General features: G+C 46.5%; 4 protein-coding genes and 1 pseudogene across 9 annotated transcripts; 4 read left to right on the top strand and 1 right to left on the bottom strand.

Moving 5' to 3' along the window:
* The first annotated feature begins 37,681 nt into the window (after positions 1–37,681).
* Irag1 (inositol 1,4,5-triphosphate receptor associated 1) lies at positions 37,682–150,839 on the top strand. Of its 2 annotated transcripts, XM_036201392.1 has the most exons (21): positions 37,682–38,124; positions 78,888–79,036; positions 91,096–91,196; positions 93,129–93,199; positions 95,212–95,385; positions 96,377–96,454; positions 97,096–97,148; positions 97,329–97,376; positions 97,748–98,359; positions 100,558–100,636; positions 115,474–115,597; positions 118,629–118,659; positions 121,415–121,555; positions 122,311–122,442; positions 125,039–125,180; positions 131,737–131,786; positions 132,278–132,385; positions 134,780–134,844; positions 141,572–141,691; positions 142,858–142,992; positions 147,569–150,839. In XM_036201392.1, exons 2-21 carry the CDS (start codon positions 78,977–78,979, stop codon positions 147,810–147,812), a joined length of 2,568 nt encoding a protein of 855 aa, XP_036057285.1. In that variant the 5' UTR covers positions 37,682–38,124; positions 78,888–78,976; the 3' UTR covers positions 147,813–150,839. The 2 variants fall into 2 exon arrangements, with proteins under 2 accessions (XP_036057285.1, XP_036057370.1); XM_036201477.1 differs by lacking the exons at positions 37,682–38,124; positions 91,096–91,196 and having other exon boundaries at positions 78,950–79,036; positions 147,569–149,050.
* Positions 150,840–156,977: 6,138 nt separating this feature from the next.
* Lyve1 (lymphatic vessel endothelial hyaluronan receptor 1) lies at positions 156,978–170,359 on the top strand. The gene is made up of 6 exons (XM_036190751.1): positions 156,978–157,234; positions 160,387–160,555; positions 160,653–160,792; positions 167,150–167,446; positions 168,102–168,180; positions 168,660–170,359. The coding sequence occupies exons 1-6, from the start codon at positions 157,150–157,152 to the stop codon at positions 168,844–168,846; spliced, it is 957 nt and encodes a 318-aa protein (XP_036046644.1). The 5' UTR covers positions 156,978–157,149; the 3' UTR covers positions 168,847–170,359.
* LOC118576985 lies at positions 157,667–157,837 on the top strand (annotated as a pseudogene).
* A 5,705-nt stretch (positions 170,360–176,064) lies between the features above and the next one.
* Rnf141 (ring finger protein 141) lies at positions 176,065–205,956 on the top strand. The gene is made up of 6 exons (XM_036202521.1): positions 176,065–176,166; positions 186,110–186,303; positions 189,202–189,310; positions 196,305–196,486; positions 198,825–198,932; positions 204,154–205,956. Exons 2-6 carry the CDS (start codon positions 186,161–186,163, stop codon positions 204,302–204,304), a joined length of 693 nt encoding a protein of 230 aa, XP_036058414.1. The 5' UTR covers positions 176,065–176,166; positions 186,110–186,160; the 3' UTR covers positions 204,305–205,956.
* Positions 205,957–208,501: 2,545 nt separating this feature from the next.
* Positions 208,502–256,081, bottom strand: Ampd3 (adenosine monophosphate deaminase 3). 5 transcript variants are annotated; one of them, XM_036189158.1, is made up of 15 exons: positions 255,741–256,081; positions 246,075–246,300; positions 232,716–232,920; positions 230,230–230,389; positions 227,741–227,960; positions 225,788–225,917; positions 221,782–221,976; positions 220,005–220,136; positions 219,361–219,524; positions 218,583–218,709; positions 216,851–217,014; positions 215,689–215,809; positions 213,685–213,858; positions 211,012–211,122; positions 208,502–210,158 (listed from the first exon to the last, which is right to left on the bottom strand). In XM_036189158.1, the coding sequence occupies exons 2-15, from the start codon at positions 246,293–246,295 to the stop codon at positions 209,982–209,984; spliced, it is 2,301 nt and encodes a 766-aa protein (XP_036045051.1). In that variant the 5' UTR covers positions 246,296–246,300; positions 255,741–256,081; the 3' UTR covers positions 208,502–209,981. The 5 variants fall into 5 exon arrangements, with proteins under 5 accessions (XP_036045051.1, XP_036045044.1, XP_036045027.1 ...); XM_036189151.1 differs by lacking the exon at positions 255,741–256,081 and adding an exon at positions 255,461–255,659; XM_036189134.1 differs by lacking the exon at positions 255,741–256,081 and adding an exon at positions 254,898–255,312.
* Positions 256,082–266,372: the final 10,291 nt, after the last annotated feature.

Raw genomic sequence — 266,372 nt, 5'->3', positions numbered from 1 at the left:
GTGGGGAGGAAGAGGGAGAGAGGGGAAGAAGGATTGAGATTTTAAAAATGAAATAATCTTTTTTTTTTTTTTTAAGTATAGGTGTTTGCACAGGTCTGTATTTCAGGTTGATTTACCTGGCCTGGGACTTCCCAAGCCAACAGGTAAATGTAGCAATGGTCCTTAAGTGTGTGCTATCCTCAGAATGTCTGGGCAGGTCATTTAATCTTTGTGGCTGGTTCTTATTTCCTCTGGTAGTAATTGAATAGAAGCAACTGGCAAACTGTGAATGTCTTCTTGTGTCAGAATATTACATACTGAAAGCCATTTATTGTTTCAGGGCAGCCCCGTGACATGAGCACTGTCGTCTGCGGTGCAGGTGATGGCAGTTGTCACATCTGTCTCCTGTGATGATGGGAAAATGAGATGAAGTGTAATGTGTGTGGTCGATGCTGTTTCTACGTCATCCACCAGCTATGTGTCCTTTGCGTTTTCTCTCATTTAAAGTGAGACCGAGTTTCTTAACTTTTCTCTCCCCACTTTCCTTATCCCCCAAGAGCCACTAGATCCCCCTCTTCTCCTTTGAAAGACTTTACTGTCGATGGTTTTTGAAGGAGGGAAGTAAAGAAGTTAAACTAGGCTTGACCAGATTTCCAGCAGAATGGCATCTTGACAGGAAGGAGTGTGCTTTAGGGCCGGTGACAAGTGAGATCATGACACCACTGAAACTGGAATTCTTTGGTGTCTGCTGTGTCGCAGATCTGCTCTAGGAAGCCTTCTGCTGAAATTCTGCTAAAATGTGTCAAAAGTGTGCTTCTCAGGGTGGTGAGCACCTCATGGCTGCCCCACAACCATCTGTAACTCTAGTTTCAGGGTGTCTGATGCCTTCTTCTGGCCTCTGTTGGCACCGGGCATGTATGTGGTGTATAGGTATAGATGTGGGCAAACACCCGTACACATGAAACAAAACCAGGAACATACCACTGACTTCTGGGACTTGTTATGGCGGAGAAAAACAAAGCGAGACAAAACAAAGTGAATCAGCTTGCTCTTTGCTGGAGACCCTTTTGCTTAGCCCCGTGTGATTTTATGCCTAAAGAAGGATATAATGATTTACAAGTCTTTCCCAGCTATCCCCTCAATTATGTGGAAAGTTAACTTGAGTTTGTGGCTAGTGAAATTAATGGCTTAACCAGAGTTGTAAACTTTGCCAATTTATCAGTGAGTTTTGGCCAAGGGAAGTTCAAATCCGGGTCACCCTGACATGCCTTTGCCACAGAGCAGGCTGCTCCCATACAGCAGCCCTGCTTACAGAGATAATTTTAAAAGGCATTGGGATTTAAATGTCAGCACTATTTTTATTTCAAGTCTTTTTGCTTTGTTTGGAAAGATTCTCTTCCAACATTAATAGCATTTTAAAATAACTTTCTGTTATGATGGGATGGAAGGGGATCTCTTGGTTTGTTTTTTGAGATAGGGTGTCTCTACATAGTCCTGGCTGTCCTGTAACTCACTGTGTAGACCAGGCTGGCTTCAAACTCATAGAGATCCACTTGCCTCTGTCTCCAAGGTTAAAGGAGTGCACCACCACACAAAGAAGGAGAGCCTTTTAAGGTCTGGAGAGATTTTCATTTGTTTCAGAGACAAGCAAGTGGTCAGTGTAACAGCCTTCACCTGGGGGTGAGTTAAACCCAGATTATCTTTTTTTTCTTAAAGAATCAACATCTCTCTCTCTCTCTCTCTCTCTCTCTCTCTCTCTCTCTCTCTCTCTCTCTCTCTCTCCAGAGAAAGTTTTTCTGTGTAGCCTTGGCTGTCCTGAAAATTGCAAAGATCTGTCTGCCTCTGCCTCCCAAGTGCTGGGTGGGATTGAAGGTGAGCACCACACCAGCTGTGTTTTAGTTTCTCGAGGGAGGCTCTCTTATAGGTTAGAATAATCTCAGCTTTTCTATGTACCCTGAGGCTGACCTCACAGTCCAGCTCCTTCTGAGCCTCCTAAGTGCCTGGGTTACAGGTGTGACCCACCTCACCTGGCTTCTTGTTTTGCTTTTCAAGGCAGAGTCTCATAAACAGTTACACAGCTGAAGATGACCTCTAACCTTCTCAGCAACACTTCCCAAATGCTGGGGTTGCTGACATATACAATGTTGTTATCTTTTCCTACTCACCACCCAACACAGACACTTCCAGTCATTAAAATGTATGTGAGGTGTTTCTCATGTATTAGTGAATTCTCCAGAAGACCCAGTCTGGAGGTCCTGTTAATTTGACTCAGTTTGAGCACTATCCAATGGAGATTGAGCCACATAGCCCACAGATTAAAGCTCAGCACCTCCAGATTGTTACCTCTTTCAGCTGCAGATCTCAAGTTCTAGGTCGTGACCCAGCACTTCCGCCTTCAGCTATAAACTGGGGTTCCAGTGTCTCCCTCCTCTAGGTCCATTACCTGTGAGAGAAGCTCACAAAGTCAGAACAACACTGGATCACAGGCTGCTCACAGTTGAGAAACAAGTGAAAAAGATGAACAGCCAGGAAAAGAACCACAGGACAAGGTATGCTAGAGAAGGGTGCTGGGCCTCTATGTCCTCCCAAGGACCCCAGCCTCCTGTATCCAGGCATCTAAGTCATCTGGATGGGACAGTTTAGGGACTTTTGTGGAGACTTCATCATGCAGGTATGATCAGTTACCAACTCAAGTCTCCAGCTTTTCTGTTTCAGCCAAGCTGGTACCCAGAGAGTTCCAATGATTCTCCTTTCTCTTCCCGTCTCAGTGCTGGAGTTACAGACATCAGCAAGGCTGTGTCTGGCCTATGTGGGTGCTGGGATCTGAACTATGGTCCTCAAAGTTGCTGGGCAAGTGCTTTTACTGGCTGAGCCATTTTTCCAGGCCCCAATTTCCCTACTTTGATGTGTACTTTGCAGTTTGCTCTTATAAAAATTCTGTGAAGAACAACTCTCTACATACACAAGGATAGTGCACTAGCTGGTTTGGTGTGTCAACTTGACAGAAGCTAGAGTCAGTCATCAGAGAGGAAGGAGCCTCAGTTGAGGAAATGTCTCCATGGATCCAGCTGTAAAGCATTTTCTCATTTAGTGACCAATGGGAGAGGGCCCAGCCCATGGTGGGTGGTTCCACCCCTGGGCTGGTGGTCCTGGGTTCTATAAGAAAGCAGGCTGAGCGGTCCAGGTGGAGCAAGCCAATAAGCAGCACCCCTCTATGGCTTCTGCATCATCTCCTGCTTCCAGATTCCAGCCCTGCTTGAGTTCCTGCTCTGACTTCCTCCAGTGATGGACTATGATCTGGAAGTGTAAGCCAAATAAACCTTTCCTCCTCAACTCGCCTTTTAGTCAGGGTGTTTTGTTGCAGCAATAGAAACCCTAATAAAGACAGGTAGTATCTACTCCTAGCTCCTTGTATGCGTAAGTGTAATACAAACATAACTAAATTATTTGCTATGTGAATGGATATATACCTTTTAAATTTTGATAGATTCTAAAATGAAACTGCAATTTGATGCATCCAGGCTGTGGCTGTATCTCAGGGGCAGAGTATGCCACTTGGCATGTGCAAGTTCCTGGGTTTGATCCCCAGGAAGTAAAAAAAGAAAAAGAATGAATGGGCCAGGCGGTGGTGGCCTTTAATCTCAGTGCTCGGGAGGCAGAGGCATACGGATCTCCGTGAGTTCAGGGCCAGCCTGGTCTACAGAGCCAGTTCCAGGACAGATGGAGTCATCTCTGAAGCCCTGTCCTGGGGGGGGGAAAGAAAGAAAGAAGAATGTATTATGCACTTGTGCTGCCCGCACCCTCAGTGAAGAGGTGATTCCTGCTGGCACCAGAGGAGAGTTTTTTTTGCCAGTTTGTTAAATGAACTATTTTAATTTCTTCAATTATACCAGAGGAGAACATCTTCCTATATATTCAGAGTCTTCCACATTTATTTTTCTATAAAATATTTCTATACTTGGCACAGTTTTCTATTGGCTTCACACACACACACACACACACACACACACACACACACACATTCATTTATGCCAGTTCTATTTATAAGGAAAGAACTCTTTGGCAAATCTGTTTCAAGATAGGTTGTTTTTTTGTCGTTGTTTTGGAAGTTAGTCTTTTGAATAATTTTCTCTTTTCATACCCAAATAATAGTGTTATTTGCGCTAATTTATTGGCTTCTCTCTTTAAGGCCTCTGGGTTTTATAGTCCATCAACAGATTCATAGAAAAAGGGAATGTGGTACATATACACAGTGGGATTATGTTTAGTTGTAAAAAAAGAAAGAAACTATGACATTTTTCAGTAGATGGAACTGGAGACCATTAAGTTAAGAAAAATAAGCCACAGAAAGGCAAATACTATATATTTTCACTTAGAAACAAACTCTAGATTAAAAATTTGTTTGGGTGTGTGTGTGACATGAAAGGAGAAGTGAGACCGCTCGAGGAGAGGAAGCACTCAAGGGGGGCTGGGGCAGCAGGAAGAGAGGATAATGGAGTGTAAGTGTCACGAAAGAAGAAGGGGGACCATGGTGGGAGAGGAAAGGGACCAGCAAAGGGGAGCTTTGTGGAGTGGGGGGCAGTGAATGTGGGGTGAATAAACAGGGTGTAATGACATATATGTATGAACGTGTGATAGTACAACTCATTTCTCTGTGTGCTAACCAAAAGTTAGAGGAAATGGGGTTTGGAGTGAAGGGGAGGAGATCGGCATTGACTGCGGAGTTTGGGGTAGAGGTGTTAGGGTATTGCCTAGGAAACCCAAAGGCAGGCAGAAGAGAGTTTATGCCATAAGTAGTGTGCAGAGAGGTCCACATGGAGACACGAGTCCATGTGTGAATGTTGTTTAGAATCAGAACGATAGGTCAAGAGAGTGCAGACAGAACAGAGCAGGAAACAGACACCAAGGGATGCCAGCGCCCAGAGTCTGAAGGAGAGGTCAGCCAGGATGGGAAGAGAAAGACAGGCAGGCACCATCTCCCATCTGTGCAGCCTTCGGGACACAGTGCTTTTAGGTGACAGGCCAGTGTCCTCCCACCCCGTGCTCTTGGCGCCACCTCCCCTGACTCCTAGCCTCCGGCCCTTTGTCCTTTGCCCCCTTATCAGCTGGTTGGTTACCTCTTTTTGCCCCACCCCCACCCTACAGCACCTTATTTTCAGGGTGAGTCACTGCTGTGTTGACTCAGGGCAAGTTGCCCTAGGGATTGCTTCTTTTTGTTCCTGTTCTTATCCTTAGTTCTGACACAGAATCTGGTAAATATCAGGCTACAGTAAATATGGTTCACCAGTGAATAAGCTTTGAACCGTACTGTGACTGTAAGTAACTTTATCTTTTTCTGCCTTTTGTTGTTGTTGTTGGGTTTTTTAATTTTGTTTTTGTTTTTCAGGACAGGGTTTCTCTGTGTGGCATTGGCTGCCCTGTAATGCTCTCTGAAGACCAGGCTGGCCTCAGACTCAGAGATCTATCCACCTGCCTCTGCTGGGATTAAAGGCGTGGGCCACAACTGCCCAGCTACCTTTTTGTTTTTTGAGAAACACATTGAGGGGCTGGAGAGATGGCTCCGAGGTTAAGAGCACTGGCTGGGGGTGGGGATTTAGCTCAGTGGTAGAGCGCTTGCCTAACAAGTGCAAGGCCCTGGGTTTGGTCCTCAGCTCCAGAAAAAAAAAAAAAAAAAAAAAAAAAAAAAAAAAAAAAAGAGCACTGGCTGCGCTTCTAGAAGTCCTGAGTTCAATTCCCAGTAACCACAGGGTGCCCTCTGGTGCCTCTTCTGGTTTGCAGACACACTGTATACATAATAAACAGACAGACAGACAAACAAACAAACAAATAAACAAATAAGTCTAAAAAGAAACCTAACAACCCCACATTGATGTGCCTTCGTACGGGTTCCAGCATAGTGAGTAGTGATGTGTGATGTGTAGGTGAAAATGTCGGCAAGCCTGTTTTAGGGAGGGTTGACTGAACGGGCAGTTGCTGGGGAGCCAGAGGCTGTGCAGGCCAGGACCCAGCAGGGGGCAGCAGAGGGCCGCGCAGGGCCTGGACTCTGGGATCCGCCTGCAGGTCCTGGGCTGAGCAGCCACAGCGTGGGCTTCTCTGGTTTTTCCGCAGTACTCTAGTGTTGACAGAGTCAAGGCAGAGCTTGAGGGAGCCTTACTACTGTGTTGAGATCTGCTGATACAGCACTGAGTGTCGGTGTCTTCCTGTGGGTTCCTGGGAAAGGGGAAAATGAGATGGGAAGATGGGTGGGGGCGGAGCTATGAAGGGCTGCCAGGTGGAATGGTGACTACTACAAGTGGGATTTGGGGCCTGTTTACTAAGCGGGGAGCTGGGAAGGCTGGAAGTGTTGGTCCCAGGACATACATGGTCAGAAATACCTTCGTTTCTTCTGTTCTCTGAGTTGGTTTTCCTTCTGTCCTTTTCGTTGGTAAGGGTTTTTGTTTGTGTTTGTCTTAAATGTCCAGCCTATCATGGGCACTGCTGGGGAAAGGGATCTTGCACAGGTTCCTGGGGGCCATGGAGGTCACAGCAGCAGCAACCAGAGCACAAGGTCCTGCGTGGAAACTGCTTAGTCCAAGATTTTGGTTTCTCAACTCATACACCTTGCATAAACACACATCCATAACCACATGCACTATGTGCACACATCTTGGTGTGATTTAAGTCTAGGATCAAATCAATTCTCAGTCCCCAGCTTCCACCAACACAATCCCAGCCCCTTGATACTGCCTTGGTGACCACAACTGTTTTAAGAATGAGTGAGTAAGCAAAGCAGCCATGGAAGCTGTCATGAATATTCTGTGACTCAGGTTAGAAAAGGCCAGGTTAGAAAAGGCCGATGGGTATATGCAGATGAGAGGCTTACAGACAGAGTTGGCAAGGGCACCCCTCCTCCCATATTGGGAGCCCCAGAACAGCCGGTGCCACCTCTGTGCTTTAGATTCCATCGTGACGTTGCCATGGTCTTTTCATTCCTTCACACTGGGCTTTTCTGTTTCTTCTATCCAGAATTCCCAATGAGCAGCAACTCCTGTCAGAACTCTTGATGGGAGGCCTGGAGATGTGCAGCCTCTCTCTCCTTCCTTTCTGTCTTTTGATCCTCAGTGTGACCACAGGCTCAGTTCTTGGAACTTCACATAAGAGGAGAAGCATTTAAACCAGGACCCAGAGCAGCCTCTGCCTTCTAAGGAACGTGGCACAATTCAAACCTGGAGAACAATGACCTTCTATGTGGATCTTAATTTCTTGTAGAGGCTGAGATGAGATTCAAGCCAATGTCTTTGGATTGGGGGGCAGGAAACCATGGCTGTCATCCTCACTGCTAGCCTCTAACCACTCTGAGAAGTGAACATTACTCATCCCACTTTGAGGACAGATGGTGAGCATGTCTCAGAGTGGGTGTCTTCCACTCAACACAGGGTGGAGCTCAACTTCCAGTCTAGGGCCCTTTGTTGGCTCAAAAGCTTGTGGTGCCTCTCCAGGATGGAATGCCTGAACTTGGGCGGCCTGCCTCCTGAGTGTGATCTGCTTTGGGTAGGCTCTTTGGAGGAGAAAGGGTTTGTGAAGAACCAAGTCCGTAGATGTTCTTTACAGTTATCTAACTGTTCACAGGAGGGGGGGGGGCAGCGCGGGGAGGAGGTCCTCTAAGAGCAGGTTCTAATCATGGTGGATAGGAGAAGCATGGAGGACCTTAGAAAGTTGTTTTCTGGCCTGGGGCCAAGGCTCTGCTGGCAAAGTGCTCAAAGCATGAGGATCTGAGTCTGGTCCCCAGAACTCTTGTTTAAAATATCCAGGTGTGGTGGTGCATGCTTGTAGTCAATCCCAGCTCTGGGGACACAGAGACAGGCCTAAACCACCAGGCCATCCCAGGTCCCAGTAAAAGACCTTGTCTTAAAAATCCTGACAGAAGACTGGAGAAATGGCTCAGTGCCTCCAAGGACCTGGCTTTGATTCCAAGCACCCACATTGCAGCTCACAGCTACCTGGAACTCCAGTTCTTCTGGCCTCCCTGGGTATTGCAAACACCTGGCATACTCATAGACATGCAAGCAAAACACTCATACATAAGAAATACAAATAAGTAAACCTTAAAAGCAAACAGAAACTGATGGTTCTCCTGAGAAACGGCACCTGAGATTGTACTTTGGCTTCCACATATATGTGTGTAGTGGGCAGCTGTTCCAGCTTTGACCTGGAAGTACTACCTGCATTGAGGCTTTGGTAACTGTCATGCCTACAAGGTGGAGCCAAGACAGCACCCCTGAAGACCTGAGATCCAGATGTGCCGGCTTTCTTGGTTCCTAGATCCTGGACGCTGAGGTAGATTGAGCAAAGTTTTCCAGAGTACACCACTGGACTGTGCTACACCTTTCCCGGACCCTGTAACCTATCCCTTTACTTGTAAGTTATCCCACAAAATAAACCTCTTTTTTAACTACCTACATGGAGTTGCCTTAATACTACAACCAATATATGTGCACTCATATGAACCCACAATTACATGACACTTACCCACATGAACACCCACACACACACATGCATAAACACACACACTTCAACACACATAAACACTCACCTATATGAACCTATTTGAGTGGTCAAATGAATACCCACCTGCATGAACACCCACCCACCCACATCAATACACACACATGAAAACACACACACACACACACACACACACACACACACACACACACACACACACAATGAAGGAGGAAAGAGAGAAAGAAAGAAAATAGGTCCAGTGGGCCTGTGGCACAGGAACTGGGCCCCTAGACTTGGAGCCCAACGCTGGGTTTAAGTTCTAGGGCCATGATGTATTTGTTCTGTGACATCAGAGAGTACAGGAGAGTACAGGAAACTATCAAGTTTTGAGTTTCAGGCCTGAACACAAGAGCTACTTCCTTAGGTCTTGGTGCAGGTCCAACCAAAACCCACAAGTAGAGCACTCAACTCAGTGCCTGGCTCCCCAAAGAGCAGCTGTTCCCACGCTGCATAAGACACACAGTGCTGAGCAGGTTTGCAGGCACCCTGGAGTCCTTTTCTCATAAAAATTGCCACATTGAGTCTGAGAGGAGGCAGGAAGGCAGTGTATGAACAGTTCTTCCTGTTTATTTTTCCCCTTGGGAGCAGTGAAGGGGGGCAGATTGGTGGGCAATGGAGCAGGCCGAGCCACATGCTGCCTCTGGTACCGACTGTTGGTGGGAAAGAAGGAGGCATTCTTACTGCTTGGGTAGAAGGCTAGTGGCCCCATGGAAGCATCAGGAAATGGCTGAAGTCTTCTGAATCCAGAAAGCCTAATGTTACTCTTTACTGCCAAGTTGACTGGATTTAGAGTCACCTAGGAGATACACCTCTGGTGTGTCTGGTGTTTCCAGGGAGGGTTAACTGAGGAGGGTCATCTCACAGCTGGTGCCTTCACCATCATGATGAACCTGTCAAGCTGCAGGCCAGAGTAAACCCCTCACTAAGGTGCTCTTGTTGGTTATTCCTGTTACAACAACAAGCTGATTAATTAACACACCCAGCAAAAAGAGTTGGTTCTCAGAGAGTCCCAGCCCCTCTCACATCTGGCCAGGGAATCATACTGGATATGGCAGGAAGTCTGCCCATCATGCCTGGCCAGGGCCCTCAGGGATAGCAAGATTCAGGTAGTCATGTATGTTAGCTTTGCTCTCGGAGCAAGCGGGAGTGTAAGGACCAGGAGAGGTCTACAGGGCATGCATTTAAGGAGACACTGGTTCTCTTGCACCCTGACCTTGCATGAGCCTAATGGGGTGTATCTCCTGTAATGTAGAAAACTCAGGACTTGGGGCACCCTCCTTGACTCACTCTTACCCCACCTGGGGCCATGGAGAAGCTGTCACTGCTCCCGTTTCAGAGCAAGGGAGATGGTGTCTGCTAAGTGAAGAGTGTGCCTGTGCCTGTGCGTGTGCATGCACGTGTGTGTGTGTGTGTGTGTGTGTGTGTATTTCACATCTCAAGGATGAGTGCTCAGCTGGGTATATCAACTTCTAGGTAGACCAAGGAATCTAACTCAGGCCTATATTCTCTTGGGCAGAAAGTCTGACGTCAAGGTACTACACACGAAAAGTACTACACCTCTTTCTCCTCTGACCTCACAGGGACAGCTATGGTCCAGAATGGAGTTGAGGACACTGTGAAGGAAAGTACCTCAGAATCTATTGCAGTGTGACAGAGATTCCCAAAGCCTTCCATAGCTCAGGACTCTGACTCAGCTCACCTGGTTCCATTTCAGAGATTCCACAGACAGAATGAAGGTGTCACTTATGGCATAGTCATTAGGTGGCTGGGGACATACTGAGTTTACCCATGTGTGTTGGTGGCATTGATTCCTTCTGAGCTGTTGCCTGGAAGCTTTCTTCAGTTTCGTGCCATCTGGACCTCTACAACATAGCAAAGATGGGAAAGCTAAAACCTACATTTCCCAGAATCCCATGCAGCTGGGACACCCAAGGGGTTTCTGAAACACTGTGGGAGAACAGAGGCCATACTTTTGCTCCTGCACTTCCTGCTGGCCTTGCAATGGTGGGGCTGACTGGCCTTTCTCTGGGAGTATAGGCAGACATCCTTTGGCCATCAGCTTGGGCATTGAGAAGCAAGGAGTGCACATTTAGTTGGGTGCCTACGGTAGCACTGGCTCTGGAGAAGGTGAAGTCCTGGTTAGATGGGCCCTGCTGCTTGTCTGGTGGCCCAGGTCTTCTGGGAGCCTTGCTGAAAGCTCAGCCTAAACTCTTTTCTAAATCCCTTCTGGTGATTCTGTAAGACGCTTAATCCCTTGTTGTGACTCTGGACTGGCTGACCCTAGCCAGCGTGGACTTTGCTCTTCTCAGCTAAGCAATCCAAGTGGGATGGAGAGACTTCAGTTGCTGGGTTGCTCTCAGAGTGTGTGTGTGTGTGTGTGTGTGTGTGTGTGTGTGTGTGTGTGTGAGAGAGAGAGAGAGAGAGAGAGAGAGAGAGAGAGAGAGAGAGAGAGAGAGACACTGAGATGTGTCTGGAAAGAGGTGAACAGAAATGTAGCTAGTGGCAGAAGGACCATGGATGGTGCCAAGCAAGGTGCTATATTGTGACATCCTTTCCCAGGACCTTGGCTTCATGTTTTCCACAAAGATTGTGCACATACTTGGTGGGTTTGTTTGTTTGTTTGTTTGTTTGTTTGTTTTGTTTTGTTTTTAACACTGACTCTAGGCAGGGTTTCAAGGTCTCTGTACTAACTGAGGCTGGTCTGGAACTTCTGATCCTTCTGCTTCCACATCCCCAGATGGGATTACAGGTAAGTATCACCACACCCTACTCTCATATTTTACCTCTAAAGTGTCAGCATCATATGCCAGCACCATGGGGCTCTCTCTCTCTCTCTCTCTCTCTCTCTCTCTCTCTCTCTCTCTCTCACACACACACACACACACACACACACACACACATACACACAGCCCCCAACATTCTTCCAAGCCACCATCCCCACATTTGCTTGGTAAACATTTACAGTTTAAGAGAGGGCAGGCTGGAATGCACAGACAGTGTGGATCTCAAGCATAGGAGCATCCCTGGGACCAGCTTGGCTTGTGGACATCTCTGAAGGATGCATATGTGCTGGATGAGATGGTACGGAGGGAGACACTACAAGCGTGTATTGTTTGGCTGAATTCACGGGTAAAAGAACTCTAAAACCAGTCACTGACTGTAGGTTAACCACACAGCTCATGAGTGCTCAACCTGGATCAAAGACTGATGTTAAAAGATGGGTTTGAGTTGTGAAAAGTAACTGTGTTTTTAACCTCTAAAAATAATTCAAATATTTTACTAAGTAAATAAAAAATTAATATAGTAGTTAGAACTCAATAGTCTTAAATAGTGATCAACTTCATGGTGATACGATTTTTTTATATTTATTTTATTTTATTTGTATGAGTGTTTTGCTCCATGTATGTCTATACATGACATGTATGTCTGGTGCCTGCAGAGGCCAGAAGAGGGTGTCAGATCCTCTGGGACTGAAGTTACAGACAGTTGTTAATAGCCATGCTGGTGCTGGGAACCAAACCCAGATCCTCTGCAAGAAGAGAAAATGTTCTTAACTGAGCCACCTCTCCAGTCCACGATATGAATATTTTTAGGTGTATACAGTAGATGTGTATGCATACATGTGTGTAGGTGCATGGACCCACACATGCAGATGTGGAAGCCAGAGGTCAAATTGGGTGACTCCCTCTACCACCGCCCACCTTATTTTCGAGATAGGTTCTTCCACTGAAGCTGGAGTTCCTGCTTTGGCTGGACTGGCAGGCTAGCAAGCCCTGAAGATCTGTCTCTGGCTCATAGCACAGGGCTTACAGGCACACACTACTGCACCTGGCTTTATGTGAGTACTGGGGATTCAAACCCCAGTCCTCACGCTTGTGCATCAAGAGCTTTTACTAGACTGAGTGGGTTTCTCAGTCTGTGATTTTGAAGTCTTTCATTGGTATATACTCATTGTACAAAGTCATGGTTTCCTAACTTTTTATTCAATCATACCATGAACCTTGACCACATTTACCCACTATTCTCTTCTGTTCTTATCCTGCTTCCTTTCCATGTCATTTGTGTATACATGTATGTACACAGGGAATCTAGGTCTCATGTATGAGAGAAACGTTACATTTGTCCTTCTGGATCTGGTGTATTTCATACAATATGATTTCTAATTTCATCTATTTTTCTGCAAGAAACACCTTTTCTTTCTCGAGCTGAATAATTCCTCATGCATATGTATCACATTTTCATTACCCATCCATCTTTCAGTGGACAGATGGATTGATTCCATTTCCTTACTGTTGCGAATTGAGCAGCAATAAATGTGGATGAGAAAGTACAATACAGTGAGATCTGGAGACCTTGGGGCATATGGGCCATATGGTGGTCCTACTTTGAGTTTTCTGAGGAACCTCCATACTGATTTCAAGAATGGTCATGTCAGCTTATACTCTAGAGGCTCCCTTAGAGTCTGAACATTGTGTTCCAGGCAGCCATTACCAGCCAGAGTTGGATATCCAATGGATCACTTTCTAATATGGTTTTCTATGCTGCTATAGGCTTGGTTCAAAATGAGATTCATAAATTTGCCCATTTTCTAGAAAATTGATTTTTCATCATATACATGTATGTTAGACTAGCCCTTAAAATGCTTATTCATGCTCTATTCAAAGTAGGCATGCACACTGGAGAAAGTGTCAGTGTGTTGGCAAGATGGATGAGCAGAGCCCAGAGAAGGAATGTGTTCCCCACCACCAACTTTCTGGAGGCTGGCCTTGGCCCATCTAGTGAGCCTATAAGCCCATATCTGAGACCTCAGACACTCAGGGAAGCTGTTGTGGCCAGCTGATAGTGGCTAGACACCCTACCCCAACCCCACCCCGCCGGAAGTGGCTGGGGCACATCCTCTAGGCCTGTCAGTATGCTTTCTGGCCTGGAGTCAGAAGAGAAATGAAGGGGCCATGTTTTGGCAAGATGCTGATCTTAAACTTGAATCGAGGATGCATAAGTATAACCTCATCATGGGAATTTGGTGGATCACCATGCACAGATCCTTCCTTTTTGTTCATTTGTAAGGAGGGTTATGTCCTGTAAGCTATACTTCATTCCCACCCAACCTAAGCTCCAAGTGGGTCAGCCCCTAAGACCAGTCACTTCTGACCTGAGGCAGTATCTTCCTTGAGCGATGCTCTTTACTTGACTTCTGGCCAGCCCTGAGATGACCCTGTCCTTGAGCTGTATCTTTTCTGCCCTCGTGAATCCTGGATGCTCCATTTCCATACTCCCTTTTAACCCCCACACTCCTATGCTCCATTCCACACAACCGTGGAGCTGTTTTCTGCCCACCCTGGATTCTTATGGCCTTCTGCTGGTACCCAGCTCACTCTATACATCTTAGGCCCACTAGGCCCATTAACACTGGTTTACTGTTAGCAGCTAAGTAAGACAACCTGGTTGGGAGGGAGGCAAACTTCCTCTATTAACCCATCTTTAAAATCCCTTTCTTTTAGCTGCAGTTGAAAGCTTTCTGGGACATCTGCAAAGATATTTGTTAGCCCTTATTTATGGCCTGCAGTCAGTAGACAGCTCTTAAGAGCACACAGGCCACCAGCAACAGGCCCAGCACCAAGGCAACTGTCATCTTTTGACACGAACTAGAATACCCAGGGGTATTCCTATCCCCCATTTTCCAATTTAAACAGAGCATATATCTTACACATGCTCAGAAATGTGACAGACTCCAAAGTGTCCCATAAATATTTGTGGGCTCAGATAAAAATCTCCAAGCCTCCTTTATTCAAGGTGACATCACTTTGACATGCTCTCCCTAGCTTGTGATCTCTCCTCACCCGTGCAGCTAACACAGCTCTCTCCACTCCTTCCTACCCTTCATTTTCCTCTTAACTCCCATTCATGCTCACTTTGACTTCCTTTTCACCACAATACAAGCCTGTTATGTTTGGCTGCATCATCTTCCTGCCTCCTGTTGCCAGCCAGGCTTCCCCTGCCATCCCTTACTGATTTGGTGGCCACCCTGGCTCTTGTGTGACCATCTTAGAGCTGTCACACATGCTGCATGTCCTCAGCATGTCACACATGCTGCACGAGCAGGAAGTCCATCTGTGTTAACAGCAGTACTGCTTGAGCATGACCACATGAAGTCTGTGGTTACCAGGCTGTGATGTGTGTGTGTGTGTGTGTGTGTGTGTGTGTGTTCACACACATGTGAGTACAGTTGCTCTCAAATCTCCTAGAGCTGGACTTAAAGGCCATGAGCTTTAAGACACAAGGACTCTTCTGTGGGACAAAGAACAAAGAACAAGGCTCCAGAGAGGCACAGCAGAGCTCCGATAGTGACTCAGCAACTCAGTACCTACCTACCTACCTTCCTTCCTTCCTTCCTTCCTTCCTTCCTTCCTTCCTTTCTTTCTTTCTTCCCTCCTTTTTAGGTTTTTCAAGACAGTGTTTCTCTGGGCAGCTCTGGAACTTGCTCTGTAGACCAGGCTGGCCTCAAACTCATAGAGATCCGCTTATCTCTGCCTCCTGAGTGCTGGCACTAAAGGCACCGGCTCTTTGCATATTTCTTAACCTTTCAGAAGAACTTTAGAGTCCTCTTTTGGACAAGCAGAACAAATGAAAGTACTCAATAATTCTTTGAGTTAATGTAAAGACAAATATAAAGATAACTAAGATAAGGAAGCCTGGTTTATAGTGAGAAAACATTTCAATGTAGCGCTAGTTTGTTAAGACTGCTCTAACAAAGTGCCACAGGCTGACTGGTCTAAACAGTAGAAATCCATTAACTGTCAGCTACAGTTCTAAAGGCTGAAATAAGAGCACTTCAGGGCTGGAGCCTTCTGAGGGAAGGCTCTTTTAGATGGCTTTTCTTTCTGTCTCTCTCTGAGGTGCTGCTCTCCCTATGAGGGACTCAGTGCCCAAATTTCCTTTTCTTTTCTAAACTAATAGTCATATTGAACCAGGGCCCACTCTAATGATCTCATCTTAACTAATTACATCTACAACTACAACAACCTTATTCCCAAATAAGGTCAGATTCTGAGGTACTGGGGACTAGGACTTGCACATGTGAGTTTTGGGGTAACAGCTAACTCATAACAGTGATTAGCACACTCAGAAGTTTTACTAAAGCGTTGGTCACTGAAGGGACTTTGTGTGGAACCCCTTCAGAGAGCCCTATCTGTTGAGCTGCATGACAGTAACCCCTAGTAGGAGCAGCTTGTGTGTAGATGAAGAGTCTGTCTGTTTTTCTCCTGGACCAAGCAGTATCAGCAGGGATGGTGATAAAGACAGAGTAGCATCCAAGGGTCATGCAGGCCACACATGAGCCAGGTGTCCATGTTGGACCTCTAGGGCTGCAGGCCACCATGCTCACTTTATGTGGTGTTGGGTATTGGATCAGAATTCCATTCATGGCTAGATGAACACTCTACCACCTGAGCTACAGCCCTGGCCCCTCACTATATCTTTATGCCATTATCTGGAGGCTAATGTCAAGGTTGCTTTTCCAAGGGAAAGCATATTTGGGAAGGTTCCACTCTGAAAGGCAGGGATGAGAGTGGTACATTTAAATATTTGGAATGTTCACCGATGGCATCAACATTCAGGTGGCCTGTCCTTTGGACAGTTGTCGTGTCTGCCTCTCATCAGGCCCAGGATCTGTTTGTGAACACTGCAACAATGCCCTGCTGTTCAGATCCCTGGCTGATGGCCCCTGGGGATTGTTAGTGACACTTGGGTGTAGCCCAGCCTGGGGTGCTGTGACCTGGACCCCATCTTCACTCTTGAGTCTGTGGAGGACTTAGGCAACTTCTCTGGCCTCTACATATGTATGTATACACACACACACACACACACACACACACACACACACACACACACACACACGTTGATTATACAGGTTTCTTCTTCTCCTCCTCCTCCTTTTCCTCCTCCTCCTCCTCCTTCTCCTCCTCCTTCTCCTCCTCTTCCTTCTATCCTTTAGGAACTACCCTGGATCTACTAATTTATCTTCTAGCCCAACTCAAGATTCAGCAAGTATTTATTGGCTATCTGTCTTAGTATTTCTATTTGAAAGAGACACTATGACAAAGAAAACTCTTATAAGGGAAAACATTTAATTGGGACTGGCTTACAGTTCAGAGGTTTAGTCCATTGTTATCATGGCAAGAAGCACGGTGGTGTGTAGGCAGATATGGTGCTGGAGAGGTAGCCGAGAGTTCTACATCCAGATCCTTAGGCAACAGAGGTGAGACTGTATACTGGATGTAGCCTGGGCATATAAGACCTCAAAGCCCATCCCCACAGTGACACACTTCCTTCAACAAGGTCACACCTACTCCAACAGTGCCACACCATGCATGAGTCTATGGAGGCCATTCCTATTTAAACCATCACACTATCCATGTCATGGCAGCAATTATACATAGGTAAGATCATTATACGTGATCCTAACTTAAAAGTTTATATTCGCCAGGGTGAAAAATGATGTGGGAAAAGCACTTGGGAGCACAGGCAGAGAGTGACAGTGATGGCTATGTGGGGAAAGCCAGGATTAGGAAGCAGAAGAGATCGGGGAGATGGCTCAGGCAGTAAGGTAGCTGTTGTGCAAGCATCAAGTCAGAAGCCGAGCATGGTGGCACACACTTGTAATCCCTGTGCTGTGAGGCAGAGATAAGCAGCTCCCCGGGGGCTCACTGGCCAGCCAGCTGAGCTGAATGGGTGAGTCCCAGGTCAGTGTGAGACCCAGGCCCCAAAACAGGATGAACAGCTCCTGAGCCATAATGCTTTAAGGTGACCTTTGGCGTCCACTTGTACACACATACATGTGCACTTGTACACATATGTACAGGAATACATATACTCACACATCTACACACATGCCCAAGAGGCAGTGAGTAGTAAGTGCTTATTTTCAGCTGAAGCATTGGGGACGAGGTGCTTATTAGTCTAAAGTTGTGAAGAACAGATGGGATTTCACTGAGTCCAGAGAGGGAGGAGTGTGAGGAGCAGGCAGAGCAGAGACCAGAAGCCAAAACCTTGAGGCACTCAGGTGAGCCAGTACTGAGGAGCTGCTTGAGCATGGGGTGGGGGCAGGCTTCCTGGAGGGACAAAGTGGGAGATAAAATCAGAAAGTTGGCTGGATTGTGTAGGATCTTAGCTCGAGGGACTTAAACTTTATTCTGTAAACAATGTGAACATCATTTAAAAAGGAATTTATGCTATGTGGACAGTCTGACCAAAACTGTGTCTTAAGGGTATAGCATGAATCTCAGATGGTCTTATTAATAAAAACAAACCTAGAGCCAGGTACTGGGGTGAATGCTGGAAGATCAGAGAAGCAGAACAAACTATAGCCACCTCACCTTGCCAATTCCTCAGCTGATCCTGTTTCCTCAGACTGGATGCCTCTGAGTCCTCACCCAGAATGAATCTCAGCTGAACTGCTGCTCAAAAGCCTAAAACTAACCAGTTTAGTTCCTGGTTTTCATGCCTTATATACCTTTCTGCTTTCTGCCCTCACTTCCTGGGATTAAAGGCTCACTTTCTGGGATTAAAGGCGTGTGTTACCATGCCTGGCAGTTTCCAATGTGGCCTTGAACTCACAGAGATCCAGACAGATTTCTGCCTCTGGAATGCTAGGATTAAAGGTGTGAGTGCCACCATTTTCTAGCCTCTGTATCTAGTGGCTGTTCTGTTCTCTGACCCCAGAGAAGTTTATTAGGGTTCACAATATTTTGGGGACCACAATACCACCACATAAGGGGCCTGGTGAGATGGTGCAGTGATGAAGAGTATGCACCCCCCTTGCAGAGGACCCAGGTCTGGCTCCCAGCACCCATACCTGGCTTGCTCACAACTACCTGTGTGTAACTCTAGCTCTAGAGGGAGCTGATGCCTGATGTGATGTCTCTTTGGCACCTGTACTCACATGCACCTACCCATAAGCAGGCATACACACATATGCAGAATTAAAATAATTAAAGCCCTGAGTCTTTAAGGCTAGTCAGGGAGAGGGGAGATGGCTCAGTTGGTAAGAGAGCTTGCTGTGCAAGCGTGAGAACCTGAATTCAGATGCCCCATCAGGCACAGCCACGTGCTTATACCCCAGCACTGGGGCCATGAGGGTAGGAGGCAGGAAGACACTGAGACTCTCAGAGCAGCCAGTGCAAGCAAAAAGAAGTCAAGCTTCAGGTTCAGTGAAAGACTCTGTCTCACAGGCATAAGGTGGAACATGATAGAGCAAGATATCTGGTGTCCTCCTCTGGCCTCTACATGTGTATGCACACACACACACACACACACACACACACACACACACACACGTTGATTATATAAGTTGTTCTTTTCTTCTCCTTCTTCCCCTTCTTCCCTTCCTCCTCCTCCTCCTCCTCCTCCTCCTCCTCCTCCTCCTCCTCCTCCTCTTTCTTCTAAGACAGGGTTTCTCTGTGTAACAGTCCAGGTTGTCCTGGAACTCACTCTGTAGACCAGGCTGGCCTCGAACTCACACAGATCCACCTGTTTCTGCCTCCTGGGTTCTGGGATTAAAGGCGTGCTCCACCAGGCCAGGTCCCATTATCTAGTTTTCTGTGCAATGACTGGGTTAATGTGGTAGAGCTGGAGGCAGGGAGGCCAGAGTGGAGACTGTTGCAATAGCCCAGTCAGACACTGGTTGCCACTTGCTCTCCAGCCCCAGCATGTTCTTAGAGCTCCCAATATAGTTCTTAGTAAGGATACCTACCAAACCTGAACACCCTGTCTCTATGCAGTCCTCCCACCTCTGAGCATCCTCCAGTCCAGATTGTTATTCTTTGGATCAAAATGAAGTGTCCTCATCCTTGTTTCCCTATTTAGAACAGTGTAGTATTCTTCTATAAGTAGTTACATGGAGTATTTTTTGAGAGAAATTATAGGCATTTAGGGAATTCTAAAACTTTCATTTTACATGAGCTCCTTAGTTGTTATTATTTTTGTCTTTCACGAGTTGGGACTGTCCTTAGATTTCAGTGGCATGCTTCTCAGAAACCTTGTTGCAGATGACAGACTTCGGTGTCCCTTCTCAGTCTCCAGTCTGAGAGAATCCCAGAATGACACTTAAAGCATGAATCTCAGGGGGATGAAGACATGGGAGTTTGAATCCTGCTTCGATAGCTGGGTCAGGGTAGAGCTTCGGTATGGCCTATGCAAGGGATTTGTTCAATGCAAACCAAATGGAATAGGAAGTTTAGATCTCTTAGAGAATTTTTCCTCAGTCTGTTTACAGCTCCTTGAGGAGGGAACACCCTCCCACTCCTGTTACCTTGTTTTTCTGATCTGTTCATATGCAATAGTTAGAGCTTATTTATCAAGTGCCAAGGGCTGAACTGCCTAAGGTCTTGAACAGTCTGGGCTGATAAAGTACCTGGACACTCGTGTGCCTCAGTGTCTTAAGACTTGGGAGTGGTCTTTGATTAATAGTTTTGCTTCCTGCAGAAATAGGGCCCTCTTCTTTGAACAAGGACAAGTTAATGTTATACCACCCACTCAGGGCTCTGCTTCTAGAGAACTACTTCTTCCTCCTCTTTTCCAGCCATCTGTATACAATTCTGCCCTAATTGCACATGGCATCTCCAGGAGGGGCTAGAGCATCTATAGGCTGGGGGAAGTTACTTAAGGAGAGGTCTTCATCTATGCAGCTTTGAAGATGCCATCATCCATGTGCAATTAAGACTTGCCAATGAGGCTGCTCTGGGGTTCCTCACCGTCCTGCCAGTAGCCCCTTACCATATTCTGTAAGAAAGCCCAATTAATGTATTTGATGCCCAAGCTGAACTTCAGTGTAATCAGGATTCAGTTTATAACTGAGACCTGATTATGAGGGAGTATGTCAAAGTGTACCCAGAGCATCCTTGACCACTGAAGCTGGAGCTAGGCAGCTGCCAGTGGTTTGTTTTGTTTTCTTTTGAGTCAGGGTGTCACTAGGTAGCTCTAGGCTAACCTGGAACTTACTATGGAGACCAGGCTGGCTTTGAACTCGGAGATTCACCTGCCCCTGCCTCCTGAGTGCTGGGGTTAAAGGTATGCACCATCACACCTGACCTTTTGTTGTTTGTTGGATTTGTTTTTTTACAGCAGGTGTTTGGATTTTCAGGGGTAAAGATGGAGATGGAGGTCTTCCAACTCCTTGGAGAAGACTCCCAGCTTTGCAGCAGCAGAGGAAGGCTTTAAGAAGGAAATGGGCCGGGCAGTGGTGGCACACATCTGTAATCCCAGCACTCGGGAGGCAGAGGCAGGTGGATTTCTGTGAGTTCGAGGCCAGCCTGGTCTACAGAGCTAGTCCAGGACAGGCTCCAAAGCTACAGAGAAACCCTGTCTCGGAAAAAAAAAAAAAAAAAAAAAAAGGAGGAAATGGAGGAATGTAGAGGACAGAGTCCTTCCCATTGCTGGCAGCTGGGCCTCTTTGCTGGATGGCATGAATGGAGGATGCCTAGAATGGCATCTTGTAGCATGAATCTTAAAAGGTTTTTATTAATAAAATCAAACCTGAAGCCCGGGATTGGGGTGAATGCTGGAAGACCAGAGAAGCAGAGCAAGCCACAGCTTCCTCACCTTACCAGTTCCTCAGCTGATCCTGTGTCCTCATCTGAATGGATCTCTGCTGAACTGCTGCTCAAACACCTAAAAGCTTAACCAGACTCTAGTTCCTGGTTTTCACGCCTTATATACCTTTCTGCTTCCACTTCCTGGGATTAAAGGCGTGTGTTACTATACCTGACTGTTTCCAGTGTGGCTTTGAACTCAGAGATTTGGATGGATCTCTGCCTCCAGAATGTTAGGATTAAAGGTGTTTATGCCACCATTTTTCTGGCCTTATGTCTATCTAGTGGCTGTTCTGTCCTCTGACCCCAGATAAGTTTATTAGGGTGCACAATATATTGGGGAACACAATATCACCAGGGAATCTCTTAAATGGATAAACAAATGAAGGGCTCCTGAGCTGTGGATATTATTACTAAGCTATGGGTTTGGATCCTACTAATTCTCAGTGGTGAGTCTTTAGGCTCCTGGAGAAATAATACCAGTCTCCTCCTAAGATCTTGGACTCCCCACTCTTGTGACTTCTCTATAGTAACACGGGTGACAGTGTTTCTGGGCCAGGCTAGCCTCTACCTGTGAGTGCTGGCAATACAGGTATGTGCCGCTACACCTGTCTTCTTCTGTGTTGGGGACTGAATCTAGGGCTCCGTGCATGCTAGACAAGCACTCCACCAATTGAACTCCAACCCTGTTTGGTCTGTGTTCTCTGGTGCCTTTGGAACTCCATCAGTAGCTGATGCTAAGTCCAATTTTATGCTAGGTGAACTCTATTTCTCCATTTCTTGTTGTTTGCACAGAGGCTTGCATAATAGCATAGTCCCTCTCATAGCTTGGTTTATATCATTTTATAGCACCAACATCCCTTCTACCCCACATCTAAATTCCAAACACAGGTAGGTAATCTCTGGGCTGTAGGATGGCAGCTCACATGCAGAGCCATGGTACTGCCAAGGACCATGTACCTATAAGGGACTGTGCTGCTTAGTTTTTGTCAACCTTGGAGGAGAGAGCCCCAGCTGAGGAAAAACCTCCATCAGATTGGCCTGTAGGCAAATTGTGGGGGGCATAGTCTTGATTAATGATTGATGGGGAAGGGCACAGCCCACTGTGGGAGGTGCCATGATTGCACAGGTGATCCTGGGAGGTATAAGAAAAGTAGATGAATGTGAGTCCGAAAGCCAGCTGGTTCGTAGCATCCCCACATGGTCTCTGCTTGAGTCCCTGCCTCTAGGTTCCTGCTCAGACTTCCTTCAAAGGTGGACTGCAATGTGAAGTGTAAGCCAGATAAAACCCTTTGCTTCTCCGAGGTGTTCTTGGTCTGTCGTCTCAGCAACAGGAAACAGACCAGGACAGACTAGGACCTGCTGTTCCTGTGGATCCAAGTGTCCATCTCAGGGTCTTGGGTTGTAGTGTTTCAATGCCAAGATGTAGTGGGTAGCCATTCCAGCTTTGATCTGGAAGTTCCAACCCCCACTGAGGCTTCTGTAACTGTCCCGCCTACAAGGCAGGGCCGAGAGAGGACCCTGAAGACCCGAGATCCAGATGTGCCAGCTCTCTTGGTTCCTGAGCCCTGGACACTGGAGGTAGACCAAGCAGAGTTCTCTAGAGAACACCACCAGACTGCGCTACACCTTTCCCAGACCCTGTTACCTATCCCTTCACTTGTAAGTTACCCACAAAATAAACCTACCTTTTAACTACGTGGAGTGGCCTTAATGATTTCACCAATACCAAGATGCTTTCAACATCCAGAAAAACACTAGGCATTCGTTCAACCTAGGAGACATGAGCGAAGTCCTAGCTCCCCTTAACACTATCACTGGGAGAATCCAGCGCAGGCTCAGAGGCACTGAGATTCTTGCCTTTCATCCAGAGAAAGGAAGGAAGATCAGGAAGGAAGGAAGGCTCTAGTCCAAAGTGAATTCTTTTGTTTAGTACATGGTTTATTTTGAATGTGAAAGTTCAAGGTTACAAAAACAAACAATTTGCCTGGTGTGTCTTGTGAGTTCTGAGACAAAGATATTTCTCCATGTTTGGAGGACGTTCTCAGATAATTGTGCGATTTTTTTGGATATTGTTGAAATAAAAGATGTGCTGAAGCCACAGACCATTACACACAGAGCAACGACCCTGGTTGGTACTGCCTCCATTCGATTCCAGAAGGGTCAACACTTGTAAATAACATGTTGTTAGAGCTTAAATTTGAACTGTGCCCTTACACTCCTGTTTTGAATACTTACTCCCCAAATGCTGGTGCTATTTGGGGGGCTGTGTGCCTTTAGAAGATGGGAACTGGCTAGCATGTGTAGTCACTAGGGGCTTGCCTTTGAAGGTCTTGTCCCAGTACTCTCTGATTCCTGGTCTGCCACATGTTCCTGCAGCAAGAACTCTGCCATGCCTTCTGTGAGTGGTGGACGGCTCCCTCTGGAATAAGCCTTTCCTCTCTCAAATCATCTCAGGTGTTCTGGTTATGCTAAGGTGAACATAACTAGCAGACAGCTGGCTCCATAGAGTAAATGGACCTGCAAGGTGCTGCCAAGGACAGAGGCCATGGCCCCCTTTTCCTTCCCTCGCCTGATTTCCTTATAACCTCCTTTTATTAACTTGGATTTAGATGGCATTGACTCTGGCAGACATCTTTTTAAAAATCGATTTCCTGGGGATTGAGGTGGGTCTTGAACTCTACTGTAGCCATGGAAACCAGGCCTTCCCTTTTTGTTGAAGGAGAGAGCACAGACCTTGGGATGTTTAGGCTTAGTTCTGTCCCCGAGCAGCTGTGTGGCCATGCATAAGGTGTTTCATTTCTCTAGACGTCAGCCTCCTAACCGGAAGACAGGCACCCCACACTTTCAGGCGTGCACGCTGATGTGAGTTCGGTTCCGTGTGCAGTGAGTCTTTGCTCCTGGCTGCTTGCTTGCTTCTCCTCCTCTGTGCCCCTCCCCATTTCCCTTTCAACATTTCCAGTTTCCTTCCTTGGATCTGGGTTCACACCTCGGCTTTTACCACCTAAGAGATCTTTGAATGTGAGATGACGCTTGTGTAAATGTGAGTCGGACTATGATAGCACTTAGTAGCTCCCCAGTCCATTTATCCACTCATCCTGGAAGTTAAGTGTTTCCTGAGTGTGCACCTCCCTCATCTTCTCTGTCTCAGTGAGCGAGCAGCCAATCCATCCTCCCAGTTAGTCAAGCATGGAATATAAACATCCTCCAGGCGCTGCTGGAGGCACCAGGGATCTGACAGAGGACAAAAGGCACTAAATACTCAACATTTTAGTAGTGATGGGTGTGAGGAAGCCACAGAAGAGTAGATGGAGAGCTGCAGGCGGAAGAGGCAGCTTGAGATCGGAGGCTTATAGAAGAGACTCAAGAATGTGGAGTGGTCAGCAGATGATGGCTGGGGAAGGGCACACATGGCAGAGCACGGGGTGGACGTGAAGATGGAGGAGTGATGAAGTCAGTGTGTTAGCCAGATTCTCTAGTAACAGAACTTACAGAATGAGCCTCTTTATGCAGGTCCTGTTTAGGCAACCATTTTGAGATTTCATGGGTGGGTGCAGCCTCCCTGTTACTGCTGGGAGACACAATCTCACAGGAGGCATCCTGGTTGTTTGGCTCTACAACTTTTCCAGCCTACTTCAAAAGAGATGTCTTCTGAGCCTTAGGTTTAGGGGTGGCACTGAAGATGTACCAATTAAGACTGGGTACCCCATGCTTCTTTATTCTCTGCATTTGGGCCAGTTGTGGATGTCTGTAACAGCTACAAAAGTCATGATTTTTTTTTTTTTTTTTTGAGGTGAAGTTTCACTATGTGGTCCAGGATGGTCTATAACTCACACTCCTCCTGCCTTGGTCTCTTGAGTGCTGGGATTACAGGCATGCACCATCATGCCTGGCCCCACATTAGTTTTGTGTGCTGACTACTTGGGGAGCCCCTGGAGCGTTACAAGAAGAGTGAGAGGACCTTATCCAATTGCACTGAGGGGCAAGAGGGCAGTTAGAAGGTAACTGAGCTGCTCACACTACTGGAAGGATGGTGGTTTAGAGCAGGGTGGGCTGAGGATGCTGGTAAGAAGTGGTCACATTCTGGACACTTGTAGATAAGGCCAGCAGAGTTCTTCAGTGGGTTTCCTGAGGGGCATGTGGTGAACAAGACAGGTATTGTGGACACTGTTTACATTAATACTTGAGAAGCTTGGAGGATGGATTGGCCATTTACTGAAATGGAGCAGGGACTCAGGTTGGCAGTGTTAATTTGAAGGGGGTCTGGGAGACATCCAAGAAGAGATGTTGAGTGACAGCTGAGTGTCTGACTTTGGGGCCTGAGACACAGGTTCAGGTTGGACGTAAACATTGCGAGTGTTCAGAGTGTAGAGGCTGGGGGATGGCTCAGTTGGTCAAGTGCTTTCTGTGCGAGTGTGAGGACCTCATGGGAAAAGCTGGGCATGGTGACAAGCACCAGTAATCCTATCACTGAGGAGACAGGCAGATCTCTGGAGCTCACTGGCCAGCCACCCTAGCCAAATCAGTAGGAGACTCTTTGTTTGTTTCTCTCTCTCTTTTCTCTCTCTCTCTCTCTCTCTCTCTCTCTCTCTCTCTCTCTCTGTCTGTCTTTCTGTCTTCTTTCTTTCTTTTTATGTTTTTCGAGACAGGGTTTCTCTGTGTAGTTTTGGTGCCTCTCCTGGATCTTGCTCTGTAGACCAGGCTGGCCTCGAACTCACAGAGATCCATTTGGCTCTGCCTCCTGAGTGTTGGGATTAAAGGCATGTGCCACAGCCACCTGGCTGAGAGACCATTTCTTAAAAACAAAGATGGACATCTTCTGAGGAAGCAGACTTGAGGTTGACCTTTGGCACTCACTCACATGTATGTGAATGCAAATACACTTGCACACACATAAACAGGCACACATAGATTTTCATGATAGGGAAAACATGGTCTTCAGTGTGTGGGTGGCATTTAAAATCTTGAGCTTGGATAAAGTACTCTTAATGGTGAGTACATACAGAAGAGAATCTAGGTCTGGGGATTGAGCCAGAGGCAGTTCAGCAGTTGCTCATCAGGGAGATAGAGAAGAATAAGTACCTTCCCCCAACCCCTCTTCTTTCTCTATTTATCATTATGAAAAACAACTATTTTATTCAATTCAGTTAGCAATCACTTGAAGAAAGGTGCTTAGAAAACATCTCCAGGGGTTGTTTAAAAAGTAATGTGTGCTCTTTGTAACTTCAAAGGCTCCATCCCTGCTGGCTGGGGAGGAGGGCCGCGTGGTGCAGGCAGCGACCCAGGAAGGCCAGTGAGTCCCTTTCAGGATTAGTGAAATTGGGCTCTTGTCCACATTCATCTCGGTAGAATGTCAGCTCAAAAACCTCAAAAATCTTCTGCTTCACATCTCTTTCACTTTTCCATCCAACAGAAAAATCCATGTGAAGCCAGGAGGGAGAATCTGAGAAATGTTGGATTGTTCCTTTGGTGAGATAAGCAATCTGTTGTGTCATGGGACCTGTTTAGAAGCTAGGGGAAGCAGCAAGCTCGTTCTCCAGTAGAATTTGAGTAGGGAGGTGAGCCACTGATAACTGGAGAGGCTTGTGGAGGGCAATGGGGGTGGGCGGTGTGTGTGTGTGTGTGTGTGTGGGTCCTGCATACTCCAGTCAAGCTTACTGTGATGTGGGTTATCTGGCAACAGAGTCCATAGCTTTTTTCAGATTTCCAGAGGTATGAGGCCCTAAAAGGTGCTAAGAGGGGGCTGTCTTAGCAAGCACATTGAGGCTGTGAGACCACTGTGGTTTTCTTACACTAAGTCCTATGGTCCGCACACGCTCTGACATAGCAAGCCCCCAAGCAGAGTGTTCTGAAGGGAGAATGTGGACTTGGTAGTTGGGCAAGCTTCTATTTCTATCCTAAGCAGCTGCCTGCTACCTCTGAGAACCCGAATAAGTGCTTAACTTCCGTTAAGCTTCGTTTCTCCATTTGTAAAAGAGGAATAATAAAATCCACCTCACTGTGCCATCAGGGAAGGTGGCTTCAGGTCATCCAGGGCATGTGGTGAGAGTTTGGTAAATGTGAGGACCTTCCCTCACTCCTTTTCAGTGACATCGTTTATTGTTTCACAGCCTAAGAAAGCAGCCCATGGTGCTTATATCATGGCCCTAGATATGATCATGTGACCCATTAGGGTTAGCTGCCCCTAAGGCAGCTCATGGTGTATGGGACCCGATTAAGCACACATTGGCAGGTCAGATTTCTCCTGCCAGTTTGAGAGAAGGCACAGACAAGCCTGGAGCCGGGAGGCTTAGGGGCCACAGCCAGATGGGTGTGCAGCTAAAGAAGGTACAGAGAGGAGGGGTGGGGAAGACAGCATGGTCTGTGGGAGACAGCCCTGGCCAGGGTTCTGAGAGCACTCTGCTCCCCTGGGGCTGTGTGCACTTCCTCTCCTGTCTTTAGGCCTGTAGAGATCCAGTTATCCTTGGCACAAGCTCTTTTTCCACTTGAGCTAGCCAGAGCTGGTTTCTGATGCTTGTAACTCCAAGAAGCTTCCATGGTGATATCTATTTTGGCCATTATGCTCTGCACAGTCTTCTCACTCAGCTGGCCCACCTGTAGCACCTCCACGGGCCCTCCCTCACAGCCCCAGGCCCTAGAGCTTGTCTCTCTTCTGGACTTCTGCAGCTTTTCTGGCCTTCCTAGCCAGGCCCCATCTTCCCATGGGCAGGCCAGGAAGATAGCTGTAAGGAGTAGGGGCTGTCGAAGGTTATTCCCTGCCTGGCCCGGTGTGGAATTGGGACCTAGCAGAGCCCAGCAGGCAAGCATCCATGAATTAATTTACCCAGATGCCCAAAGCAGATACTCAGGCTACCTTTTTCATTTTCCCTTCCCCCTCCTACCTTCTTTCCCTCCCTCCTTCCTTTCCTTCCCATGTGCACGTGTGTGCGCGTGTAAGTGGAGGCTGGCTGCTGACGTCCAGTGTCTTAGTCCCTCTCACCCTTATTTGTTGATACAACATCTCTCACTGAACCCAGAACTCACTGATTTGCCTACACTGGCTGGCCAGCAAGCCCCGAGGCCCTGTTTCTGCCTCCCTAGTGCTGGGGTGACTACCATGTGTGGCTTTTTCACGTGGGTGCTGGGATCTGAACTCAGGTCCTCATGCTTGTGCAACTAGCACGTTACCGGCGGAGCGTCTCCCCAGCCCACGGGTCGCTCTTCTTTCTTAGCAAGGATGTGGATTCCAAGTTGCTTTTCTGATCTCCAGCCCCTCCCCTTATTTGCTCTGTGCCCAGTAAATCACTTTGGGAACAGTAATGTTGGGGTTTTTTGTTCCTTTTGGGGGTCCGCCGCCTGACTCCCAAATAAATCACTCACAGAAGCTTATTCTTACTTACAAATGCCCACCTTAGCTTTACTGTTTCTTGCCAACTTTCCTTAACTTTAAATTAACTCTGTCTGTCTTTTGCCTCTGGGCTTTTCCTGTTCTCTTCTATAAATCTTACTCCATGGCTTGCTGTGTAGCTGGGTGGCTGGCCCCTGGAGTCCTCTTCCTTTTCTGGCTCCTTCTTTCTTCTTCCTTCCTCCTAGATCTCTCTTTCTATTTATTCTCTATGCCTACCAGCCCCACCTATTCTTTCTCCTACCTTCTATTGGCCATTCAGTTTTTTATTAGACCATCAGGCACAGTAGATGTGTAGTTATAGACAGGCAAGTAACACAGTTCCACAGAGCTGAACAAATACAAAGTAAACAAAAGTAACACACCTTAAAATAATATTCCCCAACACAGTAGCAGTAATTATTGTATGCTCTTTGCCTGGATACTCAGATACTGATCTTTTGTCATATTTGCCCAGTCATCGATCCTGTGCATTTACATATTATCTATGTATGCATGTATGATCTACCCACTATTCATTGTCTATTTATTTAGCATTTCTCTTTTTCCCTGGAACTGTCTACAGACTTTATTCAGATTTTGCTAAATGTCCCAAGAAAACCCCAGATCACTTGCTGCATTTAATTGCTAGGACTCTTGGACCCCCTTTCCTGTGGAGTAATATAATGGTGCTGCTATTCTGAAGAGTTTTCTTGGAATTGAATTTGCCCTGGTGATGAGATTCAGGCTCCGTCTTCGGCAGAAACATGATGGAAGTGATGCTGTGGAGTTCCTAAGTCAGTCTCCCCTACTACTGTTAATCTTGTGTAGACAAATTCCTAAATGGTCTTATTAAATAAAAAACACAGAGCCAAATATAGGTGTGAAAGCCTTAGATCAGGGAAATAGGGAAAGCCACAGCCAACCTTACCTCACCAACTCTGCAGCTTCCAAATGCGAGTTACTTCCTGTCTGCCCATGCCTTTATTTCCTTGTTGTTCTGCCCTCTCATTGGCTATTTTAGCTCAGCTACCTCGCATCTTCTTCCTATGCAGCTCTGTCACTTTCTGTCTATCTGTACAGACTTCCAGGTCTCTATGGTTGGTACCGGGATTAAAGGGATGTGTCACCATGCTTGGCTCTGTTCCCTAGTGTGGCCTTGAACACACAGAGATCCTGCCTACTAAGTGATAGGATTAAGGGCGTGTGTTACCCCTGCCTGACTTTTTGTTTACTTAAAATAGCTTGTTATTTCCTCTGATCTCCAGGCAAACTTTAATAAAGCACAAATAAAATATCACCACAATCTTGTTCACTTGGCTCTGCCAAGTTTCTCCATGTAAATCTTCTTAATTAGCATATCATGGAGGAAATACTTTGAGACTATGCAAACACTTGTGATTCTTAAACTTTCAACCAGGAGTTTTACCATTTATTAGTGTCCCCTTCCCATCAATAAATAACATCACTGCCAAATCATGATTGTCTAGTTTTGGCATTCGTTTACATTTATCAAAGATTTTGTTCTACTTCAAAATAGAACTTCCCTTTCTCCTTGGTTTTCTTTATCAGCATGCACTCATAATTTTTATTTGATTCAATGGCCTATACCTCTGTACTAGCTTTAGTTATTTGGCTGTCCTTTGTCTTAGTTAGCCTTCTATTACTGTGATAAAACACCATGACTAAAAGCAACTTGGGGGAGGAAAGGGTTTATTTCAGCTTATATTCCACATCACAGTCTGTCACTGAAGGAAGTCAGAGCAGGAGCTGGAGGCAGAAACTTAAGCAGAGGCTATCTATGGAGGAATTCTGCTTATTGGCTTGTGCCTCATGGGTTGCTAGGCCTGTTTTCTTATAGCACCTAGGGCTACCTGCCTGGTGGTTCCCAAAGTGATCTGGGTCCTTCTGTATCATGACTCAAGAAAATGCACCATAGGCTCGTCCACAGGTCAGTCTGGTGGGAGCATTTTCTCAATGGCACCTTCCTCTTCCCAAATGACTCCAGCTTGTGTCAAGGTGACATCAAACTAGCCAGCACACTCATGCTGTCTCAGATGTGGCCAGCTGGAGCCTCTTCAAGAAGCTCTCCATGCTTTTGATATCTTGATACTGTTTGTGACATAAGAAGCTCTAGTTTCACCTCACGCTTTCCCTGTCCTAGCACCGATGCAAAAAACAAACAACAACAACAAAAACACCCCAGGATGGTAGTAATCCCAGTGTGGGGGAGACAGAGACAGGGGGAACCCCTGGGGCTTGCTGGCAGCCAGTATAACCAAATCGGTAAATTCTATGTTCAGTGAGAGACTCTCAGAATGTGAGATGGACAGTGACTAAGAAAGACACTGGTCATCAACATGTACCTTCCACGTGAACACACACACACACACACACACACACACACACACACACACACGCCCTTCACCTCATGTGTACAACATATACACACAAGAGAAAAAGAAAAGACACTGGTTCCTTTTTACTGGAGAGTAGTATTTATGAACAAAAAAATTAAGTGTAAAATATGCTCATTGCTCCTAGAGCATCCGTTTTGCAGGTCTTCTCAGTGGCCAGAACTAGAAAATAGGAGAAGATTTATGCACACACATAGGTATATATGTATGAATGTATATAAGGACACATATAGATAGTGCCTGGATTATGATGGTTTAGCTCAATGATTTTTCAATTTTACAAGTTGTTCAGTAGAAATTTGAATTAAATTTGAATTAAAAATATTCCCAGGCTAGAAATATGCAATATCATACTTTCCCATCTGCTGGGTGGTGGCAGTGAGAGGTAGATCACACTCAGTCATACAAACCCACTGGAAATAACTTGGATTCCATACTGAACTGTTGCTAGTGGCTTTTTTATTTTCTTTTAAGATACAGATGGTCAATAAGTTATCCCACATTTCTTTTTTTATTTTTTACTTTTTTTTGGGGGGGGGGTTCAAGACAGGGTTTCTTTGTGTGGCTTTGTGCCTTTCCTGGAGCTCACTCTATAGCCCAGGCTGGCCTTGAATTCACAGAGATCCACCTGCCTCTGCCTCCTGAGTGCTGGGACTAAAGGCGTGCGCCACCACTGCCTGGCCTCATCCCACATTTCTTATAAAATAGGCCTCTTGTTAATGAGTTTATGCAGTCTAGGCTGAGTGATGATGTTGGGTAGGTTATGTATATTAAATACATTTCCAAGTAACTTTATTTTTAACTTACAATGAATTTGTTGAGATGTGACTCCATCATAAGTCAAGGGCACCTGTATATATTTACATCTGCATATATATTTACATCTTTACGCACCAGCTATCCTATCGCTCTGTTTCTGTCTCTCCTTCACTTCAGTACAGTACATGATTTATTCTGTTCTTCCTCCAGAGCTGACAGGGAAAAACTTGGCTCTCATTGGCTACGCTATGCTTGCTAATTTGCTTCCTGCTAAAGTGCCTGGGAAATACTTTCAGAATTATAAACTCATATGTCTATGAAAAAGAAATATACTCAATAGCTAGTTCATAGCGCTCTTGACTTTAGCTTAAGATCACTTATCTTGTACAAAAGTTACATTCTTTTCTGCCTCTCTGTCCAGAGCTGTCACCTACCTGTTTTCTGGCCACCTCATTCCTGTCCTTTGTCACACCTGAACCTCTCAGGAGTCTTAGAGCAGGTATGAATACTCTTGGCTCTAGACACCCTTCTCTGTATGTTGTGTGGACACCCTTCTCTGTATGTTGTGTGGACACCCTTCTCTGTATGTTGTGTGGACACCCTTCTCTGTATGTTGTGTGGACACCCTTCTCTGTATGTTGTGTGGACACCCTTCTCTGTATGTTGTGTGGACACCCTTCTCTGTATGTTGTGTGGACACCCTTCTCGGTATGTTGTGTGGACACCCTTCTCGGTATGTTGTGTGGACACCCTTCTCTGTATGTTGTGTGGACACCCTTCTCTGTATGTTGTGTGGACACCCTTCTCTGTATGGTGTGTGGACACCCTTCTCTGTATGGTGTGTGGACACCCTTCTCTGTATGTTGTGTGGACACCCTTCTCTGTATGTTGTGTGGACACCCTTCTCTGTATGTTGTGTGGACACCCTTCTCTGTATGTTGTGTGGACACCCTTCTCTGTATGTTGTGTGGACACCCTTCTCTGTATGGTGTGTGGAGCTCAGCTTTCATGCCCTGAGTTGGTAGACACCACTCCTCCAGTTTCTCTTGCAAACTTGCAGAAATGCCCATCCATGGCCCTTCCCACCCATCTCCTCATGACTGAGCTATATTATTATCTTTTCCTCTCTTACCTTATTTTCTCTCTCTGTTTACTTATTGTTTGAGGCAGTATCTTTCTGTATAGCTCAGGCTGCCTGGATTTCACAATCCTCCTTTCCTAGTCCTCCAAGCGCTGGGATTAGGGTATGTTCTACCACTCCCAGCTTAAGTATATGTTTCTTTTTTAAGGAGTTCCTGTTAGCATTTTATTGGGGAAGGGATGCTATTTATTATCTTGGAGGAGGGACAGAGATTGGGATCTTGGGTTGGTAGTCTGTGGTCTTGGGTTGGTCACTTGGGGACCCTAGAATTAGAGAGACTGGAGCTTGCAAACTGCAAGATGGTGCAAGGTTCCTCAGCTCTCCACATTGAAATTTTCATTTAGGATGTGGGGGTGGGAAGCTACACATCGTGTGTATTTGGCAATGATGGCAGCATTAGACCATGTATGCAAAGAGGCTGGCACAGTGCCTCATCCCGAGTGCAGTGAATGACACCTGTTAGTTGCCAGGCCTGCTCAGTCGGCCTCTCATTGTCTGTTCATTCAGGGTCTGCTAAGTGCTGAGCCTTCTCTGAGTCACTAAGTTAACAGGGCAGGGAAGTCAAGCTCCCAGAGAAACTGTCCAGCAATCAACCCCAGGACGGGCTGCATTCTTGGCAAGAAGCCAAGTCTCCTCCCTTGGCGCCCCTCTGTCCCAGGATGAGCTTTTGTTTTCCTGGTCCTTAAAACTTCTTCCCGGCCAAAGGTCAGATGGTCAGTCAAGAGCCTCCCTGAGCTGTGGGCCAGTATGCCTGCGTTGGCCCATTGCTTTTGTGCTGAGGACACATGATGGTCGCTGATGGGATGAGTGATGAGCTGGAGATTTTGGTAGAGAGAGGCCAAATCCCTGTGTGGCTCCAGGAACATGGATAAATATAGCCAGAGTAATTGCTTATGTTCTTTTAAGGATTAAAAGTCAGCTTTCGGGCAAGCTGTGAAGCTCCGTGACCAGGACAGCGAGGGACACAGTTCCTTTTTTAGAGCTGTGGTCAGCACTCCTGTGCATTGCTGGATCCTAGGCCTCAGTGACGCTGCTGTCACATGAATTTAGGGGTCATTCAGAGGGCACAGATGGGTCACAGGTATTCCTACCACATTCTGTCAGCCAGCACTAGGTCAGCTCATCAAAGGTACTCAGTCAACACTGTTTTTAATTTTTTTCCCCTGAGGCAGGGTTTTTCTGTGTAGACCTGGAAATAGCTTTGTAGACCAGGCTGGCCTCGAACTCACAGAGATCCACCTGCCTCTGCCTCCCGAGTGCTGGGATTAAAGGCATGTACCACCATTGTCTGGCTTTAATTGTTATTTTAATTATATGTATATGTATGTGTCTGCATGTGAGTACAGGTGCCCATGGAGGTCAGAGGGGCTGTTGGATCCCCTGGAGCTGGAGTTACAGACTTGTGAGTCACTCAACTTGCATGCTGGGAATTGAAGTTAGAATCCTTTGTAATAGGGTGCATGCTCTTAACCATCTCTGCAGCCCCATCAGTGAACATTTTAAGTGCATAAATGGAAAGATTACATTTAAAAAGTAACCATAGGGATAAGGGCATCTAGTTAACAGTTACATCCTGATGTCCATTTCCTGGTTCTGAAATACATAACTGTGATATAAGTGCCACCATTGAGAGAAGCTGATGAAGGAGTACTTGAAACTCTACTATTTTTATAACTTCCTGTATTCCTGAAATTGTTCCAAAATAAAAGTTAAAAAAAAACCCACACACTAATAACCTTTAGTCAGAATCTTCCCAGCATTCCTGACAGTTGAGAGAGGCAGTGCTGGAAGACAAGTTAATTAAATCTCTGCTCAGAGCAACGCTTATTGTTATTATTGAATGTAAACACATGGCTTAGTCCTGTGGCCCAAGACCTTAAATGCATAAGCAAGACACAGTGAAACACAGTGAATACAGAATACAGTGGTTAGTCTTTAAATTTTTTTCATTTCATTTTTTTCTTTTCAAGACAGGGTTTCTCTGTGTAGTTTTAGAGCCTGTTCTGGATCTTGCTCTGTAGACCAGGCTGGCCTTGAACTCACAGAGATCCGCCTGGCTCTGCCTCCTGAGTGCTGGGACTAAAGGCGTGCGCCACCGCTGCCTGTCTTCATTTTTATTTTGTAGGCATATACATGTCATGGTGGGCATGAAGAGGCCAGAGGACAGCTTGTTGGAGTCAGTTCCCTCCTTCCACCATGTGGGTCCTGGGAATTGAATTTAGGTGGTCAGGCTTGCCAGCAGGCACCGTCACCCCATGAGCCATCTCACTAGCCACAGTGATTCATCCTTATTCCACAACTGAGATTCTTTCCCAGGGATAATGTTTTAATATTACTGACTTTTGTGCCGGCTTTTGAGTGCACTGTGAGTGTGGGTATATATGAATGGACATAAGTGTCTTCGTATGTATATAAATATACATCTACACTTTTCCCACCCATGTGGTAGATCTTCTTTTAGCTATCTTCCCATGTACCAATACATCTTAGAGCAGTGGTTCTCCACCTTCCTGATGCTGCGACACTTTAATACAGTCCCTCATGCTGTAGTGGCCCCAACCATAAAATTACAATGTAAATATCTGATATGTGATGCTGTGAGGTCACAACCCACAGGTGGGCACTGGCTCCTTTCTCCTTTGTTATGGCTGCACCCCATCTTCTTTTATGGCCCCCAAGTAGTGCACATTGATGTCATTCCTAACCCCCGGCTTTTATACACAGTGCTGCATGAGTAATCGTGAGCATCTGTCATTTCCCAAGTGTGGGAGTTGTTTATAAAATAAATTCCTAGAAGTAGAACTGGGTCAAAGGGCGCGGGCCTCCTAACCTTGGCAGTGTTCGTGTGTCCTGTATAGAGCTTGTTCTACTTTGCACACTCACCAAGTGATGCTTTACAAAATGCTTGTCACTGAAGTGACTTTTAAAAAGTCACTTGGTGACTGCTTTGTGAGGCTGGGGAAAGCTTTGGGCCTCTACCAAGAGACACAGGTACAGAATGCTGTCTCAGAGACTCACAAAGGCCACCCATGACCTTGGGATAAGAGCCGTAGTGGAAGAGGCGGTAGATAGTGAAGAGGAAGGAATTGTAGATAGAAGCACCTCCGGGCACAACTGGGCCCTGGCACTCAAGGCTGCAGAGCATCTGAAGCACTGCTCCGTTTCTTTGGGCCTCAGTTTCCTCTTCAAAGGAAAAATGCAATAATTCTGTTCGATAAGATGCTTGTGAGGTAGACACTCACTTCCGTGAACATTATCTAATGTACTGTTTAGGAATATAGGAGGTGTTTGCTAAGTGGCTTACACACTTACAAGCGTGTACACACACTCATAAGCACACAAAGCCTGAGGTTCCATTTTCAGCCTCTGGTTCCTGTAATACCCTTTAGAGCAGTGGTTCTCAGCCTTCCCCAAATGCTGAGACCCTTTAATACAGTCCTTCATATTGTGATGATCCCCAACCATAAAATTGTCTCATTGTTACTTTATAACTGTAATTTTGCTACTGTTTTGAATCATAATATAAATGTCTGATGTGCAGCATATCTGATATGTGACCCCTGTAAAAAGGTCATTCGGCCCCCAAAGGGTCAGGACTCACAGGTTGAGAATCATGGCTTTAGAGCAACGTGTCTCAAAGTTAGCAATGTTGAGAGTCACAGAGGACCTTAGTTTGGACCAGGTGCCTGTGTCTTGTTTCAGACTCAGGTCTATGAAATTAGAACTTTTGGAAGAGGAATCCAGAGTCTCTAAGTTCAGGTTTAGAGATCTGAGTCATTCTGAGGTCAGTAGAGCACAGCTAGACAACCCGGTCAGTGTTAGCAGTTTCCACATGTGCCTTTGCCAGTGGGATGCACATCCACAGACAGAGGTGGATTCCCAGGAGAAAGAGTGATTAATGAAGCCAGCAGGCAGATTTGCTACCCAGCAGGAAGCTTACTCAACAAGCAGGAGAGACAGCCCAAGACCGAGTGCTGGAAGCCAGCCTGGCCGGAGCACCTGCTCTGGTGACCGGCCTGTGGCTGGGGCTGGGGCTGGGGCCTTTGCTCATCCTGGCAGAAGAAGACACGAGCCCATTGTCCTTGGGGCTCCAATCCCTCACATTCTCACTCAGGACTAACAAGTAGTGGCCAGGGCTGGATTCTCAGGTCTAGCAAGTAAAATGCCCCCTTATGTTTGAACTTCAAATGAACCACATATGATCTTGTGGCACAAGCATGTCTCATGCAGTATTTGGGGCATCCTTTTATGGAAATAGTTACATTTCATTTGAGATTTAAATTTGAGTATCCTGTGGTTATCTGCTATCCACCCAAGGGCTTCTCTGTTGAGATCTCTAACTGCAGAAGGGGCGGTGGAGCTCCCATGTGGTTGTTCAGGGTTGGCATTCTGTGATCCTAGCCTTGGGTACTGTATCTGAGGAAGGTAAGGAACAAACATTGGCAGGGCGTGGACTTCCAGAAGAGAGGCACCTTTCTCCACCTGAGTTGAGGGGTGTAGTGGGGGCAAGAAATTCATCCATGCTGTTCTAGTACCTATGAGACCCTGGCCCACAGTGTCCTGATCTTTCACTATTGTCCCACTTCAGAGATGAATAGACTGAGGCTTTGCCATGTTAAGGCTACAGGACTGTTAAGTGGAAGAGATGGGACTGACTCCTGGGGCTGCTGCCAGGCTTGGAATTAGCCAATCCCCTTCACGATGCCCTTCTCTCTGGCAATCCTGGGGGTTTAACATGGGAGCAGCCTCCGCCCCCAAATCCATGGGACAGGAAACATTCCCAGCTTCTCCTGGCGCTGGGCCAGGATCTTATCTAGGCTCACATGCTTGCTGGACACTCAAGGGTGGGAGACTGGTTTGCATATGTCCCCTTCATCCCCCTCTGGCAAGGACAGTGTTGGGCATCGCCAACTGCCCCCTAGGCACTGCCATGGGCTACGGGGTGCCCCTACAAGAGCCCAGGATGAGGGGCTACCACTCAGGCCCAAACTTCCTTGAACCCTGAGGCTGGCTGGGAGGTTTCTCCCGCCTTTATCCCCAGAGCCAGGCTGCAGGGGGTCTGGTGGAACTCTGGTCCCCAGTCCCAGCCCCTCATCCAGCCCCTCTCTGAGGAGGAGGCAGGCAGCCGGGGCTCTGCAGCCAGAGCTTTTCAGCTTGGAGCTCTGGAGCCAGATGTAACATTGACCTTAAATGGTAAAAGCTCCCCAGAGTGAAGAGAGGCTGGCCAGGGAGGAAAGGGGAATAACTCAGTTTTAGGTAAGTCATCGCTATTGCCTAGAATAACCTGCCTCTTCAGCCCGAGGGAAGCAGAGAGGCGCCTTCTCCTCCTTAAAGGTACAGGGTGCTAGGATGGGGGCACTTTAAGCTGCAGGGGAATTGGCTTGGTTGGGTGCTATTTTAGCCGAGTTTTTTTTTTTTTTTATTGTTGCTGTCTTAAGTTTTAAATAAGAAATGAGACTCTCGGTCCTCACTAAACCTTGCCTCTTCTGCTTGCTTCTGGAAAGCATGTGCAGGTTGGGGTGAAGATTTGACTTCTCACAGAGACCCTCAGCCCTGGCTTTCCTGTAGGATCCTTTGTGGCTGGAGAGTAATGCCGGAGCTGGGCAGGGTGGGCTTTCTCCCCGGGACTTCCGGTGACTCCGTTTTCTTCTCCCTGGGGTCTACCTATGTGAACTGCTGTTGGTCCCGCCTTCTCCATCCTTTGCTCCATTTCTATGTCTGACCTTCCTGACCTGTGCTCTGTCCACAGCTCCTGTTTCCATCTCTGAACCAATCTCTTTTTTTTTGTACCTGTCCCCTAGCCCACCGTATCCTGCACCCCTTCATGGTGAGATTGTGTGTGTGTGTGTGTGTGTGTGTGTGTGTGTGTGTGTGTGTGTGTGTGCGCGCGCGCGCGCGCGCGCGTGCGCGTGCACGCGCCTGTGTCCCAGCTTGTGCCCCTCCAGAGGTCATTGGAAGCTGTTCCCAGCACTCAGACAGGCTTTCCTAAAGGGAAGGTAGCAGGGCAAGGCCCAGGAGAGGCCCAGCTGCCGGCTTCCTTCTGCGCAGTAAACAGTTGTAAAAGTTGGAGAGGCCTCACAGCCTGCATAAACGAGAGCGTGGCCTGGGGCCCCTGGCTGGCGCTCCTGCCTCCACAAGTGAAGCCGCTCTTTAACACTCTTCAGGCAGCTTTGGGGTGGCAGAGGAAGCGAGGCAGCCCTGTGCTTAGCTGGGCTGCTTTCTGCATGGAGGAGGAGGAAGGTACCAGGGCTGCCAGGCTGGAGCAGAAGTGAGGCAGAACCTGGCAGGAAGGGCCTTCCCCTAAGGAGGTAACACATGCCTAAGGCACGGAAGAAGGGTCAGAGCTGGGATTTGAAAGCCAGTCTGCATGGGTTCCCTCCTGACAGCATGAGTGCCTCCAATACTGGCCTCTGAGTTTCGACTAAGCGACAAAAGGGTTGTCATTGTTCCGTTTGGTTCATAATTCCGTGGCATGTGTGTACATGTGTTGGAGGTGGCTGTTTGTACTCAAGCCTATGTCTCCTCCCATATGTGGGGTGGTGAGTCACTTCCACGCACCCTTTATGCCCCTCTGGGAAAGAAAACTGCTAATTGCCACAACGTGAACAAGACGTTGCCTGTAAATGTATTTTCTGAGCCACAGAGAAGTTGCACAGCTGATTTAAGCCCAGTTGACCATCTCTAGAGGTTCTGCTCTTGATCCCCCCCTACACCCATGCCCCCATTCTCCTCTGCTGGGTCCTGTTTCTTGAGAGGACAGGAGGAGGAGCACAAACCCTCATGCTCATCTGGGGCTGTGACATGAAGTGTCACATGACCCCACAATGTTGCTAGGACATATGTCTGAACCTCAGCTTTACAGGTAGGGGCTCAAGGGCTAGAAGGCATTTAGTGCCACCAAGTGACCCAGTATCTTAGGCAGGTTGAGTAAGAACCATGTGATTCCCAATTCCCAATAGGCCCGGGGCTCTTAGTTTGGGGATAAAGCATTCTGGGGGTTCTTGGGAGGAAACTGAATTGTTTAGATGATAAATGGGCTCCAGCAGTTGGGATACTGAAGTCTGTGAGCCAGAGTCCACACTGTGTGCTCCACACCAGAATGAGACTACTGAATGTTCAGAGTCCATCATTTTTGAATGAACAAACAGATACAGCACTTCTAAGATTTGTCCTGGTTCAACAGCACTCAGGTTTATTGAGTGCATGCTTCTGATGGGCAGATCTTGTTGTCTGGCTTGAAGGATGCTGGATGAGGACGCTCTGGCTATCTCCCTCTCTTTGCTTTGATAACTGAGCAGCCCCACAGGGCCACTGGGTTGCTCCACAGCCATCTTCAATGTGGCTCGACAGTCTGTTTAATGCCCAGGGTCCAGGTGGAGAGCAATAACTCTGCCCCTGCACCTTAGGGAGTTACCTGAGTCAGAGCAGGGAGATGGAGAACCGAGTTCTGGTGTAGTAAGTGCAAGGAAAAAGGAGAAGAAAAAGGGACTGAGTTCCTACTGTGTGCTCAGACCTGGTCCAGGTGTGTTCTCACATCAGTACTTGTGTTATAACTCAGGATGTTGGAGCTCAGAGGCACACAGCTGCTACTAGTGAGTGGTGAGGGGCTGGGTTCTAGTGCAGGCTGGTTCTCTCTAGGATCAGAGAACTTCTGCAGTAGATGACACCCTGCCTGTAGTTAGTAACTCAGGTCCCAGGGCTAGTTATTGAGTGCTGCTATCCAAACAGGGAAATCAAAGAGAAATGAAAAGGGGCCGTCATACCAGCCCTGTGGACTTAGGGGTTCAGGTGACAGCCCTGGTCAACCTCACATGGTGGACCTTTGGACCTGGCACCTGAGCAGAGGTAACCCTTGCCTGTGACCTTGAGCAAACCTTGCCTACCCTTCCAGGGACTTCTCTAGGGGAGTAGAAAGCAAGTGACAGTCAGACAGAAAAGCTTCCCCACCAGTGACAGATATAAAATACTGTGCTAGGACTGGTCTTGGCACAAGATTGGATCCTTCAACAATCCATCATGGATTAGGGAGGGTCTCACAAGGCCCCACCCTTCCCCAGGAGCTATTGGCAGTTAATGGTTGTATTGGTGCCATATTCTAGTACTAGCCCCCTACCCGTGCTCACACAGACAACCCTAGTTAACTCAGTGGGTCAAAAAATCAGTAGAAATAAGACACCAAAGAAGAGGACTAATGGAGAAGGGGGAGCAGGAATGGGAGATAAGAGAGCGTACTGAGGGTGGAATGTGATCACAATTCAGTGTGTGTGTGTGTGTGTGTGTGTGAAATTGTCAAAACAATCTTGAATTTAGACAAATGTCTTCTCAATAACAACATGGTTAAATAATATAATTAAACTTTTACTTCTTCTTATTTTCCTTTATTTATAATTTTTATTCAATTGTCTTCTGGTAGTAACAGTAGTTTATGCTTCTGCTAAACTTTCTTGGGGAATACAGAAATGAGAATAAGAAAGAAATTCAGAAGTAATTATACAAAGAAGAACCACTTCAGAATATCATCATTCAGAGCTAAATATTGCTACTATTATAGAATATTTCTTATTTACATTTTTACCATTCAGGGACTGGCCAGGCCAGACCCTGCTTAGCTTCTGAGATCATATGAGATTAGGCATGTTTCAGGAGGTACATCTATAAGCTCCTCTCTACCCTTCTCTTCTCCTCTGTTTTTCTGCTTTTGAGACAAGGTCTTAGATAGCCCAGATTGGCCTTGAACTCAACAAGTAGCTGAAGATGGCCTTGAACTTCTGATTTTATTCCTCAGTGCCTACCACTGCTCTCAGTATATGTGCTGCAGCCTATCAAACTCAGAGCTTCATGTCTTCTGGGTGCCATAGTTATATTTGTCAACACAACCTAGGAATCCCTGGGAGGAAGGAATCTCAACTGAGGAATTGCCTTCACCAGATTGGGCTGTGGACATGTCTGTGGGGCGTTTTCTTAATTGCTGATTGTGTAGAAGGGCCCAGTGTGGGCAGTTCGATCCCTGGGTGAGTGGGCCTGGGTTGTATAAGAAAGGTAGCTGAGCAAAGCCACAGGAAGCGAGCCAGTAAGCAACATTCCCCTGTGGTTTCTGCATCAAGCTCTTGCCTTGAGTTCCCACCTTGGCTTCTCTCTCCCCAAGTTGCTTTTGGTCATGGGTTTATCCCAGAAAGCAAACTAGAACACTTACCAACTGAGCTTACCAACTGAGCCGTATCCCAGCCCTGGAGGTTCTTTACATTGTTGTATGTTTTTATGAAACTAAGACCTTGAATGGCTTTGTAGTCTGATTACTTTTAAGCTGCACATTCCACTGTGATCTTTTCTCTGCATTGTTAGTGATTCTTCAAGCATAGTGGCTTTGCAATGGATTCGCCATGCAGAGTCATGTTAGCTGTGGAAGTTTAATCAGCCTTCCTGTTAGTGGCGTTTGTGGTGTGGATTTCCCTAGAGGATTATCTGAGCGACACACTTGGCATGATGGCTTTCCCACATGTTTGGGAACTCAGTTCTCAGAAGCAGATATGTGCTGTGTGGCCTGAAGTTTTGGCCTGGTCTGCAAGATGTCTGTCAAGTGGGGTGCTGGCCAGCCTGAAGCACAGACAATCACAAGGTCAGGACACTATTTCAAGATCCTGACAGTCTTTTGTACCAAGGAGGGATTCTGTGTTTGAAGTCCAGTGTCTGGAAAGAGAGTTGCTAAGAACAGGTAGGCCTGGGCAGATGGGGAAGTGGTCACCCTGTGTGAGCCCAGTGTGCCTTCAACAGCTTTCTTATGCTTCCTTGTCTCTCTTCTTGGGAAAAAGAGACCAGGTATTGGCATGGAACCTTTGGTAAGCAATAGCTGGAATGTAATAACTGTTTTCATTGCATTTAAAGCTCTCTATTTGTGTTAACTGGTACTGACTTTTATCACTTTAGATAGGATATAGAGTTTCCCCTTTAAATAAATGCAACAGTGGTTGCTGGCAGGCACCGAATGCCTGTTGTGTGCTGGGTGATAGTCAGAGCTTCACCAGCAGTGGCTGGTGAAGCTGTCATGGCAACCCTTCCAGGCGGTTGCCATCATTGTCTTCAGTATACAGATAAGGCACAGAGAGAGGAGGGTAAGTTGCTCAACAACATAAAGTTAGTAAGTGGTAGAGCCCAGATTTCAACCTTGGTTCATTGCTTATAAATTAAAGAATATTAAGTACATAGATGTCTAGGCATGGCCCAAATGACCAGAGTCGTGTGCAAAGGATCCAGTTAGCCGATAGTTTGTGGAATAGCGGGTAACAGTGCTAGTAGTGTTGGAGGAGCTCAACCCCGTGAAGATAAGCATGCACACTGTTCACAGCCTGCTGTAGACGTGAGATGCAGTTCCCAGAGTGGCCTCCCTGGGAACGGACACACAGGCCACAGCCGGTTCTCCTGCTGACTCACTGAAACAGCAGATGTTTCCAGAAGCTCCAGGCTCAATAGCAGCAAGCTGAAGACACACAGACAGCGTAGACCTGTTGTACAGGTGTGGTCGGGTGCACACTGAGCCTCTGTGGAGAGGTAGTTCCATGGTGACCAGCTCTGCCCTCATGGTCACATGGAGAGATGGCACTTCATGCAGAGGGCAGCATGGTGCTCTGGGCTGAACATGTGGCCATCTCACTGACCAGACATGGATCTGGAACTGCGTTGAGTGTGGTAGCCTCAGTTTCCCCACCGGTGGTATGGATAGTGTCTACTCTGTGAAGTTGATCCCTCAGCCTATTGCCTGTGTTCAGCCACCATCTGTTCCTCTCCAGAAGTCCCAGAAAGAAGACTCCTGCTCTCAGTCTGAGGCTCTGACTATATATAACCCTGTGTCCTGTTCTCACTTATATAGACAGTTCAAGGCCAGCAGCAGACTCATTGTCCAGAGGACTACCTTTGACCCCTGGTAGGGTCTTCAGAAGGCCCCATGAGGGACGCCTCCTTCCTTTACTCCCTAAGGCCTGTTGGAATTCAGAGGCTAATCTCCCTGATATGGTAGGTAAAGCTCTTATGGTATGGGAGAAGGAATTATATGGAGGCCAGAGGCTTTCTAATAGTACTCTGAGCAGACTGTCCCCTGACCCATGTCTTAGTCATTGTACTATTGTTGTGAAGAGACACTATGACCAAGGAAACTCATATAAATACAGAAGAAAGCTTTTTACTTGGAGCTGCTTACAGTTTCAGAGGCTTAGTCCATTATCATCATGGCAGAGAACATGGTGGCAGGTAGGAGTGGTGCTGGTGATGTAGCTGAGAGCTACATCCTGATCCACAAGTAAAGAGGGGGGGTCTGCCTTGGGCTTTTGAAACCACAAAGCCCACCTCCAGTGACATCCTTCCTCCAACAAGACCACACCTACTCTGACAATGCTACACCTCCAATCCTTCTAATCCTTTCAAATAGTGCTACTTCCTGATGACTAAGCATTCAAATATACAAACCTATGGGGATCATTATTACCCAAATCACCACACCCATAGGGGAGTCAGGGCCCTTTAAACCTCAGAGCTGGAGGAGCTAGCACTAATTCCATAAAGAACGAGCAGGGGGAGGGGCTGAGCTGTCTACCAGAGCATTCCTCTGAGCTCTATCAGAGTCCTGCCCTCGTTGGAGCCAGCTGGTACTATCATCTCTCATGCAACACAGTGAGTGGCTGGCCAGTACCTTTCAAAAGACATGAGCCTCAAGAGATGGGTGCATGCCTTGGTGAGAGACCCTGAGGTAAACAGTCACATGAGAGTGGGAGCCTCAGCTTCTGTCCTTTCTACTCACAGGATGTTTGACTTTTTGACTTCAGATATGCCTGGTAGAGGACTTCTGTAATATAAGCTTTTCCTGTACAAGACTTGCTCCAACTAGAAGGATTTAGACTGATTTTTTTGTATGTATGTATGTATGTATGTATGTATGTATGTATGTGATGTATGCTTGTGTATGTGTTCTTGAACATGTGTACATCTGAGTGTGGAGGTCAGAGGTCAATATCACATGTCTTTTGTCACTCTTCACCTTATTTTTTGAGACAGGGTCTCTCACAGATCGGGACATCTGAACTTAAGTCCTTATTCAGGACCTTACTCAACCTAACTAAGCTGTCTTTCCAATGCTTGATCTTTTCCCCCTACAATCTGAGTTCTATGTAGGCAATTCCAGGCAGAAATTAAATGTTTTCTTTACCTCCTTCTTTAGGGTTACTTCTGAGCTGCCATTTTGAGCAGGATATATATGTCACACCTGATATAACTAATACCTCATTAAATTCATATATTAGCCATCTATGGTGGTTTGGATGGGAAATGGTCTTTATAGGCTCATATATTTGAATGTTTGGTCCCAGTTGGTGAAACTGTTTGGGAAGGATTAGGAGGTGTGGCTTTGTTGGGATGAGGGTGTCACTGGGGTAGCTTTAAAGTTTCAGAAAGTCCATACTGCCTTTCAGAGTCTCTTTCTTTGCCTCACAGTTGTTTCTCAAAATATGAGCTTTCAGTTACTGTCCCAGTGCTATGCCCTCCTCCCTGCTGCCATGCTCCCTATGCTGGGCATGGATGCTAAGTCTCTGACATCATAGACCCCAAGCAAACTCTTCCTTTTTTTTTTTTTAATTTTATCTCATGTGTGTGTGTGTGTGTGTGTGTGTGTGTGTGTGTGTACATGTGAATGCACTCAAGTAAGAGTGATTGCTTGTGTGCACTGTGTACCCACTGCACCATCTCCCTGGCTCCAAACTTCCTTTTGTAAGATGTCTTGGTCATGGTATCTTATAGCAACAGAAAAGTAACTCGGACACCATCTGAAGGTGATAGTTAGGAGCCTACTGACTTGGAAAGGCTAGGTTACTTAGTCAGGACCACAAATCTAGTAACTAGTCTTTGTTTCTTTGAAATGGGGTCTTACTATGCAGCTAGGCTGGTCTACTACTCACTCTATAGCCCAGGCTAGCCTGGAACTTGTAGTGACCCTTCTGCCTCAGCATCTCAAGTGCTGGAATTACACATGTGAGCCACCAACCTAGCTACTAGTGACAAGGTAAACCAAACTTCGCACTCCCAAGTCTCCATGTCTCTCTGCAGCCTACACATTGGGACTCAGGGCAGGGGAGGATATTGAGCCTTCTGTTCCTACTCTTTCATGAACCAGTCCCAGAAGGCCTTAGCACAGTTGCTCAGAACAGAGGCCCTGACTCTTGGAGCATGAATCAAGGGCACCTGAACCCTATCCCAGGCCTGCTCTACTCTGTCCCTCCCCTTGCCTTCTTTCAATAAGTGACAATCTTTCTAAGGTCTCATAATCTTCCCCATGAACAAGCCCCTTCCTCTATTGGGAAAGAAAGCATAAGTCTAACATCGTGAGCTTTCTGCTGTCAAGAAATGCCAAGTCCTGCACTATGAATCTTGAGCCACTGTCTATGGTTCATCAAGGGTTTTGTCCTGAGAATTCATAGAAGCTTCCACAGTCAACAGAGACAGCCAAAGTAACAAGTGATCTGAGATCCAATCCCAGCTCTTCAAGTTGCCTTGTGTCAACAGGGCTGCTCCAAGGGTCGTTATGAAGAGGAAATGGAGTGCTTTATCTAAACCATTGCACAAGTGAAGCCATTTTATTCATTCATTTATTTATTTATTTATTTATTTATTTATTTATTTATTTATTTTTTAGGCAGGGTTTCTCTGTAGCTTTGGAGCCTGTCCTGGACTAGCTCTGTAGACCAGGCTGGCCTCGAACTCACAGAGATCCACCTGCCTCTGCCTCCCAAGTGCTGGGATTACAGGCATGTGCCACCACCGCCCAGCCCTATTTATTTATTTATTTATTTATTTATTTATTTATTTATTTATTTTGAATGCTGAATGCCATTTATTGAAGGAGGGAGGAGGTCTTAAATACAGGCTTATAGCACAGTGGGAGAACCCCAGAGGGCAGAAGTTAGCTTCTGATGTTTTACAGTCTTGCATCTAAGCTGTTAATGCCCAATATGCAGGATACACAGACAAGGAACTTCCCTTAAGCATTCAGGAGGGTGGAATCTTGCAGGGAATTAGCATAGGGAGGATATCAAGGTCAAAGTCAGCAAGCAAGGCCACAGTTACCCAAAACAGGGGCCAGGGCCCTACAGGTACCCCCCCCCCTTTTACTAAAAAAATGAGCTTCTGACTTAGGTTGCATGGGACGTCAGCAGGTCGGTCACCTTACCCATCATGGAGACACCTGTCCATGCCACACAGGCACTCTGTCTTAGGTTGGTGAGCGCCCCCCAGGCATTACCCTTCTCTGAATGCTCATTATCATTCAGGCTCAGTCGTGTGAGAGCTGCAGAGTTAACTGTTGCTAAAGATCTCCAAGTGGCATTGGGCTTGCAATCTGTGTGTTTGACATGGGAAAGACCAACAGAAGTCTTAACCCACCCATAGCCTGTAGGCAACTGAGCCATTCCCTTCCTTAACGAGCCTTATTTCAAATTGGAGTCCTTTTAAGATGGTATACCAAAAGCAAATGGAACGTGAGTTTGTAAATTTATAACTTTCAAAGCCAACCGAAATGTATATAACTATTGAATTAAACTTGTCATGCCCAATAGAATGATAGATTAACTAACTGTGGTAGCTACTTTTGCTGCCAGGGTCTCCACTGTGCTAGCTGTAGTAACCAATTATGAAATGGCAATTCCAGAAACAGTAGTAGACGGTGGTTGTCACTGTTATAACAGCAACAATGGCAGCAGTGATGTCAAGTTCTCTTCTGGAGCGTGTGGACATCCACTGGCATGGACACAACTCCAGGAACATGAACTGCCAAGGCCCATTTTTCTTGACCCCTGTATGACTTAAGCTGGCAGCTCTGCAAAAGAACAACTAAGAACCATAAAGAAAAAACAGGTAGCTCACAAGGAGCAGAACTGATGGTCTCATAATGGCTACATTCAGACTCACAAATTTTAAGGTTTCTTCAAAGGGGGCTAAATGAATTTCAGGAGGCCAAAAAAATGTTGCACGGAGCCAGTCCTGAGAAGTAGGTACTACTCCATCTTGAATAGGATTGTGAAAATGAAAATGCTTAGCTTGCATGCTACTGTTAATAAGTGGAGGTCAGTGATCTTCAGTGTTATCCTTAATCTCCTCGGTGTCTGGGTGACAGGTTCTCATGCATACTTGAAAAAGCAGTTGCCATACACTACCTTCTGGAGAATCCAACCGCATGGCTGCAGTTCCCAGGTTTACATTAGTGAAGCCATTTGTTTTTATATGTGCGGGGCTCAGAGGGTAAAGTGCTTGCTATAAAAGTGAGAAGACTTGAGTTCAGATGCCCAGTTTGATGATCTAGTCCATCACAGTGGGAAAACATGGCCACAGGAGGAGCTTGGGACTGTGGCAGCGGGAGAATGAGCTTCTTGCTCACATTTGGGCAGACCAGGAAACAGAGAAAGGAATTCTGGTGTTCAGTTGGCATTCTCCTTTCTCCCATTTATTCAGTCAAGAACCTAGCCCATAGGGTGGGGCTGCCCACATTTGGAGTGGGCTTCTCTCTGGAAATGCCCTCATAGGCATACCCATAGGCATGTCTCACCAATGCCCTAGGTGTTTCTTAACCCAATCAAGTTGACAAGAACAACTATCATAGAAATAGACATTGTAGTGGTCATGAGAGTGACCTTTCAACATTTGGATGCATAATGTCACCACTGCACAATATTTATGAAATATTAAGGAAGTTTATTTGTTTCTATTTTTAAAAATAAAAATAGAAAACTATTTCCAAGTTTTTTCCCTATGTTCTGTCAGGCTGTCTTGTATTTCTTTTTTTGTTTGTTTTATTTTTGGAGACAAGATCTTGCTATGTAGCCCAGGCTGGGCTTGAACTCATGATCCTCTTGCCTAATCACCCAAATGCTGGGATTACTTGCATGCATCTCTTGTATTCCACGGATGGGCCAACTGTACCAGGAGGGCCATTTCTTTAGGGCACAGGCCCAGACTGACCAGGCTCCAATGATTCCTACTCTCTAAGTTTTCAGAAGATCTTGAATAACCCAGCATGAGATCAGCAGCAACAGTCAGTGCTCAGGATCATGGGACAATGATGTGGCCATGGAGAATCAGTGCTTAGATTATCGGTTCTCAGCCTGTGGGTCGAGACCTCTTGGGGGCTGCACAATCCTTTCATGAGTCCCATATCAGATATCCTGCATATCAGATATTTACATTACAATTCATAACAGTAGCAAAATTACAGTTATGAAGCAACAACAAAACAATTTCATTGTTGGGGTCACCACAACATGAGGAACTGTATTAAAGGGTTGTAGATTTGGAAGTTGAGAACCTCTGTCTTACATGCAGAGTTTCCTCAAAAAGGGGAAACTGCTGAAATCAGAAGTATCTTCAAAAGAGGTTTTGACTTGTTGACTTGGTTTGGCTTTTCTGTCTCTCCTGCTAAGCTTCCCCACCCAGCCCCCAGCACGTACACAGAGAATGACAACCATCACTTGTGAGAATTTAATCCATTGGAGGGCAGCCTTATTTCCTTGCTCTTGTCCTGTATGGCCAGCAGATACAGACAGGTTGGCATTCCAGGACATTCCCTGGCTCAGAGGCAGACTACTTCTTAGTTCTGCTGGACCCAGGGAAAACAGGTATGGAGGTGTTGGGCCTCAAAGATTTTGTGTCTTAGACCCAGAAATGCTGGGCAAGTTGTCTATCCCTAGATCAGTATTCTTACAGTTTGGAAGGCACCAAACTTATGTATGCACACAAAGCACCTTTTTGGAGTTCAGAAAGGAAGGCTCCATTTGATGAAATCTGTAGGAATGTGTTTTATTTGATGACAACAAGAATAACAACAAAAGGCTTGTTATTGCTGTAACAGCAAGCATTAATTGAATGTCAGCTAAATAAATACTGTGTCGGTGCATACCTATATTATTTCATATCTTTGTCACTTTGTGAGGTAGTTAATAACATTATTTCTATTTAAGAAAACTGAGACAGGATCACACAGGTGGAAAGTGTCAGTGCCAAGGCCACATTGCCCTTGGTTGCCAAGTGCGTACAGCACATTGAGAGCTAGAAATTCTAACTCTAAGCCCAGCACTTGAGAAGCAGAGGCAGGTAGATCTCTGTGAGTTTGAGGCCAGCCTGGGCTACATAGTGATTTCCAAGCAAACCAGGCTTATGTAGCAAGACCTTGTCAGAGAGAGAGAGAGAGAGAGAGAGAGAGAGAGAGAGAGAGAGAGAGAGAGAGAACCAGGATGAGAACCAGGATGAGGGAAGAAGGGTGGAATTCACACTTGGGAATTGACTAGGCCAGGAGGGAAGTACAGGTTGAATTGTAAGATGTCAAAAAGGTTTGCCCAAGGGGACTGGAGAGATGGCTCAGAGGTTAAGAGCACTTGATGCTCTTGGAAAAGACCCAGGTTTAGTTTCTAGCACCCACATGGCAACTCATAACCATTTGTAACTCCAGTCTAGGGGATCCAACACCCTCTTCTGGCCTTTGTGGGCTCTGTATACACATGGTGCATCTACATACATGCTGGCAAAATACTCATACCTGTAACAAGAAACAGGGGGAAAAAAAGTTTAGCTCATTGTAGGTTTCCAGAAAGGTTAAGAAAGGGTAATTCTGTGGTAGGTTTTCCATGGGTCTATGGCAAGCAGCGAATGAATGGATGAATGAGTCCCCCCAGGTTTGAAGACAGTAAAAGGTGTTCAATACCCACCCCTGGTGCCATTTCCTGAGAAGAAATGTAGCTAACATAGAAGCGTGATCCCTGCTTCTAAGCCTAGCTCACACTGTGCCCATGAGCAAGCTGTTGCTCCTTTCTCCAAGGGCTTGGTTTCTCATTTGGCCCAGGGATCTACCCGACAGTTGCATGATTGAGGCCATTCCAGGGCAATAATTGTGACAGACACTGTGTGGGTGACAAGGAGGGGCCTTGCAGGTGTGTTTAAGAGCCAGCTGTTAAGGCTCACTCTCTGAAAGGCCCTGCAGTACCCCTGGGGACAGCTGGGCTGGCATCAGGCTGTGCTTAAGGAAACATTTACTGTTGGAGGAATGCCTATTTCCCCGTCACTTTGTTAACAAGGCGCTTGATTCATGCTTCAGTTTAGACATCCACCACTCAGGTCTGAGCCAATGGTCTTGTTTCCATCCTTAGCAGAGCTGGGAGGGCCTGGTTCCCTTTCCCCATGCTGTAGGTTCACTTGTTCCAGGCTCACTGGCTTTGGGAGCAGGAGAATGCTCATAGACCCTGGAGCTCAGTTCTGGGGAGGGGATGACCCTTACAGACATCAGAATTTTGGAAGTCCAGCAGACTTTGGGCACACCTTTAACGTTCCTGAAGTGGAGAACTGGTGAGTCCAGGAAGACCCAGGAGATGGACTGTGCAGCCACACAGCACTGGCTTTGACCGTGTTTCCTATAGTCTCTGGAGGACCACAGAACCTGCACCTGGATAGCTTTTCACGAGTTAGTTCTCCAGAGTTCATTTTCAGACACGCATTAGATGGTACAACCAAGCTCACTGCCACCTGCCCTGCCCCCAGACTCTCACTAGCGTCTTGTAGACCCCAGGCACTTTGGACTACATGGGTCTTTTCCTCCTTCTGAAAATATTTACAGGCTAGGAATGCAGCTCAGTTGACTGAATATTTGCTTAGCATGCACAAGCCCTGTGTTCCATCCCATAAAACTGGAAATGATGGCCCACATCTGGAATCCCATCACTCCAGAGGTAGAGAGAGGGAAGAGGATCAGGAGTCTAAGGTCATCTTTGGCTAAGGAGAATAAAAAATACACTTACAGCGTTATTTTCTAGGCTGGTGGGAAGATAAACATATCTACCGAAACATGTTCTTTGACCTAAAAGTCTATTTTTTTTCCTTCTGATTTTGTAATTGGAGCACTTTTGTGGGTCCTTGACCTTGGTCCTTCCGTGTCTGATGAAGAAGTTAGTCCTGTCCATGTTACCCTGTTATCTTGACTATCACCTGGAATTGGGGGATAGCTACAGAATCCTGAGGGCTGCCTCAGATGCACAGTTTCACACTCTGAACCTTCACCGGGCCCTGGCAACAGCCTGCAAATCTGTTGCTTGGCACACCAAGATCCCATGAAACACACTGTTGCCCTCAAACCTCAAAAGGAGTTTTATGACAGGAAGGTTGGTGCTGTGTCCTGTCATCTCTTGCCTGTCTTATTTTTGTTATTTTGTTATCTCCTGGTCCCATGCCAACGTGGAATACTAGGACTAAAAGCCTCCAGTACACAGGCCAGCATGGCTCCATCACATTGGTTTGGAGGTCACTAAGACACCCTAGCTCAAGAGCTGATGTCTCCCTGGGGCCAACAAAAGGCCAGGGAGCAAATCCATAGAGCTTTGGCTGAGCCATGGGCTGTGGTCAGCTCACCTTGGTAGAAGGATGAGCAGAGATCACCCAGCTAGGATTCTGGAAAGTAGAGGAGCACCCAGGAAAGGTACACATTATTCTCAGTTCTGGGCAGAATCTGCCCCAGGAGAAAGGGAAGGTTAGAAATGAGATAACATCCAAGCCTAGTGGTGTAAGCCTGTGACCTTAGTTACTAGAGAGGCAGAGGCAGGAGGACTGTGAATCCAAGGCCAGTCTGGACAACTTAGTGAGATCCTGACTTAAAATTAACATGTTGAAAATGTGCCGGGGATATAGTTTAGTGGCAGAGCACTTGCCTAGCATGTCCAGGGCTCCTGATTCTGTCTCCAGTACTGAAAAATAAAATTTAAAAAATAATAAAGAGGCACCAGATGGCAGAGTGTCTGTAGAAGCCTGTTTGAGCCCTGACCCATCATGCAGCAGGGGCTGTATCTGAACAATGGTGATCTGAGAACCAATTCAAGAAAGGCCAACTATTTCAAAATGACCTTGGACAGAGAGACAGACAGACAGAAGAGTATCAGTCTTGGCTGGACCTTCATGGCCATGTGGTCTTGCCAAGTCCATTCTGCATCTACAGGATGGACCTAACAGTGTCTGTCTGCCTGGCACTATTGCTGTCTGAGTGTATTTTAATAAACAGTCCCCTTCAAGGAGCCACAAGGACAGGGAAATCATGATGAAATCCCACTAAAGAGCCTTGGCCTCTCATTTCATGATGTCATCTAAACAGAAACTACTTGTGTTGGTGAGGATGAGAGGTGGTGAATTAAGTCACATGGCTTAGAAGTTCCACTTTTAAGCATATACATAAAACAACTGAAAATAGGTGTTCTGACAAAAGTGGGTATATCAGTGCTGTTTCCAAAAGCTAAAAGGCAGAAGCAACCCACACGTCCATGAGCTGATAAACAGGCAAACAAAATGAGGTGTCTCTATACAAGGGAGTATTACTCAGCTATATAAAAAGAAACGAGGTTCTGGTAAATGCTACAATACAGATGAGCCTCCAAACATTGTTTAGACGAAAGAAACCAGACACAAAATTACTTGTTGTATGTTTCCATAACAGACAAACCTGCATACAGAGAAAGCAAATTAGAGCTGTCTCCCACCTCTCAAAATATATGTCTGTTAGAGAAGTCCAGCCCGTGTGGGCATGTGATTTTACTTTCCAACCTTCCTTCTTAGGAATTAAGTCACAATTCTGTCACAGAGACCCCCCCAGGCCACTTCTCCAAGGAACGATTCATTTTTCAAGATTTGTTTCATTGTTGTCATTATTATTGTTACCATCATCATTATCATCATCATCATCATCATCATCATCATCATCATTTTTATTAAGAGTCTCACGGAGCCCAGGCTGGGCTCAGACTCTCTATGAAGCCAAGCCTGTCCTTGGACTGATCTTCCTGTCTGTACCTCCAAAGTTTTAGGAGCTTCCAAAGGAAGTGTTTCTGCTCTCCTAAGCCATGTACCAGATTAAAGGTCTCCAACTCAGTAACATCAATTGGAAGACGCAACTTGAGAATTTCCTGCTTGGGAGGCAGCTCAGGCAATGCAGGGTAGAGCAGGTCCAAGCAGGAGGGAAGCCCAGGGTGGCCCGGATGGAAGTTTGGATCTGATAAAGGCATGCTGGGAAAACAGGGATGTTTTAGAAATAGCGACATCATTCCCAAGGGACTGGCCCAGCTTAGGATGGGAGGCAATTTTAGATGCATTTAGGACTATTTTTGGAGGCAGAACCACATTTGTTTACTGTTGCTTTAAATGGTGGACATTTAGGGAGCCCTGCAGGAGCTCAAGGACTGCTCCCCACCCAGCATTGGTGCAACATGCTTAGAATTTGCAGGATCTGTTCATGCTGTCCCTCCTGGGATTGCTTCCTGTTTCTCTATGATACCCAGAGTGGGAAGCACCCAACAACTTCTCCAGTCTGCCATCTTGGGAGATGACAAGGCCATTTCAGGCACACTGGGCAGCTTGGACTCTAGCTAAGCTAGAGTTTGGGAGAAGAAAGATCAGAACAAAAAACATCCATGTACTTATCTGGTTTTCTCTCCTCTGCTGAGTTGGCAGGGAGTCACCACTGTGTGCAGCTCACAGTCACAGCCACTTTTCCCGCTGAGTTCATCCATCACCGACAGGAGAGCCTGAGCCAGGGGGCAGGCTAACAGGTGATCTCCTCACCATGATGGTCACATTGGGAGGGGATGGATAGAGAGGCGGCCAGAATATCTTCTGGGGTAGTTCTCAGCTGGAACTCCAGAGGAATGGCCTAGTGCTCTTGGAATAGCTCACAGTCCTGTTTCCCTACTTTCCCCTACAGATGAGGACAAAACAGGTCTGGGAATCTCTGACTGTGGGGTAAATCCTGTCTCTGTTTATTCATTGAGACTTCAGGATGAGAACTGCATGACACAGTCCCCATGCTCATAAAGCTCATCTTTGTGAATGCCTTTGCTGGCAGAATTCCAAGTGCATCCCATGAGAAACAGTATACACCCTGAAGTTAAAAAAAAAATCCTACTTTGGAACTGGTGTGTGTGTGTGTGCGTGTGTGTACGTACACCTGTGACCTTTTTGTCTAGACTGGCATCCCAGCTTGCACCGGCCCTGTTTGTACTTGCCTGTCTACAGTAGCTTTGTTAAGTAACATCCATGGTTCTTGTCCCTCCTCTTCTTTCAAGTCTTTTCCAAGTCTGCTTTCACACCTTCAACACGAGCCCATCAGAGGAGCACATGCTACTTCTCTCCTCCGTTTTCTTGTATTGTATTCACTTAAGAATTTAGATACCATTTCACTTAGTGTCTTTTATCCCCACCTCCCCCCTCCCCGACAGGGTTTCTCTGAGTAGTTTTGGTGCCTGTCCTGGATCTCGCTCTGTAGATCACAGAAATCCACCTGCCTCTGCCTCCTGAATGCTGGGATTAAAGGCGTGTGCCACCAATGCCTGGTGTGTCTTTTATCATACACACACACACACACACACACACACACACACACACACACACACGCACATACATACACACACATACATATATATGTATATATATATATATTATTTATTTATTTATATTTATATACATTGGTGTTTTGCCTGCATATATGTTTGTATGAGCATCCCCTGGAACAGGAGTTACAGACAGTTGTGAGCCACCATGTGGGTTCTGGGAATTGAACCTGGGTTCTCGGGAAGAGCAGCCTGTGCTCTTAACCACTGAGCCATCTCTCCAGCCCTGACTTTTATTTTTATTTTTATTTATTTATGTTTTTATTTTCCAGAGCTGAGGACTGAACCCAGGGCTTTGTGCTTGCTAGGCAAGCATTCTACCACTGAGCTAAATCCCCAACCCCCAGCCCCTGTCTTTTATATTTTTGTTCTGTTCTGCAGTGCTGGGGACTGGGGACCTTGCACATGGCAGGCAAGCACTCTCACAGAACTTTGGCCCCAGCCCACACCTTTTGTTTAAGGAAACTTCCAAAGAGGTAAAAATATAGGGTAGCATGTATACTCTCCCTCTCAACCTTTAAACAAGCTTTATTAATATGTAATCCATGCACTATATAACCTGTTAATTCTAATGACTACACTGTGTTTAATACATTCAGAGTGTGTAATCATTATTACAATCTAATTAATCAACCTCAAGAAATTCCCTTCATGTTAACAGCCACTGCTCATTTCTTCTACCCCCCACGAGCGTCCACAGTTTACTTTGTATTCTCAAATTTCATATGAATGAAGTCAAACAATGTCTTTTGTGACTGATTTCTTTCATTTAGCATAATGTTTTGAAGGTTCATCTTTTCACTTGTTATTTTTATTATTTTTAATGATGCATATGTGTGGGAGGGGCTATGTGCACATGAGTGCAGTACCTATGAAGGCCAGGAGAGAGAGAGTTCGATCTACCTGGAGCTGCAGTTATGAGTGGTTGTGGGTTGTCTGATGTGGATGCTGGCAACTGAACTCAAGTCCCCTGCAAGAACTGTATGTGCACTTAATCACTAAGCCATCTCTCTCTCTACCCAACTTCCCTAGATGCATGCATAGTCTAGCATGTAGTTGCTTTAGACTGAATAGTATTCTGTTGTATGGTTATATCTTATTTTGTTCAGCCATTGATCAATTAATAAGCACATATCGTGTGCCCACCTTTTCACTATTGCAGGCAAGGCTGCTGTGTGGATGTTGTGCATGTGTTTTGTGTAGACATAGGTTATTTTCTCCTGGGTAATTCAAAGAGCGAAACTGATAGATCGGTGTGATTCTGTTTAACCTTTAGACTCTAAAGCAGTGGTTTTCAAGCTGTGGGTCATGACCCCTTTGAGGGTTGCACATCAGATATTCTGCATATCATATATTTATATTACAATTCGTAACAGTAGCAAAATTACAATTATGAAATAACAACAAAATCATTTTATGGTTGGGGGTCACTACAACATGAGGAAGTGCATTAAAGGTCACAGCGTTAGGAAGGTTGAGAACCACTGCTGTAAAAGAACTACCACAATGCTTGCACCACTGACTATTTCAATCAACAATGTATGTGCTCTAATGTTTCTACATCGTGAAATTTGTTATCTGGCTTTGTGATTTTTGCTACCATAATGGGTTTTGACTGATAGGGCAGGCATTCTTTAAATTGCTTTTTTTTTTGAGGTTATAATATAATTATATTGTTTTCCCCTTCCCTTTTCTCCTTCCAGACTCTCCCATATGCCCTTCCTTGCTCTCTTTCAAATCCATGGCCCTTTTTCATTAATTGTCTCATATATCATATATGTGTACATATACATATATGTGAGGGAACATATACCTAAATACATAAATACAACCTGCTCAGTCTATGTAATGTTACTTGTATGTATACGAGGTGTATGTTTTCCAGGCTGATCATTTGGTATTAGATAACTAATAGGTGTGCTCTTCGCCAGAGAGGACTATTCTCCCACTCTCAGCCTTTCTTAGCTGCCTGTCGGGTTGAGGTCTCGTGATCTTTCCCTCTCCACTTGCACATGTGTACTGGTGTCATCGGTGTTTGGCTCATGTTTAGGCAGTCATGTTGGTGAGCCTTTATCAGTATAGTTTCTGACACTCCTAGAGACACGTCAGTCGCCCAGCAGACTCCCTGTTCCCTGGCTCTTATAATCTTTCCACTCCTCCTACAGTGCCCCCTGAGCCTTAGGTACAGGAGCTTTTTTGTGGTGTGGGACTGGGCTCCACAACTCCGCACTTTGGGTTGGTTGTGGTTTTCAGTAATGGTCTCTGTCTGTTGCAAAGAGAAGTTTCTTTAATGAGGGTGAGGACTACACTTCTCTGTGGGTATACCAACAAATGTTCACAATGTAGCCAGAGATGATGCTGGTTTGGTAAAGTGGTGGTTGTAGGCTCTCCCCCAAGATCCATGACTTCACTAGCAATTGGCTAGGGTTCCAGTACCAGGCATTATTTCCCTCTTATTGAGTGCATTGACAATGCATTGTTTTTCTGATTTCTATTTCCTTGGTTGTTGAGCATCTTTGATGTTGAACATTTTTGCAGATGGTCCAAATGAGTGCTTTTTAAAAACGTGTGTGCTGGGAATCCAAACTTGTATTCATGAGCACATAGCAAGCCCCTTTACCCATCAAGCTATCTCCCAGGCCCTAAGCCTTAGTTGGTCATTGTGTATATTCTCCAGAGATGACTATTCAAAAAATTCACCCATTTAAACAATTAGGTTCTTTTTATTATTGAGAAATAATAGTTCTTTATCCTAGATATTAGTTTCTCAGCAAATATCCTTTTATCCTATTATGTGGAGTCTCTCCCTTGTCCCTTCACCCCCTCCCCAATACCATGTGAAGACACAGTGAAAATGGAACTACCTGTAAGCCAGGAAGAGACTTCATTAGGACCAAACCAGACAGAGTTTGATCTTGACTTCCCTCCCTAGGACTGTGAAAAGATAAATACCTGTTATTCAAGATATCTCTCTCTCTCTCTCTCTCACACACACACACACACACACACACACACACACACACACACACATCATCATCATCATCATCATCATCTTGAATATATATAAATTTTAGGGCTGGAGGGATAGCTCAGTGGCTAAGAGTGCTTGCTACTTTTCCAGAAGACACACAAAGTTTAGCTGTTCCTAACACCCACACTGGGTAGTTCACAACTGCCTGTAACTACAGCTCCAAGGAATTCAGCACCTTTTTCTGGCCTCCAGGGGCATGTACACACACCACACCCACACAAACAAAAATGAATCTTTTTAAAAAAAATTGTGCATGTATGTTATGTAATATGTGTACAGTGTGTGTGTGTAGAGGTGCATGCCCATAAGTGCATATGCCTAAGAGGAGACCAAAAGAGGATGTTGAATGCCCTCCTCCATCGCTCTCAGTTTTACTCCCTTGAGACAGGGTCTCTTGCTGAACTTGGAGCTAACTGCTTTTTAGCGAGGCTGGTGGCCAGCAAGCCCCAGTGATACTCTTGTCTCCACCCTTCAGTGCTTTGGTTACAGTTGTGGTCACGTCTTTAAAAAACAAATAGGGCTGGAGAGATGGCTCAGAGGTTAAGAGCACTGACTGCTCTTCCAGAGGTCCTGAGTTCAATTCCCAGCAACCACATGGTGGCTCACAACCATCTGTAATGAGATCTGGTGCCCTCTTCTGGCCTGCAGGGGCACATGCAAATAGAACACTGTAAATATAATAAATAGATAAATCTTAAAGCAGACAGACAGACAGACAGACAGACAGACAGACATGTGTGCTGGAGATACAAACTCACATATTCATGCTCACACAGCAAACGCTTTTATGCACTGAGCCATCTCCCAAGCCCTAAAATTCTGATTTAAAGAGAAAAAGCAGATAGGCAAGACAGCTAAGAGAACAGAGATAGGAAAGAGTGGATTCCACAAAGTCCTCCTTTACCTTTACACACAAGCCCATCCCCACTGTAATAATAATAGTAATCAACTTTAAAAATTAAAAATAGGGTTTGGGGATTTAGCTCAGTGGTAGAGCACTTGCCTAGCAAGCACAAGGCCCTGGGTTTGGTCCTCAGCTCCAGAAAAAAAAATTAAAAATAAAGCAAAGCAAAGGCCATCCCAGATCCTGATGTGTAAACAGCATGATGACTTGCAACATACATGCACACGGAGTCCTTCTGTGCATGAACTTGAAAAATCCTGAACTGTAAAATCTTGCTCCAGCTTTCCTCCCATTAGGGATCAGGGTCCATTTGGGGTGAGCTGACTGTTAACTGCTCTTTGTTCTGTGATGCTTTCAATAAGCAAGAGCAAGACACTGCTGATCTTCCTCCATCAGAGCCCAGAGATTCCACTGGGGCTTCTGGTGCTCAGGAGCCATCCCATATCAGCTCAAGTTGTCTAACTCTTCTCCACTCCCCTGTCAGCTATTATTTTAAATTCTCTTAGCCTTTGAGTATTTTTATTGACATCTGGCTGCAAGCCTTTTTAGGAAGCAGGAAGTTATAAACCACTTATGGGGGCAATCCATAAAAGTGAGTACAAACTCCAGGAGGACCAGTTTTCCCTCAGATAGTCAAGATGCTGCTGGCTTGGGATTTGAGCCCATGGGGATATCTACAGGAAGAAAGAGAGAGGAGACGACATTGCTTCTGAACAAGTAGTGGGCTACCTGATCCTGGATAAGGTGAAGTCCAAGATAAATGCACAGAGACTTAATGTTAATTACAAATGCTCAGCCAATAGCTCAGGCTTGTTACTAACTAACTCTTACAACTTAAATTAACCCATATTTCTTATCTAAGTTCTACCATGTGGCTCATAGCTTGTTACCTCATTTTCTTTTCTTTTCTTTTTTTGAGCTGAGGACTGAACCCAGGGCCTTTCACTTGCTAGGCAAGTGCTCTACCACTGAGCTAAATCCCCAACCCATTACCTCATTTTCTACACATCCTGCTTCCTCTGTATCTGGCTTGTAACCTCCTCTCACTCTGTCCTTCTTCCCAGCATTCTCTCTGCCCCCAAAATCCTGCCTAGCTACCAGCCAATCAGCTTTCTATTAACAATGAAAGCAACACATTTCCACAGTCTACAGAGAATTATTCCATAGTGTGTGTGTGTGTGTGTGTGTGTGTGTGTGTGTGTGTGTGTGTGTATCTTTTAAAGCTCTGTTTCAGGCTAAAACATGAAGAAAGAGCCACAGAAAAGAGTTGCCATACTTGATGGGAAGGGCTGTGATATGTTGAACACAACATAAGGGTGTGGGAGGGGCTGGGTCTCTGTCATGCTGTCTGTTGTCAGATCATTGGTCACCAGGAGATGGGGGACCCAGGCCTATAGCCAGTACTCCATGGAGCTGAACGTCTAAAAACCATTGTATCAAATCTGAAAAGCCAAACCCAGGGAGGTTGGGGTGGGAGGCTACCAGCCAAGATGACAGAGCGATTTCATTCCCAGCTTGCAAATGGGTGGTTGGTCATATTGCTTTGAAAAATTCTAGCTCTCTTCTCTCAAGATTCGCTCAGAAAATGTGAGTGCATGGGTGGCTGAAACTAAACAAAATGTCAGCCTGCAGAGGAGTCCACAAACACTGGCCAGTTCATTTACTGAAAATGGATAAGGCAAATTGGCCACTATAAGGACCAGAGGAGTCACTGTGACATGTCTGTCACCAACGTATGCCCTCTTGGATAATAGACAGTTTTTAACTTTTGTAAGGCAATCTCCTAAAAGAGGGGGTTTCCTCCCCTGTCCATAAGGGAAGACAGTCTCTAGCCAAGGCCTAGGGTGTTGAAGTGGATGATGGGAAACAGTGAGACAGGGAGACTTAGTCAGCATGTCCCCTACTCTAGGGAATATTCAACTTTAGAACAGAGGTGCCAAGAACACCTCAGAGTCACAAATGTCCTGTTTGTTTGTTTGTTTGTTTGTTTTTTCAAGACAGGGTTTCTTGTGTAGCTTTGCACCTTTCCTGGACTAGTTCATTACAAATGTCCTTTTTAAGACTCGCGTTTGCCACTGATTCCCTCAGCCTCCATCCTCAGGAAAACCCGACCCATCTTCCCACAGGGGCTCTTTGGAAGTGTGTGCTCGAAGTGTGTTGGAAAGGATTCCTTTCAGTGCAACATTTGCTGAGCCTAATTACACCTTAAGGGTCAGAGATACACAGATGAGAGACATTGAATTTGGAAGGGCACACAAGGGTCTGCTGGGACAACCCTTGAGTTGTTAACCAAGTGTGGGGGATATCATCCTGAAAACAATAATTGTGGCTATGTTGGAACAGGGTTGGCTAACTTTTCTGCAAAAAGATAGTAAATACATTTTTTGTTTTGTTTTGGGGTTAGATAATGTGTGTCTCAGCAATTCAGCAATGTGTCCTTGGAGGAAGAAAAACAACCACATTACATAAATGGATATGGCAGTATTCCAATACACATTTGATTATTGAGACAATCATGTTTGGTGCATAGGGGGTAATTTCTTCAACTCTGCTAGAGGAATCTTGTAATAATATGGGAACAACAGCAATAAAAGCTACCATGCTGGTAGTTGTTTTGTACTAGATTCAGTAGTAGATACAGTATGTTTGGTTTACATATATTTACATACTCATTTTCATAACAATTTAAGAGGACTTTGAGATCCAAGAGCCAAAGTCAAGAACTAGGAAGAGCAAATGTAAGGTTGAAGTCCATGTTCACAACTAAATGATTCAAAATGCCATAAGCACACAGGGCAGAAGGCTAGAGAAGGAGCATACCACAGGTCCCCAAGGGCAGATGTCCCCTGAGGTGTGGGAGCTCCCAGCTCTGAAGGCCTGGGCAGACCTAATAAACTCTGCCAACACCAATGACTTCCCAGGGTCTGAGGGCCCAACCTGCAAAGGGGGCCTGCTGGCCTGCCCTTCCTTCCAAGAGTGGCCCCCTGAAGGGCCACAGATACATTGTTCCATCTGTCCTGACTCAGGTTTTTATAGAGGCAGGGACTGTTCCATGAGAATGGCTGGGCTTAACCCTGGGATTGAACTCTATGCTGTTTACCTAACAGTTAAAACAGGTTGAGCTCTTGCAAGGATGACAAATGGTGGTGTGGCAGATGGAACAGTGTGGATCTGGTTGTTAAAGACAAGACCTTCTCAGTGATGAATTGGTGAAGGCTCAGCCAGATAAACTGCCTCTGGTCCCATGTCAGTGGCTTGGGTGGTGGTTACTGTTGAGGTTCATGCCCCAGATGCTCTGTTCTGTACAGTTCCAGAAGCTTCATCATGGGATTCTCCCTGGGCTTGGGAGTCAGACAACATTCAGCTCAGGCCTGTTTATGGTGCATATCTAGCAGTCAGATGCTTACAACATGCTGGCTCATCCCGCTGAGCTTCAGCATATGCAGGCTGTGGTTAGAGCTAGGTAAGATAAAGGCTGTAAAGTCAGGTAGAGCCAGGGTTTGGATAAATGTCAATACTCTCCCAAGGATGCCTGGGAATCACTCCCATATCCTGGCTCCCCAGAGGGAAGTGCTCTGTGATTCTTTCCTGTCTGTGTTATGAAACAGTATATCTGATGCTTGTCATGGTATGTTTTAGGCAGGAACATGGAAGGTGGTCAACCCCAGTCCCTCCTCTGGAATGTAAGTGCTTACTTTGTGTGTGTGTGTGTGTGTGTGTGTGTGTGTGTGTGTGTGTGCGTGCGCGCGCGCGCGCATGGGGCTTCTGAGAGGGTCCACAAGGGAGAAGAGTTCTGAAGACAAGGTCATGGTAATGGGGATATTCTTACAGACTAGCTAGGACAAGCTTATTGGCTACAGGTCTGCTTTTTCTACAGGTCTCTCAGGCAAAGGGTAGAACAGAGAGGTGAGGGAAGGGTCTGGTGTGTAGAAGGACCCTGTGCACCAGCTTTACCAAGTCACTGTTCGCATCAGGTGTGGCTCTTTCCTATCAGTGCCCCAAAGCCAATAAAAGCCAGTATCCGAGTTAAAAACAAAGTATTCGTTTCTCAAAACAGGAAAAGCCAGAGATAGCAACCGCAGCTCATGTTTCTTCTTGACGCTCAGCTGTGTTCTGTTTTATACTGACGTCATCCTTGAACAAGTTCTTCATCATCACAGCAGGGATTTGGGTTTATTCTCTTAAATGATCAGTCTACAGTTAAGAGTAAAACCTCCCAGTGTGCCCAGCAACATCTTACTGTGTCTTGTAGGTTGTGGTTCAGCCATATGTCACCTGTTAGCCAATCTCTGTGAGCAGGGGAGGTGATATATAGATTTCCTCCACCCTGGCATTGTTACTGAGGCTTCTGGCTTCCTATCTCATGACTGCTCCTCAGAGGCAATGTGGAGCCTGGACTTGAGGGGCAGGAAGTGGGGTGCAGCTGAAAACTTATATCAGAATTATGAGGCCATTCAGTACGGCAGTCAGTAAGGCACTTTACCCCAAGAAGGCTTGTTCCAAACTGCCTTTGGCCCCCTAGAGCCACCAGATCTGACTCCACCCTGCAGCCCAGCCCCAAGCTATGAACAGGGTGGAGGCACCTCAGCCAAGACACTCCATCCCACCCCCTCTGGAAAGGCTCTCCCTTTGCCTCTGATGATCTCAGCTGCTGCTTTTTCACCCTGGAGACACTGCAAGGACTTTTAGCTCCCAGAGAAGAGCTGCATGCTGCAGGGCATGTCCTGGTTGGCAGTGCCACCCTTGAGGTAGGACGGGCAACTGGAGCCATCAAGACTGTCAGGAAACATCTGCCCTTGCCAATTGTTACCAGTGCAGAGAACAGTCTGGGTATGGCAGCTTTGGATGACTTATTGTTGTTTGCTTGTTTTTATTATTTTTGTATGTGTTCATGAGCATGGTATATGTGCACATGGAAGCCATAATCAACTTCATGTGTGTTCCTCAGAAGTCATTCAGTCTTGGTTTCTGTTGAGACCTGGTCTTTCATTCATCTGACACTCACCAAGTGAGCCCCTGGGGTCTTCCTGTCTCTGCCTCCCCAGCACTGGGATTAGAAGCATGGTCACATGATCAGCATTCTTTCTTTCTTTCTTTCTTTCTTTCTTTCTTTCTTTCTTTCTCTCTCTCTCTCTCTCTCTCTCTCTCTCTCTCTCTCTCTCTTTCTTTCTTTCTTCCTTCCTTTTTATTTTAAACCTGGGTTCTAGGTATCTAATGCAGGTCATTATGCTTGCATTGAAAGCATCTCTCTACTGTGCTATCTCCCCAGCTTATTTGTTTCCTTTAGACAGGATTTTGCTGTGTAACCCTGACTAGCTAAAAGTCATGATCCTCCTGCTTCAGCCTCCCAAGTGCTGGGATTATAAGCGTGAGGCACCATGCTGGGTTAGGAGCCCGCTTTATCCTGTCTCCTCTGACTGTGTGACTAGCGTCCATATTACATCTTTGAAGTTTGATTTTTCTCACTTGTGAAATGGAACTATAATCTCTTGCCCAGAGCCTCTGTCTGTGTTGGGGCTACAGGGTACCATATGAGAATGAGGTTTGATCACAGGAATCTGTGCATCGAAAAGAGAGAGAGAGACTCTCAGGCACTGAGCGATTGCTGGACCTGTGCCACATTCCCACAGAAGCTTCCAGAAAGTGAGATGTCTGCCCTGGGTTTGGGCTGATGACATACATATGCAGGAAATAGAAGCTACTGCATGGCCAGCAAAGGTAGCCACAGGTGCTTTCTCAGGCCAAGAAGACACAGCATCCTGGAGAGGTCAGGGAAGGCTTCTGGGAGGACACATCCTTCAAAGACTCTCCGTGAAGCCCCAGGTCAGTGCTTGGTGCATGGGACGGTGGCACCTGACAGGCCTTGCTGAGGGAATGGATGACTCAGACAGCCATTGTAGAGAGGATCCCCCCCCCCTCCCCGGCATTTCCAGACCAGGTCGGTCCACATAGAGATCCCAATGGGCACTTCCCAGAATGAAACTTGGAAGAGAGGTAAAGAAGAAGGGGAACGAGGGCCAAAGAGACACACGCTGGGAACTGGGCAATTTGGCGGATGAGAGGGAGAGTACTGGGCCGAGGTTTTGGTTTTGTCTGTTACAAAGTTTGGAAGAAAGGCTATTGCCGCTGGCTTTCTGGTTGACACTTTCCAGCTCTCATGTGGACAAATGCCATTTCCCCTGTCCTCGTCCCTATCCTAAGGGATAGAAGTCTTCAGGTGCATGTCCAAGCTCCACGGGATGCTGGTGTTGACTCTGGTCTGGACGCACACACTGGCTTCAGAGGGGCCGTGTGTGGAGTGCAGCCAGAACTGGGCTGGCAAACTGGTATGGCACCCCTGGTCCTCTGCCTGTAACAAGGAGCAGGTGTTCCCAAAGGCCTGCCTCACAGGAACGGGTGATTCTGGGCGCCCAGTGAGCAGGACTTGCGAGTCACAGAGTCTGTCTCCATACTGGAGAAGGAATCGGGGCTTGGGTTTCAAGGCTCTTTCCACCTTGCACACCCTAATGGCTGCCCTCTGTTGAGAAGGAGGTGATCTCAGGAGTGCCAGGGCAGTGGAAACTAGGCTTCTGCCTCCCCCGAGGACACACCCCCTCCCCCAGCTGCATGGGTGCTGTGGCTCCTTGGGGGCACTGGAGAGAGCAGTGTGGGTGTTAGAGACCTGCTCCAGGCTGAGGGTAAAACTGCATGTCCTGTGCTGAGTTTGTCCTAAAGGTCAGCTTGCAAGGACTCCTGGGGGAATGACAGAGGCCTGGGGCGAAGAGGAGGGGGCCCTGTGCTTGGGAGGGTTCCGTGGATGGAATTTTCTGGGGGATATCTGCACACATATGTGGCAGAAAAACCAGGAAACATGGTTGGATTAGTTACTTTCTCACTGCTATGACCAAGTACCCCTCAAGAAAGCAATTTGAGGGAGAAGGCTTTTTCTTGGCTCACAGTTTGAGGATGCAGCCCATCACGGCAGGGAGGCATGACAACAGGAGAGTGAGGTGGTTGGTCACATGGTGTCACATTCAGAGAGTGAGCCAGGAGATGGGCTGGGCTGTACAACCTCAAAGTCAGCCCCTACCCCACCCCCATCACCCTCTTCCCCCAGTGAGCTTCCCCTTCCTAGAGGTTCCCTGACACTCTAAATGTTGACACTAGCAGCTGGGAAATACAAGCTCAAACACATGAGCCAGTGGGGGAACATTCCACTTCCAAACCAGTGAAAAGAAAACCGCAGAAGTAAAAGGGAAAGCCCTCTGGGATGGTGTGGACATGGCCACACCCCTGAATGTACAGCAGCCCAACCAGTCCATGCTCACATCTTCCCCACACAGGGCTGGCTCTGCCCCACGTCTTGTGTGGGGAGCTCCAAAAGCCGTGATGGGGGTCACCAGGGGGATTAGTCCTGAAGGGATCACAGCTCTCAAGGTGCCCTCAGACCCAGGACTTGTACTTTTAACATGTTTGTTAAGCTGCAAAAATATATGAAGTAGGATTTCAGCTGATTATGACAAGCTAATACCTGGAAGAAGCCAAGGGTCTTCCAGAGGTCAAGCTGAGGCTCAAGGAGTCTTGGTGATGTTGGCTTTTGATGATTAGCCATTTCCTGCTATGAATTTCTCGTGTGCTAATTGCAGCTTTTCCATCATTTATTAGGCACCATTTCCCCTCTACTAATGGAATATTTAAATAACCTTCTGTGCTGACAGCTATGCACAGCCAGACCCCAGTTCAAGCCTCCCTGTAATTATCAACATTGGCAGCATCCAGCCAGGTCCATCCCCAGACAGAGGAAAGTACCTTATCAGAGATACCTCTGTACTCTCTAAGAACAGACTTAAGTGTCCAGACTACCTGTTTGAGAGGGCCTGGCGGATGTGCTAATTAAGCTTAACTTTCTCCTTTCCAAAGTCTTATCTCTAGTTTTAGATCCACCCTTAACAATTAACTCAGAACTAAAGGGTTCAAACTTGCAGGTACATCAAGCTCTGATGGAAGTTGCCTAGCCAAGTTGCCCAGCGACAGAGCACACTTGCCAGAAACAGCGGGAACAGAGATAGTTTGGAGAGAGAAGGCTCAAAGGGATAAAAAGGCAGTTTTATTTTTAGAGGTGAGGAGACAGAAAGGAGAAGAGAGAATGGAAGAACTAGGTGGGTAAGAACTTGAGAGGAACAAACTGAGATGGGGAAGAGCTAGATTGAAGGGCTAGAAGAGAGTACCAGAGGAACGAGATGGAAGATGAGGAAGAGCCAGATGGGGAACAAGATGAGGAAGAACAAGATGAGGAAGAACAAGATGAGAAAGAGGAGATGGGAGAGGAGCTAAGATGGAAAGAACTAGATGGATGAGAACCTAGATGGGGCAGAACTAAGAGGAGAGAATTAAGATAGCACTTAGAGGACAGCAGATAGATGTAGAGAGAAATCAGGCAAGGAAGGAGCTAGGCGTGAGAGCAGAACTATAGCTGTGTAGACAGGATTTTTATCCCAGAGGAGTAAAGCAAATGGACTAAGAAAATGGTTCTCACCTTTGTAGCTTCTCTTCTGAGTCCCTAGGAAGTATGTTATTAAGGCTGGTCCATTTGATAACAAGAGAATGTGTGCCGGTTTCTTTCCTTCACTCACTCATTCATCATCTTCTCAAGGAATCCTCAGAGGTGAAGCATGCTGGCCCTCGGGTCCAGGCCCTTCTGTCTGTACATGAATCTGAGATGAAATGTAGCAGATGTGGGTGGGATGCCAGGCAGAGGTGTGTTACCTACTTTTTTTTTTTTTTTCACTATAATCAAACGGCTGACAGAAGGTAACCTGAGGAAGAAATGGCTTATTTTGTAGGTATAGTCCACCCTGGAGGAGGGTGGGGGTGGGGAGTGGGAGGTAAGGGGGTGGGAGAACATGGTGGTATTGCTGCTCAGGTTGTGCTGGCAGGAGTGTGAGGCCAGAGAGAGCTGGGGCCATAAGCCTCAAAACCCACCTTTTAGAGAGCCACTTCCTCCAGTGAGGCCACAGGTCTCTACTGGTCCACAACCTTCCAAAACAGCACTACCAGTTCAGGGACCAAGTATTTAAACATAGGAGCCTGTGGTGAGCATTTTTACATTCAAACTGTCACAAAAGAGGACTTAGGTTCTCGGTGTTACCCTTAGTTGAGTTAAGGAACACGTGGCAAGTGTCTGGATGTACCCCTTACTTGAATACTTCCTGTAGTTTATACCCATGACAGTTGTTAGAAGTAGATAAGCCCTCTTTACCAGCCCCAGTCTGAAGCCAGAGAAGCTCACTACTTTGTCAGACTTCCTGAGCTTCAAGGCAGAGTTAGCATGGAGCCAGGAGTGAGGCCAATTCAGGGCAATCATCTCTAGGCCCATACAGAGAGGAGCTACCCCAGGGACCACACAACCCTGAGAACAGAACTCTGTGCACCTGATGAGGCACCACCAGCCTTTTGGAAGGACTGGGCTCTGCCTTGCTCATTGGCCTTCCTGGGTGTGCTCATGGCTGGCACTGCTGATGAGACTGAGGTAGATTAATTGGTAGGTAAGGCCCAGAGGGACATACTTGAAGGCATAAATCAGAGGTGGCAACTAGTAGCTGCTATCTAACTCCCCAGAGCCACGTGTTTGGTTCTTGTGGTATTTCTCTCTCTCTCTTTTGGTATTAGCTTTAACATTTCTAAATCAGGTGGTTTTATTTTTAGCGCTAGAGTTTTGGCTTTTCTTGGAAACTGGAAGTGCTTGCCAGCAAAAGATGGTATTTCTTTCTTCCTGACCCCAAAGCTGAACAGTAACCACCCTAGTTAAGTGACATTTGTGCTCTGTCACCACAGACCCCATCAATTCACAGAGACTCTGCCATTCATTTACTTCCCTGACCCCAGAAGGAGACGTGTGTACTGTCTCTTCATGGACCTTGTGTTTACAGAAGCAAAGCCTCCTTACCTATGTATTATAGATTCACTCAACAAACACTTAGAGAATGGCTCTTCTCTGTTTGTCCTGTCCTGCACATTACTAAGATATGAATATTTATATATTTATAATGAATATTTATAAGGATATTCATGAATGTATGAGGGAGACAAGTCATTGCTGTTGAGGCATTTATACATTCTAAAATTTATTTATTGTGTATACAGTGTTCTGTCTGCATGTATGCCTGCATGCCAGAAGAGGGCACCATATCTCATTGTAGATGGTTGTGAGCCACCATGTGGTTGCTGGGAATTGAACCCAGGCCTATGCAAAGCTCTCTGGGAGAAGTCACAGTGGAACCTTTGGGCATGTCACCTGAAATACAAAAGGATTTTCTGTAGATGGAGCCAAGCAAATAGACAGAGAGATCAGCTGGGTCACCTGCAGAGACAGACACATCATAGTTACTGGAGTCCTTACATCAGGGACTACAAAGTCAGAGAAGGAAATATACACCTGGAGCCTGAGGTCAGAGTCAGAGAAGATGCCAGTTTCTTTGCTGGCTGGGGAGCAGGGAGAAGGGGTGGGGTGGGGCAGTAGGGCTTAAGGCAGCTCCATCAGCTAGAGGTGAAGAGATGCCTTCTTCCCTGAGCCTCCAGGACGAAGACAACTAACACTCAGATTTTATTTCTTTATTCTGAAATGTTGATACTTTTATGTGTGCAGTTGTCTGGCCTGCATGTATGTCTGTGTGCCGCTTGCATTCCTGGTGTCCTCAGAGACCAGAAGAGGCTGTCAGATCTCTTACAACTGGAGTTACAGATGGTTGTGGGTACTAAGTGTTGAACCGGGGTCTTCTGGAGAAGTAGCCAGTGATCTTAACTAATAAGTCATTTTTCCAGCCCCGCCTTACACTAAGATTTAACCTACTGAAACACAACTTGATTTTCAACATCAGAATTGTAAGATAATAAATTTGTGCTGTTTTATGTCACCAAGTTAGTGGTGACTGGTTGTAACAGCAGTAGGAAAAAATACAGGAAAGGAATCACTTTTTTCTGGGGTCAAGAGGAGGAGTGGTTTAGGAAAGAGGGTGTATTTGAATTGGGTTTTGAAGGATGGGAAGGAGTTTGCCAGGGATAGAAAGCAGCTCATGCACAGAGGAGAAGATGTGTTCAAGATCATAAAAACACAGTGAGGATCCCCAGGATGGCTATTTGTTGGATAATGTGGTCAGAACATACAGTTTCTGTGGTACTCCAGGGAAGACTTGTCTGAAGGCAACTGTCAGGCTCGTAGCCAGGGTGACAGCATCCTGTGTGCACCAGGCAAGAATAAAAAGCCAGGCTTACCTTGCTTGATGGTGTGCGGTAAATGTTAACACCAGCACTCTGGGAGAAGTGAGGGGGGCACTCACTCGGGTCAGTTTGCAGATGCTCCCATTACTGCTAAGCAGATGTCACCAATGAGAGCTAGATGAGGTGGACAGGGCATGTCGTTGGACAGTTTCCACTACGGAATCCCATCAAGAGCACAGATCATAGTGAGACCTAGCAAGACCACAAGAGACTGAATATTGACACCCTTCAGTTTGACCTGACTTACTCAGTTGTAAGTCTGTATAACTTGATTTTGTGCATTTATCTGTATTGGTATGTGTGCGTGTGCGCGTGCGTGCGTGTGTGCGTGCGTGCGTGTGTGTGTGTGTGTGTGTGTGTGTGTGTACACACGCACATGCACATGCATATTCAGGTCAGAGATCAACCTCTAGTGTAGATCTTAGCTGTTGTTTTGAGACAGGGTGTCTCAGAACTTGGGGCTCACCTATGAGAACTTTAGAGCTGGCCCTTGTGAGCTGGGTGAGCCGTTCCTATATCCCATCACAGAAGCTTGTCTAAAACACTAGGTAGAAAAGACCTAGGATTCCAGGCTCAGCCAGCTTTAATGACCCTCAGACTTACCCACTTGGGCAAGACAGAGCCAATCCCAGAGCCTGACAGAGATCCTGCCCTTCACTTCCTCTGAGCATCCCTTGGGGGCCCTGCCCTTTAGGGGGGCTCTTGGAACTTGGCATACCGTGTGGTCCTTGACTCCAGAGATGACTCACATCACCCTGGCGTGACTGACTCAGGGAATCATCTCTGGACAGCCAGGCACAAAGGGAACTGGCTAAGATTTATTTCTGCTTGGAGCTAAGTAGGAGGCTCAGATACTTTCCTGCCATTCTTGATGCCTTTGAACTGTCTTGGGTTGAGCAATCATACATATTTCCAAGAAGAAAAAAAAAATTTTTTTAAGCAGACTTCTTTTTTAAAATAAGAACTGCTGAAGTGAACAAGCTGGAGAGGAAACCCGGAGAGATGTTTTGGCTTATTTCCTGTCATGGTGGGGGAGGGGAAGTGGGAGCACAGAGGTCTGGCCCAGGCCTGAGCAGTCTTCCAAGGCCAGGGGATCTAGAGTTCAGATATCAGGCTGGCCCAAGGCTCCTTGTGCTTCTGTGGCATTTGCACCCAGGACTTTCTAAGTATCAGGGCAGGAGTGAACAGGACGTCCGTCCTGGTGGGCATGGACATGATGGTGTGCCTTGGTTTGGAGGTGATTGACAGCTTGCCTGAACAAGTGGATGGACAACTGCATCGCTGAGTCCTTCTCAAGGTAGCCCTAGGTCTAGGACACTGAGACAACTGGGTTGTCCCAATCCTGGGATGTCACGGCCTCCAGAGCGTGTCCACAGGCATGGTCTATTTTGATATACCAAGGAGCTACCTCTTTGAGGGGGTGGTGGGATGTCTCCTCCCTAGAGTTCTGTCTTGGAAACAGGCCCAAGACTTCAGACTAGGGACTGCTCACCTCCCAAGAGAAGCAAGGAGCAGGTCCCTCAGGGACTCCCCAACATCAGCACTGTCCCTGCTTTCCCCTCACCCTATCATCCTGAGGAAGGAGGGTTGCCTCTACTTGAAATGGTGCCTCTCCACCCTTTCCTTTCTCCCTCATCTAGTCACATGTAATCACAGCCCACAATGAGAGCAGTTGCCACGGGAGCTCACCTTGTGAGAACTTAGGAAGTTTGCTCAGCCACACTGTGAATAAGTCTGCTTTTCTTAACTTTCCAATTTGTACCACATATTGATAAATTCTACTTGTTGTTACTTATCTGTGAGTTTTCATACAGCCTTTATATACTCATCCTTCTTGATTTAACTCTTAGGGTTTTTTTGTGTGTGTGTGGAACTGGGGATCAGAGCCAGAGTTTCACAGTAGCCAGCACTCTACCACCAAACTATATCCCTATACATCCCTGTATTTCTCATGTCAGGACAGGGTCTCACTAAGCTGCCCAGGTCACCCTTACATTCACTCTGTTGCCCAGGTGGATCTTGAACCATCTTTTGTTTTCTGAGCTCTTTCCATTCCATCTGAGACTGACAAGGCAGAGCCAAGTCTCCTCCTTTTCCTACACGATACACACACACACACACACACACACACACACACACACACACACACACACACACACCATACACCACAGACATACACAAGAGGAGGAAGGCCCTGGGAGAGGTGACTCAGCGGCCCTCTTGTCTTGGGGAACTCTCTTCCACTCCCTACACAGCCAGCATATTGGTCCCAGACTCTCCTAGTGTGGCCTGGCCCACTCTGAGCAGGACTTGCTCACTAGAGACCCCCCCAGGAGTGGCCATTGTGGACTACAGAGGTGGCATTGGGGGGACAGTCCTGGGGAAATGTCTTCCAGGTGTTCACACCCCCATTTCTACCTTCTCCATCCATCCTTACTCCCCATTCTCCCCAGCAACCCAAATAAGCTTTCAGGAGAGAGTCAGGGAGCCCATTGTCGGATCGATGGTGTGAGTGTTCATCCATGCATCCACTTGTGCAGACAACCCAAGTCTGAGTGTGGCAGGCTCTCTCCTGGGGGTGGGGGAGGTGGTCACCTGTTGCTTGTACACAGAAACCTTTGGGGCTCACCATTACCACAGGGGTGGCAGAAATAACTTGGGCTTTGAACCAGACAGACCCAGGACAAGCCCCGGCACAGACCCACAGTTGGCCATGGCATAGGCTGGGACTGATGACTGCACAGACCAGGACACCCCCAGCCCTGTGCCCTCTTCCTCAGCCCAGGAATGTTTGCTGAATGCCTCTCAGACCACCTCCTGAAGCCAGTGGCTGTGTGGGAGTGTGGACATTGCCAGTGGTTGTAGACCTCATAGCCCCTGCCATGTCTAATGCTCGTGTATCTACTGGTGCATACAGGGGAGAAGCCCTGGCCAGGCTGAGGCCCCTGTCTGATTCTGAGCCACTGGGATAAGCAACACAATCTTGGGGCTTTGCTCAGGTTTTGGTGACTGAGGCTGGGAGAACTCAGCTGCCTATTCAAAGCAGGCATGGAAAGTTCCAGAGAGCATGCTGTGTGTCTGCATGTGGCAGGATTTCACTATTCTTACCCTCACACCAACCATAAAAGTAGACAGTCACCTCCTTTTCACAAATGAGGAAGTGAAGGCTAAGGTAGCCCAGGAGGGCAGAGCTGGGAGATTTGCAACTGGATCTGCTGAGCTCTTGAATTCTCAGGTAGACCCGGCTCACTTAGGGTACCGGACACAGGTCTGCAGTTGGCCAGGCCACAGAGTCTCTGGCCAGTACCTCAGACTCATTGAGGTCATCTGAGGACTTTCTCCAAGGCCACCCAGGGTGAGGGAAGAAAGAGGATCATCTCCTGTGAAAGGGACTATGAGCAGAGGGAGACCAGAAGCTCTGCTCTCACACTGGCTTGCCTCCTGCCCTCGGCCAGCATCACACTCACATCCCAGGAGCAGGGACTCATGGACCTCTTCTGATGCTGGCCTTCCCTAGCTACGGCCTTGGTCAGATCCCTGCCTTTCTCTCAGCCTCAACACCCCTTCTACAAGAGTGAGAGCAGGTGAAGCTGGATTTGTAGAGAGGCTGAGAGAGATGTGTGCATAGTTATTCCAAACAGTCTCCTGCCTCACTCAGCCCTTTGCCCAGAGAGAGGCTAGGCTGGATATTAATAGCATCTAATCACACTCACATTCTTTGGGTGCTAAATGAAAGCAAAAATCCCAAGCCGTAAGAACAAAACCCTCCCTTCTGAGAAGACTGAGTCACCCCAGTGAGGTCCATGAAGCTGGCTTAACCCCTTACTTTCCACAAGGACCTCTTGACTCTTCCCCTGATGTCTAGCTTAGCAGAGCCAGTGAGAACCACACAGCATGCAGGCCATGCTCCTGGGACACCCTGGCTTCAAGTAAGGGGTTCGATCTTTTGTGGGCAGGTCACAAGAAGCTGAGAGAGAAGCCAACAGGCTTGGCCCCCACAGGGACCTACAGAGTCAGGCATGCCTGCCACTGCAATGCCTGGGTGATGTCTTCAGGCCTCTGTCTTCTGCCAAATGGAACCAATTGTGTTACAGTGCTGTGCTCCCGTTGCCACTGCCCAGGGAGGCTGAGAGCACTGGGGGGATTTCTGTAAAGACTATTCATGTCTTCCCCCTGACTCCTGAAGACAGCCTGGCACTCGCTGAGGCCTGGCAAGCCATTGGGACATACCAGGTAGGCCAAGTTTCCTTTGTCTACCCTTGATACTTCAAGTTCCCTGGGACAATGAGCACAGAAAGGCCCCAATGGCTGCTGGGAAGAGAATAAAGGTATGTGGCCCCTGTTGCCAGAGCCCTCCTGCCTTCTTGCCCTCCTGCCTGTCCTCTGACAGCCCACAGTGTTCTAAGGTAGCTCTTTATGGGCCAGAGCCTATGCCTTGGACCTAAGTGTGAGGCTTCTGGGCATGAATGGGTCAATGAACAAGTCTCTGCACAGTTGTGTGACTGGACAAATGAGAAGTAAGGCCAATGAATGGGCTGCTGCCTCCCTCTGTGAATGAACACGTTGTCATACCACATACTAGAAGCATGAAACCTCAAGCTTTGGGCCTTCTCTGGGCAGGTACGCATGGGTCACAGCTCATGTTTAGAGGTCAGAGGTCATCTTCAGATGTCAGTTTAGTCTGCCACCTTATTTGAGCAGGATCTCTTATTTGTGCTATGCATAGCAGGCGAGTTGGCCTACCAGCTTCTCGAATTTTCCTGTCGTCTCCTCCCATCTTTCCTTAGGAGCAATGGGATTCCAGATGTCTGCTGTCATGTTCGGACTTATGTGGGCTCTGGAGATTTGAACTCAGGTCCTCACGCTTGTGTGGCAAGCACTTTATCCATTGAGTCATCTCTGTAAGCTGGGCTCCTTCCTTTATCCTCAGAAGACACTTGGCCTGACAACCTCTTCTCCATGCCTCTGGGAGTTTATACCCTGGCTCTTCCTGCTGGAGAGGGGCTTGCACAAGGCTCTTTGGCTGTACTCTGGGTAAGAGAGAAGATGATGCCTTTGGACTCAGACTTACCAGCTACATGGCTTTACTGATCATCTCTGAGCCTCGGTGCTTTATCACATTAAATGAAAGTAATAAAACTTACAGCAAAGGGCTGGGGCTGGGGGTAGCTCAGTGGCAGAGCACTTGCTTAGCATGCTCAAGGCCCTGGGTTCAATTCCCAGTATTGCACAAAAACAAAACTAAATAAACACACACCCTCTCTCATAGGGGTTAAGCATGAGGATAGCACTTGACCATACACAGTATTGTGGGATACTTAGTAGGAAAACTGATGTATGGATGATGAAGGTATGTTATTTTGCTTTCTTTCATGAAGTGGTCAAAATATCTTAGGATGGTTTGGGGATGTCTAGCCTCTTCCTGTATACAAATGACTGGATGGTTATCCCTGCAGAGGCTCTTGGGTAGTTTACCTTAAGTACAAAGGTAACAGAACCCTGTCTTGTTTATTTCTCCTCTCCATGCCTCAGTTTTCTTTCCTGTAAAATGGGCCAGGTTCTGTTTAATTGTTGGTAAGAGTCCAAAGAGCTGATTGGTTCTTGGCATGACTCACTTAACCTGACCTGGCTGGAGAAGCATCAGGAAATATTTGGAAGTGGATTGAAAAGGAGGCAGGGAGACAAACATGACTCAGTGTTCTCTCCTTTTATGGGCTGGCACTCAGACCATGGCTTCCTGGAGGTTGTATTCCAAACTGTGCCCTGATGGATGTGAGGTCCACATGCCCATGAGCCCCCGCAAACCCCGCAGATGTGAGTTACCCTGCCGGCTGGACTGGTTTTTGCTTTGCTATTTTAAGCAGTGAGTTTATAATAATGGGTGGGAAAGCACATTGAGCCCTAGCATGGGAATGGCTCGCAGCGGGCTGCAGGGGCTCCCTTGGAGCTGCACAGACTCCATCTTGTTCAGCCGTGGGACAGCAGCCAGCCTTCATCTTGCTGCAGCCAGCAACTCCAGGTTTGTCTGACCTTATTCATGGGTTTTATTTCTGGCCAGGGGCTGACAGAGGTCTTTCTTCAAGAGAGGGGAGTGCAGGGTTGGAAATGGGGTATTTCTGGTATGGCTTTATAATCCCAGGATCGATGAACAACCCTGGGCTGGGAGCATCCTTGTGGCTGGTTGTGACTAGTTAGAGTCCAGGACTTCAGAATCGGGAAAGGCCACTGCAGTGGTTGGAATTCCCATGACCCCTTGAGCCAGCCAGTATTGAACATCTCCCAGGAACAGGAAAGTCTTGACCTTGACGAGCACTGTCCTGAATCTTTAGTTGGCTCCAGACTCTAGAAAAGGTTCCTCTGCCTTCTCACTTGGCTGTTGAGCCCTTGGCCATCTATACCTGTCCTTTGGAGACCCCAGGGTCACATGACTACCTTTTAGATATTGAGAAGAGATTGCTTTCCCTTGCAGTTTCTCTGGCCCAGGCTAAAGTCTTGAGTTCTTAAACACAGATTTGTGTCCTCGTAAATCTTCTCTTTTCTGAACACGGTCTTTTTGTCTGAATCCCTGTTTGACAGTACACAGGATGCTTTGTGTAGATTGAGACCTGAGCAGAAAGTGGGATGGCAGCCTCCCACACTCTGGAAACTGTTCCTGTTAAGATAGGTTGGACTTGCAGGGGTTAGACGGTGACATTACCTGAGAAAGTGAGCCAGCTTCTTGTTACCTTCAACCACCCCCGTGCCAGTGCAGTTTCCTCCGCACTGCTGATGCCGTTGCTGCTGACATTGGTGTCTAAGAAAGGATGATGAGAGATCCCAGAGAGCTCATTTTTGGGGGAAACTGATGCTCAGTTCCTTCATCCAGTAGTCTCCGGGGATGGAAGACACAGTGGTCTGGCCCCACAGCCCTTAGTCTCTTAAGTCAAGATAAATCTGTTTGGAGGCCAGCCCAGTGTGGCTTCTTTTCTGTCCACTCATCTACCCTGCCCAGCCCCGGAGTTTTCTGCAAATAGACAAGTGTCATTCGAGTGTCCGTGTTACGGCTCAGCTCAAATACCCCTGTAACAGAGCCATTACTAACCACACCGCACTCCCCGTCTGCATAGTTAAGGGCTCTTTAATTCCCCCTTTTGCAGTGTGGATGCCGATCACAGTTTTTCAGTTGCCTCCCAACACTGGACTCAAGACCCCAGGAGGGCCCAGACTATACCCTCTCTCTCTGTGTGTCACAGCACAGGTCACAGGCCTAATAGAAACAGTTTGTAAAGAAAGAATGAAAGATTCAGCCAGACATGGCACATACCTGGAATCCCAGCACTTGGGATGTGGAGAAAAGAGAATCGTTCAGCCTCAGCTACATAATGAGTTCAAAGCAAACCTGGGCTACATCAAACCCTGTCTTCAGCCATTAAAAAAGAAGGAAAAAAAGATTCGGAGTGAATGACCTAGTTGAGAGGAGATTTCCAAGATGACCAGCAGAGGTCGCCCCAAATGCTTCAATGCTGAACTGAATGGGCGATCTATTGGGGTAAAAGGACAAAAGCCATGACATTGCCCCCTCTGACAGCTCCTGTACTAAATGTCTCCAATTCTTTAAACACAAACGTGGTTTAAATTATTTAGACCACCATTTTTTGATGGATCTTTTGAATATTCTTAACGAATCAGACACCTTCCCTGCTTTGGAGACCCGGGTCCAGAGGGTGGTGTGTATGAGGGGAGGGGCTCATGCCAGGTACCAGATTGGTTTGCAGGGAACTTTCCAGGCCCTCTCTGTGGGACAGGAAGGATATCTTCTGTCATGGGAAGCAGCGGAGATTTCTGGCTTTTCCTATAGGTTCTAGCAGTCAGCAACCAGTCACCTAGGACCTGGGACACAGTTGTTACTCTGTTAATGGCATTGTCTTTTGCTCTCCCCATGAGGAAGAAGCAGACCACAGGAAAGGATGTGTGGTATAGTGGGAAGAGACGTGGCTGCCAATCAAGAAGACCTGGGTGCACTTAGTTTTCTGTGTAATTCAGGACAAGTGGCTTCTACCCTGAGAGGCTCTTCCCACACCTATAGAATGGGACTATCGATGCCTACCCTCATCTGAGGCCATCCCAAGTGGGCTTGACAATGGCAGCCATGTAGCCGGTAGGAGCTCAATAGATGGCGTACAGATGGCATCTGATCTCAGCGAAGTGCCCTCCCTCAGCTATAGCTTTGGGAAGCTGAAATGTTTCTCTTCTGGAATAGATGTGTTTACTGTAAGGACCAAATTAGATGCAAAAGGTCACTCTTGCCTGTGTAAACAAAGCCAGGGAGCGGGAGGCAATGTGATTCCCAATGCCCACTTCCAGCCTCGCCTCTCCTGACCTCCAGGGTGGATGTAAAACCAAGCAGCCGATCTCTTGGATCTTGGAAATGGAACCTAGCTGGGGACAGGGATGGAAAGGATTTTGACTTGTCCTTTTGGCATCTCCCCAGCCTGCGGAGCACAAGCCTCTTGGAGCATCTTTGGGGTTGACACAGCAGAGGTTCCAGGCACACACAGCCACTCCAGCCAGGAGGCTACCATGCCCCACATTCCTGAGGATGAGGAGCCCCCTGGAGAGCCACAGGCAGCTCAGACGCAAGTAAGTGCCCCTTCCTGCCCGTGGCTAGCCTGGCTGGGGGCCAAGCTAAGCATTCAGGGCTGAGGCCACCGCTTTCAAGCTGGCCACAGAGTGCACCAATACAGTACAGGCTGCGGTGGGTGCCTGGGGAAGGTGTGTGGCTCTCACTCTGGAGGATATGCTACCCTGAGTTCATTTAAGTGGCCAGGGTCCTGGAATCCTGAGTGTGGAACCATCTAGATAGTATATAGCTAAGGCTTCATGAGATTTCAAACCACCTTGGCCCCGAATGCTCCGTTCTGCACTTGAGAAAGATGTAGAAGAGACAGGGTAGCAGGCATAGCCAAAGACTGCTTTGAAACAAGCTGCTTCAAGTGAATATCGAAAGTTCATAGTAAGGGATAGGACAGGGTCTCAGCAAAAGTTGATAATAAAATAGAAAATGGTTTTTAAAGTGTCCATTAAGAGTATTCTCACTGAGGCAGGCATGGTTGCTTATGCCTGGTCCAGACTAGCTTAGGGTACAGACTGAGACCTTATCTCAAAAAACAAAACAAAACAAAAACCCCAGACAAATAACAAAAACAGCAGCAATAGCAAAGAAGGTATCACTGGGGTTTTATTTTGCAAATTAAATTAAGAAAAGCTATCTTTAGCTATATATAATCATAAAGTATAGGTTATATGTTTATTTTCAAATTGAACAAAGGATCAAGTGTTTTGGTGTTGATATGTATGTTATTTGTTTTGTTTTTGTATATGTAGTGTATGCATATGTGTCTATGAACGTGGAAACCAGAGGCTGACATTGAGTGCTTCTTCTATTGTTCCCAACTTATTTTATGAGGCAGGGTCTCTCCCTGAACCTGGAGGTCACCAACTCAATAAGACTGGCTGAGCAGAAAACCCTAGGGGTCTTCCTGTCTGTTTCCCATGCTATCCCTGCCCTTTTTTATGTGGGTGCTAGAGCTCTAAACTTAAGTTCTCATGCTTCTATAGTAGGGACTTTCTGATTGGGCCATCTCCCTGGCCTCTGCTTATTTTTTTTCAAACAATGTGTTCACATGATACTACATTCTTCACATTTTATTTTATAGCACCTCTGTCAAGAGAATGTTTAAAATGTAAGGCTATACCCATTTCTCCAAGATATTAAAGTCATTCCCTTTTGAAGAACCTATCTTGATATCATCCTCATTTTTTCTTTATCTGGTCCCTGGCCCAGCTCTGTCTGACCCTCCTGGATTACAGACCTTACTTGTGAAGGTCACCACCACTACTTTCTTTGACTTGAACTTTACCATTGGTTTGCACTGAACTTGTGCAATGCTCTTGTATCTGACTATGACCCATACTGACCAGAACCAGATGAAACAGGCTTACTAAGCCAGAGAAGAGTGTGTGAGTGAGCATAATTTTTTTCCAGATGGACAGATTCCTAGTGAATGTTTTCATATTGTGATGACATTTGTTTTCTTACATATTATAACCGTGGGAACTAAGATAGCAAATATTTAGAAATGAATAGTCTCTTGTATCTCCATACCCTAAGTTCATGAGTTTGAGACATGAACTTGGCAGCTTAGGGGTGAGGGACTATCTTTTCCTTGACCGTCAAAAAAGTAAAAAGAAAACAATGAACCAAACCTCCATCTCTCCATCTGCAGACCATAGCTCAAGGTTCTAAGGAATGCCCCACAGCTATCCTGGGGCATCTTGGGCTATGGTAGGTGCTGTTCATCAGCAACTCAGAAGGCATCTGAGGTCTGGGGGGTCTTGGGGGAATGAAAACACAGTGACTGCAGAAGGCAAACGATGGTGAGTGGATTCAAGTGTGGCTGCTCCCAATCCCCACTGGCTTTCTTCACCTCTGTCACTCCTGTACCCCTCCCATAATGGTCATCTCTGACCCCTCCACTTCACTAACAATGGTAACATACTGAGCTCACAGGCACCTGGATCCCAAATCTTGGCCAATTTCCCTAAACAGTTAACCCAAGAATAAATGTGGGAGTCTTTGTGACCTCCACAGCCAACCGAGTAGCAATCTGTAGGAGGCAAGAAGATAGTTCGGTTCAACACAACTAGGTAGCTGGGTTTAGCTCAAACTCTGGAAGTCTGATTCTGCGTAGTTTGTTTTAGGCATATTTCAACACAGCACAATTTGGCAAAAACTATCCTGGTGATAATTAACTCAATCTCGTGTGCCTAATAAAGCACAAAATAAGCTAAATAAAGATAGGACATTATTACACAGAAACTCTTTGCAAAACACCATCTGTAAAAATGGGTTCTATAGATTGAGAAAAGCAAGCTTACAATAAGGGTTTAGGGAAGATTCCAGAGTGGTCTTAACCACACATATAGCACAAAGGTCACCAGGCTATTAACCATGTCCTTTTCCAGCCTTTTGTTTGGATAGCAGGCTATGCGTCCCTTCCTCTGAAGGAATAGCCCTATGTACTTAACATTCCAGATTCCCTTAGTGCTCGCCTATGAGCACAAGAACCTCTATGCCTCCTCCAAATAAAAGCACCCCTAAAGCAAGTATAATGAAAGATGAGCAAAGATACAACTCCATCCCTTGTAAAGGCCGAGTCCCATTCTTCCTACATCTGTAGCTCTCAGCATTAAAGAGAGGGTACTGCTCTTGTACAGGACCTGTACCCACCCACAACTGCTCCAGGAGGTCTGATTCTGATGCCCTCTTCTGTACACACACACACACACACACACACACACACACACACACACACTTTTTTTTTGTTGTTTGTTTTGTTTTGTTTTTCAGGACAGGGTTTCTCTGTGTAGTTTTGGTTCCTGTCCTGGATCTCACTCTGTAGACCAGACTGGCCTCAAACTCACAGAGATCCACCTGGCTCTGCCTCCCAAGGATTAAAGGTGTGTGCCACCACCACCCGGCATAAATCTTTTTTAAAAAGTGCTTTAAAACTATATCCTCACAAGACCACAAAAGCCACTCCCCTTATAACCCTTGTGGCCATCAGCTGTTTGTAAGTCCAGCTACTGGAGGACCACGGTCTAGGTGAAGGTGAGCTTCTTAGTGTCACAGCATGGGAGGAATCCATGAGCAGGCTCTAGAGTCAAGGATAAGAACCTTGATTGGCCAGTAGGAGCCCTAAATGCCAGTTCCTCACAAGCTACTCCTGCCTGGGACCTGGAGCCAAAACCAGTATTTACAGAATAATGCGGTGGATTCTGATGGTCTCTGAAGCTTTTCTCGTGCCTTGCTTCTGTCTCTGGGCTTGAGGAATCTGAGGCTATCCTGAAAACGTCTACAAGTTCCAGGGGCTCTGGCAGCGCTGGAACCTGGAGGAGGGACTCAGGCCACCTCAGATCCGGGAGGTCAGGGTCCCTCAGAGAAGACAGTGAACAGGGTTTAAGATTATGACCACATTGGCCTTAAATCCCAGCTCCTCCATATTCTCATCCAGAGATCTTGAAGCCAAGGCTGTTAGATTTCTCATCCCTGGGCTTCCTTGTATGTTACTCCAAGCAGGCATAGCTGTGGCCGCTACCCTTCTGCCTGGTCAGCTGATCCCTGTAGCAGTTTACATTCTTAAACAGAGGTCTAACTTAGGTCCACATGAGATCAGCATTCTTTTACTTTCAGGTCTGACTACCAGGGCCCCCCTGAGTTCCCCCAAAGCCAGATAGACTTGGGTCATAATGAGCTCTCATGCTGAGTGCCTGACTCAGCACAGCCTCAGGGGAGGTTCAGATCTCCCAAGCTAGCTGGAGCCTCCAGGGGCAGAAGCCTGGCTCCCTGGGAGGACAGAAGCCAGGCAGCCAGGAAAGCGAGGCTGGCCAGGCAGGGTTCAGCCGGAAGTCCCCGTCTGTGTGAATTCCCACTTGGCAAAGCAGGCAGGGAACAGAGCATCCTTTTGAGCTTATAGCTCCCCCGGGCCCAGTCCTAGTTTTGAATACTCTGATCCCAACCCTCCATTTCCCACCACTAGCCTGAATCCTCACAACAAAAACACAGAAGTTGGAGGGCTAAATTGTTCTCTTTCCTGAAACTGCTAATTGGAATCTGTAATCAATCCCTGCAGGGAGGCAAAGTCTCCCAGCAAGGCTCCTGCAGTGTGTTCTCAACAGGAGGCATTCTCTGGGGCTCTGAATGAACTGAAGCTGTCAGGACTCATGCCTGGGATGTTTAGGGACCACAGAATGACAGACTATCAGCTGGAAGGATCCTAGATCCAATGTTTCATTTTGCTTTCTGTTGCTGTGATAAACACCATGACCAAAAGGAACTTGGTGAGGAAAGGTTTTATTTTATTGTAGGTAACACTTCCAAGTATCAGTCCATTACTGAAGGAAGTCAGGGCAGGAACCTAGAGCAGAAACCAGAGGAATGCATGCTGGCCTGTCTCTTCTTCACTGTGCAGCCGCAGACCCCAGATGCAATGTGGTCAAGTCATCAGTGATTTTTCTGAGCTGTGACCAGAAGCCCTTTAGGAAGCTGACTCACTGAGACGGCATGACATCCTCAGAGGTGCCTAGCACACTTGGGGTGTAGGGGTTCATGAGTAAAAGCCTGAGTTCTACTTGTTCAAGTCCTCCCTCCCCACAACCATTAGGGGTTTCTAGAAGCCTCCAGGAGCAGGTCACTGTAGTTCATGGATGGACCATCTGCCTTCCCATTGTCAGCTCTGACATTCTCCATTCAGCTCTGTCTTCCACCTCCCTGCACATTATTGATAATAATAGGCAGCCAGACCCCGGACACTACGCAACTGTATTAATACATTTCACTTTAGATTTGAAAAATTACTCTTTAGAAAAATCCATATATTTATACAGTGTGTTTTGATCCTATCCACCCACTATTAGCTCCTTCAATTCTGCATAGTACCCACCTGTTTCCCTCCCAACTTCATGTCCTGAGTCCACTTAGGGCTGCTTATTCCATGTGCACAAAGAGGAACTCTCCACCCACCAGCAGCTTCTTTCTCTTCAGTAGCTACTAACTGCCAGTAGCTCCTCTGCTAAAGGTAGAGCTGTGGAGCCCCTCTCCATCCATGCTGGAATTTTGACTGGTTTGATCTTATGAAGGTCTTGTGCAGGTTAGCACAGTTGCTGTGAGTTGGTGTATGCAAGAGCCATGTCATGTCTAGAAGTGAGCATTCTATAGCTCTCCTCCCATCTACATTCTTTCTGTCCCCTATTCTGAGATGTTCCCTGAGCCTTGGATGATGGGAGGTTGATAAGATGATCCATCCACAGCTGAGCACTAAGTTATTTATATTCAGCACTTGGACCAGTTACGAGTCTCTGCATTAATTACTACTTACTGTACAAAGAAGCTTCTCTGCAAAGTTGAGAGTAGCACAGATCTATGGACATAAATGTACATATTTAAAAGGCAGTTAGACAGTATGACCAGGGTTCTACCCTGGGGTCTTCCTAAATCATGAGCTTTTTGATCAGGTTTATAACATCAGGCATGAAATCCTTCCTGGAGAGCAGGCGTCATAGTCCATCAGAAAGTGAGTAGTTATCTCCATAACCATCATACCACTATTGCATCAGTGGGCACATCTTGCCAGGCATGTTAGTATTATAGCATGAAGGGTTCATTGCTGGGTAAGATGATTGGTGATTGGTATCTCTTCTCCCCCAGTATCCTGCATAGCACTATGTGAGCTTGCTGGCACGGAGAGAGTTTCTTGGGCATTCTAAGCTGATTACTTTATGTCTTGTATCCAACTTTTAGTCCATTTTACAAGTCAGGATTAAATCTCATTTTGTAATTGAGGAAACTGAGGCACAAAGGAGGTAACTCATTTCCTCTAAGGCTGTATAACTCACAAGCAGAGAATCAGTGACTCCAAGCCTGGCATTTAGGAACACCATGCTCCTGGTTTCTACTTTGTACTGAGCACTGCTGACTTTGCCTCTGGAGTTTCTGTGAGACATCTGCAGCCTGGGCCAAGGTGACACTGTTTTGTGCTCTTGAAGCCATGGTCAAAGGGAGTTAGCCTGGGACCCCAGAGAAGGCAGTCCTATGATCCTGCAAAGCAGTGCAGCCTGAGACAGAGGGTCTTACCAAATTCCTTCTTCCCCCTCAGGAGCACAAGCCCAGGCCACACATCCTTCCAAGATACTTGTGACTTTCTCATTCTCCTTCAGCCAGATGATAAAATAGCAAATAGCACAATGTGGTTCTCTGGTTCCCAAAAATGTACTTTGTCAAACTAAGCCTATCTTTTTTTTGTTTTTGTTTTTGGGGACAGGGTTTCTCTGTGTAGCTTTGTGCCTTTCCTGGAACTCACTCTGTAGACCAGGCTGGCTGGCCTCGAACTCACAAAGATCCGCCTGCCTCTGCCTCCCGAGTGCTGAGATTAAAGGTGTATGCCACACCACCCAGCAAACTAAGCCTATCTTCAGCTGCAGCTCTGAGACACTCCACTTCTCCCAAAGCAGCTGCTCTGTGCTTCAGGTTTTAATGTTCCAGACAGACATTAATGTCCTATCGCACAGCAGCCTTGTAGCTGAAGATCATTCTGGTACTCTGCTGTTTAGAGGCATTGCCTCCCTTTCCTGTCCCCAGTTTTTAAATCACTGAGATGAAGTTGGGATGGGCTCCAGAGAAGCAGTCCTCTGTATGTGGCCCTGTGACGGTCAACCTTAACTGTCAACTTGTTGGGATTTAGAGCCACCTAGGAAACACACTTCTGGCTGTGTCTGTGAGGGTGTTTCCAGGGAGGAAGTTTAACTGCTGTGGGAGATCCATGTTGAATGTAGGTGGCACCGTCACATAGGCTGGCCTCCCAGAATGAAGCAAAGGAGAAGATGAGCTGAGCAGCGGCATTCTCTCTGTTTCCCAACTGTAGATGCGATGTGACAAGCCAACTCACACTCCTGCCACCATGCCTTCTCTGCCATGATGGACTGTACCGTCAAGCCATGAGTCAGTCAACCCTCCTTCCTTAGCTACTTTGGTCAGGTATTTCAGAACAACAGTGACAAATATAACTAACAGAGACTCTAAGGTAGTAATCCCTTTGTGGAGACCTGGGAACCTCTGGTCTTAAAGCCATCAGGCTCCTCTTCTTGGGATCCAAATTGTAGACCCTAGTAAGTGCCACCATAGCACATCAGAAGTTCTTTCTCTGTTGGTGTCAGTGTAGTCAAGATCCCATCCTGTCTTTCCCTTCAGGCAGTCGGGGCTCATAGCTCATCACACTGGTCTGTCCTCTTGGCAGTTCTTATACCTACATGCCCAGGACACAGAATGCTTGAGTCCCAGGCATATAGGTGTAAGCAGCATGGCAGAGTACTTGGGCTTCATATTCCAAGTGATTCCAAATGATTCTCAATTATAACAAGTTGGCAATTAACACTAACTATTATAGGACCTAAACAACCAATCTTCTGTCAGGATTGAGGTGGAGATGAACCTTGTATGAACCTCCTAGAGCAGGGAAGTCGCCCAACAACCACCCAGTGAGAAACCTCATCCCATCTTCCTGCACCCTCCCTGTTGTATGCACTCACTACAAGGTAGCTTCACAGTGCCAGGAGGCAGGTGTTGTTAGTTTACAGGTATGAACACCCAGGTGAGTCAAGTACATGCTCACCTCCAGAACTGGAAGTACTTAACCACGCCATCTGGGATGTGCATGTCATCTTCCTTGAGAGCATTTGCTCACTTCTATAATTCATCTTCCATAGCTGTGATAGAAATACCTGGGCCAACATAGGAACTGTTCATCTTAGTCTCATGGTTTTAGAGGTTTCAGCTCATTATCCCTTGTCCCTGTTACTCCTGGGCTCGGAGTGAAGCAAGATGTCCCAGCAGGGAACATGTGGTGGAGCAAGGCCACTCACCTCATGCCAGACAGGAAATAGGAAGCTTGACAAGAAAGGGGTGGGGACAAGGCATATTCTACTAGGACATTGGTAAGCTGACCTAATTTCCTCCAGTTAGGCTCCACTCCCCTAAAGTTTGCAGTACCCACCCAAACAGCACTTCCAACGGGGGACCTTCAACCTATGAGCCTGCAGGGGAAATTTCATATTTGAACCATAGCATTCATTTAGGTCATCACACCCTTCTAAGATAGTCTCAATTAAGATCTAAAATGAAATAGCTTTGCAGAAGTTATCAATAAGGCATTAGGATCTGGCATAGGAGGTAAAAGTAACATTTATTGGGTACTTGCTATTCATTGATCCACGATATTATTACTCCTCCTTGTTATAGATAAGGATACTGGACCTAAGGCATTGTGTATTTGTCAAAGGTAACATAGTGATATCACAGTTAAGTGTAGATTCAAGCTGAAGATTCCTTGTGTACGTGACCCCGGCTTCTTTGCTTCCTCTTGTAAATAAAGTCAGTGTGCTGAGCAGCAGTGGCCTCAGATGTGGGGAGAGGGTGCTGATGTTGCATCTTCTATGGTTAGATGGAGAGGAGGCTTGGGGCAAAAGAATCAAGAAGACTGTCACAGCACATGAGCTATGAGAAGAGCTGTAGGACTGCTTCAGTCGAAGTAGAGCATTTCAGAAATGGTGATTACAGTTGGGAATGCATATCACAGTGGTTCATCCTTGGTTCCTACTGTGAGCAATAGCGTGTCTTGTCCTGTTCCTCTCTCCTCTGTTAAACTGAATGTGAACAACCTGGGGTCAGGGGTTACAACTTTCACACATGTATGGTAGGAGCTGAAGGAAGGAAGGAAGGAAGGAAGGAAGGAAGGAAGGAAGGAAGGAAGGAAGGAAGGAAGGCTGGTTGATTGTCCGGATGATTGGATGGATAGATGGATGATACACACATGGAAGGATGATTGGATGGATAGAAGGATGATACACACATGGATGGATAGAAGGATGATTGGATGGATGGGTGACTGGATGGATGGATGATTGGGTGGATGCCTGGATGGATGGATGGTCATGTGACAGGTTGGGTAACTGGAGGTTAGACTAAAGGGAGGAAGACACGAAAGAAGGAATAGTATCCAGAAGGGAGGACTGAAGGTGACGGTACATGAACGGCTGCCTGGCTGAGTGACAGTTTAGAAAACGTGGCCAACACCCACCATGTACCACTCTACACTTTTGGAATGTGATGGCCTGAGAGCAAGAACGGGGCTAAAGAGTGCAGGAAATTCTGACGACTGGATCTCTGCCTTCTGGGAACTGAGTGGACACTGACAGAGGCTGACGGGATCAGAGTGGGCCCTGGGCACATGGAAGCAGCCACTAGGGAGCAAGCTTTCAGGATTGTGGGACAAAGAATGCTTTCTACGCTTTGCACGGAGGAGCCACATGCCCAACAGAAGTCCTTCCCCTCTCCCATGGCCTTCAGACTTGACACTGGAGTCACCGTTTTTTCTTGTTTGTCCCCTGAGAATCTTTTTATTTTGTCTTAAGAGCACAAATCCCTCTCCCAGGGGAGTCCCTGCCTGCCTTCTGGGCTACAGCAGAGAGGCTGTGGATATAGTCAAACAATGTGCAACCACCTCCCACCCCTCCCCGCCATCATTCTTATTGCTTTATCTGTGTTTGTTTTTAAAGACAGTCTAGGGAGTATTAGCTCCATTTGATGTTTATAAACATAAAGATCAGAGAAATGAAATTTCCCCCTAGAGGTCACCCGGCTGGGATTCCATTGCAGGTCCACCCAGCTTCGTCTCTGTTCACACTGACCCAGTAGGGTCCTCCTCCCCTGTCACTGAAGGCCATTGCGGAAACCACACCCCCACACTTGCCTGGGCTAGACCTGGAGCTGTTCTTAAAGTGTCCTAGCCCAGATCTAGTCTTGTGATAGTGAGGATTTGAAGCTCATGTTCCCATCTATGACACTGGTCTATATTTATCCCTGTGCTCAGGAGCATAGGAAACTATCGTGCACCCTTGGGAATTTATGAGTGAAATAAACATTTAAAAGTTTCTATAAGATTTATTAGAGGGGAACAAAATGTGACCTGTTGTGTATGATTGGAGCTTGCTAGAGGTGGCACAGCCCCACAGAGGTTGGCTGACCCCCAAAAGAAGAGAGATAGACCCCTGGGGAGGCTGGGTCCACAGGAAGAGGGACAAGAACCCAGGGGCAGTGCTGCCCCAGCCTGCTTCCCTCCTGCTGTGTGTCCTGTCTGTCTGTCCATATGGATTTAGGGCTTCTTAGAGGAAGAGACATCCCCATGAGGAAGTGTGTGGAATAGAGTGCTAAGAGAATATTGTCTAAAGGACACCGGAAACCAGGGGAAGTGCCAATAAAGACAAGCTGACAGATGAAGAAGCAGTATGGCACATGAGAAGGATGCTGCCTGTGTTCGGTGTGGCCCTGGAATAAAGCAATATTTTCAATGGCCAACCGCACACTCATGGACTGACTTCCCATCTTCCCATTTTCCTTTCATGATTATGGGAGAGTAGTGAGAATAATTACCCCAAGGTTGTTAATGGGCATCCTGCAGAACTGATGGGCTCAATGAGAGAACATGAGGGTTTAGAGCAAGGGATAAGAGGGCTGAGGAACTGGCCTTTTCCTCTATGTCTGTGACCCATATGGGACATCTGTTGTCTGAGAAGAAGTTGGTGAGAGAGAAATGGAGCTAGGGGAAGATGGCCTTGTAGGCCGAGCTTCCTGGGAATCATTGACCAACAGGGCTTATGTGGCCAAACGTCTCTGAGTTGGGGTGCTTGTTGGCTCTAATACCAGAAGGGCCAATCTGATACCTTGATGACTCCTAATCTCTAAATTGCCAACCAAATTCAAGACCAAGAACATCAGTTTCCTAGAAACTAAATTCCCTAGTGATAAACTTAGCATGAAGGTAATACTAAGCACTTACTGTGCCAAGGGCAGTTGCATGGCTTTTCTGTCTGTGGCTAAGAGATTTGATGACTAAAAATAGTTAGATAAGTCCTTGCAATATTGGGACACATATCCCTCAAATCTGTTTGCTATTCATTTGAAATTAAAATATAACCGGGAACCTTGTATTTTATCTGGAAATCCTATTTCTATATCAATTTGTTTAATTTTTAATAATGTGTGTGTGTGTGTGTGTGTGTGTGTGTGTGTGTGTGTGTGTATGTGCGCGCGCGTGCGCGCGCACGCTCTCAGGTTTCTCTGCCTGGTATTTTCCTCCTGTTGGTTGTTTCTGGATGCTTTAGGAAGTAGTCAGAGTGCCAGTGAATTAAAATAAAATCTCTTTTCTTCAGCACCAATGCATACTTGGAATTTGTGAAAGCTCCACCATGGGGATGGCAGGAAATATGTAATACATGAGTAGAAAAATGAAATTTTAGCCATCATACGTCTCTTGTTCACTAGGGACTTCATATGAGAAAGGCTCTGACCAAGTAAGGCAGACACAACCAGAGCGCTTCTGGAGCTCAAATATCCAGTTGAGACGAAATCCTGTACACATTACAGGAGTGTTGATTAACCTTCCTGCGGCAAGAGTGACTCATGAACAAGAACCTGAGCATCAGGGAGATTTCAAACCTAAATGTCTTGTAGGCCTTGTACAAGTCTTGTCAGAAAGGCAGGCCACGCTGAACCACTGGAGAGACCACAGCGGAAGTGTCTGGGTCCATAGGCCTGAATGACTGAACCAGGCCAGGCTAGAATTTTTCTGACCACAGTTCCTGTGCAGAAATATGGACCTGAGATTGCTTATTACTCAGTTTCAAGGAAAGCAGAAACTGAGGGGCTGAAGAGAGGGCTCAGCAGTCAAGAGCACTGACTGAGGACTTGGGTTGATTCCTGGCACCCACATAGCAGCACCCCCCCCACACACACACACAGGAGGGAAGAAGGGAGGGAGGGAGAGTTTGAGGTAGTCCATATGTTCATTCGCTCATCTGTAACCATATCATAATGTACTCCACATCACAATATCACACCTTGAATATACGCAATTTCTATTTCTCAATTATACCTTCAGGAAGCTGAAACAGACAAACCAACATACTGAGTTGGTGACCTGTGGCAATGGCCTGGAGAGTCACACTGTGGGAAACGCTGCAGTTCCCAGGCCCTGAATGTTCCCCCAGCCCAGGCCTAACTCCACTTGTGTTTTGCTCTAAACCACCAGGACTCTCCCTCTGCAGGACCATTTTGCAGTCTTCCCACAATCATCCTGACAGGGGATGCCAGTTCACCTGAGGGAGGAACTGACAGGAACCTGATCAACAGGTATGCAGCCCAGGCAGAGGACCGATGCTTTCTAAAATGGAGGGATGAATAGCTGTATTTCTAGAGCTACTTTCTTCTTCTCTGAATCAGTTACTAATAAAGACACTATCAAAGAGGACTGGGGATATAGCTCAGTTGGTAGCTTGCTTCTTGCCATGCTGTGTGAAGCCCTGGGTTTAATTCCCGGGATCACATAAACCGGGTACGGTGGGGTACACCTGTAACCGCAGCACTCAGTTGGAGGCAGGAGATCAGAAGTGCAAGGTCATCCTTGGCTACATGGGGAGTTCAAATCCAGCCTCAGATACAAGAAACCTTATCTCAAAATTAAATATGGGCACGTAGCTTTTCAAAATGGGAACAAGAGTTCAGGATTTTTTGTCTCTATTATCTTCTTTCCAAAATGAAGTTTTTGCTCTTGGACTTGGCCCCATATGTTTGACCCTGTGAGAATTTAAGAAAAGCACAAGACATCATGGCAGGGAAATTTTTCATAATATCATCCCAGGTATTCTCAAGCAAACCTGGAAGATGTGAGCCTGTGACTATAGAACCCTGCTGTGGACAAACCGGGTCCTCCATGGAAGATAATCCTTTGCAAGTGACAGTGGATTACCATTACAGGGATGTCACTGTCCCCGTTGCCCTCACCATGGGTCCCTGCATTGGTCTAGCTGGAATGAGGTTGTCTAAGTATCACTTACAATAAATTTAAAAGACAATTTTCAGGGATTTGGATATAGATCTATGAGAAGGCTCTGGCCTAGTAAACATGAGGCCCTGGGTTTGAGGGGCAACACCACACACATTAGTCAGAAGGTGATTCTTGCAAGATTGAGTGAAGCCGGGTGTGGTGGCACACTCCTTTAATCCCAGCCCTGGGGAGGTAGAGGCAGGTGGATCTCTGTGAGTTTGAGGCCAGCCTAGGGCTACACAGAGAAACCCTGTCTCGGGGGGGGGGGGGGGACAAACCCAGAGTGAGTATGCATGTCAAAGCCTTCTGCATCCACTAATTAAGAGTAGAAGCAAAAGGGCAGAGTGGGTACCAAGGAGGCTATAAGAAATAAAAATACATGTATAATCAATGTGGGGGGGGGGTGGAAAAAAAGAATAAAATTATGAAGTCAGGTAAGACAGCCTCATGGGGCTGGAGAGTTGGCTCATCAGTCAAGAGCATACACTATTCTTGCAGAGGACCTGAGTTCGGTTCTCACCACCCAAATTTGGTTGCTCATAACCATCTGTAACTCCAGTTGCAGGAGAATCTGATGCCTTGGCCTCCTCATGTATCTGAAAATACATGCACACACATACATAATAAAAAATAAATCTTTAAAAAGAGCTACATGTAGTGGGGCAGTGGTAATGCATACCTTTATTCCCAGCATTTAGGCAGCAGAGGCAGGTGGATCTCTGTAAGTTTGAGGCTAGCCTGGTCTACAGCCAAGGCCATACAGCAAAATCCTGTCTCAAAACAAAACATAACAAAACAAAATAAAAGCTTCATGTTTTGAAGGGCAGTGAAACCATATTCTTCTGATCTTCTCTCTCAAAAAGAAATCATCCATGTCTCTACCAGCTCCTATGTTTATTTCATGAGGTTTCCACAAGACAGCTCTTCATAGTCTGGGTCCTCATACACAGTAAATACTGTAGTAAAATTTCAGCCCTGAGAGCGGGCTTGGCTACCTTGAGTGGGCAACAGAATGACATAGAGAACTGCTAAGTCAGTGACATTCCCAGGGGCTCTGAGGTGGTGGAATGGAGTACGGCCTGGGAATCCATCCATTTAACATGCTCCTAAGGTGACAGAGGACTCCTGTGTGTGCCCCTAAGATGATGCTCTGGGACAACACTGAGAGACTGTAGAGGCATCTCATCTACTTCTCCCGAGTAGATTTCCTAACAGGATGACAATGTCCTGTCTTTCAGAGCTCCCAGCCCCCACCGAAGGCTTTCCCACCGACATCTGAAGGTCTCCACGGCTTCGCTGACTTCTGTGGGTAAGGGCTGGTCAAGAGGAGGATGTATTTGAGTAGCAAGCATGAGCTGGCTGCGCTTAGTTGGACTTGGCCTCTTTTCCTCTCCCAAGCTCAAAGGGTAGAGGAGATCAGCCTCTCCATATTTGGGTCCAGAAGAAATGATGTCTAGTTTCAATGTCAGAATGAAGAAGAAGATGAAGAAGTCAGAGAAGACAGACAAGTGATGCTCAGCACTAGTCTCAGGGGGCAGAGTCAGGAGGCTGTGCTGGGCAGGTGCACATCCAGGTGGGAGTGTGCCTGTGTGAAAAGCTGGTACCTGTGATCACCTGCTGGTTCCTACTAGTGGTTTTTCATACCTTCATGGGACCATTAAAGGACAGGGGTCACATAGACTTGGTCTTTGTATTCAGTGTTGATTACACTGTATAAGGGGGTCGGGAAGAGCCAGTAGAGTTGCTAAAGGCCCATTCATGGGAGAGCTAAGGAATCCAAGGTAGGAAGGGCCCACTCCTCCCAGGGGAGAGGGAAGATGTGCAGACATTCCAGGGAAAGTGGTATTTGAGTTTCCCCATAAAGAGATGGACACACACACAGCAGGGAGATTGGCACTGTAGGTGGAAGAAGAGATGTGGTAGGAAGCAGGAGTCACCCAGAGTTCTGTAGCCACCAACACCGCGTGTATGTGTCACAACCACTGCAAAGGATGGAGCCTCATATTAGCTTGCTCTACAATAATAAGGTCCTCTTCCCATCCCCTCCCCCTACTCCTTCCCCCTCTTCTTGTTGTCTTCCTCCACCACCGTCTCCTCCTCCTCCAGGGTCTATGGTTTCAGGTACTGTGTGATCCAGGTTCTCCATTTGGGTTGCTAGTTACCATTCCATCTCTCATCTCCTTTAATGTGCAAGCCTTCTTCCTGGGAAGACACTTTGTTCATGGGAACAAATGGCTGGCTGCACCTCCACACTTCTGTCTCATCTGTGAAGCCCTTCTCTCCTCTCAGTTCCCATGATGGTTTCTCACTAGCCTCACGTGGTCACCTGGGGCTGCCTAGATGGCATTGCTTGACTGACCAGAGCTGGTTTGGGACCCACTCCCACTTAACCTTGGCTCTTGGAGCAGAGTTGTGGGTGGGGATGGCCAGCTCTTCCTGAGTTGTTTAATGGTGATTCAGAGGGTTTCTCCCAGTGAAGATGAAGAGCCACATCTGGAAGAAGCATGCCTGGAGGCAGTGGAGGCAGACTGGGAGTGAACCACAGAAGGGCTAGAATCAGGACAAGGTCTTGGAAGGAGGATGTAGGGCTAGCAAAGTTGGTGATCTGTTTAGATGTGACCCTGGGGACTCTGGGTAGTTTCCGTAGGATGAGGCAGGAGAACAGCATGATCAGATATGGCTGCTAGAAAGGTCAGTCTATAGGCCATAGACCATGGGGCAAAGTTTGGCTTGAAGACAGGGGCTTCTCAGGGGCCGATGGGACTGTTTAAGTGAGAGCTTCTACACAGGAATAGAAACAGGAAGAGGTCCTGAGGACACTCACAGATAAATGCTATGCCCGGCCAGGTCTTGCACATGAAAACTGAGGAAGAAGGGATGCCGGGGGTGACCATTATTCCTGGAGCACCTGGCAAGGAGATAGTGCCACCCAGTCAGCTCATCCAGGGCACTTCTGGAGAAGGGGCAGTTTGGGGAAGGATGAGCAGGAAAAAGAGAAAGGTGACCATGGGATTGCAGCTAGGGCTCAGGACAGCAGCTTTGAGTTTCATCCCTAGCTACACACCGACTAACTAGCTTGTAAAGAAACGGAGCATGAAGGCAGGACTCCCTTGAAAGCAGAGTTAGGACAGCTCTTGGAACTAAAGTGTGCTTCCTGAACCTTTCTGACAGAGGCTAAAAGCCAGAGGAGGCAGGCCTACTGAGGAAGCCACTGTCTGGCTCCATGCCCTCTATCCTGACATGCGTATATAGCTGAGTTCTGAGGTGACAGGACGTCTAAGATGAGGTGGTTGTCACTGGAAGTTCATTCTCTTTCTACAGACCCCACAGGACATGTCATTGACTTGGTAAATGACCAGCTGCCAGACATCAGCATCTCAGAGGAGGACAAGAAGAAAAACCTGGCACTTCTGGAAGAAGCCAAGTCGGTGAGTGAGCGATTCCTGACCCGCCGCGGGAGAAAATCAAGAAGCAGCCCCGGAGAGCCCCCATCAGGTAGGGCAGGACCAGCAGCAGTGCAGGTAGCTGCCCTGAGTCCCTCTGAGGCTGGGATCGAGGGGGGGGGGGGCGTGGGAGGACCAGACCCTAGCTGCAGAGGGACCTTGTTTCCAAGATGGTGGGCTTCAAGTGGCCTGTTCCCTTTGCCTTCAGGTTCTAGAAGGCCTAAGCCTTGCAGAGATGACCCCTTGAGAAGCCATTATGCTCAGCTTCCAAAGTTCTAATACACCCAGCCAACTCTACCTCTGAGAACTCTCCTGTCTTTGCTTTGGGCCTTCCCCATGGTTGGATAAATACCATTCCAGATGATACCCATGTTCTTATTTGGTCTCAACATCTCTCCTTCGTCAGTGCCTAGGTCCATAGCACTCATGCAGAGAAACCCTGTGCAATTCCCACATGCACCGACCCTTTTGTGGCCCTGCACAACCGAGTCTGCCTAACATTCCTACCCTCCCCATGAAGACCCTGCTCTGTGGTGGGCATCTCCCTAGCATAGGTCTGAGGAGGCCGTCTGGAGAAGAGGCAGACTTTGAGATAACTTCTGGGCTAGAGAGATGATTTTCCCAGGACCCTCTGCCACCCTGAGCTGTGGTTCCTCTCCTTCCTGAAAGCAAAGATGATGTGGGTTCTAGACTAATGACCTTGGAGGACAAGGAGAGCATTTGAAATCAGCGTGGTCCTACAACATCTAGAAAGTGCAGCCTTGCATGCTCTTCCTGTCAAACAAGGCCAGGTCCTCAGTTCTAGAAAGTTCTCCAAGGTCAGGCCTAGCAGGCTAAGGAATATGACCCCCCATACTGGAAATTACTTGAAGGCCCCTCTGCTGGGTTGGCCAAAGCAAAAGTTGGGGTGTAATAGAACCAGCCCTTGACCTTGACAAGGCAGTCTGGGCTCCTGGGGTGAAATCTCTGAGGGGAGCATTTGTTAGATGGCGGGAAGTCATAGCCCTTCATGAATGCCAGCCAGGTGTTGTTTGTTTCTATAGCTGTTTCCCCAAACCTCAGCCCTGGAGCTTCTCCTACACCCTCTAGGAGCTGCTCACTCACCATCTCCACGCCACCAGGTGAGGCTGACCCCCCCCCCCCCAATAAGGGCAGGCTTTGAAGATTGGGAATAATACTGCAGGCAGCAAAAGACAGGCTGAGTGAGGACAGGGTTGAGGTCACGGGAAGGGAGCTATGATGGGTGGTGCTCTTGGCTCAGACAGAGGTCATCACAGAGAATTTTAACTCCTCCTATTTGGACCACATTGAGTTTTGCTTGTTTTTGTGGTGCTGGGGCTGAACCTAGGCCCTCACGCATGCAAGGTAAGCAGTCTACCACTGAGCTACAGCTCCAAGCCTAGCATGCATTTCAGTATCTTCCTTTCTGGGCTGTGTCCAGAGCCATGCCCTCAGCCCCCAGAGTACCACAGTGGGGGGACTGCCCTGGCCGGCGCTGGAGGGCAAGCCCAGGGGCCTATATGCACAGACGCTTCCTGATGATCAGACCTCGAGGTCCCCCTTGACTTACTTTCCTTAGTTGGTTTCTATGGTAATTTAATGTTGGCAGGTGAGCAGCGACAGGGTTCTGGGTGCCAGACCCCACAACTGATGGTTCAAAGAGGTTTCGTGGTGGGGGACAGGGGACAGGGGTGAATTGATGTCAAAGTGACAAATACAGGGCTAGGTGATGACATCACCTACCTTCACTGGCCCATTGCAGGTTTCGACACATGCAGTGACCCACAGTCCCCTTTGCCGGGAGCACCACCACAGGTAACAGCACACCCATGTGCTACTTCTATACCAGTGGATCTTTTTCCTACCATCCCTGGACCTTCTGTAACCCCTGAATGAGGGAGGCGCGGGGCAAAGGGGGGCATTTACACGCCCTGTTAAGCTTCAAGAGGGAGCAGGCCTCTTCCCACTGCTGCTGACCTGTGTTTTCTTCCTCAGCAAAAGGGGCATGAGGCCGACATCTCCTCACCTCACCTCGGCGAGCCTGTGAGTTTGTGCTTTGCTCGCTTTGCAAAGATGTGAATGTGGGTAACGTAGTCTCAGAAGCCTGGGCTGGCCCCTGGGCAGCCTCCAGATGTGTGGACATGGCTGTGTAGAGGGTGGGTGCTGGGACAAGCAGAAGATGCCTCCATCTTATGAGACGGAAGTCTGAGAGGGAAAGAGGTGAGACAGGCTCCAGAAGAGGGATCCTGCACCCCCAAACCCAGCCAGACAGATCAGTTGCTCCTCTCAACTTCCAGAGAAGTTGCAGGAAAGCTGGGACTTACTGCATTTGTATATACATCAATAGGTCTCTTGTCAAGGTCTGAGTCTCCTCAGCCTTTCTCCAGGGTTCCAACGCTACCTGTCTCTTTCAGAATGTCTCCAAAGGGCTAGCCGACAGGAAGCAGAATGACCAGAGGAAAGTGTCTCAAGGCAGACTGACTCCTCGCTCTCCCACCGTGGAGAAACCCAAAGAACTTACAGTAGAGCAAAAGGAAAACTTTGACCCTCTTCAACATCCGGAGGCCACACCCATGGCTCAGGCCTCTGGAGTGAGCATCAGTGGGAAAACGGCCCTGAACAGCCCCCAGCCTGGCCCTGCTGAGATGGAGCTGGGGAGGCAGCTCCTGAAGACAGCCAGGGAAGGCAGCCCTCTGCCCAAAAGCACAGTACAAGGCTCAGGGGGAACTGTCTCTCCACATCCCCAGGGACTAGGCTCTGCTGGAGAGCCGGTGGGGCCCAAGGCTGGCTCCAAAGCTGAGCTGCGGGCACCCGTGTCCCGGCCCCCCTTGATACGGGGAGTCTCCTGGGACAGCAGCCCTGATGAACCTGGTCCCCTGCTGCAGAAGGTACTTGCCAAGCTGCCTCTGGCAGAGGAAGAGAAGCGATTTCCAGGCAAAGCCAAGCCAGCCAAGCCACCTGGGCTCAAAGACTTCCAGATACAAGTTCAGCCTGTGCGCATGCAGAAACTGACCAAGCTTCGGGAGGTGGGTTCCTGCCCCAATACACAGTGTGTGCATGCCAGGTCCCCCATGAGCTACAGACTTTCGTACTCAGACTGGGCCCTGAGACAGGGCAACTTGGACCTCAGGGAGTCCCAAACTTGACCCTGAGAAGCCGGTTCCGTCAGTATCACATCTCCATAGCAGCACCTTCAGGTGCCTTTTGCTCATGTTACTAGATAGAAGTCAGCCTGAGACAGTGGTCACACTTAGCCACGCTCAGGGGAAGCTGGCCATATGGAATCCTTATCCTGGGCTGTCTTTCTCCTCCAGCTAGAGCTAGGGGCAAGAGCCTTTGATGGAGTATCTGGTCATGCCTAGACTTGGCCAAGACCAGCATCAACAGGCTTTTCTTTTGTAATGGCATCCAGCCTGCCCTCCTGGTACCTATTAAGGACCACTATGATGATGTCCACAAGGGGCTGTTCTTCCATGGTGAATTTCTTTCAGTGTCCTCAATTTCCATTGGTCATCAAATTAGGACAGTGGTCAGTCAGGGGGCTGCCCTGCTATACAATGTGTGACTGTGGAGGAGGAAGGGGGGGCAGATTGTAAAAGGGAGGGTTAACTGGATTAAAATAGCCCTGATCCAGTCCCTTCTCTCTCAGAAGTCCAACCTCAATCCAGGTCAAGGAGACTGAGATCCTGTAGATTAGGGCCTGGAAGAGGACATAGTCCCCTCCCTGGCTCTTCTACTGGGGAGACGAAGTGAGGATCTGAAGGGCTCCAGCTCAAATGAGAATATCTACACTAGCAAGGTCACATCCTAACAGGCCACTGTGCTGTTCAGAGAGCTTCCCTGAGGCTGAGGAAGTGGCTCAGTTGGTACAGTGTGTGCACACCAGCATGCACAAAGATCTGGGTTCTCAGGATTGCATAAAACCATGTGTGGTGGTAGCTCAGGCCTATAATCCCAGCACCCAAGGCGCAGAGGAAGGAGGATCAGAAATTCAATGTCATGTTCAGCTATATAGTGACTTTGAAGCCAGTCATAGATAGATATAGATGATAGATAGATAGATCGATAGATAGAAAGAAAGAAAGAAAGAAAGAAAGAAAGAAAGAAAGAAAGAAAGAAAGAAAGAATCTTGATCTTCTCTGATGTTTTGGGGTGGAGGCTTAGGAAGATGAACAATTCACATAGAACCCCCATCCTCCACTCTGGAGCCCAGGGTACCTGGTAGCTTAGAACAAGGTCCAGCAGAGCCACCCACAGGGGCCTCACCCCACATCTGTGATGAAGGGCAGGAGGAAATGAAGTGAGCAGACATCTGGGAATTCACCATCACGGTCTTCAAATGCTGGGAGAGTAAGCCGCTCCCTCAGAACTCCCCACATCCCTTCAGGTCTCTCTCACTCAGCATGGGAAGTTGCAGAGCCTGGAAGCTCATGTCACCAGCTGGTCTGGCAACTGTACTCTATGCTGGCAGCTGAGGGGCTCTGGACCTCGGGCTTGCTAAGTATATCAGCAAGGGCATGGCCTGGGTTCTGTTGGATCCTGAGTGTTCCTCTTGGCCTCTTTCCTCTTTTCAGAGGCCAGTCACTCAAGTAGCTCCTGTCACCTGGAAGGCTGAAAACCCTTGGATAGCACCAGGATCCCACTAGAGGGCTCTAGTCTGACAGGAATTGGCTTGGAGCAAGAGTGGCCTGCTGGGTCCACCGACACCCTCAACCTAGCTCTGCCTGCTCAGTCCCCCAGGCAGACTCTCAGGCCATAAAGGTCATTGAAGAAGGAGTATCACTTAACAGAAGAGGAGGGCAGGAAGCCATTGCCAGCTACAAGTCCTTCAAAAAAGTGCTCCCAGAAGCAGCTGCATGCATATTCAGGACCTTACTGTCAAAGTCCTTAGTCCCTAAGGACTCCACGGTCCCTACACGTCCCTCGCAGCAAGGATGGGCAGTTCATTTCCCCTGAGACCCAGAACTTGCAAGCAAGTTAGGTCAGAGGTGGTTCTAAACACGATGAGTGTGGCACAAATGGTGGGATTTCAGGCCCTTTTATGGGCTGGGAGGGGACCTTGTGCCCCTCTGGCCTCCCCATACCACGTCATGCCAACTTACCCACTCTGGCCACTGTCCTTGGAAACGCACCTAAGGCTGAGTGGTAACAGAGCCATAGGGACAGAGAGAGGAGTCTAGCCTGTGTCGTCGTCCGAACTGGGTCTGTTCCTCTTCTCACCAAGGAACACATCATGATGAGAAACCAGAACCTGGTGGGGTTCAAGCTCCCCGAACTGAGTGAAGCTGCAGAGCAGGACAAAGGTAGGTTGCTGGGGCCTCCTTGCCCCCCTGCTTGCCCTCCCTGCTTACCCTCCCCCCTTGCCCTCCCTTCTTACCCCCTGCTTGCCCTCCCTGCCTGCTCCCCCTACCCCCCCTGCTTCCCCTCCCTGCTTGCCCTTCCTGCTTGCTCCCTGCTGCTTGCCCTCTCTGCTTGTCCCCCACCTTGCTTTCCCTCCCTTCTTGTCCCTCCACACACACACTTGCCCCCCCCTGCTTGCCCTCCCAGGACTGGCTAGTCCACTGAGTCAAGGGTGTTCTACATGCGAACACTAGATTTCCCATCAGTACTTGTGCCTAAGTGGGGGAAGCCCATTGAACAGCCCACTGAGGCAGAGCATGCCCAAGTCTGTCTCCTTCCTGCCACCCCCAGCCATGGTAGTGACAGTGGGTCTAGAAAGTGCCCCAGGCCTGAACTTTTGGCATTGCCTTCCCCCTCACACCCAGGAAGCCACCCAAATAGATCGGTTCCTCTTTTCAAGACACCAGCGCTCTCTCTTTCTAATCTGCTGTCACCACAAAGTCCACAACCCAGCCCTGCCCTCCAGGGCTTTGCTCTCCACTGCCCCCACACTCTACCACACTTCTCTGAAAATGAGGCAAGAGGCCAGACCCTCCCTGTTCCCGCCTTAGTCTGAGTCTGTTCTTCCCTTGAGTTCTCGATGATGTCTCAGTGTGAGCCCCAGCTGTTCATCCCCAGCTGTTCATCCTGGCTCTGCTACTGACTGAACAAGCTGCCGGGCCTCACCAGATCCAGTCCCCACTGACACCTTGTAACACAGGCTGTCATAGTTGCCTTGAATGTTATCAAGGAGTGTACATGAATTAACATATTTACAGTGTACCTAGAACAGCACCTGGTACATGTCGCAATCCCTAAAGTAGAGGCCGCAAGAGTCCGTCTATGTGTACACATGTGTGTCTTACACATATTGTAGGCTGCATGCTTACAACGGTGCCTGGCACTGAGAGGCCCTGAATAAGTATTTATGAATGATCAAATGGATGAGGTTGTAAGAGTTCACAGAGGAGTTTCTGAGATAGTTACATAAAAGTGACCTATCACCAGAGCGCTTCATGATGGTCAAAGGAGAAGGAATGTGTTCGGAGGGATATTTCTAGAAGGGCAGTGTGTCCTTCCCTCTTCCCCTAGGCCTGTACCCTGTGGGCACTCACCACCTTGCCCCTATGCTTTGTATATGCTCTGTTGCCATTACCCCTGCCTTCTGAATCATTGTGCCTGTGTCTTAAAGTAGTGGGTAAGTCCCCTGCTCTAAAATCCCCCCTTTCCTGGCTTATTTTGTATTTATGTCTAGATCTTATCTTTGCTTTTGTTGGCATTTAGTAATATGTTAAGTGGTGATGTATACAATGTCATATATAACACACATATGGCATTAACTTTACGGTTTCAGTCATTTTCAGCATGTGGTTCAGTGGCCTTGAGTCCAGTCATGGTCTGTTGGGCAGCCGTCACCACTGTCCGTCCACAGAGCCTCTCATCTTCCCCAATTGCAGCTCCACATCCACAAGACACCAGCTGCCCACACCCCTCCCCCAGCCCCTTGCCGCCACCATGCCACTTCCTGTTTCTGTGGATTGTGCCTTCTCTAGGTCCCTCACATAAACGAGGCCATACAATATTTTACCCTACTTCTCTTTTAATGTCATCTCAGTAAATTCTCTCTAGCATTTTACAGACTAAGTCGTTTGGGACTCTGATTCAATCTTCTCCCAGGAAACTAAGAGGCAAGGATATCTGCTTTCATCTGACTGTTAGGAAACTGAGGCCCCAAGAGCTACTGATGTCATCACGTGGTTAGCCATCCCAGGAGCAGTTCTCAGACATGTTTTAGCTTCATTTTATTTTAAATAAACTAATCCAGAGGAGACCAGCTCATGGGGAGCAGGGCAGTGACTGCAAGACCACTTTCTGGAAACTTCTGCCTTTCTCCTGTGGGTTCTAGTGGGTCCCAGGCCTCAAAGAGCACCTTTGGAAAGGCACACGCCCCCTCACACTGTCCATGGCCGGTGCCAGTCATCTTATAAATTGCCATGTGAGATTAGTCTGGGTATCACTGGGGAATGAAAAATTCTGGGCTGAAATACAATGACTAATGCCTACACAGCATTAACAAGGCTCCCAGAGGTAAAATCTCTAGGAAAACATTTTTAAAGGCTAAATTATTTTTAAAATATTGACCATCTTGAGCCCGGTGTGGTGGCAAATGCCTTTAATTGTGGAGGCAGAGGCTGGAGGATCTCTGTGAGTTCAAGGTCAACCTGGTCTACAGAGAGTTCCAGGACAGTCAAGGCTATGTAGCAAGACCCTGCCTTAAAAAGCCAAAACAAACAAAGAAACCATCTTGGAGTTAGGGAGGAGGCTCAGGGGTAGGTGTGCTCACTCTACAAGCATGAGGTTCTGAGTTTGAATCCCCAGCACCCACATAAAAATCCAGTTGTGGCCACAATACAAGCCTGTAACATCAGAGCTGTGAGGGATAGACACAAGAGGGCTGATGTGGTTAGCTGGCTGCAGCTTACCTCCAGAAACCTCAAGGTATAAGATAAAGAGTGCCAGAGCAAGAACACCCAACATCTTCCTCTATCCTCTGTACACGTACATGGATTTAAACCACATATGTTTATAAATATGCATATTCACAAAACATTAACCATATTTAGAGGTATCCTTCTAAATGTGTCTTCTTCACTTCTAATTTTTTTATCTAAACACTACAAAAACCTCTTAAGATTTTCTATACATGAGGCTGGAGAGATGGCCCAGCAGTTAAGAGCACTTGCTGCTCTTGCAGAGGACATGGGTTTGCTTCCCAGCACCCACATGGCAGCTCACAACTGTCTGTAACTATAGTTCCAGGGAGCCAAACCCTCTTCTTGCCCCTCCAACACCAGGCACCTATATGGTGCATAAGCATGCAAACCACTCACACACATAAAGCAAACAAATCCTTAAGAAAGCTTTAATACATAGCCCATCACAGTTTTATTTTTCCCAGTATGTATCATTTTTCCTAAGTCGATTTGATGGTGTAGATATAACTTCCTTTTAAAGATTTGTTTCACTGAAGTTATCATAACTAGATGTATTTAGATTTCATATTTATGGCTGAATGGTTCATATTTCCTTCTGTGTGACCATCTCTATTGTAAAATATTTCAGGTGTTTATAATTCTCCATGTGTTATAAACAGTTTTGTCTTTGTGCTTGTGGAGTTGTTTTGTTTTGTTTTGTTTTGTTTTGTTTCTTCTTTCTTTCTTTCTTTTTTTTTTTTTTTTTTTTTTTTTTGGTTTTTCGAGACAGGGTTTCTCTGTGTAGTTTTGTGCCTTTCCTGGAACTTACTTTGGAGACCAGGCTGGCCTCAAACTCACAGAGATCCACTTGGCTCTGCCTCCCAAGTGTTCTTCTTTCTTTTAAGAAATTCCCTTGGGATAAATTCTCAGACTTGAGTGTCTCTGGATCAGTGTAGATATACTCACTTCTTATCAAATGTTCCAAATGTTTGTGTATGTTTTTCTTCTAAGCACGACAATTTCTGGATTTTGTCTTGATCTGGTCCTTCTGACCAGAATATAGTAGAGTAAGAAGCAGGCGGTCATTACTAATGACAGTTATAGCCAGGTATGGTGGCTGATCTTGGTTGTCAACTTGACTGGATCTAGAATCAGCTAAAAAGCCAGTAAGCAGTGTTCCTCCGTGGTTCTGCTCCAGTTCCTGCCTTGAGCCTCTGCCCTGGCTTCCCCCATGATGATGGACTGTAACCTGTAAGCCAGATCATCCCTTTCCTCCCCATGTTGTTTTTGGTCAGTGTTTCATCACAGCAACAGAGAAGCAAAGTAGAACGTGAGACATGAGGGCACATGCCTGTAATCCTAGCAGGCAGGAGGACTTCAAGTTGACGCCAGCCTGGGCTACAGAGTCACTCTATATTTCTTTTCTTAATTTTTTTTACTTTTTTTTTTTTTTTGGTTTTTCGAGACAGGGTTTCTCTGTGTAGCTTTGTACCTTTCCTGGAACTCACTCCGTAGCCCAGGCTGGCCTCGAACTCACAGAGATCCGCCTGGCTCTGCCTCCCGAGTGCTGGGATTAAAGGCATGCACCACCACCACCCGGCAATTTTTTACTTTTTTTAGACAGGGTTTCTCTGTGTAGTTATGGCTGTCCTGGAACTCTCTTTGTAGACCAGGCTGGGTTTGAACTCACAGAGATCTGCCTGCCTCTGCCTCCCTAGTGCTGGGATTAAAGGTGTGTGCCACCATAACCCAGCATGACTCTATGTTTCAAAACAAGCAAATGAAAAGGATGACAGTTATAATGTGCTATTATTATTACTGTAAAATGACACTTTGTTTTTATTTCAGTTGATTTTCTAGCATGCTCAAGGTTAAAATTTTCTTTTTGGTAGTAACTTTTTTGCTTTATATATATCCATTTCAGGCCTAGATTATTATTACTTTTTGGCTGTTAGTAATATATGTGACATCTGTGCATAACAGGTATGAACACTTTGAATATTTTCTTAATGTTTAAAATTATTTTTTTATTCTTTTATGTGTATGGATGTTTTGTCTGCATGTATATCCATGCACCATGTCCGTACAGGGCCAACAGAAACCAGAAGGCATCAGATCTCCTGGAACTGGAGTAACAGACAGTTGGAGGCATCATGTGGGTGCTGGGAATCGAACCCAGATCTTCTCCAAACCGCTCAGCCATCTCTCCAATCTCCAATATTTAAAAACTTTTTAGTTTATTATTTGTGTGTGCTCACACGTGTGTGTGTGTGTGTGTGTGTGTGTGTGTGTGTGTGTGTGTGTGTGTGTGTGTATGGGCATGCATGTGCATCCCCACACACATGATATGCACACACCATGCTTCACATATTTATAGTTTCATTTACCCATGTTTATTTTACTAATACCTCTGACTTCATCTTTTTGTTGTTGTTGTATTTTGTTTTTTTGACACAGGGCCTCAGTGTGTAGCCTGGAAGTCATTATTTAGACCAATATTATTAGACCAATGGTCTTGAATGCCCTCTGAACTTCATTTTAAGATATAGGTATTTTAAGACTTAAGAGCTCATTTCTGCATTAACATTTTAATAGTGTCTAAATTTCTTTGTGACTTAAAACAGTCACATGTTACATTCATATATATTTATGGGGGAGTAAGGGTCCTGTTGGTTGTTGTTGTTGATTATGTTTATTCTCTTTTGTTTTATATTGTCTTAATTTTTGTTTTGTTTCATTTTTCTTTCTTATCTTTTTGAGACAAAATATCATTCTGTAGCCCAAACTGACCTGGAACTATCAATCCTTACTCCTCCACCTACTGAATGCTGGGATTTACAGATGTGTGCCACCACATCCAGCTTAGCTCTGTATCCTGGTCAAGAGGGCACATTTTAATCATGGCTTTAATAAGACTGTGTTCTCTTGTACAGTGAGATTAGTCTTCCCTACTTGCTTTTCTTCTGCAATGTATGCATTAATATTCTAGACAGAACCAAATCAAGATCACAGAATGAGCAAGGAGCTATGAGACAGGAATCTACACACCAGAAGTAAATGGAGTTTTCCATTTCCTGACATCTGTATGCCTCCTTCACATTTGAAATTTACACCATCTTGTGCACCACACACGCTGGATTCAGAAGGACTGTCTAAGCTTTACTTGCTTTGCAATTTATAAGCCATTGCTTTACTTCCTTTGCAGACATTCAGCTCTCCATTGGACAGGTATAGGTATTTCTTTTTTCCCTTCCAACGTGTCTAATGTTCTTTGCATATGGCTCTTGTTACACTCTGTGTTACCTCATTCTCTTGTTTCTTGGTAACCAAGACTCTCAGTTCACTAGATTTTCTGGTGGATCAGTAGTGGTAGAGATGAATGTGGCTTGGTGTTACACACTTCCTGTGTCACAAATACTGCTCTTAAACAGTAGAGCACTGACCCCAGTGACTGTTAAGTGACAGAAGCTAGGATGATTATGCATGCCAGATGCTGTGCTGAATGTTTGACCCTGTCAGACTCAGTGCTCACAATAATCATGAGAAGCAGCCTTAGTGTGGTCACATGACACACAAAAAGTTGAGGTTTATAAAGGCCATGGTGATGTGTCTCTCAACTTCAGAAGCAGGATCAGAATCTAGATGTGTCTAACTTCTAAGGCTTTGGCCACTTTGCAGAACAGCTTTTCTTTTTGAATTTATAACGCAACCTCCTGTTCCTTTTATTTTTATCTGGTTCACCGTCATCGTGGTTGTCCTCCTGCCCATGGGAGGTGATGAGCATCTCTCTGCACCTGTGTGTGCTTTATTGCTTTGGCAACGATCTCAAACTTGATAATAGTGATAAGGAGAACATTTTGTCTTGTTTCTCTTTTTGAGTGAATTTTAGTGTGTTTTTCTCTCTCTTATTACATCTTATTAAATAAATGTACTACTTAAAATTATATTTCTATGCTTTGATATAGAGTATATGTAATCATTATAAACATGATATTGTCTAGTCAGGTCTCTCTGTCGCTGTGATAAAACACTGACCAAAACAACTTGGGGGCAGAGAGGGTTTGTTTGGCTCACATGATCACAGGCCATCATTTAGGAAAATCTGGGCAGGAACTCAAGTAGGAGCAGAGGCAGGAAACATGGAGGAAAGCTGCTGGCTTGATCAGCTTGCTTTCTTATACCGCTGAAAACCCGCATTGGGCTGGACCCTCCCACACCTATCATTAATCAAGAAAATGCCCCTCAGAGATGTCCAGAGGAAAGTCTGATAAAGACAATTCATCAGTTGAGATTCCCTCTTACAAGGTATGTCTCATTTGTGTCAAGATGAAAAAACTAACCGGGAGGTATTATTTAACCTTTTATTATATATATTTATAATTATATAATTTTAAATTTTTACATATTTTTCTTTCCCAAATCTTAAAATTGGTGTTGAAGTCTATATTTGTTGAACAGATTATATATCATCCAATTTATTTAGTATTTTTTGTTTCTTTTCCTTTTGTTTTTTTATGGGTACTTGGCATATTTTCTTTCATAGTCACCATTCAAGTCTGTAACTGTGTTTGTTTTTAAGTATCTGCAACTTTTCTTGGATTGGGTAAAATAAAATCTGAATTGTTGGGACCCAGGGAACCCAGACACACTGTATTATCATTCACTTTCCAGTTATAACTCCAGAGTAAATCGTTCAGATGTTGGCTAGCTTTGCTCCACCCAGCATCCAGGGATCCTCATGTCTTTTTTGCTGTCTATCCAGCAGGCTCTTGGGCAGATCTGGAGTCCCATGAGAGGGAGAAGAGACAGATTCCAGAGCAGGGTGTACTGTACCGCCTCTTTGGTTTCAGTTCTGTAGCAGCCTAGCTTCACTGGCAGCAAAGGAGGCTGGGAGCATGATAGCCATTCTTAAGCCACATTCAAACTCCATTCATGTGGGTAGAGTTTAGTGGCTGGCTAGGTACCGGTCACATCATTTTTCAACTTAACAATATACCTAGACACTTTCCCACTTAATACCTATGTAGCTTTAAATTTTTTAAGTAAAAATTAAACTGATATATATTTATTTCCCCTCATTTCTCTACTATAAACAATGGTATAATGAACACTCTCTTACATATTATAGAAATGCTTGTTTTCTAAGGGATGTCATCTTGTAAGTAAAATGGGTGGATCAAAAGGCATTTATATGTTATGTGTGTGTAGTGTTGTGTGCATATAGTCAAACTTTCCCACAAATTATGTTAATCTAGATATACACAGTCCGTAGCAAAATCTCACTACCTAATATTAATAGACTAATCACTGAGTTTTACAAGTAAGTAGGTGAATTTGACTACTATAAGTACCCAATTTTCAGAAGAAAATTATGCTGGAGAGCTGGCTCAGTGGGTAAAGCGCTTGCTGAGCAAGTGTGGGTACCCAAGTGTGGATCCCCAGAACCCATCAGAAGCCAAATGCTGGAGCACAGTTCTGTAATCATGGCACCTCTCTCTCTCTGTGTCACACACACACACACACACACCATTAAAAAAAAAAGAAAGAAAGAAAACAAAACTAACCCTGGTGGGTGTTCAATGAATGAACACAACCTCCTATTCTTTCAGGTCTAGGGTGTGAGGGGTTAAAGTTTTGGGTTTCACCGTCTGCTGGATGCTGAGCTCTGGGCTAGTTTCTTATTCCTTTGGCACCTCGGTTTGCTTACCTCTGTGGCGGGGATAATTATGGCATCTGCAAACCTCACTAAACAGGTGTACTGTTTTGTGCGATCCTAGTCTTTAGTTCAGTTAGAACCTGACATTCATTGTGATGACTGTTGCTGAACCATGGAACTCTAGCTTGTCAACTATATGTGACAGGACAGCATTGGGCTGCAGCGATCCACAGACCCCTTCCTACCCTCTACCCAGAACAAAAGGATTAGGAGTCCTCTGAGCTCTGGCTCAGAGAATATTTCCAGACTCAACTCGACTCTCTAGTGAGGCTTGTTGGCCATTCCTGGGAGACAGGAAAGGTCCTTCTCAGAGCATTCTGGAGTTCTCAGAAGCTCAGCTCTTTCAGTTTCTGAGGACTCTTTTCCCTGATAAATCTGACCTTCCCGATGATTCAATCTGTTCCCTTCTCAGGGAACATTTTGCAAAATGTGTTACTCTTTGGTCATTATTTCAAGACAAAGATATGAGTCTGATATGGTCCACTCCTTGGGTTGTTATTTGGGAGTGTGATACAAAACGTGAGGGTGGGACTCAGACCATAACGTCAAGGAGACAGCCTTGCTCCAGCAGCCATTAATGTTCCATCTGTCTCCTAACCACATTCTCGACTCGTTGATAGGCCATATGGTGTCTAGAGTCCCTGCAGTGCACTTTTGTTTCAGAGGCCTCACTCTGCTTTCAGGATGAGCACTGGACCCTTGAAGGCCCTTCGAGGTTCTGTGGTTAGCCCCACTCACCTCCCGAGCATCATCGAGAACCACTCTCTCCCCAGCTGTCAACATTGGGTTTTCCTTCTGCAGCTCCTTCATCCTCCATCTCTCAGCTGGGTACACACTTTCCCCTCTTTATAGAGGATTTTCTTCTCTTCTTCTTTACCCAGTGAGCTGCCATTTTGGATTCTCCTCTGATGTCTCTGTTCTCTTAAGCCATAAGCCCTGAGAGGGACAGCTGTGTGACAGTTTTGCTCAGCAGGGAATATATCTTTAGCTCCAAGCCCCCCTTGCCGGGGACATAGTAATTACTCAACAATTAGGGAAATAATTCATGAATGAATGGACTTACCTTCACTATCTGTGAGAAAAAACCCAAGGGTAAATGGAGTCATTATAATATATCACAAGACAAGTTCAATAGTTGTGCTATCTAAGGGGTGGTTGGCCATCTGGATCAGGATTCTAAGGTAGGTGGATGGTCCTTCTTTATACCCTGAGGCTGAGCCACAGTCCCATGTCTCACACAGGGAAGATGCCTTCCTGAGAAGACAGATGCAAAGAAATTTGTTCTAACCAGTGGCTTAGCCTTGGAAGATAGAAGAGAGAATGTTGCACCAAAATGTCCCTTTCTCCTCAAGTACAGAAGGAGTCAGGGAGGAAGGGGAGAGAATATACTAGATTTATCTTTCTAGATAAAAACATTACAATTTAATGAGTTTAAGTTGAAGTGACGTGAAACTCTACAACTTGCTGAATCTCTGTAATCACTTCCTCCAAAGAGGAGAAATTAGTTTTGACCATGTATTAGGAAATACAGTAAGGGTTTAGAGTTGTGGTGGATTTTCCTGGCATTAATGCTTTGGTTTTGGGTAATTGTTCTAAATTCTTTACCCAGCATAGTTTGGGTCACATATGGCAAGACATAGGGGCCAAAAAAAAAAAATGTTTTGAGAGAAGTTTACACTCATAGACTTTCTAGCATAGGGGACACAGTACTGCCTGGGCCACCTGGGAAGGGACCAGGGTCAGTCAGAAGATAGAAGATGGACGGCAAGCAGTCTCAGCCCCTTTACTGGGGTTTTCATGGTAAGGGGTGGGCTGAGCAGAGTTGGTACCCCGAGTAAGCTTAGGGTCAGATCATCATCTGAGTAATTTTAGCAGACTGGAAAGGAGAGAGGTGTCTGAGTGTTGGCTACGTGGTGAGATAAGGCAAGGATGAACACTGGCTTGATGTGTGTGAGATGGATAAAGGAGATGCTTGGGAATATAGGTTCTAGACTGGTTAGGTTGGTTTAGATGCCAAAGGTACACTTAAAGGAGGGTTTTCCACCTCGCTCCTGGAATTAGCCAGCCTGGGAGAGGCAGTCTTGCCCAGATTAAAAAGATCTCAGAGCTGGAGCATGGAGAAAACAACAGGAGCAGAACACCTCGTTAAGCATTTTCTTCGCCTGCATCGTCTTGCTGCTTTCCTGTCTCTGCCTGTCTGAATGCTGAATTCTTCTTTGTACATCGTCCGGCTTATAACATTTACACTCCACTCAGCAACCAGTTTTCATAGTTGTCTAGATGTGTAATAGTTTCACCCTGAACCACCAGTTCCTTCCCGTGGCTGACCATTCCTATGCATTCTAATTTGATTTATGTCTTACTTAGCTGTCCATCCTTATCTAGTGTTTTCCCTGGGAAGCAACCACCAGAGGTGCTCTGTGCCCCAGGTGGAGCATATTTGACAATGTTGTCTTGGTTAACACTAGCCCACATGGCTATAAAATTCTTGGCTAACTCCTTCCATTGTGTTCAGTGTTGTAGAGAAGCTCAGGGCAGGCTGGTTTCTGGTGTCCCTTAGCCCTCATGTTCCCTGTATGTGTCTTTATTTTTTTTTTTCTGTTAAGAATAAAAAATGTAGCATTTCTTTAGAGACATGCCTTAAAAACAGAAGCATCATACGTACAGTCAACCTCCAAGTTCGTCTCTCCCCTCCACTGAGGACGATTTCCCCTGTTTTGTCTTTAAATATCTTGTTGTTAGATAAAATGGTCAGTAAGGTTCAGCTTAGGGTCCACCTCTTTCCATCTTTCTTTTCCTCTGTGCATTCCTTACGGTCATGAAGTCTGTCCCAAGCACCTTACTATCTCAAGTGAAGCTGTCTACATGTCCTCATTTTCAATGCACTGTTGTGTTCTCAGCTTCTTCTTCATTCTGCTCTTCATCTTTAATTTGTTTCCTTAAATAGGAATCCCTGTCCGTCTATGTTTGATCTTCTTATCCTGTTCTGGTTCCTTCTTCTTCTTCTTCTTTTCTTCTTCTTCTTCTTCTTCTTCTTCTTCTTCTTCTTCTTCTTCTTCTTCTTCTTGTTTTTGTTTTAGTTTTTTTTTTTTTTTTTGAGACAGGGTTTCTCTGTGTAGCTTTGTACCTGTCCTGGAACTCACTCTGTAGACCAGGCTGGCCTCCAACTCAGAGATCCACCTGCCTCTGCCTCCCGAGTGCTGGGATTAAAGGCGTGCGCCACCACCATCCAGCCTCTGGTTTCTTCTTTGGATTTTTTTTTCCAGGTTCTAATTTCTCCTAGAGTTAAGCATTGACAGTGTATATTTTGCAGAGAAATGCAGTTTTGCTTTTTCCTGTGTTCCTTGCATCTCTGGGTCCATCCTGACATCTGCCTCCTGTGTATTTCCATTCTTCCTTCCCTTCTACCTTCTGTCTTTCCTTCCTCTTTTAACTCTAGTATTTTTGTCTAGCTGCCATGTCATTCATTTTCATTTCGGTTCTTTCTGATCGGCCACTTCTACCTGGTTCTCCTCCTCTCTTTGTGTGCAGGCCAGGTCCATTTTCGTTCACTCCCTCCTGCCTCGCCTGAGCTCTCTGTGTCCTCCTCCTCCTCGGAGGTTTAGCTGTGGACTGGTGCTTGTGTGTGCATCTTTGCTGCTTGGGTGGGAGGGAAGGAGAAGTGTAGGCGAAGTTGTGAGCGGCAGCTTTGGTAGGACTGCCTTTCTGCTGCTTTTCTAAGTGTTCAGAGTCCAACACTTGAGTTCATTGTGCCAAGTTGGGCTATTTCTGTCCCTGCGGCCGGGGATTAGTGGGGGTTTGGAACAGTTTAGGATAGAAACATAGCGAGAGTCTGCATAGATGTTTATTGTTCAGACTTGACGCAACCCTTCCCAGGAGCCATTCACTCTTCTACCAGGCCAAGGGAGGAAAAGATAGACAAAATCCCAGGACTTTGGCCACTGTGTCATTTTCCAGAAGTAGGACTTGCCGGCATGAGATAGCTTCAGCTGGAGCTGTCCAGATGTCTCCTGCCACTCACTCCATCAGAAAAGCCTGCTTTATTTGTTGATTTTTAACCTCCCATTCTGGTAAACCCCAACATATTGTTCAAGGTAAGTCATTCTGATACAATACCAGGCACCCATTGCTCCTTCCTCTCCCCTTTCTTTCTTTCTGACTTCCCTCCACAGGCTGCCTACTCACTCTGTCCATTTCCTTCCTTGTTCTGTGCTCTGGCGTTCTTTCAAGTTTCCCTCTTATCCAGAACCCATTCTTGAGCCAGATGCTGAGAGGCATGCTTGTAATCCCAGCATGCAAGAGGCTGAGGCGAGAGGACCACACAAGCCAAGGCTAGCCCAGACTATATAGTGACACCCTATCTCAAAACAAACAAACCCAACAAAACCCCTGTTCTTTGAGGGAGGAAGAAAAGGAGTCTCACGGGTGGGGGCACATATTATTTCTAGGAAATTCTGTCTTTAGCCATTGTTTTTTTAAATACTGCCCTTTTCTGTATTTGAATGTTGTTGTATGAAGAGGTGGGGTTTTGTTTTTGTTTTTGTTTTTACACTTTTTGGTTGTTTATTTGGTTGCATTCAGGAAGATGGCGTTTGGTCATGGTATCCAGTTACGGGATTGCTATTTTACAGGAGCTAGAAGCCCTAATTAGTTTCTTTCCCCTGTCTACCCTCATTCCTCTTCCTCCTCCTCATTTCCCTCAACTTAAAAGATATTTTTAGACGGAAGCCTCTGGTGTGTCCTTCATATGACATTAGATTTGTTATGTTTCAGTTACACACACAGAGTTTCAGGAGCTCCCTGCCTAACTGGCTCTCTGCTAAGTGTGGTAGAATTATAGAATGAAGTCACAGCTGGCACAGCTTTGCCACTTGACACATGGAACTCTCCATGAGCAATAAATGTGAGCAGAAAGCCCAAGAGTTGGCAGGTAGCTAGAGTAACATCTAGTCTAATGTTTCATATATATATAAACCCAGAGACGCAAGGCTGGCTGTTCATTCCCCGACAGACGGTTCTTAGCCTTCATTTGAATAACTGAAATATCAGGGAACCTGTAATACCATTCTGTTATCTGAAAGGATCAAATTGTTTCAAACTTATCTACTGAGGCCAAGTGTACCCCCTTCCCTCCCTGCTTGGTCTCCTCTGGTGATAGTTGTCCCAGCCTTAACTCCATTTAGACGATTGCCATAACTCTGTCTTCAGTCCTGATCTCTAGCCTAGCCTGTAATTCCGGAAAATAGACAAGCAAGTTTGGAACACTGTTAGGTCAAAGGCCCCAGAAGACAGTAAATATGAGTAGACTGCTGCATGGAAATACAGAACACTTACTCTGCAGGATATGGATCCTGAACTGGCTCAAACGAAAGAAATGTGAGGCTTTTACTTCACTCTAAATATGCTGTGACTACACAGTAAGTCACAGCAAGCCTACTCTACATGGATGCAAAGGTCAGTGCCAAGGATGCTGGCCAATGTCCTGTTGTCAAACTTGCTAGATCTAGATCTCTCTCTCTCTCTCTCTCTCTCTCTCTCTCTCTCTCTCTCTCTTTGTCTCTCTCTCTCTCTCTTTGTTTTTTTGAGACAGAGTTTCTCTGTGTAGCTTTGTGCCTTTCCTGGATCCCATTCTGTAGCCCAGGCTGGCCTTGAACTCACAAAGATCTGCCTGCTTCTGCCTCCCAAGTGCTGGGATTAAAGGCGTGCACCACCACCGCCCGGCTACATCTAGGTCTCTTAAACAGCAATAAAGCAGAATATGTATAGACCTGGGATGGTGTCTAGAGAGCATGAACTGTAGGATTCCCTAAAGAGTAACTGAGAATAGAAGACAGATCCAGGAAAGGCTGGTTTGCAGAGATACAAAAGCTGTTTCAGCAGAAGAGAGATTTATGGTTTGCTCTCTCTGTTTCCCGGATACAACCCTGCATCATTTCAGGAGGCAACAAAGGCTGTTTGTTGGCTCTGTTGACGAGCAGGCATCCGTATTTCTGAGATCTGTGACAGGGCTGGTGACCTTAGTTTTATCCTGGAAAATACCCGCTTATGTTACTATTTGGTGGCAAACCAGATGTTGATTTCTAGGTAGGACTAGAAGACAGCACTTTTGAATTTATTTGGGAAACAATTATCAGTCAAGAGATCCCTTGAAGAGCCTGCCAAATAGGGAGGTTTTCTCCAAACACCATAATCCAAGAGCCAACCAGCTTCCAGTTGCCATTACAACTAAACGCTGATGTATGCTCTAACACATGCTCTGACAGTGGAGAGTTATGGGAACAAACAGCTGGGGACAGACAGATGTTGGTTTGCAGTCAGGCTGTGTCATTTACCATGCCTGTGATCTTCAGCAAGCTACCAACTGTAATGAGCCTTGTATTATCCACCTGTAAAATGGGATGATTGAGAAGCAGCTCATCAGGGCTCTGTGAGGGTAAAGTAAGGTAGATAGATGACAATCGTAAGCATGTGACAAAGTGTTTACAAGTATTGACCATTTTCCTGAGACCTGGAACTAGCTGCTAGTTGATTTCAAACAGGCATCCTCTAAGGAAGCACTCTTATTTTCCAGGGGTCTCTTCTGAACTCACCCCAGCAACTGAAGAAGAAGAGTCGAAGAGTGGTCTGGATGTGATGCCCAACATTTCTGACATACTGCTGCGCAAACTGAGGGTTCACAAGTCACTCACTGGAAGGTAAAATCAGAGCATCAGCTTTTGAAGACCTTTCGGGGGGCGCCCATGTTAGAGCTGGGGTGGATCACAAAGGAGTATCAGTCTTGGTTCTTATCCCAGAAGGGATACAGTCTAGTGGTCCAGGCAGGGCTGATGCATCCAAACACAAAGTACAAGCATGAGCCAGGTTGGTATTTCCAATGCCAGGAGTATACGGGATTCACAGGCAAGAACCTTTGAGGACAACAGAGTCACCAGAGCTGTGAGAGTGGTGGGCTTTGGGCCACAGGGGACATGGTTCAATTCAATGAACCTTTTGCCTGTGAGACACACTGTATATGGAGAGATGTACAACATCCAAAATCACGTGAAGAACTGAGCAGACTTCTGTTCACAGGGAGGGAGTGCCTTTTTTCCTCCAGTCTTGGCTTCATTGCCCTTATGAGAGTCGGAAGTGTTCTGTCACTGGCAGAGTGTGCTAAATGAGACCATGTATGGGCAGGGACTTGGGACAGTGTCAACACAGAGCACATCCTTGAGAACTGGATTGGAGAGTAAAGCGTAAGGATTTGGGATAATGAGGTTGCTAGGAGGACCATGAAGCAGGCTGATATAGAGAATGGCATCAGAGTGAGGCATGAGGAGTCAAAGAAGGCCGTTATGATGGGATAGTAAGGGGTTCAGGATGCAAGAAGCCACACATGCAAAGGCCTGGTGAATAGCTTTCCCAACAAAAGGAGTAGTTTTAAGAAACAGCAGTGAGACAACTGGCAATCACATGCCAAAGAGTGAAGCTCCCATAGTACACAGACACCTGGCCCAAAACGGACCACAGACCCAAGTGGAAGGGATAATGCCGTAGAACGCTTGGGGGAAAACTGCAAGAGGCAAGCCTTAGGAGCGATGAGCTTGAGCTAGTCCACGGCTTTAGACAAGACAGGAAAAGCACCTGCATAAGGTTTAAAAAGAAGAGGTGAAAAGTATGTCACCATCATAGTAATCCTGATAAAAAGCCTGCGCTGTCAATGCTGTCTAGCAAATGAAAAGCAACACACAGAACGGGGACAAATGTATTTACCTGGTAAGGTACATGTTTCTAGAATCTGCAAAGAATTCTTATAATTCTATTAAATTTAAATAAAGTTTCCCAAAATAGGCAAAGAATTTAAACAGATAAGTTAAAGAAGGCACACAAGGTTTACCTGAGAAGACACTCCATTACTCCATTGTCTTGGAGACCCATGGTTCCATCTCCTTGCTGCCTGCGCAAGTCTTGAGCTCTGCCTTAAGAACTGGCTGAGCCATGTAATCACTTGGCTGACATCACACTGCCCTGTTCCTTACTGTATATATTTTGATGTGTTCTGTAGTCCAAGGCAGAATGTGTCACCAAAGTAGAAAACTAAGCTTGCTGAATTAATTATGGAAAGATGTAAATCTCATGTAATACCCAAATGAACCTAGCTGTCGGAGGCACATTCAGAGCACTTTGATAACCCCCAGACAGTATATGCCTGCTCTACATAACAATGAGAGAGTGTATTGACCCTCAGAGGACAGGGCCTGTGGGGTGGGGCTGTGACAAGAATTGAAAGCATCAGATGCCTTTGCTGTTGTTTGTCCCCATGCTCTGTTTTCTGATGGCTTGATGGCCACAGGGTCTTGCTGTCTCATCCTGACAGGAAGGCTCTCCATGTCCCTTGTCAAGGGTGAGAACCAGCCCTTTGCAGAGAAGGTTGACCCCTACCTTTGCTCTCGGGGTCCCTCCGTACCCATCCAAGGGAGGAAAACTGTGTTTCCTGAGAAGTTTATTGATGGCCTGCTTGCTTGCCAAGTCCTGTGACGCGAGTTGGACCCCTTCTGGCCTCCCCACCCAGCACAGGAAAGCATCTGTGTGGTATTTACGTTATCTGGGCTTCCAATGGGCCCAGCTTGAGTTACTAAGTGCTGCACTGGCAGCCACATGGAGTGGGTGTGCAGATAAGGAGTCTGCTGACTGGGACAGGCTGTGGAAACTGCACAGAAACCTCTCAGGTCACCTCTATGTCAGCTGGTACTCACTTGCCACCTTGACTCTGGGCTTCGGAGAATCTCGCCACAATGAACACTACCAACCCTTTTCTTATCTTGTGGTTTCTAGACAAAATGGATGTTTGTCACGGTCTTCAGAGTCTAGGAAGGAAGATCAGTCTCTGCAGTGATAGAAGCCCCTCAAAAGCTACAGTTCAGATCAGACACATAGTTAGTAAGTGAAAAATTCATGTGTGTTTTCTGATTACTCACAGCCTGGGGGTGAATAGTAATAATAGCCAAGGTGTCATATACAGCTAATCCGAAGTAGGCATTGGTTCCAGGACACACACAGCACAGATACCAAAATCCAAATGCTCCAGACCTTGTACAAAATGGCACAGTACTTACATAGTCTATACAACCCTCCCATACTTTAAATGATCACTACAGGATTTATGATAGCCAATATAGTATAAGTTCTATATAAATAGGTGCGATTCTGTGCTGTTTAGAGAATGTGGCCAAAAGAAGTCTGAATAAATTCTGCATAGACACAATTTGTTTTAAAGTTTTCAATATAGAGTTGGTTGGTTCCAGGAATATGGAACTGGTGTGTGTGAAAGACTACACTGTATCTACATACACACATACTAAACACATATTCATGCATACATGTGTGTATGTGCAAATATATATACATATATGTATATATATATATATATATATATATATATATTCCTTATAAGGCTTACATAAGGTAGCTGTTATTATTCTGATTTTACGTATGAGCAAGTTGGAATTTAGAGGGTTCATAGTGATTGTCCTGGAGGGCTGACCCCAACACCTAATGTTTTCCACACCACCTCTGTAAAGGTCAGTGTCTCACAGAGGACAGAGGAGACAAAGAAGATTCTGGATCCTCGTTCTCTCACAAACTCTGCTCAGTCCTTTTCTGGCAGTGCATGGTCATCCAAAGTCGCCTTCTGCTTTAGTTAATGGGTTGGATAATGCTCACTCGTGCGTTTTTTCTCCTTCACAGTGCCCCTCCACTCACTGAAAAGGAAGTTGAGGTAAGTGATTCAAGGGCTTTGTGAGATGTAGTGACTCTCTTTGCTGAGGTTTATCCAAACATTGCTTCCTCCAGCCTATGGCCTCAACATTCTTATACAAGAATGAGAACAAGTGACTGTAGAATGTTCTGGATCTTTGTTCCCAGCCCACTGCTGAGTTTTCCTTGTCTGCCTCCATTTAAGGAAGATTTTGACAAGTCTTGTTGGAGGTGAGAAAGTTGCTGATGCCTCCACCTTCAGAGACTGTTAATGTCCCATGATGGATGGGTTTCTATTATTTCAATTTTTTTAAAATGTGGCCAGACTTCAAGCTTGAGACTTTGTTCTGGAGGACAAAGTTGCTTGTCCCTGAGAGTTTGGGTAGCAGCAGGAAGGCCAGCTCAGCTGACAGTGTGAAAGCTGTTGGTACTGCCTTCCTTGATCTGACCATGACACCCTGTGGGCCTCCTTGTGTCCATGCTGGGTGATGGGTGAGCTGAGAAGAACTTTCATTCTGGTGAAGGGACAGATGGACAAGAAACATGGCAGAGGTGAGGCAAGGAGGACTGGTGAAGTGGACCAGATAAGTAAGCAAAGGAAAATAGACAACCTGAAGTGTCTACCCCAGGTAGCACAATGACCTTGAACCAGATGCTATTACTGAAGTGTGCTCACAGCCCTCCAAGCAGCTGATGTCCCAGTAGCTCTGCAAAGTGGACAGAGCAGGACTTGAAGCAGAAGAGAGACCGGGCAATAAAACATCTCACTCAAGGTCCCAGACTCATTACCAAGAGGAAGAGTAGGTATAAATATTCCAACTGACTTCAGGACCCTTTGAGTCAGGCATAGAGAGCTAAACATTGAGAATTGTTCACAGCCTGAGGCTGGGTAGGAGAGAATCCCCATCACTGGGCTGTGAGTCGAAGTCCACCCCAGCATCTGTGGAGATTGACCATGGCAACTCATTTAATGCCAGGTCCTGTCTTCAGATGTGTGCTAGCATAGCCCTCAGCACGGTGGGAGTAAAACAGACTTGAGAACCAGGTCATCTAAGGTCAAGTCCTTGCTCTGCTACCTCTGTCACCTAAACAACTTAATGATGTCTCTAGTCTTGGTCTCTTTGCCTGTAAAATGGGTGTAGGGGTCTTCACTCCAGAGAGTTGTTGTGGGGTTAAATGTAGCAAGGTTTACAAAATTCACAATGTGATGAACAATAAGGGGTTATTTTCAGTAGAACCACCATCATCATCTAGGGGTCAGTTCTTGTCTGGAGATAACTGCCATTGGCTATGTGATATGAACTTCAGAAGCCAGAGTCAGTGACCACCACAGAGTATATGAGCCGATGAGGTGGCTTAGTGAGCAGAAGTATATGTAATGTAAGCCGCCAACCTCGTGATCTATGGTACCCAGAAAGAACCACCTCCCTGAACTCTGCACGTATGTTGTTGTACACACAGACACACACACAGACACACAGACACACAGACACACACACACACACACACACAGACACACACAGACACACACAGACACAGGCACACACACACAGACACAGGCACACACACACGCACACACAGGCACACACACACAGACACAGGCACACACACACACAGATACAGGCACACATACACACAGACACACACACACAGACACAGGCACACACACACGCACACACAGACACACACACACGCACACACACACACACACACACACACAGGCACACACACACACACACACACAGAAAGAGAAAGGAAGCAAGTTGCTCCTCCCACTTGCTTCAGGCAGGGCAGATGAAGCAATTGGAATTGAAGGCCCCTTCCCTCATGCCCTTCTTATTTCTTGTGTGGAGTCCATTTGTCTATTTTTCTTCCCAGTAGTAATGTATTGTGGTGAGTGGTATTAATAGGATGAGCCTAGTTCTTGGTAGCTTCCTATTACCCTAGGAATTCCATATCTGATCAAACACCACCTTTAAAAACTTCATTCTTGGGTGCTGGAGATGGCTCAGTAGTTAAGAGCACTGGCTCCAGAGGACCTATGCTCAACTTCCAGCACCCACAGGGTCGCTTACAACCATCTGTAACTCCAGTTCCAGGAGATTCAACTCCCTCTTCTGGCTTCCGAGGACACTGAACTCATGGTGTGCACACATACACGCAGGCAAAACACACACGCACACAGAATGTTTTAAAAATTAAAAAAAATAATTGTTCCCATATGGTGTGTTTCATCTTGGACTGGACTATTTATTCCTGGAAGTTTATCTTGACAGATCCATGCCTGGCCTTGTCTAATCTGGAAGTTACTTAAAATTGACATAGGAATTAGAAATAGTGAGGGTAGAGACTGAAGTTTGCTTTAAATCCACAAGCCTGAAGCTCACCTGGCATTTCTTTAGATCAGAGGTTTCATGCAAACCTCCCATTCCTCTCTCCCCCTCTCCCTCGTCATTCCCACACACAGTAGATCTCAGTATGAATCCAGACTGCTTACAGGGCCAGCTGTACTGAAACACGGGCGCTCACGTCACACTCTCGATTTGGGGAAAGGCAGAATGCTATTGTCTGATGGTTGCATTTGTCCTCTGCATCTCAAGGGTTGCCATTTGTGCATTTTTGTGTATTTCACTGTGAAGGGGGGTCATCTGCACATGGAGGCCTTGGTGACTAGTTCCAAGGACTCTGGTAAAGGGCTTGAGCAAGAATTCCACCTGCAGCCTTGCTGGCGGCAGTGACTTCTCCCAGCACCTCTACCACACTCTTGTTCCCAACAGAACGTGTTTGTACAACTGTCCTTGGCCTTTAGAAATGACAGCTACACCTTGGAATCTAGAATTAACCAGGCTGAAAGGGAACGCAACCTGACAGAAGAGAACACTGAGAAGGAACTGGAAAACTTCAAAGCTTCCATTACGGTAATTAAAGGGGCCTAGTTTAAGAAATCCTTGCAGAGCCACAGTCTCCAAGGGTGAGGCCCAATATCACACTTCTCTCACTAAGCAGTAGTGGAAGTTGTCTCTGGAAAGGAGAAAGGAGCCACAGTCCTGACAGAGCCTTCCGCAAAGGACAAGAAGTAGCTGAGACAAGATCCTGAGGGTTTGGGCAGCTCCTTAGGAGGGGGGCTGGTTGGCTTAGATATGACTCCTTTGAGACCAGCCAGATGTAGTGTGTCTCCACTGGGCTTCTCCAATATCTGGAAGACACTGTGGCCTGGGCTGTGTCGGAGTTTCTTCTCCTAGCCAGGATGAGACCCAGGGCTTGTCTCCTGAAAATGAATCCAGCTTTGGCATGCATCGGTCAGCTCCAGCTGCTATAGTAAATCACCATTGGCCTGGGTGGTTTAAACAACAAACACCATGTTTCTCTTAACTCAAGAGGCTAGAAGTCCAAACTTATGGTTCCAGCATGGTCAGGTCCTTACTGAAGCCCTCTTCAGACTTGCAGACTACCAGCCTCTCATTATAGCCTGACATGGGGAAAGAGAATCAGAGAAATTTCTGGGGCCCCTGATGTGTGAGCACTGCTCCTATTCACAAGGACTCCACCCTTGGGATGGCGTCACTTCCCAAGGACCCACTGTCCCTCCTGAGCATTGGGGTTAGGTTCTCAACATGCACATGTGGAAAAACAGTTTGGAAACTCTGAGTGATGCCCCCTTGTCATCCCTCAGTCCTCAGCATCCATCTGGCACCACTGTGAGCACCGAGAGATCTATCAGAAGCTTCTGGAAGACATCGCAGTCTTGCATCGTCTGGCTGCCCGCCTCTCCAGCAGGGCTGAAGTAGTTGGGGCTGTGCGCCAGGTGAGCCCTCCAGCCCTGGGCCTTGCTGGCTGACACTGTTCCAACTGTAGTCATTAGCACCATGACCCAAACAGGGACAAGAAGAGGCACCACCCCCTTGATGACCGGCTTAGGCCAGGCATTCTCTATAGGTTGTTGAGATATTCCAACATAGCTGGTGCCTATTAACGCTGTCAAGTATTCCTTGGGGGATTTTCTGTGGACTTGGGAATTTGAGATAGACTATGTACTACCTTCCTTCCTTAGAACTGGTCCACCACAGTTAAGTTAGAGAATTCCCTATGAAAGAAGTCTATTCAGCTTTTCCTGTGTGTTTTGTGAATCTGTGTGACTGACTCCTCGCTCGTCATTGTTCTCACAAAATACATACTCAGATCCTGCAGAACCAGTGCTGGACAGCGCAAGCTTCAAGTGAAAGTGCTGTTTCGTTCAGTCCACCCAGTGACCCTGTAAAGTGGCCTCCATCCCCCATCTCTGTCCCCAATGAAGTTGCATATTCTCAGGAAGACAGCTTCCAGAGAAGAGAAAATCCCAAACAGTCCAAATGTTTTGAGTCTCTCTATCATGTCGCAAGTGGAAAACAACTAATTTTCTATGACAAGACACAGCCAAAATGCACTAAAAATGTGTAAAATTATCTCTGGGCAACATGTATAATAAGATGAATAATGTATTTAGACTTGGGTCCTACTCCCAAGCTACTTCATTGTGTATGTGCAATATATCCCAAACCTGACAGAGCCCCAAACACTTTCAGTAAGTGTTTTGGGTCAGGGATACGGAAGCCAACACGTTAGTGAGTGGCAGAGCTGGGTGCAGGCTCGGGTTAGACTCCACATCTTGGCCACTCTGAGTCCTTGAAGCACATGGGGCCTCCACACAGTGTTGCAGTGCCCACTGCCTGAGTTCCCCTCCTGGCTGTCTCCCTCATTCACACTGTGGCCTTGGACTTCACAGAGCTCTCCACACTTGAGAGTCACTCTGGGCTGTAAACCAGGGGTGTTTACGACATCTGCCGTGTAGGACTAAGGCAGTGCATGTAGCTCCTCTGTAACGCTGTTGTAACAATGTCCTGCCACACTGTGTGTGAGTGGATGTTCTGAGGGTGTGTCCCCAAACATTGCCTGTGACACGAAAGGCAGCCAAGCCACCAGGCTGACCCACCCTGTGTCTTTCTAGAGAAAGAGTGCCCGACTCAGCAGTGTGACCTAGGAAGCAGTCCAGCTTGGGGTAACACCAGAAGGATGCTAGGGAAGTGGCAGGTCTCAGTCCCACATGGGTGTGGGGACCTTTATAGGGAAACACCTCTAGTACAGACAGTGCCTGAGCTAAGTCCTCTTGGGGACCTTAGGGAGTATGGGGGTGGGGGAAAGGACACCTCCAATGTATGGAACCCTTCCAAATATGTTTCTGGTTCCCTATGTTATAGATTCTATTTTCGCCCCTCTTTTCTTTATTTTTACTTATTCATTTTTAAAGTTTTGTTTTTATACATGTATGGGTATTTTGCCTGCATGTATATCTGTGCACCATGTGTATGCCAGATGAGGGCATTGGATCCCCTGGGAATCCCTGTCTGGAACTAGAGTTAACAGACAGTTATGAACTACCATGTGGGTGCCGGGAATTGAACCCTAGTCTTCTAGAAGTGTAGCTAGTGCTCTTAACCACTGAGCCATCTCCAGCCCAATGATTTATTTCTGAGACAGGATTTCAGTATATAGTCTAGGCTGGCCTCAAACTCGTGAGCCTAAGGTACAGACATGCACCACCATGCCTGACTTGTATCCTTCTTAAAGTGGTCCTCCACCCTGCCTCGCGGTCCCCTGTCCTGCCATCTGTGTCCTCACTGGTTCCTTTGGAGCAGCTCCGACACTTGTTCCCCGTTGCTGCCCTGCTACCAGTCTACTCCTGTCCCGCCTCCACTCACACACCGTCACCCCTCACTTGAACACGGCCAGTAATTCCTCTTTTTCTGCAGAGGAAGTCAAAATTCCTTCATCTAGCATGTTAAGTTCTTCACGACCCAGCCCTAGAGCACTTCCTCCCAGCAAACACAAGGGCTTCTTGACTTTTTGTTTGTTTTATATGAAGCGGGATGTTTGTGCTGTGCTGACTTGCAGAAGCCCTTGGATAAGCTCAGTGTCCCAGCATACTATGGAACGGTGCCCACTTCCATTCTAAAAGATCCCTGTCTGGGGGATAAATCTTCTGTATACAAGTCCTATGAGGAACTGCCTCTGCCTCCGGAGGCCTAGAAGTTCCCTGGCCTTGGACCTTTGTCTCTCCTGCCCATGTCCATGTGCCCACACCCCACATCTGTGCTCCAGGCCATCTCCACCTATTCTCTCCTAGAGTAAAGCAATCCCTTCCTCCCCTTACTTTGACAGTGTGTGGCTGCCTTTCTCTTCCCTGCACACAGGTACCAGAGTCCACCTCTCAGCCCAATGCCACAGGCAACAGACACCCAGGACAGACTCCCCTCTGATGGCCCCTGGGCCCTCTCTACTCTGGCAGCCCAGGACTGAGCTCAGAGCAGTCAAGTGTGGACGGTGCTCTTTCTTCAGCTGTCCCCATGTGTCCTCCTTCCCTGCAGGAAAAGCGTATGTCAAAGGCAACGGAGGTCATGATGCAGTATGTGGAGAATCTGAAGAGAACGTACGAGAAGGACCATGCCGAACTCATGGAATTTAAGAAACTCGCAAATCAGAATTCAAGCCGCAGCTGTGGTCCCTCTGGTAAGGAACTGGGCTTCTGTCCTTGTTGTGAGATCGGGTCCTCAATGGCTTTCAGCCCACGCCACAGGGATCAGGACAGCTTCAGGGCTGTTTCTGGCTGGAGGACACTTCAGCACTTCTGTCCAGAGCTGCTCATTGGGCCTTTACAGCTACTCCAGTGAGGTGGGGGTCCTAGAATCAGAAAGCATGAAGGCTACCAGGGGCCTCCCAGCTCCTGACAGTTAACCAAAGTGGCTGATGGCAGACACCATGCCCGCTTTGTGAGTGACCCCAGGCCCTATAAGTCTTTGTGCTTTGGGAATCACCCTTTGGGCATCACCTGCTAAGAAATCTGGGTTTTATTCTGGAAAGCATCAGGGATCCAAGGATTTCTATCAGGGAAATGGATGAGCATGTTCCTGCTGAAGCGGCATCCTCTAAGCGTAGTACATCAGTTACAGAACTGGAGCAAATCAGCTTTCCTAGTCCAGACTGGCCTCAAACTCATGAGACTGCTTATTTCATTATGTCCAGTGGAAATGGCTAAGCATTTTAGTCAAAGGATGTTTAAGTTTTCCAGTCACCCAAAAGAGCAGAGCCGGAAAATGTTCTGTATTTGTGAGGATATTGCACCAGTCCAGGGGAGGGATGGAGTCTGGGCAGCAGGCACAGTGAGAGCCTAGCTATGTGAGCTTTTGTGGAGACAAACTCAGATGCATGGGTAAGACACATACTTCAGTGATTCTTTTCTTAATGTTTTAAAAGTTCTATGCAAATTGGTGTAAGAAGACAGAGAAAGGCCTCCTGATTCTGCTCAAGGGAGTCAAGGATGGATACATCCAGAGAGGTCATCTCTGCAGGGTTTTAAAGTAAAAATCAGAGGAGGAAGTAGCAAACAGGAGGAGGAAGCAGGGTGTGTAAAGGTGTGGAGGTGGGGGATGGGAACAGGATGAAACAACCTGTGTGGCTGGGGTAACAGTGAGAGGCTGAACATAAGACCTGGCAGACCAAGGCCACCTTCCAGGACACACTAGCAACTAGGCCTTTGTCTGGTAGCGAACGGGGAGCTGGTAGGGAGCATGTCACATGACATGTCCATATTTTATTTTTGTGCTACTCTGACTTAGCACAGTGCATTAGTAGGGGTCAAAGCTGAAGTAGGGAAAGATGAGCTCAGAATCTCTTACTCAGCCCAGCAGGGAAATGACAGTGCATTGGACTGCAGTCTCTCCCTGGGTGCTGCCAGGACTTGGAGTCTGGTCCAGGAGGGTGACTAGCAGGAGAAAACAGCCTGTCACACCAGGAATCCCTGTGGAATGCAAACATCCGTGTTACTAAGAGCAAGCAGAGGGAAAGTATAACAGACTGAGAAACCTTTATAAACAGGAGGTTTCACAAGCTTCCTGGGGAGTATCGGTGACACTTCCCAGAGTCCAAAGGCCATGGACACATGCTCAGGGCTGTCTGCTTTGGATTTCAGCAGCCAGGTTCCTGACCCACAGGCATCTGGGCCCCTAACAAACTGTTCTCGGCTACAAATGGCGAGGTGATTCCAAGAAAATCCTAGTATGTTGGTTTGATAATTATTTCTCTACAAGGTTCAGATCTCCTACAAACCAATGTGTCTAGAATTTATGGGGTGAAGTCAGTGTCATCACAGCAGATGCTAATAATGCCAGCACTTGGGAGGCAAAGGCAGGATTACAAAGGCAGGAGTTCGAGCCCAGCCTGGACTGTAGAACAAGAACCTGTCTAAAACAAAACCCAAAGCTTGGTGGTGGTGCTACACGTCTTTAATCCCAGCACTTGGGAGGCAGAGCCAGGTGGATCTCTGTGAGTTTGAGGCCAGCCTGGTCTCCAGAGCAAGATCTAGGACAGGCTCCAAAACTACACAGAGAAACCCTGTCTTGAAAAACAAAAACAAAACAAAACAAAAACCAAAAACCAAAAAAACAAGCAAACAAAAAAAAAAAAATGCTCTATGGGGTGACCAGTACCCAGGGGTCTTATTCGTTGATTCTGGGATGTTTTTTGCAGTACTTTTGGTTTGCCCCACATGACATAGCCCTATTCCTAGTACAGCAACAAAGTAAGCAGATTTCTTGGGCTGGGGAGACGGCTCAGTGGAGAAAGTGCCTGCCATGTAAGCATGAGCACCTAAGCTCAGATCCCTGCTTCCATGTGAAAAAGCTGGATGCACCCAAACTGATCTGTAACCCCAGTGCTGGGGAGGAAGGGACAAGTGGGTCCCCAGAGCTTGCTGACTAGCTGGTCTAGCAAATAGGAATGCTTCAGGCTCAGTGAGAGACCCTGTCTTCTGTATGCACACATTCCCTCACATACACTGCACTCAGCCACCCCAACATGTACATCCACCCACAGAGAAATAAGCAAACAGATTTCTGGAGTGAAGTGGACCCTGCAGAGTCCCACAATCCAGTCTGAGGTGGGGTGGGGGGCTGAGAAAATGCTGGCAAAAGGAAAGGACTCGAGAGAGACATGTGGCACCCCTCCGATTGTCCTTCCAAGCTCTCCTCCACTGTGGCTGCTTCAGAGAGCCCAGCACCAGTGAATCTGTGCATCAGCAGGCATGTCTGTGCGATGTGCCACGCCATTCTCTAGCCGCATGCTTCTAAAAAGCCTTTACGTGCTTTCTGTCTATGGCCGAGACTGTGAAGACTATAATGAAATAAAACACCCCCTGATTAAAAAGTAAGTTGCTCATTAAAAAAATTTTTTTTTTTGTTTGGAGCCAGGTGGTGGTGGTGGTGCACATCTTTAATCCCAGCACTCGAGAGGTAGAAGCAGGCAGATCTCTATGAATTTGAGACTAGCCTGGTCTATAGAATGAGTTTTAGTACAGCCAAGGCTACCAAAGAAATCCTGTCTCAAACAAAATTTTTTTTGAACATGCAGCATGCTGATTATCAGCATTTTGGATTTTTTTAGGGGGACAGACTTCTAGAAATATAAATACTAGCTGAACGAGGGGGGCTATTTGTAGAGAGAAAGGGGCCCAGTGGGCAAGGACAGCAAAGGCAGTGGAGTGGGCAGACATGAGCCCAGTGTAATGACATACATGTATGAAAATGCCATGATAAAACATGTTCTTTTGTTTGCTAACTAAAAAAATCTAATGAAAAATAAAACATTGCTATGTTAGGGAAAAGAAGTGTTTATAAATTACTTAAATTATTTTCAAGTAATCCATTGACATAGTCACTTTGTGGGTTACTATAATGCTTGATTCATTGTATACTGATCACCAAACTTGTTCTTTCTTCTGAAACATATTTATGATTTTATAGACATAAGTTGTTTTATCTCATAGTTTTAATTCATAGTTTGATGCTTTTCCATGCATTTGTTAGGCATTTATTTATACTTCTATACATTTATACAATCTGTTGTAAATTCTCCAATTATCCCACCCGCAAGATTGGAATTTTATTCACATTTCTAAACTTTCACTTATTAGAGAATGTTTTCTGGTTCTGCTCTTTGGGGTGACCAGAAAACTTTAAAAAAATCCTTTAACCAAAATGCTTACAACTTCCTGCTGGACAAGATAAAACAAGTCGTCTAAAAGAACAGCTGAGTCCACAAGAAAGGAAATAGAAATAGCCAGAAACAAGAAGAGAACTGAAACTGTGATGACCCTGAGCCGTGCTGGGCCAGAGCCACCCTGCCTCTCTGGAACCAAGTCTTTGCCTTCAGGACTATCTGAGGGCAGCCTTTGAGACCCCCTCGGCAGAGCCGACACCGCTTCACGTGGAAAGCTAAGGCCTTCTAGGGACTGCCTCGAGGTAGAGTCTATACAAGGAATAAGAATGCTCACCCACCAGCCATCTGAGAAGCAAATACGGAAGCTTGTCTGTTTCGCCCTGTACCCTGGGTGGACACAGAATATTCCCTCCTTCCTCATGGGGAAAATTACGTGAGTGATTGCAGCCATGCTGCAATCTGTGGGGAGTCTGAAAGGACAGCAGGATGGCAGCAGCTCCAGGGATGCTGTCAGCCACCGCAGAGAGAGGCACACTCTGCCCCAGGACACGTGCACAGTGTCAAATACACAGTGACACAGGCCACCGGGAACACAAATCATTAGACCCACTAAATGTAAGATCCCACCCCAAGAACATCAAATAGTAATCAGAATTTCAAAATCAGCAGAGACATGGAAAGGCAGATTGAAAAACACAAGATCAAATAGCAGTCATAAACAAAATTAGAACTCATAATGCAGAGACTTAGTAAGTGTGGGGGATGTGGTAGCCATGGTAGAAGGGGGTCTCTCAGTCTTCTGAGCTCTTCCCCCATCTTATTTTCCATCCCCTAGGAAATAGACTAGGCCTTGTGGAGGGCTTTGTGGGTGAGCCAAGTCACATCTGGCCTGAACCCCATAAGAACTAGTGTGAATGTGGCTCTGGTTTTCTTCCTCCCAATCTGATGAATGCCAGTCTTCCAGAATATTAACCTGTTCATCTTGACTGTGAGACTTGAGATAGTTATCCAAGAAGCAGTTGAAATGGATATGATGATTAAAACATGAAAGAAGGTTTTGAGGACATAGGGTATGGAGGAGAGCCTACAGTCCAGAACCAGGTGGTCCCTAAGGGGAAAATTAGGCACAAAAATCTTCAGAGAAATAGCCTAGCATCTTCCACAGCTAAAGAAAGACACAAATCACTGGATTCAGTAGTATAGTGAAGTCTATGGAAAAAATAAAAACACGTGAAAGGGAAATGTCAAAAAAGATAAAATAAGGAGTGGGGAGATGGCCCAGTGAGTAAAACACTTGATGCACAAGCATGAGGACCTGAGTTTGGATCCCTAGCACTCCCTAAGTATGTGGTAACTCCAGTGCTGAGGAACTGGAGAACAACACATCCCAGGACCTCTCTGGCCAGCCAGTCTAGCTGAAACAGCAAGATCCAGCTTCAGTGAGAAATCTTACCCCCCCCCCAAAACAAGGTTGACAGAGATAGAAAAAGATGTCCAATGTTGACCCCTGGTGTGTATGAGCGTAATGTGATGCACATCCCCCCCCCATACACACACATACACACTCACATGCACAAATAGAAAAAGATAAATAAAGATCTTAAAAGTAATGAGAAGAGAATTTGTGAGTAGATGACAGTTCTCAAGAACTACAATAGCACTAGAAGGCAGTGGTCTGACCCCTCAAAGAACCAAGGAGAGAATTGTGGGTGATCATGCAAGGCCGAGGGCTAGGGAAGGTTGTAATAAGGAAGTGGTCCTTTATAGATCCTTTATAGATCCTTGCTGAAAGGACAATTAAAGAATGTACTGGGGGGGGGGGGGTGGGATGGAGCTCAAATCAGTAAGATGCAAGAAAGGCTGGTGATCAAGAATGTTCAAAAGCACGTGGATGGAGCCAAATAAGCATCTGGTAATCTCTAATTAGATGAATAATGCATAACTTGGAGATACACAATGTGACATAAAAATGGTGACTAGCACTCTAATTAAGGTTGGATAGAGTTGTTGTTTTATCCTCTATTTAGGAAAAGCCTGAGGATCTTGATTAATTTTAAATTTAAAGCCAAATAATATCAGAAGTTAAAGCCATGTCCCAAAGGCTAGAACTAGAATGGATAATTTCTCAACTCATATTTAGAATGGGGAAAAATTTAGAAATAAATCAAGGTAAATAAAATATAGATAATGAGATAGTAGAAATAAACACAAATGTGTTAACACTCATAAGAATTATAGACAGTGTAAAGCTGTTGGTTGGCAAAGATCTTCAGATTAAGAAAAAACAAAACAGAGCACACAGCTATGTGGTTTTCAAGGTCGTACATAAACTATAGGGCTATGGAGGACAGAGAGACGTATGGACTCCAGGATGTGGGGAGACTGAATCAGACTCAACTGACCTTGAAGATACTTTTCTGTTAAGTTTTGGGCAAATCAAACCTGGAAATATATTCAAAAGAACCAAATTTATACTTTTGTAAAACAAAAACATTTTTCATATATCCAGTTGTTTTCTGGCAGCACTCTTAAGCAAGAATGGTGTTGAAACTGAATATAAATTGTATCATTTAGTATACATGCTAAGGAGGAAAAAGTCTTCAGTGGTAGCTCCCTTTGTGGTGAGTTATAGCATAGGTAATACATCGAAATGACTTCAAGTAGCAAATTTTCATTCTTAACATCAAATCTTTCTTGCCTATAGTGTTTCCAACAGTCCATCCTTAGAGAGAACATGGAATGGGTCCGTATGCTTCAAGCTTGCTGAGTCCTGCTCATACACCATCCTGGGTGACCCCAGAGACTACAGTGGTGTCAAATGAAGCCCAGAAGTCCATGACTGGGGCTCCTGGTAGTGTCTAGTGGAGTTAGAATAAACATTTTGTCAAGAGGGTCCCTTGGCGGCAGATGATTTTCTTACAGGGTGAAACATCCAACACTGAAAGGTTCCTAAGGCCCAGAACTCCAAGTCATCCCTGCAAAGCCAGATATAACCCAGCTATGGCTTAATGTCTGCCTGTCTGGTGTTGTAACCTGAAACTCACCCATTTTCTTCTGTTCTTTCCTACTATAGAAGATGGGGTCCCCCGCACGGCGCGATCAATGTCCCTCACAATGGGCAAGGTATGCATGGTCAAGGAATCTCAGGGTTCCCAGAGGAAACATAACAAGTTTTTATTGTCACTCAAGTGATCACTCACTCTCAGACCTATGGGTACCAGCAGGGTATTCGCTTTCACACTTGCTCACATGGCCTCTAACACCCCATCTTTCTTGCTCAGGTGTAGTCTTCCTGACTCTGCATTAAGTGAACGTGAAATGATGCAGACACCTTGGCTTTGCCATGGGCAGTTTTTACACACTCTCTAGGATGCTACTCAGAGAATGAGGTCTCAAAATGTAAAATGGAGTTGTGTTGAGAGATTACTCATGACCAACAGAAATTTGGGTCAACTTGGTTCACTCTTTCCACACTGATTCCTAACCTAACCACCACCCCAAACAATTCAAATTACTACTGAATGTTAGAGGCTAGCAAGCTTTTCCAATACCCTCAGAACTGTGACTATTGTTATTCCCGAGACAGGAGGCCTGAATCACTTCTCTTCCCATAGAACATGCCCCGCCGGAGGGTCAGTGTTGCTGTGGTTCCCAAGTTTAATGCCCTGAACCTTCCTGGCCAAACCCCCAGCTCATCACCCATCCCCTCCCTACCAGCTCTGGTGAGTATGATGTCGCCTGCCTTCTGTCTTCTTCTACATTTCCATCACACCACTGCTACAGAGAGGATGCAGATGGGGACAGGGTCAACAGGGACAGGAAATTTCCAGCAGAGACTATAGATGGAGTACACAAAGCAAGCCAATGTCACCATCCCACTGTTCTGAGACTCGTTCTCTGTGCTCAGGAGGTGTACCTCAAAAATAGCTGCCCTTGTGAACAGAAATTCTTTAAGGAGAGAATGCTTAAAACAAGCAAACAAACGAACAAACTTTACAGGGTACAGTGGGTTGTGTCAGCTGTATCTAAAGCAAGACTCTGGCCACAGAGCCTGAGTTTGGGAACTGGGTCTCATCCTGCCTTGCTCATTGCGTCCTTGTTTGCAGTGATGAAACCCCCAAGGGTAACTCAATGCTTATCAATAGGAGATTGGCAAGCCAATTGTGGATAGCATCATAAATAATTTCTGTAGAATTATCACCCATGATGTATTATGAAGAAATAGCAGTTTCTATGTATAATAAACACATATATTGGAGTATGTATAATATAATTCTGTTTTATATTTTTAAAAAAGATATAATTTATTTTTATTTCATGTGCACTGGTGTTTTGCCTGCATGTGTATCTGTGTGAAGGTTTCAAATCCCTGGAACTGGAGTTACAGATAGTTGTGAGCTGCCATGTAGGTACTGGGAGTTAAATCCAGGTCCTCTGGAAGGACAGCCAGTGCTCTTAACTGCTGAACCATCTCTCCAGCTTCCTGTTTTGTGCTTTTAAAAATGGTGTCTCTGTGTAGACATAGAAAATTATGGAAGAAATATGTGGAATTTAATAATTGTTCTAGTTAATTTCTGTTGTGATAAAATATCTTGACAAAAAGAAAGTTAGGGAAGAAAGGGTTTATTAGGCTTACAATTCCAGGTTATAGTCCATCATTGGGGGTATATCAAGGCAGGAACTCAGCTGTCACATCCACAGACCAGAGCTGGGTCTTCCTACTCCCACGATGGCCTGGGCCTTCCTGCCTTAGTTGGCAATCCCCCACAGGCATGACCACAGGCCAAGCTCATCTAGACAATCCCTCAATTGAGGCCATCTTCTCAGGTGATTCTAGGCTGTGGCAAGTTGATAATAAAAACTACCCATCACAGTAATAGTTATTTCTGGACAACGATAAAACAGATCACTCTAATTTTCTTCTTTATTTTTTAATATTTTTATAGGGTATACAAAGAAAGGCAGAGAAAATATCCATTTCATTCCAGATGAAGGCAATTTCTATATATAAGAAAATCTTTTCTATATCTATAGTCTTTGTGGATTTGATGACTTTTTTCTAAAACTTTTGAACTCTTTTCTCTAGTGTTTTTTCTAATCATTGTGCACACTGGCACAGCTGTACACAGAGAGGTTCAGTGTGCAAGAAACTGGTCAAGTCACTTCAAGCTCCACTGAATGTTGTTTCTTTTACCTTGTCAGTATTTTGTCTGTGAAATGAACTCAAACTCCAAAATCACTGAAACAAAGAAACCTGAAGGGCCTGGAGAGATGGCTCAGCACTTTAGAGCACTGGCTACTCTTCCAAAGGACCCATGTTCAATCCCAGCACTCACGTGGTAACTCACAACCATCTGTAACTCCAGGCCTAGGATATCTAGCACCCTGTTATGGCCTCCATGTGCAATGCAAGTTTATGGTGCAGACATACATTCAGGCAAACATGCATGCTCATAAAATAAAAATTTTAAAAACTGAAATTTTTTTTTTTATGAGACTAGAAAAGGTCAGTTAGCAACAAACCTTTTTAATAGATCTATGGTTTCTGAATGTATACCTTGTTGGTTGACAAGAACTAGTCTTTAAAATCACAAAAGCTGCACTGAAAACATCCTGATCATGGGTCCCACCCCAAAACTCTGGAATGGTTCAGTCCTATTTACCGGACTCCAGGTGATCCTAGTGTGGGTACAGAGCTGAAAGTGTATGCTTTGACCATGACTACTGCGATGGAGCAGCCTGGGGTCCCAGGTAAACAGTCCAGACATGTCTGCCAGCTTGTGCACGTTGTGACATGGGGCATCTCCTCCTGACATTTGTACTTGGAGCAGCGGCTGTGGGGACAGTGGTGCTTATGTGAGTCCATCCCAAGGACATCTAGACCCACATTTGGTAGGAGGCCTGCTGGTCCTCAGGAAATGGAACAAGAAACCTGATGGCTCCCTGCTAGGATGGAGCTTCAGAATGCAGACTGGAAAGCAGTGGTGGATGGGGGGGGGGGGGGGATGGAAAGAGAAGGGTCAGCATCAGCCCTCCGCAGCATCACCCGAGGCCCAGCAGCCCTGGCTGCCTTCTTCATCACTCACCCTCAGTTCTGGCTCCTCTTTTCCATCCAGTCTGAATCACCCAACGGAAGAGGCAACATGTCCGTGCCCCCGGTGCTGCCTGCACTTTTGGAAAAGTAAGTTTCTCTATTTTCCACTTAATATTGGGGATCCTTAGACAAAGTCCCCAACTTGCTTTCTTTACTCTCATCCCCAAACCAAAAATGAAATAGAAAGAAAATCAGGTTCTAGGGGAAATGAATAGGACTCAGACCCACAAAGATTTCAGATCTTACTTTGTAAAACTCTTGGACCAGGAAGATACTGTGGCTGAGACCAAGGACACCCTTCCTAAGACCCTCCGAGAGGTAGCAAGCCTCCTCGTTAGTTGGGGTGCTCTGGGTCTATGGACACAAAGAAGCTCTAATTCAATGAGGCTTAGATAACAAGCCCAGGGTAGGCTGCTCCAGTGTGGCAGGATTCCGTCTCTCTGTGGTTCCCTTCATGAACCAGTCACTCTGGCCATTTCATGTTAATGCTATTGTCAGGCTTGTAGCAAGTGGCTGCTAGTTCCCAGAATCCTATATCTAAAAGGAGATGAATACATTCCTTCCATTTGGGGATGGAATCATTATATAGGTTTAAACTATCCAGGAGAGAGGGAGAAGGTCCCCAAAATACAGTGACTTGGGGAAGGGTAAATTCCTTTTTTTTTAAAAACATTTTCTTTCTGTGAAGAAGTGGGAAGGAAGATACATATTGGCTTGAAAGCTTGAGAGGGCCTCCCTGGCCTGGCTTTCCCAGGCACCCACGCAATCATTTGCACATCTTCTCATGCTAAGCCAGAGCACTGAGGTCGTTCTGCACTGTGGGGTGTTACAGCTTACTTTTTGAACTCTTTTCATTTGCCTGTTAGAAAACATCTGGATCACAGCTGCCAGCTCTCAGGACTTTCTCCTTGTGTATTTCCTCGGTTGGTGGGGTGCAGACCTTACTTCTCTTTCTTTGCCTTGTAGCAGCTTTAGTCCTTCATGTTCTGTTGCTGTTTATAGGCTTTGTGTCGTCTGGCAGGAGTGACTGCTGGGCCCCTGTCAGCTCAGAGGGGCTCCTGAGCTCCCTACCTCCAGACTCCGGGTGTGTGTGATTGCCAAATTCCCACTCAAGACCCTCTGGTTACTGTCAGTATTTACCTGGTATTTACCCCCTGGTCACTTACCAGCACGTTCGTCCTTGTCATCATGGAGTGCATCCTCTTCCTTCCTCTCCCTTCTTGATCATTCCAGGAAAACTGTCAAGAGACCACAAATTAGTCACCAAACGCAAGTATCTAGGCTACAAAATCTTACCACTTAGAGCCACAGTGCCTAATTCACGGCCTCTGAATCTACCTAGAAATGACCACTTACACTCTCTGAAGTTCTGTCAGCCTTCACTTTGGGCTCATCAGTCCATTTCAGAGCACTGCCATTAAAGGCCTCTCCTTAGCTCTAGGCCTACAGACTCAGCCAAGGCAGAAGATCTAAGTCCCTGCTCTTCTTGGCGGACTCTTATTCAGAACTAATGTTCAGGCCAGCTGAGAGCTCATGTCCAAGGCTTTGGAGACCATTAAGAACTCGAGATGTCCTCTGTCAAAGAATCTGAGGGACAGCCCCAGATCTGTTGTATCAGTGTGTGTTGATCAGTGTGTTGATCCCAGATGGTGGCACCTTTCACTGGTTTAAAATCAGGAGCTAAAAGGACAAAATGAGTCTCAGAGTCAAGCCAGAGGTTCCCAGGATGAGTTTGTAGCTCCCTCCTGGGCTAGCTAGAAATTGTCACTGACCATGTGTAAACTGTGGCTGACTGACCTTCTGGAAATATATCCAAATAAAAATGACTGCAAAGAGAGGAAGGAGGTCTAAAGCTAGGAGAGACTCCAAACAATAGCAGCTCTTCCCTATGGATTACAAAAGATGTTAAGTGATTTTTCCTCCAAGTGCACAGACCTGGAAGCATCATAGATCCCCAAGTGGCCAAGAGTGAAACAATTTGCAAGTGAAAATGAATTCATGTCCTCTCTACTTACATATATAGCTGCACCAATTCCACTTAGCCTAGTTCACATTGTTGAAGAGAAGTAATGCGTTATAAGTTATCACATTTGTAGTTGCATTGAGCTTCATGTTAAATGATTGTCCATTTCCTAAGTGTTCCATATAAGGAAGGGAACTGGCTAGGCGTGTGATAGGATGATCAAGTAGACTGTGGCCGGTCCATAGTACAGAGCAGCTGACTGTACTGTCTGTCCGTGAGAGCCTAGAGCGCTCCGAGTCTTGCTCTTGTAGACCATTTCATAACAAACCACTCTTCAACTCAACAGGGGTCTAGACATGTATAGATTTAAATATACGGCTAGAGAATGGTTTTTAGTTACCCTGAATGTCCGTGCTCTGTTATTCTTTTGTTCTTTTGACAAGAGTTCTCAGGGTCAGAATCATGGAGTGCTCTCAAGGAGCGCTAGTTTAGTGGGAAAGCCAGACAGGAAGCAGCCTATTTTTCCACAGTGTGATGAATGTTGTCGTAAGGAAGTACACGTTGCTAAGGGACCAACACATGAGAAAACGTACCCCTAACCCTGTGTGGGTGTAAGATGGGGTGGGGCTCAGGAAATGTTTCCACCTAGGAATCTGCTTTTAAAGTTAAGCTTAAAGGTTTTATCACCAACTAGGTAAATAGGAGGTTAACAGCATTCCATGGTAGTGGTGAATTCAAAGAAAAATGATGGCTGTGGTGGTGATGATGACAATTCCTGTTCTTAGTTAAAACTCATTCCTTGTATGCCAATTGCCTTTCCCCCTAATTGCTGTCCATTCCTTATTAAGTCTGCCAAGGATCTCATGAGGTGGACACATTATTAACATCTCTGTCTTAGTGATGAGGAAGATGATACCCAGAGATGTTCCCTGAGCTTACACAGCTAGAAGCTGGCCTGGCTCGTGCTCTTAACCTCCTAATGGAAGAATAGGGGACATTCAGAGGGACCACAGAGGAAAGGAGAACTCTTTGGGGGAGAACCCGGTGATTGGATGGGCATGGAGAGAGGGACAGAGCAGGCTATGAGAGAGTGTGCAGAACCCCTCACAAAGGGGTCAACAGAGCTGGGATGTGGGAGAGTGTCAGTGGATTATTTTTATGATCAGGCCATGGTGCTAGTGTGTCACAGTGCAGCATTAGCTATTGTCTTTAAAATCTCTGTCTTCTATGCTTTTGAAGCAGCCAGGGTCATTAAATTGTCACAGCAAACAATCTATCCCCTTATTGATTGTATTCTGGAGAAAATTATATCCCAGGATAATTATTACCCAAGATTCTGGGACTGGGTACAAGGGGTAAAGAAGATCCCATAGCTCAGGTCCTCTGGGGTGGGCTTATCAAAAGAACCTCCTGAATTGGGATGATTTAGCAACATGCTGAGTCCAAGAGGCAAGATCTGCTCTTTGGAAAGGCTTGAAGTCACTTTTAAATACCGCTCACTAACAAACTGATAACCAGCTTGGCCAATAGTTTACTTTGAACAAACAGACCTCATGTGACAAGCTGAGCACAATGATAAACACAGCCACAGTTTAATGAATTACCCAGAAAGAAGGCACAGATTCCAGACTGAGGATGGATGCCACCGTCCACCCAGTGATTCCTGGGATGGGCACAGATTGTGCCCAGCTCTTGTTACAGAGATGAATACAGATTCTCTTAGCCCAAGTCAAGTTCTCCTTTACCGATGGGATTGTTTCACTGAGTTCCTACACAGGGGTTAGACAAGTCATTGTGAAGTTGGAATAACAAATACACTCTAATCCACAGCAGGCACCTTTCAAACACAGCCAGCCCCTCGTGTGATCGTGATCAGAGGGAGGGATGGGCAGGTGGGGAAACATTCCACTTTATTTAGCCAGTTGGCCTGGGAGACAGTGGTAAATCAGCAAAATTCTCACAGAAGAAAAGGATTTGATTTGAGTCTTAAAGATTCATGAGGAGAAACTACCCGATAGTTGGAGAAGATATTTAGGGAACGCTAAGGCTGGTCTAGAAGTCAGAAAATAACAACAAAGTTTACACATTACTATATTTGTCCCACCTCCAATCCCAGCATCCGGCCTGTGCTAAACCAAGGCCCTCGGAGTCTCTCATACTTGAAGCAGTCTGTGGAGAAAGGAGCATTGCTGGCTATGGCAATGTAGTGGAGATAGCTTCATTTAGCAGATGTGTTGGGCCTTACACACCAGTCAGAGCCCCAAAAGAGAAATGAAGGAGGGACCAAGGAAGACAGCTCATCTTGATGTGAAGCTACTGACCAAAGTGAACAGCCCAGCCAACATCAGTGATGTGAATGTGGGCAAGTAGCAAGCTTATGTTTCTTAACTACCAGGAAGAAATGCCTACCAAGGACAGTAGATAGCACAGTTAAAGCATGGGTCAGCATCAACCTGCAACAGAGCCAAATTTGAGCCCTCCCACACACTGATTGTTCCTGGAGTTAAGGTCATAGCCCAATCAGCCAATTAAAAGAGCCAGATTAATAGAAAGCAGAAAAAGATTTATTCAATACTGTTATTTTGGGAAGGAAAACAGAGACCCAGTGACCCTTTGCCCAATACATCTTCAGTCCTGACAGGAGGTTTGGGTTTAAGTAGAGGGCCAGAGGTAAGCATAACTAGATAGTCTGGTCAAGGTGTGGTCCCTCCCATCATTGACCCACCACAGTCTCAGCTCTAGTCTGTCCTGCAAGGTGATCTGGCAAGTTTCAAGTCTTTTTTTTGGGGGGGGGGGGAGACAATTTCCCCTCTGGCTGGCCTAGGCTTCTACCGGCATGAGATTCCCAGGGAAATTTCAGTTTCTTGGGGTACATTGTTCTGATAGTCTGATAGACCAAGGGAGGCCCCAGGCATCATTTCTATTAGAATGTCCTCATTCCTGCCAGGCAAGGGGGTTACAAGATTGCATAGCCTCAGGCTGGTATTTAAGGTCTCTGAGCCTGGCGTGCTGGGGTTTGAATCAGGTCTGTCTCAGGCACATTCTCTTCATGTTTCTTTAAGGACCCTCTAATGTGGGCAGCTATAGAGAAAAGAAACTAAAAGTGTGGTGGCTGTATTTCACTTCTAATGTACAAATATACTGCACCAGATAATGGCTGTCCCCACCCTGGACTCTAGGTGGGTTTTTCCTCGTCTGCTTCAGCTATTGGACAAATAGGAAACTGAACATTAGGCTAAGGTCATGGGGAAGGGAGTAGAGAGCATAATTTGCAGGAGGAGAAATGTTATGAATAGCTAGTATTTTTAGAGCCTTATCTTTCTTGTTCACAATGGGGTTTGGGTTCTAGCCTAATAAAACATATATTTTCAAGGTCTGGGGGAAAGCTAAGAGATAGGAAATTGGTGCCAAGAGTAGGGAGCAAGCTGAAGGTTTGGACCCTGCCTAAGGAAAAGCAACGGTGACCCCTTAGCTTTCTGCTAGAAGGTTCAGCTTACAACATGGTCTTGTTTCTGGGCTCTTCCATGATGCCATCACTTCTAGTTGGATTAGAGGCACCAAGATGGCTGCAGAATCCATCTTAATTAGGTTATTAGGTTGCTTCCTTTGAACTTGTGGTCCCACTCATGTGCTAGACAGGCTCCAAGCACGCCCAGCCGTCCTGAGGTAGTTTGCTAGTGTGCCTATTTTCCTACTTTTCCACATGATGCTTGTACTTCCTGCTGTTTCTCAGCCTTCTCAGGCCATCTGCTCTCACTCTCTGCAGAAGACTGGGCCTTATTCTTAAAAAGGACATTTCAAGCCTGGCAGTGGTGGCGCACACCTTTAATCCCAGCACTCGGGAGGCAGAGCCAGGCGGATCTCTGTGAGTTTGAGGCCAGCCTGGTCTACAGAGTGAGATCCAGAACAGGCACCAAAATTACATTGAGAAATCCTGTCTTGCAAAACCAAAAGGGGGGGGGCATTTCAGCTTTACCATTTGGATAGGAGGCAGCTCATCTTCTTCAGAACCCCACCCTACCGTCCCCCTCTTCCACTCTTTGTCCAGGTAAGGAGAGGTTTATCTTACTTTTTAAAGGTCTTGCTTCCTTTCGTCACAGATACTGTCCCTTTGGCCATCTTCTCTCATCCCCTCCGCCACTGGGCCCTCTCTACCTGTGTTTGAATATGCTTGCATCCCTCGATCCATGTATTCCACTGAGCAGTCCTGCCGATGTGCTCCCCACTCCCCTCCCTAGTCCAACTGTGGCTGTACCTTTCTCACTTCCTGTCCCTTAATCATTACCTCAAGGCTCCAAGTGACCCTTGCATCATCAAGGACCCCCACCAGGGACACAGACTTTCAGAAGATGCAGTGGAACAGTCAGCTCTCTCCCTGACTCCTAAGGCTCCAGCCCTTCCGGCTTGTACCTACCACTTTAGCTGCCATTTCTCCCCTCCTCCTGAGATGAGCTTGAAGATAACTGGTCCTGAGGTGTCTGCTCCTCATTTCCATGTTCTCTCCTTAGGCCCTCATCCATTCTTTATATTCTTACACCAAGCGAATACCTCTGCCTCCTTGTGGCAGTACTCCGTTGTCTGTGACGCTTGCCTGTCCACTCACAGCACCTCCTGAAATGAGAATGATGGCGTTGGGAACATCAGGCTAACGGAGCGGTTGTAGTGTCTGCCTCCTCAGTGGTCTGGGGAAGATTCAAGGGAGCGGGTCTTTATAAAACCCCATCTCAAGGTAGACATTTTAAAACCTGAAAGCCGGTGAAAGAGCCTGAGTTTCCTCTTTGAATCAGGCCAAAGATACGGGTTTTGTCTGCAGATGTTCAATCTCTCCCTCTGCTTCCCTCCTCTCTCTAGTGGAAAGACAAATGTGGAGGCTGACTGTGAAACTTGTACCCCTGGGCCGCTCCCAAGCTGCCTGGAGGACACGAGCCAGGAGTCCAAGGCCAGGGCAGAGGAAGAAGCCTACACCAAAGGGTGAGTCAGACCTCACCACCCAAGGGCACCTGGCAGGTCTCAGAAGGGAACTTCCCACACCCTGGCTCGCTTCTGAGGAGTTTTCGGGAAGCAATCAATGGGCCAAAGCCTCTCTCAGTCAAGAAAGGCCTACACAGACAATCAGGACACAGGGTGTGTTTAGACAATGGCTAGCTTCAACTAGACTCCTCTTTTTCAGCCATGATGCCACTGCCTAGAAAGGACTAAACATCAGGGGCCTGGATTAGGTTCCTCTTGGTGCTGCCTGAGGCTTCCTGACACATGTGCAGAGCTTTCATGTTGCTGCCAGCAGTGCCCAGGGCACCTTCAACTGTGCTTCCTGGAATCACCCTGGTGTTCCCTGTTACTTGGAGCTCCTCCCTCCTGCCCTGGCCCCCACCATTTCCACCCTTGCCTATCTCTAAACGAGCTACATTAGCAACCAGGGCCAGCTATCAGCTACTGGGAGAGAGCACTGAGCAGGGTCAAAGGCCCATGACTCAAGACAGAAACTCACCTGTAGTCTAGCATGGTGCCCCATGGCTCCTGAGGGAGGCTCAGCTTACCATGGGCACAGAATCAGTGGTGGATGGGGTCGTCCCAGCCAACCTAATGAAGTTAGACACCTGGCTGTCAGACGAGTGAGCAGGTATGTTCAGGGAAATACTGATCCCAAGAGGAATCATGGGGGCTTTTAAGGAAGGTTTGCCTCTGAAAACATGAGAGCAAAGATCCTCCATTGGTTTTGTGAATATTTTCTGGGTACCTCCCTATGCCAGGTGCCCTGACATTTCTGAGAAACACCCCAGCAGCCTGAGAGGAAGGTCCCCCTGAAGTTGAAGCCCCTAGGTTCCACAGGGAAAATGCAGTCTTATCTCCGGGGAATGTTCTGTAGGATAACAACCAGCGGTAGCTCTTGTCCCACATTCTTCCTGTCAGTTTGTCACACTGCCACACAAACAGGAAGGATGGCCGAGGAGGGAGGGAAATGGCATTGACATGAGTTGTGTTGGGGTTCAGCAGAGCTTCCCAGCTTTTTCCTGTTGCATGGAGCCACAGGAAGCGTGCAGTGACTGGAGGCTCTTGAGTCCCCTCCCCCTGGGCCTCAGGCAAGAATGCCCTGTGTGCCGCCCTCCCAGACTCAGTTGTTCCTTTTTGCCCTCCAGATACCAGGAAGGGCTAAAGAAGACCGAAGAACTTCAAGATCTGAAGGAGGAGGAGGAAGAACAGAAGACGGAGAGTCCCGGGGAACCAGTGGAGGTAGAAGAAACTGAGGAGGAAGAGAAGGACCAGAGAAGCAGGTTGGAAGCCTACACTTGGATCCCGAATGGGTTGCAAGTCATTTAACTGTTGAATTGCGCCCAATGGATGGAAAGGCCTTTCCTGGGTGGCCGGAGGCCTGGGGCCCAAGTTGTTGGCCAAGAGAACTCAAGAAGGCGCTAACCTCCAGGCAAGAGAGAAAATTAAGTCAGAAATGGCACACTTGCAAGAGCTGAGGGGTCAGAGGTGCTCATGGGCAGGGCAGAAAGCCATTAACAGCTGTTAGGGGGTGAGAAAGGCAGAGCCCCCCGCCAGAGGACTCTCAGCCAAGCTATGGTCAGCCCATTCCACAGCCACCACCATAGAAGAGTCCAGATTAAAGGAGCAGGCCTGAATTCCTAGAGAAGGTTTTGGACAAAAAAACAGAAGAATAGAAGGAAGCAGAGGGAGCACGTGAGGCAGGGGACAAATTCGGCTCAGTTCAGTCTCTAGCAGGCCCTCCCTGCTGTGCTGACCAAACACTTGGCCATGTGCACAGTGTCTTCACTTAGGTTGGAAACACAGTATTTTCTGTTGCAGGGTATCTTCTAATGAGGGGAAGAGAAGACGGACACAGAGAAAGTCTGTATCCCGCGACTTGTTCCAACAGGTGTAGATCTCACTTTACCACACAGAACAGTAAATTAAAACAGGACAAAACTGGCACTTGGGATTGAACCCAGGACCTTGCAGATGGCAGGCAAGCACTCTTCTACTGAGATACATCTCCAGACTAAGACCAAAGGCAATAACCTTGTCTAGTTGCAGGGTATTCCATGTAATGAAGTCACAACCCGATAGGCCAGGACTACCCTGCATAGGAATATGTTTAAGAACAAAATGAACTGTTCCTAAGAAGAGGCATGCATTCCTTTATCAGTATAAGGACCAGGTCAACACCCTAGCTCTCCAAAAAAAAAAAAAAAAGCCCCAATTTCATTTTTTCTGCCCAACTCTCTCTCTATTAGTATATCAAAACTATAAGTCTTGTTTTTGTTTTGTTTTAAATATAACTTATAACCATCTTGGAACACTTCACTGAAGTCTTCTTTTAGATACCCTCAACTATCCTAGGGTCCAGAACATGTGTAGACAAAACCATTAGCTGTATGATCACCTGCTGCTGATCCCAGACGCAGTGTCTGTAATCTGAGCCTCCTGCTGGCAAGCACCAGAGCCTGCTCACATGCATACGGCAGTAAGTGAAGACTTGAGAGAGGATAACTGTGTTTCTGAGCCTGGCGATGCCCAGTGGTAGAAGAGGCAAGCAGCAGGAAGGGGCTCAGGCCACCTGAGTCAACCCCACTGTCAAGGGAGGAGCTTCCTCAGAGTGCCAGGGAGCAAGCCTGTGACAATGACAGCACCTCCTCTGGTGAAAGAGCCTCAGATCTAATCATGGAAGCACAGCCCTGAGTGCGAGCATCCAGTCCTCCTTACGCCTCACCTCCCTCTTGGGGGTCATCTGCATTTATTTTGCAGACCACCAGGCTGCCTTTGTCAAGCCCAGGCCTGAACAAAAGCCCCTCCTTTGGCACCTTGAATTCATCTAAGGCGGGCTAGAATCTCCAACACTTCCACACACTGCAGAAGAATAAAAGAGAAATAAACAAAGCAAGCACATGACTATAAACAGTCTGTCTTACAAAGTGCAGGCCTTATCTAACTAACTCCATCTCTGGCAGTTGACAGCTCCCTCCTGTCTCATGAAAGCCCTGGGAAGCAAGGTTTGCCTGGGTCCTTTAATGCTTGCTTATCCTGTCAGCAATTCTGGGCAGTGGCCATTTGCAGGACCTAACCCTTCAGAGGCCTCATTCAGACTCTCATGCTTCATGTGTGATTAGAGTTGTTTTAGGTTCTGAGGCGATAACTTCCTCGGATGACTGATACCAGACCTGAACAGGGCCCTCCAAAGAGTCCTTAGCCTTCAGTACAGTGGTGGTACAGCTTCACTTTTTCAGGCTCAGCCCATCTTCTCAGGATGTTTATCATATAAACTGCATACCCACTGTCAGAAATTCCCTCTCACCCATAACCCAAGCCAGACTTGTTCCAAGAGCTGTCATGCTTAGTGCCAGAAGATGTTCAGCCCATTGTGGAGTCCCTTAGAACCCGAGTTGCCCATAGGAGCCTTCACTAGAACATGAGTCCCCTGTGACATGTTGGCACCTCACTAGCAAGCAAAGTCTGAAGTTATGAAAAGGTCTATGTGCTGGAAAAAATGGCTCAGTTATTAATAACACTTGCTACACAATCCTGAGGACTGGAGTTTGGATCCCAGCACTCACATAGCAAGCCAGGCATCCCGAGAACACTTTGTATCCCCAGCTTCAAGAGTGGCAAAGACAAGAGGATCACTGTAGCTTGCTGGCTTCTAGCAAACTGCCTGAGTAAACCTGAGCTCCGGGTTCAAGGAGAGACCCCTCCTCAAAGGAATAGGAGAAGAGGATAGAGGGAGATCATCCAGTGCTCTCTTCTGGCCTCTGTACATACATAGGTGTGTCCACTTGTGTATGTGAACACACACACACACACACACACACACACACACACACACACACAGAGAATTTTATGTCCTGTTTCATACATTTTAAAAAACATTGGAGCTGGAGAGATGACCTGGTAGTTGAGAGATCTTGCGGCTCTTGCAGAGGACCTGGATTTAGTCCCAGCACATACATTATGGCTCACAAGTATCCTAATTCCATTTCCAGGGGATCTGATGCCTTCTTCTGACTTTCATGGGAACCAGGCATGCACATGGTACACATACATGTATGCAGGCAAAGCACTTACACAAATTAAGTAAATCAAAAAATAAATAAAAACCATTGAACTAAGTAAGCCCAACAGCTTGGCCTTGTTTAAAGGCTTCAACATCAAATTCTAAGTCTTCTAAGTTTCTAAGTTTCTTCTCTCTTATATGTAATAAAGTAATCTGTTACAAATATTGATCCCTGGAGGAACTTTGAGCAAAGCAACCCAACACCTTCTTAATGTGGTCTGTGGCATTACTATGTAACACAGCTGAGACTCACAATATGAAGCATAAAACCGCCTCTTTTTTCTCGCCACTGGTTCAGACTCGCTCTGTGAGCTTGAATAATGGTTAAGCAGGTACCTTTACTTTTCCAATAATGCTCCCCAAAACAGAAGCTTTAGCATCAAAAACTGACCCAGAGGAATTCTAGTTCTAGCTTATTAATTTTGTTTCCAGTTTCTCTTCCAGGCTAAAAACTGGGTGACCACTTAAGAATCATGGCCCCAGACCTTGACTACCTCTTTTGTAGAATGGGGTGGATTTAGGGGCTGGAAAGATGGCTTGGCAATGAAGAGAACATTTTCTCTTGTAGAGGACCTGAATTCACAACCTCCTATAAGGCCAGTTCCAGGGGATCTGATGCCTCTGGCCTCCACAGACACCTACACTCTAGTGAGCATGCTATGCATAATTAAAAAGTAAATCTGTAAGTCTGGATTTAGAGTGGGCTTCTCCCCATACCAGCAGCCTGTTTTCGAACACACACACACATACACACACACACACACAGCTCAAAAAGTGACTCCCAATAGGATCTAAAGATAAATAGGGCTAGAAGGAAGGAAGCTTGTATTTCCAATCTCTCCCTTCCCAATAGTTGCATAAATAGCCAACCACTTTTCTCAGAAGCAAATGTACTTAGCTGTCATGTAATGGTTTGCATGGCTGAAACTGGTCTACTTCCAAGTCATGTAATGACTTGCATAGCTGAAGTTGCTTGATGGGGTTCCCACATGGACAAGGGACCAACTGTTGTCCCCTATGGCCATGGCATCCAAGACAAGCATTTCAAGGACCTGGACCTTTTCTTAAGAGGGCATTTGCCGAGTATTTTGGTCCATGGCAACCCATCTACTTCTCACCAGCTCTCTGTTCAAGCTTGCATCTTCCTGAGCAGCCAGCCTGAGCACTACAGTGTCTTTGTGAGCTATGTGCTCTACAGGAAGCCCTCTGTCACTCTTCCCACCTCTTTGGTCTGGTAACCCTCAGTAATCTTGCTTTGAAAATCATAGAGTTGGAATTAGACACAGGAGAAAAATATAGCTTGCTTAAAATGTGCAGGACATCTCCAGAAACCTCTAGGATGGGACTCCGATCAAATGTCTTTTTACTAAGCTCAAAAGAGAGAAGATAGGCCGAAAAGAAGCTGGGAAATATGCAAGGGGTGGTGGGGGGGTATGTGGTAAAAGTAGAGGAGAGAGACAAAGAGGGAGGGATAGAGAGAACAGAGTTTAGAGAGAGTAGGGGAGGAAAAGGAGGGACGAAGTGGAGGATGGGTATAATGAAGTTGACAAACATCTGCATGAGCCTCCCACAGTATGGACCAGTGGCACCAAAGTCACCCAGGGATTCTTACATCGTAACTGGGATTCTCATTCAGAAGGCCTGGGATATTTTTAATACACTCTGCCAAGTGACTCTCTGTATTGTTGAGTTTAAGAACCTCAGCCTTAGCATAGAAGATATCACCAGACAGGGAAGTATGGTTCTGGGCATCAGATATGTGCTCAATATACTGTCTCTCCCTATCTTGTTGACAGCAAACTTGAAGAACTGGTCCACTTCCTACAAGTCATGTATCCCAAATTGTGTCAACACTGGCAAGTGATCTGGATGATGGCTGCAGTAATGCTGGTCTTGAGTATTGTGCTTGGGCTCTACAGCTCCTATAACTCCTGTACAGAGCAGGCCGATGGGCCCCCTGGGAGATCCACCTGCTCCGCAGCCCAGCGGGACTCCTGGTGGAGCTCAGGACTCCAGCAAGAGCAGCCAGCAGAGCAGTAGGACATCGGACTCCTTAGCCATGCCCTGCTCTGGTGCATTCACCCAACACCCCGCCCCCAAGTACAGTGTGTGAGGCCCAGGTGTGCACATGTGGCCATTCATCCATCCCATTGGGGAACAAGGAGGCTTTCTCTTCTCCCTCATCACCTCCATGGAAGCTTCTCATACACAGTAACCTGATGCTTTGAAGGGATCAGCAAAACTGCTCTGGGAAAGGGTCTGGTGGACAAAGAAACGGCCTTTACGGAGGACTCTGGCCCAAGGGAAAAGTCCTGCCCCTGGCTCAGATGGATTGGGAGAACTGAAACCCCTTCATTCAGGGGACAGTGAGAAGCCTGCTCTCCCCTTTTCCTCCCCAAGTTTCATAATCAGGAAGAGTTATACTTAATGGCCAGTACTGACCATAATGATCGGAGCTGGGACTTGGAGTCACAATGTGGGTATCTTCCCATTTCATTTACCATGACTACTTTTAGCCTTCTCTCTCCCATTCAGAAGCACCATTTCTTGTCTGAGAGTGGGAACGCTCTCTCATAAAAGTACACAGGCTAAAAGTAGTCCCATGCTCGAAAGGAAACAGGAAGATGTGAGTTAATATATAACATATCTTTATACATATGGACAGAACACACAACATGTTTGTGCACACACACCCACTCTCTGGAAGTGTGCTCTGCTTGGTGGCAGCCATGTTGTGCCACTCAATTATTTTTCACTAGGTGTGGAACAATAGTCACTAGGCATCAATACAGGGAGCCCTTCACATACTCTGAAGATGTTTGAAAGCCCTAAGAAATCATGTCTTCAGATGCCACAAAGGAGCTGTTGTTCGGCACAGTTTCTTCCCTGGCTGTGTGCTGCATTTGAACGTGATCCTACACAGTTAACCCACCCCTTGGGTAAGAAAAGGTGTGCCTTCCACTCCAGACTCTCACTCTGTGTTGCACAGCAAGGCTGCCATTTTCCTATTTCCTGCGCAAATGTGTCCTTCCGAGGACCTGTTCAGCAGCAAACCAAAGGAGTGCGTCCCACCTCCAGCACGGAGTCTCTCACACTGTTCAGCTGTTCCTTCACGCAGCTCTCATCAGTTGGAGATGGGGCTTCTGTTGTGCTTGCTTTTCTGTTTCATTGTTTTTGTTGCTAACACTCATGTAGAACTTATTGTGAATCAAAAATGTCTCAGTGTTATATAGGTAGTAATTCATTTTGTCCTTAAGAAAAACAAAATCTGAAATGGATAGTACTCTCTCTCTTTCCATGTTCAAATAAGGAAACAGAAGCATAAATCACACACACACACACACACACACACACACACACACACACACACTGATACAACTTGTCAAGCATATATAGCTAGTAAGTAAGTCATTCAAACTAGAGTAGTCTAGCTCCAGGGACTGCACCCCCTGACCCCTCTCCTATGGTCACCCAGCTAGGTGCCTTCCTTTCTGATCCCCCTCCCCATCTGACTGTTCAGCTGTTCCAAACCTGTCATGGTTCTCAAATGAAATTGCTTCTCCCACTGTGCTTCAACTCATAAGCATCTCCCCTGCCATTGTCCTCTTCTCTCCACTCCCGAGGAACAAGCACAAACACTACCCCTCTATACAGGCTTCAGGGGCCTCCTTCCATGTTCTCCCATGTGCTTCTGACACTTGTTAAACTTCAGTCATTGTTTTGTACCTACTGTCTAATTTATTTATACATCTGTCTCTCTGGACATTTTCCCTCAAATACGATGTCTTACCATCTCTTGGATAGGTACCTACCATGGCAAACACTTTGGAGAGAATCTTTTCATGTTGGTTAAAAGAATAAACGAATATTCAGGGTGAAGGGCAGCCTAGAGCATGACCTCTTGAGGCTTCCCAATACCACCACCCTCATGACCATTCCTATCTCCATGAGAAACCTGTCATAACTGATTCCTGACCTCGGCTTATTTTTATCTTTCTCTGTTTACTCTGAGAGAGCACTAGTGAAACCATTCTCAAGTTCAAATACAATCACTCCTTTTAGAGAGACACCCCACCCCCAACCCACCCTGACTAGGCCTCACTTTAAGATGCTGGTTTTGAAGGGACATCCTTTACAGTGGCTAGAACATGGCATAGTGAAGAGCCCAAGGATGTGTCACTAAAGGTAATGAGGTTCAGAGAGAAGCAGTGGGATTTTGCAGGCATAGGTAGATGGCTTCCTTGGAATCTTCCATGGGACTAGATACAGCCAAAGGAGATTTAACTACATAAGCACCACCTTATAGCCAAAGACAGAGTGTAGACGGGATGCAGAAAGAGCAGCCGTTAGGACTCTAGCAGGTCAATGTCTAATCTCACCCCACCCCCACACCAAAAGATGGTCCAGCTTGAGTGAGACCATTTGGCCACAAATTCCCACCCCTGTTCTGGGTGAGACAAAGCCAAGGAGAGCATGTGTAAACTGCTTCAGCATTACCACTGTCCTCTGAAGCCTGCAGGAGTCCTTGGCCTAGACCAGCAACCACACCACTCCAGCTGTGAGGGCAGCTGAGGAAAAGGACATCTCCAAAGAATGTAGCCACATTTAGAGCAGTGCGGCTAAAAACACACTGGTTGGTTCACCTTTTCAGGAAAACGAGGGGTAACTTGTAGCAGTTACAGCCGTGGCCACCCAGCCAGTGACATGAAGTCAGCCTTGGGTTTCCAGACATAACAGTCAAATGAAATCAAAGTTCCCATTCAAGGTGCCTCTGAAACCTGTGTTTTTGCTTAGCCCTGAGAGTCTGGTTGCCAGCCTTCTATTATAGAGGGACGTGTTCGCATCATCACTGACATCACTTCCGAAAAGGACCTTCACTTCCTAGCCACCATGAAGTCTGTTTCCTTTGTACAGCCTGGGATGAGGGAATGGCAAGGGAGAGCCTGGACATAATGTCACCGGCTGTCAGTCCCTAATGTTAAGCCTCACACAGGTAGGTGTGCTAGTGTTGAATTGTAGAATGTCACATAGCTGAGTTTGAAAATAAACGCACATTTCCAAACCTTTGGCAGAAGTCAAACGCCTCTTTGTTATGTGGAGCTGGAGCCTAATCTTTCTCCGATGCTGAATTAGATCCACAGAGAACTGTAGACCTGAATTTCTCTCAGAAAACATAATCGGAATCTAGTCTGGAAAGATTGGATCTTTCCCCAAATGTGTCTGTTACTTTTCCTGTTGCTAAAATACCCTGGCAAAAACAACCTGATGGGGAAAGGGTTACTTTGGCTCACAATTCAAGGGTACAGCTTGTTATGGTGGGGAATTCTTGGCAGCAGAGGCAAAAGGCAGCTGGTCACACTGCAGCTGCAGTCAGGAACCGGAGTGGGGAATGTACTCAGATCACTTTCTCCTTTTCATACAGTTCAGGATCCCATCCTAGGGAATGATGCTCCCCACAGTGGGCAGGTTTTCACACCTCAAATAACCTAATCTAGGTCATCCACTATAGACATACCCAGAGATGAGTCTCCCAGAATCTAGGACCTAGATGATTCTAGATTTGATAAAATTGACAATAGCCATCCTCCAAGTTTGGAATATGAGATACTCTTGTTGATATGTTACATTTTGTGGGACTGTTAGCCTTAAGATAGAGTATCCAGTTTTGTTCTTGTGGGAGTCAGTTCTCTCCTTCCACCATGGAGGTCCTAGGGGTTGAACGAGGGCATTAGTCTTAGTGAGGTACACCTTTACCCACCGACTCACCTTGACAGTCCCCTCAGCCTTGGTTGTTGTTTGTTTGTTTTGAAACAGATTCTCATTTTGTAGTCCAGGCTGGCCTTGAACTCCTCATCCTCCTGCCCCCACCCTGTGAGTGATGAGATTACAGGCGTGCACCACCACACTCAGCTTAAGAAGAGGTTCATTTGGTTCACAGTGCTGGGGATTCAAGGTCATGGCGACTTTGTCAATTTAGTTCTGACCAGGAACTCCAAGTGAAGGGTGGATGGTAGTGACAGTGGATGTGGGAGCAAGCAGTCACGTACGTGTCAAAAAACTAGAAGCAGAGGGAAAAGGGGTGGCCAAGCATGTCTTGCTCCTTACAGAACAACCCTTCCCAGGAGCTCCCGAAGGAACTGCACAAGCAAACCTTCCCTCTTCCTAATATGGTACCACCCCAGAGAGCAGCCATTTAGTCAAAATACACCTGTGAGTGTCACTCCAACTGCATCCTGTCCACAGCAATGATCTTCATTATGCCTTTTCTCTGGCATTCCTGAACCACTTTAGCCTGGTGGTTGCTTGACAAGTGGGAACTTTCATTGAGATCATCTAGATCCTGCCTCACCAGTACCTTGGGGAGTGGTACACCCTTTTATACCCATAGGTCTGAGTCTACAAATTGCCACAGCTATACCTGATTGGAGTACTGGGCATACAGTGGTTTGAATGAGAATGGCCTTTAGGCTCATCTATTTTAATACTGGGAAGGACTAGAAGGTGTGGCCTCGTTGGAGGAGGTGTGTCAATGGGGGCAGGCTTTGAGGCTTCCAAAGTCCTGAGTCATTCCAGTTAGCTCTCTCTGCCTCATGCCTGTGGATCAGGATGTCAGCTCTCAGCTACTGCTCCAGCACCATGCTCTCCACATGGTGGCCATGGACTCACCATCTGAAACTGTAAGCCTCCATTAAATGTTTTCTTTTATAAGTTGCCTTGGTTGTGACTTATCACAGAAACTGAAAGATAACTAAGACAGTGCATAACTCAGAGATCAGGGACTCTGTGCAGGGTAGGACCTTGGGTGACCTCCCTTGAGAAGATTGTATTGTGTTCTGCAAAAGGGAGACATAGTGAGCCCAATATTGGGTAACCAGGCAGGGACACTCAAGCAGACTATTCCATGTCATTTTTCTATTTTACTCTTGGGTACATAGCTGAATTAAAACTCCTTAATCAGGTTAGATGGGAACATGTGACTAAGTTCTGATTGCTCAACTATAAACATGAGTGATACGTTCCAGGCTTGGCCTCAAAAACAATCTTCAGCTTCATTATCTACATTTGCTGGTTGACTGGGAAGATGCAGGAAGAGAACTCAGAGATATTAGAAGACAGGAGTACCATGGGAGACAGGTGGAGGCAGCCTCTATCTATGAATAAACCGTGCTCTGGAATCTTCAGTCTACATACCCACTATTGATAACATCACCACCTGTCAGCCATTGCAATACCACAAAGATTTTTCAAGTAAGCCACTGAGTCATGGGTTGTCAGTTGCAGTAGTCAGACTATAGTGACTAATGCATTTGCCCACCTGGACATTTCTTCTTCTTCTTCTTCTTCTTCTTCTTCTTCTTCTTCTTCTTCTTCTTCTTCTTCCTCCTCCTCCTCCTCCTCCTCCTCCTCCTCCTCCTCCTCCTCCTCCTCCTTTCCCCTCCTTTTTTTTTTTTTTTTTTTTTTTTTTTTCTGGAGACAGGGCTTCTTTATGTAGCTCTGGCTGTCCTGGAACTCACTCTGTAGCCAAGGCTGGCCTCAAACTCAGAGATCCACCTGTCTCTGCCTCATGAGTGCTGGGATTAAAAGCATATGCCACCACCCCTGACCCACCTGTACATTTCTTAAAAATAATCCTTATAATATCTGGTACCATAGAACTACTATTATTTTGAAGTTCATGTAATTCTGTCCTTTGACAGACAATGAAACTGAGGCCCAGGGAATTTAAGTGCTTCTTAAAATATGCTCAAAGACATGTGGGTTATTAGTGTTAGTAAGATTCAAACCCAAATACAGACACCATCCTCAGCCCAGTACTCTAGATTATACTGTATTTCTGTGCTGCTACTTTTCAATGCCCCCACCCCCATGCTGTTTAAATTGTAATTGCACGTGTTGAATTTAAAAGACTACTAAAAATCTTCAGATCAAAGCCTACAAGCTCTAAGTTAAGCTCAGTCTCTGACTGTTAGGGACCAAGATGTCAGGAACCAAACATGAACCATGGAAAGTACTAGCTAGACCAGAGAACAAGTCATAAGCCCCTTCCCAGAGCAGTAACCAGAGGCCTCCAAAGATAAGAGAACATCCCACAGTCAGGTGCCATGACAACCGAACGTAAAGAGCATCTCAGGGTCAGGTAGCCTAGCAACAGAATAAACTGCCCCTGACCAGTGACCTTAGCCAATATCTCTCAGTTGCACAATCTGCCTCACATGTCTTGCACCCCTTCCATGTTCTACACGCCCCTTTTCCCTTTCCCTCCTTCCTGCCCTTTCCCCTCTTATGCTATATAAGCTATGTGGAGAGAAATAAAGTTTGGTGGCTTGATCAGAATTCTGTCTTGCTGCTGTCTCTCGTGTCGCCCTTCCCTTTCATTCTCTCTCACAGGTGGGTCGTCCCCCCCCCCCCCCCCCCCGTTGAAACCCCACTGGCTGGGGCATCTGACATTGGGCCCAGCTATAGTATTTTGTGCATTCTAACTAAGGGAGGCTGTGAATCCCAATCAAGTTTCCCATCACCCACCTCGGCTAGAATGCTTCGAATAGGTGACCGCTGCCGAGTGCTCAGACCTAAACAGAGCAGTGTACCACTCTTCACCCCACTCTCACCCCAACCCACTACTCAGGGGATAAGGTTGAAGAAGGAGCAGAAGGAATGTACAAGCTGTAGTGTGAGAAAGAGCTCAGTGAGATGCTGTCTTTGGGGTGTGATGTGTTGTTGTAGACGTGAAGCACAGCAGCCGTGCTCACTTGGACACGATCGAGACCATCCACATCCATCACAGCCAGGGAAAGTGCTTTTGAGCAGCTGTTGGCAGTTCCTGGCTGCCAAAGAAGTCATCATTTTTCTTCAGGAATGTGGCTGCTGAGTTGCCCATGCTACAGTAAACAACTCCGTGTCCACATATATGTAAACAATTTCTACTAAACTCTGGATCATAGGGAGTTGCCACTCAGGAGGGCACTTGCTGAGATGAGGGAGTTGGGAGGAAGTAGGGAGATAGTAAGAGAGGGCAATGGGGTGAATATGATCAAAATACATTATATACTATATAAAATTGTCAATTTTTTTGTCTTTTTTTTTTTTTTCCAGAGCTGAGGACCGAACCCAGGGCCTTGTCCTTGCTAGGCAAGCGCTCTTACCACTGAGTTAAATCCCCAACCCGTCAATTTTTTTTTTTAAAGAAGGGCCAGGCCAGGTTTGGCCACATAATAAGAACCTGTCTTGAAAAATAATATTTATTCCCAATCATATTCTAACAGGGCCTAAATTCTTCTCTCACCCAGGTCATTTAACAAATTGTTTCCTTATTTTGGAAACTCACTGCTTAACCCCAGTACAATCATTCAGACTCTCTTTATCCAAGAATTCCCCGTCTGTCCATCTGTTTACAAAAGCCAGTGTCTTCTGGCTTCTCATAAGTTATCCGCACATGCTTTGTCTTCTACAGTTAATTGCCCTTCCTGCCGTCCTCTCCCGCTTCTGCTTGTGATGATGTATTCTTTCTCTCATGGTGCTAAGCGTTAAAGACAGTTACAAAAGGACATGATTCCTACCTCTCTTCCTGGAAGTACAGCACTGGAGTCACATATGTTTATGCAGTATCCAGGGCTTGTGTACAAATAAGTAACAAGTTTACACAGGAGTTGTTCAGGTATTTCCCTGGCCTCTTAGAAGCGCTCAGTGTTTGCGAAGAACAGATTTTCATTACTGATATTTTCTGTACATGTATTGAAATTTGTTACCCAGACCAGTTATATAGAGCTAGTGATCCTTGTGATTTCGTGTGTTGGATTAAACAGGCAATACTCAGTCTGAAAATATGGCTAAGCATTTAAAAATAAGTTCTGTTCTTGCAGAAGACCTCACTTCAGTTCCCAGCACCATGTTGGGCGGTTCATACTGCTTGTAACTCCAACTCCTTGGGATCTGACACCCTCTTTTGACCTCCCTGGTCCCTGCACTCATGTGCACATACCCACACATGGACACACGCATACACATTAGTTTAAAAATAATAAAAAATAAATATTTGAATAGGCAATACCACTCCCATAAAGGACACTTATTTTGGAGAAAACTCACAAGGCTTTGCTTAAGACATTACTCAAAAGCTCTAACTATAGTTATTGAAGATGATGAACCACTTGAAAATCCAATTTGGAAATGCCAAGTGCATTCTGACTTACCACAATGTGGATCGCTCTCATATGGTTCAGATGAAGAAGGCGGAGTCTATGTTGAATTATACCAGAATACAGCAGAAGTTACTAAGGAAAATGTGATATAATAACCCAGGCAGTGGCAGTGTACACCTTTAATTGCAGCACTCAGGAGGCAGAGACAAGTGGATCTCTGAGTTCTAAGCCAACCTGGTCTACAGAGTGAGTTCCAGAAAAGACAAGACCACACAGAGAAACCCCATCTTGAAAAACCTAAATAAATAAATAATCCCTGTGGTGATAACTGTTATACCAATCAAAATTAAAAAGTCTAATTAAAAAAACAAATTGTCATAAAAATTTTAATAAAAAACCGAATTGTTACTTGTGTTTTACAAATATGAATTTTAAAAATTATCTATTTGTATGTATGAATGAGTGTGTACAATGAGTGTGGGTGTCTGCAGAAGTCTGCAGACGGCATCAAGTGCCCTAGAGTTGGAATCACAGGTGGTTATGAGCTGTGGTTATGAGTGTGGGTTATGGGATCCAAGCTCAAGTCCTCTGAGAGGTCATCAAGTGCTCTTGACTGCTGAACCACTGCTTTGGCCCTGATTGAGACTTTTGATGAGTCTGGTCTCTTTGAAAAGGAAGAGTCTCCTGGCAATGTTGATATGTCCAACGTATGTAAGAAGTGCCAAAGGAGTGAGTGGTTTTTTAATGTGCATTTACTGTCATAATAAGCCTCACTGTGATTTCTCTGCACATTACAAGGCAATGCAGCCGAGAAAGGGGGAACAACTGGTGGTAGAAGGAAAGAAACAATTCATCTTCAGTCTCTCTGAGAGGCAGAGGCAGTCACAGGAGTGTATGAATGAATGGGCTCTGCAAGCCATCACAATGAAGAGTGTGGGAACTGAGCCCACAGGGGAATATGGGAACTGGGGAAATCTTCAGCAGCTGACACCGTGCTATCTGCCTTCCTCATTTGTGTGCTTTCTGAGTCAGCACTAGCTAAATGTTCCAGAAAGCCATCCACAAAGTACAGCCAGGGCGTTCAAGGGATGTCACTCATTTCCTCTAGTGATTTTGACAAATCAGGAGCTCGAAGGCAGGGAAACCCTCCACATATTTCCAGAACTCTCCATCCAGCCTGGTGATTGAGCATCTGTCTCCCTTACGGCTGGTGTGTGGTGCTCCTGAGGGGCTGCACGATGCTCAAGCACGTTAGCCTGGCACTGTTTCTCGCCTCCACCTGGACCACCAGGCTCCCGGTCCAAGGTGCCATCTTAGTGCAAGGTAGGTGTCTCACCAGGTTTCTAAAGTGAGGATAGACAAGGTCTTGGGAACTGTCCCAAACCCACTCTGCTCTTGACAGTGGGCTGTTGGGAATGGGGGAGACTCTTGAGGTCACAGAAGATGAAATGGGTCTTATTGCTCAGCCAGAGAGGTTTTCAAAATGACTTACATTTACCTTTACATCACTTGGGATTTTGTTTTGGGTTATGGAATATTTGTAATAATAATAGTTTGAAATGAAAAATGAGAAGTCATTTGTTTTCAAAGGGTTTCATTTAAGAAGCAAGCCAGGGTTGTGACTATTTAAAGCAATCTCTAAGCCTGAGGGAGAATGGGTAACTTATTAAATATCACCACTTTATACTACTCTGTAACTGTTTTAATTACAAGGCTATTCTACCACTAGTGGAATACAACATTTTAACTTGCAGTAAGACTATACTTTCAGGGATCATTTCTATAGTTGGTTAACTTGCAGTAAATTTAATACGTAGGAAATCACTGAAAACACAGTTTAAATGTTTGTCATCAGCAGCTATGAAGGAGGGGTCTATGGAGTCTGTGTTTGTAGAACACATACATGGAAACCTTTTTCTGCATAGTAGGAAAAACACTGAAACCACAAATCACTGCTTACAGTCCTGGGCAAGGGAAGTGACAGGGCTGTTAAGGAGAAACTATTCTGCAGAAGATGCCCCGAGACAGGAGCTGTATCAAGAGCAGATAGATGGTCAGTGTTAATTGCTATATTGCTGGACTTGACTTCTTCTTCTTCTTCTTCTTCTTCTTCTTCTTCTTCTTCTTCTTCTTCTTTTTTTTTTTTTTTTTTTTTTGGTTTTTTGAGACAGGGTTTCTCCATGTAGTTTTGGTGCCTGTCCTGGAACTCACTCTGTAGACCAGGCTGGCCTCGAACTCACAGAGATCCACCTGGCTCTGCCTCCCGAGTGCTGGGACTAAAGGTGTGCGCCACCACTGCCTGGCTGGAATTGGCTTTTATGAGAGGTCAGAGTTAGATGATTGGTTCCCAACCACCAAATACCAGAACTGTCATGTTTAAATAAACCTGCATCCTCTTAGAAATCCCATCAGGAGACCATTCATATTTCCCCCTGCAATGCTGCCATTATGCAAGTTATTTTAGAGTCTTTTTTTTTTTTTTTTAAGACAGAGTCTCTTATAGCCCGGGCTAATCCCAAATTCATTACATATCTGAGAATGACCTTGAACTCCTGATCCTTTGGATCCTTGTGGATGTTGGGACTACAGGTGTGTAGCACCATGTCCAGTCTTAGCAATGAGGAGCGAACGGAAAACACTGTGTGTGCTAGCCAAGCTCTCCCAACGAAGCCACATCCCTCGCCCTTAGAAACCATTCTTTGGCAATGACACTACCTATTTGCTTTGCCCTTACTAATGGCAATTTTTCTAAGGAAATTAAACTCTTGGAAAGAGGAGAAAGTTAGCTGGCTACCAGCAGAAGGTCCTACTGGCCTCAGTGATGATGTAGTGAGTGGGCGCAGATAGGACTTCTTAAAGGATTTGTTACCGAGAGATGCAGAATCAAGTATATAGAGTTTCTTTGATTCCTCTCAATAAAACATTTTCTAGATGAAAAAAGTATTAGTACAGCCAAGGGCTTTGTCTGATACCATGCAGGTAGTAAATTCTAACACTTGGTGTTGACTCTGCCCTAAATGATTCCCAAGAACATGCTGTTCCATGTTAGAGTTTCTAAATGAAACTGGAAAGAGTGAAGTTTCTATAATTGATTGCCTTCTATGGATCCAAGCTCTGCTAGGTACATATTACCTAGTTGAATTCCAAACATAGGGCCTGACAAGGTATAAGTTCACAGATGAAAGCATTGACTTGTCCCCAAGATCCCAATAGCCAATTAACAGCAGGAGAGGTAAGGAGTGCTTTGCACAGGCTTGGGAATTTGAAATGGACTTTCATAGATAAAGCCCAGCAGGGGTGTGTGTGTGTGTGTGTGTGTGTGTGTGTGTGTGTGTGTGGCAAGAAAAGTTCATGATGTCTTAAGTAAGTTTACAATTGGGTCATTAGACTCTCTTCAGGTTCATGAGATCATTGAGCCAAAGGCTGGACATTACTTACAAGGCTAAATGCCTTTTTTATGGACCTTCCATAGATAAAGCCCAATAGGAGTAAGGTACTGGAATATAATACAACATGGTGATTGTATATAGGTCCATAAGTTCTTGGGAAGTTGGTCAAAAGAGCTCCCAAATCCACTAGATTTTGAGAAAAAATATTCTGACAAGTCCCACTGCCTCAGCCTTCCCAGGAAAATCCATCTGTGGTGGATACACTCGAATGCTTAGAAGACTAAATAGCAGTGTTGTTATCTGTTAGTCCCTAGTATGGCAGATGCTATGCTAAGTCCTGTGAGAATCTATTCATGTAACTCTCACTACCCTGTGCAGTAAATGTTACTCTCTATATTCCAAACAAGGAAATGAGCTCAAAAAGATAAAGGCATAAGGTCTCAGAGCTACAGAGCAGCAGCATAGGTGATACCAAGCCCTGCCCTGACTCAAACTCAACTTCCTTTATTTAGTTTCCCTGCCCTGCAAGATTTCCTGCCAGCTCCTTCAGGAATTTCTGAGTAAGCCTATCCTCCCATGGCCAGAAAGGACCTGAAACAGAGAATTCACATTCTCTTCTAGCAAGCACATTGCCAGCCCCTGTCAAAACAGGAACGTCTCCAGCCACATTACTTTGGAGTATTGCTAATGATTATTCTGTTAACCAGAACCCTGAATTCTATCTTCCTCAAAGTCTCAAAGGCTTCCTTTTATAGACTTAAAAAACAATATTTGCAGCATCTAAATCACCTAGACCCCACCCCAGGAGCTGATTGCTAGCTAAAGCCCTCATGTGATTGGCAGGTTCTTTAGTGCAGAGTGCTCTGTGTGCTCTTGATCTGGAGATTTACAGCTTAGACCAGGCAGAACAAGCACCTCACCCAGCAGGCTGTCCTCCTGGGATGTTCTTGGCCTGTGTTGTTATTTCTAAGGCCAGCACCAGCCTCACAGACCTGGGTCGAGACAATGATTCTCTGTGAGGAAGGAGAGCCTGAGAGCTGGGAACAAAGCCAGAAGCCAGCTGAGGACTTTATGATTTCTTTCCAGAGCTTTCCGTTTCTGCATGCAGATACAAGGGGGTCGCCCTTGTGGGCAGAAAGGTAAGCACACATATGAATTTCACCGAAGCTGAGGAGGCCTGTAAGGTGCTGGGACTGACCCTGGCCAGCAAGGACCAGGTGGAAGTAGCCCAGAAGTCTGGCTTTGAGACTTGCAGGTAAGAAAGCGCTTCACTAAAGCTGTGTTTCTGCTCAGCAGTAGACTTGCTGCCTTCTAACCTTCTGTCCATTCAACCCATGTGTATTCTTCTACAGCTACGGGTGGATTGGAGAACGGGTCACCGTCATCCCTCGGCTTATCCCAAACCCCAAGTGTGGGAAGAATGGGAAAGGGGTCCTGATTTGGAAGGCTCACCCCAACCAAAAGTTCAGAGCGTATTGTCACAACTCATCTGGTAAGTCAGACCTCCAGCCGCTTCATGTGGCATGTCTTCTCTGGGAGTCTCAAGGTCTGGGGCCTGTCTGGGACTAGCAACCCTGAGCAGCAGCAGAGCAATCATCTAACTGTCCCAAGCCTGGGCTCAGCGGAGCAATGAGCCCCTCAGAGACAAATGTTAGACAGGATACTACAACTGAGTGGTAGCATAAGATCAGGGCGTTTCCAGAGGCTCAGGGTTGTCACCTCCTCTGCCTGGGTTTCCTAAAAGATAAACAGGAAGTGGGAAAGAAACAGATGCCTATATGTATGTGATGCATCCCCTCTGGACAAAGCAATTGCAAAGTTAGCTATCTCCAAGAACCTTGAACTTCCCCCGAGGAAGCCTTATCATCCCCAGTCTTCAAACAAGGAAATGTATCTATCTATAGGAACTTTGGTACACTTGTCTAATGTTTCTGTGGTGGACATTCCCCATTTCTGTGATGAAATAACTGCAGTTGAGAAGTTTATAAAGAAAGGATGGTTAGCTCACCATTGGAGAGTCAAGGTGAACACAGCAACTACTTGACTATGGAGAGAGTGTCATGTCATCACAAAGTACTGTGGGAGAAAAAGTGAGCGCTCATGTGCTGAGATTGGAAGCCAGAGAGGGATTCAGGAGTATAACGTACTCCCACTTGAGCCACATTCAAAGTACAGTCTCAGTGAAAAGGTTCAAACTTGGGTCTAACCCTGACACCGCGTTCTTTCCACTGTCCCACATAAGTCACATGCTGCACCTGACATCTTGAAAATAAGGCCCGCGCTCCCTCTTTTGAAGGAAGAAGTTGAGACTTAGAGAGTAGGGCTGATTTGCTCATGGTTTGCAGTCGTCTTGACCATCTTGCCCACAGGCCTTGGTTGCCCTAACCTAATAGCTTTCCTAAGTCATTTCTCAGAACATTTCCTTCAACTAATACCCAGCTTTTCTCTGTGTCATTAGAAGGCTACTTGACTCATTTCTTTTCACATAGACTCATATGTCCAACTTTCTGAAGGTTAGATAGCAAGTGGTCATATACACACAGAGAGACGTCAATATTAATTTGTAAGGTCTGAACGATAAGAAATGCTCACCAACCAACTTCAGCAAAATTGAATCCAGCAATTCCAAACAGTTCTCTGAACTAACGGGCTTTGACATAAGAAGAGCTCCTGCTCCCCACCTTCACCAATAGTTGTGTGTGTGTGTGTGTGTGTGTGTGTGTGTGTGTGTGTGTGTGTGTGTGTGTGTGTTGGAGTGGAGGTTTAGTGGCAGAGTCAAGATTTCCAGTTAATTCTCCTTCCAACATGATGACTTGTCTCCATTCTTCTCTGTCCCTCCTGCCTGTCTTAGATAGAGACCGAGTGATTTGTGTGCTGGCTTATCTATTCCCGGGAACTGGCCACTATTCCCGGGAGCTGGCCCTGTCTCCTAGCTGCCTTGTTTCCCCACCTGCTGGCAGCATAGTGCTATGGTACCCATCCCTCCCACTAAACAGAAGAAAGGAAGGGACTCCGATGGCCTGTTTCCTCCTGCTTCCCTGTACCTTGTACTCTCAGCCCCTGTTATTTCCTACACCCTGAACAGTCAAGAGGCTTCAATTCCTGCTGTAGGTGATGTTGTGTACTTGAGATCATATCACAGTAAACAGCACCAAATGTCAGTAGTTCCCATTACCAATTGCTCTAACTTTGATTATTTGATTAAGACAGTGACTAACAGGCTGAAAATGAAATGAGAAGGTAAGTTTTCTTCTTTGTAGTTAGTAGGTAATTTAGCATATGATATTTTAGTACCATGCAAGTATCCTCACTCCAAACTATCGTTGTGGTCCTTGCTGAAAATGGTTATTATATAGGGGACTGCAGAGTAGGGATTTTTCTAAATCATCTCTAATTTCCTCCTCTCTACACTTACTAGCTAGTCCCCCTCACAACACACACAAGCATGCACATACACGCACACTTTTACTTAATATGTGTCGAGCATATTACAGTACATTTTGTAGTTATTGTTCTTTTAAGTCCTGTGTATGTTCCAAATCTGGCACGTGGGAGTCCTAGAGGTGACTGCTGCTTCCTAGCAGTGGACAAGCCCAGGCTCACTTTGTATCCTCTCTGTTTCTGGTGGAGAGATAACAACTCAGTTCTCTACAGAGCTCTGGTACTTTTGAGTGCAAAATGCTGACCAGAAACCACAATCTTCGTGAAGATTATCCTCATTACTAGTGGCGTTTTCATTGAATCTCAGAGTGGGGGAAGAGAGACAGAGAGAAAGAGAGACACACAGACACACAGACACACACACACACACACACACACACACACACACACACACACACACACAGAACGTGTATGTGAACCATGCAGTTATATTGATGTTTCCAACTCAGATTTAATAATTTGCCTTTTCTGACTTTGCTTTATCTGTCATCTCCTATACCCAGCATCTTAGTAAACAACACATTTTCTTGTGCTACAACAATTTCAAAACAGCAAAGCCAATATCTTTAGGAAACAATACTAGTGAGTAAAACTGAGGATTTCTTCACCATCCCCTAGAAGAAGGTCCTACTAGGACAGGTGATCAGGGAACTTTGTGCAGAAGTGACTGGACAAGACCCACCCCCGTTGTGATTAGACTCTCATTTGAAGTAGAAGAGGTTGACTTCCTTCTGCTTGTGCTCTGTTATAGGGTACAGATTTTACTGTTTTCGTTTTCTCAGATACATACAACATCAACATGCTGCAATGCTCTTCCTCCTAATCTTTCCATTGTTATTCATTTCTGGTCTGTGCCTTTGTTTTGGGCATATAGAAGTTCTGTGGGATATTGCTTGTTTTTTTTCGCAAAAAAATAAACTGGAATACCACACACAGCTCTGTGAATGGCTTTTTCCATTTACATCCTGGAAATTAGTCAGGATTGGCTCATAGAGACGTTTTTAATGTTTAATAGCTGTGTTTTTAATGTACTCCAGTGGCTGTCTGTATACTAATTTATTCAGCCCAGCTTCTATTGGTGGACTTCTGTGCTGTTCCTAATCTTGCTAAGATTTAGGAACCAGACATTTCTAGATTCTCCTGTTTCTGTGCAGTTTGCAAGAACCCTCCTTCTCTGCTCCTGGATGTCCTCACTCCCCCTGCACCTGACCCCTCCCCACCTCATCCATTTGGTAACTGTTACTCTTTTGTTTGCCCTACAGCCTTGGGTGACTTCCCAAATAATTTAGTATGTAGCATGTGATGTCTTTTGCATATTTAAATAGATGTTGGCTGAACAGTGGTGGTGCACGCCTTTAATCCCAGTACTCCGGAGGCAGAGGCACTCGGATCTTTGTGAGTTCGAGGCCAGCCTGGTCTGCAGAGTGAGATCCAGGAAAGGTGCAAAGCTACACAGAGAAACCCTGTCTCGAAAAACTAAAACAAACAAAACAACAACAAAACAACACAAAACAAATAGATGCATATGAAATTCTTGCTAAAAAGGGTTGTAGACCGCAGTAGAAAATGTCCTCTTCCTGCAGAGTAAACCCCAAGCCCTTTAACAGGGTGACTAGCAATCTTGCTGTCCCTGCTGGATCTATCTTTCCAGCCTGGCCTCCTCCTTTCAGGCTTTCTTCTACCAGTGACACTCACCATTCTCCGGAGCCACACTGTGCTCCTTGTCATTCTCCTGACCCGACTCTACCTTCCCACTTCTCCACTCTTGGATCACACATCCTGCTGACCGGGATCTCCTGTCCTCTTCCTACAGATGACCTCTGCTCTGTTGCAGCCACACTGGCCGTCTTGTCCATCGAATGGGCTCAGCACAGTCAAGTTCTCACTCTTGTACTTTCTGCTTTCTTCCGGCGTCTGCCCTAGATCTCTAGTGACTGGAGCTTTTAACCACTGGGTCTCAGGTTAAGTACGGCCTCCCCAGGAGACGTCCTCTCATCACCCTAGCCAAGTAGCCGTCCTTCATCTCTGCCCTTACCAGTCTAAACCACACGGTGTTTAAGTTTCTTTTCACTGTTCATAATCTTCTGAAATTCGTGGCTTGCTTATCTTTTGTCACCTGTATTCTTCCAATGGGTTAGAAGCTCCTTAAGGACAGGGACTTTGTCAATGGCATCTAGAGCACTGCCTGGCACGGAGATGGCGCCCTGTAAGCATCTGTTGAATGAACACCATCAGTCCTCCACACTCCACCCAAGTTCCTCTGACCAGAGGCAGGAACTGAACTTTATGAGTCTGTGTGTTTTAGAACCCCACAGTCTATTGAGCCCTCTGGGTTTTCTACCCTTGCTTTAAAAAAAACAAAGTTCATTTTCTAAGGGAAGAGCCTAGCAAAGACTAAAGAATGGGAAACATGAGGCAACAGAGTCTACAATGATGTTTATTTGAATAGAACTGTTTTCAAAGTACCATGAATAGGATAAAACATTGACTTGATGCATGTGGAGTCAAACGTTTATCAGCAGTATTCATGACCTTAACTAATGACTCATTTAATTTTCAAAAGCAAATCAACTTATTGAATGAATTTCTTGCATAGCTGTAATTCTGGCCAGTGGCATCCAGTGCTATAAATAACCAGGAGTTTTAAATAGATGTAAATTTGTGGTGTAAGATATTGTGTAGCCCTGCCATTTCCTGTGATTGATGTCCATGAACGTTAGCACCTTCCTGTGTAAATGAAGACTTGATAAATGCTACACAAGATAGCTAAACATGTGGTACCATGGCTGACCCAGAGCTAGAAGACAGACAGATGTGTTTCCTCTAAACTCTATCCAACAGATTGGAAAACACTACTCTCTCTCCTCTCCACTCCCCCGCCCCAGCACTGAGAGGTTTTATTTTAGATCTTGTTCTAAAGTGATATCATGTGTCTCCCCCACGCCCCACCCCCAGTTACTCCTTCCTTGCTTTGGTTTCTTTCCTTTCCTCATTTCTTCATCAGGTGTTCACTGAGCATGTACTGTACACCAGGCACAATAATCCAATCAAACAGGTGTCCTGCTGCCAGACAGCTCACAGTCAGTCCAGAGAGGACAAAATGATGAGAATTGGGACAAGATCAGGCAAGGGCAAGAGTATGTGTCTAGACACCTGGTCTAGAAAAGTCTGAAGCCTAGGGGAGAACTGGCTAAGCAAAGAGCAGACAGAAGTTTGGTGTTTTTTTCTTTATTAAGAAACTTTTTATTTATTTTACATACCCATCACAGATCCCCCTCTCTTCCCTTCTTCCACTCCACCCCCAGCCTTTCTGTCCCCCAAACCACCCCATCCCCTCCACCAAAAAGGTAAGGCCTCCCATCAGGAGTCAGCAAAGCCTGGTACATTCAGTCGAGGCAGGTCCAAGCCCCTCCCCCAGCATCAAGGCTGTGCAGTGTCCCACCAAAAGCTAACTTATGCACCAGAGATAGATCCTAATCCCACTGCCAGGGGTTCCTTAAACAGACTAAGCTACATAACTGTTTTGCTTATGCAGAGGGCCTAGCTCAGGCTTGTGGAGCTCCACAGGTGTTGGTCAAAATTTCATGAGTTCCCACTAGTTTGGTTTGGTTGCTTCTGTAAATTTCCCCATCATGATCTTGATGCCCCTTGCTCACAGAATCCCTCTTCCCTCTCTTTTACTGGACTCCTGGAGCTCTGCCTGGTGCTTGGCTGTGGATCTCTGTAGTTGCTTCCATTAGTTACTGGATGAAGGCTCTATGATGACAGGGTATTCACCCATCTGATTACAGGGATAGGCCATCTCAGGCACTCTCTCCAAATATCGCTAGTAGTCTAAACTGGGGTCACAATGTGGATTCTTGGGAACGTCCCTAGCACCAGGTTCTCCCTATCCCCATATGAAGATATCTCTTGCATTGCTCTCCCACTCTGCCCCTCCCCCAGCTCAACCATCCCATTCCCTTATGTTCTGAGGTTACAGCTCAATCAATGGTAGAGCATTTGACTGCAGACAGAAGTTTTAAAGGTAGAAAAGGAATCAGTGAAAAGGCCAGGGAGATTAAGAAATTGTAGAAAAACAGAGGGGCTAGTGGGAGAGAGAGGGAGAGAGAGAGGGGGGGGGAGGGAGGGAGGGAGACAGAGAGAGAGGAAGGGAGAGAGGGGGGGGGAGGGAGACAGAGACAGAGACAGAGACAGAGAGGGAGAGTCTCTTAGCCTCATGATGTCAGCTTGGCTGGATCACCAAAGATCTCATCTACCGTTCAGGGGAGGTGAACGCTGCAGGGTGCTAAGGAAGGAAATTGAGATCAGATTTGAATCTTGGGAGACCTGAGTTCTGACTGCAGTGAGAGGCCTGGGGGGGGGGGGGTCCTGCTGCCACCATGCTTACTTCTCCTCCTCCCAACAGACACCTGGGCTAACTCATGCATTCCAGAAACCATCACCACATTCGACCCCATGTTCTACTCTCAAACACCCACAATGGAGTTCCCTGTCAGCAGCAGCGACTACTCGGCTTCATCCCCGGACTCCACGACTCATGCTCCGGCTACCACCCGGGCTCCACCTTCCACCTTCATGGTACGGAAGACAAAGATGGTCTGTAACACGGAAGTTTATACGGAACCTAACACCGTAGTCGTGGAAACCGACCCATCTGTTGAAAGTGGAAAAGCATTCAAGAATGAAGTAGCTGGGTTTGGAGGTGAATGTCTTCTGGGCAACTGTGTGTGGCAGACAAATGTACATCACCCAGCTCATCCCAGACCGGGCACTCGCACCTACCAGGCACAAATAAAAGCTGAACACAAGCTCCTCTTCAATAGACTCAGAATTAGCTTTTTAAAGAGCCTCAAGGGTCAGGTCACACATCGTGAGCATAAAAGAGCTTCACTGCTTTTCACAAATAAATGATTATCCTTTACTATAGACACAAAAATATATACCTGCATGGCCTATGACTTTAATCCAAATGCCTGTTTCTTACATGGACTGTGACACTAGACTCAAGGTGCCAAGAAACAAATTCTACTTTTCACATTGCAATGATAAAGGAAAAGTAAAGAACTCCCCGAATGGTAAATAGAGGGCTGGTGAGGTGGCTGGGTGGGTGAACCCACACCCACCTACCTACACATACACACACACACATACATACACACACACACACACACACACACACACACACACACACACACACTATAAAAAGTAAAATTATATGTATATTATTAAAAATAGTCGCAAAGAAGGGTCTCCTGCACCATCTCTCATCCTCATCGCATGTAAAAACGAATCTTTACATGCACAGACAACACAATGCGCAAGCAAAAGACCAACGAGCCTGTCTGTCTTCCCTGCAGGTGTGCCCACAGCTCTGCTGGTGCTGGCCCTCCTCTTCTTTGCTGCTGCAGCTGCACTGGCTGTTTGCTACGTGAAAAGGTGAGGCTGCTGGCACATCTCTGACCTTGTCATTTCTGTTGTTCACCTAGCTTGTGCTCTTTCATGGTTGCTACTGGCATTTGGTTAAAATGGAGATGGTATCCCTCTTAGACCTCCCTACTCCCTGACCTCAGCACAAGCGTGTCATCTAGATAGACAGTAGATATCGGTCAGTGGGCACCAAACTCAAGCAATAAAAAAGGAGATGTCAACATTAGGGGGAAATTTAGGCTGAATTTGAGTTGTGGGGGAGGTGTCTTTGTTTTGGATGAAGGTGCTGTGAAGACATCCAGAGTTGGCCCTGTCGGTACTATCTAATAGGAATGTGTCCACTAAAATGGGGGAGTGATATAGTTAAGTATACTTATATTAACATCCAAATAAAGGCGTCCAGGCAACTGTGCCAGCCTGTCCTGTGGTAGACAAAGTGCTATTTGCTGTGCTGTGTGTCTCACTGTGATATATGTGTACACCTACAGGTATGTGAAGGCCTTCCCTTTCACAAACAAGAATCAACAGAAGGAGATGATTGAAACCAAGGTTGTGAAGGAGGAGAAAGCCGATGACATCAACTCTAATGAAGAATCCAAGAAAACTGATAAAAACCCAGAGGAGCCCAAGAATCCACCCAAAACTACTGTGCGATGCTTAGAAGCTGAAGTTTAGATGAGAGAGTGCTGAGAAGGTACACCTGAGGCAAGTTTCATGCCAGGGAACCAAAGAAGCAAGCCGCTAATGGTTCCTAACTAGAAAAAGACTACGGAGTCCTTCAAACGGAGGCTCTCCTTATTGCAATCTTCTCTGGACTCTGCCCTCCTACCTCCAACCCCGTCACAGCCTCCCTAGCCTGTCCATCTCACAGCAGTCCAGAGAGTGAAGGGGGCTTTCAAACACTGGGCCCTAAAACAGTTCCTCAGCTTTCAGTCACATACAAGCTGCCTGACACCAGGGCCAGAGTCCCTGAGACCTGGCCAGCCCCATAGTCCAAAATCTTCCTACAGGGAAACATGCCACCGGACCAGGTGCTTTGGAACCAGGCACATGTGAAATAAGGAAAGCAACAGGAGGTCATGGAGAGCCTGGTGACTTGAGACCTAATCTCTGGGAAGCCAAAATAAACAGAACACTAGAAGGGATCCGGGTACTGATAGCACCTTGTTGGCAGACTGTAAATACAGGCTGGGGCCGGGGAGCCACTCCAAAAACAGACAGGGATCACGTTTTAGAACATAGACACACTTGCTCTTCTCTCTACTGTTGCTGCTGTTCCCTATAGACAAATACACTTTTCTATGAAACCAAAAAAAAAAGAGGGTACTGGGGGATTGTCTCTGTGGCAGAGCATTTACCTGGCACAAAGCTCCTAGTCCAATCCCCCAGAACCTGCCCACTCCCCCCCACACACACAACGAAACAAACAAAAACACACATTTCCACTTTTACCTGTTACAGAACCTATTATGAGAAAACAACTATGTTTAAAGGTAATAAAGTAAAAAAGAAAAATGTCAGGTAATCTACCACAGGCTGAGAATCCTTTACCTGGCGGAAATGCTTGGAACCAACAGTGTTATGAATTTCAGATTATGTTTGAAATCTGGAATACTTGCATCTACATAATGATATATTAGAGGGAATCAGTCTAAAAATGAAATTTATGTTTCATGTATACCTGTACACATAGCCTTGTGGTAATTTCATACAATATTTTAAAAATAACTTCACATATGAGATAAAGTTTCCTGGTGTGGCATTTTCCCCTGGGGGCATCATGCTGACTCTCAAACAGTTCCATATTTGGTAAAAGTTTGGTTTTCAGATTTTTGGACTAAAGATGTCAGGTGCTAGATAAGGTATGACATTCTGTAATTGAATAGTGTTCATCATATAGTTGTGTATAGTGGAGTGTTGTCTGAAACTATTATTTTTCCAGTTTTGATATCCCTAGCTTAGCTACTTCTAAACTAATATTTTGTTGCTGAGACTAATCCATTCATTTTTCTCTAATACAGCAACTACTACAACCTTAATTTATTATTAACATATTTGAAAGTATAGTCTTACCTCTACACACCAACACACATCTTTGTGTGCCTTTAACAAATGTATTACCAGCTCTCATTTTCTCAGTAAGAAAAACCTGAGAGGTGAAGAAATAAATAAAGCATTTAGAAAACTCCTCTGCTCCTTTATTTCCATAGAAATACTGCTTTGCTGTGGGATGTCTTTCTGTACACTGTGAATGTGTGTTACTCTGATTGGTTGATAAATAAAGCTGCCTTGGCCTATGGCAGGGCAGGATGGAGCCAGGCAGGAAAATCCAAGAGAGACATGGGAGGAGAAAGGAGAGAGGGGCCAGTCACCAAACTGCGGTTCAAGGAGCAACATGTATTGGGACACAGGTAAAGCCACAGAACATGTGGCAATACATAGATTAATAGAAGTGGGTTAATTTAAGATGAAAGAGCTAGCTAGCTAGAAGCCTGCCATAGGCCATACAGTTGATAATCAACATAAGCCTCTGATTGATTATTTTATAAGTGGCTACGGGACCTCAGGGCCAGGTGGGACACAGGAAAACTTCCAGCTACACTGCTTGTGCAAAAGGGCTACATCATAATCCATACTTAGCAAAAGTAAAACAGCCGCAGAAGTATTACACACATCTCCCTCAGGGCTGTCTCTACTGCAGGCGGTCTTGGTGAAGTTGGTCAGTGTCATGATTTTAACATGAAATACCTCTCGCGAGCTTGTGTGATTGAACATTTGGTCCGGTTCCCCCCCTCCCCTCTTCTGCCCTTCTGGGAGGTTGTGGAGCTTTGGGAGCTAGGCTTTACCTAGAGGAAATAGGTTTAGGGTGGGCTTTAAGGCTTACAGCCCAGCCGTGCTTCCTGCCCTTTCTTTGCTTCCAGGTCCAGAGTGACGCGAACCAGAAAGAAGCCTGAGGCTGCTGCAGTCACGGATTCTGGTCGCTCCCAGCACCAAGCCTTCTCGCTGTGATGAGCTATTCCTTCAGATTGAATCAGGACAAGTCCTTTCTCTCTTCTCAGGCATTTAGTCACAGCTGTGTTAAAAGGATTACACAGACAAGTTCACACATGGTAGTTCTTTACTTGGGACTCAGGTCCTATATCCCAGTCTGTTTTAGAGTTCCCATGAGAGGCAGAGAGGAAAGAGCCAGAGAGCAAGAGCCAGAGTGAAAGCAGTCACAATCTTTTAGACTTGATCTTGGAAATGGCAACCCCTTACTCAGAAATAAGTCCAGTATGCAGGCAGACTTGGAACTGCGGGAGTAGCTGAGAGTCCTACATCTTTAGGCAACAAGAAATCAACTGAGACACTACTGGGTGGTATCCTGAGCATAGGAAACCTCAAAGCCCACACACCACAGTGACACACTTCCTCCAACAAAGCCACTCCCACTCCAACGAGGCCACACCTCCTAATAGTGCCACTCCCTATGAGCTCATGGGGACCCAATCACATTCAACTGCCACAAGATCTGATAAATGGATCTGTAGCTCCAATTACATATTTCTCATTATGAATCCTACTTAAGTCTCCAGCGGTGTGCACAAAACAGCTTCTGCAGAGACCCCTGCACTGGGCTAGCTGGCTGATTTCACACAGCATGGCAGGGGAAAGAGGTAATTATTCATGCTGTGATGGATAGACCTCTTTTGTTCTCCTCTCCCCAAACTAGGGTTTGAGAGGGCCTGCTGTGACCTTCATCCCCCTGGATCTGTTAAAGCAGAAGCCTACCCCTTCTGATTTACCTACGATCAGAAAGGCATTCCTAGGGCAATGTGACAACCCTCCAGGTTTATCTACAAGCATATCACTCAACGTGCTCACAAGCCAGTGATTGACCCTACAGGGAAAACTCAGTACCCCATTGCCCTTGGCCTAATTCTACTCTGCTCACAACTACTGTACCTTCCGTAGAGCACGCCAACCACCTCTGCTGGTTTTTCCACTTCCCAACAAGCGCTGTGACCATTTCTTCTAGGTGGCACCCCATCTCCCAGGTCCACTGTCTCCCCTAAGCACAGCCTCTCTATCTTACTGTCATTGCCACACCTCCAAGGCCCACTGACTTTGCCAGCCTCCATGCTGCTTCCCTGGCACTATCCTAGATAGCACAGTGCTCCCTCTCAGATGGCACCTTTCTCCTAGAGACTGATGTCTACTTCTCCCACCACCACATAGTCCTCCGGGCACTGCCATCTCTTTAGCTGTTATTGCTGACCTCAGCACCAATACTTGGATCTGGAAGCCACCTGGATGTGAAAATTGTTGACATCTGATGCCATTGCTACAGTTCAATCATGCCTACAGAAGCTTTTCTCTGTAAATATGGCAATAGATGATGGGATTGCCAAAGAAATACAAGAATTAGCAATACATAAAATTAGAGCTGAGGGTGTATGAGCTCCCAAAGTGTCTAGAAATCAAATTAGAGGGCTAAGGGCAGAGCAGAGCACATGTAGAAACAGCAAAAGAAAGGATGGAGTGAGATAAAGAAGCCCCGGAGTGTAGCATCTTGGGAGATAACAAGGATTTGATTTTTTTCTTTCTTTCTTTCTTTTTTTGAAACAGGTTTATTTCTGTGTAGCTCTGGGCCTTGTAACTTGCTCTGTAGATCAGGCTGGCTTTGAACTTGGCGATCCACCTGCCTCTGCCTCCCAAGTGCTAGAGATTTGATCTTAGCTGTGACTAACTCGTTCCTCTCTAGTCTACAGCGAGAACGGAAGGCAGTAGTAGCATGCTGAAAGGGAAAGCACCAGAATGGCAGCCTGAGAATTCTGGAGTCTAACCCAATTTCCATCTACCTGCTCTGTAGTTCTTGGGTGAATCACTTCCTACCTCTGGATCTGTTTCCTCATCTGTAAAGAATGTTGTCAGCCCTGTCAACCTTGCAATCTCATCAACTCCATTCAGGAAGTTGGTAATGTTTACCATCCAGGGACACTCACAGTCTTCCTTCAGTATTCCCACAGTCCTGCCACAGATGTTTAATGACCTTACAGACTGAGAGGAGGCCTCCCGAGGAAAAAAATATACATTTCAAAAGGCAAATGCTTCTGAGCTTCACTACAGGACTGTATTTACTGAGACTGTGTTCAGTCCTCACGCTATCACTGACTGGAAAATTCCTAAACTGTGGAGTTCCAAATACTCATGACAAATTATAGTATTTATCCAAAAAAGAAAAAAGAAAAAAGAAAAAGAAAGTTCTTTTTCTTATAGGAAGATGAACTTGGAGACATCTTCTTCTGCAGCTTATTATCTATATGTATGACTTCCTATCAACATTTTGACACTTTTGTTATACATAAGGAAAAGTTTTCCTTGTCCTGCTATAGAATAACTTTATGACAGATGGTGGTTAATGCCTTATACTTTGTCGTGATTTGGATAAGAATGGCCCCTACAGGCTCATATATTTGAATGCTTAGTCACCAGGGAATGGCTCTATTTGAAAGGATTAGAAGGATTAGGAGGTGTGGTTTTGTTAGAGAAAGTGTGTCACTGGGGGTGAGCTTTGAGGTTTCAGAAGCCCATGCCAACCCAGTGTCTCAGACTACAGGTCAGGTTGTAACCATCAGCTATTTCTCCAGCGTCATGTATGCCTCTTGTGGGAATTCAATCTGCTTAGCCAATGGTATTGGGGTGACTAGCGTTATGGGGCATGGTCTTCTCTGAGTACATGACCAGATAAGAACTGAGGAAGAGGATCGCACACTCTCTCTGGGACGTGGAGGTTTTCCTGATGCCACGTTTTGGTGAGCTGGACGGAGCTTTCTCCATCCTTCCCTGTTGAGAAGGAGGTAGCAGCGCTGCTTCATTCTGTGTTTGTGTGTTATTCCCATTGCATCCCTTAATAAATAATTGACCAGACTCCTGTGGGTTCTCACCGTGCTCCCTGCCCTGATGACAATGGACTAAGCCTCTGAAATGATAAGCAAACCCCCAGTTAAACACTTTTTTCATAAGAGTTGTACAAAGTCATGGTATCTCTTCACAGCAAAAAAACAGTCACTAACATATGTTTAGGGTAACACTTATTAATAAGCTAGTGACCTTATTTATTTTATATTCTAGTTAATTCATCATACATTTGCAAAGTTGAGAAAGTTGTTGTGCTATGCAGCAACTGTCTAGACTTGTCATTGATGATATTATCACCTTATATTATCTTGGTCCTGTAATCTCTCTTTTATTCCAATCTTCATTGTACTCACTATAAAGGGAGTACTGGCCCTACTTTATAAAATTGTAGACAATTTATATAGAGTGATTTTTCTGACTTCCGAGCTCAGATTAAGCAGAACTATGAGATGTTTAAAATAAACTAGCTACATCTTTTCCCATAACTTCACTGAAGTGTACTTGGCTGACCATAAACTACATATGAGTATGGTGTACAATTTGAGAAGTTTTCATATTACATGTATGTCTGTGAAATCATCAGCCAGAAGACAATGAACACAGTTAGCACTCTAAAAGTTTCTTCCTACCCACCACCCGGACGTTTTTAAGGGGCGGGGCTTGAGTATGAACCAAGACTCCACGCGTGGCAGGCAAGGGTTCTACCGTGGCATTACCATCTCTCGTTCCCACTCCGTCACTGTAGAGGTTCCCACCTGACACCATTCTCTAAGCAACCACTGATCTGATTTTTGTCACTAAAGATTCCTTGGAGAGGAGGGAGCCTTTTCTAGATTTTTTTGGAAGACCTATCTTCTTTCAGCCTGAGTATTTCAGGTTCATCCACATTGTTGAGTGTGTCAATGTATTCTTTATTATTGCTGAGTAGTATTCCATTGTGGGGATTTATGAATTTATGAAAAAAAATCAACTGTTTTCCATTTACCGGTTAACAAGTGTCTTTGCTAGTGTTCTATTGCTGTGAAGAGACACCATGACCACGGCAACTCTTATAAAGAAAAACATTTAATTGAGGCTGGCTTACAATCCAGAGGTTTAGTCCATTCTTGTCATAGCAGGAAGAAGCATGGTGGCATGTAGGCAGACCTGGTGATGCAGAGTAGCTGAGAGCTCTGCATCTGGATTGGCAGGCAGCAGGAGGAGAGAGAGACACTGGGAGAGCATCTGAAACCTCAAAGCCCACCGCAGTGACACACTTCCTCCAACAAGTCCACACCCACTCCTGCAAGGCCACACCCCCACACCTCCTAACAGTGCCACTTCCTGTGGGCCTAAGGGAGCCGTTATCACTAAAGCACCACAACAGGCATCTGGTTGTTTCCAGTTTAGGTCTATTACAAATAGCTACAATTTTTGTGTACCAGTCTTTGTGTGGATATATACTAGAAGTGAGATGACTGGGTTGTGTGGTTGGAGTGTGTGTGCTTAGCTTTTAAAGAAACAGCTCTTTCCACAATCTCTTTCCACGGTCATCTTACACACATCTTACACACATGCAACAGGCAATCTATAATAATTTCAGTTGTTTAGCCTTCTTTTAACATTTAATACAGTCCTTTCAATTTTAGCTGCTCTTGTGGCATTGCATTGATACTTCATTTATTTACCGTCCATAATCTAGAAGGTTCATCCAGTCTTTGACCATTTGGAAAAACAGGGTTCTTTCTTTTTTGAGGTGTAAGAGTTGTTTGTGATTCTCATTAGAAGTCCTTTGTTAAATGTATTCTGCTTTTTCCAAGTCTACAGCTTGCCTCTTCAATTTTTTTTTTTTTGTCTTTTTAAAAAATTATTTTATTTTATTGATTTTTTATGTATGTATTTTGCCTGCAAGTATGTGTCAGCAGCCTTGAGCCATATAGGCCTTCCAAGCCAGCGGGTGGGGTGGAGCTCCGTCTCCAGGCAACGCGCAAGGGCGTGGCCTTGCGTCACTGAGGTGCGACTGGGACGGCCGCCGCGCCGCTGCCGCCTAGCGGGTTTAGCGGAGCAGCGGCCGAGGCGGCGTCGCTGGCTCGGGGAGAGCATGCCTTGAACAGGGTGAGCCTTGCAGCGCCGCCCCCTCGCCTTGTCCTTTCCCAGCCGCTCCACGGTCCTGGAGCAAGGAGTGGAGGCCCGGGCAGCAATAGGCTGCAGAGCGGGGCTGCGCGGGAGCGGGAGGGGACAGCTAGGCCGCCCAGATCAGGGCCTGGGCTGCGGCTTGGGGCACCGGCTTCCAGGGGCGGGTGGATGCGCTGTTTCCGCCTTCGCGGTGGTGGTGCTGAGGTTTCCGACCAGCTCTGACTGTTTTGAATCTTGGCGCTGGCGCAATAAGCTGTTTAGCTGTTGGTTAGCGGAGCAGGTGCGCCGAGGAGGGGCCGAGGGGCGGGGGCGGGGGCGGGAGGGTGGCCACAGGGCAAGGCTCCTGAGGGGCAAAGCCTGGGCCTGTAGCGTTGGCCAACCTTCCTAAACCCGCCCTGGCTGTCCACCTGGGCCTTTGCTGGTCAAACTAATTGCTATCTTGAGAACTGACATTTAAAAGAAAGTTTCCTTGCTAATCATAATTGTAGGGTAAGTCGCCTTCTGTGTGCGGCTTCGTTACAAATGTGGGTTTACGTTGTTAAACTGTCTCCCGCCTACCTATTAAGTCAATGACAGTGTGCCTTTATATTCTGACCCAGCCCCATTTCATGATGCCCAGCATTTCATGGCCTTCTACTGGCATATGTGTAGCTGCAGTAACAGTCCCTTGCTTTTAGTCCTAGGTCTCAAACTAAGTTGATCATTCCCACTCCCCCACTGCCTATTCTTGCTATAGAAGGAAGTTCATCTTTCAGAATTTTGTCCTGGGTGTGAGCTGCCTACCAACCAGTTGTCATGATTGTTGTCTTTGAGAAGATATGCCTTCTGAACTTTCAGAAGTAGCATGGATCCCACCTCACCCTGCTTTCATGCTATCTGATTTCAGTTTCTATATATTTTCCTCCTTAATGTGATTTTCAGAAATGTCTTTGTCATTTGACAGAAGGAAACAGTGTATATAAGGGAAATCAATATATAGTATTTGATCTCTTTTGGTTCTCTGAATACATCTAAATTCTCTAACTAGAGGAAATTGATTTCTTAAACAGGCAGAGAAGGTGCAAAGATAATTCATCTATGTTTTGTTTTGTTTTTAAGTAAGTGTACTTACTAAACACCCTGGTACTATTAGGATTTTAGCAATGACCCAATACTCTATTTGTTTGTAGGTTTTCAGTCTTTTTTAAAAGAAATTTTTAGTTTCATTTTCTCCTCCTTAAGACCTTTGACCCCAGAACAGGCATTCTAGATTCTAAAATGACTAAGCAATCTAATCTTTGGACTATTATATCTGTGTTAATTTCAACAGCTGGTATTTCTTGTAAATTTAGAGTTTGTGTAAACAGTAAATAATAAGGTATTCTTCAAGACCCAGTTGTAGAACAGTATTTATTATTAAGATTGAAGATGTTACAAAATTTAACAGCTTTCAAAAATGCCTTTAATACCACAGTCCTTGTCAGCTAGTCATCGTGTGTGTGTGTGTGTGTGTGTGTGTGTGTGTGTGTGTGTGTGTGTAGGAGTGCAAGTACACACCAGAAGTCAACCTTGGGTTTGGTTAGACTACACCTGCTGGCTCGCACATCCCAGGGATCCTCCTGTCTCTGCCTTGCCAGCACTAAGGTCCCAAGTATGCCAGCACACTGTCTTTTCACACGGGCTCACAGATGGAACTCAGGAGCTAGTGCCTCTTGTAAGTACTTCCCAGCTGAGCTCTCCAGCCTCCACCTTGTCATCTTGCCCTTTGTCTCAGTTTCCCTCTAATCCATTTCTGAATGGCTTATGGTTTAAATGTTTAGAGTTCTGTGTGTGAGGCTTATTAGTGATGGCAATTGTTATACTCTGAGAAGGAATACTTGAACTACAACAACTCATTTGTTAGAAGAAGTGATCAGCTGTATGTGCCACCCACTAAAGAATGTGGCATTTTTGGAATCCTTGATGTTCCTGTGCGTTTCAGAGTAACAGCTCTTATTTACAAAAACTTCCAGTTGCTTTCAGGAAGTACATCTCCTCCTTGCTAGAAGGGGCCATGCTAGAGGTGGCTCAGTGGTTTGAGAGCCACTAGCTCTTTGAGGAGTCTTGACCACAGACTTGTCTTTTACCAAATTTTATTGCCAATAGTTTGCCAGCAGGTGATGTCTGCAAGCAGTACTACTATTCTGTGATTAGATATTTTGTTGTGACGGTTTCCCAATATATATAAATATCAGGGATAAATTTTTACAATTTTATGTTTTCCATAAATATATTTTTAACTTATACACCATGTTAGTATGATGCATGACTGAGCTAATAAAAGAATATTAGATGAATGATAAAAAATGCACTATATCGACTAGGGAACTATTATATACTTATCTATTGTCCAGAAGCAAGAACACGGGTAGGTATCCTGAAGAACTAACTCATGGGAGAGGTGTGTAAGTGATTTAATTGAATGATACATGCTGTGATAGCAATATTAGTTCATCAAAGAGGGATACTGAAAAAGCCATGGCTGGTGACTGAAGTGTGACCTCAGCAGATTGCCTTTGTGGATGCTCATATTGTCTATCATATTTTTACACTAGTGATGAAATTGGTTACACGCAACACCTTCCCTCCTAACCAATGTGAATACCCTGGTTCCGGGCCCTCGGGTAGGTGTGGGGTTTCACTGATTCAGTTTCCTGGATACTAAGTGCAATTGCAGGAAAACAATATGCTGCCTCACACTATGAATCTTGCCTTTCAGAGTTAGGGTACCAGTGAGACTGGGTATTTGCTGCTCAGAGTTAGGGTACTAGTGAAACAGTGGGTATTTGCTGCTCAGAGTTAGGGTACCAGTGAGACAGTGGGTATTTGCTGCTCAGAGTTAGGGTACCAGTGAGACTGTGGGTATTTGCTGCTCAGAGTTAGGGTACCAGTGAGACAATGCAATATTTTCTAATTCAAGAAACAAGGCTTCTTTTCAGATGGGGTTTTGATGAGCAATGTAGGTTATCAAAATATGAAGTCTTTTCAGGTACAAATACTTTCTAAAGTAGCAGATAAAAGAAGTATCGAACCTACTTTTTTCTTCCTTAAAGGGGGAGGGGGATGAAGCAATGATTTACAAATCCCTGCCTTTTACTGGGGGAAAGTGCCCCAACCCCAACTCCTTTGTCTTGTCAGCTTTTCACAATTTACTTCTCTTTGTCTAGTGAGTATCTTTGCTTTGGATCCTATTTAGGGTCTTAGTTTTCTTGTGAGGACTTCCCCATACATGTAAAAAGCAACCAAAATGGGTAGTTTTCTCCTGTTTGTTTTAGTTGACCTTGGGGACAGTTAGAGACCCTGAGAAGGTAGAGGGGAGACTGTGGCCTTCCCTACAAATGTTGATTAAGTTGTCATGCGTTCCATTAAGTCTTGATTAGACCATTTTAGAAGTTTGTTTTTCTCTGTTAGGTAGTGTAGGTGGGATCAGAAGTATCAGGCTGGCTGGTTAGAATCACTGTTTACTAAGCTGGTACAGGAAAGCATAAGGAAAGTTACGCTTCATTTGAGAGCCAAGTATAAGGTTAGAGCGGTGATTCTCACCCTTCCTAACGCTACCACCCTATAATGCAGTTCCTCCTGTTGCGGTGACTCCAACCATAAAATTATTTTCATTGCTACTTCATAACTGTAATTTTACTACTTTTATGAATTATAATGTAAATATCTGTTTATCAGTGGTCTTTGGGGTCACACTCCACAGATTGAGAACTACTGGGTTATAGATTAGCACCTCCATTTTGCACCTTGAAATTTCTCTGCGTCACTCATTAGATAAACTTGCAATCTTTAAACATTTTCATATTATGTCATTGAACAGTTCACGTATGTTACAATAGCCCTTTCCATTGCTGTGTTGGTAGGGCACTCTTACATAAGTCTGGCCCTTCCCTCTTACTTAACTGGCCAATCTGCTCTTAGTAAGCATGTAAAAACATCTCACTTCCTCTTCCATGTGAAGATATTTGAACAGACTTTTGTGCTGCACATTACATAGCTGTACTCAACCACAGTCGGTCACTTTTTTCCTGTTCTAAACTTATGACTCTTGAATGTGTTCTAAAGGTGTGGCTGCCTTGAGCCATAAAAACCTCCTGTGTGGTCAGCTCCTTCCAGTTATCTGAAAAAAAAAAAAATCTTAAACACCCATCTTGATTTTGTTTTGGTGTTGACATCTCCCTCCTCTGGTCACCCCAGTGTTTTTATTTCTCTTAAAGGCACCATGATCTACCTATCTCAGATGCTTTTGGAAACCTGTGCCTAAAATGATGTCCTCCCGTCATGCCCTGACTCTCTTGAAAATCCAGAGTATCTTTCTGAACTCAAGTGTTTGCCCAGGATTTCTTTTTCACCTCAAGACTAGTGTCTCTCAAGGCTTTCAAGGCACTCTGTACTTGTTTGTTTAGTGCTTGTCACTTTGTAATTATATACATATTTGTATGACTATTGGCCCATCCCTATGGTGCCAAGAACACTGTCTTTTTGCTTGCTCACCATCCTGTCCCCGGGCCATAAATCCCCAACCTTTTTTTTTTTTTTTTAGTTTTTCAAGATAAAGTTTCTCTGTATAGCTCTGGCTGTCCTGGAACTGGCTTCATTGACCAGGCTGGCCTTGAACTCAGAGATCTGCCTGTCTCTGCCTCCTGAGTACTGGGATTAAAGTCTGTGCCATCACAGCCCGGCTAAACATAATTTTTAGAAAGAGCATGTATGACAGTGGTTTCCAGTGGTCTGTAGCCCTTTGCTTATGAAGTTTCCACACATTTGAATCAGAACATGGAAAGTAAAGATAACATGTGTTTAAATATCTATATGTAGTGTCAAGGTGAAGTTCCTGCTTTTCTTAATAGGGACTCACTCTAATGCCATACCTTATATTTCATGTTATAAATTGTTTTTTTACATTTTTCTTAGGTTTTGGGCATTTGGGAATTTTTGTTTTGAAACTGTCCTTGCTTAGGATGAAATGGAATGCAACACTATTTGTTTGGGGATGTCACCTTCTCTAAGCTGGGAATTTTAATGGTTCCTCTTTGAACATAGTTATATGAGTCTGTTATACTTGGACATATTTAAAATGTAATCTTTTGCCTTCAGAGATTTTCGTAGTCTCTTTTCCTTCTTTCTCATTATTCCTCTAGTATGGTATTTTTACTACCACATAGGTTCAGACTCAAACTAGTAATGGGGGAACTTATTTTTTTAGTATAGTTGTGCTTATACTATATTTAAAGTGACTTTAAAAATTATATAGTATAGTAAATTTTAATACTGAAAGTGATACATATTATGGTTATGTACTTTAATTTGAAGTCACATTTTAAAACATTTATATTTGTCTTGTGTATACGTGAAATGAATGATAAACGGCACTGGTGGTGGCGCTGGTTCCCACGTGGAAAGGTCACGGTCACGACGGAACCCAGTGCTAGTTTTAGAGCTTTGTTAGGAAGAGAGGGGTGGGAAAGGACCAGGCCTGGAAAAGAGCACGTGCAAAGGGCAGAGAGAAAGATGATCAGGGGGAGGGAGAACAGAGCAGAGAGAGGGTGGGGTCTGCATCCAGCTTTTTAAGGGCTCCTGGTGAAGCGGGCTTATGGAGCTACACCAGGCATGCACTGATTGTGTGACCATGCTGTGCGCATGTAGTCGCCAGTACACACTGATGATGTAAGATGCTTTGCTTAACTCCTGAATTGTGCATGTGCAGTCATGTAGCTGGAGTGAGGGCAGAATTCTAACATTCCAGACTTTTTACTTATTATAAAAAATTGAGTGAATAGGAGTAGAGGTGTCATTTCTCCCAGAAAAACTGCTTCCAGCTGACTTGGTGGGTGTTGGTCGGCTCCTGGGCAGGTAGGGAAGGGGGGCTTCTGAGGTAGACAGGTGTCCTGGGATGGTGGGCTGTCCTGGGATGGTGGGCTGTTCTGCTGTCTTGAAGCCGTTCATCCCTCTCGGGTTGGTACTCTGGCTGCTTTTGTATCTGACATGATGCTGGTGAGATAGAGAAAAGCTTAGAGAAAAAGAAATTTACCTTCAGGGAGGTTCCAGGGTGAGGGAAGGGGAGTCCCAGGACCAGGAATTTGGGTTGCACTTATCTGAAGCAAATCTGACCTGTCCAGAAGGATTCAAGCTGGTTTCTGGAGCTTACAAAAAATTTTAACATATTAAGAAGCAGCCATGAGAAAATTAGTGACCATTGTAGTGTTTAGTACTCTGCTTAATTTTCACCCGAGATAAGCTTTATTAGAGGTAGATTATTTAAGGCATTCAGGAGACACAGGTGATCAATTGTTGAGAGCATTTAACAGTAATAGATGGTTATATTTAAAGTCTGTTTTTGTAGAGCTCAGATACTTTTGGGTCTGGGAGTGTAAATACCTTTTAACTGTTACAGTTTCTTACTTGATAATCCCTAGACTCCAGCTCTGTGGTGGCTCTGTAACAATTAGCTGAGCAGTTAATTAGAAGAGGGAACCAGGAAGAGGAAAGCTTGTAGGGTGAGAACTCATTCTTTTGGAATTAGGGACAAGGCGGAGATAAGACCCTGTCTGTGTACATGAGGAGAAGCACTTCTGACAGGTCTGGAGTGAGGCACATGAAGGGAGCAAATGAAATGAAAGCTCCTATCTTAGCTGGAAAACCTTTTCCCATTAAGTAAACCTGAAAGTACAATTAAGTCTGGTGAGGTGGGTAAGGCTGTCCTCCCTACCCCAACAATAGGGAGACGAGAAGGAGAAGTAAGGCCCCAATACTCTCAGTACAGAATAGGTAGCTCCGGTGTCCAGAAGGAAGGAGATGGGTCACCCAGATACTATTATTGCTACCCTGGGTTCCCTGTATGAGATGGGAGTGGCCGGGGCAGGATCCGGGCAGCGGCAGTTGTCGCTGAAAGCCAAGCCTAGAAAGTCAGCCGGAGGGTGGTCCTCATCTGGCGTTCCTATGCCGCTAGGTGCATTAGGACACTCAGCTGACCAGTGGCTCTTTTGGCAGCATTTTGGGCAAGGCCCTATTGGTCCCCACTGTGGGGCGGTGGTGCAAGCCTGGAGCCCAGTGGCTGTCTTTTCTACACTTGAAACGGATCCGGCGGCTTTTGGGGAGCTGGCTGGACAGCATGTGCCAGCATCTGGCAGTTCCTTTCTTGGGCTTTCTCATCTCTTCCCTGGTACACTTAAATGCCACAGCTGGAACTTCCACCTGTGGGGTTAGGAGCCCTGCTCTCCTGATGCTTCAGTTTTGGTCCTAATGTCAGGGAGCTCTGGGGGACAAGAAGACTTTTACAAGTGTCTCGAATTTGTTTAATATTTATTTATTTGTGTCTGCTGGGTTGAGGACAGCTTTAGGAAGACCTGCCAGGAGGCAGGGTGTAAACTGGTCTCCGGCTAAAGAGCCATCCACAGAACAGAGAACAGGTAAGGTCTTTGGAGTCAGAGATTCCTTAGGTTTAGGAATGCAGGTGGCCAGGAGAGGGAGAGACAGAAAGGGAGGGGCTTTTGAGCTAGAGTAAAGGCATGGGGACAAAGTAACTGTTTTCATTACATTCCCATCCACTGGCAGAAGCTAGATAATTCCCGTGAAATATTGGGGTTGAAGCAGCCAAATTTGCTGGTATCTGGGGATATTTAAAGCATTTGTCAGAGGAGGAATGGAACCACGAGAAGGAAGCCCCCACGTCCCATGGCTGCAGCGCCAAAAGAGAAAAATAAAAAATTACAGAAACGGGATCAGACTCCAGTCCCACATGTCCCTGAGGTTGGAGAAGGATCTGTGAATCAGCATAGGTTACTCCCCACTTCATCAAGAGAGGAGTAAGGGCTGGGAGCATACGCAGCATGAGGATCCCCCCCCCCGGGGGGGGGTGTCAGACAGCATTGACCTCTTCCTCAAGAGAGAGACTGAGTTGGTGCCTGCGCAGCCCGAGGACCCTCTGGGGTTCAGAAAGGGGAAGAACTCACCAATCTGGTTGGCGGGTGTGGTGTGCAGGTCTGGTGGCCGAACAAATGGAAAAAGTGGAGCAGGCAGGTGCAGGTCCAGTGAACCTCAATATAGGTTCCAGCACTCAGCTCCGGACGCAGAGCAAAGGAAGAGCCCATCCAAGACAGTCACAACACCAGTGATATGAATGATGAACGGTGCTGGTGGTGGCACTGGTTACTGCATGGAAAGGTCACGGTCATGACAGAACCCAGTATTAGTTTTAGAGCTTTATTAGGAGGAAGAGGAGTAGGGAAGGGCCGGGCCTGGGAAAGCATGTGCGGAGGGCAGAGAGAAAGAGGTCAGAGGACAACTTTCAAGAGTTGTTTCTTTCCATCATGTGACTCCTGGGGATAGAACTCAGGTTGTCAGGCTTGGCAGCAAATGCAGTTGCACAGAAGCCGCCTTACCAGCCCTAAAGTCACGTTTTGTGTTTAAAGCTATAATGTCATTTTTTGATTAAACGATAAAGCAAGCTTTCTGCTGAAATTCCTTTCTATGTAATTGTTACTACTTCACTTGCTTTATATGATAAGGGTGTTAATCTGAGTAAAAGCAAAAGATAGATTTTTTTTTTTTTTTAAAGATAGATTTTTTTTTTTTAAAGATAGATTTTTTTTAATGGTAAATGAAATGGAATTTCCTGAGGTGGGAGTTCAAAGATCACATCTATCCCATACTGTTGACTTAACCATTTCCTTATCCATAGAATGGGGATATAAAAAATATATCCTACCCTGTAGGATACTGTAAATAACGAATTATGTCCTATATGAAAAGCATTTAGTTTGGATATAACATGTAAACAGTCTGGAAATGTTTTTAGGGAAATACAGTCACTTGATTGCCTCTGTGTGTGTGTTTGTGTGTATGTGTGTGAATGGTTTTTGTTTTTGATAGTTAAGAGACCCATCACTCTTCCAATATCATAAGTGAATCATTTGGCTGTATGATTCTGAAAAAAAATTAACATGAATCTTTACTTTAAAAACCATGGTTGAATAAATTGTTTCTCAGATTCATTTGAGTTAACTGAATCCTCCTTAACGTTCTTGTAGTTTTTCTTTGCTTTTTGAAGGATGAGTGTGTTAGTTATTTGGCGGTGCTCTTACCCTGCAAGGAAATGTCACAAAACACGACAGAATCCACCAACAAGAGTTTTATTAAAATAGGAAAGAGAGAGACAGACGTGAACAGGCCTGCGGAAAACACACATGAATCAAGAGTGGAGCTGGGGAATATGGTGCCGGCTTATAAAGGCTGGGCTGTGCCTGCATACACAGGCTCATGTGGCTACTCCATGTATGCACATAGATCACATGGTTGCTCTGCATGCTTTATGCAACTACGCAAAGCCACAGGGTCCTGGTCACACGAGACGTTTTGACCTGGAAATGGCTATTTTGACCTGGAAATGGCTAGGCGGACGTGTCTACGTCCGCCGGGCATACACAGCCATGGGGACATATTATGAATCTCTATCAGAGTGTGCTGGATAGTTTTATATCAACTTGACACAAGCTAAAGTCATCTGAGAAGGGGGAACTTCAATTGAGAAAATGCTTCCTTAAGGTGGGGCTGTAGGCAAGCCTGTCTGTCATTTTCTGAATTGGTGATCAGTGGGGGAGGGCTCAGTCTATTGTGGGCGGTGCTACCCCTGAGCTGGTTGTCCTGGGTTCTATAAGAAAGCAGGCAGAGCACCCTCCATGGTCTCCGCATCAGCTCCTGCCTCCAGGTTCCTGTATTGGGTTCCCGTCCTGACTTCCTTCGATGATGAGCAGTAATATGGAAGTGTAAGCCAAAACAACCCTTTCCTCCCCACATTGTTTTGGTCATGGTGTTTCATCACGGCAATAGTAACCCTAGCTGGGACAATGAGTATATTGTATTTTTTGTAATTACATACAAATAACTTTTGCATTGTATTTAACAGAAACTATGTGAAGCAAAACTCTTTCTGAATTCTGAAAGACACCATTTCACCATGGGACAGCAAATTTCGGATCAGACGCAGTTGGTTATTAACAAGTTACCAGAAAAAGTAGCAAAACACGTCACCTTGGTTCGAGAAAGTGGCTCCTTAACTTATGAAGAGTTTCTTGGGAGAGTAGCTGAACTCAATGATGTGTAAGGCTTGCTCATCTTCTTCTGTTCCCTTCCTGTATGACCCCATTTGTTACGACTGTGCAGAAGGTAACCATGTGCACTGGTGATAAGAGGGAACTTTTAGCGTGAGTGAGAAAGTACTACCTTGACAGTCTGCTCTAAGTGGACTTTCCTGTAGCTATTGGAAAGGGAACAGGGGTGGGAGGAACGTAAAATGGAAATCAGCACACAGATATCAGGTATGGCAAAGCAGTTCTAGAATGGCTGCATCTCAGAGTGGGGTAACTCTGAGTGTGGAAGCACTTAGAGGGGTGTGTAGACAGAATTTCCCATCGGCCACTAGAGGAAAAGGGTCAGGCAGGCAGAAGCACCAGCAGTGTGCCAGTGTGTGTGGCTGCCTGTTTGTTCTCTGAAGTGCAGTCTGCTTACCTCTCCTGAGTGAGTTTCTAAGATAGTGTAAATTTCTCCACCTTGAACTTAGTCCTTCTTTATAGATTGCACCTCAGTTTGTGTGCTGATCTATGTAGAAGCTTTTTACCATACAAAGGGCGCTCTGCCCTTGAACGGCCTCAGACCCTAGGCTTTCTCAGTACTGCTTTTGTGCCCCATGCCAGATGGATGGGTGACACTTTTTTCTTTTCTCATAAACTTCCTCTGGTAGCAACTTAGTCTACTTTTCTTTATTCTATATCAATCTTCTGTCTCTTTGGGAGCTTAATTAAAACTTGCCTAATATACTTTAAATGATATATTAGAAATATTTTTATTTCATTTTATGTGTAAAAGTTTTTGCCTGCATGTATGTTTATGTACCACATGCATGTCTGGTGCCTGTAGAAGCCAGAAGAGGGCACCAGATCCACTGAGACTGGAGTTACAGTCCATTGTGGGCTGCCATTTAGGTGCTGGAAATTGACCCCAGGTCCCCTGAAAGAGTAATTAGTGCTCTTAACCACTGACCCACCTTTCCAGCCCCCTTAAATGATATCTTAAGGGTTCCCTCTAGTCTTTTCAGTCTTACCAGTGTTCAGGAACACATGATATGCACAAAGTACTATGCCAAGGGTTTGAGCATTTTAACTGATTACTCAGGTATTGACGACAGGCACTGCCGGCCGTCTGTGAATCAGAAGTTCCTTTATTTCCTACATGACTTCCCATTCAACCACCTCATAGCCCAGGACCGCTCTATATGAATTTGTAGTAGTGTAGTCACTATTAATAGCTGGTGCTGATATGTGCGCCTGTAGAGGCTTTTATGACAGCCATGTTGGATAAGGGACATACAATATGAAACATGTAAGAAGATCATATAGCATTATTATTTTCTGCCAGTCCTAAGGTTTTATTAGGAGTTACTTTCTTTTAAGAACACTGGATTTTATTAATTAAAAAAAAAAAGAAAAATAGTTTGTTTCTGAGATCATGTTTGTAAGGAGTAAAATAGGATTGAGAATTTAGTCGTACCTTATTCTTATTCCAACTTTTAAAAATGTTGCACTTATATACTTATAGGATAGTGCACATGTAGAGGCCAGAGGACAACTTGCAGGAATCCGTTCTCTCCTAACATGTGGGTCCCAGAGATTGAACATAGGTGGTCAGGCTTGAGAGCAAGTGCCTTTACCACACACTAAGTCATCTCTCCAGTGCATTGTGCTAGCTCCTAGGAGGAGTAATCAGAACATGTGCCATCCTTTAATCTTTAATATGTAAACTCAGGCTATTTGATGAAATTTTGCTTATTGACCTAAAGTTTTTAGAAGAAAAAATAAAACTGTCCTATGACATCACCTGCAAGCTAAATTATTTGCAACAGTAAAAATATATTCCTTTTACTTACTTGGGACAGGATACTTGAGTGAATTTGAGGGGTTGTGTTTTGTTTGGTTTTGGTAGGTTTCTTATTTCATTGTTTTTGTTGTTTTGTTTTGTTTTAACCGTGTTGAGAAATCTAAGCTCTTGCTGCTGGCTGTACACTAAGCAATAGCAGCATGTAGCTTGAAATTCATCTCCATGGGCTAGAGCTGGGCATTCCTAAGTGCAGTGCTCTCTCCTGTCTGCCAGCCATGAAGTCGGCACAGAGGTGTGGCTGGGTACCCGGGAAACAACTGGAAGCTGGCATGTCTCAGTTAATTCCTTTTGCCTGGCTTACTGAGGCTGGTGGCTTTACTTGGCTGGAAGGCACTTCATAGTATGCAGCTCTCCTGCTGGTGCTCAGAGCAAAATCAGCAGTGATAATGGGAGCTGCAGTCTTACGGCTTCAGATGGATGTTAGTTGGTGTCGATAGCAAGATACTGAGTGTGTTGTGTTGTCTTTATGTGAGGAAAGGACAAAAGAAGTCTGTTTAATATCACAAACAGTTTGTTTTTCTTGGCTGAACCCAAAATTAGTATAAATTAAAAGCTTTCAAAAAGGTATGTTAATGTGGTAATGTAAACAGGACACAACCAAGTGCAAGGTGTTCCTTAGAATTACATGTATTTGTCAGCAAACTTTGACTTAAAGCACCAAGGTTTCTTGGGCTGTGTTTGTCAGGGTTAATTGTTCCTGCGTGTTTTCTTTTAGGCAGGACCTCATGCAGCCCAAGAATCCTCAAGTTCTTGAACTTCTGATCCTCCTCCTTTCCATCTCTCAGGCGCTGAGATCACAGGCTAGTGTCGCCATGCTCAGCCTTGGATGAATTTTTTCTAAACATCCTTTTAGACACTCTAAGACAATTGTAATATAGATATGGAAATAAGTATTTGACTTTAAAAAACATTGCAAACTAAGTGCGTGTTCAGAACATTCTCTGTCCTGTGCTGTAGGAATCTGCTTATCACAATCACTTCTGCTTTTCCCTTCCCTTTGGAAAGTGTTTCTTGAGTCTGGTTTTACTTTTCATAAAAATAACAAATGTGCTTGCCTCTTTTCAGAACTGCTAAGGTAGCTGCTGGCCAGGAAAAACATCTTCTCTTTGAGGTACAACCTGGGTCTGATTCCTCTGCATTTTGGAAAATGGTTGTACGGGTGGTCTGTACCAAGGTAAGATTGGTGGAGTCTTTTATTTCACAGCTTATACTGTTTTGGTAGTTAGAGGCATGTTTAATAATGTAATAGACTATAAATAAATGTTATGATTTTGTAGTCTTATAAGACATAGGGTGTGTGTATGTGTGTGGTATGTGTGCTAATCTGTGTATGCATGTGTCCGTCATGGCTGAGGCAGACATCAACATCAGGCATCTGCCTCCCTGTCCCCCTTCTTATTCTTTGAGACACTGAAACGGAAGCTGTTAGACTGACAGGCCAGGAAACCCACCTTGTGCCCAGCATCTGCTCATCTCTGCTCCCTTAGTGCTGGGCTGACATACACAAACCTTTGTACCCTGATTTTATGTGGGTGCTGAGTGTCTGACCCTAGGTCTTCATGCCTGTGTGGTGGCACTTCACTGAGCCACTGTCTCAGCCCCTAAAGCATGGATGATGATGCTGTTGTTGCCTTCAGGCCGTTTGAATCTCACTGCTGTCCGACTGCTAAGTCACAGTGACAGTTGTAATTGGAGGAAGTGGTAGTACGCTTAGCCTCACCCTCCAGCTGTCTTTTGAGGCTTAGCTGGCTGTGGAGCCCTCCAAAGACACCATAGTTAGCTCTGATATGATACCTTAAAATTAGTTATCTCAGGAAATCCCTTCCTTTGAGAACCTTGGATTGCATTGCATTCACTTAAAAACAGTATCCTCTGGAGAGGCTGTGGTGATTCTGAGTTATGAGTGGACTTTTGTCAGGAGTGAACTACCTTGTAGTGAGTGTTTTTGGCAGCTTCTGCAGAGCATAGAAAGCTTCCTGCTCCCAGTAAATTAAGTAGAATAGCAATTCTTAGTCACAGGCCTTTGAGAAGAAATGAGTTTTATTAGCTCTTCTTCAGTCTCAACCCCTCTTCTAAAAGGTAAGATAAGCCATATAAGCCATAATTTACACAGTTGTGAATGCCCTGAAGTCCATTTCTGACCAGTCAGACTCTCCCTAGGTGAGTCACTTAACAATCTAAAATACATTATATAAAAGATAATACTCTGTTTATGGACATGCATGGAGTCTAATATTGTTAAGCAAATCTTAGAGGACAAAGCACAGTCTTAAGAGAGTTATCTCAGAAGATGATTTCTTTTAAACACTGGATTTCACTCATTAAAAAAGGAAAAACAGCTTTTTATGTTATCTATATGTGTGTATATATAACATACTAAAATAAATGGTATAATGTACTGCAAATAAATGCTAGTGAGTCACAGACCCCAGAGACTGCCTTGGTAGTCTGTCACATTCTATAGTAAGTTGTCAGGTTTACCTCTGCTGTGTTTTATTTCCAGTTTATTCAAGCAGAATGTCAGCAATATACTAGGAACTAAGAATGCAGGCAAATGCCATGTCCTTAAAGAAAAGAAACTGTTTATAGTTCAGGCACCTGTCCCTTCTGAGCAAGAATGCCATAGACTGCCAATCTCTACACCTCCAGAATCCTCCACATTCCAGTTTATGCTGCTATGAACTGGCTTTTCTAAAACACGGCTTTCCTTAGCTCACTACCCTGCTTAACACACAGTCCTCACTTCCTTCAAAACCTCCCCTGCTCTTCTTCTGTGTGGCATTCATGGGCCTACCATGTGACTCCATGCTTGGGCACTTCTGTTTTGGGCTCTATTCCCTTTTGCATTCTGCATGCCCACCAACATTAATGAACTAAAGGTGTTCCTCTGTTTATTAAGTTCCCTCACCTAGAATGTCTGTACACTTCATGCACTTTCATGATCATCAACTGGGAGTCACAAAACTCTTGTTTTAAACTGGTTTAAACTAAAGCCGTTTATTTTCTCATGCATCAGCAAATCCTGATATACTGGCTCCAGAGCTGGTTATAGGCCCAACTGATCTCCATAACCCATTGGTCAATATTCAGTCATACCTTCTTTTTTCTTTTTTTTTTTTTTTTTTTTTTTTTTTTTTTTTTGCCAGAGCTGAGGACCGAACCCAGGGCCTTGCGCTTGCTAGGCAAGCACTCTACCACTGAGCTAAATCCCCAACCCCCAGTCATACCTTCTATGCACACACACCCACACGCACACACTCTAACCAGAATTGATCCCTAAGACAGTTCAGGGAGTGGAGAATGCCAGAATAAAAACAGGTGTGCCAGCAAAGTGGAAACAGTGCTTGGACAGTCAGTAGCTGCTCCCGTCGCTTTCAGTGTTGACACTTGATGTCTCCAAAGATCCAGCTCAGATACCATCTCATCCATAGTCTCCCTTCATGGGAATTCTCTGGCCTCTTCTAAATTCCAGTGGCTCTTGGTTTCTACCTCACAGCTGACATTCAGCATTAAGAATATAGTAGTCAGGTTGGGGAGATGGTTCAGTGGTTAAGAGCTCTTCCAGAGGACCCGGGTTCAATTCCCAGCACCCACATAGCAGTTCACAACTCTCTGTAGTTCCAGCTCCAGAAGATCTGACATCCTTGTACAGACGTATGCAGGAAAAAAACACCAATGCAAATGAAATAAAAATAAATTTAAAAAGAATAGTCTGTTCAATCCCTAGTTTCTCTGTGGCTCCTCGGGCAGAAACTGTTTCTTGCAACTCTGTGTCATGGCTTTGCATCCAGCAGCTCAACTTGTAGTGGATGACCAAAAACCTGTTGAAGAAATACCCTCCTTTGCATGGCCACGGCTGAGGCTTTCCTTGTGTTTGGTACACATGTTACCTAAATTATACTCAACTCTCTATCCTTATTTCATAAAATACTTAGTTTACAAGGAGGAGTCCTCCATAAACTGTAGAACTGTCAGAGTATAAGTGTATCAGGCTTCTGATCCCTTGGTTTTCTGTTGCTTCTTTTGATAGAGAGTTAATGTTTGATATTACTATTAGTCAGGTTCTTTTTTGCCCCAGCAGCTTTATGTTTCTGTATTGTTAAGTTTAAATTACTGTATTCTATTGAAATTCGTTCTTTCCTTTTTTTGTTTGTTTTGTTTTGTGTTTGTTTTTTGAGGCAAGGTTTCTGTGTGTAACAGCCCTAGCTGTCCTGGAACTCTTTTTTTAGACTAAGCTGGCCTCAAACTCAGAGATCCACCTGCCTCTGCCTCCCAGGTGCTGGGATTAAAGGCATTCGGCACCATGCCCAGCAAAATTCTTTCTTAAAATAAGATTCTAAGTAGAAAAATAAAAGTATTTTTAAAAGACAGCTGGGCAGTAATGGAGCATGCCTTTAATCCCAGCACTCAGGAGGCAGAGACAAGTAGATCTCTGAGTTCAAGGCCAGCCTAGTCTACAGAGCAAGTTCCAGGATAGCCAGGACTACACAGAGAAACCCAGTCTTGGGGGGGAAAAAAGTATTAAAGACAGAGGCCATTAGCGCCTTCTTTTGTATGTTTTTTTTTTCCTTGATGGTAGATCTATTCAGAGAATTTTTATTTGCATTTCTTTGCAACAGATCTTGGGAAGCCAATATTTGGATTAGAGTTAAGTCTAGTGTGGAAAAATTGAGGGGGGTTAACAGTCTCGGGGTATAGCCCATGCTATCCCAAAACTCGGTTAGTCTGCCTCACTGCCCCAAGTGCTGAATGTAAACGGTGTACTCACGACATTTGCCTAAGAGCATCATATTTATGATTCTTAAACAATTATAAGCATTTGTATTTTAACCTTCTGAATTTATAGTGACCTCTCTTGTCTGTCTATACACTATTCTAATTATCCCCAAATAACATTTAATTCATTTTTTAATTATGTTTAGATGGGATGTTTTGTGGGTATGACATTAGAAAAGTTAATAAATTAATTAAAATTATGTACTGAGGGGATGGAGAGATGGCTCAGCAGTTAAGAGCACTTGTTGCTCTTGCAGAGGACCTGGGTTCAATTCCTAGCACCCACATGGTGGCTCCCAACCGTCTGTAACTCCAGCTCTCTTCTGATCTCCTCAGGAACCAGCACACATGAGGTGCACATAAATACATGGAGGCAAAACACTGATTCAGATCAAATAAATAAATATATAAAACCCCAAAGTTTATGGACTGAAGTGGCTATTAAGAAAACTTCAGCGGGTGGTGGTGGTGCACGCCTTTAATCCCAGCACTCAGGAGGCAGAGCCAGGCAGATCTCTGTGAGTTCAAGGCCAGCCTGGGCTACAGAGTGAGTTCCAGGACAGGCACCAAAACTACACAGAGAAACCCTGTCTCAAAAAACCAGAAAAGGAAACTTCATAAGAGGACTGAGGAAAAAAGTTTAGTCAGCAAAACCCTTGCCATGCTATCATGAAAACTTGAGTTCAATTCCCAGAACCCACAGTTTTAAAAAAAAAAAAAAAGCCATGCATAGTACTGCAATCCCAGCACTGGGGAGGCAGAGACAAGGAGGATCACTAGGGTTTCCTGGCCAGCCAGCTTAGCCCAGTTAATAAGTTCAAAGCCAACCCAAGAAGAAGACGTGAAAGGTGTCCTGAGGAGCAAACAGTGCCCAAGGTCAACCTCTGTACTTCATACATATGCCCACAGATACACAGATAGAGTGTGTGTGTGTGTGTGTGTGTGTGTGTGTGTGTGTGTGTGTGAGAGAGAGAGACAGAGAGAGACAGAGAGAGACAGAGACAGAGCGACAGACAGAGACATAGAGACAGAGACAGAGAGACAGAGAGACAGACAGAGAGAGGAGTGCATGCAGACAGGTCTTCATGCAGTTTGTGTCTTACACCTCTTGGGCTTGAACTAAGACCTTGCAATTGTCCTTTACTTTGTCCTTCAGCGCTGCAGACCACCATGTTCAGAAGCTAGAGGCTCTCACTGTGTCCACTCCAGTTTGTTACTCCTGGTGGCTGTCACACCAGGCGTATTCCAGTCACCTCCCAAGTGGCCCCTGCTTCTGTTCTGGTGTCCCTCAGTGTATCCTCAGCACAGCCGCCATCTCCTCATCACATTTGAAGTGTGAAGTAGATGTCTTGGCTCAAAGCGCTCAATGGCTTCCTATGTGCTTGGAAAGCAAGAGTCATTGTTGAGCTCAGCGAAGTTCTGTATGTTCTGTCACTGCCTCACCTTGTTGATTTCTTCTGTGTGGTGCAGTTTCCAAAGAACACTGGCCCGCATTTCTCAGCTCTGCAGGCTTATTCTAAATGTTCCTATAAATGCCCTGTCATGGTTTGTTTATTTTCTACTCTGTTGGTAGTTTTTTATTGTAAAGAACCTTGTATGTTTGAATCTCCACATAGATATTAGCTTCCCAAAATGTAATCAGGTTTTTGAATATTAGATATGATTCTACATTTCACAGTATGGAATCTGACCCATTCTTGAGTCTCAATTTTTTTTACTACTTTCTCAGATAGTAAACAATTAATAAATGATTAGTTATGACATCATTTTCATTCAAATACTGCTGTGATAACTTTAAACATATGTACAGTCTGTCATCTCCTGTTTTCATTTCCATGAGCATGTTTCACAATCCTAAGGCTCACTGTTACCCCCTGCCCTTTTCTGTCTTTCTGAGACAGTCTTGCTGTGATATCCAGCCTCCTGGGTCCTGGAATCATTCAGGTTTACACCACCACACCCAGCCAGTCCATCTCTCCACATAGTTTCTAACCTTATATTCCATTTATTTGGATGCACATGTAAGATTTCTCTATTTACTTCTGTTCCCACGTCTTTGCATATTGTTTCTTTTTACTTTTTGTTTGGTTGTTTTTTGAGACAGGTTCTCATTACATAACCCAGGCTGGCCTGCAACTCATTATCACAGGCTGACCTTAAACTTGAAGCAGTCCTCCTGCTCAGCCTCCCATATGCTGGGATTACAGGAATGTTCCACCACTTTTAGCTTCATACAGACTTCTCTACCACCTCATCTGCTGAAAAGAAGTCCTTCCTATCTATAACTAGTCTCTGGTTATCTCAAGCTCTTCAAAAGTGTTGTCTCCTCATTCTGCTGGCTTTAGTTATTTCAAAAAATAATATATGCCCCACTCTGATTTTCTGAAGTCTTATGAAAGTGTCCTCTATCCTTGTTTCAAGTATCTTGCATCAGATTGTCAAGTGGAGAGGGTAGAGATATAATCTACAGAGGAACTTTCTCCAGGCCACTGATTCCACTTCATGGAAATGAAATTTTGTGGAATTTCAAAATTCACTAACTTTTTGTAGTTTAATGTGGCATTCTGGCTTTAGTTTAAAAGTACGAAGTAGCATAAAGAACAGACTGAAGAAATAGTTCAGTTGGTAGCGTGCACTGTGCAGACATGAGGACCTGAGTTTGATCTCCAGAACCCATGTTTAAAAAAAGAAAAAAGCCAAGCATTGTAGCATGCTTGTAAGCTCAGGAGCGAGGAGGCAGAGACAGGTAGATGGATCCCCGAGGCCTACTGGTTTGTGAGCCTAGTAGAATCAGAAAGTTCCAGGCCAAGTGAGAGAACTTCAAACAGACAGAGCAAGTAGCTAGCATCCTACCCAAGGTCAACTGCTAGCCTCTGCACCCCCTGCACTCCCCCATTCCCACAAATCCACACACAGGAGGAAGAGGAGGAGGAAGAGAAGGAGGAAGAAGCCGGCATCCTCCTCTTTTCGGTTGTACCACAATAGCAGAAGTCAGTTCTTTCATTAAAAACTGTTAGCTTGGAATGCTAGCACTCAGGAACCGGAGGCAGGAGGATCTCCAGTTCTGGGCCAGCCTGGGTGACATAGCAAGTACCTGTCTCAAAAAAGAATTCATTAAAACGTCAAAGTGAAAACGCTTCAATACTAGTCTCTACAACTCATTTCTCAACTCCGGAAAGGTCACCTGACATTACCAACCCCAGACAGGATGCCTGATAACTTTGCAAGGTTCTTTTGACTGTCAGATGGGAGAATTTAGTAAGTTCTCTGATGAACTCCACAACTCAAGAGAATGTGTACATTCTTTAATCAGACTCTCATTTTCCTGTTTCTGGTTCCTAGGATATCTCACTGAATTGTGTGTCTGTGCCCCCGCCCCATTATGTTTCTAGATTAACAAAAGCAGTGGTATTGTGGAAGCATCACGGATCATGAATTTATACCAGTTTATTCAGCTTTATAAAGACATCACAAATCAAGCTGCTGGAGTGTTGGCTCAGAGCTCCACCTCTGAAGAGCCTGATGGGAACCCATCCCCAGTAACCTCGTGTCAGGCTAGTCTGTGGATGGGCAGGTATGTGTACCAGGTAACACAGTTCCAGTGACTAGGCAAAGTGCTGAAATCACAGTGACATCCCCCTAGCACTCTGGGACAGTCCTGTGGCCTGTGCCTGTGTTATAGCCCAGGTTAGCGTGAGGTTATCCTGTTTTTCATTCCTTTCACTGTCCAAGATTAAGGTGACTCACAGCAGGAAGTGTGTCTGTCAGCTCACTCTCCAGGAACCCACTCTCTGTTTTAGTGACATTAACGACTAATGCCTCCCTGTTAATAGGTTTTTAGGCACTCAACGCCATTTATTAAATTAGTCCAAGAATCTGGCAAAATTGTTTCAGAAATTATCTAATTGGAAGTTAAATTTTCCAGTGTTGTCTCCAGGCCTTGGCAGTCTACTCAGGAGAGAACAAGCGGTTGCATTCGTATTGACATTGCATTAGCAGCAGGAGATGACGTCAGCGGAGCTTGCTTGTCAGGCCTGTAGATTACTATGCTTTCCTTCCTCCATGCCTTTGCTGTTGCAAGCGCCCACTGCTGCTGCTTGATGCGACATATTTAAGTTTGTAAATGCCTCATTGGAAAAAGACTTCTGTGTTTCCAGGCATGTAGATATCCTATCTTACTGGGGACACTGGGAGATGGCATGATCTGCAGTGACTGTGTCCAGCAGAGTGTTTTTGACAGGCGTTTCTCTCTTATTGCCTTATTCACAGTGGCATTTTTGCTCCATTCTGAGTGTTTTGAAAGCAGAAAGTGGTTTTTACATACTGCAGCAACTGAAAAGCAAATGCCATTTCTCTCCCTGTTGGGGTCATCTTCAGGAAGATGGTGAAAGTGTTACCCTTACAGGAAGAGCAGTGCCAGTTGGTTAGGTAAGCCCCACTTGGCTTCATGTGTTGTGGGCTTCTGGTGGTACCTGGTACCCAGCCATAGAAAAAGACTTCGCAAGGAGAAGGTGAGCGGTCCTGCTTCACCTCAGATGCATAGTTCTGTTAATGGCTAAGGTTTGTTGAGTACTTGCAGTTCATTAAATCCTAACAGTTGCTCCACAGGAATACAATTGGCCGGATGAGGAAGTGGGCTTAGAGGAACAAGTGTGTGACTAGACATTGATTGGCATAGCTAAGACTCACATTCAGCCCATTGCAGCTCAGTGGTTTGGAGGAAGAGCGGAGATTGTCCAGCTCTGAGGTGCTCCAATGCCACTGATCCTTGGCAACTGCTCTATCTGTGCTCTACGATATCAAGACTGCGCCATATTTCACCAAATGGAAACCAGCTTGTGCTTAGAAGCTGCATTACCACTTGCCCCCACAGCTTTGCGAGACTCAGTGTGGCAGAGAAGCAATCCTCTTCTCGTGCAGACAGCTTCAATTACCAGGAAGGTTTTCCCTTTGTCGTCTGTCCTCAGAGGAGTCTCAGTCTGGCCCTCCCTCTGCAGGCAGCACATCCATCGAAGGCCCTAGAACCAGCTTACCTGTGTTCTGAACTCCTCTCTTTCCTCGTTTTCCTCATCTGTTGAAAGAGGTAGAGAGCAATGGCATCTGCCCCAGAGGACTGGAGAGAGAGTTACGGGAGTTAATAGATGGGATACACATAGTGCCTGGCGCATAATGGCGGTATGTTTGGGTGCCTTAACTGTTGCCATTATTATTAAATTATAGAGTGCCCTGCTTGAGTGCAGCAGCCATGCATGGCCTCTGAAATTCCACCAAACAAGTCTGGTCTCTTCTGTCTTTCAAATGTTGAAAACTAGTCAAATTCCCACTGAGCCTTGGTCTCCAGAATAAGAGTCTCCGGCCTGTTTCCTGGGTTCTTCCTGTACTGGCTGTCCTGTGTGATCCTCATCTGTCACTGTGCCTTTCAGGGTCTGTGGCAGGAAGTGGTACCCTTTCAGCTCCAAGTGGTCAGATAGAGCAAGGTTCCTTCCTCCTGCTCACTGCTACCAGGAAGGAAGCAGAAAGTGGGCATGGAGTAGCTTCCGCTGGCAGTCTATCCCATTTTCTCTGGTTACAGTGCTATTCTTTGTAATGGCTTTCTGCTCTGACTCTGACATTTCCTTGTCAGGACACCCTGGCTCTCTGTAGAGTCTACTGTGTTCTCAGCTGCTGACACCCTCAGGTGAAGATTGGAAGCTCATAAGCAGAAATGCTAAGTCATAGGGAACCGGTGTATTTCTTCCCTAATGTATTTGCTATCCCCAAAAGATGTTAATTTTGGTCTGATATTCCCTTTGCACGTAAGTCATGCTGTCTTTATACTGTGGATGTTTACTGATGCTTTTCAAGGCAGTGAAACAAAGTAGGAAGTGAATGGACAGAGAATGTCATTGTTCCAGCTCCGTTTTCACACTCAGGGTGAAGCAGCTGACTGATGAGGAGGAGTGTTGTATCTGCATGGACGGCCGGGCTGACCTCATCCTGCCCTGTGCTCACAGCTTCTGTCAGAAGTGCATTGATAAATGGTAAGTTATCCACTGACCTTGGAGAGCAGAGGTCAGCTGGGACTGTACAGAATATACAACCAAAAATACAAATACTTCCGTGCTAACCACGAGAGCTTCGCTCTTTAGTACTCCGAGTTTTAGGGTATGCCCCACTAGTTCAAGTATTTTTTATACCTATTGCTTATGGAGTGTGGAGGTGTGACTTGGTTTTGACACTGTAAGAATCTTTTTTGTTTTGTTTTGTTTTGTTTTGTTTTGGTTTGTTTTGGTTTGGTTTGGTTTGGTTTGGTTTGGTTTGGTTTTGCTTTTGGAGACAGGGTTTCTCTGTGTAGCTCTGGCTGTCCTGGAACTCCCATTTGTAGACCAGGCTGGCCATGAACTCAGAGATCTGCCTGTCTCTGCCTCCCGAGTGCTGGACTTAAAAGTGTGCACCACCACTGCCTGGCCAGACACTGTAAGAATCTTGATGCCTGGTTTGAATCTAGAATCACTTTGCCTTTTTTGGCACCCTCCCCCCATAATTCTATATATATGTGTAGAGAAACAAATCCTCAGCTGTATGATCTGGAGAGCTATTTGGTCAACTACTTAAAGTCATTTGCTTACAAGATAATGGAGCATTTAGGAGAATTTATCATTGACATGCAATAAGCTACGTGTATCTGAAGTATAATCTGATATGCTTTAATTTATGTGCATACTAATGAAAGCTGTCACAACAAGATGAAGAGCAAATCTGTCATTCCCCAGAATCACCTGTAGCCTGATTCTTCAGCAGCTGTTAAATGCTTTCATTTTCTGAAAATACTGTGGATTTGCTAGACTTTTTAAAGTAGCACCATACAGTGTTCTCTCTGCTGTCCAGGTTCTTTCAGATGTAATTTCAAGATGTAATCATCTTGAGATTTAACCATGTCGTAGGTACAGATAAGTGCCAATTAAAAGCTTCTGTGTATGTTTGTGGACAAGTATTTTTTATGGACATGTATTTTGACTTTTTCTTGGGTAGCTACCTCAAATGGCTAGATCATATATAACAGATATTTCTCAAGAAATTGCCAACTCAGTCCCAAACTTTTAAAAGGGTTTTTGGGTTTTTTTGTTTGTCTTTTGAGACAAGACTATATATATAGTATATAGCCCAGGCATGCCTCAATTGGAACTTGTGGCAATCCTCCTGCCTCAGCCTCCCAACACTGAAATTATAGATGTGTGCCACCACACCTGGCTCCTTCTTACATTTTTTTGTGCCCTCTCCAGTACCACATAGAAGTTTCCACTGTCTTTGGCCATGCTAACCAGCATTGTAATCAGGCATGGGGTAGTTCTCTGTGGCTCTCACTTACATCCCTTGCTGACTGCTAAGTTGCCATCTGTGCGTCTGAGGTGATGGTCTGTTCAGGTCTTTGCCCATTTCGTTATTATAAGTTTTGCTTCTGTCCTATGACTTGTGCATATTTCTCCCGCTCTGTGGCTTTTCTTTTTTCTCTTGAGAATGTCTCTGAAGGAGAAGGTTTTGTTTTCGTGAAGCTGAATTTCAATTTGTGACGGACACTGACCCTATCTATGAATTCTTTTTCTGCCTCAAAAGCATAGATGTTATTAATCTTCTGCAAGTTTAGGGTTTCATATTTAAGTCTGTGCTCCATTTTTAGTTTGCTGAAAGACTGTCTTCACTAAATTGGCTTTGAACCTTTTTTGAAATTAGTTGTTCAAGTATAAATCAGTTCTGGACTCTTCTGTCCACTGATATAATCTGTTCCACTCCAGTCTCATTTTGCCCTGCTTCCTTGCGTTACAAATCTCTCCTTTCCAAGGTCATGTGGACTGGTTCAGGGCTTTGGTGCTTTAGTAGGAAGTGTAGAATTAGATTATCAAGCTCCACAAAAGAGCCTGCAGAGACCTTAATTGATACCATACTGACTCCATCAGTTTGGGACAGTGGCTTTATATGTTTAGGTAGGCCTCTGATTTCTGCAGGCCGTTTTATAGTGCTCAGTGTTGCAGATCTCAGGCAGATTTGTCTTTGGGTGTTCTACAGTTTTGTGCTGTCCTAACTAGTTTTTGTTTGTTGCTAGTATATAAGAAGACAATAGTCATTTCACATCCATCTTGTATCCTACGTCTTATTAAATCCACTTAGTATTTTTGGGAACCTTCTTCTGCAGATTGAACATCTTGATGATTCTATTAAACATCTAAACATGGTTTTTCAAAGATTACCTTGTCTGATACAAAATTTTAGACCAAGAGTGTTTTCCTCCTAGACTTCCACCTCATCACTTTGCTTTGTGTTCCTGACACTGTCTCCTTCTTGTTCCCCTCTGGGCACTGTGCCTTCCTTTCTCTTGGCCTGGTGCAAGTCTTTTATCTTCTCAATGTTTTTAAGCAGTTTGAGTAGGAGGTGCCTTGTCATCCCCGCCCCCCACCCAAGGTTTCTTGTGCTTGGAGTTTGTTGATATTGTAGGTTGATGGTATTGTTGACATTGGAAATTTTTGAGCCATTGTTTTCTCAAATCTCTTATATCCACCTTTTCCACTCTCCTCCTGTGAGCCCCACTACCGTGTGTTAGACCCCCTGAATTTGTACCTCGTTTGGACGGTCGCTGTGTTGTGTTTTAGTGTTTGTTTACTGTGTAGACTCTAGCCCTCACTTCTCTGTCCATTGACTATCGTGGCTCTCTAGTACTTTGACTATGTGGCTGTAGTTACAGCTTCTCATTTTCTGCTAGTTTTAATGAGTTCTGCATTGATTTTATTGTTTTTCCTCTTCATTGTTTCTTATAGTATTTTCAGTTGCTTATCTGCCTTCTAGTGTTTTTTAAGTACCAGATATGAATTTTACCTTTCTCATTAGTGAATATTTTTATTATTGTTAATATTAAAGCTTTGTTTTGGAATATGATTTACTTACTTAGAAGCACTTTGACCCTTTGGAATTCTGCTTTTACAGTTTGTTAGCAGAACCAGAGCAAAGTGTAGCTTCCTGTTACTTATGCCCCACTGATGTGACACAATCCTTCAGAGTATTCTACTCAGTGCTCCGAGAGTTAGAAGGGTCCAGTCTGGCCCTGGGAGCAGGACCCTGTGCGCTCTGAGGCCTTTGCACACACCCTTCAAATCTGAGCCTCCTGGGCCTTTGCTCGTGTGCTCACACTGATGTGGTCCGTAGTTCAGTGAAGGGCCTGCGGTCTCTTGGCACTCCCTCTGTGTGGCTCTGCTGTACAGTGCTCTGCTCTGTGAACTCTAGCTGCCTTGCCTCAATAGCCTGCCAGGCCTCCGAGCTCCGCTACTTCTTTTCCTGAGTCCTGGAAACTCACAGGGCAGCTGGCCTGCAAGCACAGGCTCACTTTGCTTCTCACTCTCGGGAGCCACCCCTTGTCTATGTCCAGTGGTTTATAAGAAACCTCATCTAACACCCTTCCTTTGGACACTGTGTCCTGTATGTTAGTAGTTTTAAGTGGGAAGATGTCTTAGTTAGGGTTTCTGTTGCTGTGGGGACACCATGATGACAGCAGCTCTTACAAAGGGAAAACATTCCATTATATTTTCAGAGGCTTAGTCCATTATGATCATGGTGAGACATGACAGTGTGCAGGCAGACATGGTGCTGGCTACATCTTGATCAGAAGGCAGCAGGAAGTGGACTGAGACACTGGGTGTGGCCTGAGCATATATGAGACCTCAAGCCCCCCCCCCAAGTGACACACTTCCTCCAACAAGGCCACACCCACTCCAACAAAGCCACACCCACTCCAACAAAGCCACACCCACTCCAACAAAGCCACTCCTCCTGATAGTGCCACTCCATTTGGGGGTCATTTTCTTTCAAACTGCCATAGAAAATAAAGCAGGTTTCTGCTGGCCAGAAGCAGAACTTGACTGTTTTTAAATTGTGATGTTTTATGTACAGAAAAGCGGGAGCCCAAAATCAACCAAATAATGTCTGCCAACTCCAAATTTCACATCTAGTTTTTGGAGTAAGTTTCTCAGTTTTTGTACAAAAGCAAAAGAGCGATTGATGAACCAGTTATTTTGGCCCCAGATTTTACTGGGAGGAAAGAAAACATTGCCCTTTTTCTTTCATAATGTATTTCAAGCTCAGCTATGGTACTTAAGTTTCCAAAGTAGTGTTTGATAAGAGAAACTCTTTTGAAAAACATTAAGTAATCATATGTGTATTCTGTACCAGAAAATTGTCCTGTATATAAGTGTTATCTCTTGTTTTAAACCTCAAATGTTCCGTCTTTGTACAATTTCCTAAAGTTTTCTTGGTTTTGAACCAAAGAATATTTTATCAGACCTTTAATTGTAATTAACTTGTCAAAAGTCTTTATTTTTCTGTATGTGGTAGTACATTCCTTTAATCCCAGCACTTGGGAGGCAGAGTCAGACAGATCTCTGGGAGTTCAAGGCCAGCTTGGTCCATGTAGCAAGTTCTGTGCCAGCCAGGGCTGCATAGAGACTCTATCTTTTAAAAAAAAAAATGCCCTTATTACTCAGAATAATAATTAGTAATACTCTTTGCTGCCACTGGCCAAACAGGAGTCCCAAGGCACAGTGGCTTCCATTTAAGTAAAAATAAATATTTAAACTTTACACTTTGACCAACTCTCCCCCACTGGTAAGAGGTAGTAGCTTCCTCTTAGGACACATAAGGAATTGTATTATAAAGGAAAATTTACTCAGATACAGGAATAAGAATTAAAGATCCTGACTGGTGGTCGCAAACAAGATGGGGGAGTAGGTGTCTTTCTACTGGAGCTTAGTTATATATGGTCCAGCATATCCATGCTTTTAACAGAGTGAACTGAAGTCCAGGTGTGTGGTGGGTGCTGCATTCCCAGCACTGAGCACACTGACAGCAGGGTGACAAGGCTTGGCTAGCCTAGGTGGCTGTATAGCAAGACTGCCTCAAATGAGAAAACAAAGAATAAAATAACATGTGCTGGTACACGATGGTTTCTAGGATATGTGGATAGGAGTACAAGGTCAGTGAGACATGTACATACTTCTTTGTTTCCTACAAGCTGTGGTTTTTATTCCATACCTAGTAACATATGTAGACAACTGGTTGACCCTGGGGAAGAGAAATAAAGGTTGACATGAAGAGAAATGGTAATTCTTCATGTGTACTTTTATGTTGTTTGCATTTTTTAAAGCTGTGTACTTTTCAAACAAACCTGTTTTTTAGAAAAAGAAAGAAAACAAACTTGTTTTGCTTGGACTTCCCTGACAGGAGTGATCGACACAGGAACTGCCCCATTTGTCGCCTACAGATGACCGGAGCAAACGAATCGTGGGTGGTATCAGATGCACCCACTGAAGATGACATGGCTAACTATATTCTTAATATGGCTGATGAGGCAGGCCAACCCCACAGGCCCTGAGTGGGGAAGACTCTTGTTATTGTGAGCTCCAAATGCACTGTGGTCGTAGAGGAGGAGTGGAGGGGTGTGTTGCACGCAGGAAGATCAGTTTCCCCACCCTCTTATTTTTGCTATTCTGATGATATGTCCCATTCTGAAATAAACGCCCATGTCTTCCATGTAGGGTGGGCTGCACTTTGCTACTGTTTGGCCAGGTCCTCACTGCCCACCTGTTCTTGGTTGCTCTTGAGCTCTTTGCTTCAGATAACAGCAATACTTGCTACTACTGCTTTTCAGGGATGGAGTGCTCTGTGTCTTTTTAGTTAGGTTTAAAATTTAGAGTGTTCAAAGTTGTAGCCATCTGAGATAAATGACTGAAGCTAACGTCTCCAGGGAGTTGCTTCTGCTGGGACCTGAGGAGAGTGCACTCTGCCCCCTTGTGGTTCATTTTGGATCCTTTAATACCAGGGCCCAATTGCTTCCTGATGGTCTATGTAACTTCAGCAGTGGGTTCTGGGACTATGTACCAGTGCCATGCTGCAGCACTCGGAGAAGCCAAGGTTGGGACTTCGTCTTGCAAATGGACTCCACTGGAAGAATCTTTGTGGCTATTCTCCGGACTTGGGGAGGTGTTCATAGTGCCCATGGGGCTTGGCTTTTCAGAAGGAAATCTTTTTTTATCGTAGACACACTTTTATATTTCCAGGTTACACTGAGTCATCCAGTCCTGAGCTAGAGTGTTTATTTTAGAGAAAGACGCTGTCCAGAGGCTTCCGTTTCCTCAGTTCTCTTAGATTAAAAGAAAAGGAAGATCAGATGAAGCTTTTCACCACGCATTTGCAAACCCCTGAAATCTAGAGAGCGGTTGCCTTTCTTCCCATTTCTCTGAACTCCTTCGCAGTCTGAAGAGAGTACGGTAATAGTACAGCCCTCGGCCATTCTCGGCCATGGCTAATGGAATAAGAACGTTGATGTTAACAGTCCAGCCTGTAATAAAACTAGTCCATGAAATCAAGTCACCTTTAAGAAATTTTAGCATTCCATAGAAATTTTCTCACTGATTAATTGCAAATGTTCCTATTTTCCTAAGTACAGAGGTACATGATTGAAGTTGCTACTTATTGATTTTTTGATTAAAATCTCAATGAGCATGCAGATAAACTCCCTTTCAAAGAAAAAGACCTGACTTAATTCTGCCCCCCAAATACTGAAGACTTCAGTTGTCTACTGACTGTCACGACAGGACAGTGAAGGACCAAATGGCTGAGGAGTTCTTCAGGTGTGGAGGCCGGTGCAGTGCTGGCCTCTGTCCTGGCTTGGCTGTGTGCTGCTTTCCCAGCCTGAGACAGCCTTATCTGCTATAGGCTCTGTTGGGAAACAGACTGTATTTGTGGGTTTTGAATCTTAGCAGTGAAGTAAAATTTGAGAGTCCATATGCACTGAGTGTATGCACACATGCTACCACAGTTATACAGAAGCTGCATTTTATTAATATAGGTGTCCTTGTTATCAACTTAGTACAGTGTGGTCACAACATTAAGTCAGTGTAGGAAAACATTGCAATGATTGGTGGTACAGTTTCATTAGAATTTAGTAACAAATTTGTATGATGAGAAGCTTTTGTTTCATAAAAATATTTCAGGGCTGGGGGTGTAGCTCAGTTGGTAGAGTGTTTGCCTATCATATGAGAAGCCCTGGGCTCCATCCCAGCACTGCACAAAAACCAACAGTCCTGGTGGTACTTGGAACCCCAGCACTTAAGAGAGGGAAGCAGGAAGATGAAAAGTTCAAGGACATCTTCATCTGCACAGTGAATCCAAGGCTAGCCTGAGCTACATTGAGACCCTGTTTCAAAAATTGTGGGTGGAGGCTGGAGAAATGGTCCAGTGATTAAGAGCAATTGCTGTTCTTGCAGAGGACCAGAGTTCAATTCCCAGCACCTACGTTTGTGGTTCACAACAGCCTGTAATTCCAGCTCCAGGGGATCCAGTCCCCTCTTCTGACCTTCTAGGGCACCTGTATACATGTCACACACACACACACCAAAAATAAATCTTTAAAACATTTTAAAATTTGTATTTGCAGTTGTTTCAACTTCCTCTGTTAATTCTCAAGTGCTCTGTGGAACACTTTTAAAACCTTGAGATAAGTGACCCTCTGAGATATTTTCCAGCCTTAAAAATCTAAATTGTCCTTTTGGATTAGTCTTGCTGGGTTTAATTCAAATTGCCTAATTGAAAACTCTTTCTGAAAATGAAGAACATAGCTTTATGGGTTTGGTGTCTTTTCAGCAATAGATAAACTTTGATTACCCAGAATTCTTCACATTTGAAGGAATTAAAGGGTGAATCCAGTGACTTGATATTGTCCACAGCCCTTTCCTACAGGCTGAGCTCCAAGATATGAACTGATCCACTGTGAGATGCCAGTGTCTCCCCTCGCCTCATCAAGTAAATGAGCAAAGCTCTTTGCCCATCTTTCTTCAGATGTGGATGGTAGGTAGGGCCTGCCTGCTGTAGTAGCTGATCATGAAGTTGTCGCTTTGTCTCATGAGTATATATACACCTTTCCTACTCTGTACAGCTTTGTCTGTTTAAAATAATACTTAATGCACTTACCATAGTAGAGAATTGTGTGCCTTCTACGATGTGTGAACTGCCTCCTGCTCTGGGGAACCTTTGTAATTTGGACTGTTAGTGCTCTGCTCACTCAGTAACTGGGTTGACTCGGATGCTGTAAACACTGGATTTCAGAAGATGAGTTTGGCTGTGTACTGCTGTAAAGACTGAGGGCAGTGGAAGCTGTTTTATTCTTAGGAGAAACTGATGCAGTGTGCAATAAGTAAACCTTGCAAGTGAACATTAGCTAGTGAAAGACTTTTCTTATGTAATTTCACATTCTTATATACTAAATATTTATATTTATTAGAAGACTTTTATATTGTGCTCTGGGGATTGTGTTTGTGTGCTGTTTTGAGATGATTTCCTTATATTAATATATATCTGGGTAATAAGGCTGCTTGGAAACCTTTTGGTTCCCTGATTTTTAACACTGGGAAGTTGGGTTCATTAAAAGATAGTATGAATAATTTGCATTTGTGGTGTTGGGAGTTTCCTTGCTTTGGGGGTGTTTCTCAGCTGAAACTTGCTTTGTCAGCTCACAACCACATTGATGAGGGACAACACAATGGTGGTGTAAACTGTGTGACTTTGCTTGCCTTACTGCCCCACTACCCCCTTAGACTGAGTAGAGGATTGAGCACTGCACCCTGGCAGTTCTGTGTTTCCCATGTCAAAGGGTGTCAGTAGAGAAGCGCCTTGAGTCTCACTGCCCACAAGGAAAGCAGGAGGATCAGCTTAGAGGAGAGTTCGCTGGTGCCTGACAACCGTTCTGTGAAGAAGTACACACTGCTATCAAAAGCATAAAGCCTCCTCAAATATACTTTGATAAATATGCCACTCTATAGGCCTAGCTCTTCACTGTCTTGTACTTTACAGAATATCCCCATGGGTAAGAAGCCCAGAGGCTGCTGGTCTGTGCTGTGTGTCCTTTTATTGGCATTATGGGTATTCTAACAGTCATGGTGCAGACACAGAACAGCACAAGCCACACAACCAGTCACCATCATTTGTGTTGAAGACCCAGGGAACAATGAGCCCACCCTCAGCAAGCAGTAACTACTGAGGGGCCAGACATGCTCTCAAACCTGCTTTCATTCAAAACAAAGTGAGCAGATTGACCAAGGAGCTGCTTTTCAGCAGCATAGCTTAAATAAGCTATAAGGCAACCATTTGCACTTAGGAATTGGCCAGAGCACTGTCTGGAATCTGTCCCTTTAGAAACCTGGGTCCACATACACTTGCCTTTGCTTCCAAACTAAAACAAACAAAAGCAGGGATTCACCCCCAGTCTCCAAGAGGCTCAGTGAAATACAGAATGTAATAAAACATAATGTGTTAGAGAAACCAGAGCCTGGAAGCTTTCAGGCCGTGTAAGACTCCGCACATGCAGGCAAACAGACTAACAGAACATTCAGGAAAAGAACTCAGGGTGTGGTTCTGCTGGTGTCCTGTGGGCAGTTAGAAGCTAGCAAAGATGCCAGATACCACTGCAAGAGCTGAGCTTCGGCTCACACATTCTGGGTTTTCCTCGTGAATGCCCTCCACTTCTCACAGCTTTTCACTCTGCCCCATCTTAAAACAATAAACATTTGCTCTATTGAGTCACAGTCCTAAGAGACTTTATTTGTAGTTTTTTTAGAAAAGTATTTGATACAATGAAAAGTCTGTACAATACTTGCTATGGGCAAATGTATACAAATGGAGGCTTTTCAAAAACAATCTCTGAGATAATGACAGGCTTTCATTTAGTTTCATAATCAGCCATGTAAGATAGTGGATTTGCCTAGGAAAAGGATGGCATGGTTCCATAAGCTACAGTAACCACTCGGAGAACAACAGAGTCACAGGATGAGACACTCTAGAATCAAATAAGCATCTTCCAGGTAAAAATTAGGTTCATCTAACAGTGATTCAGAAGGACTTCTACCTTGTGAATAGGAAGATCTTTGAACATTGTTGAATATTCTGTACATACGGATGCCAAAAGAGAAAGTCAGTCAGTTATTTCATATGCATTTATTGAGCACCTACTGTGTTCTAGGCACTAGTAACAAAGATGAGTAGTCTGATAAAGTTTAACTCCACATTAATCTTAAAAACTTTCTACCTGGTCCCTGGGACCTTGATAGCTTCTGAAGAAATCAGTGTTTTAAAATAAAATGCACCATGTTGAAGTGACTTTAAAAAAAATCTAACATTTGTGAAGCCTAAAGGAAGAGTGGAAGAAAGACTGGATCAGGGACCTGGTTCTAGTCCTGTGTGTTCTTAAGAGTGTTTCACTGCCCTAGGCTGACTCCTGAGGGAAGGTGGTAACAGCTGCGATCATAGGATATTAGAACCTAAAGGAACAGAGGGCCTGTGCTTTTCAAAGGCCTTCATTAAAAGGACAATATGTTAACAACCCCAGAACCTCACCCTGTGTCTTCCCCAGCCCTGGAGTGGTCTATGAAATGGATTCACAGCCCACGATTTGAGATGACTCATTAAATCCTGGATGAGGAAAATTAACACACAACAGGAGTGGTGGTATCAGTGGACACACTAGGTTTCCTAATGAGGAAGGGAGGAGGGGCTAAACATGTGGAGAAACACATTTTAAAACTGCACAAATTAACAGGGGAGCCTCTGTTTTCTCTCAAAGTAGCCCCTTTATGAAAGGGGGCTTTGAAGGGGGTTTAAGGCAGCCAGCCATCAGATGCTGAGATGGGAACTACAGGGCCTGCGGAGAGGAGCCTGGCAAGACACCACACAGGCCTGTGTCACTTGGTATCCGGCCTTGCAAAGCCCCAGCCCCAACCATGTAAGCACTGGCAATCACAAGAGAAACGTGGAAAATCAGGAGCAAGCAGACACAAGTGCCAGCTCCCGGCTCCCCCACCAGAGGTGGCCAGCATCTGGCTCAGAAATGCTAACAGAATGGGCATGTTGATAAAGTGCAACCCAAATCAGGAATTTGAGATTTCTTCAGAGGCCATCTTGTCACAGACAGAAGCCCTCGTTTTGAGATCTTGGCCACCATTTGCCCCAGCAGACTTGAAATTAAACCAAAAGGTGAAAGTGTGTGTGGAACGCTGGGCCTATTTGGTCAGGGCTGTGATCTCCTCGGACTTCATGGCATCAGACAGGAAGCTGAGCTCATTGCACAGGGTCTCATAGCGGAACGCCATTCGGATCTGTGCGACATTTGTCTTGCGGATGTCATTGCCCTCTGGTCCTTCTTTGTAATAATTCTGACCCAAAAACTTCTGCTTCTCCTGCAGGCCAAGAGAAAGAGAAGTGAGACCAGATTCATTTCTATATCCACATAGACAGCTTTGACATGAGCCCCAGCATACAGACTAGTGTCCCTAAAGCTGATCCTGATCCTCCATGGGGACATCTTCCTCCCATGGGACTCCAAATCTGACCACTTGGCCATTCCCTCCATTGTTGTGAGAGGAGAAGAGAGAATTAGATAACCGATGGGCCTATGCTGGGTGGTAAAGGACTGGGACAAGGAAGCCCTCCTGAGAGGTGACATGGGCAGGCAGTCATATGTTCCTAGAGAAGCCAGATCCCAGAACAGCTCACATAGCACTTAGGCCTTTAACTGTCATCTCCCCTAAGACCCTGTTAGACCACCTCTTCCTGTTCAAATGACATCCCCTGAGCAGATGCCCAGGTTCTCAATGTTGGCCCCACAGCTGATTCTTATGGGAGCCATACAAAGGTGCTGAGTCTTGTGTGTGCGCTCAGTGCCTGCTCTTGCCAGGACTATTTTAGGGCCTGGCAACATAACATGGTCCGAGCCTCTCCATTCAGCTTCCATCCGAAAGGGAAACTGAAAAACACATGAGGAAATGCATAGCACAGTGTCTGCAGTGTGGCATGCTATGGAGAAAAATAGGTTAAGGGGAAGGAGGGCAGCCAGGGAAGGCCTGGCGGAGGGCAGGTCTGAGATAGATGAGGGGCAGCCATGATGAGCCCCCAAGGTTCCTGAATGTCAGTGCTCCTGAGACCTGGCTTGTTCAGCTTGTCACCTACCCCAGGGCCTAGCAGGCACCCTGTGCACAGAATTCCATGTGCGAATTTGTGAAGGGGGAAGGGCGACAAGCCCATCACAGTCACCTGATGCGAGAGGCCGCTCTGCAGCACGCTGTTCCTGGCGATCTCACACAGATCACATGTGCTCAGCTTCCACACTTGGGCTGCGATGGCGTACTCCTCCATGAGTGCTTCCTAGACCCCGCCCCAGAGCACACAGGTTAGATGAGAGAACACTTCAGCCTTGGAACACAAAAAGCCCTCTCCCATGGCTTTCCTCTACCGGCTCGGCTCGTACTGGGATCATCAAACAAGCTCACACCTTAAACTCCAAGCCCCTGAGATCTGTTTGTGTGCAACTGTGGGTCACCAAATGGAGATAAATCAAGGAGACTTCTGGATTCGTTTGCTCACCAGCACTGAGGGCCTAGTGTGTCAGAAAGCTGGGGTCCTGCTCTTCCTTGACAGTCCTTACTAAGAGGGAGGCTCCTTAGGTAAATGTAGGAGCGTTTATGCAAACAAGACGCAAGAGTACGCGGCTCCCCAAAGCAGTAGCCTCTGAGATTGACTAACAAAGTGACAGAGGCTTTGACAGAAAAACAGCGGAGACGAGGAAATCCTAACTGGCAACAGCTCAACTAGTTAACTGTTGCAGTGTAATAACTAGTAGTTTGGTTCCAGGGCCTCATATAACCAGCTGGAGCTGAGTTGTAATCAAGGTCTAGACTGATTTAAGCTTACACAAGGCCAGCGGCCTGCCTCAAAAGGTCAGCACCCCTGTAGTCAGGCACAACTTTAATTATTTGTATTTTATGTGCATTGATGTTTGCCCATGTATATGACTGTGTGAGGGTGTCGGATCCTCTGGAACAGGAGTTAGTCTTGAGCTGCCATGTGGGTGCTGAGAATTGAACCCTGGTCCTCTGGAAGAACAGCCAGTGCTCGTTAATTGCTGAGCCATCTCTCCAGCACCCACTCTCCCCAATCAGGCACATTTTTAGTGTCTGCTCTTAGTTTTGCTTTGCTGTTGTTGTTTGTTTGTTTGTTTGTTTGTTTGTTTTTCGAGACAGGGTTTCTCTAGGTAACAATCCTGGCCCTCCTGGAACTCTTTCTGTAGACAAGGCTGGCTTTGAACTCAGAGATCTGCCTGCCTCTGCTTCTGGAGTGCTAGGATTAAAGGTGTGCGCTACTATGGCTGGCTAGCTTTGCTTTTTATTCAACATACTATTTTTATAAAAATGTTCAAAAATAAAAGTTAAAATAAGAAAAATGTAACATTAAATAAGAACAAGAAAGACTCCCTCCACGTGGGGAGATGATGCAACCCCTAAGGGGCTGGGCTTAGCCAAGGCCCTGCCTTATCTTCTGGCTGGGAACATTCTGCCATCCATCACCAGCCCTTTCTTTAACTCCAGATGGCCTCCAGCTGAGGGGCTAAGCTGTGGTTACAAAGCCCGCTGGGACTCAGAGGCCTTTTGCCAACTCCATTTGGGAACTGTTGTGAGGCAGGATTGCTCTGGGGTACTTTTCAAGAAATTGAATGCAGGGGCGGAGACGGGAGCCCAGCTGTCTTCTATTAAGTGAGACATTTAAGCAAGCTGCAGAACAATGCCACTCCTCTTGGGATTGTTGTTTTGGGAAATATTTTCATAACATTTTTTGCTATTTATACAATACTTAATGATTCTATTACTATTTTGGGATGGGTGGAGATTTTGTGTGTGTGTGGGGGGGGGGGGTTGTCATCATTGTGTTTAGTTTCTTGGTTGTTTTTGTTTTGTTTTGATGCAGGCTTTCATATGTAGCCCAGGCTAGCCACTGCCTCAGCCCCCTAATGCTAGGATTACAGGCATCAAACCACTACATCACTGTTTTGTAAAGTTGAAAGATGTTTTTTACACTCAGAAGAGAAACCAGAGTATTCCATTACTGGCTTTAAGTGAGTCTGTAAATATTTCTAACAGCAGCCCTAGTCTCCACACCATAAAGCACAGTAGACACAACAAAGACCCGAGGAAGCTCGGTAAAGGCTTCCACTCTGGGTGTAAAGGGTCAGGATGCTGCAAGCCTGCAGAAGCTCCGCCCAGGACATGGCAGCTTCTATTTTTTGCTAATCAGTGGCTGATCTTGTCAACACCAGTAGAATGTTCTGGGAACACTTGTAGCTGTTCCCATGCATGACATCATCTTTCCCTTCTCTCCTCCCAGAGACCCAAAGCATAATCATAAAAATACTATTAACAAAGCCAGGTGTGGCAGCACATGCCTTCAATCACAGCACTCCAGGGACATAGGCAGAGGCAGGAAGATCTCTGTGATTTCGAGGCCAGCCTGGTGTACATATCAAGTTCTAGGTTCTAGCCAGCCATGGCTACACAGTGAAACCTGCCCTCCCCTAAAGGGACAAATACTATTAATTTTAAAAATTTTGCCTCAATTTTTGAATGCATGGTGTATTAGACTATTAGACTCTATTAGCTTAAAGAGGAAATGGTTTCATGGCCACTTCACAAATAAAAGGAAATACAATACAGAGAGTTCTAATAACTGTACCAATATCACAGAGATACATCCAAAAAAGGTGGACTTGAGGAAAGGCAAAGACTCACCACAGGCTCACCTCTTGTCTTCACCAAGCCACACTACCCCCAAAACAAAATTGGGCTATGAGCTCACATCTTCACAGTGGCAGGGGCTGGGGAGCAGGCCAGGACTGATGCCTGCTGGGATACCACTGCACTTCCCCCACCTCCTCACCTTGGTGTAATGGAACTGCATGGGGTCATCAGTAGAGAGAGAGACATGCAGTCCTTTGTGCAGGAATTCCCGAAGTGGGTTCTTGGAATATTCCAGAAACAAGCTGTTGTTGCTGAGAGGAGACATGGCAATAGGGATCTGAGCAAGGTAGTAGAGATATTGCAATACAGGACTCTGCAAAAGAACCAACAAACACTCATGTGACATGTGCCAGAGGGGATGTGTGGGAGAAGCGCTGATCAACGGAAACCAGAGGTCTCCACCAAGCCCAAGAAAGCTGGGATGCCCAGACCCACCTTCCTCTGCCACCTGTGTTCCCTCATTGCTCTGTGACATGAAGGGACTCTTGCCTACTGTTTGAAGTACCCACTCTTGGCTCCGGATTGTAGGGAAGAGCTCTGGGCAGGAGGCCACATCTTACACTCCCCACAGGACCCCTGAAGTGGGCAGGCCAGAAGAACCTCATATGTGTGAGAAATGTTCAAGTTGAGCCTTTCATTGGTTTGGGTATAAAATGTCCTCCATAGGCTTATGTGTTTGAGTACTGGGTGTCCAGCTGGTAGGATTGTTTTGGAAGGTTGTAGAACCTTTAGAAAATAGAGCCTCACTGGAGGAAGTGGGCCACTGGTTTAGGGCCTTGACATTTTGTAATAGCTAGGACCTACTTCCTACCCATTTTCTACTTCCTGACTACAGAGGCAATGTAACCCAGGTATATCATAGCATCCCTGCCATGATGGGCTGAATCCTTCCAAGTGTGAGCCAGGATAAGCCCTTCCTCCTTCAAGATGCTTCCTGTTAGGTATTTGGATACAGCGTGGGGAAGTGACTAGTAGAGTGCTGTACACACTCTAGAGGCCTAACCTGAAGGGAAGGGAAGAGGCAGGCTTTGGGCTATTGTCCCTTACAAGTGTGACCAGAGAGAAGAAGTCAGGGCCAGAGCAAGGAGATATTTTGGAAGTGACCCAATGTGTAGGGAGGCTGGATACCCAGATTCACAGAGACATCACCTACACAAAGCAAAGCTAGATGGCCGCTGTGCCCACTGCCAGGGACTGAGTCAATCACTGACTCAATAGTGTGCCCTTTGTCCAAAGGCCTTTAGAATGAGGGCCTAGGACTGTCGCAGCACGGAAAAAGGGTTGTTAGTCACCGTGGAGGAATCACAATGCTATGCTTAACGTTATGCTAAAATTATGCAATAGAGGAAGGTGGCTGGGGAAGATGGCTTAGTGGTTAAGAACATGTAGTGCTCCTCTAGAGGACCTGAGTTCAGCTTGGGGCAGTTCACAATAACCTGTAATTCCAGCTCCAAGGGATACGGCAGCCTTTGCATCATCCTGCATCCACTCATGCACAGGCCCACACACAAACATGATGCATAAACATAATTTTTAAAAATTAGTCTTTAAAAAAGAAAGAAAAAAGGGGCTGGAAATACTAAACAACTGGTAGTACTGTATCTATAATGTAAGTAGGTGATTTCTGGTTCCTTTTTTTAAATCTAAACCATGATATGTTTGGTTATTTTATGATTAAAAGTGAACTCAATTGCTTTGTTTTTTTCTTTCGAGACAGGGTTTCTCTGTGTAACAGGCCTGGCTATCCTGGAACTCCCTCTGTAGCCCAGGCTGGCCTCAAACTCACAGAGCTCAGCCTGCCTCTGCCTCTTGAGTGCTGGGATTAAAGGTGTGTGCCACCACCGCCTGGCTGTACCCAATTGATTTTGTTTGTTGTTTTTCCTGCTTTAATTTGTTTGTTTTGTTTGTTGTTGAGAGAGAAAGAGAACATGAAGTTGTGAAGGGAGGTGGGGAGGAGTTGGAGAGGAAAGAATAATGATCAAAATAGATGAAAAATGTAAATAAATAGTGAACCCAAGAAGACTCCAGGTAGCCCAGCCCTCCAGGAGCTGTGGCCCTCCAGCACCACTGACCAGCAAACACTCTGAGTGGGTGGATGGGGACCCATCACACCTAGCATGGCCTTGCGGACTGGCCCACTTACCTTCTTGAGGAGCAGCCCATGGGAAATGTTGTCGGCAGTCAAGAAGGCAGACACTAGGTGGGTGATGGAGCCTGCCTCCCCACAGTGAGGCCGGAACAGGAACGTGCTCAGGCCTCGTTCCCTGTGAAAGAGAGGTCAGGACATGCCTCTGGTTTACCTTGGCCACACCCCCAGTCCAGGGCCCACTCCAGGGGAGAACATCCCTATGGCATGGTCAGCACAGCTAACTCAGTGCATCCTAGAAACAGCCCTCCTACAATGCAGAAGCCAAGAGACCTGTCTTCCAGAGCAGAGGAGACCAGCAATAGAGAGAGGCCCCAGTCTACCTCCAGCCTTTCCCCCTTCCCCGCTTTCCAGGACTGTGGCCTCTGTCCACCATGAAAGACCAAGTCCAAACTCTTTACCACAGAAATGAGCAAAGGCCCAGAGGGTGACCTGTGTTGAAAGACACTGAGCAGGCCAGTGACAGAACCAGACCTGGACAGCCTGTCTCCCAGAGCTCAGCTCAGAACCTCCTCCACCCTGGTCCCAGGCCCTTCTCTCCACCCCATTCTAAACCTCCACACCACAAACTTGGATTGACTCCATGCTAGCCAGTGGGAATCCATGCTCCCAAAAGAAGGTACATGGAATTAGATTTGTAGAGAAGGGAATGTGGCTGTGTCCTATGTCCCAGGTATCTGGCCCCTGCCAGCATGTGCTTCCTCTGGTTTGTGGAGTCTGTGCATAGGAGACCACCCTCAGGCTTATGTAGATTGAATCTGCTTCATGCCTCCCCCATCTCTCCTGTGCCTGGACTGTGCTTATCACATGGTAGTTACATTTTTTGCAAAGCACAAATGCATGTGTGCAGATTGCTGCAGAGTAAATAAGCATGCATATATGTTGGCATGTCCTAGGTCATTCCTGTCTCAGGGATTGACATGGAAGTATATGCTGGTGAATATGTACATATGAACATATATGTGCAAATGTATAGCATTATTGCACACATGATGCACATATGTATTGGCATGAGTCTTCTCATGTCTATGCCCACATGTGTGAGCGGTCATGTTAAATTGAAGAATCCACTTGGGTGTGCGTGTTGGCAGAAGTGAACACATATCCATGGATCACATGTGTGTGGAACACAGGCTCATTCCAGGGCCACCTCACCCACCTTCGCAGGTTGTTCAGCACCATGATGTTGGCATACATGTAGTACAGGTAGTAACTGTAGGGTGGGTTCTGCTCACTGGTCCAGAGGTCTGGACTGGGACTCTTGTCTGAGAACATGTGGTCACTGTGCTTGGACTCATCATCCACGCTGTCAAACCCTGTCACCTGTTGGGGAAGTAAGGATGCTGACATTGAGGATCATCCAGGACTTACCTCAGCTCCAGGCAGGGCTTAGGAGCTCTCGCTTCTGTTGGGGACCCTGGGCCTCTGCAGTCTTATCCCTCAAAGGCCTAGAGATGGGGCACAGCACCCTAGTCTGTCCCTTAGGGATTCCCAATGGGTCCAGTGGCCAGCCTGGAGAATGCTCAGCCCCTGTGTGGCACAATGAGGAAACTGATGCTGGGCCAGATGAGGGTGAGTCCAAGCTGCCAAATTTTCCCTTTGCCATGCCTAAGAGGCCAATGTTTCAGGAACAGCCACTGCCAACAGCAGCAGTGACAGGCCGAGGTGGGAGGAGACCTACTTGATAGGCCATGTACCACTTCCGTCCATCAAGTCCTACTGGCCTTCCAACTCACAAGCTAGTTAGTACTCAAGTGTTACTGTGGGGGCAGGGAGGGTAAGTGAGCCCAATTTTATTATTGAGCAAACCAGAACCAAAGTGAATTAGGAAGCTGTCCAAGTGGAATGACCAGGCTCTGGGCCCATATAGGCTCCAGGGCTTGTAGAATCTTAACAAGGCAAAGATTTACGTTGGTTTATGCTGCAGAATATTACTTTAACTGTGCAAAGGTGTGTCACTTTTGTTTATGCTGCATTTAATGATGTAAGGATGTGTGTTTAATAATGTAACGATATCTTACATCTGTTTCACCTTGCCTGCTTAAGGCACCTGATTGGTCTAGTAAAGAGCTGAACGGCCAATAGCTAGGCAGGAGAAAGGAAGGCAGGGCTGCCAGGCAGGGAGAAGAAATAGGAGAAATCTAGGCCCAAGAGAAAGAGAAGGAAGAATGAGAGGAGGGGGAAAGACAGAAGGACATGCCTGGGGCAGGCAGCCAGGCAGACGCCAGCCAACAAGAGAAGCAGTTGAGTAAGGTGTACAGAAGCAAGAACGGTAATAAGCCCCAAGGCAAGAGGTAGATAAAGAGAAGCAGGTTGACTTAAGTTAAAAGGTCTAGCCAGAAATGAGCCTAAGCTAGGCCGAGCAGTCAAAACTAATAAGAAGTCTCTGTGTCATGACTTGGGAGCTGGTTGGTGGCCCAAAAGAAAAAGCCTGTTACAAGGGCTGGATTTGGGGCTTTAGGTAGAGGATTCCTTTGGCTTTGCCAGGTATGGCTGTGAGACACCAGCTGGATGCCTGACAGCAGACCAGGAGGCCCTGGCCAGGCACAGCCCCAGCCAGGCACAGCAGTGGCCCCAGAGGCATCTCTGCTCCACTGGGAAGGACCTGTTTTTAATCAGGTATCTCCAGCCTCCAGGCTAAGCACTGGTGATTCTTGCCTATGGCTGCCCTTCTCTACTGGACACAGACAAAGCCTTCCCAAGCATCACCAGCAACCATGACCCTGAGAAGCAGCCTCCCTTCCTCTTTAGAAAGCTTCTTGGAGCTGGCAGCCCAGGCCTGGGATCCAGAAGCTAGGGATAGAAAAGGCAGGAGGAAGTCTGACCAGGCCCCTGTGGAGCAGGTGTACCCCCCTCTGCCACACTGAGCTCACTAGAGGCCCCACACTTACATATTTGAGGAAGAGGTGAAGCTCCCGGTGATCTTGGGGGTTGATGGTTGCCTTGAAAAGGGGCAGGAAAATGTTCTCCAGCATCCTCCCAAAGTTGGGCAGTAGTTTCTTTGACCTAAATATGTCACTGGGGAAATCAAAGGCTTGCTCGTTAGGAATTGATCTGCCAGGAGGGCCAGTTACTTTCTCAGCAGAGCAGACACCCAATGTGATAAGTGTTGTGCAGACCCCGCCTCTTCCTGTGCCCATCAAGCCAGAGGCCGCTTCCAGAGTGAACAGACTCTGTCCCTCGGCTGCTCTAAGCCCCATTCCCAGCCCAGCTGGGGATCACAGAGGCACTCTGAGTGACAGTCAGGGAGAGGTCAGCAATGCAGGGACACAGCCTGGCATATTGAGGCCCAGGCCTCATTGAGAAGAAGGCAGGATGGTAGTCGCCCACCAAGGTCTTGCCACATTCTTTTTTTTTTTTCTTTCTTTTTTTTTTTTTTTGGTTTTTCCAGACAGGGTTTTCCTGTGTAGCTTTGCGCCTTTCCTGGAACTCATTTGGTAGCCCAGGCTGGCCTCGAACTCACAGAGATCCGCCTGGCTCTGCCTCTCGAGTGCTGGGATTAAAGGCATGCGCCACCACCACCTGGCCCATATATTCTTCAAAAGCAAGAGTGATGTGTGCTGAGAGCCAAGCAGCACCACCCCTGCCCTCTCCTCAATAACATAAGAGCCATGTAGGACAGGCTGTGGTCCCCAGAGGACCCAGGGCAGACAAGGGGACAATACTTACTAGATCCGGGGCACCTGGATGATCCAGCGCATGTTGGGTGAGTAGACCTTGTGCTGGATGAACCAGCGGGCCAGGCTGGACCACTCCTGGGGACTTCGGCCATAGATGGAGAGCCGTGGTTCTGAGTACTGGTATTTGCTGTCCTCCAGCTCCCGGGCCACCTCCTGGTACCAAGAAGAACTGAGTCAGCCCAAGAGACTCTCAGCCACATGGGAGACCCCAATCCCCAGGTGGGCCCTGGAATCCTTTAGCTACCTGCTCATGGGTGGGAGGGCTGATCTAAATCCCTGGTGCTGCCATGTAAGCACCCACTCCCCAGCTGAGGCTTCTCCTGGGAGGGAGGCCTGGGTGTGACACCGGCATGCTGTAGAAACAGGCTGGGCAGCAGCCATGTCTCCACCTGGAGCCAGCCTGCGACCAGCCAAGTTCGGGCTGCAAACAGACAGGGGTGGCACCAGGTTGCTACAAGCTTTTCCCTTCTCTCCCCTTCCCTGCCATTGGCCCACATAACACACCTGCCCATGCTTGAGAGCAGGAGACCAGCACTGGCCTGTGCTGCATGGTAGAAGGGCCTTCAGGGAGAGGAAGGGACAGAGGTCATACACGCCCCTACCTTTTGAAGGCAGAGACTGAGGTTCACTCACCTTGACCATCCGAGCAAAGTACTCTCCTCCCAGGAAGTTCTCAGTCTTCAGGTACAGGTCCCGAAGCTCACTGGCCCCCACAGGGTTGTACTTGGAGTTGAACTTGTCAAAGCGGTGGAAAGTCTGCCGGCCCTGTGAGGAGGAAACACCAGCCGGCCGGCTCCACCACATGTCTCTGCAGCCACCAAACATGTTTCTCCAGGCCGTTACAAGACAGCCACACTGGAAAATGTTGTCACCCCCATCTCTCTCTCTCTCTCTCTCTCTCTCTCTCTCTCTCTCTCTCTCTCTCTCTCTCCTCCCTCTCTCTCCCTCCCTTCCTCCCTCCCTCCCTCCCTCCTTCCCTCCCTCTCCTTTAGATAGAGTCTCACTATGGAATGCAAGGTAGCTTCAAACTACAATCCTGCCTCATCCTCCAGAGTGCTAGGATTACAGGCATCTGTCACCATGCCCAGCTCTACGTTATTTCCTGCATGAAACCTTGGAAGTCCTGAACGCCAGGATCATGTCCCCTCAGTCAGCCATAGGGCTCTTTGGACAGGACAGTGGTAGAAAGTATCAAGCGCCTGGAGGTCTGAAGAACACAACTGAGTACAGAGCATACAAGACCACTGAACAGTCAAAAATAACAAGTTTAGTGTCAGGGAAGATGGCTCAGCACTAATAAGCTTACTGCACACACTATGGACCAGAGTTCGGATCCCCAGAAGCCCCCATAAATGCCAGGTGGCTGTGGTGGCCCCACCTGTAATTCTAGCCTCAGAAGGCAGAGAGAGGGGATCCCCAAAGAGGCTGGCTAAGACTAGCCATGTCGATGAGCTCTAAGTTTGATTGAAAGACCCTGCTCCAATGAATAAGGTGGGAGAGCAATCCAGGATGATTCCCAGCATCGACCTCAGGCCTCTACATACATGTACACACATGTGCCACACACATGACAGAAAATGGAATCAGAAAAAAAAGTTTTTACTGTGTCTTTTTAGGTCTGAACAGTATTCACTGTGTGTATCTGTTACATTGTGTTACTTGTCTTTGAATACTGTGTTGCTTTCTGCATTTGACTATTGAAGGTGAGGCTGCTATGAACACCAGTTTGCAAGTGTCTGTTGATGTCCCAGTTTTCAAAGCTTTCACGTGTATGAGTAGGAGTCAACAATACTGTGGGATTCTGCATTTTAAAGAACCACTATGCTGTTTCCACAGCAACTGCACCATCATTCAGCATTTTAACGACTTTGAAAATTAACAAGGTTCATGATAGTCATCACTTTATAAATCTTTCTTATTCTAATTTATTTTTTTATTTCACTGCATATGCCCGTTTGGCTGGATGTGTTCCAAGTGCATGCAGTGCCTGTAAAAGCCAGAAGAGGGCACTGGGGTCCCTGGAACTGTAGTTATATGCAATAGTGAGCTATGGGTTCTGAGAACTGAATCCCTGTCTTCCGCAAGAGCAGTAAGTGTTCCTAACTGCGCGCTCTCCAGCCCCACAGTCGCCATGTTATAGACAAGAAAATAAAAGCTTAAGTGAGTCACCCACGGGCACATGACTCCTAAGTGCGATTAGACCCTGGAACCATCTGACTTCATGCCGCCACAGTTTTCCTTGGACCCATGCTTGTTCCCTGCCCTGTTATTCAATAACACCAGATTCCTTCCACAGCCTCGACTACAAGGAGAGAAAGATGAATCCCCAGCCACTGTCCAAGCACAGCTATGGCGACCTCTATGGGCAGAGCACTCCCTGCTGGAGAGGCCAGGGCAGAAGCTCACTCACCGCATGGACGTCCAGTGAGTCCACAGTGAGGTCGTAGGGGTCCATGTGCAGGCTGTCGAACACCTGCCGCAGAGTGATCTTCCGACCTAGCTTCTCGGCCACAGTTCTGTCAGGCTCTGTCTGGTACGTGTGCTTGATAAAACGCAGCAAGTGCTTCTGATTCATGCAGGCCGCTGCATGAATGTGTGTGTCAACCTGAAACACACCCCACACTGTCCAATGAGCGGGGTCCCCTCCCCTAGTGACCAGAGAACCACAACCCTCGATGTGGAGCAGAGTCTTAGACTCATGGGCGATGTTGCCAGTGCCCACCATCACCCTTCCTATTTTCCCCCCAGGCCTCAGAGCTAGTCCTCCTTCCCTACAGCCCTGCCACCCAGCTTACCTCCAAACAGCATTAAGATATTTTTGTTTTGGTTTATATTTTTCCCTCTTGACAAGTCCCCAATGGCCCTCACACCCTCGGGGGAAGCCCAGAACTTTAACCTGGAATCAAGGCTGCATGCAGCCTTAATTCTCCCCATTCCCGCCACCCCATCACATGTGGGTGTGGCTTCTCAGGCACCAAGCTACTCTGCTGCATCACACTGCCCACACCTTTCCTCACTCGGCCTGGCAGGTCGTCTGTCTTCCCACCAAGTTCATCTGTTTCATTCTGCTTCCTCCACATGGAAGCCAATCCTGATGCCCCAGGCACAGCTAATCCACTCTCTCCCTGGCTGGGCACTCAGTACAGCCATCCACACTGATGGGCACATCCTCCTGACCCCTCTCCTATGTTTCTATCTACCTGGGAGCTCCTCAAGGATGAGGACCAGATCCACTGTATCCAAGTCTATAGCAGCTACCCCAAGGATTGGTCCAAAGTATCAGGTGAATCATGGTGGATGAGTAAACTCCTGGTGCCATCAGTTCCAATGGTTTTATGAAACCACTCTTCCCACTGACTTCTCTGGGAATCCCAAAGAAATTGCCCTAATAGAGGTAAAAGGATGGCCACCGTATCCCTCTCTGTCAATCCTACCTCACCCCAACCCAGGAATTCCAAGCCCCATACAGCAACAGATGTCCTGACTCTAAGCCAACATGTGGACTCAGACCTCAGAGCCAATTCTAACTCACAGACAGGAACCTAGAGCTTGGGTCCTCCTGCACTTGGTAGAAACAGATTCCTCAAAGGAGGCACCAATTAAATGTTTTCCTTTATAAGAGTTACTATGGTCATGGTGTCTCTTCACAGCTATAGACAAGGGCACTCCTAAAGTTGCTAAAATTCCAATCGCCCTATCACCTCTACTGACTTGTTTTACTCTATTCCATATATCAGGCTAAGAGGTAACTAAGTCTCAGTGGGCATGCTGGGTCACCTTGCATGAGCTCAGGGAGACCAAAAGAGGTGCTCCCAGACACCAGCCTGCACCCTGGAGTTGACTGGGCTCTCTGCCAAGGCTGGGGTGAGGAGGCACTGACCACAAGCCAGGAAATGCTGTCCACAGCTGGTTGGTCATCTGTAAGTCATGCCAATCAGACATTTGATCTCCTGGACCTCTGTGGACATTATCCCAGCCAGCCCATGGTGTTGGACACCTCGCTCACTCATCAGGGTCCTTCCTGACATCAGTTTCTGACACTCCTCCAAGAGAGACAGAAACAACTCAAAGCTGGGAAACCCAAAGCATCACACAGAGCAGGGCGGAGGCTCCAGCGCTTCAGAGATGAGACTAAACAAGGCGATCAGCCTGGCTTTGCTCAGTGCAGCGTGGCCTATCTCAGCATGACTCCACACATTCTTCTTCGATTTTAGCTATGTCCTCCATCTTCCTGGTCATACACACTGCCTGCTGTGGCTCCTAAGTGTCACAGGATAGAGAATGAAAATGGCTGGACTATCCAGGAGTCACCCAGTCCAAGTTTCAGAATCTCAAAGGTTATTAGGAATAAGTAATAAAGTTCTTTATTGGAGATTAGTGTCTTACATTCACCAGAAAAATCTACATGAATACTCTACAGTCACATGAGATCCAGGTTCACACAAACAGCAGCATCTCAAGGCAGGACTGGTTGATATCAGGGACCTGAGCTAACACTGGCCATTCCCATAACCATGCAGACATAAGTAATCGATAATACTATTTTTTCTCTAAGCTTGAATAGATTCAGGGAGCTGATCCCCACTGGTCAGGCTTGGTCCAGATGATACCTATGGTGTCCCTGATGTGACACTTTAACCAAAATGGACAATGCCCATTTGCATCTAATACCCAACTTGCAAGTAGCAAACACAGCCCTTCTTTCTAAGCACTGGGCAGAAAACATGTGTCTCAGTTATAGGGTCCTTCCTGTTGGGGCTCACAGTGTCATAACTCATTCCTACCACCCACACAGGCACATGCCATGCCCCAGGCTCCTGCCTTCAAAGCCTGGCTCTGGACCTGACAGCCACCACAGAAACAGGATGCCCCTTCCCAGTCACTGTGGATTTTAAAATCTGTCTTGTACCTAGGACACAGTTTTTAAGGAGGGTAATAAAGCATCCAGCATCCAGCACCAAGCAGGCCAGTTCTCCCACCCTGGAGGATCAAGCACAGGCCTAATTCAGCAGCTTTGGACTCATGTTTATGGACTAACCAAGGTGCCCCAAACCAGACTGTTGTGTCATAGATCAGGATCAACCCCAGACTGCAAGGGAACCCCAAGAATATCCCTGGGCTCCCCTGACAGTCCCATACCAAGATACTCTCCCTCATCATGGCCAAGGAGCAGCCCAGGGATAGCCACAGAACCATATCAGAAGCACAGTCAGCTAGGCTGCCCTGGCCCCAAGCATCAGAAAACAGGCCCAGTGCACTCACACCTGCGGAAGGCAGGGCTGTGCTGGACTCAGTGAGGTGTTTCACTGGCCTGCCAGGTATGGAGTTCTTACAGTAACTGAGACACCACCACCTGACTGAACACAGTGGTTATTGTGTCTAGGTAAGTGGTCTAACCATGACCTTTCACCTCTGCCCAGGCATCCAAGATAGAAGCCAGTTGTAACCCAAAAAGCCTTTTTCTCACTTCTGAAGCCTCTTGGTCCAGTCTGAGACTTCTGGTATTCTTAAGAAGCCCATAGGCTTCCATAGTTCAGAACCTTCCCATGGCCTTGCAGCCTCCCCTCCCCACCGGGCTGTCCCCTAAATTCCAGCCCCACCTGCTTGCCCTCCCTGCTTCCTCTCCTCCCTCCTGACATCTGCTGACATGTGCTGCTCCCTCCACAGGAATGCCACTGTCACTTTCCTTCCCCACACCACACACCCTCCCCTGCTCAGTCCCAGCCTTTCCTTGAAGGTCACTCCACACCCCACCATAGCACTTGTCTCTGGGACTTCTTAACAGGAAGTGACTCTTTTTTTTTTTTTCCAGGAAGTGACTCTTGCTCTCCATCCTCCATGCTCACCAAGTCTCAGTGTGTCTTACTTACCTGGAAGAAAGTGCAAAGTCTCCAGGCCAGGATCCTTTAACACACACACACACACACACACACACACACACACACACACACACACACACATACCTCTGTCCTCGCTGCCACCTCTGCAGGTAGAAAGTGCCAGAGACACTCAGCCATTCCGTGGGTAGAAGAGGGACAGAGACAGGAGCAGCTCAGTCACTCTCTTTAACCTGCCACCTCCTAAGTCCAAAGACGTCCTGACAGCTTCTCCTCCGTGATGACTCCAACACATTCGCTCCCCTAAAACCACCAGTGCCTAACTGTTCGGCCCAGTCAGCAGGCTATGTTCCGACGCTGGAGAAAGAGCCGGGTCCCAGCAAAGGCATACCACACAGATCTAGACTGGTACCGTGCTGTCTGAAGACCCAGTTTACAAGTCTTCCTTCTGCACATGCGCATCTCATCATACCAGGCTCCTCTGGCCAAGAAACCTGACCAGCCAGGAGACCTGATGCTCACCCACCTCTGGCCCTAAACAGATTCAGGTGAGTGGCTTGAACCCTGGCTGTGACGTACCTTTCTCACATTATAGAAGTCTCTGTGGGGGTTACTCTTCAATTCCTTGAACTCTGACATCTCGTTTAACATCTCATGAAGGCTGAACTTGGATTCCAGAAAGTTCAGTCGCCGGTGACAATAGGTTTTCCTGCAAGTTGGTGAGAGATAGAGACCACAGCAGGAAGTCACATCAAACAGCGGTTTAGCGACCTCCAGAGAGAATGGTGACCCCTGGGTGGTCAGGCTCTGATAGGATGGAGGAGGAAGAGAGGAGATGCTTCCAGCTTCCCTCAGTCCTGGCCTGCACACATATGCCATCATGCCTGTGAGGGTACGGTTAAACACAGGGGAGGAAAGCCCCAACTCTGGGGCCCGGTGCAGGTTTTGTTGTCTTATGTGTTTGGGCGATTAGCACAGGAATAAGCATCCCGGTGCATGACTGTGGACATGGTAGTACCCCAGACTGAAGTGCATGTCAATGTCTGACTGAGCAGTCCCTGCTGTCTCCTCACCTCTCCTCAGCTACCCGAATCCTTTAAAGATAGAATTCATGGTCCGGAATATCAATAAAACAATCGAACTATTTGTACAGCCCAGCTACCTTGGAATGCAGAGGCACCAACCATCCACCCACGACCAACAGTCGGTCCCTAGATCCCAAGACCTGAGGGCTCCTCAACTCTGAGACTCCTGCAGGAAGAGGACATTTTCAGTGAGGGGCAGGTGAGGAACTCCAGGACAGAGAGCTTTGTTGGGCTGACCCTCCAGGCTCCCCACCCAGAGAAAGCACTCAGAGGAGCTTTCCTTGGCCAGCAAAGGTGAGCATCACTGCTGTCTCCCACACCCAGATCAACTGCCCAGCCACACAGAATTGACCACAATTCATGCCATCCTGCTTCCTCAGCATTCCCAAACAGCAGCTGCCTTCTTATCTAGTCCCCTAGGCCTCCACAAAGAGCGGCTTCTTGGAGCTAGAGAGAGGGCTCAGTGGTTAAGAGCATATATTGTCCTTGCAGAAGACCTGATTCCAAGTACACAAATCACAACTGCCTGTAACTCCAGCTCCAGGGGACCTGGCTGCTTCTGACCTCCTCATATGCAGACACACACACACACACACACACACACACACACGGCAATAATAACATTTCAATGCCACCCCACAGCAGTGTCATCATCTACCTGCAGAGACAAGCCCTGGGGTGAGCACAAGGGTCTCAGGGTGGGAAAGGAAGGTTAATGGCACTCTGTCCAGTGTCTGTCCCAAGAAGGACTCTCCTAGACAACTTCTCAGACAAGAGTCACTGCTCACACCCTTGGCCAAGGAAGGCTTCCCAGAAACTGTCCCTTCTTCTCCGGGGTCTTAGTTCTGGCCTCTGATCAGTGAGGACCAAGAGCTAGCTGGCCACCCTTCCCAGCCCTGCTTTTTTTTCTCAGAGACTACACCCTTCATAGCAAACCCCAAAGGAGGATTGAGAGAGGCGGTACATGGCACTGTGGTGACCCCTCACTTTCCCAGACTCCTATTCCCTAAGTATGGGTAACTGACGCTTCACTATTGCTTAGCTCATACCCCTGCCAGGAAGAGAGCCACCTACCTGCCCTGTCAGCTCCAGCCAAGCCCTCGAGCATGGGTGGGAGTCACAAAGGGCCCCAGGCTCCCTGTGTGCTACTTTCAAAAACACAGAAAGCCCAAGAGCTAAAGAGAAGAGAGACTTCATTGATCCCTCCCTGCTCGCCCATGCCTCAGGCTGACAGCTCTCTGTAGCGTTTCCTGGCCTGTAAAGACACAAGTAGCCACTACACACAGAAGCTCCTGCACACGTGTGTGCAGCGAGGACCAGCAGTAACAACTCTAAGCCTGTACCATCTCCCAAAGGAAAATCCAGGATGGTTTGCATGCATTGAAGCCTGCTGCTCCTTCCCACAGCACCCACACAATGAAAGGGGCAGTCGGGGTAATTGGCTTACGTGGGGCCATCAGTGATGAGTGCCAGAATATGGCTCATGTCCACGATGTAGGTTTCTAGGTCAGGGTAGGGCAGGCTGTGGGGTTCCTGGCGTTCCAGCATCGTCTGGTTGTCATACACAAAGAGAATGCCTCCCTGCATGCGGACCAGATAGCCCAGGTTGGGGGGCGCATCATCCAGGCAGTAAGGGTCTTCTTGGGGCAGTGGGGGAGGATGGAAGTCTGCAAAACAGGATGAGTGATGGCCAAGTGACTCGTGCAGTCTGTCAGCTTCCTGGGTTTGCTTGTCTGTATAACTAACCCTCAGCACTGTGTGGAATAATTTGTTCTTCACACCTTGGGTATCAGATGATGCACTGATTTGTGTTGTTAGCTACTATAGTCCAGTCTCTAGGCAACCCTATCCCAAGGCTGGCACATCAGTGTGTGTGTGTGTGTGTGTGTGTGTGTGTGTGTGTGTGTGTGTGGTGGTGTGGTGTATGCACTTGTGTGTGTTCATAAGTATATGTTTAGCTTAATTAAAATGGACTTCACCTTCTTCTGCTTCCTTGGCTCCCAGGAATGTTTGTTTTATTTTATTTTGAGTTTTTAGAACAGAATGGGTGAGTGTTCTTCCAGTGGGAGAATGGGCAACACTGGCAATGTCTGAGGAGAATAATTACCCCCTCTTCCCACATTTTTTTTTTCTGAGCCCAAGGCAGACGAGGAATTAGACAGAAGCCACCCTGTCCCCAAAGAGCAAAAGGAGCAGCGACCAGACCCTTGCTTCCATCCACACCCACACACCCACACACACACACCCACCCTCCTACCCACCCCATCCCCCGCATCCCCAGGAACTGCCCAGGATGGAGTTACTTGCCAGCAGGGAGCTGGGTTGAGTCAGCCCAACCCAAGCAGTAAAATACCTCCACTATTTCCTGGTTGTGAGACTCTGAAAACCCCTTTGCCTCTCTATCTGACTCTTCACCTGAGACACCCCTTACCCAGCAGGCTGATGGGAGGGCTGTAAAAAGCGTGGGTAGGGAGATGCTTTATAAGCAGGTGTTTCCGATGGCTCGATTTAATGATTTTTCTTTTGACTTTAGAATTGTGCAGAAGTGTGTCTGTCGGCCAGCATGATACTCAATGAGTTACATGGGATATTTAGCACTTTGTTACTAAGTAGTTGATGATTTTGCCCAGCTGTAGGCTCACAGAAACATTCTGAGCATGGTTAACATAGGTTGGATGTATTCAATGCATTTTCATCTTAGGACATTTACAGCTTCCATCCAATTGGTTTTCTGGGAACACAATCATCAGCTGTCGAGAGCATCTGCATTCTCATTAGTCTCTGAGTTCTGGGGCTCCTAATCAGCTGTCTCTAGCCAGGGAATAAACACAGCAAGTCAGCCAGCACCTGGCAGGCCGGCTGCCTGCCAGGCAGGAGGAACCTTGGCTCCTGATTGGAAGAAGCACTTGGGGTCCAGGGCAGGGTGTCCTGCCTCAGACTCCGGAACAGGCTGACCCTGAGCTGTGATGGCCACAGAGAAAGCAGAATACAGCAGAGCAGGATGCTAATGGCCCATCAAGCACAGCAAGAGGCCAGCCCAAGAACCTCTAGATAGTGCTAGTATTGTGTAAGGTGCAGAGAGTTGGAAAGGCCTGTGTGAGACCACAGCCCGCCCACCCAGAGACCTTACCACACTCAAGCCCACAACACAGGGCCTTCTGCCATACAAAGCGCATATGACAGTCATTCCCGCCTGGCCCCTCCAATACTGGGGTCCTGCCCCCCTGAGAGACAGGGAAATAGCCTTGGGAAGGCTGGGATTTACCCAGGCCCCTCCCTGGTGGTAATGGATACTTAGCACAGACTGGGCCAGAAACAGGGACAGCCTAGCACCCGTCACCCCAAGGTGGCCAGGGTTCCGGTCTCAATGCAATCCCCAGCTCCTCTTCTGATCCTCATCCTTAGGTTTCGAGGGTGACGGTCCCCATGCCCTTGTTTTAGTGACTTCATTTCCAGCCTCTGCTGCTCCTGGGTCCCTCACTACATCAGGAGGTGTCCTTTCTCATCCCCCTTCCCTAAATTTGCAGCATAAATGTGGCTGCCATTTATGGAACATTCTAGATGCCAGATCTGTACTAAATACTCCACACACATTCACACAGCCTCACCCAGGGAAACAGCTTTTGCTGGCATTCCATTTTTCAGACTGCAAAACTGAAATTTAGGGATGCAGTTTGCTCAAGGTCTAAGAAATTGGCAAGATCCCGATACAAATACAAGTGTGTTTCGCTTCATAGTCTGCTTGCTCTGTCCAGGGCACATGGGCACTGTATCTAATCCCACCCAACCCATCCTGTGCTACCATGTGATTGTACTGTTTCAAACACGTCAAGAGTCCCACCCACTGGTAGAAAAATACACAGCCAACAAAAAGCCCCAACCAACTCCTGCGTCAGGCCCACACAAAGGATCCCACTTGCTCCCAAGACTCCATACCTGGAAGACCCTCTTCCAAAGGTACACTTTCCCCCTGATGAGCCAGGTACTGGGCTGTGGTCCGTGGGAAGCGGTGGTAGGCAAGCCGTGCATACTTCTCCCTGATCATCAGGGCCTTGGCCAGACTCTTGGCAGCCTGTTCATAGTCTTCTACAGTGATCTGCAGCAAGAAGGCATGCAAGAGAGGGTCTGCCCACAAGCCAGAGACAACTGTGTTTGGAGAGGTCCTGTGCAAGCCTGGTGCCCGTGAACCTGGATTTCAGGACAGTTCCCATCAGACTATGAGAGGGGCTTGCTGTGTGTGATCTTTTACACAAACACTAGGATTTATGCTGGGTACCTGAGCTCCTACCAAGAGTCTGGAATTGGGGATATGCTATATGCAGATGTGTGAGCAAAGCCAAGTCTCTAATGAGCTTCCCTGATGGTCACTAGGTGTTGGTGCCTCACTGGGAGGGACCCACTGGAGCCTGCCCTGGTACCCCCAGACCTTACCCTGTGTGTCCCTCCCCTTTGCTGACTGGCTCTGTGTCCTTTTGGTAATAAATCAAGACTGGAAGTACAGCCAGGTTCTGCATTCTGAGACCCTGACACAGGAGACACAGGAAGAGAGATAGGGCTGCTCGGAGGAGACAGGTATTCAGCCTGCACACCCCAGACTGGTCTCAAGGATCCTGATTGAACCAGAAGCCTGTGGCTGCACCCAGCATACAGAGCCTGGGCCTGTCCCTTGTAAGGATAACCCCCATCATTTTCTGCTGAGAAATTCCATGAATCCCCAGATGCTAAAAGCAAAACATCTACGTTCTCAGGCTGCTGCTCGGCCAACCCTGAGCTGTCAATCAATCTGGCAACCACCCGACTCATCAGGTCAGCGGGTTCAAAGTCACATTTTAGCACTAGATCTTCCATGGGTTTCATATTGTTTCTTAACTGGGGAAACTAGGCCCAGAAAGGATCCATCACTGCCAGGAGATTACAAAGTCCAACTTCAGACCCTGATCTGACTGATCCACAGAGTTCCGGGATGCTCTCCTCACACTCAGAGGCCTGTGAGATCTCTGATCGCCTTCCCAGCCTCCATCACCCTAGTCACTCAGTGAAGACAAATGTCACTGAAGTCTTGTTTGCTTGATGAGATGCAGACGGACAGACAGACAGGAGGGAGGGGACACCAATGGTGAGGTGCAGGAAGCTGGAGGAGCAGAGTGAGGGAAGCTGGGCCTGGAATTTTCCTCCTCTGCCTTGTAGCATCATTGGTGAAATTAACTGAAATTTGTGCATCTACAGATATCTGTGCACCTGTCTCCCAAGACCCTGATAGTCACATTTCTCCTAATTGCTTCAGATGCCCTTGGGGTGGATAAATAAAGAGTCATGGGTACAAACCCTCTGTCTCCCTTGTCCTACTCTGTCACCAGAGAGAAGCAGTCAACATGTTTTTCTCATTGATTTCACCAAATCTGACTCCTTGCTTTTTAAAGTGGAAGCAGCTCCCTTTCTGTCTCAAATACCCACACAAGGGTGGATCCATTCCTCTCTGCACCTCCCAGGGGCTTGGCCTCAGAGCAGACACACAAAAGCCATGTCCCCACCCACAGAAAAGCCAAAGGACTCTGCCTGACAAGGGGCTCAGGGGGTAACCAAGGAGTTCAGAGAAGGTGCAGGGTCTCCGGGGAGGAGCAGCCATTAGCCAAGCTTGTGGGCCCCGCAGGCCCAGTGGCTAGCCCCAGACCTTCTGGGTGCCAGGCTCAGCAAGGTCAGTGAGTCTCTCATAGCCTCACTAGATATGCACACAAAGGGAAGGAAGAAGGGGGGTAACCGTGCAAGCTCCTATGTTCCATTCAGCATGCATGCAGCCCACTTCTATCCTCTACTCTGCCCATATGCGTGAGGTGGACACCAAGCCCGGGCCAGGAGGCTAAGGCTTGAAAGCCTGGAGCTGGCAGAGCAGCAGTCTGGCCAAAAAAGAACTTCATTAGTTCCCATCTAAATTCCCATCCCCAAGAAGTCAATATGCATGTGGTACAACAACACAATGAAATGCTATGCACCCCTAAAGAAGAACAAGGGAGCTCTTTCATAAATTAACATAGAATCATCTCTAAGGGGACTGTTGAGTAGAAAAAGTTTATTCATTTTCTCATCAAAAGCCTCTCTTGCTGGTTGAGGGATTCCTAGCCTATATTTAAAGATTTGACCTAAGCTTGTAAGAGCTAATTTTACACAAGTCAATACCATCACATAGTCTCCATGGACACTGGGAATCTTGATAGATCTAGTTGGTACCCTTCTCAGAGGGCACACAGAATTAACTGAGCACAGCCACAGCCCCAGCATGCCAGCCTGAAGCCTTTGGTCTTGCACACCAGGATGGGGCAGCTCCTGAGACATGCCCACACCCCAGAGTCTCCACTAGGGGCCCCCTTCCACCACCTCCCAGACACACACACTGAGCCAGGCTTCAAGGGTGGGTATGACCTTACCCCGGCACAGTAATCTCCACTGATAGTGACCCGCTGATACTCGGGCATGGCATAGGGTGCTGGCCCAGGCTTGGAAGTGGCTCCTGGGACCAGAGGGGTTACAGGAGACACGGCTGGACTGACAGTTGGAGGGCCCTTCCAGTCTTGTTGTGTTGGCATCTGCAGGGACAGAGACTGCGACCGGATCATCTTGAAACTCTTCTTTCTAAGAGCCAAGAACAAGGGACAGGGGAGATATCAGCTGCTAACAGGGAGAGTCTCGGGAGGCAGAGAATGCTGCTGCCATCAATCGCCGGTGCTGGGTACCACTAAGAAGCTTCTGGAGGGCGAGGAGATGATCAGTGATAAGGCACTTGCTGCACAAGCATGAGGACCCGGGTTCAGAGCCCCAGCATCCACATAAGAGCTGGACATCACTGCGGGCATGGGTGACCCAGCACAAATGGACCGGGGCGGGGAGGGGGCGGGGGCGGGGGGGGGGGCGGGGGCGGGGCAGCTCTCTGGTCAGTCAATTTAGCTGAAGCAGAGAGCCTCGGGGTTCGGTGAAGGGACTGTCTCAAAAACTAAGGTGGAGCTCAACAGAGGCCGACATCGACCTCTGGCCTCCACCCCCGCACCTGCACACACACAAGTTTCTGGTTGCCTATGACTTCCTCAATCCAGCCTTCCAGACACTGCGCCTATGGTCACGCCTCACTGCTGTGGGTGGAGTTTTGGGAGACTCACTGCACACTGGGTCAATGTGACAGGGAACAGACAGACAGACAGACAGAAACAGACAACACTGCAGGGGCTCCACTACCACAGTGCATGGACATGGAGGTGACACTGGGTCAGAGAGGCATTCCCCAAGGTGTGGCAGCACACTCTCTTCAAGTAAGCCAGACCCTAATCCCTGACAAAGGACATCTCCAGGAAGATTATGAACAGGGACACAAAGACACAACATTGTGTTTTAGCTACAAATCTGGGCACAGGAACCAGAAAGGACGGGAGTAATCAATTTGTCAACCTCCTTGGTTAGGGCCCAGAGACAGAGGGACCTTACACAAAATCACACAGCAAGGCAGCTGCTTTCTCCAGCCATTAGGCAGCTTCTCCTTCCTCAAGCCTGATGTTTGCTGCCCTGGCGGCAGCCGGAGCTGGTACAGATCTGCATGTGTCTTTACTATAGGAGAGGAATTGACCAGCACCAGTGTGAGGCCTGGACCTTGGACCTCCAGTTCCGGCACCGAAAGCCAAATCCTCAAGGCTGGTTTAAAATGCTGCAAGTTCATGGTTACTTGTAAGTCTGATTTGTGATGACTTCCTTCGTTAACAAAATCAAGAATGTTTCAGTTGACTTCACTCCAAGTCCTGGGATCCTCAGGAAGGAATTACTCAGCACTGGGATAATGCCGCCAGCAGCAGCAGCAGCAGCAGCGGCTGGACTCAGCCTCTGAGACCATAAGCAAGTCCCCAATTAAACAACTTCTTCTATAAGTTGTCTTGGAAATGGTGTCTCTTCACAGCAATAGAAGGTGACATTGGGCATGGGAAATCAGTCCATCCCAAGTGGGCCCATGCTCACCCAGAAGCAGTCAGCTTCCAGCTGGCCACCGTTCAGGTCTCCTCCCTGCCCAACCTTGCAAAACCCAGTTCACCCTTACCTGTTTGCCATGGGCCTCTCTGGCTCTCACTTGTCTACCCTATGGACCTGTGTTCCCACCTCCCTGAGACAAGGCTGCTCACAGCCGAGAATGGAACTGATCCTTTCTCAGGAGGTACCTCCCTGGGGCTCCCATGGCTGCTTCAGGAACCTCAGCCAGAAACCCCACCCCAGGTTTCCCCTGGCCTGCTGTCCTTCACCTGGAACTTAGCCAACACCCTGCACCAAGGAGGACAGATGCCGGTGTGGACCAGCCAGCCAGTCCTGGCTGTTAGATGCACCCTGAGCACAGAGGTTCCCCTAAGGGCATCTTTTGGACATCTTGACTCAGCTCAGCTCACCCCATGAGAGTCCAGTTTCTGGGTCACACCCACACCTATCAATCACTGTTTCATCTCTACACCACCATTATCCCCTTATGCCTCAGTCTAGCCTGGGGTCTAGCCCAACTGAGAAGAAGCAATGGGTAACTTCTCAGGTGAGCAATAAGTAAGAAAGGTTAAAAAAAAAAAAATCTGGAAGACTGCCTAATTCAAGAACCTATTAGGGTTCTTCTATTAATGCCCCAAAAGGAATGAATACATCTGTTCCATTGAGGAAGCCAGTACCCACCAGCTAGCACCCAGAGAACTCCTCTTGCCCATATTCACTGTGGCTCTAGCCAGACCGTCACACGTGGGTGGGGATATGGCTCAGTTGGTAGGGTGCTTGCCTAGAATTCATTAAAGTCCTGAGTTTGATTCCCACTACCACATAAATCAGACATGGTGACACACACACACACACACACACTGGTAATCGAAACAATCAGGGCTAGAGATAGAACAATCAGAATGAAAGGACAATGTGTGATAGTCTGCGAGTTCAAGGACAGCCTGGGCTACATGAGACAGACTGTCATACAAAAACATTCACAGGCTGAGAGCTCACACTTAAAAGTCCAAGGGTAGTTTAAAATGGCTGGACCACTTCCTCGAGGCTACCATCCTGGAGAGGGGCAGGGTGGGGGATGGAATCACCATCAGCTAATCACTGAGCTAACATCTGGAAGCAGAAATGCTATTGTCTATTGCTGTGTAACAAATTGCCACAGACTTGGTGACTTGAACCAATGCCCACTTGTGACTCCCCAGTTCTGCTGGTGAGAAGGTCAGCTGGATTGGCAGAGCTCCAAGCTCAGGCCATCCAAAGGCCAAAACAGACATTGGCTGCACTGAGCTCTCCGGAAAGAATTCTCTTCTAAGATCAGTCAGATTGTTGGCAGAATTCAGTTCTGCATGACTGTGAAGACTGAGATCCCCAGTTGCCTGGTGACTTGGCCAGAGGTCACCTTGGCCCCTACAGACAGCACTCTGATCCTTGAGGAGAGCCCTCAGTCTTCAGTCAAGAAACCCCTGAGCGTTCTGTGTTCCCAGTCTCTCTGACTTCCCTCTCCGTGCTTAGCCTGGACAAGCATTGTTTTGACAGCCTTTGTAATTAGATCCAGTCCACTGACAACCTCCCCGCCTTAATGTCAGGTGATGCATTTCCTGCAGGGTAATCACAAGATCAACAGCTTATATACACAAAGTCTGGAGATCAGAGCACGGCATCTTGGCAGAGAGAGACATTTAAAAAATTCTGCCTATGGGGTATGGAGAGATGGCCCAAGGGTAGTGACTGCCACACAATCATGAAGACCTGAGTTCAGATCCCAGAACCCTCATACAATCTGGGAGTTGGTGACACATGCCTGTCCCAGCCCTGGGAGGCAGAAACATAATTCTGAGGGTTTGCAGGCCAGCTGGTGAGTCTAGATAGAATGCCTACCTTTAGGGTCAGTATGAGACAGTGTCTAAAAGAAATAAGGCAGAGAGCCACAGAGGAAGACATCTGACAAAGACCTCTGGCCTCTACATGTGTGTGCACATGTGTGCGCAAGCACACACACAGACACACAAGATTAATCAATTGATTGATTAGTTCTGCCTACAATAGACCATAGACTAGTATACTAGTATGCAGACATGTGTATATGTGGGTGTGTGCACATATGCCATACACATACTCTTTCCCACACAAGGCTATATGAGCCCTGCATGTGTCACAATAATAAAAAGTCACACAGAAGCACCAAAAGCTTCAGCAGACTTAGAGAACCAGAAGGTCTCTGGCCGTAGACCTGACAGACTTATGCGCCCAGCCCTCCATTCCTGAGTGACGCATCGTTTAATAAACATTTACCAAACACTTGTTCCTGGCCAGGCCAGTGCAAACTCTCACAGAGTCGAACAAAGTGTGACCTGTTGCCACTGATATAAAACACTTCGTCACCAGGGACTCAACTGTCTGTCCACAGCCCACCTGTCACACCTTGTGCTAGCCTCTAGGGCACCAGGGTTAGCCAGCTCACTCTGGCACAGCTGGCCTGATCCTTCCTTCCTCCAACCACCTGGCAGAAATAGCCTGCTTGCCCAGGCGCTGGCAGGGTTTGCCACTGTGAAGACACCAATTCCATACCGAGCTTGAGGCCTGGGCTTGGGAGCATCTTCATCTTCATGGGCCACAGGGAGCTTCTTACAATAAGGAAAGCTGGTGTGTTCTCTCCGGGACCAGTCCAGTGTCCCCACCTACACTACAGCCCTTCCTTAACTATCCCTGCTGTTCATCAAATTCCCACTGCTACTCTGCCTGTTCCCCCAAAGCCTTCCTATAACATCTGTTTCACATACTAAACCCAAGTCCAGAAGTTAGCATGGAGGCTCTTCTCAGAGCCTCCTGAAGCCTTTGCTCTTGTGCATCTGTCCAAGGCCAGCTAGGGAAACAGAAGGCTCCCACTAAGCTCTCCAAAATGCACAGTGAGGCAAGGGGCCACTCATGACCCCACTTTATAAACCTCTGAGGGCCAGGTCCCAGGTAATGACAGGTACATCAAATATAAGCCCAGGTTCCACAGGCTCACTAGGATCACAGAGATGGGCCGGAAAGTTGGACACATGTTTAACATGCAATGTGGTCATGTCATGGGGTATTTTGGGATCCCAGAGGAGACACCTAATCCAGACTGGGCGTGGGAACAATGGGGCAACAGGGACAGAGGGGGGGGCTCTTCAGAATGGCAGGTTTTGGAGGTTCATCCCACAGCATATTAGTTCATCCCAGTGGTCTCTCCATCTCCAGATGAAAAGCAAGACTAAAGCTGGGGGCAGCAACCAGCAAAGAATGGCTGATAGCACACTGTGCACGCCAGGGAGTGGGCCAGGTCTCTGCACTTGCACACACTCAGCTGCTCCACATGGAAATGAGACCCCTGTGTAAGGAGAGGAGCAGCTGAAGAGCTGGCACATGCTGTCCACCTGACACCAGAGATCCAGCCTATGTGGGGAGGACATGGAAACAGCTGGCGATGGGCACGCTGTATGCTAACTGCCCTCAGAGGTGCCTACAGACAGTGTGTAGGGAACAGGGGTGGAGGCCGCTCGTTCTGTGGACGTGGCCAGGTGACCAGCAGCCTGACTGGGAGGGTGTAACTCTTCCACATCCAGAAGCCCATGAGCTGCAGAGACTCACAAGCCCTCCTTCCTTATTTGTCTTAGGTCCTTCTTGATCACTGGAAGGCTTCCTTTTTCCTCCTTTCCCAGCCTGACCAAGGTCAGACCCCATTTGCCTCCACACCCTTCCTCTGGCCCCATCACGCTTTCCCAGCCCTGCCCAGCTGTCTTTCTTCCTGAAAGACTCCAGTGGTCAGAGAAAAGCACAGTCCTTTACTGCAATTTATTTACTTTGTAAGTATGCACATGCATGCTCGTGTGTATGTACATGTGTGAGGTAGGGATGCACATGTTTGTGTGTATGTACATGTGTGAGGTAGGGATGCACATGCTCATGTGTATGTACATGTGTGAGGTAGGGATGCACATGTTTGTGTGTATGTACACGTGTGAGGTAGGGATGCACATGCTCGTGTGTATGTACACGTGTGAGGTAGGGATGCACATGTTTGTGTGTATGTACACGTGTGAGGTAGGGATGCACATGCTCGTGTGTATGTACATGTGTGAGGTAGGGATGCACATGCTCGTGTGTATGTACACGTGTGAGGTAGGGATGCACATGCTCGTGTGTATGTACATGTGTGAGGTAGGGATGCACATGTTTGTGTGTATGTACACGTGTGAGGTAGGGATGCACATGTTTGTGTGTATGTACATGTGTGAGGTAGGGATGCACATGTTTGTGTGTATGTACACGTGTGAGGTAGGGATGCACATGCTCATGTGTATGTATGTGGAGGTCAGAGGTCAACATCAGTTGTCTTCCTTAATGGTTCTCCACCTAGGCTTTTGAGACAGGGTCTCTCACTGAACCTGGAGCTACCAATTCAGCTAGCCTGGCTGGCCAGCAAAGCCAGGGATCCTCCTGCCTCCACCCCTGCAGAGGTGCAATTGTAGGTGCATACAATCACGCCCACTTTCTTTATTAGGTGCTGAGGGTCAAACCCAGGACCTCACGCTTGTACAGCAGGTGCTTTAAAATGGCGCCATCTCCCCAGCCCCCTTTTACTGCCCTTTATAGTAAACGTTACAATCTCTATTCCTCACTGTAAAAGCAGATGAATTGGATGTTTTAAACAAAGCTTTGTTGATAACTATGAATCTAAATAAAAAGTTATGCACTCTGGTTTAGTAAGATTCATAAAATAAGATAATTTAATGGCACTTCAGCTATACTCCACTCAATTCATAACAAATACCCATTTATTGATTTTACTCAAAACATTCTCAGAGAGGCAGCTGTTCTAAATAGCCAAATGCTTCCCCTAAGTCTGCCCCCTTTATATCCTGACAATTAAAAATAATTTTCCGAGGCATTCCTCAATGAAATCCCTAAATCCCAAGCTCTTGTTCAAAGCACTCAGGACATTATTTGAAACTCTCCCCGGCTGACTCAGGCCCTCCTCCTCGTGTTATCCAGTCACGATCTCAGAGACGCTGTGTCCCTAGACTTCTAGGCTTCCAATGCTTATATTTACCCTTTGTAATTGTCGGCTCCTCCCTCCCTGCTGACTACCAAACAGGAACAAGTGCAAGGAGGTGCTCCCAGCACAGTGCTCGCCTGTCACTTAGTCCATTTAATCCATTAATTCTCCTGAAGCAGGTCCTTTGAGCATGTTCTTGTTACAAACTAAGAACAGGCTCAGGCCACAAAAAACACGTTCCTAATTTTTTCTTTGTTTGGTTTGGTTTGGTTTGGTTTTTCGAGACAGGGTTTCTCTGTGTAGTTTTGGTGCCTGTTCTGGAGCTCGCTCTAGATCCACCTGGCTAGTTTTCTTGTTCAAATCTACCATGGTACTGAAAAGCAAGACAGATATACTTATCAGAACATGTTCTAAAATAAGGAGACAAGATCAGAGGTAGGAGTATCTAAGAGATGACGGGTCAAGGGCATTGGGTTTCTTCTGGGAATGATCACAAAGTTCAAGGCCTGGACATGGTGATACATATCTGTTATCCCCATACTCAAAAGGCTGAGACAGGCGGACCATGGGCCCAAGGCCAGGATCAGTCTCATAGCAAGACATTCCTCTCTCTTTCAATCATATATATTCATTGTATTATTTATGTATATATGTACACACACAAACACATAATTAAAGCTAGGCTTTGCAGTGTGCACCTGTAATTCCAGCAGGGGACGCTGAGGTAAGCTAAGGTACAAGGATTGTCAGGAGTTTGAAGTCAGCCTAGGCTGCATAATGAGTACCAGACCAGCCAGGGATACAGAGCAAAGCCCTGTCTCAAATAAACAAAGTTAATTAATTAAATTAAAAATTTAAATAATAATAATATATTCTCAAACTGATTACAATATTGGTGACATGTGAGTAAATACACTAAAACCCCATGAACTACGCACACAGTAAGTCGATGGACTATATGGCACATGAATGATCTCAGAACAGCTGTAAAAGAAAGGGAAGAGGGAAAGGCAGAAAGAAACGGGAGAGATGGAGGCACTCTAGTATGCACACGGGTTGCTCAGAACATTTTCCATGGTGTCCTCAAAGTTGGCTGAGTTCCAACACACGCATTAGTAGGAAATGAACTCTGCTAGTGTTGGGTCAGGTAAGTTAAGAATGAAACTCTGGTCGGCACCTTAGCCGGGGCTAGGTCAAAAACTTTGAGAGTCGGACCAAGCAGTTCATTTATTTGTTTTTATTTGTTTTGACACATTTAAACACAGTAAGATTTGGGGGACTGTCTCCTCATGACAATTGCCACAACAAAGCTTCAGGGGTGGCTGCATCGAAACTCCCTTGGAAAGCACATCTTTGTAGCAAGGCACCTATGACCTTAGGCATAAGAATGAGTTCTACTGACTGAGAAACAGTGCTCAGGCATCTGGGCCTAGGGAGGAAGGGTTTAAAAATGGGTTCAATTAATTGATTAAAGAGACCTGGGGCCTCTTTCATAAGGATGGGTTCTATTTACTGAGAGACAAAGCTCAGGATTAGGGTCTAAGCAATGCTCAGGATTTGGGGGATTCAGAAAGGCTGGCTCCATAGAATAACAAAAGATCACCAGGTTGTTAGACATTGTCCACCCTATCGTTCTGGTTGAACAGGTGTCAGTCGTGTCCTTTCCTTGAAGAAAAAAGCCTGCATGTTTAACAATTCTGGTTTTTCTAATGATTTCTGTAAGCTGTGCCTTCTACATGCTAGGAAACACATGGGAGCCTCACAGGGACACAAGACCCTCCGGCAACTCCAGGGCCCTCCAGTCTGGGCTTGCCTCCAGACATTCCTTTCAAAGGCAGCCCACCCTCCATCCTTTAGATCCTAGCTCTTGTCAAAGGCAGACAGCCACAGCCCTTGAGGAGTGGTCTTACAGATCTGGGCCTGACCTACAAAACTAGCAGCCTTGAGTTGGTCCCCAGCTCCACCGGGCTGTGTCTAAACCCCAGCCTGTTCCAAGAGCTGGCAGTCCTACACAGCAGGGTACCAAGGGACAGGTGCTCATCTTTCCTGCTCACAGCTCAGCTTCTGGCTTGTGCCTCTATGTTAGATTTAAAGAGAGTTGTAGGTGTTTTGTTTTGTCTAAGTAAGAGAAGAAAATATGGTGCCATAAGAAGAGCCTTCTGCAAGCACCATGGCATTCAGAGCAGATGGAGTTCAGGGAGGGGCGTGTCCCAAACTACAAGACCCATTTTGTGTCTCAGTTAGAAATACAGACTCACAGATTGGGGATCTGGAGACCTGCTGCTGCCGTCAGGCCTGTGTCTGGTCCCAAGGCTCCTTGTCACCACTTAGCTCAGAATATCGGGAGGGATCACTGATGGACAAGGAGCTGGGATGGTATCGTCCCTGGAGATGTTGGTATCTGAATGGCTACACAGAGGCTCCTCCAGGGAGCAGTGAAGTAAAGAAACAAACCTCACGTGAGTGTACCCAGCCCCGGGGGTCCCCAGGACATCTGACAAACAGTCAAGGGTCCAGGTATCTTTCAGAAATGAAGCTCTGGCTGGATTTCCTCTACATGTCACTCAGGAGCAGCAGCTACATCCCAGGGAGCAGCATCAGGGGTCACTTCAGAGGGCAGGACAGTGTCCTGGCCACAGCGTGAGATCACAGGACATGTCCCATCACTACTGTGTCCTTGTGCAAGTCGATTCAACTTCCAAGGGCTCTACTTGCTGAGCCAGCCATGTTGACACCAAGAGTACCCACTCCAGGCTTAATATGAGAAGGAAGGGAGGGATGGAAAATCGAGAGGCCTAGGACTGGGCTCACTGTCAGCACCCAACAGCAGTGGGTGCTATTGCTGCCAATCTCAGGAACAGAAAGCCTAAGCCCTTTACATACGCTAATTCCACCATACTTCAAAATGTCCCATAAAGACTGTCCATTATCACCCACCCCCCTTTTAGATGGGGAAGAACCTGAGGCCCAGAGAGCTTTCTTATTTTGCCCCTGAGTCACAGAGCATGCTAGTGAGTGGCAGAACCCAGCTGTCACATGCATGGTGGCAATGGGCAGGCAGGACACCTCTTCTTTGCTGATACCTACTGGTCTCCAACCTGGCTAAGGCCTAGAGTGGACCCTGGGAAGTGAGAGGCAGATACAGTTCCCAAGTCAGGGAATCAGATGGAGATAAACCAGGAAACTTCCACCTAGCAGGAAAAGACAGAATACATTTCTGGAGAGTTTGCGGCCAACTCTCTGGAGACCATAGAGAGCCATTTGGATCAAGAGTAACAAAGCTTCCATTTTGCTCTGGGCCTGGGCTCTGATGGGAAAGTACAGGCTCCCTCTGAAGATGTCTGTGGAAACTTGCCTCAGACACTTATTATTCTTGGTAATTCCAAATGCCAGGGACTCCTGCTTTCATTAGGAAGGCCCAGAATGCCCTATTCACAGTGCACAGAAGGCCCTGCTGAGCATTCAGCCCCTGAGGCCAGTCCTTGTATGCCAAGGCAGTGTAGACAAGGGACACATAGTCTGACTCTTTTTCCTTTGCAGGGATGAACATGGCGGTAGGTCTGGGGCCAGCTACCTCCCAACACAAGGATGGCACTCAGTGGCTAGCGATGACCCCTTCCTTCAAGGGCTCAAGGCACATCTGAGGAAAGCAGAGACTGATCTTACAGATGGCCAAGCTCTGCCTCTGCTTCTCTATACAAATATCAACTTCATCCTTCCAAGGAAATGCCAAAATCCTACCCTGCCAAGAAAAAAAAGGAAGTGGGGCTTGTTTTCAAAGGGGAGGACCTCTGTGTTAGGGAGATGGCTCAGTCTCAGCTGGTAGAAGGCTTGCCTCACATGCATAAAACCCTGGGTTTCTTCCCCAGTACCATATAAACCAGGCACGGTGGCTCATGCCTGTAACATTAGAACTTAAGAGGTAGAGGCAGAAGGATCAAGAGTTCACAGCCAGCCTGGGCTACATGAGAACTTGCCTTAAAAAAAAAAAAAAAAGTTAAAAAAGTAAAATGAAGACCTTGTGAGGTGTGTCCCGGAGTAGTGTTCAATGAGGTTCTAAGGTCCAAGGCATTCTTAGCTGCTGAAGTCTGCAGGGTGCAGGACAGACAGGGGTCCAGCTAACAGCCCCACTAGAGACTCCTGGACACCGTGTTCCTCTATAATTCTCCTTGCCCAGGAAAATTAGAAAGTGAGAACTTCCCCATTGCTCTTACCTGAGACCCATACTGTTTATTAGGAGTACAGGCTAGCCTGACAGGTCCCTGTTCATCTCCAGCCACGGGACAGAGGACCGCTTCCTCTGATTGAATGGGCTTCCTGGGAGGTGTGAGGGCCCATGGCTCTGGTTAACTTGTCTGCCTGTCAGGCTGCCACATGCCAAACCACAGCTAGACTTGAAATGTCAACTAAAACCACCCTCAACTACCCCATCTTTCAACAGTGTACTTTCATTCTCATTTCCACCCCATCCCCCCACACACACACACACAAACACACGCACGCACACTCACACACACACTCACATGCACACACGCATACACACACACACATACACACACACATGCACGTATGCACACACCCACGCGCACACACACGCACACGCATACACACACACACGCACACACGCACATGCACACGCATGCGCACACACATGCACACTCACACACACTCACACACACACTCACACACTCACACACACACACGCGCGCACACACACACACGCACATGCACACGCATGCGCACGCACACACACACACACACATACACACACATACACACACATACACACACATGCATGTATGCACACACACACGCACACACACACACACGCATGCGCACGCACACACACTCGCACACGCATGCACACACACGCACACTCACACACGCATACACGCACACACACACACGCATACACACACACGCATGTGCGCGCGCACACACACACATACACACGCACGCACGCGCACACGCACGCACACACACGCACACTCACACACGCATACACACACATACACACGCACGCACGCGCACACGCACATGCACACACACGCACACTCACACACGCATTCACACATGCACACGCACGCGCACGCATGCACACACTCACACACGCACACACACGCATACACACACGCACACTCACACACGCATACACACACGCATGCGCATGCACACGCACACACACAACACACACTTCCTTATCATCTACATGATAGCACTTGTACCACTCTTAGGCCCATTGTCTCCAATCTCATCTACGCCCTCTCCTCTCTTTCCCAGGGTGTCATGTGGCTTCTGAACTAGATTTGGCCAGCGGCAGATACTGTGAGAACACAGAAGGCCCAGGAAAGGTAAAGCTGGGGACAGAATCCTGGCCTTCCTCTCAGCCCTGGAGACAGCTCTCAGCCGCTGCCTAGTCCAGCTTCCCCAGTCCAGGTGCCCCCAGCCCCAGATGCAGCCACAGCACATCTTTCTATTGTCGGTCTCGGCTAGAGGTGGTGACTGCCCTCTACTGCATGTCACCTCTGGCAAATCTCTCTCCTGTCTGTATTCTCAGATCTTCATGAGCCATATAACCAATTCCTTACACTGTAATTCTAGTTCCAGTGTTTGGGTGGTTTTTGTTTTCTGGTTAGACTCAGACTAGTCCAGTCCTTATCATAACTTGTCATTCTTGTACTAATTTATACAGTTACTTAATTCTTGTCCCCACCCAGTGTAAGCTCTATGGGGCAGAAACTTTATCTATAGTGCACATTGGGGCACCTGCAGTCCCAATGCATGCTTGGCAAACAGTGAAGCATGTTACCAAAAAATGAAAACAAGTAAAACTAGTGTTTTACCTAAATTCCCAAAGAGGGAAATGCTATGTGAAAATGGTGTGTGCTTCCACCTACAATCTGTTACCATGACAGCAGCAGGGGAGCCTGAGAGATGGCTCAGTTGGTAAAGTGCCCACAGCACAATCATGAAGTCCTGAGTTCTGTCCTGGTGTTATATGTTTATAATCCCAGCACATGGAAGGCAGGGACAGGCAGGTTTTTAGAGTCAGTTCACAGGTCTACCCAGTCTAGCTTAGCCAGAGAGCCCCAGGTCTCAGTGAGAGACCCAAAAACAAGGTGGAGGTCAAAGGGATGTTCCAGCAGTTAAAATCTTGCACTGCTCATTCAAAGGGCTTCACACACACACACACACACACACACACACACACACACACACACGAATAGATGTTAGGGCTAAAGAGATAGCTCAGCAGTTAAAAGTTCATACTCTTCTTCCAGAGGGCCAAATGCCACTTTAGACAGCTCACAACCACCTATATAGTTCCAGGGAATCAGACAGGCTCCTCAGGTACCCACACTCAAACATGTATAGACCTTCACATAGACACACATGCCTACACACAATTTAAAATTAAAAATAATATAAATCTTCCAATACAAAACAAGGTAAACATTTCTGAGGAACAGCACCTGAGGCTGACCTCTGACCTCCACATGTAGGTGCCCACACATGCCTGTGTACCCCCCACACATGTACTTGCATGCACATGAACATGCACAATCAGCAGAACAGTGGCTTTTGATCTTTTCAGGCAGGCAGAGGCAGCAAGGCATCCTTCAATAAATAGCTGTGAGTTAAGTGGCCTTGGTTAAGAAAGCACCAGAGACCCAGGGACATGTCATCTCCCTCAGATGTCCCAACTCAGGTCACACAACTCTACGCACATGAAAGCTGGGTCATGGGAACAAACCTTTTTGCCGTCTCCACAGACTTCTGCTCTGCCAGCTCCTTCTGGAGCTCTCTCTCCTTGGCTTCCTTCTGCCCAATGGGACAGTCCTCGGGGACAGTGAACAGGGACATAACATCTTTGCTGTCCTCTTCTCGGAGCACTTTAGCGAACACCTTCTCCGCCAACAGCCGGACTTGCTCGTCCAAATCGGACATGTTCAACTTGGGGAACTGGCGAGGCATCTCGGCTGACAAAGAAAGAACAAGTGTGAGCCTTCCTGGCTTTGTGGATGTCCCGAGTCCCCCGGAGTGAAGAACAGAAGGCCACTGACCCCACCTTGATTCAGCTGTGGATATGGAGATGGGTTCCCAGAGCAAGCCCAGCAGACCAGATTGCAAAATTGGTTTCATAAGTAAGTGGGTGTGAAGTACCCAGGGCGGTTCACATTTCATAAGCAGCAAATGTCAGAAATCAAAGAACGGACTCATCATCTAGGCTCCTCTGTTTCTCCAACCTGTGGGAATGGGAAGCCCACCCTCCTAACTTCACTTCCAAAACTGAGAGGGTCAAGAAAGGGCTCGGAACAACCCTTCTCTAGTCTGCTGGGGGCCACCACCGCCACAGCACCACCCCGGTTCACACCTGCTCCTCCAAGAGGGAAGGCCCAAGCTCAGGGCTAACCGTGAGCTACCATAGAGCCTGTAGCTATCCAGGAGCACTCTTCATGCAAGAAATAAGACCTTGTGCTGAAAAGAAGGACTCTGGAACCAAAATCCCAAGTTCCCCGCAACCTTCCAGAACTATCTAACAGGACACAGCAAATGCATCAAAGGCTTTGAACAGTAACATTCTTTATGAAGCTGAAAATTAACTTCCTAAAAGAAGCTTTCCTCATCTTCTTTACATGTTGTTTCCCCCTCTCCCTCCCTCCCTCCCTCCTTCCCTCCCTCCCTCTCTTCCTCCCTTCTCCTTCACTATCCTGAGCACATTCACTGGGTGCATTCACTTTGTCAACAGTCTGGATGCCTCCCCACCCCAGCTTTGTAAGATGGGGGGATGAGGGGGGCAGGTTGTTCCCAACCACCTATTACCAGTTTCTTTAAGGCTGTTTCAAGAGATGGTGGTTTTGTTGGCCAGGCTAGATAAGGGTTGGATGGGCCTTGCTGCTCTCCATCAAGGACAGGAAGCAATTACAGGGGCAGGGCTCATTAGGCCATTTTGGGTCAGTCACTCTTAGGTCTCAAATTTTTCTCATCTGTGAGATTAAGGGACGGTGTAAATGATCTCTAGGGCCCTCTTATTGTAAGTGGCGCAATTCTAGGTAGTGGAGAAGTTTCCTATGCTGGAGGTTCAGTGTACTGGTCTTCTCTGTAGCATTTGGGGCTAATTCACACACACAGGAAGGAAGAAAATGGGTTGGTAATGGGCAGTCAGAGCCATGTCTGTGGTCTTGATTCTGAAACCAAATCCCTCCCTCCCCCACCCCCCAGGAATGTGCCTTTCTTGGGCCTCTCAGTCTAAGGAAGATGAGAGGGGACCTCAGCATCCAACCGTGAGGGTCCAGGGAGGATCCCCTGCAGGGAAGAAGAGGAACAGAGCTGGATGTGTGGGAGGCTGGGGGCTGTCAGAGCAGAGGCTCAAGACAAGGTGACAGGGAGGGTGCTCGGGCAGCACCAAGAGCCAGGCTTGGAAGGCAAGTGGGAATAATGTGAGCCCTAGCCCCTAACTCCTAGTCCATTTGTCAAAAGCTGTACCCCAAACCTCACGTCACATCTCAGACATAGACGCAGAGACCCAGATAAAGAGCAGCAGACACAATACTGCTGGAGAAGTGAATCTTCCTGAAGTCACCAAGAAAATAATCTGAACTAGGAAACAGGAGCAGCCACATCTTTAAAATCCTATGAAATAATAGTAAATAAGGAATTAATATACAAAACTGTGCTATGCTTTGATTACAATGATATAAAATGCATTCCCTTATGATGAGGGCCATGAGAGTGTTACACACTCAAATTGACCAGATGCCATGGGGTGTTACACACTCAAAACAACAGGATGGCAGGGGATAGCTGTTTTGGTTTGGACTGCTTTGTTTTTATTTTTATTTAAAGATTTATTTATTATGTATACAGAAGAGGGCGCCAGATCTCATTACAGATGGTTGTGAGCCACCATGTGGTTGCTGGGAATTGAACTCAGGACCTTTGGAAGAGCAGTCAGTGCTCTTAACCTCTGAGCCATCTCTCCAGCCCTTATTTTTGTTTAAGATAAAATCTTACTATATAGCACAGACTAACCTGATATTTACTCTAGTCCAAGCTGGCCTTAAATTTGCAGCAATCTTTCTGCCTCAGTTTCCTGAGTTCTGTGATTATAATGTATAAGCTGCTATACCCAGCTGGGATATCTCATTTTAATAATTAATGCTACTATAATTTCGTTTCTTATTTTCAATTTGCTTTTTGAGCTCACTGTGTAGCCTTGGCTGGCCTGCAACTTGCTGTGTAGAGGAGACAGATCTTCAACTCACAGATCTTCTTGCCTCTGCCTCCTGAGCACTGGTTTAAAAGTGTGCACCACAACACCTAGCTACTTTCATTTTTAAGATACTAAGATAATAGAAAGAAAATGGATGGTTTTAAGACACCTTAAGAGGACAGTAAGTCAAACTTCTTCCTCCAAGGTTTGACTCTTGGGCCCTCCCCTGCCTGACCCACACAGAAAGACACGGGCCCAGACAGGTTTGCACCACAGAAACCCTCTCTGCCTAGCTCCTATCCTGTGTACCGCCACCCCTTCCACCCAACAGATGCACATAACCTGAGCCTGACACACCACTCTGGACCTCCTCAGGAAGGGGCATTTGGGGCAGCCCTTATGCCTTCATGTCTTCTTAGGCCACAGCCCGTCGTCTCCACCCCTGAAACACTGTTTCCTAAGTTAACCAAACACACTCTTCCCTCTTTTTCCTCATCTTGAATCTGCCTTCCTCAAACTGGGCCCCAAGAGAAGATACACCTCCTGGTTAGGCGGGCCCCGAGAGCAATGATGGAGGAGATGCTGCATTCCCCAGGTCCACCAGGCACACACGAGACTCCTGGATCATGGAATAGTGCTTCCCGGCAGGACCCTTTCCTTTTTCTCTCAAGTTTTTATTAGTGTAAATTCATTGTATGAAGTAACAGGCTTCATTATGTCATTTTCATACGTGTGATGTGTTGTAGTCATTTCCCCCCACACATTGTCTCTTCCCTCCTGCCCCCTCCCACCAAGATCCTTTTCTCTTCAGAACTTGCAGGAAGCAGCTAAAGGATTATGATGAGTGTCCCACACAACTGGTGAGGACTTTGGTCCCAGTCTTGCAAATGGACCTCAGTGGGCCCTGAACCCTGCAGCACTTTTGCTGCCTTCTGGCCATCCTAGATGGAGACCCTGCCATCCCTCCCCTCTCAAACTCCTAGCACCTGCCTGGCCAGTCTTGCCAAGGAAAGCCCACTCTGCAGATGCCAAGTAGAGCTCAGTTCCAGCTGCCCCATCACGCCTGGCTTTCCACCACTCACCAACCGAAGCCAGCAGGCTTGCAAGGTTTAACTGTGAATTCACCAGCATCAGTCAGCTAACGATCCAGCTTATCTTATTGCTACACACAGCACCCTCTAATGAGCGTGAGCAATCACCCAGGAGTTAGAAAGCGCTAAAACACCACCAGTTTCAACAAACAGCAACTTCGCACGCCACTGTGGCCCCTCCGGAAAGGTGGCCCAATGCCACCCAAATCCTGCCTTACACTAACAAACCTGTTCCCTCCTCCTGCCAGAACCTCAATGCAGAACCCATGTCACAGACCTGAGCCTGGTGTCTCCATAAATGATTCTGAGGATGCCACACAGGCGACGTGCTGCCTGTGCTGCCTGGAGCTGAGTCAGGGCCGGAGCAGCTAGCTGAGTCCTCCCTGCTGGGGTGGGAGGTCTCTGCTTTGCATATCTGTGAGCAGGAAAAGCCTGGGCTGGAAATTCTCCTGCGAATACGAAACGCAAGTGGAAAATTTCCAAAAGCCTTAAAGGCCTCAGGTAATGCCAGTTATCCAAGGCAAAATGGATGTAGGATCCTGAACACCACGTCCTGGCCCTGCTCCCAGCCTTCACCAGAAGAAATGAAAGCAGCCGTCACCGCTGCCCTCCGGGGCAGCCACACAAGATAAGCTGCCCTCCCTCCAACGCCCAGGCTCCAATGAAAGCTGAGTGGGGACTGGTGAAACCATCACCTTGGCTGCTTCCTGTATGAACCCCACTTTAGGCTTGATGGGACAGTAGGGCTTGCCTCATCAAGGAAGTTCATCTATAGAGGACTGCTCTGCCTGCTCTCAGCAACCCCATCATGCAAAACAACCCTCCAGAAGGCACCCCACAAGTCGACAGGGAACCCGGAGCCCAGCACACCTCCTCCTTCCCCTCCCCCTCAAAAAAGAGGAAAGGACTATGAACTGCTTCCTCCTTGACCAGGAAAGAACAGAGGCCAGAATAAGGAGTGGCCTCCACACAGAAGCAGACAGCTGAGGGGCAGGCATCAGAGATGAAAAGCCTACCCACCCTACTCTTCCCTCTCTTCCCCAAAAGAAGCCACACATCCCAGTGACTTGGACAAGCGCTGCCAGGCTCCCTTCAACACAATCTCTCTCTCTCTCTCTCTCTCTCTCTCTCTCTCTCTCTCTCTCTCTCCCTCTCTCTTTCTCCCTCTTTCTCTCCCTCCCTCTCTCCCTCTCTTCCTCTGTCTCTCCCTCCCCCCCCATCTCCTGCACATGCATGTGCACACACCATGCTCACAGAAAAGACAAAAACACCCCAAACCTGGCCCGACCAGGTTCACCCCAGGCCTCCTCTTCTTACCATTACTCACAGTAGTGTCCCCAAGTGCAGAATGGATTCTATAACTGTCCTTTCTTAAGTGACCCACAGAGGACAACCCAGACATATAAAGGGCATACACAAGCCCTGTGTATACCCTTTTCTCAGCCCTTAGGAAAATGGAGAGACTCTGGAGAGACTCACAGCCTTCCAGTGACTTCGACAAACTGAGTGGGTCTAGGAAATTCCCCTGAGTGGCTATTTCCATGGTGCTGTTGAAATTCTGGGGAGAGGAGCCCAGAAAGAACAGGTCAGTTGTTTACCAGGAGGCTAGCTGTGGCCCAGTCTGGGACCTGAGTCACCTCCTCACGTCCAATGGAGAGGCTGTGCCTACACTGTAACTCCTGTGAGCCCAGAGCAGGATTACAGTGCTGACACATGACCTGCTTTTGGCCTTCAGCAACCCAGAGATTACAATCCACCTGTCCACACAACTGTTTCATCAACAGTACCGTCAGCAGGCCACACACAACCTGAAGGGGAGCAATGTTTGGTCATTAAATAATTCAGTGTGCTTATAGCATGGGGGAAGAGGAAGCCAAGAACATAAGTTGTTCTGTCAAGGGCCAAAAGAGATGGCTCAGTGGCTCAGAGTGTTTCCTCCTCTTGCACAGGATTTGAGTTCAATCCCAGCATGTACATCAAGCAACCACTTAGAACTCTAGCTCTGACACCCTCTCTGTCCTTTGGACACATACACACACACACACACACACACACACACACACACACACACACACACACTGTCAAATGACAGATAGGACAAATGATTCTCATGGCTGGCATTTTGGAAGGCAATGGTATGTGGGGAAAATGATCATCCTGGACCATGGCTCTAAGTCCAACACATTCAGGTAATTTTACTCTCCAGCTTTAACGGGATTCTAGATAGCCTTAGTCTAAACAAAGTGCAGTCTGTAGAACCCAAAAGGGAAGAAGATCTGAAAATCCTGCTTTCTTTTATAGAGATCCACACACAGTTTCTGGTTTGGTTTGGGTTTTGTTGTTGTTATTTTCAAAATAGGGTCTCACTATGTAGTCCTGGCTGTCCTGGAACTCACTACATAGACCAGGCTGGTCTCGAACTCAGAGATCCACCTGCCTCTGTCTTCTAAGTGCTGGGATTAAAGGCGTGTGCCACCTCTGCCCAGCCCCACACAATTTCTACTAGCAGATATGTCAGTGAGAAGTCCTGTGATAAACAAAGCTACTGAGTACACTTCACTAGCCATCCCATCATGGGAAAGGACACCTATTAATATCCCATGGCATCAGCGCTAGGAACCACCTGCCTCTTGGTCTTCAGTTTCCAATCTAGAGAAAGCTGCCATCCTGAGACCAAGCTAACTGTGTGGCCAGCTCCACCAGGTCTAGACAGAGGAGTGAGGCAGCTCTGCTCCAATAATGATGGCAGAATGATGGCCAAGGGCCTTTAGTGCTAAATGAACAGGGGCAGCTCTGTCTCAGGAGGACCTGGGATGCTTAAGACCTCACGGTTGACCTTGAGACTGGCATATTGCTGCTTCTTGTGGCCCACATGCCTCAATGGACTGCCTGAGAAGTGTTCATTCTTTTCTCAGAGCCTCAGTTCTGTGTGTGTGTGTGTGTGTGTGTGTGTGTGTGCAGATGTACTCACTTGAACATGTGGAAGCCAGAGGTTAATGTCAATTTCCCCAATTGCTCTTCACCTTATCTTTCTGAGACAAGGTCTCTTTACTGAGCTGGCCACTGTTGAGCTAGTCTGGCCAGAAGGCCCCAGGATTGGCCTGTCTTGTCCTCCTCATACTAGGGTTACAGATGAGCACTGATGTGCCCAGTTTTTCTGTGGGTTCTGGGGATCTGAACTCAGGTCCTCATGCTTGAGCAGCAAGCACTTTACCCACTGAGCCGTCTCCCCAGCTTCCTCATTTCCCCCAGGTCTCTCCTGAAGGGCTGTCAGGATGACCTAAGATAACAAGACCCAAGACCTGCATCTCCTTCTCCAGAGACCAGGGTGTGTTCATTTATGTCACTTAATTGTCCCTACATGGGGGACGGCAAAGGCTGGAATCAAATTATGACTCGTCATGAAACACAGCACTCTGCTCTCAAAATGCAAGGCACAGGCTTGCCTAGAGGGGCCAGTTTCCTTCTTGTTTCTGAGATGTGTGTAACAAGAGTTGGGTACCTGTGAAATAACACCTCCACACACATCACCTGTCTCATTTGCTATTATATCCCAGTGCCAAGGCATGCACGCACACCATACACACACACACACACACACACACACACACACACACACACACACGTTGAATAGATGGTCACATAAGACAATGAGTGTGTGAATGGTCTAAGCTGAGGTAGAATCCTCCTATGGTGATCTCAAGAGTCAGTTGTGTGTATGATTAAGAATATGGGCTCGAGTCAGACTACCTGGCATTGAATCCTGTTCCACCTTGTTTATATGGCCTTGGGCAGATGATGAAATTTCTATGTTTTTTTTTTTTTATTCCCTGCAATGGAAGAGTAATAAAAATAGCAATGCCATGAGATGCCATGATTAATCAGTCAGCACATGAGAAGTGTTGAGACTCATCCTTAGCTCAGCATATGTGTTTTGTAGATATTATTTGACATTTATCAAACACCATGGCGGAGCTGGTGCTCTCCCAAGTTCCTACCTGGGCATGGGAAGACAGAAGGCATGTTTAAATGTGAAGCCAGATCTGGGGGGAAAGCCCTCTGTCATTGCTAGTTCTTGGTGACTGTACATCCTGAACTGGAGCCACAGGCTATACCCCTATTCCTCACACCCTGTGTTAAAAGGCAGAGCCGTGTCTTTTGTCCTACAGCAGTCAGCACATGGAGGAAATAGATTAATATACTTGGTGGCAGAACCAGGCTACTGGACTGCTTTAGAAGAGAAAAGTATATTCCTTCTTAATCCTAAGCCTACATTTCACTTGCCCAAGATACTGTCAAGATCTGTGATTGATCTAGAGGCCATCTGAAGAGTGACCAGCAAGAAGAAAAGCAAGAAAAGCAAATATTTTATCTCCAAGAACTTCTTGATGTAGGTGAAGGCCTGTTAACCTATATGCAGAGCTTCAGGTCTGAGGCTAGGCTAAGGATGGATAGGCCTGAAAGATCAGAGTCTCCCACCAAAGCACCTAGAGAGAACAGCCTCTTCAGAGCAAGCCAGGTCCCAGCAGGCAGAGGCTCCTGCCTGGCTCAGAGGCTCCACAGCATCTCATCCTTGACTCTTTGAATCTAGGGAGGCATATCTTCCCACAGTATTCCAGCCTAGTCCACAACTGCTCAGGACCATGCTGGACTTAGTGATGCCAGTTTTTACTCAGTAACTTGACTTATTTCTCACCAAGAAGCTTCCAGCTACTTACAGTTTGGGGACAACCTAGTTAGGAGTAGTCTCCTATCCAGGGCCTCTCAATCTTACATCACAGGCCTCTGCCAGTCTAGACCAGCCATTAGCAAATCTGCTCCAAAGCAGCCACAGGAAGTTCTAGGACGGAACCAACCTACTAAAGCACAAGACTGTACTCCTCCCTTGCCCAGTGACAGAGAAAAGGGGCCCTCAAACGACTCATCACCCTACTATCCCGTCCGCCCCTCTGCCTCCTGCTAGAAGTCCACCCAGCCGAACACATCCCACGGGTCTCGTGGACGCGCCTAGAAACTTGTCCAGGAGCTCAGGAGCCAGCATGTCCCGGGTCCTTTAATTTCCCTAAATCTTGTGAACCTGATCTAAGCCGGGATGCTTCAGGCTCACCGGAGGCCTGTGGAGCCCGGGCCACTGCTTGGTAGGGAAAAGCAGCACGGGGCCAGGGACAAGTTCTGGGGGTGGGCACTGCGGAGGTTCAAGTCTCTTCGCTGTCAAGGGACTGGACGCAGGACGCCGGCCCAAGGTCGGCGGTGCAGCATCGTGCGCACTCACCAGGTTCGGAGGGCAGGGCCATGGGGGTTGGCCGCCGGGCTGGAGCGCAGGTGCCGCGCCAGGCAGGGCGCACAGGGCAGCGGCTGCAGTGCACTGACGCCTGTGGGGCCGGGCGCGCGGAGCTGGACCCGACCAGGCCGCGTTCGCAGCCGGTGCCTGCCCAGCAGGAGCTCACGGCTGGCGGGGACCGAGCCGCGCTACCGGGCCGGGGCGGCTGGGTGAGGGGAGCGCGAGCGGCCTGCACAGCGCAGCGGGATCGCGCACTACCTGGAGGACCCGCAGCTACCCGAGGCGCTGGGCCGTGCTGCCGGCAGGAAACCTGAGCACCCGGCAGCGGTGGCCGCCCTGTCCTCGGCCGGAAGCGAGCCCGGCTCCACCCGGGCTCCGCGGGGCTGCGACACAGTCCGGGGTCAGATGCCAGCGGGGATACCCGCTCTGAGCTTCGCTACCACCAGCCCAGCTGCAACGCCCGGCCCCAAGGTGTTTGCCGACCTCCTCCCCTCCCCACCTGGACTTTCCCCAAAACGAGATTCTGGAGGCTCGATCCCCACCAGGACACTTACTCTAGGTAGCTAAACCGATCATCAAGCATTGGTTTTCTCCAGGTGTCGGCCGGGTCCCTTGAATCACCTTCCCGCCCCTCCCAACACAAGCGTGCGCGTACACACACACACACACACACACACACACACACACACACACACACACACACTCTCACACAAACACACACACTGCCTTGCTCTCCAGCCTTCTGCGGTCTGGTTTCTATGCCCGCCCCTCAAAGTCCGGAATGACCTCCGAGTTGCCAAGGCCAGCGGGAGCTTTCTGTGCACCCTTGCTCACCTCTTTCAAGCACTGGAGTCTGTTGACCACGCCTTCCTTCCTGGAACACAGCTCCCAAAGTTAGCACCCGGTGCCTGCCGCCCTCGCACAACCACGCTGTGTGAGACACACTTTCCACAGGCTTGGGTGACCGGTTTCTCAGCTTCCATGGCCTGATTTTCCATTATGCTGCTCCTGCTCCGGAGAATCTCAGGATGCCAGCTCCCTGGATCACTTCCTCAGCTCACTGAGGCCCATCCCCATGCCCATCCCCATGGTTTTAACAGCCTCCTGCCTGCTAATAGCTTTTGAATCCCATCGTAGGCCCAGAGTACCCCAGAGCAGCAGGTGCTATCATAGTAGAGAGCTTCTCAACCAGAGAGACGCAGGCTCAACTCCTAATGGCCTGCCTGTGTTTCTAGTCTTGACATCACCAAGCACCCAGTCTTTTTTGTTGTTGTTTGTTTGTTTTTCGAGACAGGGTTTCTCTGTGTAGCTTTGCGCCTTTCCTGGATCTCGCTCAGTAGACCAGGCTGGCCTCAAACTCACAAAGATCCGCCTGCCTCTGCCTCCCAAGTGCTGGGATTACAGGCGTGCGCCACCACCACCCGGCTATCACCAAGCACCCAGTCTTTAAGCCACATTGGGCTTGAGTTACGATTCTTTCTCTAAGTTATTGCCACTACGTGTCTTCACTCATTGCAAAGCTGTCTCATTTAAGCACCAAATTTTATTCTTTCTACTTCATAGCCTGATGCTTGCAATCTACTTATTTATAAACAATACATATGTGACTGCTAATATACATTACAAAGCACACTAACAAGTTTTAAAAGATGTGATAAAGACAAACCAACAATTAAAAAGGAAGAAAAAGAGTCTCACTATATAGCCCTGGCTGGCCTGGAATTTGCTATGGAGTCCTTCCTCTGCCTCCACAGTGCTAGGACTAAAGGCATGTGCCACCACGCCCAGCAAATTATTTTCTTTTTAGTGAATGGTGTGCTGTATCTTTTTCTTTTCACTTTAAAGTTGTTCACAATCTGATTGGTGAGTGCACAGGGATTAAACTAGTTTACTAAACCCTAATAATAGTTTACTAAACCCCTAGTTTAATAGTTAATGAGACAAGAACATATGCTTCTAAGTTCACTTAATAGCAATACTTGGTTCTAATGGCAACTGCTCTGATTTATTTTATGTGTATGAATGTCTTGCTTCCATGTATGTCTGTGCACTGCCTGTGTGCCTGGTGCCTGAGGAGGTCAGAAGGGGGCACTGGATCCCCTGCAACTGGAGTTACAAGTGGTTGTGAGCCAGCAAGTGGGCATTGGGGATAGAACCTGGATCTTCTGTAAGAACAAGTGCTTTTAACTGCGAGCCACCTCTCCAGACCCTGGCTGCTGCTGTTTCCTAAGAAGACACATCATGCAAAGATAAAAAGAACTGCCTTTGCATTTATTAAGTCACAATTCTATTTAAGTGACACCTCCCAATCTGTAAATGTGAAGTCACAGAAAAACTGTTCTGTCACTGAAATCAGTATTCTCTGAGTAGTTCATCGTTGTTCTTGTAAATATTTTTCATATATAGGATATTTTTAATTGAGATAATGAACCTATAAGAGTGTAAACATCATGCCTTCAGAGCTGGCCAGATGGTGTAGTCAGTAAAAGTACTTTCTTGAAAGCATGAGGACCTTAGTTTGGTCACATATCCTGACCCTGCACCAATGTGTCCCTGTAATCCCAGCGCTGGGGAGGCAGAGGCAGGAGAATACCTGGGGCTTACTAGCTAGCCAGTCTAGACAAATCAGCAGGATCCAGATTCAGTGATGACTGTGTCTTAAAAAATAAGGTGGGGATAAATTGAGGAAGACATCAGACAACCTCTGGCTTTGACACATGCATGCAGACTGTAACAAAAGGGGAAAGGTGACATGTAGCCAGATGTTTCTCTGGTCCTGCCTTGCCCAGCAGTCTGGATGAATCTCTCCCACCCATAGTCCCACAGCTGCTTATAAAATAATCACTCAGAGGCTTATATTAATTACAAACTGTATGGCCCATGGCTTCAGCTTCTTGCTAGCTAGCTCTTTTTTTCTTAAATTAACCCATTTCTCTAAATCTATATGTTGCCATGTGGCCATGGCATTATCAGTCTGCTCACATCTTGTTGCTCCTTTTGGTGGCAAGCTGGTGGTCCCTGACTCTGCCCTTCTTCTCTCTCTGCTTCTGCTTGGATTTCCCACATGGCTGTAAGCTTTCTTGCCATAGGCCAAAACAGCTTTATTTATTATCCAATGGGAGCCACACATATTCACAGCATACAGAAAGACATTCCACAGCAGTGACACATTTCATTTTGCCATTAAACGTACATAATAGGTACAGTCAAAATGCTGCTTTTTGTAGTGTAATCCTGTAATATGATTCGTTTATTAAAATATCCCCTTATCTGATAGACATTGTGAGTTTTGGTTTGGTTTGGTTTTTTTGTTGGTTTGTGTTGGTTTTGTGTGTGTGTGTGTGCACACGCTTGCGTGCGTGCGTGCGTGCGTGCGTGCGTGCGTGCGTATGCTTGCACATCCCCGCATGTGTGCATCCCCTCTACATAATACACTTATAACAGTCATAGTCAGCAGAGGTCAGCAAATTTGGGACATTTGTCCTTTGTGGTAAAGAGACACATTTCTAAATTCCACAGATATCAAGTTCTTGGCCCTCAGACATCAGTGACTTTCTGAGCAATAGTCAGGATTTTTGTGTCCCCCAATATTTCATTATAAATGTTATAAAGCTCCCACTGTGTTCTACGGGTCTTTCTTAACCATATCCCTCTAACTTTATTGTGGCAGCTTATGCAGTCAAGAATGAATGATGGGTTTCATGTGGCAGTCTTCAGACAGCGTCACCAGCATATGGTGGTCCTCACTGTGGGATAAGTTGTCCACTGTTGTGAACACATTGTTATCCTTATTTTACTAAACAGGATTTCATGAATGTTATCATCAGGAAGCATGGCATCTTCCAGGCAATCAGAATTTCTCAACAATTGTGGGCTTCCCTGGATCTGCCCAAGAATGGGCCCATCAACAGCAAGACATGGAAGGACCAGAGGCTCAGGGGTCCTTAACTCTCACGGCTGATAGATTCATGGAATGAAAGAGTCATTTCCCTCAGTTGTATGCCCACTAGTGACCCCACCATGCTCCAGTGGACAGCCCCAGTCCAACGGCCCTCGTAAACTAAACTAAACAGTGCACAAAATAAAACTAAGTGATGAGTCTGGAAAAGGGACTGGCACGGAGTAAGACTGGGAAAGGTGATAGGGATGAGAGGACGCCCAGAATGCACGATGTATGTTTGAAGTCATCAAAGAACTCACTTGGTTAATAGAGAAGGCTCATGGTGTACTGGTTAGTTTTTGTCAACCTGACAAAAACCTAGACATATCTAGAGAGAGAGAATTCTATTGAGAAAATGCCTCCATAAGATTGGCCTGAAGATGAGTCTGTGGAGCATTTTCTTGATTGATATGAGAGAGCCTTCCCACTGTGGGCAGTGCCATCCCTGGGCTGGCAGTTCTGGGTGCTATAAGAAAGCAGGCTGAGCAAGTCATGATAGGCAATCCAGTAAGCAGCACTCCTTGTGGCCACTATATCAGCTCCTGCCTCCAAGTTCCTGCCCTGGCTTCCCTAGATGATAGACTACAGACTGTAAATCTTTTCTTCCCCAAGTTGCTTTTGGACATGGTGTTTTATCGCAGCAATAGAAATAGAAACCCTAGCTAAGACACATGGCAAAGACAAGATGAAAAATGTTAGCAACTTACACCCAAGCCTATACCCATCCTGCACAACACATCATATATTCTAAATTCCTTCCTTTGACTTTTCCGTGATGTTTTCTGAGTATTTTAATATGGTGCATGTGATAGTTTGAATGTAGTTGGTCCCCATAAATTCACAGGGGGTGGCACTATTGGGAGGTGTAGCCTTGTATGAACTTGTTGAAGAAAGTGTGTCACTGTGGGGGACAGGCTTTGAGGTCTGTTTTGCTTAAGCTTCACTCAGTGTCTTAGACCATTTCCTGTTGCCTGCAAGATGTAGGACTCTCAGCTGCTACTCCAACACCACATCTACCTGTATGCTGCCATGCTCCCCGCTATGACAAGAATGGACTGGACCTCTGAAACTGTAAGCCAGCCCCAATTAAATGTTTTCCTTTATAAGAGTTGTCATGCAAATGGATGGAACTAGAAAATATCATCTTGAGTGAGGTAACCCAGACTCAGGACAAGCATAGTATGTACTCACTCATAAGTGGATACTAGATGTGAGGGAAGGGATGGCCAGACTGCAACCCACAGCTCCAGAGAGGCTAGCTATCAGGGAAAGACCCTAGGAGGGACACATGGATGATCCTGTGAAGGAGAAGTGGATGATATCTACATGAGTGGACTAGGTGGGAGGGGTGGCAGAGGGCAAGGAGTAGGGGATTGAGAACATAGGGAAATGGGAGGGTCAAGCTGGAACAGGGACAGAGTGGGAGGGCAGGGAGGGAGATACCATGATAGTTGGGGACATCATGGGAATAGGAAGAGGCAGGGTGCTGGGGAGGCTCTCAGGAATCCACAAGGTTGACCCCACCTTGGTCTGCTGGCAGTGGTCCAGAGGGTACCTGGACTGGTCTACTCTGGTGACTGGTCTAGCGAATAACCTACCTGTCATCATAGAGCCTTTGTCCGTGACTGATGGAGGCAGATATAGAGATCCATGGCCAGGCACCAGGCTGAGCTCCAGGAATCAAATTGATGAGAAGATGGATTCTACAGGCAGAGGATGTCGAGATCATGATGGGAGGACTTCAGAGATGACCCACCAGACTAGTGGAAGACCATGAACTGTGGACTGGTGGTTGTGGAGCCCCCATGGCACTGGACTGGGTTCTCTGGGTACAGAAGACAGTTGTTTGGCTTGAACTGTTTGGGGGCACCCAGGCAAGGGGATTGGGATCTGTCCCTGGTCTATGGGCAGGCTTCTGGAATCCAGTGCCTGTGGTGTGACACCTTGCACAGCCTTGGTGCGTTGGGAAGGGGCTTGGACCTGCCTAGGCTCAATGTGCCAGGTTCTGCTGACTTCCCATGGGAGACCTTGATTTGGGGGATGTGGGGATTCAGGGTGGCTTGGGAGAGAGGGCTTGGGGTTGGGAGGAGGGAGGATGGGGGAATCTGTGGGTGGTATGTGGAATGAGTAGAAATTTTCTTAATAAAGAAAAATGGAGCGGGGTGGGGAGGAGTTGCCATGGTCATGGTGTCTCTTCATAGCTGTAGAAACCCTGACTAAGACAATGTCCTTTATGACTGTCTTCTCTCTGAACCAATGCAGTCACTTTAACCATGGCAAAAGAACAGCAGCTTTCTCCAATAATGTCACCTCACATTTTGCCTTTTATTCTTAAATAAGAGCCTCAAAGAAGGCTGAGGGTAGGGCTTAGTGGTAGAGCACGTGTGTAGGCCTGAATTCTGTGGAGCCGGAAGGGAGAAGGAGAAGGAAAAGCAGGAGCATCTCCTAGGGACTCATTACCTCTGTCATTTTTCAGAGTCTGTTGCTCATATTATTGCCTGTTTCTGGGCCTTTGTAGGGGTCTTTCCCAAACCACCCACCCCTTTATGAGAACAGCTTCAGCAGAATCAGATTACATAATCCATCTGCCTGGGATAGAAGTCATTTGGAAGACCACCTCCCCAAACTTGAAAGTTCCTGGACCAAGAGTTCCAAAGTTCCCTTCCCTTCCTGCCTACTACGTATGATCGACACTAGACTGTAGACTGACTAGGAGTGCCTATGTGGATTTATTTAGTAAATATTGGCATGAGAAATTTCTAAACAAAAAATATATTTTATAATATATATATATACACATATATGTATGTATATATTCCTATTTTCCTCTATTTTTCTATATTTCTATATTTCCCTATATTTCAGTGGGTTGTTCGGCAGAGCCCACTTTAAAGACCACTAATTTAAGCCTTCCTTTCTATTGAATCAGATCAGTGTGAATACTAGCTATCCTCTGCCACTACGACCACCTGTGCTTGATATATTGTGCACCCCAATAAACGTATCTGGGGGTCAGAGAACAGAACAGCCACTATATTAAACAGAGGTTAGGCAGTGGTAGCTCATGCCTTTAATCTTGACATTCTGGAGGCAGAGATCCATCCAAATCTCTGGGAGTTCAAGGCCACACTGGAAACAGAGTCAGGCATGGTGGCACACGCCTTTAATCCCAGCACTTGAGATCTCATGTCTTTGCCTGGGAAGGACACATGCCTTTAATCCCGGGAAGTGATGGCAGGAAGCAGAAAGGTATACGAGGCATGAGGACCAGGAACTAGAGGCTTTTAAGCTTTTAGGCTTTTAGCAGCAGTTCAGCTGAGATCCATTAGGATGAGGACTCAGAGGCTTCCAGTTTGAGGAAACAGGATTGGCTGAGAAGTTAGTGAGGTGAGGTTGTATATGGCTTGTTCTGATTCTCTGATCTTTCGGAATTCACCCCAATAGCTGGCTCTGAGTTTTTTATTAATAAGATCATTTAAGATTCATGCTACAACCACCTCCCTGAGTCTCCCGTCCACCCTAGCAGCAGCCTACACCAATCTTTCCATCATGCTTCTGTCTCCAGGGAAAAACATCCTGCCACGCTGCCTCCTCTCCTCCAATGAACTGTTCCAATCCCTGACCCCTTGTGACTTTTTTTTTTTTTTAAGATTTATTTATTATGTATACAGCGTGTATGACTGCAGGCCAGAAGAGGGCACCAGATCTCATTACAGATGGTTGTGAGCCACCATGTGGTTGCTGGGAATTGAACTCAGGACCTCTGGAAAAGCAGTCGGTGCTCTTCACCTCTGAGCCATCTCTCCAGCCCCCCTTTTGACATCTTAAAGGACACACGGAGCCAGAGATGTGGACACCACTAACAGGAAGTACTTCTGACGCAATGGGGAACTGGGGCTTGCTGAAGCAGTTTTAAATGCTAAGAGCTACTCTCTTCCCACACAGCCATGCTGTCCTCTGGACAGATGCCCCATTTTGAACATGCACACATTCAAGGCGGGTGTGGCACTTTCCAAACACATAGTCTCTCTGCTTCCTCTCACAGTCTCCTGTGCTAGAAGCCAAACTGCACACCCCAACCACCCCCAAAAGGAGGCTGTAGGGAAAGGGTTTGCTTCTGAGAGTGCTTCAAAGGTACCCGGGAAGCTTCCGCCCTTTCCTGACCAGAACAGCCTGAGGGCTGCTGCTAATTGAATTGAGTGGACTGAAATTATGGCATATGGTCTCACAACGGGGAAGAAACAGGGCAGCAAGAAGACACAATGGTTGTAGGGAAGGGTGCCCAGGGCAGGGGTGTTGGCTCCTGCCATAGAAGGACATCACAGCCCACCCAGATGCTGTGGTGTGACAGGGTACAAGCCTTTCCCCCCCACACACACACACACTTCACCTGCAGACTGATTCCTTCTTAGGACTTCCACACCGTGGAGACAAGCCAACCTGAGCAAGCTGGCATCCGCTGGCAGAGGATAGAGCATCCCTTCACTGTGAAGAGCCAGCTCCTGCTTTGTGAGATGGGGTCCTAAGAAGAAGACAGTCCAGTCTGAGCACTTAGGAGACCAGTGGAGGGAGCTGGCCCTCATCACAAAGCACAAGCTCTTGGTACTGTGGCAAGGAGTGGAGAGGGAGTTCATAGGTATCACAAGAGACCTGGACCCGGAGAGGAAGAGGGCTCAGGAGGACTCGGTTTGGTCTCTTGGGGCCTGAGATATTTGGCTTGGGTCTTTCACTTCTCTCTGGGTTGTGCTGAAGGAGATTAGTGAGTGAGGATTCAGGGCTGGGGCCCACAGCCTGTGCTTCTTCTGGGTCTGAAAGCACAGGGGTGCCGATGCTCTTGGGGATCAGGCTTTACAAGCATATGGTTTCAATTAGATGAAGGCTAATTAAATTAGGAGTCCCTTTCTCGCCAAGAATGGCTTGTTTTCACAGCATTACCTCCAAGACTCATCCAAAATCAGACAAGGTGACACAAGGAATGAGATTCTGGCAAGAACATAGTTTACTTTTCATAGACAGGAGTCACAACCTCAAACATCCTTGCTTATTTAGCCCTTTCTTGGAACTACCCTGAATCATCAGCCCTCAGTCTCCACTATCTCTTGCCTTGTGGTTTAAAAGTTGGGTTTCTAATCTTTTTTGTTGTTGTTGTTGTTGTTGTTTTGGTTTTTTGTTGTTGTTGTTTTCAAGATATGGTTTCTCTGTGTAGTTTTGGAGCCTGTCCTGAATCTCTATCTGTAGACCAGGCTGGCCTTGAACTCACAGAAACCTGCCAGGCTCTTCCTCCCCAGTGCTGGGATTAAAGGTATGCACCACCACCCAGCTAATTATTTTTTTTAAGGTTTATTTATTATGTATACAGTGTTCTACCTGAATGCCAGAAAAGGGCACCAGACCTCACTGTAGATGGTTGTGAGCCACCATATGGTTACTGGGAATTGAATTCAGGACCCCTGGAAGAGCAGGCAGTGCTCTTAACCTCTGAGCCATCTCTCCAGCCCAGGTTTCTGATTCTAATGTGGTTCTTTATAGTGTTTATAATTTCTATAGAGGGAGGGAGGAAGGTGTGTAGAATTCAGACAAGGCTAGGACCTTTGCTTCGTAGAGATGTGCTTACCATATTGATCTGACCACACACCACACCACACACATACATATTCCTATTATGCCATACTCTTTCCCAGCATTCCTTCTAACATTCCCAATCTTGGGCCATTCTCTTCCTTATACTTGGCTCAGGAGTGACCATTCAACAACCATTCAGCAAACAATTAGGCAAAGGCTGAACAGAGCAGGGTATGTAACTGTGCTGTCATACAGTATTTGCATCAGATTTGTGTGGCAGGCTCCAGAAGGCTGGCTGCTATCAGCTGCACTGTACTATCAACACCCAGTGTATCCACAGCGTTGTGGTTTCTATCAGGGACACCAGGAAGAGGGCCAGCTTAAGTTGTACCGGAGGAAAGCATATAGTTCAAGCTCCTGAATTCCTTTAAGAATGAGGTTATAGTCTTATGGGATATCATATCTTATGGGATAAGATACCTCTGGGCAAGGGAAAATAGTCTGCTTAAGAATTTGATGTGGTTGGGGGTGGGGCAGAAAATTTTCAAGAGCCAGAGGTTTGGGTGAAACAGCTGCTTCTGTACATGACAGGATCATTGTACTTATAAACTCACAGCAGCTGTGGTGGCCTGCACACAATCAAGCCAGTCAACACTTGAGGATGGAGGGGCCCATGAGCCCTGGCCCCCATCTTAGGAGCTGTTGACAGCTGAGGGCTGCAGGGAGAGAGTCAGTTGTCTTTAAGAATGTGAACCCCAGTTGGTGGCCATACTCCTGGCTGGCCCCACGTGCAGCACAACTGGACTCAGAAGTTGTTTTAAAAGGAGAAGGGGACATGAGGATGAGAAGGAGCTGGAGGATTGGGGATAGCCCTGGAAGGAGCTAAGAGGAGCAGTGGTGAATGGGGTCCAAACACACTGCACACGTGTGTGTATGAACTCTCAGATAATTAGTAAATGTGTTCCACTTTTAAAAAGAATTGAAAGCTGGGCGGTGGTGGCACACACCTTTAATCCCAGGACTCGGGAGGCAGAGCCAGGCGGATCTCTGTGAGTTCGAGGCCAGCCTGGTCTGCAGATCGAGATCCAGGACAGGCACCAAAACTACACAGAGAAACCCAAATAAAATAAAATAATAAAAAAAGAACTGATGTGAGAAGGGCTAGGGATGTAGCTCAATTGGTAGAGTGCTCGTCAGCATGCACAAAGCCCTGGGTTTAACCCAGCGTTGAATAAACCAGGCACACGGTCACCTTCCTCTAAGCTCAGCATTTGAGAGGTGGAGGTAAGAGCATCTTAAATTCAAGGTCATTCCCTGCTAACAGTGAGTTCAAAGCAGCCTGGGATGCATGAGATCCATCAGTCAGGGAGGAGAAGAGGAAAGGAAAGATGATGATGGAGGGAGGGAAGAAGGGATTCATTTGATACAGAAAATAAAATACTAAAAAATCTGTGAGGAAAGCCAGGCATGATGGCCCCAGCCTGTAAACCTAGTGCTGGGAGGATGAGAAATTTTGGGGAAGCCTGGACTACAAACCAAGACCCCACCTCTAAAGCAAACAAGAAGTTATTATAACTACACAACAATATAAATGTAACCAGTGCTGCTGAGCTGCCCACGTAAAATGATTAAAATTGCAAATTTACCTTAGATGTGTATTTCTATAATAAAAAAAATTATGAAAGAAAATTAGCCTTGTATCCTTTTATGAGTAATGTGCCTTTTTGTCTACAAAAAAAATAATAAAAATCATAAAAACATAAAGAATGTAAAAGCCAAAAGCTTGAAAAGGCATTTCATTGCTACTTCAGAATTCTACTACTTCTTTGCATCGTTAAGCATGAGCAGGGCAGGGCAGATGGCTAGCTACTAACCTTGCAACTTCCCACAACCCTTCAGGGCATGGAGGCAAGGCACTCTGGGAAGGAACAGGAAGAGTCCCCGTTCAAATGGGCCAGGCCAGG

The sequence above is a fragment of the Onychomys torridus genome, chromosome 1 (assembly GCF_903995425.1).
Source record: "Onychomys torridus chromosome 1, mOncTor1.1, whole genome shotgun sequence".
Classification (NCBI taxonomy): Eukaryota; Metazoa; Chordata; class Mammalia; order Rodentia; family Cricetidae; genus Onychomys; species Onychomys torridus.
This window is presented reverse-complemented; position numbering and strand designations above follow the sequence as displayed.

What these genes read in the sequence shown, in the direction of transcription:
- Irag1 (XM_036201392.1), top strand. Translation starts at nt 78,977, where the DNA reads ATGCCCCACATTCCTGAGGATGAGGAGCCCCCTGGAGAGCCACAGGCA. An exon ending in CCCCGGAGAGCCCCCATCAG is followed by an intron (nt 95,386 to 96,376) that starts GTAGGGCAGGAC and finishes TTGTTTCTATAG; the next exon opens with CTGTTTCCCCAAACCTCAGC. An exon ending in GAGAAGGACCAGAGAAGCAG is followed by an intron (nt 142,993 to 147,568) that starts GTTGGAAGCCTA and finishes TCTTGTTGACAG; the next exon opens with CAAACTTGAAGAACTGGTCC.
- Lyve1 (XM_036190751.1), top strand. Translation starts at nt 157,150, where the DNA reads ATGCTCAAGCACGTTAGCCTGGCACTGTTTCTCGCCTCCACCTGGACC. An exon ending in AGGTGCCATCTTAGTGCAAG is followed by an intron (nt 157,235 to 160,386) that starts GTAGGTGTCTCA and finishes ATTTCTTTCCAG; the next exon opens with AGCTTTCCGTTTCTGCATGC. An exon ending in TCTGGCTTTGAGACTTGCAG is followed by an intron (nt 160,556 to 160,652) that starts GTAAGAAAGCGC and finishes ATTCTTCTACAG; the next exon opens with CTACGGGTGGATTGGAGAAC.
- Rnf141 (XM_036202521.1), top strand. Translation starts at nt 186,161, where the DNA reads ATGGGACAGCAAATTTCGGATCAGACGCAGTTGGTTATTAACAAGTTA. An exon ending in GTAGCTGAACTCAATGATGT is followed by an intron (nt 186,304 to 189,201) that starts GTAAGGCTTGCT and finishes GCCTCTTTTCAG; the next exon opens with AACTGCTAAGGTAGCTGCTG. An exon ending in TACGGGTGGTCTGTACCAAG is followed by an intron (nt 189,311 to 196,304) that starts GTAAGATTGGTG and finishes TTATGTTTCTAG; the next exon opens with ATTAACAAAAGCAGTGGTAT.
- Ampd3 (XM_036189134.1), bottom strand. Translation starts at nt 254,919, where the DNA reads ATGGCCCTGCCCTCCGAACCTG. An exon ending in TTTGGAAGAGGGTCTTCCAG is followed by an intron (nt 227,961 to 230,229) that starts GTATGGAGTCTT and finishes CCTGTTTTGCAG; the next exon opens with ACTTCCATCCTCCCCCACTG. An exon ending in ATGGGCTGCTCCTCAAGAAG is followed by an intron (nt 213,859 to 215,688) that starts GTAAGTGGGCCA and finishes GTTCTTTTGCAG; the next exon opens with AGTCCTGTATTGCAATATCT.